Below are 221,992 nucleotides of genomic sequence, written 5' to 3'. Positions count from 1 at the left end.
TGACCTGTACAAAAAGGACGGGTTGCACTTGAATCCCAGGGGGACCAATATCCTGATGGGGAGGTTTGCTAAGGCTACTGGGGAGAGTTTAAACTAGAATTGTTGGGGGGTGGGAACCAAACTGAAGAGACTGGGGAAGAGGGGGTTGGCTCACAAATCGAGAAAGCTTGGAGACAGCGCGAGAGGGAGGATAGGCAGGTGACAGAGAAGGACACACTCAGAGCAAAGGTTTGAGATGTGTCTATTTTAATGCAAGGAGTGTTGTGAACAAAGCAGGTGAGCTTAGAGCATGGATCAGCACTTGGAGCTATGATGTGGTGGTCATTACAGAGACTTGGATGGCTCAGGGACAGGAATGGTTACTTTAAGTTCTGGGTTTTAGATGTTTCAGAAAGGACAGGGAGGGAGGCAAAAGAGGTGGGGACATGACGCTGTTGATCAGAGATAGTGTCACAGCTGCAGAAAAGGTGGACATCATGGAGGAATTGTCTACGGAGTCTCTGTGGGTGGAGGTTAGGAACAGAAAGGGGTCAATAACTCTACTGGGTGTTTTTTATAGGCTGCCCAATAGTAACAGGGATATCGAGGAGCATATAGGGAAACAGATCCTGGAAAGGTGTAATAATAAGAGTTGTCGTGGTGGGAGATTTTAATTTCCCAAATATTGATTGGCATCTCCTTAGAGCAAGGGGTTTAGGTGGGATGGAGTTCATTAGGTGTGTTCCGGAAGGTTTTCTTTTCTTGACACAATATGTAGATAACCCTACAAGAGGAGAGGCTGAACTTGATTTGGTATTGGGAAATGAACCTGGTCAGGTGTCAGATCTCGCAGTGGGAGAGCATTTTGGAGATAGATCATTATTCTATCTCCTTTACCATAGCACTGGAGAGAGATAGGAACAGACAAGTTAGAAAGTGTTTAATTGGAGTAAGGGGAATTATGAGGCTATCAGGCAGGAACTTGGAAGCTTAAATTGGGAACAGATGTTCTCAGGGAAAGGTATGGAAGAAATGTGGCAAATGCTCAGGGGATATTTGTATGGAGTTCTGCATAGGTATGTTCCAATGAGACAGAGAAGTTATGGTAGGATACAGGAACCGTAGTGTACAAAGGCTGTAGTAAATCTAGTCAAGCAAAAAAGAAAAGATTACAAAAGGTTCAGAGAGCTAGGTAATGTTAGAAATCGAGAAGATTATAAGGCTAACAGGAAGGAGCTTAAGAAGAAAATTAGGAGAGCCAGAAGGGGCCATGAGAAGGCCTTGGTGGGCAGGATTAAAGAAAACCCCAAGGCATTCTACAAGTATGTGAAGAGCAAGAGGATAAGATGTGAAAGAATAGGACCTATCAAGTGTGACAGTGGGTAAGTGTGTATGGAACCAGAGGAAATAGCAAAGGTACTTAATGAATACTTTACTTCAGTATTCACTATGGAAAAGGATCTTGGTGATTGTAGTGATGACTTGCAACTAACTGAAAAGCTTGAGCATGTAGATATTAAGAAAGAGGATGTGCTGGAGCTTTTAGAAAGCATCAAGTTGAATAAGTCACCAGGACTGGATGAGATGTACCCTAGACTACTGTGGGAGGCAAGGGAGGAGATCGCTGAGCCTCTGGTGATGATCTTTGCATCATCAATAAGGGCGGGAGAGGTTCCAGAGGATTGGAGGGTTGCAGATGTTGTTCCTTTATACAAGAAAGGGAGTAGAGATAGCCCAGGAAATTATAGACCAGCAAGTCGTACTTCAGTGGTTGGTAAGTTGATGGAGAAGATCCTGAGAGGCAGGATTTATGAACATTTGGAGAGGTATAATATGATTAGGAATAGTCAGCATGGCTTTGTCAAGGGCAGGTCGTGCCTTACGAGCCTGATTGAAATTTTTGAGGATGTGACTAAACACATTGATGAAGGAAGAGCAGTAGGTGTAGTGTATATGGATTTCAGCAAAGCATTTAATAAGGTACCCCATGCAAGGCTTATTGAGAAAGTAAGGAGGCATGGAATCCAAGGGGACATTGCCTTGTGGATCCAGAACTGGTTTGCCCACAGAAGGCAAAGAGTGGTTGTTGTGCTGCCTCAGTAGTCAGTTATTTTTATTTGTTATTTAGCACCCTGTGCTGGTGGTTTTGTATAGCAGTTATTTAGGTCATGTGATCTGTGTCTCTAGTTGATGACATCATCAGTAGGTATTTAAGCAGTTCTCCATGTTAGAGCTGAAGGAAAACTCATGCCTTTTCATTTGGCATCATTCTGATGTTCAGGTCTTTGAAAGCATTGTTAGTATGTAAAAGTAACCTTTGGGTTTATCATTAATTGATGTATATGCATATTTTCACAAATGAGAAATATTTGAATTGTTTGTGTGCAGATAAAAATACAGATGGAGTATTAATGTAGGTCACATGTTCCTACAGAAAAAAAGTGATTTAAAATAACCTAACAAGGAGCCATTTAATTCTAAATAGTATTATTTTGGTAGACCTCTTTGGTAATGGCATTATTTCTTGGGAGTGTCATTGCTATTGTTTTATATGTTGTTTTTGGGAATGCCTTTTAAAGTTTTATGGAATACTGGGTAAGCAAGGCAATTTAAGGTACCCATATAGATAATAGGCATCACTGTATTCAGCAGTTGATTTAATTATTCAAGGTTGAAAAGGATGATATTTGTAAAGGTCAAATTCCCCTTTTAAAATAATAAATGCCGTAGCTGTTTTTAAACATAATTATTGTAGTAAAACTTTTTTGACCACTTTCAGTAAGAGTAGGTAATTGTGTTTGCTATGGGAGTAAATTGATTATGAGTATCCTAATGGCATAGAATGCATTGGTACCTCAAGAAATAAAGATTCATGGTGGGATATTTGCACATGGACTTCATTAATTAGCTGCTAGTTAGAGTTCAGAACAAATTAAATAATTCACAAAATGTAGGAAGTTCCAAGAGCATTTGGCAACTAAATGTTTAAGTTCACAAGCCAAAGGAGCAGAAGTAGGCTATTCGGCCCATCGAGTCTGCTCTGCCACTCCACCATGGGCTAAACTATTCTCCCATCTAGTTCCAATTTCCGGCTATTCCCCCATATCCCTTGATACCCTGACTAATTAGATGTCTATCAATCTCCTCTTTAAACACCCTCGATGATTGGGCCTCCACAGCTGTATGTGGCAATGAATTCCATAAATCCATGACCCACTGGCTAAAAAAATTTCTCCTCATCTCTGTTTTAAATAGGTGCCCTCTAATTCTAAGACTGTGGCCTCTTGTCCTGGACTCGCCCACCAAGGGAAGCAGCCTTTTCACATCTACTCTGTCCAACCCTTTCAACATTCGAAATGTTTCTGAGATCCCCCTCATTCTTCTATACTCGAATGAATACAGTCCAAGAGCCGACAAACGCTCCTCATATGTTAGCTCCTGCATATAGCTACGTATAGAGCAGTTTTCCCAATATGCTGTGGGTAGCCATGGATTACATTTCCTTGATTCCCAGTGGTGATTCTGAGGTATGGCAGGTATGGCACGTGCCCTGGGCACCACTTGAAGGGGGTCGCCACTAAGCAATTTCTATTAAAGTCAGACAACCTATCCTCCGATAGTGAAAAAAGTATTTTCTTCGGATGTATGATCGGTCTTTGATTATCATGGGTGAGAAGCACTAGGATGGCCTTATTTCAGAGCATTGTGTAAGAAGACCATAACTTATTATTATTTAATTATTTATGGTTTTATATTGCTATATTTCTTCACTATTCTTGGTGCGGTTGTAACGAAACCCAATTTCCCTCGGGATCAATAAAATATGTCTGTCTGTCTGTCAAACGTTTCTTCATGAAGAAGAAGGAAAGTGGAGCTGAAGAACGGAAGAGACGAAAGTTGGAGGCAGAGGAAGCCAAGAAGTCGAGCAAGTTCTTCATGCCCTTCTTTGAAAAGCCTGGAACAAGTGGTTTGACATGTTCCATGGAGTCACCTGCACTTGCTACAAGTTTATTAGAATCCAAAGGTGGATCAAGTACAAATGCATCACAAGCTGAGGAGGAAGTCAAGTCAGATAAATCCGAGTATGACGAGATTAAGAGTAAGGCTACCAGAGAGAATGTGGACATGACAGGAGGGGAAGACAGAGGTGGTGGTGGTGATGTTGAATTTGTTGATGAGATTTTACCTGGTGAGATTGAATCTGACAACACTGAACCTAGTGAACTGGATGGTGTCAAAGAGCCTCGAACTGTCATACCAGAAGTGATTGAACAGCATGACGTTGGACTTCTGAAGTTCGACAAGGATACTGGAAAAGCAATTCTGCCTGATGCATTGAGAACAGAAATAATAAAGCTAGGTTGGAAGTATTTCCAGAACAGTGAGGGGCCCTTCTTACCAACAAATAACCACTCAATGAACAAAACTTGGTTCAAGAGGAAATTGGGAAATGGTTGTGGTGAGGAAGTGGCTCGCTCATGGCTGATCTATTCCCCTTCTTAAAAAAAGTCTGCATTTCTATTCCCGGTCAGACCGTCAATCCTCATTGGAGCAGGAAAGTGGATTCAACTAGTGGAAAGCACCTGAAAGGATTAGTGTTCATGAAAATGCCAAGAATCATTGGGAATGCTTCACACAGTGGAAAGAAATTTAGCCGGAAACAGAGGAGTTATTGACGTGGTATTTCAGTCACAGATTGAGAAGGAAAAGCAGAAGTGGTGTGATATCTTGATGAGAATCTTTCACTGCATAAAATTCCTTGTGACTCAGAACCTGGCTTTGGGAGGACACGGAGTCACTTCAGCTAGATGATGACTCCAATGTGGGAAATTTCCTTGGCTTACTGAAACTACTGGCCATCTTTGACCCTATCATCAAAGAACACCTCACTCATCTGGAAAGTCAGCCTGGATCCATGTCTTATCTTTCACTGGGTGTGCAGAACGAATTCATCCACGTGATGGCATCCACTGTTCGCCAGAGTTTACTGAGAAGCATTCGTAAAGCCAAGTACTATGGTCTCACGTTCAAGACCTGAAGAGCTTCTTGAATTTATTGTTCAGTATGGAGATGAGAACATCTTCCCCAATCTTCACATTGCTATTCAGGTAATGCTAACCACCGCAGTTTCCATTGCCAGCTGTGAGAGATCATTCAGCAAGTTAAAACCAATACTTTCATATTTAAGCGCCTCCATGGGTCAAGGCAGACTCTGTGATCTTGCTCTACTGAGTGTAGAAAGAGAAGAAAATGAAAAAACTGACTTTGATCACATCATAGACCAATTTGCATCGGTGAAAGCAAGGAAGGTGCAGTTATAATTTTCATGTAGTGCCATAATTTGTTAATTAAAACATTAACGAGCTTGACTTATATTTTTGAGCTGATATTATGGTAAAGTTGTCTAAATGATGGGTGTCAGATGTTTGGACAGGGGCATAATTTCAGTGCTTGCCATGGGCACTATTTTCTGTAGATATGCCCCTGTTGATTCCCAAATGTTATGGCAATTGTTGGTCTGTTTTGACTGCTTCAGTAACAACATGCACATGTATTGCTTCTGAGATTGAAATTACTTGATAGAAAAACAAGCCATTAAGTTGAATCCTGATAATGTGTAAACCTGGCTAGCTTGTAGTGAGACAATGTGCATAAGATACATTGTATATAGCAACATCGTGCTTACCAGTAGCCTATCTTTATGATACATTTGGAATTTATTTGTATACAGTATCTTGTGTATAATCTTGTGTCATTTGTGGTATTTTCTTAATACTTGTACTTACCCTAATGGAATTTGGACACTTTTTGACTGTATGTTTTTCTTTCTGTCAGTTTTACTTTACTGCCAGTTGCTACATTAAAGGAAGTCAACTTGGAATATCTTCTCAGTGTAGTAATTGGGGATGGAGTTTATCTTTCTGTCAATTTACGCAAGGCATGTGAAGAGGACAGGAAAGTTGTAGATGGGTCATATTCTGCATGGAGGGCAGTGACCAGTGGTGTGCCTCAGGGATCTGTTCTGGGACCCTTAATCTTTGTGATTTTTATAAATGACCTGGATGAGGAAGTGGAGGGATGGGTTAGTAAGTTTGCTGATGACACCAAGGTTGGGGGTGTTGATAGTGTAGAGGGCTGTCAGAGGTTACAGCGGGACATTGATAGGATGCAAAACTGGGCAGAGAAGTGGCAGATGGAGTTCAACCCAGATAAGTGTGAAGTGGTTCATTTTGGTAGGTCAAATACGATGGCAGAATATAGTATTAATGGTAAGGCTCTTGGCAGTGTGGAGGATCAGAGGGATCTTGGGGTCTGAGTCCATAGGATGCTCAAAGCAGCTGTGCAGATTGACTCTCCTTAAGAAGGCATATGGTGTATTGGCCTTCATCAATCATGGAACTGAAATTAGGAGCCGAAAGGTAATGTTACAGCTATATAGGACCTTGGTCAGACCCCACTTGGAGTTACTGTGCTCAGTTCTGGATGCCTCACTACAAGAAGGATGTGGAAACCATAGAAAGGGTGCAGAGGAGATTTACAAGGATGTTGCCTGGATTGGGGAGCATGCCTTATGAAAACAGGTTGAGTGAACTCAGCCTTTTCTCTTTGGAGCGACAGGGGATGACAGGGGATAGAGGTGTAGAAGATGATGAGGGGTACTGATTGTGTGGATAGTCGGGGGCTTTTTTCCGAGGGCTGAAATGGCTGCCATGAGGGCACAGGTTTAAGGTGCTTGGGAGAAGGTACAGAGGAGATGTCAGGGGTAAGTTTTTATGTAGAGAGTGGTGAGTGTGTGGAATGGGTTGCTGGCAACAGTGGTGGAGGCATATGTGATAGGGTCTTTTAAGAGACTTTTGGAGCTTAGAAAAATAGAGGGCTATGGGTAACTCTAGTAATTTCTAAGGTAGGGACATATTCGGCACAACTTTGTGAGTTGAAGGGCCTGTATTGTGCTGTAGGTTTTCTGTGTTTTACATTTCTAAGTCACTTCATGATGACTCTGGCCATTTAGGGGTAGACAAGATGGATGGATTGGCATGAGATCAGTTCTACTGGCCTCGAATGAAGCCAGAGGTCAAAGAGTACTGCAAGGCATGCATTTGATGTACACGGAGGAAGACGCTGCCTACAAGGGCCACTCTGTTATCCCACTTGCAGAGTACAAGGCCGCTTGATCTGGTGTATGGATTTCCTATCCATAGAGCCTGAAGCCAGCAACACAGTGAATGTCCTGATTATCACGGATCACTACACCAGATATGCGCAAGCCTTCTCTACCAAGGAGCAGAAGGCGTCTACTGTGGCCAAAGTGTTCTTGGAGAAGTATTTCATTCATTATGGCATTCCCAGGGAGATACATAGTGATCAGGGACAGGATTTCGGGAGTAGACTCATACATGAGTTACTGAGCTTGCTTGGAGTCAAGAAGTCAAGGACTACACCTTATCACCTACAGGGTGATCCCCAGAGGTTCAATCGGACCTTGCTAGACTTGCTTGGGACCTTGGAAATCAGTAAAAAGAACAAGTGGAGTCAACATTTTGGGCATCTGGTCCACTGTTCAAACTGTACACAAAATGAAGCTATTGGGTACTCGCCATATTATGTGGTGTTTGGGCACGCAGCAAGTTGCCTGTTGATCTCCGTTTTGTAACTGGTGGGGAAGATCTACCACAGAAGACTTATCTGAAGTATGTGTCTGATAAAGAAAGAAGCTGGAAAAGCCTTATGAATAAACTGAGGTCTCAGCTACCAAGCAGAATCAAGGAAATAAGGAGGTATGATCTAAAGGTTAGGCTCTCCCAACTAATGCCTGGAGACCGATTCCTCATAAAGAATTTAGGGCTACCTTGGAAGCATAGTTTGATGGACTGCTGGGCAGCTACGCCCTTTGTAGTGGAGAGCCAGATGCCAAACATACCAGTTTTCCGGGTGAAACCAGAGGATGGGAATAGTTCTCTATCAAAACCACCTTCTGCCTCTGGGACAAGAGGTACATGTTGACCCAGAGCCTGATCTGGACCCTACACCTAGTAAAAGGACTCCATGGCATTGGGGGGGAACCAAATGACAAGCAGCAGAGAAGACTAGACCGGACATCACCCCTGAATGTGACAGGGACTCGGAGGATGAGGAAATGGGGGTGTGGTATATACTGCCCTTTGCAAACTCCCCAATAATTGATGAAGAGATTCCCAACCCTTCTCAAGTTGAGGTGAGTGAAATGGGGGGAATTAGCAGTGGGCAGGCAGGTTTGTGGTTAGAAAATGATGGGAGGCTGGACTCTAAAGTAACTGGGCATGAAGGTGAGCTTAGCCACATGACGAGGGTACCTGTGTTGTCAGGAGGCACGAGTAATGGACAGGAAGAGGCCTCCCCAGGTAGACAAGAAAGAGCCCGGGGAGCATCTGAAGCCGAAAAAGTAGATCATGGGGTAAGGAAGTCTCAGAGTCCGGGAACTGCCAGACAGACTGGCCTATGTCGCACCCGGGGAACAGAGTGTGGCTCCTATCCCCTTGGTGAAGTATGTCACTGCCATTTACACCTGGGTTGGAGGTTTGGTTATCACTAAATTTCTGTGAGACTTTGTGCTATTTATGAAGGGTGATAAATTATCTCAAAAGTCAAGATGACATAACTAATTTTGGTGGGTGGAGAGTGTAACACTCTGGAAAAGGATTCACTGCTAATGTAATGGTCATTCTGTAGAAGCAGTGTTTGGGTTATGGTTAGACATAACGGGTGCTTTGGAATGTGAGCTGTCCAATCAGGGGAGTGGGGTATTTTTTGTTGTTGTGTGCCTGACACCGGTGTGAGCTGAGGTCTTTGTTCGGTGGGAGATGAAGAGAGAAGATCCTGGAGAGAACTGGTCGTAGGATTCGACCCGGTGGGGGACTGTGATTCAACGGAGTGAGGTGCAAAGGTCAACCAAGGACTGGTGAATCTGGCTTTTGGAAGAGTTGAGCTCCAACTTGCGCATATTTGACTCTTATAATGAGCCTTTTTGTGTTTTTTTTCTTTCTCTTCTTTACTAACCCTTTATTTAAGTTAACATTCATAAATATAATTCCTTTAATCGTATGCAGTGTGCTATCTGTTACTTCTTGGCACTAGGTTTAACAGGGTAGCAAATTACACAGCATCCACACAAACTGAGGTCTGGGGTGAGAGAGCTAGCCCAATCTTGTGGATTTGGTGGGACTGGAGTGTGTATTCCCTAGACGTACACAGCCCAAGGAAACCGGGGGTTTCATTCACAAATAGTGTTTGCACTGTTGCCTTCTAATTGTAAGCAACCATAAGGTTTGTGCTTGAAGATGAACAAAACTCTTGCCATTTTTCACTACATTTCCATCAAGTCTGCAGTTCTGTAAGTAAAATCAACCATGAGACTCATCATGTTCAAAAATATAGATTGAATCCATTTGCTGTTTCGTCTATTCAGGATTTTATGCTACAGTGTGTGGTTTAAAATTTCACCAAATTTTGCAATGTCCAGATAGAACTTTCAATACAACAATATATTTATTATAAACAAGAGATTCTGCAGATGCTGGAAATCCAGAGCAGCACACACAAAATGCTCGAGGAACTCAGCAAGTCAGGCAGCATCTATTGAAATGAATAAACAGTTGATGTTTCAAACCAAGAACCTTCATGAGGACACATTTTCTCTCATTCTCTAATTCCTCATTTTGAAACTAAAGCTCTGTGTTAACTTGGTGTTATATAATGCTGAAATAAATATTTCCAATTGCCATATTATCTCTGGCTTAGTTGGGCTATTAAATTAGTAACTATGCTGCAGGTCTCCAAAGTAGGATTGACAATTTACTGGATTATTCAAAACATGTACAGCATATTGTTAGTATTATTAGTAGTGTTACCCTGACAATAGTCTTAGACATACAGATTATTTTCATAGTTTCCTTGTCTGCTTGATTGTGGATGCCTACATAAATGCTTTGTCCTGAGCTCCCATTTGGGCCCATTTCCTGTTAAACATCAATCTATTTTATTTAAATCGCCTGTGTTTAATTCTATAGTCCGTGGAAGGTTTTCCCCTGTGGCAGACAGCAAGAAAACACTAATGTAACGACTGCAATCGGGCTTGTGTTTTTTTTTTCAGGAAGATAGTCGTGATTCTGTCTATTCTAAGATCTTTCCTCTTCCCAGATGAAGTACATAAGTTCATGAATTGTGTTATGAATTCATGTCAGAAGTATTCATCTGCTCTGTTTTAGTACTCAACTACAATACTTTCTGTTCGAGAGTTTATATTGCTTTCCAGTAATTAGGTGGACTTTACAAACTCTTGCTGTGCTGAGGTAGTACCAAGGTCATAATGGATAGCTTGCTGCGGGATGAAGTCAAGGAATTATACATCAATGATAAAGGCACCAACACCAGCCTATGCACTGCCAAGGATATACAGAAAGATGTCAGAAAAGGAGCAGTAACATCATGATGGTTCCCACCCACCCTGCTCATGGACTGTTCGCCCCACTCCCATCAGGGAGGAAGCTATGTAGCATCCACATCAGGACCACCAACCTGAAAAACAGTTACTTTCCCCAAGCAGGAAGGCTGATCAAAACTTTTACCCACTGACCCATCCCTCCACACTCCCGACAAGCACTGGTGCTGGTGCAGTCGTAAAGGGGGACAAAGAAATGTCAGATTATCTTAATGAGTACTTTGCATCTGTCTTCACTGTGGAAGACACAAGCAGTATCCCAAGGTCCATGAGTGTCAGGGAGCAGGAGTGAGTGCCATTGTGATTACAAAGGAAAAAGTGCTAGGCAAATTCAAAGGTCTTAAGGTGGATAATTCACCTGGATCAGATGGACTGCATACCAGAGTCCTGGGAGAGGTTGCTGAAGAGATAACAGATGCATTGTTCACAATCTCTCAAGAATCACTTGATTCAGGCATTGTCCCGGAGGACTGGAAAATTGCAAAAGTCACTCCATACTTTAAGAAGGGAGGAAGGCAAAAGAAAGGAAAATATAGGCCAGTTAGCCCAACCTCAGTGGTTGGGAAAGAGTTGGAGTCTGTTAGTAAGGATGAGGTTTCAGGGTACTTGGAGACTAATGGTAAAATAAGTCAAAGTCAACATAGTTTCTGTAAAAGGAAATCTTGCCTGACAAATCTGTTAAGAGTTCTTTGAGGAAGTAACAAGCAGAGTGGACAAACGAGAGGCAATTGATGTCATTTACTTGGATTTTCAGAAGGCATCTGATAAAGTGTCACACAAGGCTGCCTAACAAGATAAAATCCTATGATGTTACAGGAAAGATACTGGCATGGATAGAGGAATGGCTGACAGCCAGGGGGCAGGGAGTGAGAATAAAAGGGACCTTTTCTGGTTGGCTGGGGTGTTCCTCATGAGTCAGTATTGGGACCACTGCTTTTCACATGGTTTGTCAAAGACTGAGGTAATTGCTGCAAAGTCGTGCAGGACAGAGCTCAGGATGAAGGCACCTAACGGTGACTCCTTTGCTTGCATCTTCAGAAACAGATCTATCTCTATCTTTAATATCTTTTTTTTTCCCCTTTCAGGGTTCTCTTGAAGACCCTGACCTGGAGCTACACATTGAGTATGATTCTTTGTGAAAATGGGACCCGTTCTCAGGACCTCACGACTGGCCGCTTTTCAGTATGCCAAGGACATGGCCTGTAAGACCAATGCACCTTCGGTGTGCTGGATTTCCGTGGCTCTGGAGGCGGGCAGATTCGAGATCAGTGCACCGCCTGATGTGTCGTGGGAGTACACGGAAGATCGAAAGCAGTGAGCTGACTGCTGGCTGTGTGCCCAGAGATGCAAGTTCTTTGGGTACAGAGCTCGGAAAAAGTGATGCAACAGACTTTTAACACTATAAATCGACCAATTGTTTTGTTATGTCTTCCCTCCTGCTATGAAACAGGGACACCTCTTTTCCCTTTATTAGGGAGAGAAAAAGCCTGTGGTATGTCAAAGTACCAAGTGAATGAATAGTCTTTGGAGTACTACAAGTCTATGTTTTTATTGATGCTTTGCTGCATCCTTGAGTGCTCGGCAGAGGGTGCTGATGCTGTTTTGCTGGTCGGGGAAGGGGGTCATTGTTTTGCTGCTGCTTATGCATGGGAGGGGGAAGCTGGGAGGGGCTTTGGGGTTTTAACATTTACCATCATTCAGTCTTTGTGGGGGCTCCTCTGTTTTCATGGATATTTGCAAAGAAAAATAATTTCAGAATGTATATTGTATACCTTTCTCAACATTAAATGTACCTTTTGAAACCTATTGAAGGTTGCAGATGATATGAAGATAAGTGAAGGAGTCGGTAGTGCTGAGGAAGCAATGTGATTGCAGAAGGACTTAGACAAATTGGAAGAATGGGGGGGGGAAGTGGCAGATGGAATATGGTGTTGGGAAATGTATGATAATGCATTTTGGTAAAAGGAACGATAGTGCAGACTATTATCTAAATGGAGAGAAAATTCAAACATCAGAGGTGAAAAGGGACTTAGGAGTCATTGTGTAAGACTCCCAGAGGTAATTCCCAGGTTGAGTCTGTGGTAAAGAAGGCAAACGTAATGTTAGCATTTATTTCAAGGGGAATAGAATATAAAAACAAGGAGATAATGCTGAAGCTTTATAAGACATTAGTCAGGCCCTACTTCAAGTATTGTCAACAGTTTAGGGCCCCATATCTCAGAAAGTATGTGTTATCATTGGGGAGAGTCCAGAGGAGGCTCACGAGGATGATTTTGTGAATGACGGGGTTAACCTATGAGAAGCATTTAGCATCATTGGGCCTGTACTCACTGGAATTTAGAAGAAAGGTGAGGGGATCTCATTGAAACCCACCAAATGTTAAAAGGACTAGATAAGGTGGATGTGGAGAGGATGCTTCCTATGGTGGGTGTATCCAGAATTAGAGGGCACAGACTGAAAATTGAGGGGCGACAGTTAAAGGAGAAATTTTTTGAGCCAGAGAGTAGCAAATCTGTGGAATGCTCTGCCACAGACTGGTGGAGGCCAAGTCTGTGGGTACATTTAAAGTGGGAGTTGATAGAATTCTGATTGGTCAGCGTATCAAGGGATATGGTGAAAAGCCAGGAGTTTAATGGGATCCAGGATCAGCCATGATGAAATGGTGGACCAGACTCGCTGGACTGAATAGCCTAATTCTGCTCCTGTATCTTATGGTATAAAAGACAGCGTCTCAAGAAGACGGATTCCATGAGTAAAGGCCTTCGCCATCCAGGTCATGCCTTCTTCTCATTACTACCATCAGGGCGAAGGTAGAGGAACCTCTCCCTGATGATAGTAATAAGAGGACAAACTCATTGTTTTAGATAGTTTTTTTGTTCCGCCATCAGATTTCTAAACGGTCCGTGAACCCTTGAACGCTACCTTCGTAATCCTCTCTTGCACTATTTGTTTATTCATTGTAACTTACAGCATTTTTATGTGTTATGCTACACTGCTGAACAGAGCAAATTTCGCCATGCCAGTGATAATAAAACATGAACGCGAAAACGAGCAAATCTGCAGATGCTAGAAATCCTGGGCAACGCACACAAAATATTGGAGGATCTCAGCGGGTCAGGCAGCATCTATGGAAAGTAATACACAGCCAACCTTCTTCGGGACTCATCTCTTATGTTCATGATGGGGTGCTTTTCAACATAGAAATTGGCGAGTCCACATTGGTTCCCAGGTCAAAAGCTTCAGGAAAGCGGGCTGCGTGGTCTGTTTTTTTCCCCAAAGAAACGGCGACTCCAACGGATTCAGCAGCAGCTCCAACCCGGGCAGGCGATAGCAGCCGGCGGGCGAACGGACAAGTGCCGCCCTGGCGCCGCGCTGACGTCAGCACGCCGCACGTGCTGCCGCGGTTGAGGTGAAGCGGGCTGTCAGGGCGCGGGGATGTGAGGGGAGCGGCGCGGCGCCACACGACGCGGAGTCCCGCTACTGCTGCCGACTGCCCTCCCCAGCCAGCCAGCCGGCCGGCCGCGGCACACACCGAGAACCGCCAATAAAGGTGGAGTATGTCCTGCTTTCCAAGTCAGTCTCCCACGTTAACTCCTCAGCTCGTGCATGGGGGAGTACCGTTAACTTACTGCTAAACGACTGCTGCTAATTGCGGGGATTTAGAAAAAATAACACTAATGTTTTAACAAAACGTATAAAGCTGGGCTGTCTGCGACGATTTCAGTGTTTTCATTAAGGTGGTGTGGAAGAGCGTTGCTGTCAGTTGAGAGAAACCCAAAGCGGTGCCACGCTTTCGGAGCAGCAATGCAGGTGCCTTTAATAATGGATATCGGCAGCACATTGAGAGTGGCTATTGCGTTGTACAGTTGACCTGCTTGTGGATCCTCAAAGTCATTCGGTGCTTGGAAAATAAGGACCCCCTCCCAAAAAAAGTCTGAATTAGAGCAGTATTCTCATTTTGTTTGTGATTCTTCAACGCGTTCAGGCAACCGGCAAGCACTGAAGTGGCCTAAAGCCAAGCAGTCTGGGTCAAGTTTAGCCTGTGCCAAACATTTCATTCTGTCTGGGAATAGGTCGAAGAGGTTTTTTTTTATATATACATTGCATTTGAAACCATTACCGAATGTTTTTATATGTTTTTTTTAATTCTGTTTAAGATGTTATTTTCGACTGTAATGACTGCTGCAAGAACGGAAAGTAGCATGAATGAACAGTTGTTAATTCAAAGTTTAATGTGAATTAATGCAATGTTTTAAAACAAAGTAGTAGCATTCATCTATTTAAATTTTCTGTGTATTATGACTTACAAATATGTATACACGACGATCTAATAAGGATAACAATGTATTTTATCGGACAGATTTCACAGATAAATCAAAGATGCCCATTAACGGAGGTCTGTTTTGTATGATTGATGCAGAATGAATCCTAGCGTGAACGTTAAAACAAATTATTATAGCTAAAAATCATTGCACATCTCTCTAAAAATACTGAAAAAATCTGCTTGCTCAATTTCCATTTCATTCTCTAGGAGGCCTCTTGGAACTTGCCTTTTCAGACAAATTATTTCTCCATCTGCTCCCCATTACCTTCACATACAGCTGGCTGCCAGCCACCAGCTGGGACTTAACACAGTTTTGTCTGTAAATGTGTTGTTCCAAGTTACTTACCATTATGATAATTTTCTTCAATTTTTCAGTGTCTTTTTTTGGTTCTTGAAAATATTCTAAACATAATTCAGGAATGTGCTTGACTAGATAGCAATTTTTAAAATATTTCATGGAGATGAAACTCATGCGGAATAATGAATTCATCTTTTAGCTGCCTGTAACAGTTCCCAACAGTTTGGAAAGGAGATATCCAAGGGGGGTCTCTGCTTCTGACCTTGTGGCTAAATGCTTATAACAAAAGGTTATTCAAGGTGTCAGTCTTCAAATGTAGCCAAGACTGACTGCTCAACAGTATAATCCATAATTCCACCTGGAAATGGCACTCAATTAGTTTGGGCCAAATTAAATGACTCGTTTTAATTTGTGTTCAAATCATCCCTACTAAAGCAGTTTCCTTTTTAGATGCATGATTATAATCTGGCATTGATTCTTACTTTACACTTCCTATTTTAAAATTGTGATGATTTAAGTGTCTAGAATATTTTTTATTTACAGGAAGTTTTTGTGTTTTATTGTTTTACAACATTGAGTCACAGTGGATTTTGACATTGATCAACAGAAAAAAGACTAAATTTAGTGCCAAAGTGAAAACAGATCTCTACAAAGCGATCAAAATTAATTACAGGATATAAAACACAAAATAATTAATTGCATAAGTATTCCCCCCCCCCCCCCCCTACTATAACACCGTTATCACTGGTGCAGCCAATTGGTTTTAGAAGTCACATAATCAGCTAAATGGAAATCCGTTTTCGGAAACCTGTTGTGCAGTCAAGGTGTTTCAATTAATTGTAGTAAAAATACTGTACCTGGACAGTCTAACTGCTGGTGAGCCAGTATCCAGGCAAAAATTACACCATGAATACAAAACACTGCATGTAACTTCACAAAAAGGTTATTGAAAAGCATAAGTCAGGAGATGAATACAGAAAAATTTCCAAGTCAGTTGGAGTGCAGTTAAGTCGATCATCAAGAAGTGGAAAGAATATGGCACAGCCGTAAATCTGCCTAGAGGAGGCCATCCTCAAAAACTGAGTGATAGTGCAAGAAGAGGACTGGTGAAGGAGGCCGCCGAGAGACCTATGACAACTCAAGAGGAGCTACAAGCTTCAGTGGCTGAGATGGGAGAGACAGCACATACAACTGTTGCCCCGGTGCTTCATCAGTTGCAGCTTTATGAGAGTGGCAAAGAGAAAGCCACTGTTGGGGGGAAAATAAAGTTCACTTGAAATCTCAGCTAGAGTTTGTCAGAAGGCATGTGGGAGACTCTCTGAAGTCAGCTGGAAGAAGGTTCTACGGTCTGATGAAACCAAAATTGAGCTTTCTAGCCATCAGACTAAACGCTATGTTTGGTACAAGCCAAACACAGCACATCATCAAAACACACCATCCCTACCATGAAGCAAGGTGGTGGCTACATCATGCTGTGGTGATGCTTCAATGCAGCAGGCCCTGGAAGACTTGTGAAGGTAGAGGGTAAAATGAATGCAGCAGAATACAGTGAAATCCTGGAGGAAAACCTGATGCAGTCTCAAGGGACTTTGACTTGGGAGAAGATTTCTTTTCCAAGCAAGACAATGACCCTCAAGCATAAAGGCAACACTATACAGGATGGCTTAAAACCAACAAAGTTAATGTCCTGGAGTGGCCAAGTTAGAGTCTCGACCTCAATCCAATTGAGAATTTATGGCTGGACTTGAAAACAGCTGTTCACTCACGATCCCAATGCAATCTGACAGAATTTGAGCAGTTTTGTAAAGAAGAATGGGGAAAAATTGCAGTGTCCAGATATGCAAAGCTGATAGATACCTATCCGCACAGAAGACTCAAGGCTGTACTTGCTCCCAAAGGTGCATTTATTGACTTGAATGGGGTGAATGCTTATGCAATCAATTATTTTGTTTTATATTTGTTATTAATTTGAATCACTTTGCAGGAATGTGTTTTCACTTTGACATGAAAGAGACTTTTTCTGCTGATCAGTGTCAAAAAAAACCAAATTAAATCCACTGTGATTCAACGTTGTAAAACAATAAAACATGAAAACTTCTGGGGGGGGTGGTCAATACTATCTATAGGCAATGCATATGTACGTGTATATATAAAATATCTCTTAGTCTCTTGTAAATGTGGGATAATTAGTTCTCCCCAGATGTAATTAAATTCAACTTGTAATATCCTGGACCATAATTTAATTTTATCAAAAGCAAAACTGGAATACAGTGGCATACAGTTTTGGAAGAGAAGCATAGAGCTTTCTTTTGCTTTTGCTCCTTCAGAAATGGGCAAATTAATTTGTAAAAACTGAGAGGCAAAAATGTATTTTTTTGTCAAACGTGACCAAGAATAATAAACTAAAACACCATGTAGGAAAATTTGGCCAGGTCAAAAGATTCTTAATCTGATCAGAACACTACTTAATGAGTTCAAGAAATTGGATTTTAAAGTAACAGTTGAGCAGTAACATAAATAAGCAGGATAATTGTTGTTTGAGAAGGCAAGAATGTATTTTATTTATTTTGTTTAGAAAAACAGCAGAGTAGGTACTTCCAACCCTTTGAGCTGTACTGCCCAGCAACCCCCAACTTAACCCTAACCTAATCATGGAACAATTTACAATGACCAATTAACCTACTAATTTGTATGTCTTTGGACTGTGGGAGGAAACTGGAGCACCTGGAAAAACCCACATCATTCATGAGGAGGACATACGGACTCCTTACAGAGGATTGAACTCTGAACTCTTGACATCCTGAGCTATAATGGTATCGCAATAACTGCTATGCTACCATAGTGCCCAACTATTGCATTAGTAAATGGGTTTATTATTGTCAATGCACTGGATTGCAGTGAAAAACATTGTTTTGCATGCCATCCATACACATCATTTCATTACAGCAGTGTATTGAAGTAGTACTGGGAAAAATGGTAACAGAATGAAGTGTTACTGAGAGTGCAGGCAAACAAGAAGGAACAAGGTAGATTGTGAGGTCAAGAATCCATCTTATTGTACAAGAAGACCCTTCAATAGTCTTATAACAGCAGAATAGAAATCTGTCTTGAGCCTAGTGGTATGTGCTTCCAGGCTTTTGTATCTTCCTGTGGGGGATGGTGGGGGGGGGGAGATGGGGTGGGGAGGAGAGAGAAGAGAAAATGCCTGGGATGGGTGGGGTCTTTGATTATGCTGGCTGGTGTATTGAGGTAGAGAGAAGTAAAGATACAAAAGTCCATGGAAGGGAGGTTGGTTTCTGTAATGTGCTGAGATGTGTCCACAACTGCAATTTCTTGCAGTCTCAGGTAGTTGCAATACCAAAGAATTAAGCGTCTGGATAGGCAAACACGAGGAAATCTGCAGATGCTGGAAATTCAAGCAACACATACAAAATGCTGGTGGAATGCAGCAGGCCAGGCAGCATCTATAGGGAGAAGCGCTGTCGACGTTTCGGGCCGAGACCCTTCGTCAAGACTAACTGAAAGGAAAGATAGTAAGAGATTTGAAAGTAGGAGGGCAAGGGGAAAATGTGAAATGATGGGAGAAGACAGGAAGGGATGGAGTGAAGCTGAGAGCCAGACAGGTGATTGGCAAAAGGGATACAGAACTAGAGAGGGGGAAAGATCATGGGATGGGAGGCCTAGGGAGAAAGAAAGAGGGAGGGGAGCACCAGAGGGAGATGGAGAGCAGGCAGAGTGATGGGCAGAGAAAAAAAAACTAAATATATCAGGGATGGGGTAAGAAGGGGAGGAGCATTAACAAAAGTCTGGATAGCTTGCTTTCAATGGTGAATCAATTAAAAATCAGTGCAAGTCAAAGGTGACATGCCAGATGTCTTTAGTTGCCTGAGAAAGCAGAGGTGCACACCAAATTCCAAGTGAAGTCAGAGATATTGCTGCCTATCATGATTGGTTGTGCTCTGTTAGTCAGGAAATCAAGGCTGTAGTATAAAAGGGAGACATTACCAAAATTCCAAGCGAAGTCATTAAAAGTAGAGCTGTTGTCAATGACAATAGTCTGAAACAAGTGTCTATACTGTCCACATACTCCAGAGATGAGTGTAGGTCATGGCATTCACCATGGACCTGTTTAATGGTAGGTAAATTGTAGTGGGTTTTGACTGGTATTGGCTTGGCATCTCTGATAGCCTTACGAAGGTTGTATCCCGATTTTTTAAATAGGTTAGGATTGCCTGATTTGAACACCATAGTCCTGGACTTCAGTAGGGATCATCTATGCTTTCTGGTTTGAGAACACGCAGATTGACTCCTTTAGTACACAGTCCTCGACATACTGCTGATACAAGTCCATGATGGCAGTATACTCATCCAGGTTGGCTGCTGAATTTTCAAATATGGACCAGGCTACCAATTCAAAGAAGTCGCATAGAAGTTTAACTATTTCCTCAGACTTTTGTACTGGATCCTCATGTTTCCGTTGCAATGGAAAGGAAAGAAGTAATGAAGTATGAGAACAGAATAAAAGGTTTGTACTAGTTATCACCATATGTCGACATTTTACAGATACTTCAGACTGTAGGGAAGGAATTCCATGGTACTAGTTAAGATATGACTGCATTCTTTTCACTTAGTAAAGAACTGGGTGGTGAATCATTCAAATTTTCTATCCTGTAGACCAGGTCAGAGAAGGAAGATTTTTTTTTAAGACCAGGGTATTGAGAACTGCGTGGAAGTAATACAGAAAAGGAGACAGTGCCTGGACAAAGACTATCAGCTGCAATCCTATTTAATGACAGGTTATGCTCAGGAGGCCTTATTGAGATGCAGTTTTATGCAGCTGCAGCATGCATCCTTGTTTACAGTCTTTCCTGTTTCCTTTATATTCCTCGAGGGACTTGAATCGTTTCAGCTTCCTAGACCTTATAAATGCTTGCTTTCTTTTTTTGATTGAACTTGTAGCTCTTGACAGTCATGCTTCCAAAACTTGTCATCATCTGCCATCCATGTAAGAACACGCTGGTTCCAAATTCTAGCCAATTGACCTCTTAAAGGTCTCTCTCATATCAAATGTGTATTTACCCTCAAACATTCTCTTTACTTCCCCTTGTCAGCTAGAGTTGCAAGACTTGCGTCTGTTCCCCACCCTGATTGCAGATGAGATGAAGATGTTGAGACCCCTTCATGAAGTGATGTACTGCATCTCGAAGTCAATATGTTGTATGTTTACAAGTGTAGGTGTCCCAGACACAATTGTTTCTGTGTTGTATGACGTGGGCAATCATGGTCTATGCTGTTCTTGGTAACTTCTACAGAAGTGGCTTGCTATTACCACCTTCTGGGCAGTGTCTTTACAAGGAGGGTGACCCCACCCATTATCACTACTCTTCAGAGATTGTCTGCCTGCGATAGTGGTTGTGTAACCAGGACTTGTGTACCAGCTGCTCCCATGGTTTCATGTGACCCTGGTTGGGGAAACAAGCAGTTGCTAATCATTTCCCAAGGGCGACCTGCAGGCTAACGAAGGAGTACCTTACAACTCCTTTAGTAGACTTATTTTCACCCCACCACCCAGAAACATCTGGTAGATGTTGCAACTTGGAAAATTGCTGTTGGGGAAGCATAGATGAGTAGGTGCAGTATAGATACCATTGCTCTGGGGTGAGTGTTTTGAGTTCTGGATGGGGTATTAGCCAAGTGCACCACTTTGTCCTGGATGTATTCCAACTTCAAGTGTTGGAACTGCATGTATCCAGATCAGCAGAATGTATTCTACCATATTCTTGCCTTGCAGATGGTGCAAAAGCTCTGAGCTACCTGCCTCCAGATGACTAACATTTGACCAGCTCCTTTTGTCATACTTTATATCTCTAGTACAGTAGAGGTTTTGATCAGTAGACCAAAGGTATTGGTAGTTGGTTATAGTAATGTCTTTGAGTCTAACCTCTCTCTGACATTCAGTCTTGCTTAATCATTGCCAGGCAATGGTTATTGATGGTCATTATCTGACTATTCCTTCCAGTTTATTTGTCCATGCCTGAATGTAAGTTGGGACAAGTATAGTGTGGGAATAGATTACACCATTCTTATTAATAGATTTTGACAATAATATTATGGAAATGCCAGAAAATGATGCTGCGATAAGAGATCAGCCATGACCCAATGAATGGTAGAGTTGGCAAGAGATGCCAGATAATCCACTCTTTATTTCTTGTGTTCTTTATGATGAATTGAAAAGAATTTGAGCATTGAATATATTCACTTCTGACTCAATATTGGTAGAAAGGTAAATGATTAACTTGTCAAGAAAGGTGATCCAGGAGGATGTTTTTAGGGACTCTTGTGGAAATGGGCTGGGATAAACAGTGCCAACTGCCTCTTTTATGATGAGGAGTGGTGCTTGCTAGTAAAGTATTTATCCTCCTTGGTGTGTGCTGATTTGCTGGAGCTGCTTAATGCTGTATTTAATGTCAAGGTTGGTCATTCTCATACATTTTTGGTTTTCAGCTCTTTTTCCATTGTTTAGAAACCAACAATGTTGTCTGGAAGTACATGGTCCTGGCATAACCCAAAATGGTCATTGCCTTGTTGCCATCATCTCAAAATCTTTTGAGGGGAAACTACATACTGATTGGTCACATCACACTTGTTCTACTTTTATGGACAAATGTGCTTGGGGAAAAATTTCCACCTTGTTAAGGAGATACCAGTGTATATCTGGAATAGTTTGGTTTGTGATGCAGCTAATTTTGGAGTATATTTATCATTCTTGCTTCATGGATAGCAAGCCTTTATCCTCAGCTCTATGCAAGATTCATAACTGAAATATTTAATTTGCTTGAGTATCAGTGAAGTATGGACATGAAGCCTGGCATATATGTGGTTTACTTCTGTTGTGTTGTGTGCTGTCCAGAAAATACATCCCAGATGAAGCAACATGGCATACAGCAAGTGCTGTGTCTATTTGAACATATCTTCAGAGTTGCCTCTGAAAATGACCAAGACCATGTATTCGTCTTGGGTCTTACACCAATTAATTGCCATTCAAGCTTCAGTGTGTGTGTATGCAGTTATTGCTGTTTTGTCTTCATCCTGCTTAATTAAAGCCCCTACTGCAAAAGTGAAATTGCCACATTTCATACATTTATTCTTGGAAGTACTCCAGTGTAGCACATCTGGATGTTAAGATCTTCCACATTATCATTTGATGTTCAGAGATGTGACATCATATTACAATCTTGGAACTTGAAAAGGCTCTTTGTGAAGGCATCAGAAACTTCTGTGCTGCACAATCTAATATCTTGTTACCTGCAAGTGTTAACACTTTGCCAATATTTTGGTTCACAATCATTTTAGTTCCAAAGTGAGTTAATAATAAATACTGAAAAACTCTAATGGTATATAATACAATATGTCACATTCCTGCCCACTTCAAATAAGCATGTTCATTGTCTTCATGTGCAAAAAGTATGGAGTACTGTTATCAAAAAATGAAATAACTTCTGAAGGGAGTTTACTATAATTCTGCATGTTAACTTTACAGAGGCAAAAAGGAATATTATAGATTTAAGATCTGACCATTAGACAAAAGAATTAGACTTTATTGCAGTTTATTTCAGCCTTATGCAGTTTGAAGCTAGACTTCACCTGAAATAAGACACAACATTAATGGTGCAAGTGGGAGTAATATATCTGACACAATTTCAGCAGCAACATTATTCCACATTAATTTGTATGTAATACTAGATTAGAACCATACAGAGGTAGGTCCTATATTTAACTTCCTTGTGATAAACTTGAATGAAAACACATTATGCCCTTGAATAGTGAGCATGTACTGGTGTGCTGCAATTTTTAGGTTGTGGAATTCTGTATCATTTCTTTTTTCCATTATGTCATACAGTGGCATGCAGAAGCTTGGGGCACCCCTAGTCAAAATTTCTGTTACTGTGAATAGTTAGCTGAGTAGAAGATGAATTGATCTCCGAAAGTCATAAAGTTAAAGATGAAACATTCTTTTCAACATTTTAAGCAAGATTAGTGTATTATTTTTGTGTTGTACAATTGTAGAGTGGGAAAAAAAAGGAAAGGAGCACCATGCAAAAGTTTAGGCACCCCAAGAGATTTGAGCTCTCAGATAAGTTTTACCAAGGTCTCAGACCTTAATTAGCTTGTTAGGGCTATGGCTTGTTCATAGTCATTGTTAGGAAAGGTCAAGTGATGCAAATTTCAAAGCTTTATAAATACCCTGACTCCTCAAACCTTGTCCCAACAACCAGCAGCCATGGGCTCCTCTAAGCAGCTGCCTAGCACTCTGAAAATTAAAATAAATGATGTTCACAAAGCAGGGGAATGCTATAAAAAGATAGCAAAGCATTTTCAGGTAGCTGTTTCCTCAGTTTGTAATGTAATTAAGAAATGGCAGTTAATAGGAACGGTGGAGGTCAAGTTGAAGTCTGGAAGACCAAGAAAACTTTTCGAGAGAACTGTTCGTAGGATTGCTAGAAAGGCAAATCAAATCCCCGTTTGACTGCAAAAGACCTTCAGGAAGATTTAGCAGATGCTGGAGTGGTGGTGCACTGTTCTACTGTGTAGCGACACCTGCACAAGTTATGACCTTCATGGAAGAGTCATCAGAAGAAAACCTTTCCTGCATCCTCACCACAAAATTCAGCGTCAGAATTTTGCAAAGGAATATCTAAACAAGCCTGATGCATTTTGGAAACAAGTACTGTGGATTGATGAAGTTAAAATAGAACTTCTTGGCCGCAATGAGCAAAGGTATGTTTGGAGAAAAAAAGGTGCAGAATTTCATGAAAAGAACACCTCTCCAACTGTTAAGCACGGGGGTGGAGCGATCATGTTTTGGGCTTGTGTTGCAGCCAGTGGCATGGGGAACATTACACTGGTAGAGGGAAGAATGAACTCAATTAAATACCAGCAAATTCTGGAAGCAAACATCACACTTTTTTTTAAAAAAAAAAGCTGAAGATGAAAAAAGCAGTGCATGTAAGACAGCCCAATAATCTCACAGAACTAGAAGCCTTTTGCAAGGAAGAATGGGCAAAAATCCTCCAAACAAGAATTGAAAGACTCATCAGGCTACATAAAGCTTTTACAAGCTGTGATACCTGCCAAAAGGGGTTGTTACGAATTACTGATCATGCAGGGTGTCCAAACTTTTGCTTTGGGCCCTTTTCCTTTTTTGTTATTTTGAAACTGTAAAAGATGGAAATAAAAAAAAAAGTAATCTTGCTTAAAACATTAAAGAAATGTCATCTTTAACTTTATGCCTTTTGGAAATCAAGTCATTTACTTGCTTAGCTATTCACAGTAACGGAAAATTTGACCAGGGGTGCCCAAACTTTTGCATGCCACTGTACATGCATTCAGCTTTTTAGCTCAAAAACACAATTCAAATTATGTTATTCAATTTGGACAAGTTAGTTTGCACTTCTGTTATTTTATATTTCATTCAAATTGCTGGAAAGTCTCCAGCTTTGGTGAAAACCTCCACCAGATATTTGCGTCACTTTCTGTCTAGCAGTAACCAATGCCCCAAGATATAATTCAAGGAGCCAGGACTAATTAATGAGCAACTTTGTTCATATTGAATGCCACAGATGTGAAACAAATTTGACGTGGATCATGCTGTGTTCAATTGTATGCCTTACCAAGCTGTTTGTTTAATATTGGAATGGTCACAACTTTGGACCTCATGACTAAGAGTGAAGCCATTGCTTTGGCCCTTACTAAAGCTTTTACAGCACTCTACAACCATTTTTCAGGTTGAATAAGAATACAGTCTACCTGGGATGAGATTTTAAAGCTGACTTTTTATTCACCATATGCATGAATCTAGGAACAATGCCCGGCTCTACCACTTTGCTCAAAATTGCCATTGAGGATTCTAGTGCTTTAATGGTTATCCATCCTGTTACCTTAGCAAACTCTAATCTGTCAAACTTGTGTACACAAACAGATGTGGGCAAATAATATGAGCTGAATATATGTTTACTTTTATGGGTATTGCTGAAACAAAATAAAGGGACGTTTACATAAAGTCTGCAGGATGACAAAATTATATTCTTCAAATAAAGTAAAACAAATGAGAAAAGTAAACCATAAGATAGTGATATTTTAGTTTTGGTTACTTTAATTTTATAAATATAGGTGATAAAATCACTTGGAGACTAGAAACAATTTTTCTTGATCAACTTTCCAAGTGAAAATATGCAGTGCAATTGAAGGTAGTGCATGTTGTTACCTGGACTTAACCGACCACTGCCCCACAACTCTAAAGACCCCGGTGTGACCATAAACATGAAATCTTCAGTTCTCTCAATGACAACATGGCTGTCTTCTGGGTACTCTGGTCTTCTCCCATGTTCCGAAAGAATGTGCTCAGCACTGGTGTATTGCTCTAGAAATGCATAATTTTAAAGTGTTTTGTTTAGTTGTTAATATCAAGAAAACTAATTGTTTTAGTATAATTGTATTATGACTTTCCCTTCTGGGTCAGAAATTGTGCATGCAATTTACAGCATTGGCATATTAAGCAAGCTACTTCAGCAGTACACATGATTACTTTAATACCAGGTACCTGGGATAAAATTATTAGTGGAAACATTATTATACTGAAATAAATCGACTAGACAATGTTGTTAATTATATTTAATTTGAAGAAAAGAAAATGCTGGAACTGCTCAGCAGGTTAAGGCACATGGATTTAGAAATACATAGTTTAGCTCATTGACCTTTTGAGGATTTGTAACATTGTAACTTTTTTTTAATTTCAGGTTTCTAACATCTACAGTATTTTTCTTTTTGGTTTAGTTCAGTCTGATCTGACTTGAGATATTTCCAATCAAGCGGTTTAGAAAGTAAACATTTGTAATCTGTTCACGTAATTGTCAACAGCAGGGCCAACACAAAATTAGTTTTTGAATTTCCTCTACAAGTGGGCACCTATTTAAGACGTCCAATACTATCAGTGTTTTCTTTCTTCCAGAAATTGCATCACCGAAGATCTCTCGATGTTGTATATTGTATGGACAAGTACACCACAAGAATAAAATCAACTGCTTTCTGCATTATTAGGTGTGCTCAGAAATGGCCACTGGGAAACTAGAAGATAGCATCCAAACATAAAGAGAGTTTGGAGAGAAGACATGTTGGCACAGTGTGATTTAGCTTGGCACAACACTTGCTTCTCTGATCCTAGGGTCCTTAATTATGGAAGTTGTTTGGAGGACTGTAACATGGATATTATGCCTCATGATGGCTCCCTCAGCATTACAGAGTCGCACAGTTCACACAATGAATTCACAAGGTAATTTTTATTAATGTTGCTTTATTTCTATAGTCTAAGATGTGAAATTAAAAAGTAGGTTAATACTAAAAATGTTCAAATTAAATGTACTGATTGAATGTAATTTGGCATTGATACATTTTCAGTTTCTCATGTTTGTTTTACTCTAGTAAAGCTACTGTATGTTGGTGATAGTTCTTAAGCTTCATACTAAAAGCTGGAATCTTTTCAGCCATTTTTTAAAAGAAAAAAAATCTAGTGTCTGAGTGGCAGAAAAATCCTATATATAAAGGTCACATCATTTTATTCTCTGACAAGCACTAAATGATTGCCGAGGGGGTGGGGTGGGAACCAACAGGAAACATTATTAAGCATACCATTAATCTCATTTCTTCCTTGATATTGTAACTAAATTTTATGGAGCATTGGGTAATCCCAGTTTGTTATCCTCCATTATTGAACTGGTTAGTTCCATACTTTCATTGTCTTTGGATGGTTATTGATGAGAATTGGGTAAGAATTAGAAGAAACTATAATCTTAGAGTAATTAGTCAAGGCATAGAGGATCTAGTGCTAATACAGGCCAATGGGATTCATGTAAATGGGCAGAAAGTCATCAGGGTTGTGGTAGGGTAAAAGGCCCAGTTTTGTGCTGTATGAATTTATGATTCTAATCTACAATGTTTAATAAAACAGTATAATGCCAACAGGTTATGTTTTACATTTTAAATTGCTAATTTTGCATCAATGAATTCATGCTATTTAAATCCACTTTTTACAATTGCATGAAAGTTGTTTATTTGACAAGCAGTGAATTCTTTATAGTCTAGAACAAAAATTTTTATTCTGGTACTTATTACAATCCTGATGCTTATTTCTTGGTACCCCTAGCAAGAGGTGTGGGTGGTTCAGTGGGTTGGAGTAGAGTATCCCTGTTCAATTGCAAACTAAAGTATTGGGAAACATATGCACTGTCATTTTAAAGTTGTAAAATAAGTGCACAACTGACAACCATATAATCTCACAAAATGAATTGTTATTTAACTTTAATCCTCTTCTACTTTCTCAAAAAATGCATATAAATCAACACAACACAGCAGATCCAGGACTTGGCAGTTTGCGTATTTGAGAAAGCCGCTAAGTAGTCAACCAGATGTTTTTCATCCCACACATTTGCAGAACTGACCTCGTCAACTTTTCTAGTAAAGCAGACCAGAGTGATCAAACTCATTAAATATTTATAAAGATAACAAAAAACTTAATAAAAATCAAAAGGATAATTTGGCTGTTACAGTATGGGGCTTTCTGGTATTAGATTAGGTCAACATTCACTTCAAACTTAAAATAGTGATCTTTTATTTTTTTTATGCATTAAAGATTTTTCTTAACAATGTTGTGATTGAGATTTTGCTCCTGCTATATTTTAACCCAGTTGTGGTTTGCAGTTAATTTCCCTTGTGATAAAAATGATGTTTAGCAAATTAATCGGTTCTTAACTTGGCTCATTCAAATTGCCAGGTTTAAAGAACACATGAAATGCATCCAGAGTGAGTGTTTTTCCCAAGCTAATTGCACTGAAACTATTGATATGATAGAAAAAAATGCAAACTATTGCACACAACTATATTTATTGCACAGATTTTGAGCTTGATAAAGTTTATACATACCAGGAGGAATTGTGTTTAAATCCTTCAGTTGGGCACAAATGTTTCCAGTTGATAAATGGATAGTAATGGAATAAATCCACCACTGAATGGAAAACATATTCCTAATCCATCTTGGATAAATATAGTACATTTGAGGTATTGAGTAGAAATTCAGAGTATAGTTGTACTGGCAATGGTAATGTTTACATGAATTTATCTCTTTGACTGTTGTAGTTCATTTCCTGCTGTTAAATCATGTTTCTGTCAAATTGCATTGATATATTGCATGTTCTTATTAAAGTGTATGTATATACTTAAATATTGGAATGTATAAAACTCAGAAGTCCTGCATTATCTGTTGCAAATCATTTGTTGAAAAACATTAATAGAGCAGTAATATATGATATGACTGTTAACGCAAGTGATTTTTAAAAAAATTGTGCTGATAACTGTTGATGCAATTCACTACACAGCAAGTGAGGGAAGATAAAATACATCATAATTAGTTATTAAGTGGCTTCAGGAAACTTAATCCTTTTGCTTACAAGGGACAGGGATTGTTTAGTCTTTAAATATACTAACTACATTCCAGGAGGACATGACTTGAGAAAACAGTAAACAGTTGAATTGAATGTACAAAAAAATCTAAAAGTACTTAATAGTATGTATACCAATGTCAATGTGTGCATTTTGGCTTTCAATGCACAAGCATCTATGTATGTCAACAATGTGAGTGAATGTTTATAATGTTGGAAGGGGAACTCCATTAGTTTATCTAGAAAAAGGATTGACATATTCCAATCAACGTGGAGAAAACGTGTCACCATTTATAAATGAAGTTTAAGCTTAGTACAAAAGGAGATTTGAAAATGTTAAAATATGTATTGATACCACCTGTAGTTAATCCTGAGGCTAATCTGATGATATGGATGAATGGTAATATTAAAATGAACATTAGTCTGGATTGTGCTGACATCTGCCAGAAAATTCTGTGCATGAACTGTGAAGCAGGGAAGTCTAGATCGTATTGACAGATGCTGAATGCCAAATCTGCCAGTTCTTTCCACTGCTGGACTCCTCATGGTGTGCAGTGGTGAAGCAGTCTCATAGGGATTTGCCAGCTTTAGAATGTGCCACAGTCTGGACCTCCCATCATGTGCCAGGTGTGATCTGGCATAGCAACCAACATCTCAGTGATTTAAAAGGTAAAGGTAAAAACTCTTGTGATTTTTTAATCTTTATTTGCTATTTATTTGTTTTGTATTTATTTGAATTTTAGACCATAAGAGATGGGAGCAGAATTGGATAATTTAGCCCATCAAGTCCACTCTGCCGTTCTATCACAGTTGATTTATTATCCTGCTCAACTCCATTCTCTTGCCTTCTCCCCTTAATCTTTGACACCCTGACTAATCAAGAGCCTCTCATCCTGTGCTTAGTGTACCCAATTTTTACCCAATGACTTATCCTTCACAGCTGTTCTATGGCAATGAATTCCACAGATTCGTCACCCTCTGGCTAAAGAAATTCCTCCTGATCTCTGTTCTAAAGAAATGTTCCTTTATTCTGAGGCTGTGCCCTCTGGTCCTACACTTCTCCTACTATAGGAAACATCCTCCTCACATTCACTCTATCTAGGACTTTAAATATTCGATCAGTTTTCATTGAGATACCCCCCACCCCCCATTCTTCCAAACTCCAGTAAGTACAGGCCCAGAGCCTCAAACACTCCTCACTCTGGGAATAAAAGGGGTATGTATTAACCTTTTCATTCCTGGAATCATTCTTATGAATCTCTTTGGACCTTCTCCAAAGCCAGCACATTTTTTCTTAGTTGAGGATCTCAAAACTGCTCAAAATACTCATGTAGTCTGACTAATGACTTATAAATAATTTCATACTTGCTTTTATATTTCCAATCTTCTCGAAATGTACATTAACATTGCTTTTGCCTTCCTTACCACAGAATTAACTTGCAAGCTAACCTTCAGGGAATCCTGCACAATGACTGCCAAGTCCCTTTGCATCACTGATTTCTGAATTTTCTCCCATTTAGAAAATAGACAGTATTCCTTCTTGCAAAATGCATGCCCATACACTTCCCAATGCTATATTCCATCTGCCTCTTCTTTGCCCATTCTCGTAATCTGTATAAATCCTTATGCAGACTCAGTTTCCTCAATACTCCCTGCCCCTCTGACCGTTTATACTTTCTTGAATGTCAGATATATAAAGAAAATTAATGTCAGTGACATCTGACAAGCTGACAAAAATCTCACCACCCATTTTGCTGACCATTGTGTGGCTGTTAGAAGCAGAGTCTTTACCCAAGAAGTTCTGTCACCAGATTACTGTAATTGACTCTTAAAGGCTAGTGAAGTAGTCCCAGGTGAGTGGGGAATGAGGCAGTAATTTTATTTTGGAGGCTGAGACAGCTCAGTTGAAACCATGGTGTGTTGTGTATAAAATTGTAATTATTTTCCTAGGCTTCTCCAGCACATCCCTATCAATAATCTTGAATTCTACAACCTACAAGTTTTGATATTGATGCCCATATGGAAAAGTAATGATCTTTTTAAATCATAAAGTTTATGAACTTTGTATTCCTGGAAATCAACTTGGATGTTACAGACAAGAGAAAATCTGTAAATGCTGGAAATTCAAGCAACACGCACAATGCTGGAGGAACTCATCAGGCCAGGCAGCATCTATGGAAAAGAGTATACTCAACGTTTTGAGTCGAGACCCTTCATCTGGACTGGAGAAAAAATGATGAGTCAGAGTAAGAAGGTGGGGGTGGGGTGGAGGGAAGCACCCTCTGGTCCTACACTTGCCCCCACTATAGGAAATATCCTCTCCAAATCCACTCTATCTGGGATTTTCAATATAGTATTCAGTAGTTTTCATTGCGATACCCCCTCATTCTTCTAAGCTCCAGTGAGTACTGGAGACCAGAGGTCACTCTCTTCCCTCCACCCTCTTACTCTGACTCCTCATCTTTTCTCTCCGGTCCGGGTGAAGGGTCTCAACCTGAAATGTCAACTATACTCTTTTCCATAGATGCTGCCTGGCCCGCTGTGTGTTGCTTGAATATTAGTCTGATTTAATACAAGAGGCCAAGATTGGTGGGTGGCCATATCTTATTTTTTTTTGTGTGTGAAAATAGATCTTTGAATAACTTTCCTGAACATTTCTTCAACAAAATTGCGGAGTTAATATTGGTAAAAATCTAGCTAAATTGAGAGGCTTTTTTCTTAATTTGGAGATGCCAATGAAGATGCACCAGCATATTTTAAGGAAAGCAATGTGTTGTTTTTCAGGGTATTAAGTATATTAGAACTAACAGCAATGTCTAGAAATTATGCCATTAAAGTAGTTGTGAAGCAGGGCGAAAGGAGGCAAATGGTCATTTCAGCCATCTCTTGCAAATGCAAATTTTGGTAACTTTAAATGTTTGGGTATGACTGAAGTGGCAGATCACATTTGGAGTGGTCCGGAAGGGGGTGAGATGAAACCTAGGTAGATTGAGGCTAGCCTTAATGATAAAAGGTAAGTAATTGGATTTGCCTAATAGGAGATACTAATGCAATGCTATTAATAACTAGTTGCTGTGGGAGTGTACGTGGTTAGATTTTCCCCAAAATATTCAACTAGTACAATGGCAGTGTGAATAATGAGACCTGAAGTAAGTGATACAGAAAATGGTAAATTGTACTGAAAATTTGTGCCTTAGTTTCAAGAATAGTACCAAAAAGCCTTGAAATTATCATTATTACATTTCTCTCTGGGAAGCAGCCATTTTCAATTACTGAACATTGAAAATTGCAGCTTCTGATCCTATTTTTAGATGGTCTTCAACTGGTTAAAGAGAAGTTTATCACCAGACTCTGAAGAAGAACTAGATTTGTTGACTAGTCATTTTAATTGATCTTGAGCACTTCTGAAAGAATCCTAGCAAAAATACTGACTTTCCTTTCCATGATATTAGCTCTAAGACAGTAACTCAAAGAGACCTACCAGAAGTGGCAAAAGTCATGCTTTTATTTTTGTCTAAAATCATAAATGAGTAAAACTGTGTAGAAATGTTTTAGGAAACTGGGTCTGATGATCATGAGCCTGGTATTTTGCAGGATTCCATTTCCTCATTGTGCTGCATATTGGCTCAAAGATAAATGAAGCCATTGGTGTTGCCAGTATTTATGCAAGCACCCACATAGAACAATACAGGCCCTTCAGCTCATAATGTTGTGCTGACCTTTTAACATACTCTAAGATCAATCCAACCCTTCCTTACCTCATGGCCTTTTCACCTATGTGCCTATCTAATCTTAAATGTCTCTGATGTATATCCCTCTACTACCATACCCAGCAAGGCATTTCACCCAGCCACCACTCTGGTTTATCACTCTATACTTCCCCTCTAAAAACCTTGAACATAATCTTAGGCATGGCTAGAAAAGTGATTTCAGTGGGAAATAGAATATTTTTTTCAAGGTGCACCATTTCACTGCATTATGTTCTTACAAAGCATTAATTAGTTTGAAAACCATGTACTGTGGGTGATAAGTTAGCTTTGTTCCACTTTGGTCTAAGCCTTCCTTTAATGTCATGATGTGGGTTAATTAGCACTTCAAGATGAATTTTGACAAATGAGGTTTCTGATTCCTTCAGGATTTATTTGCTGTTTTACTCCACCCACCCACCCACCTTACTCTTCAGTTTACTTTCCACACCTAATCTTGCCACTGTAACATCAGTAATGAATTTGCTTTTTTTGTTTAAACCACTGCAGGACTGTGAATATATACTGTGCAATCTGCATAATTAAACATGTATAAATACTTTTATTCATGTATTTATGGCTCATACTTCTCTTTGTAAAGTATTATAAGTTTTGAGCAGCCAAATATGACAGGTAGCATTTATAAACCTCCTATTGCTTATTCATATGATAGATCAGTGGGATATTCCTAGGATCTCTAATATGCAATAATTGTAACTTCTTACAGACATGAGGGAAATCTAACATTAAATCCCATCTTCCTGCTACATTGAACCAGTTCAAGCTCATTTATCACTCAAATCAGTCAATTGATGATGCCATAGGCTCTGCACCACACTCCATTCTGAACAACCTGGAAAATGGTGCCTTATTGCCAGCATGTTGTATATCAACTTCTTGGCATTTAATATGATCATCCCTCAGAAGCTGGTGGGTAAGCTGTTCTCATTGGGTGTCAAAAGCTCTCTCTTTAACTGGCTCTTGGACTTGACAAAGGCCACAGTCAGTTCAGTCAGTGTTGGCACAAACATCTCAGCTCCATCAGACTGAGCCACTGGCGCCAGCTCTCTCTCCCCACCTCCCCCCACACCCACTGCTGGGCTCTGTGCTCAGCAAGCTGCCGTTCGTGCTGCTGATGCATGACTGCACTGCTAGATTCAATTCAAACCAAACCATCAAGTTTGCTGATGACACAAGTCGTTGGCCTCATCAGCAACTGTGATGAAAGGAGAGTTGAGTTGAGTGGTTTAACAATAACCTTGCACTCAACATTAGTATGTCTAAAGAATTGATTGTGGACTTCGAGAAGGAGAGGTCAAGGGAACACACACCAGTCCTCATTGAGGGATCAGCATTGGAAAGGGTGAACAGTTTCAAGTTCCTGGATGTCAAATTCTCTGAAGATCTATCCTGGGTCCATCAATTTGTTGCAATTACAAAGAAGGCATATATTTCATTAAGAGTTTGAGGAGACTTGGTACCTCGCCAAAGACTCTTGCAAATTTCTACAGATGTACTGTAGAGAGCATTCTAACAGGTTGCATCACCATCTGCTCAGAGGATCAGAAAAATCTGCAGAAAGTTTCACCCCTTCTACCAAAAATTGGAGCTTTTCGGGGAAATAGAATCTTCAGAGTTAACTCACAGAACAAGGAGCACTTCATGGAGAATTCAGAAACCAGATATGAGTTGAAAGCTTTTCTGTCATTGACGACCTATCCACATTATCTTTCAGCCTCTAATAATTCAGTGAAGGTACATTCACAGACTAGCTTTGTATTTTACAATCACGTGATCTGTGTTCAGAGATTACTGGTCATTGATCAATGTGCAGCCAATTGAAACAGTTCTTCAGGTGGAAGAGGTTGGGCCAGCTGTAGTGGATAGTTCAGTATCTTTTTCTTTCCCAGTTTTCTGCCATCATTCTCTGCCTCTGTACTGTCTTAAACCCATTACCCTTACTGGGGTATTGACCATTAACAGTAGCTTGCCAGAATCCTCTGTCCTGGACTGACAGAAAGTTGATCAGCCCTGTGGCTTCTGCTAGCACTATGTTACTTTGTCTTCTCAGCGAAGATCCTTCTTCTCCTAGGGATGAGGACTTTGCTGCTTCTGTTGATGTTTCTGTAGCTGTGGGTTTTTATGGAAAGGGATTGCTAGCTCCATGCCCAACCCTCCTCCTGTAGCCAGTCTAGGGACTGACCATGGTGGCATTGCCTCTATACTGTGGCTCTAATGAATCTTTCAGTACTCTTCCTTTCCAGTGGTTAGCAATGCAAAGATATAGCAGCTGCACACTCTGCATAGAGGCTCCACAGGGAACAAGATCCAGTTTTAGCACACAAATTCCCACACTATGAACTGTAGCACTGATTTTTCAAGTATATTTAGCTAATTTTGTGAATCTTTTTCAGAGCTGGGAGAGAATGTAAATGCAGTTTGTGCACTAATTCCCAGGCACTACCTTCTTAATTGCAGTTATTATGATCTTTAAGAAGTGATTAAGTCCCAATTTTACAGTTTTTGTGTTTAGTGCCAGTGAAGTAAATGCAGTAGAAATTGCTTTTCACTTGCATTAATCCTGTACGGTAAATTTGAGTACTAGGTCCAATTTGACATCAAGGAAAAGCAGTGTTATTCAAAGTTCCAAAGATCAAAGTAGCTTTATTGTCAAAGTAGAGCACAGTTCAGTGTTGGAGTGAGTGAAAGTATCCTCTGGTTAATCCTTTCTGGGAGGAGGTCTTGAAAACTGACTACAGAGAGTTAGGAAAGAAGTTGGCAAGCAGGACCACAAGGGTAGTAATCTCGGGATTACTGCCTGTGCCACACGACAGTAAGTCTGGGAATAGAGTGAGGTGAAAGATAAATGTGTGGCTGAGAGATTGGGGCAGGGATTCAAATTTCTGGATTGTTGGGACCTCTTTTGGGGGCAAGTGTGACCTGTACAATAAGGATGGGTTGCACTTGAATCCAAGGGGGACCAATATTCTGGCATGGAGGTTTGCTAAGGCTATTGGGAGAGTTTAAGGTAGAATTGCTGGGGGGTGGGAACTGAACTGAAGAGACAGAGGAAGGGGCGGTTGGCTCACAAATAGAGAAAGCTTGTAGACAGTGTGAGAGAGGATAGGCAGGGATAGAGAAGGGATGTACTCAGATGGTTTGAGATGTCTATTTTAATGCAAGGAGTATCATGAACAAAGCAGATGAGCTTAGAGCATGGATCAGTACTTAGAGTATGATGTTGTGGCCATTACAGAGACTTGGATGGCTCAGGGGCAGGAATGGCTACTTAGAGTGGCAGGCTTTAGATGTTTCAGAAAGGACAGGGAGGGGGACAAAAGAGGTGGGGACGTGGCACTGCTGATCAGAGATAGTGTCACGGCTGCAGAAAAGGAAATCATGGAGGGATTGTCCACTGAGTCTGTGGGTGGAAGTTGGAATCAGGAAGGGCGTCAATAACTCTACTGGGTGTTTTTTTATAGGCTGCCCAATAGTAATAGGGACATTGAGGAGCAGATAGGGAGACAGATTCTGGATTGGTGCAATAATAACAGGGTTGTCATGATGGAAGATTTTAATTTCCCCAATATTGATTGGCATCTACCTAGCACAAGGGGTTTAGATGGAGTGGAGTTTGTTAGGTGTGTTCAGGAAGGTTTCCTGACACAATATGTAGATAAGCCTACAAGAAGAGAGGCTGTACTTGATTTGGTATTGGGAAATGAACCTGGTCAGGTGTCAGGTCTCTCAGTGGGAGAACATTTTGGAGATGGTGATCACAATTCTGTCTCCATTACCATAGCATTGGATAGGGATAGGAGTAGACAAATCAGGAAAATGTTTAATTGGAGTAAGGGGAAATATGAAGCTATCAGGCAGGAGCTTCAAAGTATAAATTGGGAGCAGATGTTCTCAGGGAAATGTATGGCAGAAATGTGGCAAATGTTCAGGGGATATTTGTGTGGCATTCTGCATAGGTACGTTCCAGTGAGACAGAGAAAGGATGGTAGGGTACAGGAACCATGGTGTACAAAGACTTTTGAAAATCTAGGCAAGAAGAAAAGAAGAGCTTACAAAAGGTTCAAAAAACTAGGTAATGATAGAGATCTAGAAGATTATAAGGCTAGCAGGAAGGAGCTTAAGAATGAAATTAGGAGAGGCAGAAGGGGCCATGAGAAGGCTTTGGCCAGCAGGATTAAGGAAAACCCTAAGGCATTCTACAAGTATGTCAAGAGCAAGAGGATAAGACGTGGGAAAATAGGACCAGTCAAGTGTGACAGTGGAAAAGTGTGTATGGAACTGGAGGAGGTAGCGGAGGTACTTAATGAGTACTTTGCTTCAGTATTCGATATGGAAAAGGACCTTGGCGATTTTAGGGATGACTCACAGCGGACTGGAAAGCTTGAGCATATAGATGGATAAGTCACCAGGACCGGATGAGATATACCCCAGGCTACTGTGGGAAGCAAGGGAGGAGATTGATGAGACTCTGGCAATGATCTTTGCATCATCAATGGGGACGGGAGAGGTTCCAGAGGATTGTATGGTTGCACATGTTGTTCCCTTATTCAAGAAAGAGAGTAGAGAAAGCCCTGGAAATTATAGACCAGTGAGTCTTACTTCAGTGATTGTTAAGTTAATGGAGAAGAGGCAGGATTTTGGAAAATTTGAAGAGGCACAATATGATTAGGAATAGTCTGCATGGCTTTGTCAAAGGCAGGTCATGCCTGATGAGCCTGATTGAATTTTTTGAAGATGTGACTAAACACATTGATGAAGGTAGAGCAGTAGATGTAGTGTATATGGATTTCAGCAGGACATTTGATAAGGTACCCCCTGCAAGGCTTATTGAGAAAGTAAGGAGGCATGGGATCCAAAGGGACATTGCTTTCTGGATCCAGGATTGGCTTGCCCACAGAAGGCAAAGAGTAGTTGTAGACAGGTCATATACTGCATGGAGGTCGGTCACCAGTGGGGTGCCTAAGGGAACTGTTCTTGGACCCCTTCTCATCGTGATTTTCATAAATGACATGGATGAGGAATTGGAGGGATGGGTTAGTAAATCTGTTGATGACACAAAGGTTGGGGGTGTTGTGGATAGTGTGTGGAGGGCTGTCAGAGGTTACAGTAGGACATTGATGGGATGCAAAATTGGGCTTAGAAGTGGAAGATGGAGTTCAACCTAGATAAGTGTGGGGTGATTCATTTTGGTAGGTCAAATATGATAGCAGAACATAGTATTAATGGTAAGACTCTTGGCAGTGTTGAGGATCAGAGGGATCCTGGGGTCTGAGTCCATAGGGCACTCAAAGCTGTTGTGCAGGCTGACTGTGTGGTTAACAAGGCATACGGTGTATTGGCCTTCCATCAACCATGGGATTGAGTTCAAGAGCTGAGAGGTAATGTTACAGCAATATAGGACCCTGGTCACACTCTACTTGGACTATTGTGCTTAGTTCTGGTCAACTTACTTACAGGAAGGATGTGGAAACTAAAGAAAGGGTGCAGAGGAGAATTGCAAGGATATTGCCTAGATTGGTGAACATTCTTTATGAGAATAGGTTGAGTGAACTTGGCCATTTTTCCTTGGAGCAACAGAAGATGAGCGGTGACATGATAGAGTTATATAAGATGATGAGAGGCATTGGTTATGTGGATAGTCAGGGGCTTTTTCCCAGGCTGAAGTGGCTAACATGAGAGGGCACAGTTTTAAAGTGCTTGGAAGTAGGTACAGAGGTGATGTCAGGGTTAAGTGTTGTTTTGTGCAGAGAGTGCTGAGTGCATGGAATGGGCTGCCGGCAACAGTGGTGGAGCCGGATACAACAGCGGCTTTTAAGAGACTCTTGGATAAGTACTTGGACCTTGGAAAAATAGAGGGCTATGGGTAACCCTAGGTCACTTCTAAAGTAAGTAAAACTTTGTACATGTTCCGTACAACGTTGTGGGCCGAAGAGCCTATATTGTGCTGTAGGTTTTCTGTACTTCTATGTTTAATGTTTCTGTGGTTCAAGAGCCAATTTATTATCCATTAAGGCAAGTTTAACTCTGGTTTGATAACTGATATAGCATAGGTCACAGGTTTTGGCTGTTTAAAAATGACCTCCCAAGATAACTTGGATGTCCTAGGAGGCTTTTAAATTAATTCATTGTAATTTTCAGTGTATATTTTTTTACTGCCAGGAGAGGAACTAGAACAAGAATTGTACTATTGGAAAAAGTAGTGTTACTCCTTTTACTGATCCCAGCACCAAATACAAATGCATGGACATAATAGATCTCAAATTTACCTGGAAATATCTTATCCACTTGCATTATTTGCCACACAGGGCATATTTGGTAAATTGGGAACTTCAGTTGCTGACCCTTGTTACTGAATACAAACCCTCCAAGTGCAACAGAAGGAACTAGTTAATGTTCTGGATTTGAGAGCACAGTTACAGTGTTTGACTTCACAATGACTTTTTTTGGGTTGCAGCTGTTTCAATATTTAATGATTTGGTCATTAGGGATCTCTCTTCATTTTCCATTAACAATTCAGAAATTGAATACCAAAGCTTTACCAAGAGACAAATTTAAAGTGCTGATTTGGGGGACAAAACCTTGTAAGTGTGATTTTTATCTAAGATTTGCATCAACATTTTCATTTGTAAGTTTAGTGAATTGCAAGATTTTATTTTGCTTTGGCTGTAATTAGATTGCCATTCTTTCATACTGCCTGCCCTAAAGTTCTCTGTTTCATCTATATTTCAGCATTTTTTTTTTTTGAAGCTATGAACAGAATTTGAATGTAAGAGCAAGTGGATCCCATGATGTTCAGGTTGCACATTTTGCTATTTTTGTCATATCCCAGTATGCATATGCAGAAGTTTCTGGATGTCCACAGTAACACCAAACAAATGTAACACAAAATTCAGCTCACTTTCTCAGAAGCAAGATATAAAATGTCAACTGAGGGCTGCAACAGCAAAATGTATTATTCTTGGCTGTTAAACCTGGCTAGACATTCTTAAGAAGTTAGTCTTATCTTTTCTTGCTGTTCATTTTCGGTTACCCCACCCACACCCCCAATCTCTTGAAGCTAATTTGTTATTCAGGTTCTGTTGATCATATCTCCTTTTCAACCCATCCCTAAACTCTGAGATCTATGAACTACCTGGAATAACCGTAACGATGGTGCTTTATGCTGTGGCTGCAGCAAAATATTCCTGCTTGTGATAGGTTGGTGGACTGTGGGAGTGCATACCCAAACTGGCCTCAACAGTTCTGTTTAAACTTGCCATTTGTAGCATAGATATTTGCCTTGTCTTTTTGTTGCCGAAGACTTGCCCTGATTTTTTTTTCCCCTAAATTAGCAAGTGGGTTTAATATTTTTTTTAAAAAGCCTTGCACTATTTTAAATTTAATTTCTTATTAGGTTATCCATAAACTTTTGTATGTCATTCCATTTGGTACAGAAGAAGAATAGGAAGAGGTCAGTACTTAAGCAGAGGATAAATTAAATACAGGCAATGTTCAAAGTAAATTTATTATCTAAGTACATATATGTAACCATACATTAACTTGAGATTCATTTTCTTGTGGGCATTTGCAGTAAATACAAAGAAACACAATAGAATCAATGAAGAACTGCATGCAACAGAGACAGACAAATGACCAATGTGCAAAAGACAACAAACTGTAAATAAAATAATTAAAGCAATAAATATTAGGAGCATGAGTTTTAGAGTTATGAGTTTGCACTTCAGAAAATTTAGAATTAAGGAAAATGAAGCAATTGGAATAAAGAATAACAGTTGTAGATTGTCATTCTGAGAGTTGGTAGAGTTAACTGGACAAGATAGTTAAAAGAAGTCTGAGATGGAGGAACAATATGTATTTGTTAGAATATCCAAATTATGTAATGGAAAAGATAAATAATCTTGTAGTTAAGATCATGGGAGATATTTTAGACAGATTTAGAGCAAATGAGTAGGATATCAGCAATTTGAGTAAATTGTAGGTATAGTAGGGCCATAGTAATGGATTATTCAAAAATATAGGTATCAACCTGGGAAATTGAACCAGGAATTGGCTATTTAGCTCTTTGTTCCTGCACTGCCATTTGGTGAGATCATGGTATTTTATCCTACCACCAGTTTCCTGCATTAACTCCACAATATTCTTGGACAGTTAATTCCATTCTGTGAGTGGAGGATTTTCTTTTCATCTCGTTCAAGAATGGCTGACTCTTGTTTCTAGATGTCACCTCCTCCCCCAGTCAAGATAAATATGTCCTGCATCAATCATGTCAAGTACCCCATTAGTTTTGTGTGTTTTACTGAGCTCATCTTACATTCTTCTAAACCTCAGTGTAGGCCTAGTCTCCTTAATCCACCCTTTCACAAATCCATCATCACAAAAACAATCTGACAAATCTTCCCTGTATTGCAAGTATACCATTCCGTAGGTAGTGAGACCAGATGTGTACCTGGGATACAATATGTCACACCATAGCCCTATATAATCGAAGCAGACTTAACTACTCTTGCATCTGAATCTTTTTGTATTAAAACACAACCTATTGTCCAATTTCTTATTGTTCCTCAACATGCCTGTTGATTTGTATATAATGGCACCCAGGTTATAATCAACACCCATCATCCTCTAAAAATTGCTCTGCCTTTCTATTTTCCTACTAAACTTTATGCCACTATATGTTCCCCCACTGTTACTCTATTCACTGTTTATATGGATATAAGGGGGAAATGTTATATTAGGGGAATATGGACTCGGTCCCCTCAAGTCTCTCTATGTAGTCCACACTGCCACTTAGCTTTTATATTATCAACAAGTTTAGTATTTATTGTCCCATAAACTCTCATCCAAATTATTGATTTAGATTTGGGTCCCAGCATTGATTTCTGTGGTACCCCACTGATAACAGCTCCCAACTGTAAAGTGACCCATTTTTCCTGCTCGTGAAGCACTTTCCATTCTATGCCATTACTACCAATGCTTGCTAATGTGGCTTACAGTTTTCTACTTAAGGAAGGAGGGAGGAAACAATAAATTTTCTGCTTTCCAATCTGTAGATTCACTGTGGATTAGATGGAATTTTGAAAGATGACAACTAATGCATTTACAGATGTCCAGTCCAATCTTTAAAACTGAAGATTGTGGATCATCAAGCTCAGGGACATATCAATTGTGGGTCTCATTAATTTCTCCAATATTATTTTTCCCTATTAATGCTAATTTCTTTCAGCTCCTCATTTACTGTGAAACCTGAAATCCTCCGCCAGTTCAAGTTTGTTATCTGTGTGTGTGTGTGTGTGTGTGTATATATAAAAATATGTAACCAGCTCCCTTTCCTAGTGACAAAATCTCAGTGATAGATAGATAGATACTTTATTCATCCCCATGGGGAAATTCAACCTTTTTTCCAATGTCCCATACATTTGTTGTAGCAAAAACTAATTACATACAATACTTAACTCAGTAAAAATATGATATGCATCTAAATCACTAACTCAAAAAGCATTAATAATAGCTTTAAAAAAAAAAGTTCTTAAGTCCTGGCTGTTGAATTGTAAAGCCTAATGGCATTGGGGATGCCATTGATGGCTATGTATTTATTAGCCTCACAGCCTGAGTTGAGAAGCGGTTACCCAGAATGAGAGTTCAATTCCTGATGGATGGTAGGGATCCTCAACAATGCTTTGGGCCCTTTGTATATAGCACTCTCAGCAAATGTCCCAAATAGGAGAGAGGTAGACCCCATAAATCCTATTGATTGTTCTTGCTGTCCTCTGTAGGTTCTTGAAGTCTGATGCCATTTATGGATGTTTTCTGCATCCTCTTGAAGATGTGTGCAATTTATTTAATTTCTCTGCCATTTTGTTCTCAAATTCTTCCCATTGCCACCCATAAAGGATCCAAAGTAGTTTTGATTTTTATTTAGCAAAAATTTTCCAACCTCTTGTTATATTTCTCATACGAAATATAACCTCATTCTATTTCCCCTTTCCTTGTCAGTGACTTATTTTTAACTGGATGATTATTTTTGATGTAATTTTGATAAGCAGCAAGCAAGCTGGCTTTCTAAATTGTGCCAGACACATGCATTAGTGTGTTTACTGAGATCTACGATGCAAGACTATCCCAAAGCTTATTTAATAGGTTCCTTTCTTAATGTGGGTAATTAAGAATATGAGATCACATTGTGGTATTTAGCCACTAGAAAGAAAACTACCTAAAATCTGGTGCCTGGCACAGAAGAACTCCACAGTAAATGAAGAGTTCAAGTCTTGTTCATGAACACTGTTTAGACTCTTTGGAAATGGAGCTTATCTGAAGATATACACAAAGATTTGTATCGCAGCCATGATGGGATGACGTCAGGAGCAGAATCAAGTTCATCAGCACTGACATAAGCTGTTAAGTTTGTTCTGTGGCAGCAATACAGTGCAAGGCATAAAAACTACTGTATGTGGTTATTACATTATGTGATCTGTAGCTTAACCCAGGTTACACTGGACAACAAAGATTTTGCTTCCTGGATACCTTTAGGTGTATCTTATGAATTTTGGGCTACTGATCATGAAAATCACCATGAAATTTCCCTATCACGCACTTTTTAATAAACTTACGTTTATTATTTCAATTCATAGTTCAAGTCCATTAAAATGTTGCCTACAATGTAAGCTGGAAAGTTTCCTATGCTTAGGTGGCACGGCTGCTGCATGGCAGGACAGGTTTTAGTAATAATTATTTGGTTCAGGACTGTAAGGATGGAATTTGCTATCACCAGGCACAAAAATTTCTATGAAGGGTTTTGATATTTGAGACAGATGCTTCCCAGAATAACTGATGCCAAGATTAAGGAAAGCATTTTTGTTGGTCCACAAATCAATTAGGTCATCAATGACAGGCAATTTGAAGAATTTCTAGTGGGACCGGAGAAAATCACATGGAAGGCATTCAAGAAAGTTGTTGAAATTTTTCTCGGCATCTACAGAGCACCAAACTACTTGCAGCTGGTTGAAAGCATGCTTCAAGCATATAAAACCATGAAGTGCGGTCATGGAGAAAAGATACCAGGGTAACTGGAATCCATCAATGCTGGCAAATTATTGTTGGACACTTAAATGAGAAGCCTCAGACACTGAGTACAAATGAAAATCATTAACAAAATATTTTTAACTTAGTTGAACTATTGCAAAGCATCAGCACCATTATGCAATTAAACACATTATATTCAATAAAAGTTGATTTGTTGTTTCTCCAAATTCCTATGTGATACAAGTATTCTGAAATTATATTTGTGTTCACCTTCAAGCAGTCTATCATAAACAAAAAAAATTCTGAGGAAGCAACACTTTTGAAAAAAATTTGTTGTCCAGTGTTATTATAGATGACTATGACTATCATTGAAAGTGGTGTCACTGTTCGATAGGATGGTGAAGAAAATTTTGGCATGCTGGCCTTCACCTGCCAAAGCACTAAGTATGGGAGTTGGGATGTTATTTTGCAGTTGTACAAGATGTTAGTGAGACCACTTTTGAAATATTATGTACAGTTTTGGGCACCCTGTTATAGAAAAGGCATCAATAAGCTGTGAAGAGTGCAAATAAGATTTGCAAGAATGTTGCCAGGATTCAAGGGCCTGAGTTATAAGGAGAAGTTGGGTAGACTAGGAATTTTACACCTCGGAACATAAAATGAGGGGTGACCTCGTAGAGGAGTATAAAATCGCATTGGACATGGGATGAATGCACGCAGCCTTTTTCCTAGGCAAATTGGTGACTCTGTGTTTTAAAATCTCAGTAATCTTCTGTTTGTAATTTAAAAATGGCAATATATTTGAATAGTTATGCTCCACAGCCATTACGTGGCCTTCTAGGATGATCATTTCAATCATGGAACCACAGCTGAAAAGTTTGATCACATTCTCAGGAACTACTGATGGTAGAGTATAGGTCTTCACAAACAATGGAGGAGCTAATGGGGAGTTCAATACTTCGCTATTTTATTTGAAGCAAGTAATTCCCCTCAGTAAAGCTTCATTTGCTTGCATTTCTTTTTCTTGCTGTGCATACAATGTTTATGTACATGTTGTCTGTTTAAGTTTTTACATTGTCAGCCTTTCTTTTAAACTTATAAGATTTATTTTTCAAAGTATACTATTGCTGATGCACATCTTGATTTTATCAGATTATTAAAAATGGAAAATATTTTTCCTTGGAAAGTGTTTTGATAAATAAAGTTGTATGTTATTCTTCCAACAAATGTATTTATTGTTTGAGATTTATCTTTCTATTTAAAATTAAATTTTAGTGTCAGTGTATGCCATACTCCTGAAATTGTGGCTAACATAACAATGAGTATCAATAGGATGTTTCTTTACAAATGCATATACTTTCAATATTTCCTTATTAAAAGAGTTCCTGATGAAAAAAACATATAGTCACAAATACAATCTTTGAACAATAAGTGAATTGGTAACCTTGAGTAACTAAATGTGGGGACTTCATGTTCTGTTGACAAAAGCTGTTGCCAGGACTCGCAGGACTGGGTTATAGGGAGAGGTTGGGCAGGTGATGATATTATTTCTTTGAGCACGGAAGACTGAGGGATTTTTATAGAGGTGTATAAAATCTTAAGGGACATAGATAAGGTGAATGTACACAATCTATTTAGCAAGGTTGGGGAAGTGAGAACTAGTGGCAAGATTTAATAGGGACCTGAAAGGCAACTCTTTCACCTGGAGTGTGGTATACCGAGGCAGGTACAAAACAAAATTTAAAAGTCATCTGGACAGTACATAGATAGGAAAGTTTTCAGGAGATATGGGTAAACCTGGGTCACGTGGGCATCTTGGTCAGGTGGACAAGTTGGGCTGAAGGTCCTTTATGACCTTTTGAACTGACTTGTTTATGTAAATATGTTTCTAAATACCATCATTTCAGTATCTTACCATACTCCATTTCTACATTAATTGTAGTGCCACAGTAGCTTAGTGGATAGCACAATACTATTACAGTCTAGGGCATCAGAGTTCAATTCTGACACCACATGTAAGAAATTTGTACATCCTTTTTAGCATGCATGTTTCCTCCGAGAGCTCGGGTTTCCCCCACATTTTAAAGACTTACTGGTTAGTAGGTTAATTGGTAATTGCCTAATTTCAGGATTCCTTTCATTAAGCACTGTGGCCATGTGGTGGTTCAAAAGCAATTAGGTCTGGACAGTGATGCTGACTTTGACAGCAACACCCACAGCCTGTAGAAGGAGAAAGCATCCTGTAGAGGGCATCATGGTAGCGTAGCGGTTAGCATGACACTATTACAGCTCGGGGTGTTAGAGTTCGGAGTTCAATTCTGGCGTAATCTGTAAGCAAGTTTGTATATTCCTACCCATGTGTGCATGGGTTTCCTCCATGTGCTCCATTTTACTCCCACAGGTTAATTGGTCATTGTAAATTGTCCTACGAATAGGCTAGGGTTAAACCGGAGGGTTGCTGGGTGGTGCGGCTTGTTGGGCCAGAAGGGCCTGTCCTGTACTGTCGCCCTAAGTAAAATAAATAAATTCTTGTTCTAAATGAAAATTTGCAAAAAGTATCCATCAAAACCTAATGACTTCTCCTTGTTTAATGCTAGTGCTGAGAATTACATTGATGAAGAAACTCCAGAACCAGATGGCTGATGATACGATGTGCCAGTGCAATATGGTTGCTGGAGCTCTCCGTGTGGAGAGTGGTGTCGTAGTGGAGCATGATCTAACCTGCCAATGCCCGTAATCTGTCAGTCAGCTGTGGTAGAGCAATGTGGAAAAGATTTGAATAACCTATGGTCCACATACACCAACACTTTCAATTTAAGGAATATTGTAGCACAATAGAGAATCAGAATCCAGTTAGTGATAATAAATCTAAGTGACATGAAAATAGTTTTGTGACAAAAGTACAGCAAAAAAGACATAATTACTATAAATTACAAAAATAAATAAATAGTGCTAAAAAGGAGGAATTGCAAGGTAATGTTCATGGACCATTTAAAAATCTGATGTTGGAGGGGAAGGTGCTATTTCTGAATTGTTGAGTGTATGTCTTGAGGCCCCTGTAGTTCCTCCTCAGCAGTAGCAACAAGAAGAGGACCTCTTTTGGATGGTGAGGGTCCTTAGTAATGGATGGTGCCTTCTTGATTATGTATTTGGGAATTGGTCAAAGATTACAACAGGAAATGCATCTTTTTATAAATTGACTTTTAAATGAGGGAAAGGATTAAGAAGTGAAATCTGCAACTGAATAACAAACTTTTTTTTTTAAATACAGAAGAGTTCCTGTCAACTCTCGAGCACTATGAAATAGCAATTCCAGTCCGAGTAGACCACAATGGAGACTTCTTAAGCTATAATGTAAAAAGTAGCCACGAACTGCGATCAAAAAGAAGCTTACCTGCATTTCAACATGAGCCAGTTGAGCAGCAAGTTTTTTATAAAGTATCTTCACATGGATTGCACTTTCTTTTAAACTTGACTTTGCATGCTAATCTCGTATCAGATTATTTTACTGTAGAATATTGGAAAAGAGATGGCTTGGAATGGAGACATGATTATATGGATGAATGTCATTATTTGGGACATTTAAGTGATCTCCAGGGAGCCACAAAAGTTGCCTTAAGTAACTGTAATGGATTGGTAAGTTTTTGAATTCTGTTACAAACTCGATCATGCAGTTTTCAGTAGCATTTTATAGCACTTAAAGTGGTACAAATGTAGTTTAGCTCTTGTAGAAATAAACTTGCTATTTTCTAACCTACTGTGATCAGATATGAAATGTAAACAATGTACATTGATCAAAATTAGGGTGAAATTATGTTTTAATCTAATCTCCAGCTATTATAAATTGTTAATCAGGAAGATGAAGGTAATTTGATTTATCAATAAAAATAACAAAATCTTGCCCTCATCATAACAAAATGAAAAACACTTGGTTTTCTCTAACTGCCTCAAAATTGTATCAAAATATTTTTTAACATCCCTACTTAGCGGCATAGTAGATGTTTAATTCAGCGTGGTATGCAATAACAAGTACCTTAATTTTTAACCATCTCATTTACATAGGCAATTGATCTGAAATATTATGCTGAAAGGTTTATGAGTTGTCCTCCTGTCTCTCCTTCCACAGATACTGCTGATCTGCTGAGTATTTCCAGTAATGTCTTGATTTCGTATTTCTTGCATCTGTAGTTTCTTGATTTCTTAATTTCATGGGAACTGCTTCAGAGATAGTTTCAAAAATTGGTACACTGCTGGTCAGTGTTATTTGCTCTTTCTGTTACTTTGAAAGTGAATTAGATCTTCTCAGAATCCAGAAAAAGTAATGTTATTATCCCACCTATAGAATGTGAGACAATAAAATGTTATAAAATTTGCCTTTTGCTATACTGAGCTCCAGAAATTGGAAGTGAAATATTTGCACAATTAAAGGGTCCAAATCAACTATCAGTGTCTTAGGGATGCAATAGCTCTTTGGCAATTTGGTTGATATTTCCTGTCAGTACGTCTGAAAGCCTCTGATTTAACTTGCAGCTTTTACTGTGAATGTCTGGGCTTTACAAATCTTTGGAAATGTAACAGCTTCAGACAAGATGAGTGTATTCACAACATTGCATGCAAGCCAAGAGGAGTAGAAATACCTTCCACTCCCCCCACCCCAGAGGTCAGACCTATCTATTTTTGTTGCTTCCTCTGTTGTATTCTGTGTCCACCTGGAAACTCACTCCATTGAAAGCACTGACTTCCTGGAAGGGATCCTGCATTTCATGCTTTCCAGTCCAAAACTCTACTTGCTTTTCCTAACTAGGTAACTACCTAGTCAGTAAGTTTAAACTCTGTAGAATTTACATCTTATCTTATGAATAGCTACTGTGCATCAAAGGTAATATTGACTGCAAACTTAAGATCAGATGTTAGATTGTCTAGAACCCCTTCTGGGGCTGCATACCTCCATGCATTATCCATGTTAGCACCCCTGACATTCTCCTAGTATCAGGCACCACCAAGTGACATTGCTATTTGTGTTATGCCATTTTTCTGGCTATGCCAACCAAAATTAGAGGAGAAAATTCCACATAGTGACTTCTTGGAATTGGTTCATTAGAATAGAAACACATTTTACTCTCCTTTGTTTTGTTTTCACTTTTTTAAGTAAAACTCTGCTGACACTGGGAGCCTTGAATGAGCAGCTTCAGGTTCCCTAGACACTATTACAACAAATGGTGTGCTTATTTTTCCAGCATTTAGCTATTGGTACTACTATTGCATTGGTAGCTCTATATAATGTAAAACCACTGGCAGCACTCCCATTTTTGGGGCATCAGTGTGAGTGTGGTTGCGGTTGGCCCTTCAGGGTGGATCAGGACCTGTGGAATTATAGGGAAGGAGATCACCATCTGTAAAGAGCATACACCTGCAGAGTCTTCATAGAGACCGCATTTTGGTCAAGTCTCTCTGGTGGGCAATGTGTTCACAACTCTCTGGCTTCTATGCTGACACTGGGAGGAGTCCTGCAGGAGAACATTTGACTACACTCTGGTCCCCAGTTCATGTTCGCTGCAGAGGTGATAGACATTGACTCAATTTGTTTTCCTCAGTAAATGACTGTAGCAGACCCCTTCCATCTCTCTGCTGCTCACTGCTGCAGTGAAACAGTCACCCACACTTTATGAAGACATTATTTCAATGTCATTGAGAAACAAGTGGCATCTTGGGAATGGTGATTTGCCAACATTGCTTATAACCATTGCACATAAAAGCTCCTTTAATAAATCAGACCTGTTATGAATAGGAAAGGCTTTCACTCCTTCAGTGAGCTGCTGCTTGGGAGTCATGGAGAATTTCTTCATGGTGAATGACATGTTTAACTCTGCCATGAATGGACCCAAGCTTGACTGCAGGAGGAGGGTGGTTGTGCATGGGGCTAGCAATCCCATCTTGTAAAAATCTAGAGCTACAGAAATGCCAACAGAAGCTCCAAATTCATCATCCCTGGGACAGGAAGAATTTTTGCCTGGAAGATGTAAAATGGGCTATACCTGGTGTCAACTTAAAAGACTGGCCCAGGACAGAGGATTCTGATGAGCTACTGTTGGTGGTCTATGCCCCAGCAGGGGTGATGGGCTTAATAATAATAAGACTGTCATGTCTCCAGGAAGTGCTTGTGATCCATTCTATAGATCTGCACTGCAAGCTACCCTGAGGGATACATTTGGGAGTCACTATTTTTTCTGTTTCCCTGTTTCTTCTCACCAGTCACATCAACTGTGCAGATACAGTGGGAGCTAGGCAAATGTCTAGAAAATAGTGAAACATGCCATTGTAATCTCAAAATGAGATTCTGCTTCCTGCATCAGACTGTGGTTGTCTGTTTCACACACTAAGATCTGGAGAGTTCCTTGTGATGTGCTATACACCGTCCAATCCAGCAAGCCAGCCAGTGGGCTGATTTGGGGAGAGAGAGAGAGAGCAAGGATTCTTGAAGCTTGAGATTTATGAGGAAAAGTCTGAAAAGGAATAGGAGGGAGTAGATGTGACTGGTGATGTTGCTGAGAGATATTTGTGCTCAGATGCCACAACTTTTCCTTTGCTATCTGAATGAAGGAGCCAGGTACTGGCCAAGTGGGAGGCAAAGAACATTTTATTGGAGGCACAGTTTTGATAAGATGTGCAGACTAAAATTGTCCAATGCAAACCAAGGTCACAACAATATTCATCACCTAATATCAACCAATATTTTGCTTTCTCTTGATTTTAAAACACAATTTTTCTTTTTAAGTGCATCACTCCTACTGTGGCATATACAGAATGTAGCGGCAACATGAACAAATCGCTGCCGCTACTGGTGACCCACGGGTAGTTATCCTTGTATGACGCGCTCTCTGATCAACCCAATGATAATGTTCAAAAAGTCAAAGAAATGTATTTGATCCTTTATTAGCAACTAGCAAAACATACAATCTTGAAGCCATGTAATTAAGCAAAATTAAGCGGTTAAATGGCCAACAAAAGATATGACATCAATCAGTCCCCAGCTCTAAAACTGCAGAGAACAAGGCATGCAAATATAATTTATTCCCTTTGTTTCTGCCAAGCACCTCCCACCCATAACTAACTACCATAATAAACATAATTATTGCACAGTACAGAATACAATGCAGACAGATGCACGGCCTCTACATCCCAGCCCCTTAATCATTATACTATAATTACTTACATATACTACCAAAACACCAGGAGACTTGAAATCTTAACATTCACACAAATGTCTTCTTTCTTCTTCCAAGCAAGTCATGCAACACTCATCTAGGTTACCAGCACTTAGCCAGTCTCAAACCTCATCCTCCTACAGAAGCAAAATCTTGGTTGTAGGCCAATCTAAACACCTGGTCTTGGTCTTGACATGTACCTGTTACACAAATACTTTTTCCTTCTGAAAAAAACTTGAATGACATTTCCCTTGACCCATGAGTTTCAAGGCATTGTGTCATTGATTATAAGCACAATATTTCCTGGAGAAAATTCAGTCTTACACTTGACCATTTCTGACATTCTTGTAGCTGGGGTAAATATTCTTTGACCCATCATTTCCAAAGCAAGTTTGACATTTATTGTACTTCCATCTACAATGAGTATAAACATCCTTCTTTCGGAACTCTCCTGATGGTGAAGATGGTGAGGTCTTCAGAAGCAACAGATGATTGGATGTTAACACTTGCAAATAATTGGGATTCTTCAGACAACTATAGATAATAGTTTCTACTTCACAAAGAACTATGTGAAGACCCTCTTCATCGAGATTCTGCACCTTCATGGTAAAATTAAGAACCTTCCTTACTGACCTATTCAATCTGTCCCATGCTGCTCCATGATGTGAACCAACTTGGGGGTTAAAATTCACTTAATTTCTTTCTGAAGAAGTACATCATTGATCTGTGAAAGATTCCACTCGTCAATGGCTTTTCTCAGCTCCAATAAAAGTTCAATTTATCAAAATCCAAACTCCTTGACTTCTGGATCATAGAAGTTCTTCAGAACAATCTGGATCCCAAGTTCATTCACTTTCAGGCAGAAGAAGATATTGAGGTTCTGACACCCAAGTCTTATTCTTCAGCAAAGCCTTCATCTTTAGCCCACTAGAGGGTATAACTGCAAGGTTGCTTGAAGTATTCACAGAACTCCATTAAGATACCAATGAGACCTTAAGAATTTCTGAAACTATGTTAGTGACGAAGATTCAGAACCTGGAAGTTTTATTTTTAATATACTTAAACACAGAAGTACTATCAGTCAAAAAGACCTGAAGCTGCATATGCAACTCCTTCCTCCACAATGTGTCTGTATGGCTTGCCGTCGTAGCAGCAATGAGATCCATACGAGGGATGGAAACTGACTTCAAAGGAGCTACATTAGATTTTCCCATAATAAAATCACTGTGCACCTGCAAATATGTGTAATGCAACAATAGTTGCATGACACACATAAATTGGTCCCCAGACACTACTCCATAGACACTTGCATTTGTAAAATGGTATAACTGTGCAACAGTAAATTCACCAAAATCCCAAGGGTTTCAAACATCTAGCTACCTTGAAGTCTTCAAATTGGCAAAATACTTCCAGCCAACTTGTCCACTCATGAGTAACTGATGTTGATATAGCAGCATCCCAACCAAGCCCTCTCTTGCATCGATATTGTAGGATCTTTTAGCAAGTAGCACCACTCGACTCAAGATTCCTAAAGGGTCATAGATGGAACTAACTGTGGAGAGGAACCCTTACCCCCACTCCTTCTGGTAAGCAGTCTATTGTGGATCACGATTTTAAACTTTAGGGTATCAGATTGAACATGTCATTCCATACCTAGTACTCTTTCCACCGAAGGAATATCTTCATCTGCATCCTCATGTCTTTTGCTTTTTGTTCTTCTGCTATAATAGATAGCACGCTAAATCTATTGCTTATCCTCTTTGTGAGTTGAAAACCACCTTTTGCACAAAAAGGATACAAGGTTGTGATAGAGACGCACCACCTTTTCCTTGGAGGACACTGACGTTAGATAGTCATCAACATACAGTAGAAACAATGTAAAAACCTTATTCACCATCTTGCAGCTGAACTGTTCTTCATTATCTTCTGTGCACTTCCTAAGAGCCAAATTGGCACAACTTGGTGATAAGGTTGCTCCAAAGAGATGTACCAGCATTCTAAAGTCTACCATATCTTGGCTGAGGTCAACATCAGGCCACCAGAGAAACCTGAGTAGGTCTGCATCTTCCGCAGGCACTTTAACCAGATGAAAGATTGAATCAATATCTCCATAATCACCACACAACACAAAGTTTCTCTTTTCTAGGGTGATAAACATCATGATGTGGAATATACCAAACTATCTAATTACTGTGTGCTAGATCCTCTGCTGGCACTCTTTCGGCATAACCTTTGGAGATGACAACTTTCATGAAAGCTATGAAGTCAACATGAAATGATCAATTCTTTTTGAACCTGGTCCTTAGATTCAGAGCACACTGCTCAGCAATCTTCCTGTTATTAGGCATGCCAACATACTCCTTTCTTAAAGGTAAGCTATTCTGGTAGAGGCCACCCACGGTTTTGCAGAACTTGCTGTCGGGTCCATGAATTTGTGATATTCTCTTGACAAAATTTGTGGTCCTGTTGACTCCGTACAAGGAAATCTGCTGCCATAGCTCATCAAAGTTCAAAACTGAAATCATGTTAAGTGTCACCTAATCAAGCATAGTCTTCCACCACCATGGTCTCCTTTCAATGGTTCACTAACAGTCCAATTTAGCGTTGTTCTGATTGCATAAGATCCATCATTAACACTGCAAATCATTTGCAACAGCTTCAATGCTTTAGGTTCCAATGCTTCATCTCTGTCAGCAGTTCAATTTCTGACAAATGAACATGCTTCAGTTGAGACTGTTTTTGAAGATCCCTCTAACAAGGTAAGTTCCCTTTGTGGACAGGAATTCACAGTAGCTCACACAGTTTAAACCAGTCACTTCCAATCTTGAAACAACATAATTACAACCTTGACTTAACCCATGGTGTGTAAGAGAATGCTTTTTTTTTCTGTCAAGTTGAGGTTGTTCATGTGGCTCATTGTACAGAAAACTGCATTACTTCCTTGATCTAGGAAAGCATAAGTAACCATCGTCATGTTACCCTTCTTGGACTTCACCTGAACTGGAATTATAGGAATTATGATCACCAACCCTCGTAAGGTCATTTAGATAGCATGGTGTTACCCACTGCTGTGTCTGATTCTATCATGGCTTGTTTCGACTGTGCACCCTTTTCATCACACTGAATATGAAGTATGGCGGAATGCTGGCCACTGCATACTTTGCATGCAAGACACTTTCCGTAATCCTTACTGATGTGACCTGTACATAAACAACCATAGCACACCATTTTCTTTTAGGAAGGCAATCTTCTCATTATGAACCATTTTCTGTAGATGAGAGCATGAATCCAGAAGTATGTTCACCCTGGCAGAATAGGCAAACCCTTCTGGCTGACGAGACAATTTTCCTTTCATTAGATCCAAGCTAAGTTTTAGCTTTTCTTAGTAGCTGCTTGGTGGTGACAAAGCTGCTTCCTTTAGCTTTACAACGAATTTCTGACTTAGTTTTGTTCACGCCTTTGCTTGCTGCCGGTGATGTAGTATCATATACATTCCCAAATGCTGGGTATGTAGCAATCTTTACTTGCCTTCCAGTAAACTCAGCAACAGTCGGCAAATTTTGACAAGTTCTCTAGGGTAACCAGTGAATTGTTCAAGAAAAAGGCAACAGTCACCATAATTATCCGTTTTGCCTTCAGTTCTATTCTTGGAAGTCCTCATATTAATGATACTGCTGTGGATCTCTATCGATGCTGTGAATGTCTCTTTTAGGCAAAGATGTAATGTGTTGTGGTTGCACCACTAAGCTTGTTATTTCCTTTTGTGTCCTTATGGCCTCCAGAGCACTATTTGGACTTTTATTGTCTGAAATACGTGTCACCATACTGTTAAATTAATGTCCTCAGAAGCACCTTGTGCATAAGTTCAGAATGCCTTCTTGGTGCTAGTGCAGGCTGAGAGTAAATACCCTGAACTACCCCTTGAGGTCCAAACTCATGGCTCATAGACATTTTAAGAACAAATGTATCCACATTGACATCGAATGTGTTGGATTTTCTCTGTGCCATGTCAACATAGGAACTCACACTATAGAACTGTCCTCCTGGAACACGTTTAGCACCCATGGCCTTGAAGCCTTCAGCACTTTCACTTTGTCTCCCTTGGCTGCAATTTCTTCCTGCAAATTAAACTGTTCTATCTTTCTTCTTAGTTGCTCCTTTCTTCTCTGAAGCTGTTCTTTCAATGCATGTTTATCCCTCAATATTTGTCCTAATGAAGGGTCTCAGCCCGAAATGTCCGCTGTTTACTCTTTTCCATAGATGCTGCCTGGCCTGCTAAGTTCCTCCAACATTTTGTATGTGTTGCCTTGCCTTGCCTTGCACATAACTCAGCTAAATTGGCCTCTGTTCTAATGCATGCCAAGGAGGTATCAGATGCATGGGATGCTCTACTAACAATAGAACTTGCTGCATGCACATTAGATGCACTGTCTTCAGAGTACATCATCCTGAAAGTCGGCAACTTTATACGTAGTCAAATCATGCCCTGTTGCTTGATAAATATTTTCATTTACTCCAGCAAACTGACATTCAACATCGTATGTATGTTTCAACCATGACAGTAATAATAAGATCCTGAACATTCACAAAGCTTTCAGTTTGTTTATCTTGCTCTGAGATAGGCATTAAAGACAATAACACATTATGTTGCTTAGCAACATCTTCACCTACAAATGAGACTGTACTTGCAAGACATTTCGCTTTTCTTCTACCTGGAAACTCCTAATTAACAGCACTAAATCATTAATGTCCTTAACAATTTTATTATAGTCCTTTTGAACACTGTCAATTCCACTCATATATAACCATATAACAATTACAGCACGGAAACAGGCCATCTCGGCCCTTCTAGTCCATGCCGACGCTTACACTCACCTAGTCCCACTGGCCTGCACTCAGCCCATAACCCTCCATTCCTTTCCTGTCCATATACCTATCCAATTTTACTTAAAATGACAATACAGAACCTGCCTCTACCACTTCTACTGGAAGCTCATTCCACACAGCTACCACTCTCTGAGTAAAGAAATTCCCTCTCATGTTACCCTTAAACTTTTGCCCCCTAACTCTCAAATCATGTCCTCTTGTTTGAATCTCCCCTACTCTCAATGGAAAAGGCCTATCCACGTCAACTCGATCTATCCCCCTCATTATTTTAAATACCTCTATCAAGACCCCCCTCAACCTTTTACGCTCCAAAGAATAAAGACCTAACTTGTTCAGCCTTTCCCTGTAACTTAGGTGCTGAAACCCAGGTAATATTCTAGTAAATCTTCTCTGTACTCTCTCTATTTTGTTGAGCTTTCTCAGTAAAGTTAATTTATCTTTTAGTTCTGATTTCAAGGTTACAGCTTCCAGCTTGATTCATATTGTTTTCTATTTGTGCAAACCAGACAAAACAATAGCATTCAATTCAGATGTCAGCAATCGAAATATTTCAGCATTTCAACAGAACAAACTGGCAAATTCTTAGGCAAACACCATACCACAGAGCATACAGCCAACGATGACCATTCCAATACCATACACATGGCAGGTATCAACACAAGGTTGTTACTTGTCCCAATCTGCTTTCTAATTTCGCTGACATGTCTGAATGCTGATGTTCATTCGTTATAACTGGAAAAATCTTTTGTTGTCAGAATATCCTTGCAGAATCGTGATTCTCTGTGTTTTGCTTTTTTATAGTGGTATCTACTGCTGGAGAAAAATAAATACCCCTACACAATTGTTGGGTTAAATTAAGCGATTGGAAATATTTAAACTTCAATAGCAGATTGAATTATAATTTTGTGTAAATTATTGTATACTGTACTGTTACTGTCTGTGAAATACTAAATTGACTCAGTATTTGCACATAGATTCTGGATAGCTGCGTAATCTTTGAAAATGTTTAAGGTATCCTGCTTTCAATTAAAAAAGATTGGAATGCATATGTTGAATTAAATACAATGCAAATTCACCTGCATGTGATGAGGTATGTACGAGAGGGTTTGTTTATCACTGAAAACTCACCAGTCTACTTTTTCCTTGGGTGCTTAGGAAATCATTAAGGCAATCATTTCCCCCTTGCATATGTCACATTGGGTTTGTTCAAGGTTCTTGGATATGCGAGTTGCCAAGTTGGATTTAATCCAACATATAAATTGTATGTTTTTGAAAGCAGGATACCTCAAGATCTTCTGAATTATGCAGCTTTGAATCATGTCAAGAATGAAATGCCATTCAAGTGATATAGGTTAAGGTTATGAGTCAGCTGAGAATAGGTGCTTTGCGCTGTCTTGTACGTGTACTAGAATGGACAGTTATTTGTAATAGATTTTAACATTGTTATAGAAATTCTACAGTATTCATAAACATGTAACTGGTGTTAACCACTGCTGTGTTTTGCTTTCAGCATGGTGTAATAGTTGAGGATGACGAAGAATACTTCATAGAGCCCCTCACCACTGTTAAAATGGCTGAATTCAATTACAGCGAAGGAAGCCCCCATGTAGTTTATAAACGATCTTCTCTTCGAAACCAATATCGACATATTGATGCAACATGCGGAGTTTCAGGTAATATGTAAGTCTTTCTATTATGCAATGCCACATCATAATATGTACTGACCAAGTCAAACTTTCCACAAGATGGAATTCATAGTTTCAAAACTTTCAAGTATTCCTTGACACTAACTTTTTTTTAAGTTGGTCCAATCGAATGACAGGTTAAATGTTTCCTAGGTTGAAGAACCTGCTTACCACTGACAAATTTGCTTAACTATCCTTAAAGTTTTTTTGTTGAACTTAAAGTTTAACTTTTATCTAAGATGCTTATCTTTTAAAAGAAATGCCTCTTGATTTACATATTACAATGGGTGGATCTTTGTTTCTATTATTTACCAATTAGGACTGTGTTTGAAATTAGTTCAGAAGATATCACATAATTGACATTTCTTTGTATGACTATGGAAAAAATGTAATGAGGTAATGTTCCTGAATGAAGTGCCACCATGCTCATGGTCATAAATATTCTTTTGTGTAAAACAATTGTTTTTACTAAAAAGAGATTTCAGACATTTTTCAAGGTTGGTACATTAGCATAGTGGTTAACACAACACTTTACAATTCCAGTGACCCGGGTTCATTTTCTGCAGCTGCCTGTAAGGAGTCTGTATGTTCTCCCATGACCATGTGGGTTTCTTCCAGATGCTCCAGTTTCCTGCCACAGTCCAAAGAAGTACTGATTGATAGGTTAATTGGTCATTATAAATTGTCCCAAGATTAGGCTAGGATTAAATTGGTGGTTACTGGGCAACATAGCTCAAAGGGTCAGAAGGGCCTATTCCATGCTGTATCTCAATCAGTAAGTAAATATGGATGGTCTACTAGCATTCTTTCTTAACTGCTTGAGCTCTCAAGTCTTCCTCTGCTGGTCTCTTAAATTTGAACAACTTCCCTCAAAATATAATTAGCAGGTCAGCTTTTTTGAAATTGCATTCCTGAACTGTGGAATTCAATATCTAAAGCTGTAAGGAATGCAAATTCAGTTGATGCTTTTAAACACTAACTCATAACCTGTTATGTAGCAGAGTGAAGGGCGCTGAGTAGGCTATGGTCAATTATCGAAAACCCTGAACATCCTCTACATAGCACCATCCAGAGACAGAGAAGCAGTTTCAGCGACAGATTGCTATCGATGCAATGCTCCTCAGACAGGATGAAGAGATCAATACTCCCCAATGCCATTCGGCTTGAATTTCCCCATGGGGATGAATAAAGTATCTATCTATCTATCTATCTATTAACCTTTTAACTAGTTTTTTAAATTTTTTAAAACTAATTTTGCACTTTATCCGATTGAACTACATGCGCTTGTGTTTTTGTGTGTTGGTGAAGCTCTTGGCTTTGTTTCCACTTCAGAAGAACGGCTTTTTGGCAGCAATTCTTTCATCAAGATCTCTCAGAATTGTAGAGCAGTGTACTTGGGTTCCAGTGGTTTCTGTGAGTTCAGAACTGATAGCAGGGCAGGACTTTTTCCAATTTGGAAGGGGTGCTAGTTTAATGTATCTCTCATCTTTTGCATTCAGTTTCCGTGGCCTACCGCTATGTTTCTGGTCCTCAAACATGCCTGTTTCTTTGAGCTGCTTCTTGGATAGCATATCTTGAAACTCCTGTCTGCTGCAAAATTTCTGCTTGGGAGAGACCTTCCCAATGCAGGATGACCACCTTGTGTGCTGTTGCTATACTTATTCATACCATGGTGTAAGATTTAATGATTTGTAGGTTGAACTGTCACATCTGCCACACCTTTTAGTGTGGTTGTCCTGCGGAAGGGTTTGGCCTAAGACATCAGCTGTTACACTTTTTCCATAGATGCTGCCTGGCATAGATGCTGTGTTGCTTGGATTTCAGCATCTGCAGATTTTCTCCTGTTTGTGATTCTATTACTTAATATGTTACTTTCTTTAACAAGATTCAAAAATTTCTCTAAAATTCAATTTTTTGGAAAATGAATGTTTGAAAATCTAAAATCTGCTTGTTTCTACTGACACACTAATACAGAAGACAATAAACATCTAAAACAAAATTTATATTAAAAAAATCTAGGGTGTCTAAGACTTTTGCACTATACTGTAAAGGTTAAAGAAATTGAGAAATGAGTTTAGTGAAGGTCTGAGACTGTTGATAGAAATGCATAAAGAGGAATAGAAAAATTAAATTTGGGTGCCATTTCTATTGAGAAAAACATTGATGCAGAATTAATGGAATATTCCCTAGAACAACTAAAATGTCAAGATTCGGACTCTGCAATATCCTTAATCTTAGTGTATACAAAACTTAAAATCTTTATTATATTGCAAAGTATAGTTTATAGGTAGAATTAAAGCTATGATTATTGTAATGTGATGTACAGAGCCTTATTACTTTTTTAAGCAAATACAAAATCGTACTGTATATTGCTTTTTCTGTAACTTTTGCAATGAGAACAGCTTAGAGTTCTTAGTTAACAGGAAATTTTATAGATCTGAATTCTGAAAAGCAAAATTAAAATTAAGGAATTTGTATCAGTTTAGATAAGATACAACTACTCAAATTACAGCAAACAGTTCTTTGTAACACATTATTTCAACAGCTTTTGGAATAGATTTTGACACTTCCTAACTTTAGAAAGTAGTGTTTTCTTGAAGGCTTGCATAGTAAATAACAAAAATATTCACCTACTCCATATGAGTTGCCATAATTCACTAAAACATGAGACAATAAATGAGAATTCAACTTGCTGTGCATTTTGTGTACTGGTTAGAGGAAAAAGATGGGATGCTAAAGTTACTGGGGCTGTAAAATTTTGAGTGCTATTGGTCTCTACTTTGCACTTGTGTGTAATGATTTTGCAGCTGGTGTTACTGGTAAGCTAACCAAGTGAAAGTGTAGAAATCCTTAAGACTGTGAAAACCCTGGACAGTATTTTTAGTTGCAATCTGGTATTAAAGTTCAGCCTTCAGATTTTCTGCTCTCACAGATGTATTGTTGGATCATGGGATAAACATTTTTAAATCCTGTTCAGCTGCTCCCTCTTAGCTAAACATTGAACTGTAAATGTTGCCTCCTTTTTTAACATTTTGTATACATTTCTCTTAAAATGTCTTGAATTGTTCCATTTACTAGTACTATCAGTAACACCTACATGAATTTTGTATTATTTATTTTATAAACAGATGGCACCACTCTATATCAATTGATGACCATCTATGAATCAGAATCAGATTTATTATCACCAACATGTGTCATGAAATTTGTTAACTTAGCAGCAGCAGTTCAATGCAATACATAAGATAGAAGAAAAATAAATCAATTACAGTATATGTATATTGAATAGATAAAAAATTGTGCGAAAAACAGAATGCATCGATTATGTTGAGACCAGGTTAGGTCCTCAGAGATCGTGATACTCAGGATCTTGAAGTTGCTCACTCTCTGCACTTCTGATCTACGAGGACTGGTATGTGTTCCTTCATCTTACCCTTCCTGAAGTCCACAATCAGCTCTTTCATCTTACTGATGTTGAGCGCAAGGTTGTTGCTGCAGCATCACTCCACTAGTTGGTATATCTCACTCCTGTATGGCCTTTTGTCTCCATCTGAGATTCTACCAACAATGGTTGTATCATTAGCACATTTATAGATGGTATTTGAGCTATGCCTAGCCACACAGTTATGGGTTGTAGAGAGTAGAGCAGTGAGCTAAGCGTACACTCCAAGGTGCACTAGTGTTTTATCGTCAACAAGGAAGAGATAGTATCACCAATCTCCGATTGTGGGGTCTTCCAGTTAGGAAGTCGAGGATCAGTCAATTTCTCTTAGTTTCTACCCCATCACAGAAATTCCCTTTGTTCTCTCTATTCCCTGCCCCCAACTTAAAATATGCCTATTCTCTAACTGTTCCTATTTCTGAACATAGGTTATTGACCTGAAATATTAATAATGTTTCTCTCTCCTCACATACCACCTGACCTGCTGAATATTTCCAGCATTTTCTGTTTTTATCTTGTGACCATATTTCTATCAGAAATGATAAATTATGGCCACACTCTGAATTTGAAGATATTTTATCTCCTTTTACATTTTATTTTGTTGGGTATTTTAATTTTAGTGGACGCAAATGTAAAGAATAGTAATGAATAGAGTCAGGAAATGAAATATGAACTTGGTCAGAGCAACAAGTGGATAACATTCTAAATCAATAGGCTAATTGTAAATGCAGCATGCTTGTGAGCATTATACATATTCTGGCACTATTTCTGTTGGCAATTGTGACAATTATTTTGTTTATACATCATGGTTTTCTTTATTTACTTGCATATAAATCTTGGAGCCACCTCATTCATAATTTTGATTTTAGTTTTATTGACTCTTCAATTTATTAAAAAAATAAAATATTTTTCAATGATTCAGCCACACAAAACAGAAGCCCAGCAGTCCATTGATTAAAGGTGAACTCACAATGCAAGTGCATTAAGTGCATTTGAGTTAAGTTTATCATTCAGCTGTACACATGTATACAGCCAAGCAATACAACATTTCTCTGGACCAAGATGCACAACACAGTATATATAACTCGCATACATACAGTAATATTACCATAAGTAAATTAACAAATAATAAGGTGAATATACGATACAGGTTTAAAAAGTAAACAGTAAATGCTACTACCACTTATTACATGATGAGACCTGGGTGGTGACAAGGAACTCAGTTGTCCTACAGCATGGGGGAAAAAGCTGTTTACCATCCATTGAACAATGGCATAGATGTCCCTTTTTAAAGATTGAATCTTTCCATTACCTTATGAGTTAGAGATGCCATTTGCCTTCTGTACTGGTTAAGAACTGTTGAATAACTGTTCAGATGAGAAATGCAATTGCTTTGATAATAACCGTAATAATATAACCATGAAAGTATTCCCTTCCTTACCCAGCATGATGCTTGCTCTTCATACAAGGTATAATTTTGAATGCTACCAGTGCTTCTATTCCAGATGAGAAGCCAGGGAAAGGAAGATCTTCATGGCTGAGGAATTTACAGACTTCAGCGGTGACTCTTTCACCTAATAAGACGCTGCGAAACCAGCTACAGTTGAAAAGATCAGTCAGTCAAGAACATTATGTAGAGACACTAGTAGTAGCAGATAAGATGATGGTTGGCTACCATGGACGAAGAGACATTGAGCAGTACATTCTCTCCGTTATGAATATTGTAGGTATATTTCATTTCTTCATACTATATTACATTTCTGGTTGAAAAATTCCTTTCAATTCATTTTTTTCACTTTTTCTTCTATTTAAAAAAAAATCTCCCCATGGTTCTCAATGTGTAGTTATGTGGCACAGTCTCGTATCTCTCTCGATACTATCTTGAATGAAATTCTGCAAGTGGTATGGGGTGGCTTGCTTTTCAAGTTGTTGTTTTTATCCCTGTTGGGAGTGTTTGGCCTTTCTTGTTCAGCATCAGGTAAAACAGAGCATCTGACCTGTTGTGGTTAGTCAAATGATCATCTTGGAGTTTGCTGATTACAGAATTCATGCACAAAAACTTGGTGTATATATTAGCTTTGTTAAAAGATTGGGTGCCACAATAGCATAGCAGTGAGTGCAAGCAACACTATTACAGCTTGGGATGTCGAAGTTCAATTATGATGTCCTTTGTAAGGAGCTTGTACATTCTTTCCATATGCACATGGGTTTCCTCTAGATGTTCCAGATTCCTCCCAAAGTCTAAAGACATGCAGGTTATTAGATTAATTGGTCATTGTAACTTGTCCTGTGACTAGATTAGATTTAAATTGGTGGTTTGCTGGGCAGCATGGTGAGGTGGGCTGGACGGGTCAGTTTCACACTATATCACTAAATAAATAAAGTTATGTATCATGTTTAAAATAAAATGTGACAAACATGTTAGTCCATACAGTTTTTTTTCCCTGATGCATTATCTGTAGTATTATGCATTGTTTTCACTAATAAATTCATAGCACAAAGTCTTCTAGACATTCAAAGAAAATGAAATGCTAGATGCCAGGTTTTGTAGAGAAATGCAGTGAGTTTGATATTCCAACTTGCGCGTGCGTGAACACTCACATTTTCAACTTGGAAGTAGCTGTTCACAGACACTTTCTCAATCTGTTCTTGAGAGCCAGTGTGTCCGTTGGTGTATTCACTCACAAATGTGCTGAGAAAAGATGTTGAAATAACTGAGGTACAATTTCCTGGCTTCACGCTATTTTTTTAACTATTGTAAACTTAAATGTTTCCCAAATCAGGTTTGATAGTCCTGTCATGAATTAAGTGATTCTCTTTTTTTAAGCTACAGTATTAATATGGTAGTCAGGACCATTAGCAAAACCTCTTTCAAAATAGGCAAATAGTTTGGAAGGGTACAAAGGAGAAATGTATAAAAACTAGCAGCTGAGAAGAAAGCTACTGGCCCAGTATTTCTCAGCATTCCTATATAAAAATCAATTATTATGGGGGTTTTATATGATTACATGGAATTTTAGGTTGAATCGGCCTCCTTTGAAAATTGACCAGGCACACCTGTTGCAAATTATATTTGCATCATTGGTGTTAGATACCCATGGAATAGTATAATTCCCTGAGCAGTACTGCTAATATGTGTCTCCCAGGAAACTGGCTGAAGCTGTTCTCAGTTATATATGTTGTTGGGCAATTTTAGTACACTCAACAATGCTTTAATTGTTCTGGAACCCACTCAGGTCACCTTGCCTGATGCCTCTTTCTCTGCCATGTTTTCTCCATCCTACCCAGGACCTGGCCTCCATACTGATATTTCCGACCACATTTCCACAATGATATCTTCCACAAAAGAAAATGTCTAAAGACCATTCAGTAATGTATAGCAGCATCACTGATTATTAAATTCTGAACTTCTCAAAGTTACATTTCACTTGCAGTAATTACCTCTGTCACCAATGAGCTGGGGACCACTACACTGTGTCCAGTGGGAATCTTCATGATTACCTCGTTTTGCTCTATCCTTCTCACAAAAGCTTAGTTTCATTTAAAGGTTTGTTTTAAAGCAGGAAAGTCTCATAAAGTGCATTGCTTTATTCCTGTAGTATATTTTGGTGTTTTATTTAATTTGTTTCTTCAGCTGGCATGCAATCCTGAGAACAACACCTTTAGCAGTTTAAATAGATGATTACCAGTTGCACTACAGGTCCAAAGGAGCCAAAATTGTGTTAGCACTATGTTTATAAGATGGAGGTTTTGCCAGCTACCCCCTGTTGTTATAGTGTTCTTCCTTCAGGACTGGCAGAAGTTTTAAGGAACCAGAAATGCCTATAAATGAAGCTAACATGATTTAGAGTTCATTTATGATTATTCACCAACTCTGTTTCCAACGAATTCCAAGTATATTTCCCTGCGCCAGAAGGCTGTAGGTTTATGTCCCTCTCCAGAGGCACAGGTACGGAAGCCTAGGCTGACAATCCATTACAGTCAGAAATGTCGTCTTTCAAATGAGACGTTAAACTGAGGCCCCATCTGCTCTCTCAGGTGGACGTAAAAGACCCCATGGCACTATTTCGAAGAAGAGCAGGGGACATACCCCCAGTGTCCTGGCCAATATTAATCCCTCAATCAACATTACAAAAGCAGATTTTCTGATCATTATCACATTGCTCTTTGGGGAGCTTGCTGTGGCAAAATTGGCTGCTGCGTTTACAACAATGACAACACTTCATTCGCTGTAAAGTGCTTTGGGATCCTGAGGTCGTGAAATGTAAGTCTTCCTTTCTAAATATTGAACCAGCTTCTTTTTAAAGGTGACAATTGATGTTAAGTCAATTTCCTTTATGTAAACTTCTTTCTGGTATCCACTATCTTAAGTAAAAAATTTTGTTTTCTCTAACCTTATTTTAAACTCTCAGTTCATGCTGTAATTATTTTCCATATCTTACCGATACTTTCACATTATTTTGGAGTGAATGAACAGTCATAGCTGTTTCTGTTTATGGCTAAGGCCTGTCACTCTTCAAATTCCTTTTAACACTCATACTACTTTCTAATGAATTTATATTCCTTTGCTGTCATGGTTCATAAATAATTAGTGTTATGTACTGTACTGAAGTTCAGATGTACATGTATGCAAAGGTGCAGTGGTTCTCAATCAATTCAGGTTACTGTTTTGCTGCATATTAGGCATTGAGGCTAAGTGTAAGAACAAAAATAATGAACATGATTGTCCAATTTTATGTTGCAGCCCAGAGATTTTCAAATTCTGATCAGACTCAGGTTTGTCATCTCTGACACATGTCCTGAAGTTTGTTCTTTTGTGACATCAGTACAGTGCAAGACATGAAAATTTACTGTTCGTTATAAATAAATAATTTCAAGAGTAGTGAGGTAGTGTTCATGGGTTCATGGAGCATTCATAAATCTGATTTCAGAAAGGAAGAAGTTTTTCCTAGAACACTGAGTGTGTGTCTTAAGGCTCCTGTACCATCTCTCCTACATTTTGAAGATGCACTCAATGGTGGGGAGGTTGTGTCTGTGATACACCATACAACTTCCAAGCACTGGTGATGTGCCTCTCAGTTAGCAAGCTATTTGTGTAGCTCTTTATATGAAATTATTTGCCACGGAATTTAGAATTAATTTTCGTATTACTGTTCTTTCTTTGGTTGATAAGATCCCATTATTAAGTAGTAAGTTTGTTTGGCCTTGACAACTTGAATTTATAAAAAGAAGTGAAATGGGCACTTGGTGATTGAAATCATGGAAATGGGTAAGTAATCGTCAGGATTTGTTTTTTAAAAAAAACAATTCTAAGAAAACTCAGTAGGTCAGGCAGCATCACTGCAAAGAGAAACAATTATTCATTCAGGGCTGAGACCCTTCTTTATTAGAGAGGTGGAAAGCAAATGTTTTAGTCGCAAAGAAGTTGGGGTTGGAATGGAATATTACAGGAAAAGGAATATCTCTTATAGCGTAAGACCTAATAAGTTAATGACATCCTTAAAGTAGCAGTTAGGATCAGATTATGCTTGTTTGTCTACAATGTGTTGCTAAAAGCAGGACTGTGGGGCATCTCCAGCAGCCAAGCAATAATAATAAATGGAGAAACTGAGCCAAAGTAATGACTGGCAAAAATAGACTTCTGGTTTTTCTTTCTGCCTGAATCATGAGTTACCTAGAGAATTCAGTATTGAGTTGGAAGGCAGCCAATGTACTTTGACAGAAGTGGCAATTTTGTGGCTCATACTTCCACTAGGTCTTCATGTAACAATGCAGAAGGCCACAGCAAAGAAGAGACAGCCTAAAAGCAGGATTGCTGGCAACCAAGGGCTCAGGTTCAGTCAGTGATCTAGAGATTGTTGCTTTACACTCTGCACAGTTACAACGAGGATCAACAGAAACTCAAATAATAACATTGCTGCTTCCTTAAAGTTCAAGATTAAATGCATATATATTCATATATGTGTATATAATATATGTGTGTGTGTGTGTGTCTACATATATGCTCAAAGGTTCAATGCAATGTACAACTCTTGAGATTCTTCTCCACGTAGCCATGAAACAAAGAAAAACCATCGAAGTAAATTCAAAGAGAAGCAGCAAACCCATCACCCTGCACAAAAATAGAATGGCAACACAATCATCAACTCGCTCAAATACCACCCCCCATGCCACCACCAGAAATGCCATCCACCTCCCACAACAAAAACGCAATAAAAACATCGGCCCCAAACCCCCCTCCCCAATCATAAACACACCAAGAATATTGGCCCCTAAATCCCCCCCCACAGAAACAGAAGAACATCAGCCCCCAAATCCCCTCCGCTCACTAAAACGCAACAAGAACATCAGCCCCCAACCCCCCTCCCACAACTAAAATGTAATAAGAACATCAGCTCCTAAATCCCCCCACACAAAAAAGCAATAAGAGCGTCAGCCCCCAAACTCCCTCCCCTCCACAGAAACTCAATCAGAACAGCAGCCCCTAAATCCCCCCACCCATAAAAATGCAATAAGAATGGTGGCCGTAAATCCCCCCCCCCACTCCCACAGAAACGCAATAAGAACATCGGTCTCCAGACCTCCCCTCCACCCCCACCCCCCCCACAGAAACACAATAACATTGGCCCCAAACCCCCCTCCCCACAGAAACACAATAAGAACACCTGTCTCCAGACTCCCCTCCACCCCCACAGAAACACAATAAGAACATCAGTCCCCAAACCTTCCTCCCCCACACAAAAATCAACAATGAGAAATGCGTGAAAACACAATGTAAAAACCATAATACAGAAAGAGTCCATAGGCCAAATCCATAAACACATAACCTTGATAACATCCTCCTAGATCCTGGAAAGAATGACACAGCTCGAGCGCACAGACCTACCCTCTGTGCACAGCACGAGGTCACACATGCTCCTTTGGCGGCAGAGGCATCAAAAAGCAGGTAACCAGCACCGAACACTCACTTGCCTTCCTAATTCACCTTGTTGTTTTAATCTTTCTCATCACTTTAATTGGTAAATAATGGAAGCTTTATTCGGTGAAAACATTATTCAGTGAAGTAGAGTCAGATAGTCAACTTGGGTCCTGCATCAAAGTTCTTTGCCTTGGGGATTCAAGCTTGGAGCCCAAAATCTTCTCGGAGAAAGCAAAGCGCTGAATCACTCACTCAATCAATCTCCAAACTAAATCAGAGGCTCTAACAGTTTCAGAAACATATTTCATATGGAAAAACATGGGAGATGCCAGAGAGTAGTGGTGGATAACTGTCAGGTTGGAGGCCGGTGACTAGTGGTGTGCCTCAGGGATCTGTACTGGGTCCAATGTTGTTTGTCATATACATTAATGATCTGGATGATGGGGTGGTGAATTGGATTAGTAAGTATGCAGATGATACTAAGGTAGGTGGCGTTGTGGATAATGAAGTAGGTTTTCAAAGTTTGCAGAGAGATTTAGGCCAGTTAGAAGAGTGGGCTGAACGATAGCAGATGGAGTTTAATGCTGATAAATGTGAGGTGCTACATTTTGGTAGGAATAATCCAAATAGGTAAATGGTAGGGCATTGAAGAATGCAGTAGAACAGAGTGATCTAGGAATAGTGGTGCATAGTTCCCTGAAGGTGGAATCTCATGTGGATAGGGTGGTGAAGAAAGCTTTTGGTGTGTTGGCCTTTATAAATCAGAGCATTGAGTATAGGAGTTAGGATGTAATGTTAAACTTGTACAAGGCATTGGTAAGGCTGAATTTGGAGTATTGTGTACAGTTCTGGTCACCGAATTATAGGAAAGATGTCAACAAAATAGAGAGAGTACAGAGAAGATTTACTAGAATGTTACCTGGTTTCAGCACCTAAGTTACAGGGAAAGGTTGAACAAGTTAGGCCTTTATTCTTTGGAGCATAGAAGGTTGAGGGGGGACTTGATAGAGGTATTTAAAATTATGAGGGATTGTGGTGAACTACATATACCTGTCTGGACATGCCCCCCCCCCCCCCCCGCTGACTGCTCCTGTGGCTCCTCCCATGGACCCCGGTATAAAGGCGATTGGGGACTCTGCCCCGGTCTCAGTCTCCAGGATGCAGTGTGGTGGTCAATTGCTGCTTGTTCTTTCTTCCAGCCAATAAAAGCCGATATCTCGCCTCACGTCTCAGAGAGTTATTGATGGTGCATCAGGGATATAGATAGAGTTGGCGTGGATAGGCTTTTTCCACTGAGAGTAGGGGAGATTCAAACAAGAGGACATGAGTTGAGAGTTAGGGGGAAAAAGTTTAAGGGTAGCACGAGGGGGAATTTCTTTACTCAGAGAGTGGTAGCTGTGTGGAACGAGCTTCCAGTAGAAATGGTAGAGGCAGGTTCGGTATTGTCACTTAAAGTAAAATTGGATAGGTATATAGACAGGAAAGGAATGGAGGGTTATGGGCTGAGTGCGGGTCAGTGGGACTAGATGAGAGTAAGCATTCGGCATGGACTAGAAGGGCCAAGATGGCCTGTTTCTGTGCTGTAATTGTTATATAGTTATATATGAAAATAAATAGTTTCATAGTCTGTCCAGAAGATATCGACCAAGGGAGTTTTCTATGCAGGCACCATCTTGACTGGAAGTCAATACAGTACTGATATACATGTATATCAGTGTATATATATTTTTTCTCTGCTCTTCCAGACCATGGTGCACCCACAAAACATATATGACACAGCACGTAAACCAAAATATTATACTACTATAAATACATTAATGAAATATGTAATTCAAAATGCATGTAATGCGCAATGCAAGTAAACAGTACAGTAAGCAGCTTGCTGTTCTAGTGATGAGATCTCAATGGCATGAGATTCACTAATTTCATGGCCTGAGGGAAAAAGCTGTTACCTTGTCTGGCAGTCCTAGTCCTGATGCGTCTGTACCTTCTTCTTGATGTTAGTGGGTCAAAGAGAATGTGGGATGGGTGGTAGAGATCCTCAACAATGCTTTGGGCACCTTTGTCTATCGTGTTCCAGGCAAATGTCTCAAATAGGGGGTAGGAGACTCTTGTGATCCTCTTGGCTGTTTTTATTGTCTTCTGTAGAGTGTAGCAGTCCAATGATGCAGCCAACCAAAACACTCTCAATGGTGCTCCTGTAGAAAGTTATTAGAATAGGTGGGGGTAGGGGGAAGCCTTGCACACCTGAATCTCCTCAGTGTAGATGCTGCTGTACCTTCTTGAGTAGTGAAGAGATGTTGTGAATGCAAGTTAGATTGTCTGTTATCTGCATCCCAAGGAACTTTGTGTTTTTCATTGCCTCCACGGCACAGCCACTAATGTGCAATGGAATGTGCTTCTTTCTAAGCATGTTTGCAGTCTTCTAGACTTGATATTGAAATCTCTACCTCATATCTTGTTCTTTGGGCTTCATTAGAACTGGCCATTTCAGTTTGTCATGATTTTGGCTCAGAATTTCTTCTTTTAATATAATATTGCTTTGCAAACTGCTACTTTAGTCACTATATAACATATTTGCTCTGACAGTATCAAAGATAATCTCTTTATTCTACCTATTTCTTCCCCCCTTACTTTCCTGGTATCGAAAATTAACTTCCTTTTTCGTTCTCAGTTCTATTGAGTGATCATAGATCTTAAACTTTAACTGTTTCTCTTTCCACAAGTGCTGCCTTATCGACTGAGCATTTCCATCAATTTCTGTTTTTATTTCAGATTTCTAGCATCTGCAGGTTATATTCAAATTTGTAGTTAAGAGTTAACCAGTGAGTAAACACTTATTCAAATACTTCCAGAATTATACTATTACAACCACTAGAGGCATATTAAACTGTTATATGCATGTAAGAACTACTTAAAATACAAGCAGATAATTAATAGTTAAAATGCAAAGAAATTAATAATTAAACTGCCTAACCTAAGAATTAAACAGTCAGATCAAAACATCTCTTCAGAAAATACATGAAATGACATTTCTAGTCAAATCATCCCATGATTGTACTTCTATACAATATTCTAAATAAGCTTTAAAGATGCTTTGGTACTCATATCAATGATGACCTATTTATACCAATTACATTTTTAAGACTGTCTGTGTTTTTTCTTGTTTTCTGGAGGTCAGGTTGCCAGACTTTTGCAAGACTCGAGTATAGGAAACATTGTGAATATGGTAGTAACTCGACTCATACTACTAACTGATGATCAGGTAAGAATCCTGTGCATGCCTTCTCTTTCTGTTTTTGTTGCAGTCTTCCAGTGTTCTTATGTTACATTCTGTTTCACACTCCAAAATATTTAGCCCATCTAATTCTTGGTTATATACAACTGTATGAGGTCTTGTCGATATATTACCTACGTCTTCACCAACTGAATTCCCTGTGCTTCCTGAGAACATACTCTATAAATTAGGCCACTCATCCATTTGAGCATGTTCCACAATTCCATACCATTATGGTTGATCTGATTGAAACTTTAATACTGTAATCTCCACTATACCTTGTAACTTTTCATCCCCTGGCCTATCAAAAATCTATCTGCCTCTGACTTAAAGGTATTCAAATTCTCCATTTCCACTATCCTTGAAGAAGAGAGGCAGCTCAGCAGCGTAGTGGTTAGCATAATGCTTTAACGCCACTGTCTTGAGCAGAATTCTGCCATTGTCTATGAGTTTGTGACTTCATGGGTTTCCTCCACATGCTCCAGTTTCCTCCCACATACCAAAGGTGTAGATTAATTAGTTACATGAGTGTAGTTGGTCAGCACAGGCTCATTGGGCCAAATGGACCTGTTGCTGTGCTGTATCTCAAAGGAAAGAGAGTTCCATGTATACTCACCCAACCAAGGGAAAAACATCCTCATCTTTCTTAAATTATCAGTTCTTTATTTTTAAGCAGTTAACATCTCTATTCAGATTTGATCACAGAAGGAAATAGCTGAGGCTCTCAGGATCTTTTGTGCTTTAATCTAACCTTCCTCATATTTTCCTACCTCTCATTTTTCTAAACACAGTGTATACAAGCCTAGCCTGACCAACCTTTCTTAGTAACACATCCCACCTACTGAATATATTTCCTCTTTCCTTAAATGAGGAGACCAATGCAATATACAGCAGTCTGGGTGCAGTCTTATTAGTACCCCATATAACTGAAAAATAACTTGGCAACATGTGTATTCAATTCTGCTAGCAATAAGCATTCTATGAGTTTTCCTAATTATTGCTGTAATTACCAACTACTACCATGCCCCACCTCCCCATGTATCTATCCAAGTGTTTCTTAAATAATACTATTGTACCTGCCTCAACTACTTCCTTTAGCAGCTTGTTCCATATACTTACCACCCTCTGCATGGAAAAGTTGATCCTCGGATGCGTTGTAAATCTTTACCCTTTCACTCTGAACCTATGCCCTCAACTATTAGACTCCCTACACCAGGGAAAATGTGTTACCTTATCTGTGTTTCTCAGGATGTTAAACACTTCTATAAGGGCATCATTTATAAATCAGTTTTCATAAAAATTGAATTGTTGCTATAAAACGATTTATTTTGAATTTGATAGTTGTTAATATTTGTTTATTAATATTACTTTTATTTGTATTTTAGCCAAACTTGGAAATAAATCATCATGCTGGTAAATCACTTGATAGTTTTTGTAAATGGCAGAAATCTATTCTTTCCCGCAATGGTAATGGAAATGCCATCCCTGACAATGGAATTGCTCACCATGATAATGCTGTACTTCTCACCAGGTATGCCCTCTCTCAGATTTCAAAAAAAGTAGAGAAAAAAAAACACTCAGAACTAATTTCTACCCTTTACATACCTGTTACCTTTTTGACACCAAGAAAGGCATTGCATTTTATAGTTCTCTGGAAAAGAGTTCTCCATGTTTAGAACATTAGTTTCAATTTATTTAGGTGATATAATGTCTCATTATTAATTGTTGGTTATTGCTTGGGAACTAGTTTCTCACTGTTATTTTAAGCTCAATCTGACAAAAATAGGAATGTCCTTGAAAAGCAATAAAGTCTATTGGTTCTATGTAAAACTGTTGGAAAGGTGGATAAACAGCTAGAACACCATGAATTTAGAGAGTAGTGCTAACCAGTAAGTCAGCTGAAGAGCAGAGAATATGCTGCCTGCAAGACCTCCAGTGAATGGCAAATTGAAATCATTGATGAAGTGGGCCCTTTGACCAAACACCTCTGTGATGATCTTTGTACCCAACTGCAGTGACCCCACTGGCCCATATAAGGTCTGTATCTTTCCCTGCCTCACAAACTTAAGTGCCTAACCAAAAGTTGATTAAGTGAAGTGATTGCATCCGCTTCCACCATCTCCTACACTAGTGCATTCCTGATATCTAACATTCTGTGTATATACTTTTTAAAATTGCTGCCTCAGATCCCCTTTTAAACTCCTTCTCACCTTTGCTGCCTTATAAATAAATTGGACGATCTTGAAATTCAGCTACAGATTGGCAAGTATGACATTGTGGCAATCTCTAATAGCTAAAGGATGGCTGCCATTAGAGATGGCAACAATGTCATACTTGAATGTCCAGAGATATACAGTGTTTCTGAAAGATAAGTTAGTAGGCAGAGGGGGTGGTGTCCGACAGCAGCCAGGATGTGGATTACAAATTACAGCAGGAGATAGAAAAGGCGTGTCAGAAGGGCAATGTCATGATAATCATTGGAGATTTTAACATGAAATGGATTGGGAAAACCAGGCTGGTACTGGACCACAAGAGAGAGAATTTGTAGAAAGTCTATGGGATGGCTTTTTAGAACAGCTTGTTGTTGACCCACTAGGGGATCGACTGTGCTGGATTGGGTGTTGTGCAATGATCCAGAGGTGATAAGAGAGCTCAAGGTTAAGGAACAGTTATGGAACAGTGATCACAATATGATTGAGTTCTCTTTGAAATTTGAGGAGAAGCTAAATTCCAGTGTGTTGGTATTTCAGTGGAATAAAGGAAATTACAATGGCATGAGAGGGCAACTGGCCAAAGTTGACTGGAAAAGGGCACCAGAGCAGCAATGGCTGGAGTTTCTGCAAAAAATGAGGGAAGTGCAAGACAGATATATTCCAAATAAGAAATTTTCGAATGGAAGGAGGAGGAGGACACTACCGTGGCTGTCAAGTGAAATCAGAACCAAAGTAAAAGCAAAAGAGAGGGCAGACAAGGAATCCAAAGCTAGTGGGAAGACAGAGGATTTGGAAGCTTTTAAAAACTTGCAGAAAGAAACTAAGAAGGTTATTAGGAAGGAAAAGATGAATTATGAAAGGAAGCTGGTGACTAATATCAAACAAGATACTAAAAGCATTTTTTAAGTGTATAAAAGGTAAAAGAGAGTTGAGGGTAGATATAGGACCAATAGAAAATGATGCGGGAGATATTGTAATGAAAGATGCAGAGATGACAGAGGAACTGAATGTGTATTTTGCATCAGTCTTCACAGTGGAAGACATCTACAGTATACTGGAGATTTAAGACTGTCAGGGAAGTGAAGTATGTGCAGTGAAAATTACGACTGAGAAGGTGTTCAGGAAGCTTAGTGGTATGAGGGTGGATAAATTCCCTGGACTTGATGGGATGCACCCTCAGGTTCTGAAGGAAGTAGCTGGAAAGATTGCAAAAGCATTAACAATGATCTTTCAAGAATCAATAAGTTTTGGCATTATACCGGACGACTGGAAAATTACAAATGTTACTCCGCTATTTAAGAAGGATGAGAGGCAGCAGAAAGGAAGCTATAGACCTGTTAGCCTGACATCAGTGGTTAGGAAGTTGTTGAAATTGATTGTTAGGGATGAGATTACGGAGAACCTGGAGCACATGACAAAATAGGCCAAAGCCAGCATGGTTTCCTGAAAGAAAAATCCTGCCTGACTAACCTACTGCAATTTTTTGAGGAAATTACAAGCAGGGTAGACAAAGAGGATGTAGTAGATGTGGTGTACTTGGATTTTCAAAAGGCCTTTGACAAGGTGCCACACATGAGGCTGCTTAGCAAGTTAAGAGCTCATGGAATTACAGGGAAGTTACCAGCATGGGTGGAGCATTGGCTGGTCAGCAGAAAACAGAGTGGGAATAAGGGGATCCTATTCTGGCTGGCTGCCAGTTACCAGTGGAGTTCCACAAGGGTCTGTGTTGGGACAGCTGCTTTATACAATGTACTTCAATGATTTGGACTATAGGATTAATGGATTTGTGGCTAAATTTGCCAATCATACAAAGATTGGTGGAGGAGCGGGTAGTGTTGAGGAAACAGAGAGCCTGCAGAGAGACTTAGATAGTTTAGGGGAATGGGTAAAGAAGTGGCAAATGAAATACAATGTTGGAAAATGTATGGTCATGCACTTTGGTGGAAGAAATAAATGGACTATTATTTAGATGGGGAAAGAATTCAAAATGCAGAGATGCAAAGGGACTTGGGAGTCCTTGTGCAGGATACCCTAAAGGTTAACCTCCAGGTTGAGTCAGTGCTGAAGAAGGCAAATGCAATATTGGCATTCATTTCTAGAGGTGTAGGATATAAGAGCAAGGATGTGATGTTGAGGCTCTATAAGGCATTCGTGAGACCACACTTGGAGTGTTGTGTGCAGTATTGGGCTCCTTGTGTTAGAAAGGATATACTGACATTGGAGAGGGTTCAGAGAAGATTCACGAGAATGATTCCAGGAATGAAAGGGTTACCGTATGAGGAGCATCTGGCAGCTTCTGGGTTGTATTCACTGGAGTTCAGGAGAATGGGGGGGAGGGGGATCTCATAGAAACATTCTGAATGTTAAAAGGACTGAACAGATTAGACATGGCAAAGTTATTTCCCATGGTAGGGAAGTCTAGGACAAGAGGGCACAACTTCAGGATTGAAGGATGTCCATTTAGAACAGATGTGGAGAAATTACTTTAGTCAGAGGGTGGTAAATCTGGAATTTATTGCCACGAGCAGCTGTAGAGGCAAAATCATTGGCTGCATTTAAGGCAGAGATAGATAGATTCTCGATTCGACAGGGCATCAAGGGGTATGGAGAAGGCAGAGGAGTGGGGATGACAGGAAGAAGTGGATCAGCCCATGATTGAATGGTGGAGAAGACTCGATGGGCCAAATGGCCTACTTCTGCTCCTATATCTTATGGTCTTATTTTGATACCTTGACCACAGGAAAAAGATTTAACTATGTACCCTTTTTTAAATTTTATTTTATTTTAATTTAATTTTTGTTTAGTAATGCCCTCCCATCTCATCCACCTTCATTCTGGGGAAAACAAACCAAGACTATCCAATCCTTTGCCATAACTAAAATCCTCCAAGCTAGGCAACATTATAGTGAAACAGAGACACGTGATATTCTGCACATGCTGAAAATCTTGAGCAACACACACAAAATGGTGGAGGAACACAGCAGGTCAGGCAGTATCTATGAAGGAAAATAAACAGTTGCCTCTTCATTAGGACTGGAAAGGAAGGGGGTAGAAGGCAGAATATGGTGATGGGGAGGGGAAAGCCGGAAGGAGGACAAGCGGGCAGATAATAGGTAGGCTGAGGGTAATGAAGTGAAACTCTGGGAACTGATAGGTGGAAATGGTAAAAGGCTGAAAGAGAATGAATGTGATAAAGGACAGTAGGCCATGGAATAAAGGAAAGGAAGTGGAGAATCAGAGGGCAGTGATAGGCAGGTCATGGGGGTGGGGGGGAAGGGAAAGAGTGGGAGGGCCATCAGAATGAGGCAAATGAACAGGGCAGTAATATGGATGCGTGGGAAACAAAAGTGCTTATCAGAAGTTGGAGAAATTGATGTTCAGTATCTTAAATATTGGTGAATATGATATGGTGACCGGGTACAGGTTTATTTTGTTCTTTTACAAGTATAGTCGTTGCTGGCGAGTGCAATGGCTATCTATCCTAACTACTTTTGAAGGTATTCTCAGTGTTACTGGTTAGAGAGCTTTTGGAATGGTTGCCACAAGAGGGCACAGGTTTAAGGTGCTGAGGAGTAGGTACAGAGGAGATGTCAGGGGTAAGTTTTTTACTCAGAGTGGTGAGTGCATGGAATGGGCTACCGGCAATGGTGGTGGAGGCGGAAACGATAGGGTCTTTTAAGAGACTTTTGGATAGGTACACGGAGCTTAGAAAAATAGGGGGCTATGGGTAAGCCTAGTAAGTTTTAAGGTTGGGACATGTTCAGCACACCTTTGTGGGCCAAAGGGCCTGTATTGTGCTGTAGGTTTTCTATGGTGTATGGTGTGAAGTTTGTTGTTTTGTGGCAGCAATACATTGTGATACATAATAAAAAAACTAATTTACAATAAGAATATATTGTATATTCTCATACAGCTTTTTTTTGAAAAGAAGGATGTATTTCTATTTAGGTACAGTATACACTGCAAAGCAGTGCACATGTTGTGGACAAAGTGAATATTTAGATTGGTGCATGGCATGCCACTCAAGTAGGCTACCTTGTCATTAATAATTTTTAGCTTTCAGTGTTTGAGTTTTGCATATTCAGAAAACTGGAGCTTTCCAATGTACATTTTGTAATTTATTCAGCTATTTTGACAAATAATACGTGAGTCATGAGCAAAACAAAATACTTCTATATCTGACTAAACGAAGTCCTCTGATCAGTGGCGACCACTGAGAATTTGGAAGTGAACGGGTTACTCATAATGAATTCAGCAGTGGTAAAGTTAATGGACCAGATTAATCTCACCTTATTTCCCCACCTGGAATCACTGAACATGAACCGTGCATACTCACACAAAGCTAATTGAGTGGGAAGTTTGCAATAGTGAATAGGTTTTGGTTGGATTAGTGGAGCTTGACCATTGGCCTGATAACTTTTGGAGTTTTGTCTTCCGTTAAGCTGGTGTTGGATTTTGCTGTTTTGAAATGATTGACATTCAGAGATACAGTGGATTCCAGTTAATTGGACACATAGGGACCAATACATTATGGCCCAATTAAGCAGCTGCTTCAACTAGCTGAAGTTTCATGGAAATAGCTGAAAGGCATAACAAAGACAAACTATCATTCAACTGAGTAACAAATTATGCACTGAAATGAAATACAAAACAAATTGGACCAAAACCAATATTACTACTGTGTTATAAAACTGTATTGGTTCCTAATAGTTATGGACAGAAGAATTAATCTCTGTAGTGTTCTTCTGATTGACTGTAAATGAACAAAATCAGTGCAGGCAATGAACTTTATTACCTTCTTGCATAAAGTCCAAATTTTTAAAAAAAGGTGAAAGAGAATCCTAAAGGATTCTACAGATATGTTAAGAGCAAAAGATAATAAGGGACAAAATCAGCCCTCTGGAAGATCAAGAGAAAGCTCACAGAGAATTGGAGAAAGCTTGTATAGAAATGGAGAGATCACATGTAGAGGCTGCACTCAGGGTGTAAAGCTGAGGCTGTCTTAGCAGAGGTAAAGACGTATGAAGCAGCAGCTGTCTTAGACAATGGGGAATCTACAAACCAGAATCAGTCATGCTTTGCCATAACAACAACCAATGCAGCTCATGAAATAATATGTCCAAATGCAATTTGGCTACAAAAAAGACAGTGCTCCAGCTCTACAGGTAGAAGCAGTCCACACCACGCAACCAACATGCCTTTTACTTAGTCCAGGTGTTGACAGTCAAGGTCTACAGCAGTAAAGACCCACAACACCCCCTACAGTTTCATCACAGCAAAGGCTTTATTCAAGTTGCTACTGATATTAATCATATCTATACAGTCACGGACAGACTGTCCTTCCATCCATCTCTTCTGGCAGTGACTCCACAATGCCCCTATTCAGGTAATGCAAAGGGTTCAGAGAAGTATTACTGGCAGACTGACGACAATTTCTTAAGGAGTACTCAATATGTTTCAAATGTTGTGCTTCAATAGGACATCAGGAAAAGGACTATAAGTCTATCAGACATTGCACTGAGTACAACAGTGACCATCACGTGTCAGCACTTCATTCAGGGCCAACTCCTTGGGCTACTACCGGTTCCAGCACAGCTGAGGCAGAACACAGCGGGGAGTATGTCAGATATACATAGCTACTTCCTCATACACAGAGTTATGCGGAAAGGGATACCAAAGCAAATCCTGCTCTAAAATGTCTAGCCAGCATTTACCTGAAAGGACACCCTCAGCAAAAAATAAAGACATAAGTTATATTGAATGACCAGAGCAATGCATTGTTAGCAAGTCAACATTCTTTGCATTCAGTATTCAAGGTTTGTTCTCCTCATTCACTTTAAAGACTTGTTCTGGGACATCAGAAGTTTCTGGAAGAAGAGCCAGTGGATTTGTTGTGGAGTAAATAGGAGGGTAGGTCTACTTGCCCTATCCAACCCTCATTGAGTAAGACCGTTCACAAACAAGAGAAAATCTGCAGAGGAAAAGAGGAAATCCAAGGAACAGATACAAAATGCTGGAGGAACTCAGCAGGCCAGGCAGTATCTATGGAAAAGAGTTGACATTTCGGGCCAAGACCCTTCATCGCGACTGGAGAGAAAAGTTGAGAAGTCAGAGTAAGAAGCTTGCAGGAGCGTAGGAAGAAATACAAGGTAATAGATGAGACCAGGAGAGGGAGAGCAGTGATATAAATGTAGCACCCGTGCCCCAATTTACCCCCGTTCACCTAGGGTGAACAACCGTTGCCCCGACAATAGTGCACTACATCAGTGTAAATACGGTGTAATGCCCCCCCCCCAGTACACGCCTGCAACATAAATATCAGACAATACACCAAAGGTGAGTAAATAATCGCAACTTTATAGTTATTTCTTAGTGATGGGTTAGTAGAAACAGATAACCTAAAGGTGCCAAATCAGTAAGTTTATCAGTTTGTGCACATAAAATCTTAATACATTGGAGCTCACGCCTCCAGTTCCATTCATAACGACCTTCCGAGCCTTCGGCCACTGTCTGAACCGCCGACGTCCAGTATCCGCCACCCTGGAACTGCTGTCCACTACTCACACGTCCATTCTTCTCCCTTGCCTCCCAAAAAAGACCGCAAACTCCTGCTCAGTTTACACATACAAGATAGCATAACAATTCTCCATTGGTTAGTTCCCCCCCACCCTTATCAGCAGTCATAACCCAAACATTCCAGACACAGAAAAACATTACAGCATTAAATAACATTATAGAGAAGCCATTTTGTTAGCCTGAACAGTTAACACCACAGTTACTGGTACTGAGAGCCCTACATAAAGAACTGGAAGTCAATTGGTGAAAGAGATAAAGGGCTGGAGAAGTGGGAATCTGAAAGAAGAGGACCAATAGCCATGGAAGAAAGGAAAGGGGGAGGAGCACTAGAGGGAGATGATAAGCAGGTAAGGAGATAAGATGAGAGGGGGAATTGGGAATGGTGGAGGAGGGGGCAATTACCAGAAGTTCAAGAAATCGATGTTCATGCCATCGTGTTGGAGGCTACTCGGACAGAATTTAAGATGTTATTCCTCCAAACTGACTGTGGCGTCATTGCGGCAGTATAGGAAGCCATGGACTGACATGTTGGAATGGGAAGTAGAATTAAAATGGATGGCCACTGGGAGATTCTGGGGTTTTTTTTTAGTGGACAGAATGTATGTGCTCAGCGAAGCAGTCTCCAGTCTAAGTTGGATCTCACACCAGAAGCACTGTATAAAGTAGATGACTCCAACAGACTCACAGGTTAAGTGTCAGCACACCTGGAAGTACTGTTTGGGGCTCTGAATGCTAGTGAAGGAGGTGGTCTAGGGGCAAGTGGGCAGTTGTTCTGCTTGCAAGAATAAATACCAGGTGGGAGATCAATGGGGAGGAGCGAATGGACAAAGGAATGGAATGGATCCCTGTAGTAAGTGGAAATTGGGGAGGGGGGTGGGAGGATGTATTTGGTGGTGGGATGCCATTCGAAATGGTGGAATTATGTGCTGGACATGGAGGCTGGTGGGGTAATAGGTGAGGACAAGAGGAATCCAATCCCTGGTGGATGGGGTGAGGGCAGACATGCACAAAATTGAAGAGATGCAGGTGAGGGGAAGAAAAGCCCCTTTCTTTGAAGGGGGATATCTCATTACTTCTGGAAAGAAAACCCCATCCTGAGAGCAGATGTGGTGGAGACAGAGGAATTAAGAGAAGGGGGTGGCTTTTTTTATATATAAGTGACAGGGTGGGAAGAGGTATAGTCCAGGTAGCTGTGATAAGATATCAGTAGATAAGCTGTCTCCGAGAAAGATATATAGAGATCAAAGAAGGGGAGAGGGGTGTTGGAAGTGGACCAGGTAAATTTGAGGACTGGGTGGAAGTTGGAGACAAAGTTGATGAAGTCGACGAGCTCAGCATGGGTGCAGGAAGCAGCACCAATACAGTCGTGGGTGTAGAGTAGAAAAAATTAAGGAGTGATGCTGGTGTAGGCTTGGAATATAGACTGTTCCATATAGCCAACCAAACAGCGGGCATAACTGGGACCCATACTTTGTTTGAAGGAAGTAGGAGGAGCAGAAGGAGAAATTATTGAGAGTGAGTACCTGTTCCGCCAGACAGAGGAGAATGGTGGTGGAGGGGAGCTGGTTGGGTCCAGTGTTCAGAAAGGACACAGCTAATAAGATTTCCCTATTCCATTCTTTCTGCTCCTATTCTCCTTTTGGTTGGCAGAGACACCATCAGTGCACATAAGGTATATAAACAGCGCAATGGTAGGCACGTTGTACCTTATGCCCAATGACTGGACCTGGGTTGGGTCATCACAGGTGAAGTCTATCTCGATAGAGCTCATCAACCCACTGTCAGCACACTTAAAACTAATGTCCAGGAGAACGGATACCCAAGTCATTTCAGCCTCTGTGAGAGTGGAATCTGTATGAAAGAGATAATTCAGGGTAAGCAAACCAAACGCCCCGCCATAACTGTCTCTGCTCAACTAGATTCAGGCAAGTTGGTCATCTGTCATTCGGAAGATGATTAAAAGCTGGCATCTTCCATTGAAGTTGAGGTTTTCCTTTGAAACATAAACAAAAAGTTATTAAAGACGGTCTTTGCAGTGTTTGCATATTTGTAAGCAACCTCTCAGCACAGAGCAACTGAATTGGGTAAAGGTTAGAATCCTTGTTCTTGTTCAAAGACAGGTGAATGCAGAGAATGCGCAGTGCACCACAAAGCAGGAATTTTCTTTCAATCCAAAGCTACCTTAGTGAACTCTGTCCCTTTCTTAACTCTGAGGGGCTACAGCAAGTTGAAGGAAATGTTAAGAGAGCACATCTCACTTCAGAGGGATCTCACCCATGATGGGTGAGCACCATATTACCAGTCAGACATTGCCATGAGCAAGTATGTCATCAAGGATGACATTTTTGAAGAGAGAACAGTTAAAGACTGTGCAGTAAGACTGTTTCAAGACTAGTCTCTCGGACTCTACATTATTTTGTGAAAGGCGAAATGAAATTATCATTTTACTTTTAATTTCAGTAGTTAGTTTGATATCATAGATGTCAGCCAGGGAGTGTTCTGCCTCTTGAGGCGCTGTTCATTTTGTACAAACATCACTTCCTGTTTATTAGCTGATTTTTGACATAATTTCCTGCGTGGTTTAATTCTGATTTCGACTTGTAACGCACACTGCAGAAAAACATTAATTTTCATCCACTCTTTATTTGCCCTTGAATTAGCAATATCTTTTCACAAAGTTTCTTCATTTAAAAACCCTGAAGAAAACTTTCAGCTCAGTTGATTTTTGAGAAGGAATTTAATTTCCTCGCTAGCTTTGTACTGCGAGGGCAGTAGAGTGAAAAGATAACTCCTCTCCTAAGGCAATGACTGCCAATTGGGAGATATGTCTGAACGCCATATGCTACAATGTCAGCTTTCAACCTGAGCAACATCAATTGTCAAGACCTAGAAGTTGAACTCACTGCCCAGCTTTGTATTGTGAGCGCAATTGCATTTCTATGTCACTATAAAAATCAGACAGGTGCAATGATTGCATAGACAATTAAGTTTTTAATCTCAGTTAACATCTCACAGAATTTTGAATAGGTCCAATTGTTAAAAATTCAATTTAGCCTTTCATAACTTCAAATAGTGTCTATAAGATTAAGATCAGCTTAATCTCATCAACTAGCAATGTGTAGACAGACTCAGACAAGAAATTGGCTTGCATACACATGAGTAAATTCTGACTAAAAAAAAACCGGTCAGTATATACATTTCTGTACTGTAAATCTTTCTATAAATTGAAACTCTCAGTGTGATTTGATGCAGTGGCATGCAAAAGTTTGGGCAGTCGTGGTCAAAATTTCTGTTACTGTGAATAGTTAAGTGAGTAGAAGATGAACTGATCTCCAAAAGTCATAAAGTTAAAGATGAAACATTCTTTTCAACATGTTAAGCAAGATGAGTGTATTATTTTTGGAACATAGAACAGTACAGCACAGTACAGGCCCTTCGGCCCACAATGTTGTGCCGACCCTTAAACCCTGCCTCCCATATAACCCCCCACCTTAAATTCCTCCATATACCTGTCTAGTAGTCTCTTAAATTTCACTAGTGTGTCTGCCTCCACCACTGACTCAGGCAGTGCATTCCACGCACCAACCACTCTCTGAGTAAAAAGTTTTCCTCTAATATCCCCCTTGAACTTTGCACCCCTTACCTTAAAGCCATGTCCAATTGTATTGAGCAGTGGTGCCCTGGGGAAGTGGCGCTAGCCACTCTATCTATTCCTCTTAATATCTTGTATATCTCTATCATGTCTGCTCTCATCCTCCTCCTCTCCAGAGAGTAAAGCCTAGCTCCCTTAATCTCTGATCATAATGCATACTCTCTAAACCAGGCAGCATACTGGTAAATCTTCACTGTACCCTTTTCATTTTTAGAATCTTTTTATTGGTACATAATCTTCTACTGCTATAAAATGATACTAAACTTCAACAAATTAATATGTATACAATTAATAAAGCTGAAGAGAAAAAAGCTGATTGTAATATATGAAAATGAAAAAAAAATTATATATAAAGAAAAGAAGGAAAAAAAGAGAACCCCAACTAACTAAAAAAAACCCACTGACTACAAAAAAAGGGGGGGGAAACCCATTGGGAATCAACCCCAGAGCAATACATCTTACCATCATCTATATATATAAAGAAAAAGAATCATCAACTGCCAATTCATGTTTATATAGAATAAGATTGGAAGGAAACCATATATAAAATAATTCAAATTAAATGATAATATTTGGCAAAAGAGCCTCATCTTCTCTCAAAATCGAATCGGGGGTCAGAAGTTCCACTTCTAATTTTTTCCAAACTGAGACATAACATTACTTGAGAAAACCATACAATTAATGAAGGGACTGAGGTATCTTTCCATTTTAATAATGTAATAATAATAATTTTAATAATGGCCCTTCTTGCCAATAATGTAACAAATGCAATTACATGTTGATCTGAAGATGAAATACCCTGAATATGATGCGGAACTATTCCAAATAGAACAGTCAATCTGTTAGGTTGTAAATTAATTTTCAGAGCTTTAGAAATTGTAGAGATTTCCAAAACGATTTTAATGAAGAACATAACCAGAACATATGTGACAAAGTAGCTACTTCAGTTTTACACCTATCGCAGTAGTTGTCTATACTAGGAAATATTTTAGATAGTCTCTCCTTTGTTAAATAATAACGGTGAACAATTTTAAACTGAATTAAACAGCGATTAGCACATATAGACGAAGAATTTACCTTTTTCAAAACTCACAACCAATCTTCCTTAACAAAGGTCATATTAAGTTCTCTGTCCCAATCTTGTTTAATCTTTAGTGAAAGGTTCTCTTTTTGTGGTAAAAATAAATTATTAATTCTACCAATGGAACCTCTTACTAAAGGATTCAATTTCAAAATGGTATCCAACAAATCAGATACTTGCAAATATGGAAATTTAGATAAATATTGTTGTAAAAAATGTCTAACCTGAAGATATTGCAGAAAGTGTGTATGAGCGAGAGAATATTTGTTAATTAACTCTTCAAAAGCCATCACTCGACCATCACAAAATAAATCTGTAAAAGAACGGATCCCTTTATTTCTCCAAAGGAGAAAAATGGGATGGGTTATTGAAGGTTTAAATAAAAAGTTTTGATACAAAGAACTAGACAATTTAAGTTGTTTAAAATTTTAAAAATTGCAAATCTGAAACCAAATCCGTAAGGACTGTTTAATAACAGGGTAAAGATTTAAATTTGGAATTTTAGAGAGCTGTAAAGGTAATGGAGCTCCTAATATTGAGGTTAAATGAAATTGTTTAACAGCTTTTAATTCCAAATCAACCCAAACTGGTTTTTGGCTCTTGTCGAGCCAATATAGCCAAAAACATAATTGTCTGATATGAACAGCCCAATAATACAGTCTTAAATTAGGAAGTGCAAGTCTACCATCTTTTTTAGATTTTTGTAAATGATACTTATTAATTCTTGGTCTCTTATTGTTCCAAATAAAGGATTAAATAAGAGAGTCAGTTTGATCAGAATTTTTTTTAGTTAAAAAGATAGGTATATTTTGGAAAATATATAAAAATCTAGGTAAAATCATCATTTTCACAGCATGGATATGACCTATTAAAGAGAGAGTAAGTGGATTCCATCTAGAAAATAGTTGTTTCATGGAGTCCATTAAAGGGACAATATTAACTTCATAAAGATATTTATATTTTTAGTAATTATAATACCTAAATATTTAAAAGTATTAACAATTCTAAATGGAATATCATTATATATAAAAACAGGGGCATTTAATGGAAACAATTCGCTTTTATTCAAGTTAAGTTTATATCCTGAAAATTTACCAAAATCTTTTAGTTTTTCAAAAGATTAGGAATTGATTCCTCAGAATTCAAAATAAAAACCAAAAGTCGTCTGCATAAAGAGAAATCTTATGTATTGTTCCATTCATAGAAATACCATGAAAATTTTTAGCTTCATGTAGTGTTATGGCCAAAGGCTCCAATACAAGATTAAATAATAAAGGGCTTAATGGACATCCCTATCTAGTACCATGTGAAAGTGAAAAAAGAGGACCTGAAATTATTAGTAATAACCGTGATAATAGGATTCTTATAGATCAGTTGAATCCACCTATTGAAATTATTACCAAAACCAAATTTTTCTAGTACTTTAAACAAATATGGCCACTCAACTCTATTAAATGCCTTTTCTGCGTCGAGAGAGATAACACATTGGGTTTGCTTAGATAATGATGAATATATAATGTTCATCAATCTCCGAACATTGGAGAAAGAGTAAAGGCCTTTAATAAAGTCCGTTTGATCCATAGAGATGATTTTAGTTAAAATATTTTTCAAGCGGTTAGCCATTATCTTAGAATTTTTGCATCCACATTTAATAGCGAAATGGGTCTATATGATGAACATTCACTGGGATCTTTTTCTTTCTTAAGGATTAAGGAAATAGATGCTTCATAAAAAGAAGGTAAACTACCCTTCTCAAAGGATTCATGAAATATTTCCAAAAGATACGGAGAATGTAATCTTCCAAATTTTTTGTAAAATCCTACCTAATAACCATCAAGTTCAGGAGCTTTACCTGATTGCATTAATAGAATAGCTTTCTGAATTTCATGCTCAGTAATTGGAGCATCAAGCATCTGTTGATCTTCAACAGAAATTTGAGTAAATTTAATCTTATGTAAAAAGGCTTTCATTTTGGAGGAATCTGCAGGAAATTGAGATCTATAAAGATCAGAATAAAAATCTTGAAGAATATTATTGATGTCTTCATGGTTACTTGCTATATCTCCATTATTTTTAAAATCTTTAAAATTTGTCTTTTAGCTCTAGCTGCTCTTAATTGGGAAGCTAAGAGCTTATTATTTTTATCCCCAAAAATATAAAACTGACTTTTCAATTTAAGCAAATGTTATATTGTGATTGTAGTTCTACTCTTCTTTTAAATGAAATAACATTTGGAGAGGTTGCATTAATGTTATCTAATTCTTTAATTTGTGTAGAGATTTTATCTAATTCCATTCTTGTTTGTTTCTTCAGTTTAGCTATATATAAAATAATCTGACCATGTGAATAGGCTTTTAATGTATCCCAGATTACTAACTTTGAGACGTTTCCTGTATTATTAAAGAAAAAAAACTCTTTTATCTGAGTTTCAATAAACTCAATAAATTCTGAACTTTGTAACAAATGTTCTGGAAAATGCCAGAATGGTCTGGTAGAAGCACCATCTTTCAGTTCAAATATTAGGTTTAAAGGAGCATGATCAGAGATAACAATTGCATCATACTCACATTTCTGAACATTAAATAGAAGTTGAGGGTCGACTATAAAATAATCGATTCTTGAATATTTATTAGGAATGTGAGAAAAAAGTGTATTCTCTATCACTGGGATGCATATGCCTCCAAACTTCAATTAAGCTATAATCAATTAAAAAGGAATTAATAAGTGATGCAGAACGATTAGGGAGTTGATGTTTGGGTGATGACTTATCTATTAAAGGATTTAAACAAGTATTAAAATCACTCCCATTAATAACATATATTCATTTAAATCAGGTAATAGAGCAAAGACAGCTTTAAAAATGAGGGATCATCAACATTAGGTCTTTTCCTATTATAAATTATTCCTTTAACAATCAAAAATCTACCATTAGTATCGACCATAATATCCTCCTGATTAAAAAGGATATTGGAATCAATAAAAATAAAAACACCTCTAATTGATAGTTTGCATGAAACTGTGTATCCTTCCAAAATTTAAAAAATTGATTTTTATCACATAACCTGATACGTGTCTCGAGCAAAGATTATATCAGGTTGGAATCAGTTAACAATTTTAAATGTTTTCTTACACTTAATAGGATGGTTCCAACCACGGACATTCCAACTTCAAACATTTAACTGTTTAGATATCATCATAAGACTTTGTATCTAAAAATAATAGTTAGACACATGTCAGGATAAGGTAGTGGAAAATGGCAGAGATGGACAACAATAATAATAATTTGTGTATGCTCTGGGATTCCATAATGGGGATTAAAAAAAAGGGAAAAAAAAGAAAAAAATCCACCCAAACTACAAATCCCGGAAATAAGTCAATATCAATAGACGCAAGCCCCAAAGAAGGCATAGAAAGCAAATATAAACTCCACCTACCAAAATAAAAAATAAAAAATGAAAAAAGTAATCTCTGTCTTCCTCTACCGAACGTAAAACTTGTTACAGTCGACATATAACTCAATATAATTAGGTTGGAAGGAACAGTTTTTTTTGTAAAACAAAACTACCTTCAATTTTGAGAGTAACCTTCATAATATTAGATAAGGGAAGAAAAACACATCCAAAACAATTCTTGAAATATTTGCACAAAAGAAAAACAATTGCCATCTTTAAATTATCCAATCTACCTATAAAACGTAAGGAAAACCAGATAATCACTTAAAAGATCTTTACAAAAGCATACGGAACAAAAAAAAACCAATTAGTTCATTTAAATGCTGCAGAGAAAAAATTCTAGATGCTTCAAAATTATCTACAGTCTTTCAACAGTTCTCCTGCTATGTCTTCTGAGGTTAAAACCATCCAAACCAGTCTTTTTCAGAGATAAAAATACATTTTAAGGTAAAGATTTTCTATAACCATCAAATCTTCCAATGTCATCACTCCTTACGTTGCGAGACAATCAAACAGTTGTAAATCATTCAAACTTCAGGTTTCAGACTCGTCAGGCAGAGAGTTAATAAAACGCAATGCTTCGGCTGGGTCATCAAAAATACGAGCCCCAGAATTTTTGACAAAAAGCCTTAATTTAGCTGGATATTGAAGCGATGTATAGAGTTTTTTTTTGGTAAGCTAAATGCATGGCCGAGGTGAATCCAGCACGCTTCTTAACAATTTTGCGTGGAAAATCTTCAAAAAAGCGAATCTCCGAACTCTGAAATTGAAACAACCTTTCTTTTCTTGCAAGCTTAATAATGTGGTCTTTGTCTCTAAAACAAAGAAAACGCACAACAATATGCCTGTTTTTACCTTGGTCCAAAAGTTTTAAAGCACCGATTCTGTGAGCCATTTCAATCTCTGGGGGTTGCGAACAAGCCTCCGAAAATAAAGACTGAAACATTTTAGCAAAATAATCCAGTGTGTCGGCAGATTCTGATTTCTCTTTTAATCCAACAATTCAGATATTGTTGCTATGCAACCGAGCTTCCAGATCGACAATTCATTGTTGAGCCTTTTCCAAATGAAAAGAAAGGTCAGCACAAAGTACACTGCAGATGCTGTGGTCAAATCAAGACGTACAAACAAGCTGGATGAACTCAGCAGGTCGGGCAGCATCCATCCAGCTTGTTTGTATGTCTTGAGAAGAAAGGTCAGCCGCATTTCAACTAACTTCTTTAAGATCGAGGCTCAGAGGGTCAATTTTTTCCTCAAAAGGAAGAAATTTATCTTTTCATTGAGTTATTTCAGTGCCGATACAGCTGATTTGAGACTCTAATCTCTTCACCCAAGGAGGTTCCTCTGAGAACTCATCAGCTTTTTTAGGCATTCCATTGTCTGGATTCCTTTTGGTGCTTCTTAGGGTAGCCATAATTATAACTGTTGCTCTACAGATCCGACTGAATAAAGTTGAAATTTCAAAGTTTAAGTTGGAAAAGGGAGAGATTAAAGGCGGACAGAAAGAAACTATGTTTTACATGTCCGTGAGCGGAAGGTGGAGTCTACCCTTTCCAATGCTTCCACATCCTTCCTATAGTGAGGCGACCAGAACTGGACACAGTACTGCACTACCTTCATCTATATGCCTGCTCACCTCCTCAAAGAACTCTTATCAGGCTTGTTAGACACGATCTGCCCTTCTTGTTTTGTACAATTTTGGAATGAAAAAAGGAAAGGAGCACCATGCAAAAGTTTGGGCCCCCCAAGTGATTTGAGCTCTCAGATGAGTTTTACCAAGGTCTCAGACCTTAATTAGCTTGTTAGGGCTATGGCTTGTTCATAGTCATTGTTAGGAAAGGTCAAGTGATGCAAATTTCAAAGCTTTAAAAATACCCTGACTCCTCAGACCTTGTCCCCACAATCAGCAGCCATGGGCTCCTCTAAGCAGCTGCCTAGCACTCTGCAAATTAAAATAAATAATGCCCACAAAGCAGGAGAAGATAGCAAAGCGTTTTCAGGTAGCTGTTTCCTCAGTTCGTAATGCAATTAAGAAATGGCAGTTAACAGGAATGGTGGAGGTCAAGTTGAGATCTGGAAGACCAAGAAAAGTTTCTGAGAGGACTGCTCGTAGGATTGCTAAAAAGGCAAATCAAAACCCCTGTTTTACTGCAAAAGACCTTCAGGAAGATTTAGCAGGTGCTGTAGTGGTGGTGCACTGTTCTACTGCACAAATATGACCTTCATGGAAGAGTCATCAGAAGAAAACCTTTCCTGCATCCTCACCACAAAATTCAGCATCAAAAGTTTGCAAAGGAACATCTAAACAAGCCTGATGCATTTTGGAAACAAGTCCTGTGGATTGATGAAGTTAAAATAGAACTTTTTGGTGGCAAAGAGCAAAGATATGTTTGGAGAAAAAAGGGTGCAGAATTTCATGAAAAGAACACCTCTCCAACTGTTAAGCACGAGGGTGGATCGATCATGCTTTGGGCTTGTGTTGCAGCCAGTGGCATGGGGAACATTTCACTGGTAGAGGGAAGAATTAATTCATTTAAATACCAGCAAATTCTGGAAGCAAACATCACACCATCTGTAAAAAAGCTGAAGATGAAAAGAGGATGGCTTCTACAACAGGATACTGATCCTAAACACTCCTCAAGATCCACAACGGACTTCATAAAGAGGCGCAAGCTGAAGGTTTTGCCACGGCCTTCACAGTTCCCCAACTAAACATCATTGAAAATCTGTGGATAGACCTCAAAAGAGCAGTGCATGTAAGACAGCCCAAGAATCTCACAGAACTAGAAGCCTTTTGCAATGAAGAATGAGCGAAAATCTCCCAAACAAAAATTGAAAGACTTAGCTGGCTAGAGAAAGCATCTACAAGCTGTGATACTTGCCAAAGGGGGTGTTACTAAGTACTGACCATGCAGGGTGCCCAAACGTTTGCTTCGGGCCCTTTTCCTTTTTTGTTATTTTAAAACTGTAAAAGATCGAAATAAAAAAGTAATCTTGCTTGAAATATTACAGGAATGTGTCGTCTTTAACTTTATGCCTTTTGGAAATCAGGTCATCTTTTACTCACTTAGCAATTCACAGCAACAGAAATTTTGACCAGGGTGCCCAAACTTTTGCATGTTACTGTATCTCTTGGGCAGAAGAACTGAGTGCACATGGGTTGAGAGTGAAAAGTTTAAGAGGAACACAAGAGGGAACTTCGTCACTCAGAGGGTCGTGAGAGTGTGGAACGAGCTGCCAGCACAAGTGATACATGCGAGCTTGTTTTCAACACTTAAGCGAAGTTTGGATAGGTACGTGGATGGTAGGGATATGGAGGGTTATGTTCCTAGAGCAGGTCAATGGGAGTAATTAGTTTAAATGGTTCGGTGTGAAATATATGGGCCAAAGAGCCTGCTTCTGTGCTGTACTTTTCTATGACTCACTGACGCTGAGGCCGGTGAATGTTGCTCCCTACTCATTGAAAAGCAGGCTTTAACTGGGAATTCACAGCTGCTATGTGTTACTTTCAAGTGGTTTTCTTAGTATTGACTCTTTACGTTGAGGGCATCCTCCACAGTGAAATGAGATATAACTATATGTGCTAAATGGGAGATTCAAAACAGCATCTATTAGTCACTCTGGACTATTGCCAACAGAAGAATTGTACTCCAGCACATTATTTCATTCTGCCAGTATCACCAGCAGACCTAATTACCCTTTTCTATTCCCGACTCTGGTTTCTTACCTCTTCTATTCACTTGCTTATCACCTCCCCCGGGGTCCCTCCTCCTTCCCATGATCCACTCTCCTCTCTATCAGAGTCCTTCTCCAGCACTTAACCTTTTCTAGTTATCACCTCACAGCTTCTTACTTCAACCTCCCCCCCCCCCCCCGCCACACCCACCTGGCTTTACCTACTACCTTCTAGCTTATCCTCCTTGCCCTCCCTAACACCCACCTTCATATTCTGGCATCTACCCCCTTTATTTTCCAGTCCCTAGTGGAAGGTTCTTGGCTCAAATATGTCAACTGCTGATTCATTTCCATAGATGCTGCCTGTGGCTGACCTGCTGTTCCCTCTAGTATTTTGTGTTTGTACCCCTGATTCAGTAAGGTGTGCAGAAGAGGATGCTTGGGTCAAGTGCATTTAAAATTAAGGTGCCAGCTGAGGGAACCTAAAACAAAGGATCACATCCCAAAAGGAATGCTTTAGACAAGCCTGAGAAATTCCACAAACTACAAATCATAGCAAGATTCTACAGCCCTGTGACATCTAGCCATAAATGGTGGTGAACCATTAAACAATTAGAACTGGAAGCTGCACAAGCATTCTGTTCAATAGTAGCAGAGATCAAATGTGAGCACAAATTAAAAGGGCTTTTGCATACAGTTGCTAGAGTTGTTGCATGAGTGATCCATTTTGGCTACCTACTGAAGTTTCTAATGTCATTGAAGCTGATCTTGAGCCAATTAGGTTTCCTCTAATTAAAAGAGATAGGAATATTGTGTCTTGGGAAAATACAACATTTTAGTTGGAGTGCTGAAGATTTGTGTTCCACGACAAGTTGTACATCAAGCCAAGGCTTTCATATACATCTATCATGTTAGCATCTGCTGATAATTCAGGAAAATTGACAAGGGTTGTCATTCCTACAAAGATCAGGGCAAATCCAGTTTTGCCAAGTGATGTCATTATTCTTCTCTCGATCATAATTAAAGTGCTTTAAAAATTAATTAAAAACACCAATGTTCTCCAATAGCCTATTAATGTTTAGTTTGGGTTTTGTCTGAGTCACTTGGCTTCAGACCCCATGACGTTACACTTGGGGCAAACGTGGACCAAGGAGCTGAGACAGAAGTAGCATTAAGCATTTACAATAAGATGGTGACGCACTTGGTTGCAGTAGCCTTTCCGTATCCAGCAAATAGTGCAAATGTTTGGTTTAAAAGGTTTTTCTTGTGTCACAAGATCCTAATGGACATTGGTATAAAATTCCAAGTCTGGTTCATTGGTGAGAAAGAAGGCAGGGGAGCTGTGAGGGGCGGAGGCACCAGGGGGGCAGTGTTAGAGAGACAGAGGTTCAGCAGGTGCGCTGATATCTTGTTGTGTTGGGAGTTTTCCCTTGCAGACCGGCTGTCCCATCAGTGCTGCTGTCTAGTGTCCGCTCCTTAGGAAGACAAGCCAGATTGCCTTTGTCTGCGACTGACCCTGTATGAGATGAGAAACAGCTGTGTGTTTGTTCTTGCAGAAATGTGGCTCCATGCACCATCAATCTACAGGCCATGCCACTGCTTGTACTAATATTATTTTGTGATTGTGCGAAAGTAACTATATAGGAATTAGCTACTAGAGAGTTCGTGGCTGCTGAAAAGTACCAATGTCCTGGTATCCAGGGCTTGAGCTGGCATTGAGCTTCCAGTAGAAGTGGTAGAGGCAGGTTCGGTATTGTCATTTAAAGTAAAATTGGATAGGTATATGGATAGGAAAGGAATAGAGGGTTATAGACTGAGTGCAGGCCAGTGGGACTAGGTGAATGTAAGCATCGGCATGGACTAGAAGGGTCAAGATGGCCTGTTTCCGTGCTGTAATTGTTTTATGGTTATATCAAATTACTAATTTCACTCAATCTATTCACCCAGAACTTACCAAAATTAATATGGGGAATGGATTTATTATGGTAGTCCAGTATGGGTTATTTATGAGGGAAATGCTGAGTAAAGAATCTTAAATTTTGGAATTCATTGCCACAGTTGGCTGTGGAGGCCAAGTCATTGAAAATATTTAAAGCCGAGGTTGATATGTTCTTGATTAGTCAGTGCGCCAAAAGATACATGGAGAAGACAGGAGAATGAGGTTCAGTGGAATAAGAAATTAATAATTATAGAATAGCAGAGTGAATCTGAAGGGGGCAAGTGGCCTAATTCTGCTCCTAAATCTTATGGTCTTATAATATTTACACTGAATACAAAGAGTAAAAGGAATGTTCCACTCCAGTGTAGAAGTCCCATCTTGAGCACAAAGTTCAGCCCTGTATTTTTCTTTAAAGAAGATAAAAAGGAGCTCACTGCTGAATAGATTAAATGAACACAGTTAATTGAAATTGTAAGAAATCAAGTGGAAAATGTGAAAGAATAGGTTCAGTTTTCGGGTTAAGTTTTTTACGCCTTTTGTTGGCTATGAGTCAGAAGTGGTTTTTTTTGTAATATACTGAGTTCATTGGCTTGGTGCAAAAAATACATTGCATATGTGCAAATGTTACTAATTTGTCTGAATTTTCCCAGTTGCTTATTGCTGCCAATTGCAGCAACATTTTTATCTATATCCATTCTCAGAAATGTAAATTAAAGTCTGACACCAGTCTATCATGTTTTTGCATGCATGGCCCTTTGCTAAAATAATTCTGTTGAAGATTGAATGGTGCTTGTCCTTGTACTAGCAAATATCCATTAGTTCCCATGGGTGCTGTTTATAGTTGTTGAACCCTGGGACACTGTCTTACAAATTGGGTCAGATCTGGGAGCATTTGGAAGAGGACTTTTGGTCTTAGGGTGGAGCATGAGCTGAGTGAAGATTGGAAAACACAGGAAGAGAGATTTTTGACAACTGATCAGGGTTCTTGAAATAACACACAATGTTGGTGGAACACAGCAGACTTGAAATATAAAATTTTTTAAAAGTTCTTGAAATATTGGGCCAAATCTGGGATCATTGGAAATGAAGTTCTGGGAATATAGGGAGAGTGGACTAAGGGCTTAATAAGATTTGGATGTCTGTAAGATCAGAGTTCTAGGAATGAAGTTGATGGGGATTTGAGCACTGAACTGTTTCTGGAATTTGGAAGCAGGTACAAAGTATGGGCAGGGGGTTATTGGCTGCCAGCAGGACTTGTAAAAGGGTTCTCTGACTTTGCAGAACATGGTCTGGCAATATTCAGAGTTGTAGCAATCTGGCAAAATGGGGAATAACTTTGAACTGGAATGCTTTCAGGTCAGTGAGATCCAAGCAACAGACAAGACTTAAACATCATATTGGATTTCTACTTCTAAGCTTCCTCCCATTACATCTCTGCACCCTCAGAAACTGCCACACTGTTTACCACATCATAAATTTCATGTCTCCTTGGGTCTGCCATGAAATATTTAATGATTGTCTTCAATCTTTTTGGAAAATCATTGGTTGGAGATGTGCTATTTCCTCTTTTTCCTTAGCAGTCTCTATGAGTTAGAACAGAGGTGAAGTATATACACTTGTTCTGAATTTTCATTTATTCATTTTCTAGGTTTGGGTCTTAATGATAAGGCCATTGTTTATAGCCTTTACCTTCTCAAGGGCAATTCGGGGTGATTAGCCACTACATTAAATTGCTACTGAGTCTCTGGTAAAGATACTGCCACAAGTCTGTTGGGGAAGGAGTTCTATTAATTAGACCTGGTGTTCATAAAGTAATAGAGTTACAGAGCATGGAAATGAGACATTCAGCCCAATTTGTTCATGCTAACCAAGTTATTGACTAGAGCTGGCCCTATTTGCCTGAGTTGGACCCATACTGACCCTCTTCTATCTACATTCTGATTGTACCCTACTGAATCACTTCCTCTGGCAGCTTATTCCATAAACACACCACCCACTATGTGAAAAAATATCCCCTTACATTCGTTTAAAATCTTTCCCCTCTTATCTTAAATGCATGTCTTCCAGTTTTAAAATTTTTTTTACTATCCCCTCATGATTTTATTCATCTCTATAACCATCTCCCTGCCCCCCAGCTCCTTTACCTCAGGTACCACTCTTTACCCACTTACCAAGTTAGTCCAGGTACCCTTGTAGACTTAAATAACTCTCTTCACTATCCACTACACCCCACCAGTTTGGTGTTGTCTGCAAACTTAGTAACGTGTTAGCAACAAACAACACTGGACCCAGTACTGATTTGCCCTTAAAATTATTCCAGTTGGTGATAACTCTCACTGACAATGCAATGAAGTTCCTGCCAACATTATATCTAATTGCCAGTACTGCATAAAGATAATTTTACCCAGTGGTCTGCAGACAATAGCTTCCTGTCAAGCACTTCTTTGCAACACACACAAAATGCTGGAGGAACTTAGCAGGCCAGGCAACATCTAGGAAAAGAGTACAGTTGCTGTTTCAAGCCAAAACCCTTTGGCAGAACTGAAGAAAAAAATGCTGAGGAATAGATTTAAAAGGTGGGGGAGAGGAGGGAGAAACACGAGGTGATAGGTGAAATCTGAAGGGGGAGTGAAGTAAAGAGCTGGGAAGTAAATTGGTTAAAAGACAGAAGGCCACAGAAGAAAGAAAAGTGGGGAGGAGCACCAGAGGAAGGCAATGGGTGGGCAAGGAGATAAGGTGAGAGAGGGAAAAGGGGGGTGGGGTTGCATTACCAGAAGTTCAAAAAATCGATGCTCATGCCATAAACAGACATGGGAATGGGAAGTGCCCACTGGGAGCTCCTGCTTTTTCAGGTGGACAGAGCATTGTTGCTCGGTGAAGTGATCTCCCTATGTATGTCGGGTCTCACCGATATACAGGAGACCACACCCGGAGCACCAGACACATTATATGACCCCAACAGACTCACAGGTGTAGTGTCGCCTCACCTGGAAGGACTGTTTAAGGCCCTGAATGGTAGTGAGGGCGGAGATGTAGGGGTAGGTGAAGCACTTGTTCCACTTACAAGGATAAGTGCCAGGAGGGAGATCAGTAGGGAGGGACGAATGGACAAGGGAGTCATGTAGGGAACAATCTCTGCAGGAAGCAGAAAGTGGGGGCAGGGGAGGGAAAGATGTGCTTGGTGGTGGGATCCCATCAGAGGTGGCAGAAGTTTCAGAGAATTATGTGCTGGACGTGGAGGCTGGCGGGGTGGTAGGTGAGGACAAGGAACCCTATCCCTGGTAGAATAGCGGGAGGATAGAGTAAGAGCAGACAGACGTTTCATTGAAAGCTTTTTAGAAATTACAAAGCATACCCTCAACTCGATTACTATTCCATTAATGTACATAGTCTTCAAAGACTCCGATTGTAGAGTAATGTTGGGACTCTAATGACATATCCGAAATCCATTGTCTACAATGCATTCTCCTGTATTCCTTACAGTCGATACCAAACAGGTTAGTCAATAATTGAAACACACACAAAATGCTGGTGGAACACAGCAGGCCGGGCAGCATCTATAGGAGAAGCACTGTCGCTGCCTGGCCTGCTGTGTTCTACCAGCATTTTGTGTGTGTTGCTTGAATTTCCAGCATCTGCAGATTTCCTCGTGTTTGCCTAGTCAATAATTGCCAGAGTTTGATTCTGTCCTCAAAATACTGGTGCTATGTAATCCTCTCTGCTGTCCTTTAGAATTAATTCACAGCTCAGAGTTGATACATAGACAATTCTGTCATTGCTTGAAAATGAATAGAATTATCTGATAAACCATACATTTTCTTCATTTTTTTTACGAAGGTGATCCAAGTTATCTGTTGTAGCACTTCAGCCTTGTTTATCTAAAGTTAATGTGTCCTGTAAAACTTTCAAAAGCTACACAAAGTCAAAATGAATTTAAATGATTGCTGTTTTATGAACAGTACCAGGACTACTGCAGATCTATTTCTTATGCCTGTTTTATAATTTTACTTAGTTTTCATTCCTCCTCTCTCTATTCTAACAATTATTAATTTTATACCTGATGAAATTACTACTTACTAGGGATCTTTCTCTACACATCCCTATTAAATAATTTGAGGTTTACTTCAGATAACTTGGAGTCCACATGATTTTTTGGAATCTGAATGGCTTTACCTAAAGTGCTTTCTTTTAAATTATTCTGTAACCAAGTAACTACAAATTGAAGTCTGATGACTATAATTACTCTTGTTTTCCATGTGAGTATTAGATACTATTAAGGATTATTAAAAGATTCATTTTTTTAAAATCTTATTATGTTCTGAGTGAAAAATCTCACTCAGATAGCACTTGACTTGCCTCCCTAAAATTACAACTTAACCCCAACAATGGTTAGCTAAGTAATATACCCTCTAATCGAAACACAAACCGGATCCAGTGTGAACTAATCTGCTCAGAATGTTTCCTAACTTGTTGATCCAGTTATCCTTTAGTTACTTTAGCAACCAATCAGTAACATTACCTGCTCCAGTTTCATCTTATTATTTGCTTTTCCATTTTCACCTATCTCTCATCACCTAAGGATGCTGACCTGGGCTGAGAAGTGGCAGGTGGCATTCAACCCAGACAATTGTGAGGTGGTTCATTTTGGTAGGTCAAATTTGATGACAGAATATAATATTAATGGTAAGACTCTTGGCAGTGTGGAGGACCTGAGCGATCTTGTCCACAGAACACTCAGAGCTGCTGTGCAGGTTGACAGTGTTGTCAAGGCGTATGGTGTGTTGGCATTCGTCAACCATGGGATTGAGCTCAAGAGCCTTGAGGTACTGTTTACAGCTATGTAAGACCTTGGTCAGACCCACTTGGAGTACTGTGTTCAGTTCTGGTTACCTCACTTCAGGAAGGATGTGGATACTATAGAGAAAGTGCAGAGGAGATTTACAAGGATGTTGCGTGGATTGGAGGGTGTACCTTATGAGAATAGGTTGAGTGAACTTGGCCTTTTCTCCTTGGAGCGATGGAGGATGAGAGGTGACTTGATAGAGGTGTATAAGGTGATGAGGGGCATTGATAGTGTGGGTAGCCAGAGGCTTTTTTCCAGGGTTCAGATGGCTAACACAAGGGGGCATAGTTTTAAGATGCTTGAAAATAGGTATCGAGGGGATGTCAGGGGTAAGTTTTTCACACAGAGAGTGGTGGGTGCATGGAATGCACTGCCAGCAGCGGTGGTGGAAGTGGATACAATCTGAGTCTTTTAAGAGCCTCTTAAATAGGTACATGGAGCTTAGAAAAATAGAGGGCTATGTTGTAGGGATATTTTGGGCCGTTTCTAGACTAGGTGAGAGTAAGCATTCGGCATGGACTAGAAGGGCTGAAATGGCCTTTTTCCGTGCTGTAATTGTTATATGGTTATATTGGTTACACGGTCGGCACAACATTGTGGGCTGAGAGGCCTGTAATGTGCTATAGATTTCTATGCTCTATCTTATATTGCAATAGCCTGGTGCTACATCCTTTCAGGCATTTATATCTTTTGTCTGTTAGCAGGGAGGAAAAGTGTGCATCTGGAGTGAGTAACTTCTTTGATTATGTCAACTGTGTTACCAAGGCAGTAGGTAGGAAGTGTAGCCAGCGTATTCAGGAAAATGGTGAAACATCTTGAATTATGCAACATGAGCAAGAAAATGTTTTTTAACCTTTGAGTTTCCACATCTAATACAGGTTTTGCCTACATCAGCTTGTCACACTGATTATGCACTCTGTTCTTTGGGTTGCCACAAACCACTTGATTTTGATTTTAACCATATAACCATATAACCATATAACAATCACAGCACGGAAACAGGCCATTCCGGCCCTCCTAGTCCGTGCCGAACTCTTAATCTCACCTAGTCCCACCTACCCGCACTCAGCCCATAACCCTCCACTCCTTTCCTATCCATATACCTATCCAATTTTACCTTAAATGACACAACTGAACTGGCCTCTACTACTTCTACAGGAAGCTCATTCCACACAGAGAAAATGTCATTTTCTCTCATTAATGACATTTATAATGGTTGTTTATTGGGTGGTGGTATGGAGATATGACACTGCCAAAGGAGGCTCCTTCCCTCTGCTAACCTGCATGTTACCCTTAGGCAAGGTGTACCACCTGCTTAGTCCCCCGATCAGGGTCACGCGAAGCCATGGAAGCAGGTGGTGCATACGATAAGTCCTGGTTATGTGACCACTGTCACCAGGCAGACAATCTCTGAAGAGTATTGATAATAACTGGGCTCTCCCGTCTTGTAAAGACACTGCCCAGAAGAAGGCAATGATACGCCACTTCCTGTAGAAAAAGTTGCCAAGAACAATCCTTGTCATGGATAAGACCATGATCGCAAACATCATATAACACGGCACAAATGGTGATGATGAATGGTTGTTTAAGCAAAATCCAAACTTCAAATAAATATTTTAAATGTCCCTTTCCAGATATAGTGCCTACAAAAAGTATTCACCCCCTCAGAATTTTTCATGTTTTATTGTTTTACAACATTGAATCAAAGTAGATTTAATTTGTTTTTTCTTTATACTGATCAACAGAAAAAGACTTTTGTGTCAAAGTGAAAACAGATCTCTACCAAGTGAACTAGGTTAATTATAAATTTTTAAAAACACAATAATTAATTGCGTAAGTGTTCACCCCCTTCAAGTCAGTAGTAGTAGATGCAACTTTGACAGCAATTACAGTGTTGAGTCTGTGTTGATAGGTCTCTATCAGCTTTGCATATCAGGACCCTGCAATTTTACGTCTTTTTCTTTTCAAAACTGCTCAAGCTCTGTCAGATTGCATGAGGATATTGTGAGTGAACAGCCCTTTCAAGTCCAGCCTCAAATTGAGCCTGGATTCTGACTTGGCCACTCCAGGGCATTAACTTTGTTGCTTTTAAGCCATTCCTTTGTAGCTTTGGCTTTACGTTTGCGGTCATTGTCTTGCTGGAAAACAAATCTTCACCCAAGTCTCAGCTCTCTTGTAGACTGCATCAGGTTTTCCTCCAGGATTTCCCTATATTTTGCTGCATTTATTTTACCCTCTACCTTCACAGGCCTTCCAGGGCATGTTGCAGTGAAGCATCCTCACAGCATGATACAGCCAATACCATACTTCATGATAGGGATGCTGTGTTTCTGATAGCCAAAAAGCTGAATTTTTGTTTCATCAGACCATAAAACCTCCTTCCATCTGACTTCAGAGCCTCCTACATGCCTTCTGACAAACTCTAGCTGAGATTCCATGCAAATTTTTTTTCAACAGTAGTTTTCTCAGAGCTGTGACCGGTGAAACACCTGGGCAACAGTTGTATGTGCAGTCTCTTCCCATCTCAGCCACTGAAGCTTGTAACTCCTTTAGAGTTGTCATGGGTCTTTTGGTGGCCTCCTTCAGTAGTCCCCTTCTTGCATGGTCACTCAGTTTTTGAGGATGGTGATGCACCATCAATAACTCTCTCTGAGACGTAAAGGCGAGATATCGGCTTTTATTGACTGGAAGAAGGAACAAGCAGTAGTTGACCACCATACTACATCCTGGAGACAGAGAGGCCGGGCTCAGACCTCAATCGCCTTTATACAGGGGTCTGTGGGAGGAGCCACAGGAGCAGTCCAGACAGGTATATGTAGTTCACCACAGATGGCCTGCTCTAGGCAGGTTTACAGCTTTGCTATATTCTTTCCATTTCTTGACGATTGACTGAACAGTACTCCAAGGGATATTCAGTGACTTGGAAATTTTCTTATATCCATCTCCTGATTTATACCTTTCAATAATCTTTTCAAGGAGTTGCTTGGAGTGTTCTTTTGTCTTCATGGTGTACTTTTTGCCAGGATACTGACTCACCAGCAGTTGGACCTTCCAGAAACACATGTATTTTTACTATGGCTGCACACAGATTACCAAAACTGATCTCCATTTAACTAATTATGGGAGTTTTAAAATTAATTGGCTGCACCAGTGATGATTTAGTGTGTCATATTAAAGGGGGTGAATACTTATGCAATCAATTATCGCTAAATTTGTTGTTTTGCAGCAGCAATACATAATCAAAAACTATTAATTACAATAATAAATAAATATGTGTGTGCAGAATGGAAGAAGCTGTTCCTGAAACATTGAATGTTTGCCTTCAGGCTCCTGTACCACCTTCTTAATGATAGCAATAAGGAGAGGGCATGTCCCGGGTGATGGAGATCCTTAATTTTTGAGGCATCGCCTTTTGAAGGTGTCCTCAGTTCTGGGGAGGCCAGTGCCTGAGACGCAGCTGGCAGAGTTAACAACTTTCTGCAGCTTTTTCTGATCCGATGCTGTGACCCCTCCATACCAGATGGTGATGCAACCAGTTAGAATGCTCTCCACCGTCCACCTATAGAAATTTGTGAGTTTTTGGTGACATACCAAGTCTCCTCAAACTCCTAATGAAATATCAGTAAGACAAAAGAGATGGTCATGGACTTTAGGAAGACCAAGCCTACACTGCTTCCTGTACCTTATGGTGAGGACATGGATGTGGTAAGGATCTGCAAGTACCTGGGGGTGCACCTGGATGAGAGACTTGAGTTGAACACCAACGCAGAGGCTGTGTACAAGAAGGGCCAGAGTCACCTCTACTTCCTGAGGAGACTGACGTTCATTGGAGTATGCAGGCTCTCCTTAATGTGTTCTACCAGTTTGTTGTTGCCAATTCAGTCTTCTATGCGGTGGTGTGCTAGGGCAATGGCGTCACCATGGGTGATGCCAACAGGCTCAAAAAACTGATTGGAAAGGCTGGCTCTGTTATAGAAGTCAAACAGGACACACTGGAGGCTGTGATAGAACAAAAGACCCTATGGAAAATCCTGGCATTTATGGACAATGTTTCTCGCCCTCTGCATGCCACCTTGGCTGTACAGAGGAGAACTTTTAGTTATAGACTAGGACAACTATGCTGCCCCAAGGAGCATTATACAGGGTCATTCTTATCCTCGTACGTCAGGCTCGATAATAAGTCAACCTATAGCCGAGGAAATGTTGACCCCCCCCCCCCCCCCCCGTTACACTGTTTGAGGTAACTTATCTTTTATTCTTTCTTACTTCTCTTCTAGTATTTGTATATCTCTGAAGTAGTAATGCTACTGTAAAACTGATTTAATTTAGGATCAATAAAGTATCTACCTCTATAGCTGCTGTTGTGCCTTCTTTGTAATTGCATCAATATATTGGGCCCAGAATAGATCTTCAGTGATGGTAACACCCCAGAATTGTAATTATTCATTGTCTCTAGTTTGATGAGTAAAGGAAGATGCGGATGAGGGGATCTTGTCTACGATGGATATCTTTTTGAATCCCACTTTCTATTTCTGTTGGTATCCAACTCTGTGGCTATTGGGTATTTCCAAATTGCACTCTGTTTATCATTCTTTGCATCCTGGTCGGTTGTTTGCATAATAGGAAGTCTTATTTCTTATTTTCTTATTGATTTACTTGTGCTGTTTTTAGCTAGAGTAAAGGAAAAATCAATTAAAAACAACATACTTGTGGACTAAAGTTTGAGAATGCTCATGTAAAATTCATCTCTGCGTTGCAAATAATTTCAAGAGTAAATTTCTCTACTGAGCTCATTCACATAACAAACAAGTAATATGCTCTTTCTCTTTATTTTTCAGAAAGTATTGGTTTATTTTTTACTAATCTTAAAAATGATGAAATGTTTTTATTTCCATTTCCTAAAGTACTGGGAATACAGAAAGTTATATGACCGCAAAAAAACATGACAATCCATCTGATCCACTCCGGTGTGTGTGAAACTTCCAGGAGCCACGTGGGAATCCTGTGCTTCCATCCCCTCCCCAACCCTGACAGCCATCAGATCTACACTCTTTACAGCCTAACAATTGTGCTGAAGACAAGGGTGACCTTTCTGTACCAATACCTGCTAGTGCTTGTGTCTACACTAAAATATTTTCAAACCTCCCTCAGTCCTAGGATAAAGTACATTTTTAAAGTAAATGTCAGTGATTTGGTTTTTATTTATTTTAATTTTATTTGGAGATATAATATCTTGAAAAAGTATTCAGCCCCCACAACTGTTTTCACACTTTACCGTCTTGTTTTCTAAATTTAAATATATTGAAGTAGGATTTTTTGAGCTAATCTGCAAAGCATTGTGCATCATGTCAAATCAAAAGAAAAATTCCAAAACCTGTCAACAATTTACTAAAAATTAAAAACCAAAATTGTGAGGCTGAAAAAGGATTCAGTCCCTTTGTAATTTCGCTAACTTTCTTCGGGTGCATCACCTGTTCTCAATGAAGGTCCAATAGTATGGTAGATTTTCAACAAACCAAACCTAAATGAAGATAAAAGAGCATTCAAGGCAAGTCCAGAAAATGATAATAGAAAAGCACAAAGCTGGGGAAGGGCACAAGACCATCTTCTTCAGCTGTCCATCGATTTTCGATGATGACTGAGGCCTGGGCAAGGTTGAATGGAAGACCTACAGTTGCCCATGCTGCAAGTCTCCCCTCTCCATGCCACCGATGTTGTCCAAGGGCATTAGGACCCATACAGCTTGGCACCGGTGTCGTCGCAGAGCAATGTGTGGTTAAGTGCCTTGCTCAGAGACACAACACGCTGCCTCAGCAAGGCTATTACAAAGGCACTGAACATACTTTGGAGCTCAGTTCAGTCCAACATGAAAAAGTAAAAAAAATTATGTAACTGCAGTCACACTGCCTAGGTCAAGCCTCCCCTCTGATCTTAGTTGCCGGAAGAGAATTGCACTTGTAGGAGAGGCTACTTTGATGCCAACAATGAGCTGCAAAAGTCAGTGGCTGCAACTGGAGATGAAGTTATTGGCTCTATAAACTTTTAAGGCTGTGCATAGAAAAGGTATTTATTTATGAAAAAGTGGTAAGGAAGAAACCCTGGCTTAAAAAAAAACATATTCCTGTCCATAAAATTACTTTGCAAAGTGTAATTCAGAAGATGCTGTAAAGATGTGGAAGAAGGTCAGCGAAAAGTGCGGCACAATCTTAGATAGTTGTAGTCCCCTCAAGTTCCTGTCAAGCAACCTTCTGTGGCTTAAGCAGAACGGGTTTGCCAGATATGCAGGAGGTACATACTTTTTAGGGGGATGCCTCTGAGGAGAGTGCAAACCGTGGTCCCAAATGGGGTGCCAGAAAGACCCCGACCTCTACAAGATTATGAGAGGCATAGATAGGGTGCATAGTCAGTACCTGTTTCCCAGGGCACCAATAGCAAACACCAGAGGGCATATATACAAAATTAAGGGAGGGAAGTTTAGGGGAGACATCAGGGGTAAGTTTTTTTACACAGAGGGTTGTGAGTGCCTGAAATGACTTGCCAGGGATGGTGGTGGAGGCTAAAATATTAGGGGTATTTAAGAGCCTCTTGGACAGGCACATGGATGAAAGAAAAATGGAGGGTTATGGGGTAGTGTGGGTTTAGTTTTTTTTTAAGGATTATATGGGTCAGCACAACATGGAGGGCTGAAAGGCCTGTATGGTTCTGTAGTGTTCTATGGTTCTAAGGTCCTGTGGTTGGGTGAGACTAAAATTGAACTTTTTGACCTCAACACCAAGTGGTGTGTGTGGCGTAACTCTAATACCATGCATCAGCCAGGTAACACCATCTCTAGTATAAAGTATGGTGGAGGTATCACGCAATTGGTATGTTTTTCAATCGCAGGGACTGGAAATCTGGTCAGGATTGATGGATACTGCTAAATACAAAGATATCCTGAATAAAAAAAACCTGCTAGCTTCTGCCAGAAATCTTAAACTGTGGAGGAAGTTTGTTTTTCAGCAGGATAATGACCCAAAGCACACTGCCAGAGCAACCATGTAGTGGCTTCAAATGAAGAAAACTGGTATCCTTGAATGGCCAGTCAGAGTCCTGACCTTAACCCAATCAAATATCTCTGGCAAGACCTCAAGATTGCTCTATACCACCACTTCCAACTAACCTAGCTTGAGCAATTTTGCAAGGAAGGATGGGCAAATCTTGCTACATCACGTTGTGCAAAACTATTAGAGAATAATGTATCCAAAAAGACTACTAGCTGTAAAAGCTGCAGAAAGTGTCTAGAGCCAAAGGGGATGAATACTTTTGAACTGCTGACACTTCAGTCTTTAAATTTTAGTTTTTCATGCCTTATCTGTCCTTTGGGCACAGCATATGATTCACAAATAAAAATTCTCAGTTAAATTGATCAAAATCTCTGGTTGTAATACTCAAGTGAACAAAGGGTTGGAGGCTGAATACTTTTACAAGGCACTGTACAGCACGGAATAGGCCTTTCAAGCCTTGCCGCCCAGCAACACACCTATTTACTCCTAGCCTAATCACAGGACAATTTACAATAACCAATTAACCTACTAACTGACATATCTTTGGACTGTGGGAGAAAACTGAAGCACCCGGAGGAAACCCACGTGCACATGGGAAGGAACATACAAACTGGCTTACAGAATACACTGGAATTGAACTCCAAACTCTGACACACCAAGCTCTAATAGTGTCACACTAACTGCTGTGCTACTGTGGCGCCTCCCTACAGGATGTTTCACTCCTTCTACAGGCTGTGGGTTTTGCTAGCAAGGTCAGTGCAAATTGCTCTTCAACCACCACATGGCCACAGTGCTTTTGTGAGAGGAGCTCCTAAATTTAGGTCCAGTGACAATGAAAGAATGGCGAGTGGTAATGAAAGTCCAGGTTGTACGTGACTTAGGGTAATGATGGTCACTTGTACCTGCTGTCCTTCTCCTTGGAGGAAGAGGTCATTGGAAAGATGGCACTGGTGGCTAAAGAAAGTATCTGCAATACATTTTGTATATCATATACACTCTTGTCCTTATGGAAGGAGTAATTGGTAATGGTGGTGGATGAGATCCTAATCCAGCTAACTGTTTTGCTCTTGATGGCATCGAGTTTGTTGAATATTATTTGGGGCTGCAGTCACCCAGCCAAGGGGGGTAGGTATTTCCATCACATCTGACATTCCTTGTAGATGGGAATGCTTTTGGGTGTCAGGAAGTAACTTGTCACATGATCACCAAGTCTGATCCACTCTTGTAGATTGAATATATTAGACAACTACTCCAATTAGCCAAGTAAAATTCTGATACATTCTCCTATCCCCTCCCTCACCCAAAATTTATAGTGATGTTCACGTCAATTCTATAGAATTTCATAGGTGGGTGTGGATCGATCGACTCTCTCTTGTTCATGAAGACAATCGTCTGCCGTTTGTATAGCATAGATATTACTTGCCACACAGCAACCCCTGCTTGAATGCAGGCATGGACTGCATCCTTTGCTGAGATTGCAAATGAAATTGAACATTATATAAACATCTCCATTTCTGACCTGTTGGATGGAATGAAGGCCATTGATGATGTAACTGAAGATGCTGAAGCCATGTGACATCATTCTAAGATGCTTCTGCAGCAATGCCTAGGGTCTAAGAATTTACCCCCAACAACCAGAAGTAACACTTAGACCAATAGAGTGTTTCCCTCTTGATGCCCATCTGCTTCAAAGGGCATCAATTGTACCAGAGCCCACAAAGAGCAGGTGAGCTGCCTCAACAACTAATACCCAGTGGCACTCACATCTGCTGTGATGAAGTACTTTGAGAGGTTGGTCATGGCCAGAATTAATTCCTGCCTGAGCAAGGACCTAGACCTGCTTCAGTTAACGTCAGGTGCAATCTCACTGACTCTCCACTCGGCCTTGGACCACAGAGACAACAGCAATAGCTATATCAGACTGCTGTTTATTGATTACAGCTCAGCGTTCAACACAATCATATCCTCAACAAGCTTCGAAAACTGGTGGACTTCTATACCTCCCTCTGCAGCTGGATCCTTCTCAGGAGACTGCATTCACTGCAGATTGGAAATAACATCTCCTCCTCAACACCTACTTAGCCCTCTGCTCTACTCTCTCTATACTCATGATTGTGTGGCTAGGTACAGCTCAAATGCCATCTATAAGTTTGCCGATGTCACCACTGTTGTCAGCAGAATGTCAGATGGTGTGCTGTTGGCATACATGAGTAAGATAGATTGGCTGGTTGAGTGGTGTCACAACAACAATCTTGCACTCAATGTCAGTAAGACCAAAGAAGGAAAAGTCAGGAGAACATACACCAGTCCTCATTAAGAGGTCAGCATATTGAAGCAATCATGAAGAAGGCACACCAGCAGCTATATACTTAATTAGGAGTTTGAGATTTGTTACCAAAGACTCTAGCAAATCTCCGCAGTTCTTTGGGGGAGGGGAGAGGAATCTTATTTTTTGTTTTTATGGGCAATGGATGGTTGGGTGTGGGAAAGGGGTCAAGCAGTCCTGGGAACAACCAGCAGGTCGAGTCATCCCAATGCAGGGTTTCAAGCCAAAGTGTTGAAAAATCCTTGTGCTGCTTGACCCGCTGAGTTCCTCCAGTTAGTGCTTTGTTTTACCAGAGTTCCTTGACCTTGCTTGCTAATGTTAAGGGCAGTGATTCTCACCTCACCTCACCTCTTAGAATTCATTTCTTTGGTTTGTTTTTGGATGAAAATTTTAATGAAGGTTAGGGCCAAATAGTCCCAGTAAAACAAAAAGTGAGCATTGGCAAACTAATCATTGCTAAGTAATAAATGACATTTTGCAGAAGCTAGAAATCTTGAGCATCACACACAAAATGCTGGAGGAACTCAGCAAGTCAGGCAGCATCTATGGAGGGAAATAAATAGTCAAAGCTTCAGGCCAAGGAAGACCCTTCATCAGGGTTGTTTATTCCTCTCCATTGATAATCCCTGACTTGTTGAGTTCCTCGAGCATTTTCTGTGCAATTGCTAAGTAATGCAGGATAGCATTAATGATAGCATCTCCAGCACTGCTAAGCATTGAAGCAAGTGTATGGAGTAATTAGCTTGGATTTGTTGTGCTTTTTGTAGACTGGACATGCCTAGGCAATTTTCCACACTATTGGGCGGATGCCAACGCTGTAACTACATTGGAACAGTTTGGCTTAATACGTGCCTAGATCTGGATGCTGTCTAGTTCTGGAGCGTGTGTCTTCAATGCTACAGCCAGGTTTTGTTTGGCCCCATAGTCATTGCTTGTGTCTGCTGCTCTCAGCTGTTTCTTGATATTATGTGAAGAGAATCAAACTGGCTGACAACTAGTTTCAATGATTGTGGGGATCACAGAACAAGGCCAAGATACATTCGTCAACACTTTTGGCTGAACTCAGTTGCAAATGTTTCATCCTGCTCTGTCGGACTCACAGCGTTGGACCCTGGAATGTTCTTGGAATATTCTTCTCCTGTTTGCTGTTTAACTGTACACCACCCATCACAACTGACAAGATTGTGGAGCTTAGATCTGATCGTTGAGCTGTGCAAGTTCCTTATACTTGTCCAACCAATGCATGCTTTTTTTGCACGTTGTTCTTCAAAGCTGGCATGTGGTCATTTTAAAATTGACAACTTTTCCCAATAAATCTATTTTCAGCTGCCCTTGAGAAGGTGGTGGTGAGCTGCCTTCTTGAACCACTGCAGTCCTTGAGGTGTGAATATACCCACAGTTCTATTAGGGAAGGAGGTCTATATTTTGACCAAGTAATGTTGAAGGAACAGCAATATGTTTCTAAGTCAGGATCATATGTGGCATTCATCATATTGGTGCCCCTCATGCTTTTCTACATCTCAGTAAAGTCATCCTTCAGTCTCCTATGCTGAAAGGAATGAAGTCCTAGCAAGCCCAACCTCTCCCTATAACCCAAGTCCTCAAGGATTGGCAACTTTCTCATACATCTTTGATTCTCATACATCTTCATCGCAATGGTTAAGGTCACAGTTTTGTGAAGATTTAGACAACAATGCACAGGAAATGTTGAAATTTTATTATCATTGTTGCTCAGAGTCCTGTACTGCGGTCTTTCTGCCAGGAAAGCTGATCCTGTGTACCTCAATCTATCCTTTAGTATCAATGAACACAGATTTCCAGGTTGTAAACTTCCTCATGTCCATTCTGGTCAGTAATCCCATTTCAATCTGTAATACAAACTTACTAATTCTTGGCTTGCTAGATGTGGAACTCATCGCTAAATCCAGGCCAGCACCACTTAAGATAACAGAAAGGTCCTTTATGAAACCACCTTCTTTTATCATTGGCCTTTCAAAAACATCAAAAAGATTGCAAATAATTGCTGAGCAACACTTTATTTTCCCTTTCCTTCTGATAAGTAATCCTAACATCATGATTGTTGGTAACGCATAAACCTAACGATATTTTAAACTCCACTACCTTCCTCTACACCCGAGATCCTTAACTGAGTCAGATGGGGAGATCCCTTATTGATGGATAAAGTGTGCAGCAGATTTTCAGAATCACTGTCTTTTATAAATCAAATATATCCATTGTTCTTTCTATAGGTATGATATTTGCATCTATAAGAACAAACCCTGTGGAACTCTAGGTAAGATCTTACCATTTTTAACAGCCTTATATGATTCAGTATAATTGTCTTATAATCTTGCTACTTTTCCCTGAAGTAAGTAGTGTTCTTTAAGAATGCTATGTAAAAACTGTAAAGGATGTTCCTAGGAACTTCTCAACATTAATAACATTTAAGCTAAATTAATGTTAAATGGTAGAGATCAGTGAAGAATTTTTTTTCATCTGCAAAATCTTGGAAAATGCACACCTCACATATCCAGGCTCCAGTGTCTTCCTTCAACTTGGTAATTGTGGTCAAAAATATCATGCAAATCCAGATCCAGCCCTTGACACTTTCAGGTGAAAACATGAATTCAAAACAAATGTGATAGACAATTATTTAAATTTTTACTCTTGTTATTTTTTTCAAATTTGTGCCTGTTTTGCTTGGGATAGAAACATTAGGCCTGTTTTCACTTCAAACTCCAATTTGAACTATGCACATTATTATTTAAAAATCTTCAAATTCCTTTGCAGATTTGGATGAGGAACTGAGACATGGTGAATTGTGAATCTCTCTCTAAGCTATCAGTGAATCTCAGCTCTGTGCAAATACATTCCATGCATAACATGATTTTATGGTTACCTGATCAATCACACATTTATCTCATGTGTGATTTTCATGGTTATATCATTCATCAAAAATCTGGTCACAAAATGTTAAGTGTAGCAATTAAGTATAAATGTTTTTAGACCATAAAACATAGGAGCAGAATTAGGCCATTCAGCCCATTGAGTCTTCTCCACCATTCCATCATGGCTGATTTATTATCCCTCTCAACCCCAATCCCCTGCCTTCTCCCTGACTGATGAAGAAGCTATCAACCTCTGCTTTGAATATACTCAGTGACTTGGCCTCCGCAGCCATCCATAGCAATGAATTCCGCAGATTCACTTCCTTCTGGCTAAAGATATTCCTCCTCATTTCTCAAGCAAGAGAAAATCTGCAGATGCGGGAAATCCAAGCAACACACACAAAATGCTAGAAGAACTCAGCAGGCCTGGCAGCACCTATGGGGGAAAAAAAGTACAGTTGATGTTTCGGACCGAAACCCTTCGGCAGGACTGGAGAGAAAATACTGAGGAGTAGATTTAAATAGTGGGGGGAGGGGAGAGAGAAACACCAGGTGATAGGTGAAACTGGAAGAGGAGGGATGAAGTAAAGAGCTAAGAAGTTGATTGGTGAAAGAGACAGAAGGACATGGAAGAAAAAGTGGGGGGGGGAAGGAGCACCAGAGGGAGTCAATGGTGGGCAAGGAGATAAGGTAAGAGAGGGAAAAGGGGATGGGAAATGGTGAAGGGGGGGCTGGGGGTCATTATCTGAAGTTTGAGAATTGATTATCATGCCAAACTTCTCAAACTTTCGGTAATATCCCCCACCACCACCACTGCCCCCCCCCCCCACCATTTCCCTGGGAGAGGTAGATTGGAGCAATTGTTGGAGTTGAAAACAATATCTTATAGATGTCAGGTGTTTAAGATCAAGACAGTAAGAGTTTGGAATCAGCATGTCCCTGTAAGGGTGAGAGGCAAAGATGGCAAGTTTTGGGAACCCTGGTTAATGATGGATATTAAAAGATTTCAGGGAAACGAAGGAGGTGGATGTCAGGCATAAAAATTGTTCACAATAAGTCACCTTGGCTTTATGTGAACCATAGAAGAAAACTTAAGAAATAAATTACAGAGGCAAAATCCATAAAATGACCTTGGCAAATGCAATTAAGAAAATCCTAAAACCTTTTGTATGTATCTTTCAAGCAAGGTGGGTGACTAAGGGAAGGACTAGCTCCTTTCAGGCATCAGGGGTATGATCTACAGGTGGTGACATGGCATATGTGTGAAATCCTAAACAAGTACTTCTCATCAGTATTCATCAGGGAGAGGATGTTGAAACTGGTACACTAATATTCTAGACAGCCTCTAAATCATGAAGTACTAAAAATACTGGAGAACAGGGGGGATGGATAAATCCAGAGGGCCATATGGGGTCTATCCCTGGACGCAAAAGAAAGCAAGGGAGAAGGTTGTTGGGGCTCTGGTGAAGGGATCTTTACATCTTCATTAGTCATTAGTCATGGATAAGGTACGAGAAAACTGGGAGGTAATCAATGTTGTATCTTTGCTCAAAAAGGGCAGAAGGAATGTGCCTGAAAACTACAGGCTGGTGAGGCTGTAGAAGAGAAATTGTTGGAGAAGATTCTGAGGGACAGGATTTATGTTCACTTAGAAAGTCAGGGACTGATGAGGTGCAGACAGAAAGGTATTGTACAGGGGACACCATGCCTCACAAATTTGATTGAGTTTTCGAGGATATAATCAAGAAGATTAATGAAGACAGGGTGGTAGTGTGGTGAATATCTGTAACAAACTGCTTGAGGACATGGGGAGGCATAGAGTTACATTTAAAGGACATTTGCACAGCTATTCAAAATTCAAGATTGTCTAATGCCATTTCCTGAACACAAGTATAGAGGAGAACAAAATAATTGTTACTCTGAATCCGATGGAGCACAAAAAAAACACAATAAGATAAAGAATACAATGAATTAAAAAATGCAATAAATACGTAAAATAGCTTACATACATTGAATGTATGTCGATAAAGTGATCCTAGGCACAGGAGTGTCTATACATAAAGTGACTGACAGGAAACGATAAAGTAGTGGTGGTTGGAGGTGTGGAGGGATGGGTTAGTGGGTGGAGATGTTGCTCAGCTTGGGGAAACTAACAGTTTTTGAGTTTTGAGAGACACGGGATGCTGGAATCTGAAGCAACACATAAAGTGCTGGAGGATTTCAACAGGTCAGGCAGCATCTATGGAGGAAATTGGGCACTCAGCATTTCAGGTCGAGGTCCTTTATCTCTGTAAGGGAGGAGATATCCTGTTTAAACAGTGGCAGGACAAAGTGGAGCAAGAGCTGGCAAGTAAAAGTGGGAGAAAGTTGGTAGTGAGATGAGGGGGAGGGGAGAGTGGGAAAGATGATAAGATCTGGGAGGTGAAAGGTGGAAGTGACAGGTACTCCGACAGGAAAGGAGTAGAAGGATACTGGTACAATGTGAACAAATAAAAATAATGTAAATGGGTATCACGGTCAGCAAGGATAAAGAGGGAATAAGAGGGGCATACTTTTAGAGCAGAGGTGAGAAGGTATTTTTTCAGACAGAGGGTGGTGAATCTATAGAATTTATTGCCATGGATGGCTGCGGAGGTTAAGTCATTGGGTATATTTAAAGTGGAGGTTGATAGGTTCTTGGTTAGTCTGAGTGTTGAAGGTTGCAGGGAGAAGGCAGGAGAATGAGATTGAGAGGGACAATAAAGTAGCCATGGTGGAATAGTGGAGCAGACTCCATAGGCTGAATGGTCTTTTATCTACGCTATACTTTTCTATTTTTATCTGATAAGAATGAATTCACCCCTTTGCTCACCCCTCCTAATTGATGGTTAATGAAGGGGAATTGTTTGTTCAGTGTTCACCAAGTTCACAGCTGTTCTGTTATCCTTACTGCTCCATTGTAAAATAATCATAGTAATGTTATGGACAAATAATTTTAAAATACAAACATGCACAAACAAATCTAATTATCAAGGCATGCCACAAGAAGTCTCATTCCAGCAAATTCTGACCTCTTTTAATGAGCTGCCGGTGTAGGGAAAACTTACTGAATTTTTTTCTGAAAGTTATTTGGAGGAATTAATTTTGTATTTATTGTATTGACTTATCACTTTATTAAAAGTTTGTGATCATTAGAATGACTAATTTGCCTATCAGCAAGTCACTTTATGGTGATTTGCATTTATTTTCAATAAATTGGGGCACAGTCTTGTAAGTGTGGAAATGTACAAGTAAAATATAACAAAGAATAACATCTTAAGTATCCTGGGTGCTTAACAATGAGATTCTCCTTGGCAGTGCTCTTAGCATGTTAGAGGAAATGCTGTTTTCAAGCCATAGCTTCATTACGCCACAGCATATAAAACAATGCAGGCACTTCAGCCCACAATAAGTGCTAACCATTTAACCTAATACAAGATCAATCTAACTCCTCCCTTCCCAAACCCCTCCATCATCCACATGCCTATCTAAGAGTCTTTTAAATGTCATCCATGTGGCAGTGTATGGAGAAAGGAATATGATTTAATATAATTAATTGCTGGTATTGTACCATTCTTCCTCTGTCACTCTGAAATAATAAGCAATAATATTTTACATATATGTCAAATGAACAAACTAGTGTTAGCTTTATGTGTTTCTGGAAAGATGGATGTATTTGTAAATAACACTCTGTTTAGATAGCATTACAGTCAGCCATAAACATATACAGAATTTATTTGAGGATATGACATGCTTCAGATTAATGAGCTGGTCACATTTCAGACTGTTGCCTATGTTTGGGAAAAAGGCACATTTTGGTTCAGATAACTATTAAATATACAGTATTTATACAAGTTTTGTTTTAGTAATGAAAGGATGTTAAAATGCCAATGATTTAGTTATCAGTTAAGGCCTGAAATCAGTTTGTGATTAATTCAGTTTATCAGTCATTAGCAAATACATTGTAGTCAAAACGTTGTGAGGTCTTTAAATGAAGGTCACAGATTTCTACTGTTAGCAAAGAAAATATTATACTCACTGACAACTTTTAAATTGACCAAACATATTTTTGCCCGATCCCACAGACTGAAAGCAAGAAGGTAGTTAGAAACGAAATGGGGAGCATGCATTTTTGTTATTTTGCACCATTACTCTAAGGCAAGTTTATTGTTTGACCTTGGAAGGACAGAATGTTAATTGTTTATGTTAATACTGTGTAACTGAAGATTACTTTTGAATGGAGTGAGGCATGATAATCACCATTTTCAGGCCCCTTTGTGTCACTGCATAAATTCAGCCAGGTGTTTCTTGCATCTGACACTATTACATTGTTATTCATTCCAGGACAATCATATTTTCACAGCACAATGTCAGACTGATACCCCACTCTCGCACAATTGCCTTCCATCCTTTGTAGTGCCCCAAATAAACAAAGGGAATTTTCTCGATTAGTTTTTGTTCTTTCAGAATTGTCGCAAACAAGTGGCTGCCCCGATTAACCAGAATCCACTGTACATGGTTTTTAATTGTGTCATGTCCATTCAATTTTTATGCTGGAATTAACACTGTTTCCCTTTTCAAGATGGGCTTCTATTCCAGGCTAAGTTGCTGATCCCCGTGTTTCTAAACAAAGTAAACATCCCTGTTATAGGTCTGGCTCCTGTGGGCGGCATGTGTGAACCAGAAAGGAGCTGCAGCATCAATGAGGATATAGGCCTGGCAACCGCATTTACAATTGCTCATGAAATTGGTCACAAGTAAGAGACATTTTATTTCTTCTTTATATTAAAATCTAAAGTTAAAATTATAACTCATTTTTATTTTTGGTGACCAATTGTAAAAGTTTTCCCTGGGATATTGTGCAGTGGAAATCAGTTTTTACAAATCATCAAATTGACAGAGGCAACAGTCACTCAGTTGAACTAGAATTGCTCTATTCTTGTGTAAACCTCTCACCAGGCCTCATATACAAATTCAGCTCGTTATCCAACTCTTCTAACAGCAAAATGTTTCAGCGCTGAGGAGGCTACCTTTCATAAGCAATATACGTCTAGGGTTGGTATGATTTGGGGTTCAACCAAACAAGAAGATCATGATGTTCCGGTTAAAGGGACATCAATTTGAGTGAATGCTGTGTAAGTACTGCCCATATACAATTATTGGTTGGCGAGAAATAACAGATTGTGCACTGCATAAAATTATAAAAGAATATTTACCAATTTCAGCTTTAACTAAGAGTTAATAGGAAAAAGAAAAGAAAAGGGTCCATTACAGTTAAACCAGTCCAATGTGTGCATAACATTGGAGCTCATACTGGAGTCGTCTTTACTCACACACTGAACCTACAGTGTGCGTGAAAGCAAGCACCATATTTCCAGACTTGCTGCAAAGTCCATCTTGAACAAACTGGTTCTCTGCCAGGAGTATTGACTGTTTCTCCTTGGAGCCATTCATCTGCACAATGCACTTCTTGCAATGGGGACTCTCCTCCTAACAGCATTCTGCGGCATCTTCCTTTGTGTACCACTCTGCAGCTCCTACCAAAGGACCCCAATCCAGACACCGGTCCATCACAAATCTCTCCCACAGCTCTTTCGAACCTTCTCTCTCATCCCACAATCCTGACTGGCTGACTCACATTCCTAAGCTTGAACAACATGGGTCTTTATCTTAGCCTAGGCCGAAACACACTCTCCAGCATGGCACACTACTTTTACAGAAAACTGCCAATATAATGCCTCACATCATAGCAGTAGAAATCATAACCAGGGCATTACATTTGTAAACCATTTTCTTCAGTGGCCCCTACTCACGTTAATGGGCTGCAATTTCCTTTCTTGATTAAGAAATATTGTACCACATTTTGTGTTAATGAGTATTTGATCATTGATGCTGTTTCTATATGATATGACTCTATATCTGTCTGTCTGCTCTATAAAATCTATCTATCTAATCTAGTCTACCTGACGTGAAATAGGCTCTTCCGGCTGTTCGAGCCAAACTGTCCAGCAACCTTCAAACCCCAATTTAACCGTGGCCTAACCATGGGACAATTTACAATGATAAATTTACCTACCCAGTATGTCTTTGGCAAAAAAATACACATAATCCATGGGGAGGATGTACAGACTCCTTACAAAAGACGCCAGGATTGAACTCCAATGAGCTGTAATAATGTTGGAATAACTGTTACACTCCCGTAGTACCCGAATGCTATTTATTTGTAAACATTAGTCAGTTTCAGTAATTATTGGCTGGTGATCATCGAACAGGCTGCTTTATTCTGGATGATACTGAGTTTTTGAGAATTGTTGGAGATGCAGTCATCCAGTCAAGAGGAGACTGTTGTATCACACTCGTGACGCATTCCTTGTAGATGGTGAAAAGATTCTGAGATGTCATTCATTGCAAGGTGACTCCACCCTCTGCTCTTGTATTGAATTGTGACTTAATGTACAATTCCCTTCAGCTTTGCACCATAATGCCATAAGACATAGGAGCAGAATTAGCCCATTGGGCCCATCGGGTTTCTCCTCTATTCCATCATGGCTGATTTATTATCCCTCTCAACCCTATTCTCTTGCCTTCTCTCTCTAACCTTTGATGCCCTGATTATTCAAAAATCTATCAAGCTCCGCTTCAAGTGACTTACAGAAACACACACAAAATGCTAGAGGGACTCAGCAGCTCAAGTAGCATCTATAGAAATAAATAAACACCCGACATTTCCAGCCAACATTCTTCTTCAGGAGTGGGAAGGAAGGGGGAAGACACTAGAATGGAAGAAGGACTAGCTAGAAGGTGATTGGTAAAGCCAGGTGAATGGGAAAAATAAAGGGCTGGTGTAGAATAATCTGATAGGAGAGGAGAGTGGACTAAGAGAGAAAGGGGAATAGAAGATGAGGGAAGGACGGAGGAGGGAAAAAATAACCAGAAGGAAAAATTGATGTGTTTATGCCATCAGATTGGAGGCCACCTAGATGGAATATGAGAGTGGCCTCATCATGGACTGATTTGATGGAATGGGAATGGGAATTGGAATTAAAATGTTTGGCCGTCGGAAAATTCTGCTTTTGTCTCAAAAGAACAGTCCCCCAATTTACATCGGGTCTTACCAGTGTAGAGGAGATCCCACCAGGAGCACCAGATACAGTAGATGACCCCAACAGATTTACAAGTGAAGTGTTGCCGTACCTAGAAGGACCATATGGGCTCTGGATGGAGGTAATGGAGGTGTTGATTCAGCAGGTATAGCGTTTCTGTCGCTTGCAGGGATAGATTAGTGGGGAGGGAAGAATAGACAATGGAATTATGGAGACAGCAGTGCTTGTCAGTTAGCAGAGAGTAGAGGGGGGTAAAAATGTGTTTGGTGGTAGGATCTCATGGCAGACATTGTGAAGAATCATTGTGGAGGCTCGTGTGATGGTAGGTGAGGACAGGAGGAACCCTGTCCTTGTTAAAGTGGGGGGAAGATGTGGTGAGCATGGATGTCTGGAAAATGGAGATGTGGGTGAAGGCATCATCAATGGTGGAAGAAAGGAAACCCCATTCTTTGAAGAAGGAGGACATCTCTCATGTCCTGGAAAGGAAAGCCTCATCCTGGGAACTGATGCAGTGGAGATAAAGGAACTGAGAAAAGGGAGTAACATTTTTGTAAGAAACGGGATGGGAAGAGGACTCGGTGACTTTGCCTCCACAGCCGTCTGTCATAATCAGTTCCACAGATTTGCTACCCTCTGGCTAAGGAAATTCCTCCTCATTGTTGTCCAAAGTGGGTTTCCCTCTATTCTGAGGCTGTGTCCCCTGGTCCTAGACTCCCCACTTCAGGAGACATTCTCTCCATGTGCACTCTATCTAGGTCTTTCAATATTTGATACTTTTCAATGAAATCCCTCCTCAATCTTCTAAACCCCAGTGAGTACAGGCCCAGAGCTATCAAACATTCCTCATATGTTAACCCTTTCATTTTTAGAATCATTCTCATGAACCTCCTCTGGACCTACCCCAATCCCAGCACATTGTTTCTTATATAAGGGACCCAAAGCTGCTCACAATATTCCAAGTATGGTCTGACCAATGTCTTATAAATCTTCAGCATTATGTTCCTGCTCTTATATTCTAGTCCTTTCTAAATGAATGAATATTGCATTTGCCTTCCTTAGCAGCAAACTCAACCTGCAAGCTGCACAGCACTGATAATTGTGATTGTGTGGTAGCTGGGCAAATGTTAGCTGGATTGGGCGTTAATCCCAAAAAGCAATCCTTATATTTCCAGTTCAGCCAGAAAAATACAATCAAATCTGTTCCTCATTCTAGTGTATCTGCATTTTGAAAAGCAGTTAATAAAAAAATCATCACTGTTAACAAAAAATGTAATTAAAAAGTTTAATCACTCACCTGTTATAAATTTAAAGAATTCAATCCCTGATTTATTGAAAAGAATTTTAAATACTGGTGCAGTTTAAGCAGGCTTATTCTGATTCCCAGACTTTCTAGGGAGAGGTTTCTAAACTTCACGTGCTTATGAAGATGTGATTTAAACACAAACTATGAAGTTTTAAAACTCTCTGTTCAAAGTTCAGCTCTGTATTCTCATAGCACAGACTTGGCAAATTCCTGTATAGTTATCCAGTTGGGGTAATTAAATAACTATTTAAAATATTGGCCACTACAAACATTCTCTTCAGTTGTTCTGGTGCCATTTTAGCTGTCTACATGAGTGCATTTAATTTTTTATGTAGATTTGTGCAGCCTACAAGACACCAGTGCCAGTTTTAGTCTCCTTGTGTAAACATGAGTTGGATAAGTTGAACCAGAATATAAATCTTTGTTCAGTCTCATTAGTACACTGCAAAGAGCATGTAGGCATAAAATGTAATCGTAATATCTCAAGTGTTAGTTAGCAAAATATGATGCAGTTTTGCAAGTCATTAAAGGATTAGGGTTTATAAAAGGACAGACCTTACATTAATCATATGGCAGACAAAAAAATCTGTATCTACCTGATCCCACTGTTCAACATTGGTAATCAAAGAAATGACAAGACCCTAAAAACAAAATAGATGGGAGGTATCACCAAGTGAAAGCAAAATGCACCCACTTCCAGTTAGCCAGCAGAAATTCTGGATGGCTGAAAAGAAACGTGTTCAAAGACCAAGAATTCAAACCTGGCTCTTAACATTGTATACTGAGTGTACCATAGAGGCCAGTCATTACTGGCCTTTATGTTTCAGAGACCTGGTTGACCTGTGGCAAGTATCTCAGAGCATGAAGGGGATACTGTAACACCTACCCTATCACTGCAAAGTATTTCAAAGCGAAATGTTATCAGTATCCACTCCCAGTCAATGCCCCCAACATTAAGGCTCTGATGACACTCAGACGCTTCAAGCGGACAGATGCCTGAAATTATTAAATACAGGAGATTCTACAGATGCTGGAAATCCAGAACAAGATGCACAAAAATGTTGGAGGAACTCAGCAAATCTGGCGGTGTCTATGGAAATTTGACTGTTTATTCATTGCCATAGATGCTGCTTCACCTGCTGACTACCTCTAGCATTTTGTGTGTCTTGCTCATGAAACTATTGTAGCACTTTGCATCTTTTCATTGAAAAATACTTGCAGGAAGACAGATAAAACATTTCATGAACATTCAGAAAAGTCTTCTTAAGAGTCTCAATCCTGAGGTACTCCTAAGAGGAGGAGGAATGGAGAACAGTAAATTGACATTGCTGTGACAATAGGAAAAAGTAGTAGCTACATTAAATTAGCTATCATAATAGTGTATCACTCTTCTGATGAGTTATTTAGATGCTATGGATTATTTACAACAGGCAATGTTAGAAAGTGTCTTTGGATCTTATAAATGGGCACTTCAATAGGAGGAAGAAAACTGGTAAGTTTGTCATACTGAAATTATGATGATTATTGACTGATGATTATTTGGTGTGCATATAACAGACCCACAACACCACCTCACTAGTGAAGAAGGCACAGCAACATCTACACTTTCAGAGGAGATTGCGACATGCCCCCATTCTAACAACTTTCTACAGGAGCACAGTCGAGAGTGTCCTGTCAGGCTGCATCATTGTGTGGTACGGAAACTGCAAGGCATCGGACCGCAAGACCCTACAGATGGTAGTGAAATCTGCTGAGAGGATCACCAGGGTCTCGCCACCCCCCCCACCCACCTTTTTGTGACATTTACTGGGAGAGTTGTAGACAAAGTATCTGAAGCATTGTTGAGGATCCCTACCAACCATCCCACAATTTCTGACCCACTACCATCTGAAACGAGGTACAGGAGCATCAAGACGAGGCTACCAGACTGGGAGCCAGCTTTTTCCCTCAAGCCATCAGACTAATGAATACCCTGTCACCACCAAGGTTTCGTCACTGGGACCACAAGCTGTTTATTGTACTGGTTACTGTTTACCTGTGCTGCGCACTACATGCATTTTGAATGATATTTATATATGGTAATATTTTGTTTTATGTGCTGTATGTGATGCATGTTTATTAGATGCACTGTGGTCTGGAGGAACATTGTTTCGTCTGGTTGTATTTAACAAATTTCATGACCTATGCTAGTGATATTAAACCTGATTCTGAATATATGTACAGTTAGATGACAATAAACTTGAACTTTAAAGGAGGAAAATGATGAGTATCTCTTCACAGTGATGGTTGAACAGGCAGATTGATATTAGCTTTGATTTTGTTACAGTTCAGAAGGTTTTCCTGATGCTAGAGAATAAATTATTGTAATATTTAAGGTAGAAAGGACCACAGATGCTGAAATCTGGAACAACACACATATGAACTGGAGGGACTCAGCAACTCATACAGCACTATGGAAGGAAATCTTTGATGTGATATTGTCTGTTGTAACAAGTCTCCAAATCCATCCTGCTGTATAGTACTGTGTAGTTGCTGTAGTGTTGTGACTGTGACAAGTAATGAATTTGCATTTGTGCAACGGATCCACAATGCATCACCAAGATAGGACTGTTGAGATTTTCAAAGCCAAGTGTGGTGGAGTATGCTTCTTCACCCATTTCTTCTGGTGTACAAACATGATAGTGTTGTCCCAGTCCTGTTAACCAGACCTGGAACACCTTGCAATCAAATGATGTCCATTTTACTTACACAGGAGATTTCAGAAATCTTTTGGTAGTAGAGTACATCCCACTACAGGCCAGTGTCAAGCAGGCTCTAGACAAACTGTGCAATATGATCAACAGGCATAAAATAGCACACCCTGATGCCTTCCCCATTGTTTTGGGGCCCTAAAATGCAGGCCAGCTTGAGAAAGTCAGTAATTATTCCCAACAATTCATTTGTAGTACCAGAAGAACCAAAACACTGGAACATTGTTAGACACCCATCAAGAGTGCTTACTATGCTATCCCACACCCACACTTCGGAAAGTCTGATCACCTGGCTGTACTTCTACTCCCCGAGTTAGGCAGAGACTGAATTCTACAGCACCAGTAATGAGGACCAAGAAGATATGGGCAAGGGAGGTGCAGGAGCGCTTGAAGGCCTGCTTTGAAACAGTGGACTGGACTGTATTCAGGAATTCATCTTTGAGTCTGAATGAGTAAACCACAGCTGTCACTGACTTTTTTAAAACCTGTGTGGATGAGTGTATGCCTACAGGAACTTGCGGCACATATCCAAATCAAAAGCCATGAATGAACCAGGAGGTTCGTAGTCTTCTGAGAGCAAGATCTGTGGCATTAAAGTCTGACGATCCAGGTTTATACCAGAAAACCATGTATGAATTCTGTGGGGCTGTTTCAAGGGTGAAGAAACAATTCTGAGCAAGGTTGGAGGTGACATTGGACGCATGTCAACTCTGGTAGGGTTTGCAAGACACTGCTACCTACAAAGCAAAACCCAACACGAATGGCAGTGATGCTTCCAGACAAGCTCAACGCCTTACATGTTCGCTTTGAATGGGAGAATAAAACTACAGGTCTGAAGATCCCTACAGCACCTGGTGACCCTGTGATCTCTGTCTTGGAGGCTGACATCAGTCTGTCTTTCAGGAGAGTGAGCCCTCGCAAGATAGTAGACTCTGATGAAATACCTGGTTAGGCTCTGAAAACTTGTGCTAACCAACTAGTGGAGGTGTTCAAAGGTATTTCCAATCTCTCATTGCTACAGTTGGAAGTTGTCACCTACTTCAAAAGGACAACAATTATACCAGTCCCCAAGAAGAGCAGGGTGAACTGCCTTAATGACTAGCATCTCATAACACTCACACCTCCAGTGGTGCAGTGCTTTGAGAGGTTGATCATAGCTAGAATAATCTCCAGCCTCACCAAGGACCTGGACCCACTGCAATTTGCCTGTCACCACAAGAGGAATACAGTGGATGCGATCTCATTGGCTCTCCATGTGGTCTTGGATCACCTGGATAATACAAGTACCTATGTCAGGTTACTGTTTATTGACTACAGCTCAGTATTTAACACCTTCATTCCTACAGTCCTAATTGAAAAACTACAGAAACTGGGCCAACCATTGTTGGCAGAATCTCAGACAGTGACATGAGGATGTACAGGATAAAGATATACCAGCTAATTGAGTGGTGTCGCAGCAACAACCTTGCACTTGGTGTCAGTAAAACCAAAGAACTGATTGTGGACTTCAGAAAGGAGAAGACAAAGGAACACATACCAGTCCTTATAGAGGGATCAGAAGTGTAGAGAGTGAGCAGTTTCAAGTTCCTGGATGTTAAACCTCTGAGGACCTAGCGTGTTCCCAATAAATCAATGCAACAATAAAGAAGGCAAGACAGTGGCTATATTTCATTCGGAGTTTGAGAAGATTTGGTATGTCACCTAAAACACTAGCAAATTTCTACAGATATAACATGGAGAGCATTCTGACTGGCTGCTTCACTGTCTGGTATGGGGGGGGGGGCACTACTGCAAAGGATCAAAGTAAGCTGCAGGGAGACAGCTCTATCATGGGCATTAGCCTGTGTAGTATCCAAGACATCTTCAAAGAGCAGTGCCTCAAAAAGGCGGCATACATCGTTCAGGACTCCCACCACCCAGGATATGTCCTGTTCCATTGTTACCATTAGGAAGGAGGTACAGAAGCCTGAGAGCACACGTTCAATGGTTCAAGGACAGCTTCTTCTCCTTTGCCATTCGATTTCTGAATAGACATTGAACCCATGTTCAATGTCACTACTTTTTTATTTCTGTTTTTGCACTACTTGGTTGATTTAACTATTTGATATACATACTTTAATTCACAGTTTTTTCTATATTATCATGTATTGCATTGTACTGCTGCAGCAAAGTTAACAAATTTCACAACAGACAGTATGCCAGTGGTATTAAACCTGATTCTGGTTCTGCTGTACATTTGGATTCTGATCTCTTAGCTATTGAATGCTATAGACATTTTGAATGGCTAATGAAAGTTCAGAAGCACACTCATCTCCATGTCTCATTTCTCATTTAACATACATGAAATTAATATTGTACTTGAATGTAGAAAATCTGTATTTTTGTGAAAATCCAGACTTCTTTTCTACTGTTGGGTCCTGGAAAACAATGAAATTGTTTCCTTTGGCAAACAATGTCCCAATCTTGTGTTTTGTACTTTTGGGATACTTATGTCTTCTTGGCAATTTGAATTGAGCCGGAAGTTAAACAAAATTGGCTTAAGGCTGCAGTGATCTATGCAGAAACTGGTAGTTTCGGCTCAGGAGTTTGGCTGCTGTCCAGGTTGTACTCATTCCACAAATAACAAGGTATCAATTCTGCAATAGTGGGGAAAGTAACTATTTCGTTTGTCCCCACAGTACTTTAAATCAAAGCAGCAGAGGCCAGAACTTGTACCATAAATGATATGGCATTAATGAGTGTAAAGGAACAGAGTACAAGTACGTATTTGATTGAAAGCAATGTCACAGGTAGACGAGGTGATGAAGATGGTATTTAACATGCAGGCCATTGTTCAATCATAGAAGTTGGGACATGATATTACAGTTTTAGATGTCCCCACAATACTCTACGTCAAAGGCTATAATGAAAATTTCTATGGGATTGACATTTATACAGCAAAGCAAGTAGGTGCTTTGTGACATCAATACATTCTGAATTCTCTTTCAAAAAGCTGTACATCAAAGACAGTGTGCTACAGTTCCTTCCAGTTTTCCGAAAAAGTTTAGCTAGATTGAATTCCCAGAAATTTTCACTAACTTCGACATGGGTGCTTCTTGCAACACATCATTTCAGTATGAATCAGTAATTTAAACTTATTGCTTGATTCAGAATGAAAATTTGCCAAAATTTTAAATGCAGTCTGTTAAAACTCACCAATAATTCAAATCTGGGCAATATACATTTAACCTTTAAAAAATGAAAGAAACCTGTTTACATTCAGTTCTAAGTATTTTGTCCTTCAGAATACCTTTTTGTGTTTGATGTCCAGTGTACCAAATATCCATCCATTGTTTGCCGAGAAGTAACTATATGTCATGAATAAAAATCTTGGAGATGGAAGTAATTCCTGTGTATCTAAAAATAGAACTTAGAACCATACAGCACAGGAACAGACACTTTGGCCCACTATGTTGTACCAAACCAAATAAATTGGTAATCAAATGGCCAACTAAACTAATCACTAATGCCGACAAAATGTCCATATCCATCTATTGTCCTCATATTCATGTGTCTATCTCAGAGTTTCTTAAAGGCCCCAACACTTGCTCCCTCTAAGCCATGCGGGTGCATGGCCACACAGTAACTGAATTGCTCCTGTGCACATAGCCTTTGTTGCTGTGCAGCTGGAATTTTCATTTATATTATATTTTATTAAAGTGCTGCACAGTTTTCTAGCCACGTAAAAATTCTTGCTCAGAGCAATGTTTGGTCCATACAGCTGTAAAAAAAAAATTAGAGGGAACATTGGCCCCTTATCTATTTGCCTCTAGCACCATCCCATGCAACACATTCCAGGCACTCACCACTCTCTACATGCTAAAAAACCTTGCCTCTCACGTCTCCCTTGAATAGATTGTCTATTTTGACTGGTCCTTTTCTCATTTTCAGTTTTGGCATGAATCACGATGGAGTTGGAAATTCATGTGGTCCAAGAGGTCAAGAAGCAGCAAAGTTGATGGCGGCTCATATCACCGTGAAAACTAATCCTTTCATTTGGTCAACATGCAGCAGGGATTACATCACCAGTTTCTTGGAGTAAGAAGTCAGAAAATAGGATAAAATATAAAAACAAAAATTAAACAGGTGTCTGTCAGGGTCCATGCAGTGTGAACATGTTAAATGGATCTGTTAATGCAATTATTTTTGTCTTATATATAAAGTAACATTTTGAATTAATTCTACATTTTTTTCAAACTCTTAAAATGCTTTGAGTTGTACATTGTGCCCAAGATAATATTAAATTTATACTTAACAAGCATAGAGGCCAAATGTGTAAAATTTGAAAATACTATGAAGGTCAATGATCTAAAGCATGAATTAATTTCTCTCCACAGACGCTACCTGACCTGTTGTGCATTTACCACATTCTTTAATATTTCATACTTTGGCAACTGCTGCTTTTTTTTTTGTTCGTTCTCCAGCACATACCTGTTTAAAGGAAGCTGTGGTCTGTAACCAGATTGACATGATTGAAATACATTCAGTAGTGATTTTGTCTTCCAGAATCAGAATTTGTGTAGTTAATGATTTACAAGAATATAAGTTCAGATATGAATAGGCAGACAGGAAGGCACTAGAACAGATAGTCAAAATTGCCCAACTCATCACCACCATCAGCCTACCTGCCATCAAGGACATGTATACAGAAAGGTACCGATAAGGGGCCAGTAACTAACATCATGAAGGATTCCACCCACGTTGCTCATAGACTGTTCGTCCCACTCCCATCAGGGAGGAGGCTACATAGCATCCAGACTAGGACCACCACATTCAAAAACAGTTACTTTTCCCAAGCAGTAAAGCTGATCAAAACCTCCACCCACTAACCCACCCCACCACACCCCCAACCACCACTACTTTATCATTTCCTGTCAGGGTCACCTTATGTACTGGCACTCCTGTGCCCAGCATCACTTTATGGACATAAATCAATCTATATCTATTGTGTTTTTATTGTGTTCTTTATCTTAGTGTGTTTTTTTGTGCTGCATCGAATCTGAAGTTACAATTATTTTGTTCTCCTTTTACACTTGTGTACAGGAAATTATATTAAACAATCTTGAATCTTGAAAAATTTCCAGCAGCTTCAAAGTGAAAACAAGAAAACCCACATTGACTAACGTATGAAAAATTAGGCATAAGTTTTCAAAAATGGCAAGCTGCCTACAACACAGCATAACTTCTAAAAAAGACAGATTTGACTGACTCTCCCAAGCAGTTTCAACTCAATGAAAATTTTATATGTAGGTCATTCCAATTTTGGTTGATAATTCACAGCACTATTGAAAAATCTATTTCAATAAGGAGAAATAATTTAAGAATCAGCTATAAATGTAATTTATAACAAAAAAATTTTGCGATTAACCATACAAACCCACATAATAAAACATTATGCATTTATTATTGTTCATTTACAATGAGCAAGTAATGGAGACTTTATTTTCTCAAATAGTTTTATTTTTATCAATCATTTAATTTTCTTTGACTACATTTCATTTTGAAAGTTAATGCATCTATTTATGTGTCATAATAAAATATTCTTGTTTTTGGTCAGTTCAGGACATGGTCGGTGTCTCAACAATGCACCCCCAAAACAGGAGTTCTTCTACCCTACTTTGGCCCCAGGACAAGTATATGATGCTGATGAGCAGTGCCGTTTCCAATATGGAATCAAATCACGCCAGTGTAAATATGGGGTAGAGAGTCTTGCTCTTTCTTTGAGAATAGAAAACTGTTCTGATCTTTTGTGGCAGACAAAGCTGCAGAAAGGAATTCCTGCTTTACTCTGTCTTCAGACTTTCATATATGCAGTCTTACGGTTGTGTAATTACTGTCTACCATAATCTGTTTATTCATTTTCTTTTGTGTTTGCAAGTGTGTAATATATTTATAATTTAAATTCAGTGAGAATGACACTGCCTAAACTAATGAGTTACTTAGTATTAATTAATTATTAAAAGCACCCACAACACACAAAATGCTGGTGGAACGCAGCAGGCCAGGCAGCATCTATAGGAAGAAGTACAGTCAACATCAGGACGAAGAGTCATGGCCCGAAATGTTGACTGTACTTCTCCCTATAGATGCTGCCTGGCCTGCTGTGTTCCACCAGCATTTTGTGTGTGTTGCTTGAATTTCCAGCATCTACAAATTTCCTCTTGTTGTGTTAATTATTAAAAACTTACTTTTTTTTAAAAAAGAGTCAGTTTCATGAGGAAGAGGATGGAATCTTTAAAGTGGATGTGAGGAACAAGTTTTTTTACACAGAGAGATGTGGGTGCCTGGAATGCGCTGCCTGGTGTGTTGGTAGAGGCAGATACATTAGGACTTTTAAGAGACATTTAGGTAGGCACAAGAAAATGGAGGGATATCGACATTGTGTAGGCAGAAGAAAATATTTAGCCATTTGATTACTAATGTAATTCATTCAGCACAACATTATGAGCTGAAAGGCCTGTTCCTGTGCTGTATATTGTTCTATGTCTTAATCCATCCCCAGTCAATAAAATATAAAACATTATTTAGCTGTTATACACCAGTAGCTGCAAGTAATTGGAATTTTAATTATTGCAAGCATACTGGGTAAAGAAAGATCCCTGTGTGAAATGGGAGTTGTAAGAGGGTGTATTTGCAGTTTAGTGGAAGCTAAAAGTGCTAAAGCACTGGAAACACACCACTAGAATTTTCTGCTACTTTCTAATGTATTTAGGGATTGACTTTAAAATATCTACAAGAATCATGAATCATTAATAGGCTATTAAACAGGAACAGCATGTTAGAGATTACTTCTCAGAGGGTAGTATAAAAGTGAAACAAGCTGCCTGTGGAAGTGGTGGATGTGGATTGGATAAGTTTGGACAAGTACATGGATGACTAAGGTCTGTGTACAGAGCAATGCGACAAGGTAGCAACCAGGCTGGCACAGATTTGATGGGCCAAAGGACCTGTTTCTATGTGGTAGTGTTCTATGGCTCTATGACTGAATTGCCAATCCATGAAAGATCTATTTGACTCGACTTTAAGAAGGATTCTGCTCAAGGATTAACCAAAGATAAAATAAGTTCTATTAAGAATAGGTATTCTATTTTAAACTAAAGAAATCATATATTTTAAAAACAAAAAGCTTCAATTTGAAATTCGTTAAAACCAGTGCATAATATCATGTTCATTATACAGCCATAAGCATAGAGCCAGTTTAGTATCATCAGCAACCTGAAGGCAGAAGCCTCACTTAACGGATTTATGTTAAACTCTGCCAATTAGAATACAATGCCAATCTTCCCTGTCTGTTATTTTAACAATCCAAACTGTGAAATAAGAAGTTTACTCAGCAAGTACATGTTGTTCATGATTTTTATCAAATATTTTTGCAATCTATTTGAGATTAATTTAGTAAAATAAAGTTTGCATGTCATAGGTACATAGGTATATTTAATATACACAGAACACACTAATACTTCTCCTTAGCTTAGAAAGGTATTTTTGGTTCTTGATACTTTCTTATTAATATTTTGTTTATAGGAGGTATGCAGTGAGTTGTGGTGTCTTAGTAAAAGCAATCGTTGTATTACAAACAGCATTCCTGCTGCTGAGGGAACAGTGTGCCAATCCAATACGATTGAAAAAGGGGTGAGTACTATTTCAATTATTTTTTATTTATTTGGAACTAATTTGACACTTTAGAATCTAATCAAAATAGTACACCGGGATTACCCTAGGATGGGGTGCCAACAGTCATCACTTTTCCTCCCACTGCCAACCACCCCCCCCCCATCAACTGAATAGACATTCTATGTTTTCTTAAACATTTGCCAACTGCTAGTAGGTTCCAAGCAACACACACAAAATGCTGGAGGAACTCAGCAGGCCAGGCAGCATCTATGGAAAAGAGTAAACAGTTGACGTTTTGAGCCAAGACCTTTCATCAGGACAGTGTGTGTCGTTTGGAATTCCAACATCTGCATATTTTCTCTTGCTTGTGAACAGATTCCAAGGCTTAGTTTGAAAAACTAGAATGTCCAGTAACAAGATCAGGCCATTGTAATGTGATGGGTGGTGTGGTTGGTTCTGAGATAGGAAGGGTCAAAGACTGATGTCAGTTTGATGGAGAGGGGTGGATATGCAAATGTAAAAGCAAGGATATTATGCTGAGGCTTTATAAGGCATTGACCAAATTACACTTGGAGAATTGTGAACAGTTTTGGGCTCGTTATCTAAGAAAGGATGTGCTGGCATTAGAGAGTGTCCAGAGGAAATTCATGAGATTGATTCCATGAATGAAAGGGTTAGCATATAAGAACCATTTGATGGCTCTGTGCCTGTACTCGCTAGAGTTTAGAAGGATGATCTCAGTGAAACCTTTTGAATATTGAAACCCTAAATAAACTGGATATGAAGAGGATGTTCCCTATAGTGGGGTAGCCTACGATCAGAGGGCACAGCCTCTGCATAGAAGGACGTCCCTTTAGAACAGAGATGAGGAGGAATTTCTTTGGCCAGAGGGTGGTGAATCTGGAATTCATTGCCATAGATGATTGTGACAGCTAAGTCATTGGGTATATTAAAAGAAGAGGTTGATAGGTTCTTGATTAGTCAGGGTGTCAAAGGTTGCAAGGAGAATGCAAGAAAATAAGGTTGAGAGGGATAATATATCAGCCGTGATAGATAATTTTGCTCCTATGTCTTATGGTGTTGGTAGACAACACTGAAGCTATGCGCTTCATTATCATTGGGATAAGAGGCAGAAAGGTACCGATGAACACTGTGTAAGCTGATTGGCAGGTGGAGAGTGATTGCAGCCAAGGATATCAAGGTACTTTTCATTCATTCAATTAAATGAGCTAGTATTTAATTGCCCATCCCTAATTGCCCTTGTGAAGTTGGCAGTGAATTCACTTGAACCACTGAGTCTTTGTGATGTGGGTGCATCCACATGCTAAGAGGTAAATGAAGAAGGGCGAGGCCTCTTTCGTGGATTTTATAGCAGGTCTAGGAGAAGGGTGAATGGTTGGGGGGGGAAGAGGGAGGAGGATAATAGAGGTTTAGATGGTGAAGCGGTGTCTCAGGAGTTAGGGTTTAATACCTAGGTCCTGGAGAAAAATACTATATTGGATATGACATCAAGTCACAGGCAGGAGGATCCTTTAGAGCTCAGCACAAGAAATCTGAAGTTGATCCAGGAGTGCCCATTGATAATTGCTCTAGGCATTGTGGTCTCTGTTCGCCTCACAATGCTGCAGAAGGAAATGGTCATAGTCATGATCTGTTCTGAGGAGAATATGGCATGCAACTGGATGAAGCAAAATATGCTGAGTTTTTAAGTTCACATTTTGAATTTATTTTATTTACATACATATACCATATCACTAATTGCTTCAACACAGCTCAGACTTTGAATAAAATGCTCAAAAGGAAAATTTGTTTTAAAATTAATATGTGAAATGGAAATATCTTAAAGGAATATAGGAGAGGATGAAAGAAGTCATTGTTACTGTATTAAAACATTATAAAAAGGTGTAGAGTTAAGTTTTTTTCTGCCACATTGAAAATAGCTTCTCACACCTCCTCTTGTAGCTGTAGTCCCCATCACTTTTACATGTATCCTAAATATCTCGCACAAATTTATCATCATTTCAGTCTCTTACTCTGTGAGTGATATTTTTACAGCCAAATTCCTGATGCCTTTTATAATGATTTTCTCTGACTTTACTGGGGAATTATTTACTTGAACTATAAACTGCCTTCATTAATTCACGTTCTTCAGAGCCTATTATTTATTTTTATTTAGAGATACAGTGTGGAACAGCCCTTCTAGCCCCATGAGCTCTGTTGTCCAGCAACCCACCTATTTAACTCTAGCCTAATTACAGGAAAATTTACAATGACTGATTAACCTACTAACCAATACATCTTTGGATTGTGGGAGGAAACTAGAGCACCTGGAGGAAACTTGTGCAGTCATGGGGAGGACGTGCAAACTCCTTATACAGTACACCAGAACTGAACTCCAAACTCCAACACCCGAAGCTATAATAGCATCATGCTAACTGTAACGCTACCATGGAGCCTGTGGCTTTTCACATTCCCAGTCCTTGTATAAGCTTGTAGTCTTTTCTTTTACCTCAGTACTTTGCATTGTGAGCAGTTTTAGGCTCCGTATCTAGGGAAGTATGCGCTGGCACTGGAGAGAAACCAGAGGTTTACAAGAATGACTGTGGTCATGAAAGGGTTAAAATATAGAGTGTGTTTGATGATTCTGGGCCTACATTTACTGCTGTTTACAAGATTGAAGGGGGACCGCGTTAACCGAAGCAGGAGCTAATCTAGAAGATAGCAACTTGGCATGAAAAGTATAATATGTCAAGATACAATACCGTAGTTTCTGTCCTTCATATTTATGTAATTAGCTGTGAGCTAATAGAGGATTTCAAAGCCAATGAGAAGGATTATGTTTATACAAAATGATAGATAGATAGATAGATACTTTATTCATCCCCATGGGGAAATTCAACTTTTTTTCCAATGTCCCATACACTTGTTGTAGCAAAACTAATTACATACAATACTTAACTCAGTAAAAAATATGATATGCATCTAAATCACTATCTCAAAAAGCATTAATAATAGCTTTTAAAAAGTTCTTAAGTCCTGGCGGTAGAATTGTCACAAAATATATTGTCACATAACCATGCAGTGCTGTTTTAAGTAATACACTCAAAAATGCTCCTCCAGCATTTTGTCTGTGTTGCTTGGATTTCCACTTTCTACACATTTTCTCTTGTCAGTGCTGTTTTAATATATTTTCTGCTGTTTGGGCTCATTTTTAGACCGTCAGCCATCTGTTATAACAGTAGTTCAGTTGGATTAATAAAAATTGTAAAAGCCCGATTTTTATATCTAAAGTTTAAATACAAGTTTTTATTGTAGTGGTGCTATAAGCGAGACTGTGTCCCATTTGGAACTCGACCAGAGGGAGTGGATGGAGCCTGGGGACCTTGGTCAGCGTGGGGAGAGTGCAGCAGGACCTGTGGAGGTGGAGTTTCATATTCTAGCAGGCAGTGTGACAGTCCAAGGTAGGTTAACAACAAAACCTTGATTATACTCTTCTCCACCCATTTACCTTTTCTAATTATCACTTTCCAGCTTCTTACTTCAACGCCTCTCCCCACCCACCTAGTTTCACCTATCACCTTCCAGCTTGTCCTTCTTCCCCTCCCCCAACTTTTTTATTCTGGCATCTTCCCCCTTCCTTACCATGAAGGGTCACAGACCAAAGCATCAACTGTTCACTTATTTCCATAGATACAGCCTGGCCTGGTGAGTTCTTCCAGCATTTTGTGTGCGTTGATCTGGATTTCCAGCATCTGCAGAATCTCTTGTGCTTATAACAAGTGCCTGAGATGGGTGGCAATGTTGAATTTGTCAGTTTAATTATTTTACAAGTGTGCTTTATATTCCACAATATGCCCAATAACTATCCTGATGTATTTGTGCATATTTATATTTTTGTTAAGTTGTAAACGCATCCCATAAGTACCTGTTAATATTGGTCTTCATTTAAAATGGTTATTCCTCTTACATTCCAAAATATGATTTGTGAGCACCAATTCACATTTACAAAATGGGTAACAAGTCCAATGACTGAATAGATTAAAACAGAAAAGGATGTTTAATTGATCTGGCTTGATATTTCCTAAGTACAGGTTTCCCCCACTATCTGAAGGTAGTGTGTTCCTATGAAACTGTTTGTAAGCCGAAATGTTGTAAAGTGAAGAAGCAATTACCATTAATTTATATGGGAAAAATTTTTGAGTGTTCCCAGACTCAAAAAATAACCTACCAAGTCATACCAAATAACACGTAAAATGTAAAATAACACGAACATATAGTAAAAGCAAGAATGATATGATAAATATACAGCTTATATAAAGTAGAAATACTGTATGTACGGTGTAGTTTCACTTATCAGAATCAGGAAGACAGTGAGCCAAAATCGATTTGGAGAAAAAAAAAAATCGGCACATACACACATGCTAAAGTACACACCTACGCACGTACATGCATATGCACACAACCGCCCGCACAAGGCTTCACGGTCATGGTAGTCTTTCTCAGGGTAACACACGTATAAAGCGGGAGTCTTTTTCTCGTAAAAGCGAAAATCCTCTTTGGTTAGCGAAAACAGGTACTAATGTAGGTCTTACATAACAGCGAGCTGTCGTAAAGCGAACGTTCGAAAAACGGGGGCTGCCTGTACTAACTTATCCACTTTTCCATCCAGATTTTATTTGCATGCCATCCAGACAGACCATTATATATACAAGTACATCAAGGTAGTAACAATAAAACCTACAAATGGAAACTTTAGCCAGAGAGTGGTGAATCTTAGAATTCATTGCCACAGGCAGCTGTGGAGACCAAGTCATTTGGTATATTTATATTTAAGACAAAGGTTGATATATTCATGATTACTCAGAACATAAAGGGATACAGAGAGAAGGCAAGAGATTGGGGCTGAGAGGGAAATGGATCAGCCAGGACAAAATAGCAGAGCAGACCCAATGGGCCAAATGGCCTAATTCTGCTTCTATATCATATGGTCTTATGGGTACTTGCTGGTCAACATGGACGCGATGGGCGAGTATTCTTGTATGGATCTGTAACTCTATGATTAACTAGTTTATTTGTTGACCTAAAAGTTATTAATTTGCTGGCATCAGTTTCTCCATTGAAATATTCATAGTATTAATTAACTGAGGCACCACTCACTATGAATTTATTTACTCAGTGATGCGCCTTGCTCTTTTTGATTGCTCCATTTATTTTGTCAGAACTTATACTTAACTGTATCTTTTTATATTATTTGCCCATCAGTGATAGAACATAGAATAGTACAGCACATTACAGGCCCTTCGGCCCACAATGTTGTGCCAACCCTCAAACCCTGCCTCCCATATAACCCCCCACCTTAATTTCCTCCATATACCTGTGTAGTAGTCTCTTAAACTTCACTAGTGTGTCTGCCTCCACCACTGACTCAGGCAGTGCATTCCACGCACCAACCACTCTGAGTGAAAAATCTTCCTCTAATATCTTCCTTGAACTTCCCTCCCCTTACCTTAAAGCCATGTCCTCTTGTACAAAGCAGTGGTGCCCTGGGGAAGAAGCGCTGGCTGTCCACTCTGTCTATTCCTCTTAATGTCTTGTACACCTCTATCATGTCTCCTCTCATCCTCCTCCTCTCCAAAGAGTAAAGCCCTAGCTCCCTTAATGTCTGATCATAATCCGTACTCTCTAAACCAGGCAGCATCCTGGTAAATCTCCTCTGTACTCTTTCCAATGCTTCCACATCCTTCCTATAGTGAGGTGACCAGAACTGGACACAGTACTCCAAGTGTGGCCTAACTAGAGTTTTATAGAGCTGCATCATTACATCGCATCTCTTAAACTCTATCCCATGACTTATGAAAGCTAACACCCCATAAGCTTTCTTAACTACCCTTTCTACCTGTGAGGCAACTTTCAGGGATCTGTGGACATGTACCCCCAGATCCCTCTGCTCCTCCACACTACCAAGTATCCTGCCATTTACTTTGTACTCTGCCTTGGAGTTTGTCCTTCCAAAGTGTACCACCTCACATTTCTCCAGGTTGAACTCCATCTGCCACTTCTCAGCCCACTTCTGCATCCTATCAATGTCTCTCTGCAATCTTCGACAATCCCCTACACTATCTACAACACCACCAACCTTTGTGTCATCTGCAAACTTCTACCCCCACATCCAGGTCGTTAATAAAAATCACAAAAAGTAGAGGTCCCAGAACAGATCCTTGTGGGACACCACTAGTCACAACCCTCCAATCTGAATGTACTCCCTCCACCATGACCCTCTGCCTTCTGCAGGAAAGCCAGTTCTGAATCCACCTGGCCAAACCTCCCTGGATCCCATGCCTTCTGACTTTCTGAATAAACCTACCATGTGGAACCTTGTCAAATGCCTTACTAAAATCCATGTAGATCACATCCACTGCACTACCCTCATCTATACGCCTGGTCACCTCCTCAAAGAATTCTAACAGGCTTGTTAGGCACGATCTGCCCTTCACAAAGCCATGCTGACTGTCCCTGATCAGACCATGATTCTCTAAATGCCCATAGACCCTATTTCTAAGAACCTTTTCCAACAGCTTTCCCACCACAGACATAAGGTTCACTGGTCTATAATTACCTGGACTAGCCCTACTACCCTTTTTGAACAAGGGGACAACATTCACCTTCCTCCAATCCTCCGGTACCATTCCCATGGACAACGAGGACATAAAGATCCTAGCCAGAGGTTCAGCAATCTCTTCCCTTGTCTCGTGCAGCAGCTTGGGGAATATTCCATCAGGCCCCGGGGACTAATCTGTCCTAATGTATTTTAACAACTCCAACACCTCCTCTCCCTTAATATTAACATGCTCCAGAACATCAACCTCACTCATATTGTCCTCACCGTCATCAAGTTCCCTCTCAGTGGTGAATACCGAAGAGAAGTATTCATTGAGGACCTCGCTCACTTCGACAGCCTCCAGGCACATCTTCCCACTTTTTTCTCTAATCAGTCCTACCTTCACTCCTGTCATCCTTTTGTTCTTCACATAATTGAAGAATGCCTTGGGGTTTTCCTTTACCCTACTCGCCAAGGCCTTCTCATGCCCTCTTCTTGCTCTGCTCAGCCCCTTCTTAAGCTCCTTTCTTGCTACCCTATATTCCTCAATAAACCCATCTGATCCTTGCTTCCTAAAAACCTCATGTATGCTGCCTTCTTCCACCTGACTAGATTTTCCACTTCACTTGTCACCCATGGTTCCTTCACCCTACCATTCTTTATCTTCCTCACCGGGACAGATTTATCCCTAACATCCTGCAAGATATCCCTAAACATCGACCACATGTCCATAGTACATTTCCCTGCAAAAACATCATCCTAATTCACACCCGCAAGTTCTAGCCTTATAGCCTCATAATTTGCCCTTCCCCAGTTAAAAATTTTCCTGTCCTCTCTGATTCTATCCTTTTCCATGATAATGCTAAAGGTCAGGGAACGGTGATCACTGTCCCCCAGATGCTCACCCACTGACAGATCTGTGACCTGACCCGGTTCGTTACCTAATACTAGATCTAGTATGGCATTCCCCCTAGTCGGCCTGTCAACATACTGTGACAGGAATCCATCCTGGACACACTTAACAAACTCTGCCCCATCTAAACCCTTGGAACTAATCAAGTGCCAATCAATATTAGGGAAGTTAAAGTCACCCATGATAACAACCCTGTTATTTTTCCACCTTTCCAAAATCTGCCTCCCAATCTGCTCCTCGGAATCTCTGCTGCTACCAGGGGGCCAATAGAATACCCCCAATAGAGTAACTGCTCCCTTCCTGTTCCTGACTTCCACCCATACTGACTCAAAAGAGGATCCTGCTACATTATCCACCTTTTCTGCAGCTGTAATAGTATCCCTGACCAGTAATGCCACCCCTCCTCCCCTTCCCCCCCCCTATCCCTTTTAAAGCACTGAAATCCAGGAATATTGAGAGTCCATTCCTGCCCTGGTGCCAGCCAAGTCTCTGTAATGGCCACTACATCATAATTCCATGTATGTATCCAAGCTCTCAGTTCATCACCTTTGTTCCTGATGCTTCTTGCACAGAAGTACGCACACTTTAGCCCTTCTACCTTACCACCTTTACACCCTTTATTCTGCTTCTCTTTCCTCAAAGCCTCTCTATTTGTTAGATCTGGCTTTACTCCATGCACTTCTTGCACTGCTCTATCGCTCCGGGTCCCATACCCCTTGCAAATTAGTTTAAACCCTCCCGAACCACGCTAGCAAACCTACCTGCAAGGATATTGCTCCCCCTCGAGTTCAGGTGCAACCCATACAATCTGTACAGGTCCCACCTTCTCCAGAAGAGATCCCAATGGTCCAAAAATCTAAAACCCTGCCCCCTGCACCAACTCCTCAGCCACACATTCAACTGCCATCTCCTCCAATTCTTACCATCACTATCACGTAGTACTGGCAGCAATCCTGAGAACGCCACCCTTGAGGTCCTGTTCTTCAGCCTTCTGCCTAGTTCCCGAAACTCACACTTCAGGACCTCATCCCTCTTCCTGCCTATGTTGTTGGTCCCAACATGTATCACAACTTCCAGTTGCTTTCCCTCTCGTACGAGGATGTCATGCACCCGGTCAGAGAAATCCCGGACTGGCACCCGGGAGGCAACAAACCATACGGGTTTCCTTCACACGTCCACAAAATCTCCTGTCTGCTTCCCTGACTATAGAGTCTCCAATGACGACAGCTCTCCTCTTCTCTGTCCCATCCTTCTGCACCACAGGGTCAGACTCAGTGCTAGAGGCCCTGCCACCGTGGCTCACACCTGGTTGGTCATCCTCACCAACAGCATCCAGGACGGTAAACTTATTATTCAGGGGAATGGTTACAGGGGTGCTCTGCACTACCTGTCTACTCTCCTTCACTTTCCCCCCTTGGACTGTCACCCAACGACCTGCTTCCTGCAGCCTAGGTGTGACTACTTCCCTATAGCTCTCATCTATGACTGCCTCATTCTCCCTTATGAGTCGAAGGTCATCCAGCTGCTGCTCCAGATTCCTCACACGGTCTTCCAGATCGTCCAGCCGCAAGCACTTCTGGCAGATGTGACTCTGCGGGGGAGGGGAGTTCCCCCAAGACTGCCACATCTCACAGGAGAGGCACATCACCGTCTCAGGAGGCATTGTAAAGACTAACTGGGAACAAGCTCGTCCTCCGCCTCTTCTCGTCAAAGCCTCTCGAGTCAAAGCCTCAAATCTCCACTCCTTCGCTGGCCGCTTTCCACAGGCCACTCTGCTTGAGCTACCCCTCCATTTATTTGTTTGAGCTTTTCAAACTGCTTGGTCACCTGACCTCGATTGCCCAATCAGCTGCTTTCTGCTGAGTCTGAGCTATTCAAATCTTGATTGTCTAATCAACGACTTTCTGCTGAGCTATTCAAATCTTGATTGACTTGATTGCACAGTCCAACTGCCAAAACTGCCAGAATCTCTTGAGTCAAAGCCTCAAATCTCCACTCCTTCACTGGCCCACTCACTCACTGGCCGCTTTCCATAGTGATGTGTAATATATCTGATTTCATTTGATGTCAAATGTTTTTTTAAAATACACTACTACAGATATGCTATGAGGATGATCCTGGAATGAAAGAGTAAACATATGAGGAGTGTTTGATGGCTCTGGGCCGTTGAAGATTAGAAGAATGAATGTGAATCTCATTGAAACTGATTGAATGTTGAAAGGCCAAAACAGAGTGTATGTGGAGAGGATATTTCCTATAGTGGGGAAGTCGAGAACCAAAGGCAGAGCCACAGAATAGAACTTTCCTTTAGAACAGAGATGAGGTGGAATTTCTTTAGCCATAGGATGGTGAATCTGTGGAATTCATTGCCACAGACAGCTGTGTAGGCCATGTTATTGGGTTTATTTACAGCAAAGGTTCATAGGTTCTTGATTAGTCAAGGCATCAAAGGTTATGGAGAGAAGACAGGAGAATGGGGTTGAAAGGGCTAATAAATCAGCCATGGTGGAATGGTGGAGCAAACTCAATGGGCCAAATGGCCTAATTCTGCTCCTATGTTTTATGCTGTTCTGGTTTCATTGAAGACATACCCATGATCATTTTACCTACAGTCCCAGTATTGCAAAGTGTAATAATAGGCAGAATCTTTGGCAAGAGAAACATGACTATGGGTCTCAGACATGAAATATTAATATTTTTTTTCTTCCACATATGCTGCATGACCTGTTGAGCATTTCCAGCATTTTCAAGTTTTAACTCTTATCATCCGCATCAATGACCTGTCCAACAATGACCCACAGTTAGTGAATGTAGCCTGATTTCCATGGAAACATTCCAGAATTGGTGTAGGACAGGGAATATTGTCACTACACAACCTATCACTAAGAACTGGACTATACATATCTGTTCTCACATCATTCTACATGTGCACAGTAGAGTATCCTAACATTCTACATCACTGCATGGTACAGAAACTGCACTGCGGTGGACAGGAAGGCTCTAAAACGGATAGTCAAAGCTGTCTGATGCTTCATCACCACCAGCCTACCTGCCACCAAGGATAAATATACAGAAAGGTACCAGAAAAGGGCCAGTAACATCAGGAAGGATCCCACCAAACTTGCTCATGGACTGTTTGTCCCACTCCCATCAGGTAGGAGTATATGTGGCATCCGCACCAAGACCACCAAACCCAAAAGCAGCTACTTTCCCCAAGCAGTAAGGCAGATCAACACTTTCACCCACTAACCCATCCCTCCACAATCCCAGTCACCATTAATTTAACACTTTCTGTCAGTCAACTTATGTAGAGACCCTCATGTGCCTAGCAACACTTTATGAACATACGATCAGTTTTTGTATATAAACTATCTTATGTATTTATTTATTTATTGTGGTTTTTATTGCTATTGTGTTCTTTACCTTCTTGTTTTTTGCACTAAGTTGGAACCGGAGTAGCAATTACAGTATTTTGTTCTCATTTACACTTGTGTTCTGGAAATGACAATAAATAATCTTGAATCTTGATGCCAGTTTAGCACTGAAATTGTATCAGATGTGCCAGTGGACATATATAGGGGGGTACCCAGTTGAATTTAAGGAGTAATATAGAGTAAGTGGAAATTCTGTTATTGCAATTCATTTCAACCATAGCAAAATCTAAGTGATCACATTTCCAAGCCAGCTCAAAGCTGGATTTAAAATTTATTTGTTACAACAATCTGTTGGAGGAACTCAGCAGGTTGAACAGCATCTGGGGAGGAAAGGAACGGTTGGTATTAAAACCATAAGATATAGAGCAGAATCAGGCCATTTGGCCCATCGAGTCTGCTCCACCATTTCATCATGGCTGATCCATTTTTCCTCTCAATTTAAATCTCCTGCCTTCCCCCCCACCCCTGCCAATATCCCTTATTGCTCTGACCAATCAAAAATCTATTAACTTCTGCCTTCATTATACACAAAGATTTGGCCTCCACAGCTGCCTGTGCCATCAAATTCCACAGATTGACCACTCTCTGGCTAAAGAAATTCCTCATCTCTATTGTAAAAGAATGCCCATCTATTCCAAGACTGCATACTCTGGTCTTAGACTCTCCCACATTTCCTGGGTAAGGGACCCAAAACAGCTCACCATATTCCAAGTGAGGCCTCAGCTGTGCTTTACAAAGTCTCAACGTAACATCCTTGCTATTATAATCTAGCTCTCTTGAAATGAATGTTAACCTCACATTTGCCTTTCTCACCACAGACTCCATCTGTAAACTTTAGGGAATGCTGCACACGTCCCTTTGAACCTCAGTTTTTTGGGATTTTCTCTCCATTTAGAAAATAGTCAAACCTTTTATTTCCATGAGACCCTAAGAAAATAGGACCAGAATGAGGCCATCCAGCCCATCGAGTTTGCTCCGCCATTCAATCAGGGCTGATCCTTTTCTCTTTCTCCTCCTCAACCCCAGTTCCCGGACTTCTCCCCATCGAGTCTGCTCCACCATTCAATCATGGCTGATCCTTTTTTCCTCTCCTTCTCAACCCCAGTTCCCGGACTTCTCCCCATCGAGTCTGCTCCACCATTCAATCATGGCTGATCCTTTTTTCCTCTCCTTCTCAACCCCAGTTCCCGGACTTCTCCCCATCAAGTCTGCTCCACCATTCAAGCATGGCTGATCCTTTTCTCTTTCTCCTCCTCAACCCCAGTTCCCGGACTTCTCCCCATCAAGTCTGCTTTGCCATTCAAGCATGGCTGATCCTTTTTTCCTTCTCCTCCTCAACCCCAGTTCCCGGACTTCTCCCCATCGAGTCTGTTCCGCCATTCAATCATGGCTGAGCCTTTTTTCTTTTTAATCTCCTCCTCAACCCCAGTTTCCGGACTTCTCCCCATAACCTTTGATGCCATGTCTAATCAAGAACCTAGCAATCTCTGCCTTAAAAAGATGCAACGACAGCTGCATGTGGCAATAAGTTCCACAACTTCACCACCCTTTGACTAAAAAAGTTTCTCATCTCTATTTTGAAAGGGTGCCCCTCTATCTTGAGGGTGTGCCTTCTTGTCCTACACTCTCCCACTATGGGAAACGTCCTTTCCACATCTCTTCTGTCTAGGCCTTTCAACATTCAAAAGGTTTCAATGAGATCCCCCCCCCCCCCCCCCCCCGTCCTTCTGAATTCCAGTGTGTACAGACTCAGAGCCATCAAACGTTCCTCGTATGATAACCCTTTCATTCCTGGAATTATTCTTGTGAAGGTCCTCTGTACTCCCTCCAATGCCAGCATATCTTTTCTAAAATGAGGGGCCCAGAACTGTTTAAAATACTCAAGATGAAGCCTCACCAGTGCCTTATAAAGCCTCAGCGTCACATCCTTGCTTTTGTATTCTAGACCTCTTGAAATGAATGCTAACATGGCATTTGCCTTCCTCACCTCCAACTCAACCTGCAAATTAACCTTCAGGGTGTTCTGCACAAGGGCTCCCAAGTCCCTCTGCATCTCAGATTCCTGGTGTTTCTCCCCATTTAGAAAATAGTTCGCGCATTTATTTCTACTACCAAAGTGCATGACCATGCATTTTCCAACATCGTATTATCATTTGCCACTTTCTTGCCCATTCTTCTAATCTGTCTAAGTCCTTCTGCATCCTACCTGTTTCCTCAACACTACCTGCCCCTCTACCAATCTTCATATAATCTGCAAACTTGGCAACAAAGCCATCTATTCCATCATCTAAATCATTTATATACAGCATAAAAAGAAGTGGTGCCAACACCAACCCCTGCAGAACACCGCTAGTCACTGGCAGCCAACCAGAAAAGGATCCTTTTATTCCCAGTCACTGCCTCCTACCAATCAGCCAGTGCTCTAACTATATTAGTAACTTTGCTAACTATATATTACTAACTATATATGCTAACTATATATTACTAACTATATTAGTAACTTTAACTTGGTAAGCAGCTTCATATGTGGCACCTTGTCAAAGGTCTTCTGAAAGTCCAAATAAACAATATCCACTGCATCCCCTTTAACTATCCTACTTGTAACCTCCTCAAAGAATTCCAACAGGTTTGTCAGGCAGGATTTTCCCTGAAGGAAATCACGCTGACTTTCTACTATCTCATCCTGTGTCACCAAGTACTCCCATCACCTCATCCTTAACAATTGACGTCTTTGAGGATCTGTCTATTCTTCTGTAGCCTTACTACTTCCTCAAAACTACCTACACCTCCAACAACTTTCATATCGTCTGCACATTTAGCCACAAATCCAAATCATTGGCATATAACGCAAAAAGTATCGGTCCCAACACAGACCCTGGTGGAATATCACTAGACATTGGCAGCAACCAGAAAGGGCTTAGTTTATTCCAACTCTTTGCCTGTAGTCAATGAGCCATTGCTTTATCCATGCTAGAATCTTTCCTGTAATACCATAGGATTGTAACTTGTTAAGCTGCTTCATGTGGCACCTCAACAAAGACATAGAAACACAGAAAGCCTACAGCACGATACAGGCCCTTTGGCCCACAAAGCTGTGCCAAAATGTCCTTTAGAAATTATCTAGGATTACCCATAGCCCTCTATTTTTCTAAGCGTTATGTACCCATCCAGGAGTCTCTTAAAAGACCCTATCGTATCAGCCTCCACCACCATCACCGGCAGCCTATTCCATGCACTCATCACTCTCCGTGTAAAAAAACTTACCCCTGACATCTCCTCTGTACCTACTTCCAAGCACCTTACAACTGTACCCTCTCATGTCAGCCATTTCAGCCCTAGGAAGAAAATCTCTGACTATCCACACGATCAATGCCACTCATCATCTTATATACCTCTGTCAGGTCACCTCTCATCCTCTTGTCGCTCCAAGGAGAAACCTATTCTCATAAGACATGTTCCCCAATCTAGGCAACATCCATGTAAATCTCCTCTGCACCCTTCCTAAGAGTTCCACATCCTTCCTGTAGTGAGGCGACCAGAACTGAACTCCAAGTGAGGTCTGACCAGGATCCTATATAGCTACAACATTACCTCTCAGCTCTTAAACTCAATCCCACGACTGATGAAGGCCAGTGCACCGAATGCCTTCTTAACCAGAGTTAAGCTGTGTAGCAGCTTTGAGTGTCCTATAGACTCTGACCCCAAGATCCCTCTGATCCTCCACACTGCCCAGAGTCTTACCGTGCCATCATATTTGATCTACTAAAATGAACCACCTCACTCTTATCTGGGTTGAACTCTATCTGCCACTTCTCAACCCAGTTTTCCATCCTATTGATGTCCCACTGTAACCTCTGACAGCCCTCCACACTGCAAACAACAGCCCCAAGCTTTGTGTCATCAGCAGATTTACCAACCCAACCTTCCACTTCCTCATCCAGGTCATTTATAAAAATCACGAAGAGTAGGAGCCCCAGAACAGATCCCTGAGGCTCACCACTGGTCACTGATCTCCATGCAGAATACAACCGCTTACAACCACTCTTTGCCTTCTGTGGGCAGGCAAATTCTGGATCCACAAAGCAATATCCCCTTGGATCCCATGCCTCCTTACTTTCACAAAAAGCCTGGGGAACCTTATCAAATGCCTTGCTAAAATCCATATACGCTACATCTACTGCTCTACCTTCCATCAATGTGCTTAGTCACATCCTCAAAAAATACAATCAGGCTCGTAAGGCATGACCTTCCTTTGAAGAAGCCATGCTAACCATTCCTAATCATATCATGCCTCTCCAAATGTTCATAAATCCTGCCTCTCAGGATCTTCTCCATCAACTTACCAACCACAGAAGTAAGACTCACTGGTCTATGATTACCAACGCTATCTCTACTCCCTTTCTTAAATAAGGGAACAACATCTGCAATCCTGCAATCTTCCGGAACATCTCTTGTCCCCATTGATGATGCAAAGATCATCGTTAGAGGCTTAGCAATCTCCTCCCTCGCCTCCCACAGTAGCCTGCGGTACATCTCGTCTGGTCCTGGTCACTTATCCAACTTGATGTTTTCCAAAAGCTCCAGCACATCCTCTTTCTTAATATCTGTATGCTCAAGCTTTTCAGTCTCCTGAAAGTCATTCCTGCAATTGCCAAAATCCTTTTCCATAGTGAATACTGGAGCAAAGTATTCATTAAGTACCTCCACTATTTCCTTCAGTTCCATACATGCTTTTCCGCTGTCACAATTGATTGGTCCTATTCTCTTTCGTATTATCCTCTTTCTCTTCATCTACTTGTAGAATGCCTTGGGGTTTTCCTTAATCCTGTCCGCCAATGCCTTCTCATGGCCCCTTCTGGCTCGCCTAATTTCATTCTTAAGTTCCTTCCTGCTAGCATTATAATTTTCTAGATTCCTATCATTACCTAGTTTTTTTTAACCTTTTGTAAGTTCTTCTTTTCTTCTTGACTATATTTACAACAGCCTTTGTACACCATGGATCTTGTACCCTACCATCCTATCCATGTCTCATTGGAACGTACCTACTCAGAACCCCACGCAAATATCCCCTGAACATTTGCCACATTTCTTCTGTATGTTTCCCTAAGAACATCTGTTTCCAATTTATGCTTCCAAGTTCCTGCCTGATAGCCTCATATTTCCACTTACTCCAATTAAACATTTTCCTAACTTGTCTGTTCCTATCCCTCTCCAACTCTGTAGTAAAGGAGATAGAATTGTGATCAGTATCTTCAAAATACTCTCCCACTGAGAGACCTGACACCTGACCAGGTTCATTTCCCAATACCAGATCAATTTCCATAGATGCTGCTTGACCTACTGAGTTCCTCCAGTATTCTGTGTATTGTTCTGGATTTCCAGCATCTGGAGAATCTCTTGTGTTTATAATTCTGATTTCCCATGTTCAATACTGTAGACCAATGCAGTATAGTTCTTTCTATTAATATTTCCATTGTGTACTTTTGCATAGTAAATGGTAATACTCTCCCTCTTCATAAAGCAAAATACTTCTAATATTGCTGAATATTCACAAAGCAACATTTTTGATATTGGAAAGGAATGGTCAAAAATCCTAGTAGTGACAGCTAAGATGGTTCATGTGCTTTACAGACATGAGACAGAGTTGAGCACCATAATATTTTCTGAAAATTAGTCATAGAGCATCACAGCAATGAAACAGGCCCTTCAGCCCATCTAGTCTATGCTGACCTGACTTCTGCCTAGTCACAACTACCTGCAGCTAGACCATATTCCTTCAAATTCCTCCTATCCATGTTCTTATCCCAGCTGCTTTTAAATGTAATGATTTAACTCATGTCTACCACTTCCACTGGCACCATCCTCTGTGTGAAGAAGTTACCCCCCCGATTCCCCTTAAATATTTCACCTTTCACTCTAAACCTATGACATCTAGTTCTACACACAAAATGCTAGAGAAACTCTGCAAGCAGGGAATATGCAAACACGAGGAAATCTGCAGATGATGGAAATTCAAGCAGCACACACAAAATGCTGGTGGAATGCAGCAGGCCAGGCAACATCTATAGGGAGAAGCACTGTCGACGTTTCGGGCTGAGACCCTTCGTCAGGACACTTCATAAAAATTGTAGGCTTATAGTAGTATCAGTAGATAAGCCGTCTCCAGAGATGGAGACAGAAAGATCAAGAAAGGGAAGGGAGGTGTCAGAAATGATCCAGGTAAATTTGAGGGCAGGTTGGAAGTTGGAGGCAAAGTTAATGAAGTCATCGAACTCAGCATGTGTGCAGGAGGCAGCGCCAATGCAGTCATCAATGTAGCGAAGGAAAAGAGGGGGACAGATATCTGTATAGGCTTGGAATGTGGACTGTTCCACAAAGCCAACAAAAAGGCAGGCATAACTGGGACCCATGCGGGTGCCCATGGCTACACCTTTGGTTTGGAGGAAATGGGAGGAGCCAAAGGAGAAATTATTGGGAGTAAGAACTAATTCCGCTAGATGGAGGAGAGTAGCGGTAGAGGGGAATTGGTTAAGTCTGGAATCCAAAAAGAAGCGGAGACAAAGTCCTGATGAAGGGTCTCGGCCCGAAACGTCGACATTGCTTCTCCCTATAGATGCTGTCTGGCCTGCTGTGTTCCACCAGCATTTTGTATGTGAAGCAGGGAATAAAAAGTGTTTCAGTCCAAGACCCTTCATCCTAACCTATTCAACCTTTCACAGCACAGAACAGGCCCTTCTAGCCCAACAAGCTGCACCGCTCAGCAACCTGCCTATTTAACACTAGCTTAATTACAGGACAATTTACAATGACCAATTAACCGATATGTCTTTGGAAATGGGGAATAAACCAGACCACTCAGAGGAAACCTACATGGTTCACAGGGAGACCATACAAACTCCTTAGAGATGGCACACTCATTCAAGCTTATTACTATATTTCTTGTAGGTAGGTGACCAGAACTGCACAGAATGCTCCAAATTCAGCCTCACCAACATCACAGACAAAAAACAAATTAATGATAGCAGAAAAACAGCAATGCTGGATTTATCTGTGTGGCTTCCAAGGACCAATGAAAGAGTGAAGAAAAAATTGGGTTGTAAATCAGGTTGCTGTAGCTTGATTCTAATAAGACTATATCTGAATTCATTACAATATATTAATACAGATCTCTTTCCAGGCCAACTGTTGGTGGGCGATACTGTCTTGGAGAGAGGAAGCGTTTTCGATCGTGTAATATTGATGTAAGTTGAAGGATATTTGAAGGTTTTCATTTTGATTCATTATTTATACATTGTTATACAAATTAGTACTTTAGAAGCTATTATTAAAAAAAAAGCCCAGATCATGAAATGTTTGCCATTTTCAAACAATCAGATTCTTAGCTTACTGTCTGCTTCTTTTGTGGCTCTTGAATACTCACTCCACAAATGGTCCCTCAACTATTGATCATCTAAATCTGCACACATTTTTAAAGTGGTTTAACACTTCATCCTAACCTGTGGATTCCATTTTCCTCTATTTACCCTCAGATTCTTTACCTGTTTCACATAGTTTTCAGTATGCTTTATATGGGTCTGCAGCTCCGATTTCTCTCATCTCACTTGTACTAAGGCACTCTTGCTCTGTCTTTTTTCCCTGTTTCACTTTCATTTTCATTCTTGCCCCATCATTACTTACAGATAGTTCTAGAGAGGAAGGAATCTTGGGCTGAACAGTTTTTGTGCCCTTGAACAGATTCTTCGGCAGCAGATTGAACTTGCCTTGAAGCCTCCAGATATCTGTTTTGTGTTTTATCAAGTTCACCCACTTGTAGCTCAACCACTATTTGCAAATCAATGTCAGTGTCAAAGTCAAGTTTATTGTAATGTGCACAAGTACATTTCTGCACAGGTGCAATGAAAAATTTGCAGCAACATTACAGGCACACAGCATCAGATAAGCAGCATTCACAAGAAAAACAAGAATTCACAAGTTGTCTGCAAGAAAACAATTAGAGCAAAAAAGTCAATTGTAGTGCAAAGTAACCAAAGTGGTTATAGCATCGCTAAACTGTAGTGATATTGTTTGTGGCAATTGGTTCAAGAACTGAATGATTGAAGGGAAGTAGCCGTTCTTGAACCTGGTGATGTGGTACTTAAGGCTTCTCTACCTCCTACTTTATGGTAGCTGCAAGAAGATGACATGGCCTGGATAGTGGGGACCTTTGATCATGAATGTTGTCTTCTTGAGGCTGCACTTCCTGTAGATACTACCAATAGTGGAGAGGGATGAGCCTTTGATATATTGGACTAAGTCTACTACTCTCTGCAGCTTCTTATGTCCCTGCACGTTTGAAATGTTGTTCCGGACTGTGATGCAACCAGTCAATGTACATCCAGCAGTACTTCTGTAGAAGTCAGTTAGAGCATTTGGTGACAAACCAAACCTCATTAACCTCCTAATAAAGTAAAGACACTGGTGTGCTTTCCTTATCATTGCATTTATGTACTGGGCTTAGGGTAATAATCCAATACCCAGGAATTTAAACCTGCTGACTCTCTCTTATCGCCGATCTCTCAATGTAGAATATATTCTCCCTTCTTCCCCTTGAAGTCAACAATCAACAAGAAGTTGCTGTTGCCACACCACTGAACGATGTGTCCTATCTTGCTCTAGTAAGCTGACATTTCACTACCTGTGATTCGTCTTTGCAGCTTTGAAGTGCACATGTTGATGATAAGCCCATAAGATATAGGAGCAGAATTAGCCATTTGGGCCACTGAGTCTTTCTCCATCGCATTCCCCTGCCTCCTCTCCAATAACCTTAAACTTCATGACTAAACTAGAACCTTTCAATCTCCACTTTAAAGATACCCAGTGACATCGTCCACAGCCATCTGGGGCAATGTATTCCACAGTTTCACTGCCCGCTAGTTAAAGAAATTTCTCCTCATCCTTGTCCTAAATGGATGTCCCTCTATTCTGAGGCTGCACCCTCTGGTCCTAGACTTTAACATTCTTAGAAACATCCTCTCCATATCCACTCCATCTAGGCCTTTCAGTATTCAATAGGTTTCAATGAGATCTCCCATTATTCTTCTAAACTCCAGAGAGTACAGGCTCAGAGCCATGAAACACTCCTCGTATGTTAACCCTTTCATCTCAGTTAACTTATCTACATTCAGACCGTTCAGCTTCCCAAACACCTTCTCGTTAGAAATAGCAACTGCATTCAGTTCTGTCCCCAAACACTCTTGAATTTCTGGCATACTGCTAGTGTTTTTCACAGTGAAGACTGACATAAAATACTTAAGTTTGTCCACTGTTTCTTTGTCCTCCATTACTACCTCCCCAGTGTTATTTTCCAGCAGTCTAATATCCACTGTCACCTCTCTTTTACTCTTTACATTACTGAATATATATAATCGTTGAGAATGTTACTGTGATTAAACACCATACTGCCGGGGCAAACCAGAAAACATGGCCAACTGCTGAGGTTTGTGCACTGCCTAGGGAATGAGATACTACCTTCAGATTTGAGGATAGGATGACTCAAAGGTCAGCAAGATGTGCGCTCTCCCGTGTCATCAGGAAGGCAAACTGTGAGTATGTACAGAAAACCCACTGACTCCTTTGTGACAGCAGGGACATGTGGCAAGGTATACAACCATCACCGAATGCGAGTCCCTGCGCACCAACAACAGCAACACCTTCCTTCCTGATAGGCTGCATGCCTTCAATGCACAATTTGACCAATTGAATGACATGGAGGAAAGCCCCCTCTTTTCCTGAGGAACAGGCAGCATGTTTGACTGCAGCCAAAGTGAAGGGGATGCTAACCAGGTAAGCCCACATAAACTGCAGGGCTGAATAACGTATCTGGTCAGGTTCTAAGCGACTGTGCACCTCAACTATCTTTAATATTTTAATATCTCTCTGAAACAGTCTATATATCTGTAAGGCTTCAAGGTAGCTCGCCATCAATTCAGTGCCCAAGAGAACAATGGTATCTGGCCTAATAATTACCAGCCAGTGGCACTAATTTCAACAATCATGAAGTGCTTTGAGGGGCTGGTAATGGGTTGTAAAAAATCTCACCTTACAGCTGCATTGGACACTTTCCAGTTCGCCTACCACTCAAACCAGTCCACTGATTATGCCAAGCCTCAGACCTCCACTCCATTGTGTCCCACATAGAAGACGATTTCTCGTACGCCAGGATGTTGTTCATCAACTTCAACTCAGCATTTAACATGATCATCCCTCAGAGGCCGGTGGGTAAACTGTCTTCATTAAGACTCAAAACCCCTCTCTGTAACTAGATCTTGGACTTCTTATTGGAAAGACCCCAGACAGTCTGAGTTGGCAGCAACAACTAGTGCCCCCAAGGCTGTGCGTTCAGCACGCTGCTGTTCATGCTGCTGACTCACAACTGCACTGCCAGATTCAGCTCAATGACATCATCAAGTTTGCTGATAATACTATATTAATTGGCCTCATCAGCAACAATGATGAGTCAGCATACTGAGGAGAGAGAGATTTGACAAATGATACAAGAACAACAACCTGAGAGCCAATGTGGATAAGGCAGAAGAGATGATAGTGTACAGGAAGGCTCAGGTCAACTTCTCTCCACTGCACATCAATAGCTCTGCTATGGAGAAAGAGCAGCACAAGGTTCTTCAGTGTGCACATAACAGATTATCTAACCCGGACCCACAACAATTCCTCACTAGTCAAGAAGGCTTAGTAGCATCTACACTTTCTGAGGAGATTGAGGCGTGCAAGATTCCCAGCCCCCATTCTAGCAACTTTCTACTGGAACACCATCGAGGGTGTCCTGTCTCTCTGCATCATTGTGTGGTATGGAAGGTGCAGGGCATTGGACCACAAGACCCTACAGAGGACAATAAAAACCATAGGAGGATAATCAGGGTCTCCCTCACCACTATTTGTGGCATATACTGGGAATATTGCAAACAAAGTGCCCAAAGCATTGTTGAGGATCACTACCACCTATCCCACAATCTCTTTGACCCACTACCATCAGGAGGGAGGTACTGAAGCATCAGGACTAGGACTGGCAGACTGGGTAACAGCTTCTTCCCTCAGGTTGTGAGACTAAAGAATACCGTGCTGTATTTCACTACATGCATTTTGAATTACATTTTATTAACTTATTTATAGCATAATATTTTGGTTTATGAGCTATGTGTGATGTATGTTGTGTGGGTGCACCAAGGTCTGGAGAAACGTTTGGTTGTATTTTTGTAAAGTCAATTGACAATAAACTTGGATTTGAAAAAAACGTTTGGTATCATCTTTTATAGTACTGGCTAACTTACCTTCATATTTCATCTTGTCTCTCCTTATGGCTTTTTAGTTACCTTCTGTTGCCTTGAAAGTTTATAAAAATTTCCAAATACTTCAACTTCCAACTAATTTTTGCTATGTTATATGCCCTCTCATTTGCTTTTCTGCTGTCCTTGACAAGGAAGAGATGTTGTTCCCAGGACTGAAGCATTTGATGACAGTTCCCTCAGTCATGGTCCAAAACCAAGGGAAATGCTTGATATGTGAGAGCAACTGGAATGCGCAAATCAGAAAAAGAGCACTTCAGTATTTTGTTGGAGCATCTCCTGAGAATTCTATAATTAATCATTTCTTCAGTTATGAAATAATACTAACTGCCAGAAGGAATCAGCTGACAACTTGTCTATCATTTGTCATTTTTTTAAAATAATGTGCATTCAGCCATGTAAGTTTGAGAGTGTGTTAATTGGGATATAACACTAGATTGGCAGTAGTAATGTGAAATTGACATTGCATTGTGATCATCTTCTTCTCTGTGCATCCAGGAGTTATTAGCTGTTCATAGAATAATACCTGTAGCAAAGTAGCATTCTGTCAGATTTGTAATGTGAGTAAGTACACAAGCAACTGATTTAATTTTGGTCTCCAAATACCATCTCTGGATCCCAGATCTTGCACAAGATGTGAATTCAAACAGAGTTTTGTTTGGCTTGTGTCTCATAGTGATATTTGAAAATATATTCATATGGGAAGTCTGTTTACTCATAATATCTTACACATTATAAACCATAAAAATTGGCATAGCAAAATTAATTGCCAGAAATCTTGATCAGGAATTGTTATACTATTCATTTTGTATGTCCTTTAGAGAAAAAGTTTTGACAAGGTTTATACTTAAAATAATTAGAATCAAAATCAGAATCAGGTTTATAATCACTGACGTTTGTCCTGATTTTTTTTGTTTATGTGACTGTAATACAGTGGATTACATAAATAAGCCACAATAAAAATAAAATAGTGTAAAAAGGAAATGATGGGCAATGTTCATGGGTTCATGGACCATTCAGAAATCTGACAGCGAAAGGGAAGAAGCTTTTCCTGAAACATTAAGTGTTCAGGCTTCTGTACCCCCTCCCTGAAGGCAGTAATGAGAAGAGGGTACATCTGAATGGTGAAGGTCCTTTGAGATTGATACAGCCTTCTTGAGTCACTGCTGCCTGTTGAAGATGTACTTGATGCTGAGGAGGTGGGCCTGCTTCTGTACTCTTCACCTCTATGAATCTATGTGAGGACCAAAGGAAGTATATTCTTTTTCTAGAAGAAAATGGAGTGAGGTGCAGAATATGGTCAAATGCCATCATAGGATCTGTCAACCTAAGGAAGCTCTGATTCAGAGGCTCCTGTGTGGAAAGTCTCATCATCAGTGTAAACATGTCAGAGAGGGAGGGACTGGGAGAATGGATTTGGAGTCCTTATACAAGGCAGACTGAGGATGTTTACAGAGACAAGAGACTGCAGGTGCTGGAATGTGGAGCCACACACAAAATGCTGTAGATCAGACAACATCAGTGTATATAAATGGACAGTTGATGTTTCAAATCAAGATTCTTCATCTACATTGGAAAGAGGATGTTTGCTGTGGCTGATGCTTGTTGCTGGATTATCCTCTAAGAGAAATATGTGGTGATCCATAAGGGGAAGGGAAGAGTCAGTGATGGATCACATGTAAGTGAGAAAAGGACAGAACTTGACAGTGGAATTTAAGCAAAAATAATGAAGAAACTAGTGACAGGCGCAGGCACAGATGGTTGTGAATGCCTGAGCTGACATTCAGATATGCATCACTCACCAATGCACATCATTGCACATGCCTGAATTTCTTAGTGCTGTAGTATATCATTCACATAGTGATTATGGAAACAAAATTAAGGATTTTGTGTCATTTATCATAACCCTTTATTCTAACACAGTATTTTTCATTGAAAATTGGGCAGTATATAACAATGTGGCAATGTTGGTCGGCTGGTGGTGCAGTGACATCAGTGCCGGACTCCGGACAGAGGTTTCCGGTTTTGAATCCAGTCGGGCCGTTCCCAAGTACACTTTCCATCCGTGCCGGATTGAGTGTAAAATAAAGACAAATACTGTAAAATGTCTGTGTGAGGAGTGGCGCACCACACAGTCTTTTATTCCGCACCTTGTAAGGCATGAAAATGCCCGACGCTGGCCTCACAGGCCTGAGTCAACAGCATCGTCATCATCATCATCATTATTACCATGCAATCAGATTTTCAGTCAAGTGAACTTTCAGTGCTTGTATGAGAAAGTCAAAACAAATGAAGAAAGGAATGATATGAAAGTTAAAGCATAATAAGAAATGGGAGATAGTGGATAAGAAACAACAATATAAGAGGAAAAACACAATGAAGCAAAACCTTTCTTCTTGTTCAAGTTTCATGTTTACCAGTCCTTTTGATCTTGCTGCTCAAGACTAATAACTTGCACACCTAATTTCCTGATAACCCCCTTCACCCACAATGTCTCAGTGGTTACAGCAAAGCAATGGTAGTTTTGCCTTCTGAAACTGACGTTATCTTTAAACAAAACAAATATCTTGTTGAAAATACTATGACTATCACAAAAATATCAAAAAGCATTTGGAGCAATTTGATGCACTGTGACTGACCACCCCTCGTGATTCTTGCTAAGTTTTGACTGGAACTTGCATAGGTGTTGAGTGTATTGAATCTCAGCCAGTCCAGGTTTAACTGCTTCTACTTCATGAGCAGGGAAATTAGAGCATGTGTGTGAGACTCATTTTATAAGAACATAAGAAATAGGAGCAGGTGTAGGCCATCTGGCCTGTCAAGCCTGCTCTGTTGTTCAATAAGATTATGGCTGATCTGGCCATGGACCTGCCTTTTCCCCATAACACTTAGTTCCCCTACTATGCAAAAATCTCCCCAACCTTGTTGTAAATATATTTACTGAGGTAGCCTCCACTGCTTCATTGAACAGAGAATTCCATAGATTTACCATTCTCTGGGAAAAGTAGTTCCTCCTCATCTCTGTCCTAAATCTACTGCCCCAAATTTTGAGGCTATGTCCCCTAGTTCTAGTCTTACCTACCAGTGGAAACAACTTTACTGCCTCTCATATATATCCCTTTCATAATTTTCTATAAGATCTCATCTCATTCTTCTGAATTCCAGCGGATGCAGTCCCAGACAACTCAATCTTTCCTTATAGTCTAACCCCCTCATCTGTGGAATCAACCTGGTGAGCCTCCTCTGCACCATCCCCAAAGCTAGTATATCCTTCTTCAAGTAAGGAAACCAGAACTACATGCAGTACTTCAGGTGCGGCCTCACCAGTATCCTGTACAGTTGCAGCATAACCTTCCTGCTCTTAAATTCAATCCTTTTAGCAATGAAGACCACATTCAGTTTGCCTTCTTGATAGTCTGCTGCACCTGCAAACCAATGCTTTTGTGATTCAAGCACAAGCACTCCCGTCCCTCTGCACAGCAGCATGTTGCAATTTTTTGCCATTTAAATAATAATCTGCTCTTTCATTTTTCCTTCCAAAGTGGATGATCTCGCATTTACCAACATTGTACTCTGCCAGACCCTTTCCCATTCACTTAACCTATTAATATCTCTCTGTAGACTCTCCGTATCTTCTGCACAATTTGATTTTCTACTCAATTTAGTATCTGCAGCAAACTTAGATACACTACACACAGTCCCCTCTTCCAGATCGTTAATGTATATCGTGAACAGTGCGGGCCCAGCACCGATCCCTGTGGCACACCGCTCACCACTGATTGCCAACCAGAGAAACATCCATGTAACCCAACTCTCTGCTTTCTATTAACCAGTTCTCTATAAATGCTAAAGCATCACCCCCAACTCTAAGCATCCTTATCTTATGGATAAGTCTTTTATGTGGTACCTTATCAAACATCTTCTGGAAATCCAAGTAAATAGAGTCCATCTGTTCCCCTCTATCCACTGCACTCATTATATCCTCAAAAAACTTAAGTAAGTTTGCCAAACATGATCTGTCTTTGCTGAATCCTTGCTGTGTCTGCCTGATGGATCCATTTGTTTCCAGATGCCTCGCTATTTCTTCTTTAATGATAGCTTCAAGCACTTTCCCAACTACAGATGTTAAACTAACTAGCCTATAGTTACCTGCCTTTTGCCTACATCCTTTTTTGAACAGTAGTGTGACATTCACCATCTTCCAATCCATCAGAACTTGCCCAGAGTCAAGAGAATTTTGGTAAGTCATCACCAAAGCCACTACTATAACTTCTGCCATTTCTGTCAGTACCCTGGGATGCATTCCATCAGGACCAGGTGACTTGTCTATCTTCAGGTCCATAAGTTTGCTCAGCACTGCCTCTTTAGTGATAGCTATTGTATCGAGGTCCTCATCTCCCATTGCATCCATAACATCTCCTTTTGGCGTCCTCCACTGTGAAAACTGAAACAAAATAGTCATTCAAAGCCTCAGCCATTTCTTCATCACCCAGTATCAATTCCCTCTTCTTGTCCTCCAAGGGACCTACATTCACTTTAGCCCCCCTTTTCCACTTTATATAATTACAAAAACTTTTACTATCCATGTTTATATTTTGTGCTAGTTTATTTTCATAATCTAGCTTCCCTTTCATTATTGCCCGCTTGGTGGTACTTTGTTGCTTTTTAAAGTTTTCCCAATTTTCCAGTTTCCCACTACTCTTGGTGACTTTGTATGCACAAACTTTTAGTTTGATGCCTTCTTGTATTTCCTTAGTTATCCAAGGCTGGCTGTCCTCACCCTTACTGTTCTTGCTTTTACCTGGAATATACTTTTGTTGAGCACTGTGAAAAATCTATTAGAAAGTCTTCCACTGTCCCTCAACTGTCCTGCCATATAGCCTGTGTTCCCAGTCTACACTAGCCAAATCCTCCCTCATCCCATTGTAGTTTCCATTGTTTAGGCATAATGCACAGGTTTTAGATTGAACTGTTACACCCTCCATTTGTATGAGAAATTCAATCTTTCCAAGAGCATCCCTAAACTGCAAGATCACTAATTTTGCCTGTCTTATTGCACAGGTCCAGATCTAAGATAACACATTCCCTTGTGGGTTCAGTAACATGCTGTTCAAGAAAGTCTTCACGAATGCATTCTATGAAGTCCTCCTCAAGACTGCCTCAACCAACCTGATTCACCCAATCTGTGTGCAAATTGAAGTCCTCCATGATAACTGCTCTACCATTTTAACATGCCTCAGATATTTCTCTGTTTATTGCCCGTGCCACTGTAATGTTATTATTAGATGGCTGATAGACGACTCCCACCAGTGATTTTTTTCCCTTTTCTAATATCTACCCAGAGGGATTCAACATTCTGCTCCTTAGATCTTGTATCGTCTCTCACTATCGCTCTGATCTCATCTTTAATTAAGAGCTACCCCACCTCCCTTACCTTCCTGCCTATCTTTCCATATTACCTGATATCCTTGGATATTTAATTCCCAATCCTCTCCACCCTGCAACCACGTCTCTGTACTGGCCACTAAATCATACTTCTTAGCCACAAGTTCACTGATCTTTAACCAAATACTACAGGCATTCAAATAAAGAGTCCTTACACTCATTGTGCTTTTAAAATCCTTTACTCTTTTGCACTTGACTTCTCTTCACTCTTACTTTTCTATTTCTTATCTTTTTTTTCTTTATCTTTATCCACACTTTTTTTTACTTTATCCATACTTCTCCAATCTGTTGAACCCACACTCCACTATTTAGTTTAAAGCCCTAACCACAGCCCTAATTATGCGATTCGCTAGGATTCAGGTCCCATCACGATTCAGGTAGAGCCCGTCCCTTTAGTACAACTCCCTCCTTCCCCAATACTGGTGCCAATTTCCCATGAATTCAAACCCACATCAATCCTTGAAGCACTAATCCTCTTTAACCTTCTTGACCCGATCCCAATTTGCACATGGCTCAGGTAGTAATCCAGAGATTACTACCTTTTTTGGTTCTGCTCTTTAATTAGTTGTTAGCTGCTCGAATTCCCTCAGCAGAACCTCTTTCCTCGTTCTACCTATGTCATTGGTACCCACATGGACCATTTTTATGTAATAGGAAAGACCCAGTCAAGAAAGTGTGAGAACTAAAGTGTAATCATTCAGGGAACCGCATGGATTTGTACTGCTTTTTACATTGCTACATCATCTCACCCAGACAGACAATAAATTTTAAGAGTTTTATGCTACCTCGTACCCAATACATGATTCTATTAAAATGGAGCTGTGCCCATTGGAGGGAATAAAGACATATTTTTGAAGCAATCAGACTGAGGTCACCCTGTCTAGGTCATTTGATTAGAAACATTGCAAATTATTAAGTGCTTGTTCGTTTCTTTTTTTGGCTCCAAGTCATAAACACCCAGCATTAAGTAACTGGCGTTTTTGTTTTTTTTTTAAAGATTCTTTTGCAACTGCAGCAAAGTGTGGTGTCTGCGCATTGAGATTTCATTTTTAATATATTACTAGAACATCCTATGATGCTGCTCTTGGTAAGTCAGGAACATTATATAATGTAAAGTGTAGGTGTATGTCATTTTTCTGGAGATCTTTTTGCTCTTTTGCACGAGATATATTTTCCAGATCATTGGATGTTTCCTTAGGTGAGGCTTCCCTGCCTTTAGTCCCAGGGAGTTCTATTTCCATCATTTTTGTCATCTTAAACAGCTCTTATGTGTTCAACAGAACATGCTTATGAGGGCCAGTACTGTGTTTACTTTCGTTGTGACAGTATGTCGGCACTCACTGTTTAGGAAGAATGATTTTGTTGTAGTCTTCAGGATAGCACCCTGTTAGATGAGATGCATAATGTCATGACTGAAGTGAAACTATTTATACCAGTCCCAATAAGCTATAAACAAAGTTGTATTTACAGTAAGTAATGGCATAACTTCTGTAATTCCCTATATGGATTTGAATGTTCTTTCTTCCAAACGTATAGGACATTATTTCTCACTGCAGTGGGCCAAAGATAGAAAATCGGGCAGAATTAAGGAGAATTTTTTGGAAAGAATCCTCTCCAGTCATTTATTTTTATTGTGCATAGTTAGAATAACAGGGACAATAAGGTTCACCAGGCTTTGAAAACAGATCTCCAAAGTGATAAACAACACACAATGCTGGAGGAACTTAGCAGACCGGGCACATCTATGGAAAAGAGTAAACAGTCAATGTTTCGGGTTAAGATCCTTTATCAGGACCCTCAAAAGTAATAAAGTTATTTGAACATATTAAATGGATGGTGCATCTGATAGAGCTGCTGCCACACATCTCCAGCAATCTAGGTTCAGTCCTATCTCCAAGTGCTGCCAGTGTGAAGTTTGATGTTGGACCTGTGACCACATGGGTTTCCCCTGCCATTTAAATTTTTTCCACACATCATGTGTAGGTTGATAGTTTAATTGTAAATTACCCCTTGTGTAGGTGTGTAGCAGAAGAATTGGAGAATGTTAATGGGCATAGCAAGATTATACAAATTACAGGATCATAACAAGGTAGATTGTGAGGTAAAGAATCCAGCTTATTATACTAATGAACCATTTAATAGTCTTAGAACAGCAGGGTGGAAGCTGTCCTTGAGCCTGGTGGTACGTGCTTTCAGACTTCTGTATCTTCTAACTGATAGAAGAGGGGAAACGAGAAAATGTCTGGGATAGTTGGAGTCTTTGATCATAAAGATTCCTTTGTTGAAGCAGTGAGAAGTACAGAGTCCATGGAGGGCTAGTTTCTGAGATGTGTTGAGCTGTGTTCAGAACTCTCAGCAGTTTCTTGCAATCAAGCCTCTTGAGAGTAAAAATTAGAACTGTGTTCATCCAGACAAAACAACAAAGTTCCATCACTGTTCTGATTTGTGCTTTGAGTATACTGGAAAGTCCTTGGGGTGTCAGGAGTTGAATCACTTGAAACAGGATTCCCAGCCAAATTATTTATACAGATCGTCCAGTTAAGGTTCTGATGAGTGGTGACCACCATTGATGAAAGGAGATTTAGCAATTGTAATCAGGGGTGGGTGGTTAGATTCTCTGTGTTGGAGATGGCCTTTGCCTTGCACATCTGTAGGTCTTGCTGTGTATTTACACTTGGGTTCATTCAGTTACTGAGGACTTACAAATGGAATTGAACATTGTGGAAGTATAAGTGAATATCTCCACTTTTGATGTGATCTTGGAGGTGACTGAACTAGGATACTGTCTCTGAAGAACTCCTGGAAAGATGTCCTAGGACTGAGGTGATTGACCTCCTACAAGTGATAGAATTGAAAAAATTGCTCATCCGAGATTATCTCCAAACAGAAGGCAATTGTGTAAGAGATATAATAACGTAGAGAAAAAATGATTCAGAAGGGCTATGGAGTGCTTAACTGCAGCCTGCTGTGGGATTGGGTCTGTGGTGAATTATGACATGCTTACTGATGTAGATTCCACAGCAGCCAAATGTGACATTAAAAGTTTTTGTAAGATCAGAAAAGACAATGTATAGTGATTATTGCTGCATCATTCGTTCTTCTCCACATAATCACATGGTGAGCATCTTGCATTGTTTCTCTTAATAAATACACTGCAATTTGAGGAGCAGATCTGCAGGCACTTGGAAAACTTATCTGAGCAGTCATCTTGCAATGCCTTTCCCTCTGGCAGACAAACCTTTCCTATAGTTACCACTGTTGGATTTGTCTCATTAAAAGAAAGTCTTGATCACAGTATCCCTGAAGTTTTCTGACATTTCTTCCTGTCCCAGAAAAAGGAAATGAGAGTGTTAATTTGTTTCTGAAATTTCTGAAATTCAACCAGGAATGTAGTCTGTTCCCCTCAGTCTTCATTGTTTTTCGGTTGTGATGGGGGGGGGGGGGTGGAATCTGATTGTAGAGTCAAGAATATTCATTAACGACATTTGCAACAAGAATAGTCTTAGGTTGAAGAGCATTTCTACAGTAGGACTTCAGTGAGAGTTGATTACTTCTTTTAAGCTCTCCTCCCTTTTTTGCAACTCACTTGAGTGGAGTGGATATAAGAGCATAAAAATATAAGAAATTGGCCATTTGGCCACCTGTACCTTCTCCGTCATTCAAAACCACTTTCTCAACCTAATTGCATGTTTTTAATGCCTTTAATATTAAATTTGATCAATCTGTATTGTATATACAGCAACTTGCCAATAATCCACTTCTAGATGGTTCAGAAACTTGGGGTTTGGCATCTGGCTCAGCAGGTGTTCTTTTTCACTCTCCTTTCAATCTTAACAAAGCTGCCTTTGCATAATCCTTCAAATGCACTGGCAGGTCAAATGAACTGACACAGCATCTTCTTCCACACTGACATTCTCAGTGTTGAGATCTTAATTACATGCAGTTTACTCCAATGGCAGGGAATGTCATTCATATGTCTTGACAATAGACTGTTGAAACAAACACTTATGTCACAACTAAACTTTACCAGGTAGACAGAGAAAACAACTCAAGTATGTTGTCAAAGCCTCAAAACATACTCACTTGGTCCTGGTAAACCTTGACCTATGACCAGTCAAAATGGGTATCAACAATGGCTTTCAGAACCTCCAGTCTATTTGTTGTTGCACCCATAAGGTTCAAAGTACATATATATCACCATGATAACCCTGAGGTATTCACAATAAACACAGGAAACGCAATAGAATAAATGACAGATTGATGGACAAGCAACCAATGTGCAAAAAACAACAAACTGCAAATTCAAAAAGAAAGAGAACAATAATAATAAATAAGCAATAGATATTGAGAATATGAGATGAAGAATCCTTGAAAGTGAGTCCGTAAATTATGGGAACAGTTCAGTCATGGGAGCCATCTACCTGCCCCGTCAGGGACTATCTGCGTGTCTGCAGGTCCTAATTTGGCCTCGTTTCACCTCAGATCCAAAGAGCAGAAGAAAATCACCCTAAACCGTGAGTGACTGCCTAAGAAGAAGAGAGACAGGAAGAAGATACGGAATGTAAATGTCCCATTTTGCACAGCCATAATGTTATATCCATTCACTCTTAAAATACAAATGTTATTGTAAAAAAATAACAAAATCCATGGATTGTAAGCTACAGTATGTTGAAAATGACAGGCATATCCTACACGTTTATTACAAGTAAACTGCCATCCTGGAGTTTTGACAATGCCACAGCATAAAGTGAGTCAGCAGCTACCTGTATATCTCTGCCTGTTTTTATTTTTATTGAAGTGAGCTGCAATAGAAATCTTGAGAAATATAAATGTTGCTTTCATCCATTTCACAATATCACATATCAAAATCTACTTTTATGAACCTAATTCTTATCTGATCCAAGAATCTAGTGACAGCAGCTATCATCTGCACTGGCTGCCTGTTAAGATTTTGCACTATTTTACCACCTGTAGCTTAATATTAAAGTATCAGCCTTATGAACCAAGGGTACAAACTCTTAATACCTTATTGTGATAAGTGAATATTCAAAGCAACTGATAGTATTCGATTTGAGGTTATTTTAGGTTAAAAAAAAATACGATATATAAATTATACCCAAATCAAGCTTTATGACAAAACTTTTTAACTACTTTGTTCATTGCAGGAAGTCACACTGTGCCAGTATGGTGCAAAATCTTCATCAAACCTCAGATACCAAAGATGCATAGATATCAAAGTTCAAAGTAAAAGATATTTAAGCTTTTTCTCCATGAACAGAAGGCAATAATAATTTCAAAAGACAAACAAAGTCTGTTGCAATATAGTTTGATTTTTTCTGCTTATTCTTAAGTATTACTTCTTTACATTATTTTTATTTTTACTATTTTCTCTGTTTTCTGCAGGACTGTCCACCAGGGTCTCAAGACTTCAGAGAAAAGCAATGTGCAGAATTTAATAACATTGCATTTCGTGGGAAGTATTATGCCTGGAAACCATATGTTGGAGGTATGATCTTCCTCAAAATAAAGAAATAATTACATTCATTATTCCAAATTACTTTACAAAATGAAAGGAAATTATTTGGCCTATCAATTCTGTGCTAGCCCATACAACAATCCAATTTCCCCCACTAATTTTCATAGTAACCTTTTAGACTATAAGACATAGAAACATGAATTAGGCGATTTGCCACCCTCTGACTGAAGAAATTCCTTCTCATCTCTGTTCTAAAGAGATATCCTGCTGTTCTAAGACATTCAAGTTTAGTTTTTCATTCAACCATACACATGTATATAGTTAAACAAAACAGCATTCCTCTGGGGCAAATAATGCAAAACACAGTATATACAGTTGCATTCCATAAGATGGTTACAATTGCACATGTAATCACAAAAATAATATTAGCACAAGTCCCTGCATGACATGGCCTAAAGATTGATGGTGCATGGGATGTTATCTTGGAGACACATTTCTGTAAGAACAAGCACATAGCTGTTTCTCATCTCTCATTGGGTCAGCCGCAGATTAAAGCAATCCAGTTGGTCTTAAAGGGAGCAAACACTGGAGAGCAGCACTGATGGGAGACCCAGCATGCAGCGGCTAGCCCCCAACCCAGCACGGATTCCAGTGTTTCCTGCCCCAGGTGGCTGTAACAGGTGATGCCGTGGCATGAGGGCCTGATCTGCGCAACGACTGAGGCCATGCAGCCCACATCCCCCCCCCCCACCACTGTTGGTCTTTCCAATGAGTGAATGAACTGGACTTACAGTATTTTGTATTACCAGTGTCCATTGGGGTCTTATGATCACAAGAAGACTGTTTAAGACATATATTTGCACCATTTGTTGGATCCAGAGAGGCTGCTGCGATCAAGCGCACCGCCATCATACTGGAACTGCCCCCTAGTACTAGACTCTCACACAATTAGAAACATCCTCTCCATGTCTGGGCTTCCAATCTTTGGTAGGTCTCAATGAAATTCCCCTCACTCTTCTAAACTCTAACAAACACTGGCCTAGAGCCATGAAACGCTCCTCATACGTTACCCCCTTTCATTCTCAGGATCATTCTCATGAACCTCTTTTGGACCCTCTCTAACGTCAGAATATCCTTTCTTAGATAAGGATCCCAAAACTTTCACACTACTCTAAATGTGCTCTGACCAATGCCTTATATTCTAGTCCTCTCGAAATGAATGCTAACATTGCATTTGCCTTCCTTAGTAATGGCTAACCCTTAGAGAATCTGCACCAAGACTCCCAAGTCCCTTTGCTATTTCTGTATTTGCTGCCCATTTAGATAATAGTCTCCCCGCATTCTTATCATCTCTCCCCAGATATTACCATTTACTTCCATACTGATGGCAATTTACAGCTGCAAATTAACCAATCTACCCACATATCTTTGGGATGTGGGAGGAAGTTCCAAGGAAACACATGCAGAATGTGCGAACTCTACACTCACTATTTGATAGGTTGGTGATTTATCTATGGGACTCATATTCCTAATGTGAAGTGAAAGGAATCTTAGAAATAGAATTATCAATCCTTACATCTTTGGGGTGATCTAGATTTATCAATGGTGCAGAGCTGAATTTTCATTTACAAGTACATTCCATCAAGGATGGCTACTTACACCACAATAGCTTGCTCCTGCCTAATCCTATCTGCTGAAAGCCTGATCCGCAGGTTTATTGTTACATCTAAACTTCTTGCCAGCTCCCATCTTCTACCCTTGCATTCACCCAACTGTACTTCGTATACCTTAACTCATTTCAAGTCTCATTCACAAGTTGCCCTGCATACGTTGACCCACTCTGGTTCAGTAGTATCCCAGTAGAAAATTCTGAAACAATTGATAGGGTAGATGCCAAGAGCTGAGATACCTAGAAATTGTGAGCTATTTCCATAGATCGAAAGTCAGCCATCTAGATTTGAAGTGAGGAAACTTTTATTCGTACTGATTATTGATAATCTTTGAAATACTTTGAGCCTGGGGATAATCAATTAATGAAATCAATAGATATTCAAACTTTAAAATAGAGAAGCAGGAGAGACCATTACGCCATTCTAATCTGTTCTGCTGTTCAGTAGAGTCATTGTCTGAACATAATCCTTCAGAGTTGCTTCTTACTGACACAGGTTTCCTTACTTTAGAGCAAAAACTTTCAAATTTACAGATTTTGAAAAAAGTAATTCAAATTCTTTGTTTCTTCTTTTGTGAATTCAATTTATATTTTCTTCATATAAGTACTCTAGACTTAGGGGTTACCATTACATAACTATCCTAATTAGTTAGGCCGATTGCTTATGGTGTGGCTTCCATATTTTAGATGATTTTACCTATTCATTTTTGTGATGTGGACATTAATTAGATGGCAACCACTGATGGTTTATTCCTGGATAGTTTTTTCAGGCAGGCTTATGCCCTAATAAGTCAATCACTATGACCTCTGCACTTTCCGACAATTTTTAATACTCCATTTAAATTCTGAAGTTGGCATGGCAGTGATTGTGCTGCAGTTATTTATGTTACAAATCTCCAAATTACTATTCCATTAATATGCACCTGCTAATCAAGAAACTGTGTTTATTTTATTTATTTATTTAGCAATACAGCATGGAGTAGGCCCATCTGGACTTCAAGCTATACCACCCCATCGATCCCACAACCCTGATTGACCCTAATCTAATGGGACAATTTACAATGGCCAATTAACCTACCTGGTAGGTGTTTGGACTGTGGGAGGAAACCTGACCACCCAAGAAAAACTCATGTCTTCCACAGGGACGATGTACGGAGATTCTTTACAGAATGGCATCGGAATTGAACTCTGAACTCCAGAACGCCCCAAGCTGTAATAGCATTGCGCTAACTGCTACGTTACTGTGGCGTCCAAACAGCAGATTTCATGACATATGTCAGTGATTCTGATTCTGAATCCACACGGTCACATGGAGAATGTGACAACTCTGCACTGACAGCACAGGAAGTCAGGATTGAATCTGGATCTCTGGAGCCATGAAGCAGCATTTCTACCAGTTGTGCTACTCCTTCAATGCGTAAGGAATTTAACTACAGTGACTTTCTTTTTTTTTAAATCTTATAAATAAAATTGATCTGTATTTTAATTTTAATGTAGGTGGTGTAAAGGCGTGTGCTTTGAACTGCCTGGCTGTGGGCTTCAATTTCTACACTGAACATGCTGCAGCTGTGGTGGATGGTACCTTGTGTCGTCCAAACTCTCTTGATATATGTGTCAGTGGGGAATGTAAGGTATGTAACCCTAAACTTAATCTTACTGTCTCACAATTAATAAATTATTCAACAAAATCTTGACTGGTGTGTGTTTACTTTAGTCCACTATACCACTGACCAAGTCTGTGAGAAGTATTTAATCATGTAAAACAAATTTCTTTCAAATTAAAAGTCTAATTCCATGTTGTTGTAGAGTTACTTTTCAGGCAATTATGAATCAAGTAAAATAAATGTGTTTAAAATAAATATATAAACTTTTTGAAGTCAAATATTTGTAAGTTTGTACTGTCCCACTATTCAAGTAATGAATTAAAAGACATTTTTGGACAATTAAAAGATTCCTTGAAGACAATATCAGATTCTTTGGAAATAGGTCTAAAATTATGAAAATAGCAAAAAATGAAATTGTTTTAACAGAATAATCTGACATTTTTCACTTCCTTCCTATGTAGCATGTGGGCTGTGATCACACTCTGGGTTCAGATGTAAGAGAGGATCGCTGCCGAGTCTGTGGTGGTGATGGGAGTACTTGTGAAACTATAGAAGGAATTTTCAATGAATCAAATCCTCATGGAGGTAAGATAAATCTAATTTGAGCATTCCAATAATAACAGGGCTAGCAAACTAACTTCTAAATATTAATTTTCTTTCTTCTCAGGAGTGTGAAGCTTATCTGAAAATTACAGTTAGCTTGGCGTAACTACTTGTTTTGGAAGCAATGAGGAGAAAGACACCAGTTGGAATGAGACTGGGGTAAAACTGCAGTTCAGTTATATGGCCTCAAGAATTCCTTAGTACACTGCAGGAGAGATCCAACTCACATACCTACAATGTAATATGAAGTAGTTGTCCTTAAAATAGACCATATTCTGGTTCTGTAAGATTTGTGTCACATTGAAAATAATCCTGGAATTCAGTTAGTGTGAAGTAGCTTTTATCCAACAGTTGAGAGGCTTGTCTGACATCTTACTGGAATCTCATATTCAGTTAAGAAGAGGAGGAGGCCATAGATATGTCGGCCCGTGGCCTCTTCTGCCACAATGAGGCCACTCTCACATTAGAGGAGCAATGCCTCATGTTCCACCTGGGTAGCTACTGATCTAATAGCACGAACATCGATTTCTCCAACTTCCAGTAATTCCCCCCCCCCCACCTTCTTCAGTTCCCCCCTCTGGCCTCTCACCTGCCTATCACCTTCCCTCATGGTGCCCATCCTCTTTCCCTTTCTCACATGGTCCACTCTCCTCTCCTATTAGATTCCTTCTTCTCCTGCCCTTTGTCTTTTCCAGTTGTCACCTCACAGCTTCTTTCTTCATTTCCCCTCACCCACCCACCAGGCTTCACCTATCACCTTCTAGCTTGACCTCCTGCCCTGCCCCCATCCCCACAGCTTCTTATTCTGACATCTTCCCCCTTCCTTTCCAGTCCCAAGAAAGGGTCTTGGCCCAAAATGTCCAACGCTTATTCATTTCCATAGATGCTGAATAACTTGCTGAATTTCTCCAGATTTTTTGTGTATTGCGAAAGAAACTAGAAACATAGAAAATCTACACCACAATGCAGGCCAGAACTGAGCACAGTACTCCAAGTGGGGTCTGACCAGGTGATGCACCATCAATAACTCACGCTGAGACTTAGGAAGTGAGATATCGGCCTTTATTGACTGAAGAACAACACTACATCCTGGGAAAATGAGGGAGAGCAGCAGACCACAGTCGCCTTTATACAGGGGTCTGTGGGAGGAGCCACAGGGGCAGTCAGCAGGGTCTGTGGGAGGAGCCACAGGAGCAGTCAGACAGGTATATCTAGTTCACCACACCAGGGTCCTATATAGCTGCAACATTACCTCTTGGCTCCTAAACCCAGTCCCATGATTGATGAAGGCCAATTCACCGTATGCTTTCTTAACCACAGAGTCAACCTGCGCAGCAGCTTTGAGTGTCCTATGGACTCGGACCCCAAGATCCCACTGATCCTCCACATTGCCAAGAGTCTTACCATTAATACTATAATCTGTTATCATATTTGACCTACCAAAATGAACCACTTCACACTTATCTGGGTTGAACGCCGCCTGCCACTTCTCAGCCCAGTTTTGCATCCTATCAATGTCCCACTACAACCTCTGACAGCCCTCCACACTATCCACAACACCTCCAATCTTTGTGTCATCAGCAGATTTACTAACCCATCCCTCCACTTCCTTATCCAGGTCATTTATAAAAATCATGAAGAAGAGGGGTTGCAGAACAGATCCCTGAGGCACAGCACTGGACACCGACCTCCATGCAGAATATGACCCGTCAACAACCACTCTCTGCCTTCTGTGGGCAAGCCAGTTCTGGATCCACAAAGCAATGTCCCCTTGGAACTCATGCTTCCTTACTTTCTCAATAAGCCTTGGATGGGATACCTTGTCAAATGCCTTGCTGAAATCCATATACACTGCATCTATGGCTCTACCTTCATCAATGTGTTTAGTCACATCCTCAAAAAGTTCAATCAGGCTTGTAAGGCACAACCTGCCTTTGACAAAGCCATGCTGACTATTCCTAATTATATTATGCCTCTCCAAATGTCTAAATCCTGCCTCTCAGGATCTTCTCCATCAACTTACCAACCACTGAAGTAAGACTCACTGGTCTGTAATTACCAGCGCTATCTCTACTCCCTTTCTTGAATAATGGAACAACATCTGCAACCCACCAATGCTCTGGAAACATAGAACCATAGAACACTACAGCACTGTACAGGCCCTTCAGCCCTCCATGTTGTGCCAACCCATATAATCCTTAAAAAAAAAGTACTAAACCCACACTACCCCATAACCCTCTATTTTTCTTTCATCCATGTGCCTGTCCAAGTGGAACTTAAATACCCCTAATGTTTTAGCCTCCACCACCATCCCTGGCAAGTCATTCCAGGCACTCACAACCCTCTGTGTAAAAAAACTTACCCCTGATGTCTCCCCTAAACTTCCCTCCTTTAATTTTGTACATATGCCCTCTGGTGTTTGCTATTGATGTCCTGGGAAACAGGTACTGACTATCCACCCTATCTATGCCTCTCATAATCTTACAGACCTCTATCAAGTCCCCTCCCATTCTTCTACGCTCCAAAGAGAAAAGTCCCAGCTCTGCTAACCTTGCTTCATATGACTTCTTCTCCAAACCAGGCAACATCCTGGTAAATCTCCTCTGCACCCTCTCCATACCTTCCACATCCTTCCTATAATGAGGTGACCAGAATTGAACAATTGAACACAATACTCTGTAAGTGCGGTCTCACCAGAGATTTGTAGAGTTGCAACATGACCTCTCTACTCTTGAACTCAATCCCCCTGTTAATGAAGCCTAGCATCCCATAGGCCTTCTTAACTACCCTATCAACCTGCGCAGCGACCTTGAGGGATGTATGGATTTGAACCCCAAGGTCCTTTTGTTCATCCACACTCTTAAGTAACTGACCATTAATCCTGTACTCAGTCTTCTGGTTTGTCCTTCCAAAATGCATCACCTCACACTTGTCCGGATTGAACTCCATCTGCCATTTTTCTGCCCAACTCTGCAGCCTGTCTATATCCTCTTGTAACCTTTGACAACCTACAGCTCCATCCACAACTCCTCCAATCTTCATGTCATCCGCAAACTTACTCACTCTTCCTTCTGCCTCTACATCCAGGTCATTTATAAAAATCACAAATAGCAGGGGTCCCAGAACAGATCCCTGAAGCACTCCACTAGTCACCGACCTCCAGGCAGAATACTTTCCTTCCACAAGTACCCTCCACTTTCTTCCTTTAAGCCAATTTTTTTTATCCAAACAGCCAAGGTTCTACTTACCCCATGCCTCATGACTTTCTGGATGAGTCTCTCGTGAGGGACCTTGTCAAATGCCTTGCTAAAGTCCATGTAGACCACATCCACTGCCCTACCCTCATCAATTTCTTTTGTTACCTCTTCAAAGTACTCAATCAGGCTCGTGAGGCATGATCTTCCCTTCATAAATCCATGTTAACTATCCATGAATAGACTGTACTTCTCCAAATGCTCGTAGATCCTATCCTTAAGAATCCTTTCCAGTAGTTTGCAGACCACTGACGTAAGACTCACTGGATTATAGTTCCCAGGTTTCTCCCTATTACCTTTTTTTAAACAAGGGAACTACATTTGCCATTCTCCAGTCCTCCGGCACTTCCCCTGCAGCCAAAGAGGATTCAAAGATCATGGCTAATGCTCCTGCGATCTCTTCTCTCAATTCTCACAACAACCTGGGGTGTATCATATCCGGCCCTGGGGATTTATCAATCTTAATGTTTTTAAGAAGATGCAGCACTTCTTCTTCCTTAATCTCCACATTGCCCAGCACATAGGCCGGCTCTGCTTCGGCCTCATCCTGATCAAGATCCTTTTCACTTGTAAATACTGAAGCAAAGTATTCATTTAGGACCTCCCCAACCTCCTCCACCTCCAGGCACATGTTGCCCTCTTTATCCTTTAGCGGTCCCACCTTCATTCTTGTCGTCCTCCTGTTCTTCACATACGCATAGAATGCCTTGAGGTTCTCCTTAATCCTACAAGCTCCTTCCTGGCTACCCTATATTTCTCATGAGCCCCTCCTACTTCATGCTTCTTATATCTAACATATGCTTCCTTTTTCCTCTTGATGAGTTGCCTTACTTGTTTCGTCAGCCACGGTTCCCTTTTCCTACCATTTTTTCCTTGCCTTAGTGGGACAAATCTATCCTGAACCCAGCTCAAGTGGTCCCTAAACTTCTCCCACATTATTTCTGTGCTTTCCCCTTTGAACATGTTTCCAATTTACTCTCGCTAGTTCCTGCCTCATCCCTTCAAAGTTAGCCCTTCCCCAGTTAAGCACTTTGCCATTTTGTCTGATTTTATTTCTTTCCATAGCTATACTGAAGCTAAGGGATTTGTGGTCACTCTCACCAAAATGCTCCCCCACCAAGAGGTCTGTCACTTGTCCAGGTTCCTTACCCAGGACTAGATCCAGTATAGTCTCTCCTCTCGTCGGCCGGTCCACATACCGTGTCAGGAATCCTTCTTGAACACACCTGACAAATTCAGCCCCATCTATCCTCCTTGCACTCAGGAGGTGCCAGTCAATATGAGGGAAGTTGAAATCACCCATAACTACTACCCTGTATTTCCTGCACCATTCTAAAATCTGCCTGCTTATCTGCTCCTCGGTGTCCCGAGGGCTATTTGGGGGCCTACAGACTACTCCCAGCACAGTGATTGATCCCTTCCTATTTCTGACTTCCACCCAGACCGACTCTGTGGACACTCCCTCTGCAGTGTCCTCCCTTTCTATAGCCGTGATACTGTCCCTGACCATCAATGCCACTCCCCCCCCCCTTTTTTTACCTCCCATCCTATTCCTTTTAAAACACCTGAACCCCGGGACCTGCATCATCCAATCCTGCCCTTCCTCCAACCAAGTTTCAGTAACGGCCACAACATCATAGTTCCACATACTAATCCATGCTCTAAGTTCATCCTCCTTGTTCCTAATACTCCTATCATTGAAATAGACACATTTCAACCCCTTTAACTGGCAACAATTATCTTTTGTCCCCTGCCTGTCCTTCCTCATCAACTCAGAACTCTTAGCATCTTGCCCTTGTCCTTCTACCTTAATCCCTGCACTCACATTCTGATTCCCACCCCCTCTCAAACTAGTTTAAACCCTCCCCAACAGCTCTATCAAACCTGCCCGCCAGGGTGTTGGTTCCCCTTGGATTCAAGTGCAAACCGTCCTTTTTGTACAGGTCACACCCGCCCCCAAAGAGGTCCCAATGATCCAGAAATCTGAATTCCTGCCCCCTGCTCCATTCCCTCAGCCACGCATTTATCCTCCACCTCATTCTATTCCTATTCTCACTGTCGCATGGCACAGGCAGTAATCCCGAGATTACTACCTTTGAGGTCCTGCTTTTCAACTTCCTTCCTAACTTCCTGTAGTCTTCTTTCAGGACCTCTTCCCTTTTCCTGCCTGTGTCATTGGTACCAATATGTACCACGACCTCTGCCTGTTCTCCCTCCCATCGCAGGATATCTTGGACGTGATCAGAAACATCCCAGACCCTGGCATCTGGGAGGCAAACTACCATCCGAGTTTCTTTCCTGCATCCACAGAATCACCTGTCTGACCTCCTGACTATAGAGTCCCCTGTCACTACTGCCTTCCTCTTCCTTTCCCTACCCTTCTGAGCCACAGGGCCAGACTCTGTGCCAGAGGCACAACCACTGTCGCTTCCCCCAGGCAGGCTGTCCCCCCCAACAGTACTCAAACAGGAGTACTTATTGTCAAGGGGTACAGCTACAGGGGTACTCTCTAGTACCTGACTCTTCCCCTTCCCTCTCCTGACTGTAACCCATTTCTCTGTCCCCTGCAGCCCCGGTGTGACCACCTGCCTGTAACTCCTCTCTGTCACCTCCTCACTCTCCCTGACCAGACGAAGGTCATCGAGTTGCATCTCCAGTTCCCTAACACGATCCCTTAAGAGTTGCATCTCAATGCACCGGGTGCAGATGTGGCCATCTGGGATGCCAGGAGACTCCAGGACTTCACACATCTGGCACTGACCACAGAAAACCATCCTCACACACATACTACTTCCTTTTGCAATCCAACAACTGCCTTGCCTCGTCCCGTTACCACCAAAGCCCTTTCACTCTGCTGCCTCTCACTCCGCTCTCCCAACCCTGTTGATGATGCAAAGATCATCGCCAAACTCTCAGCAATCTCCTTCCTCGCCTCCCATAGTAGTCAGGGGTACATCTCGTCTGGTTCTGGTCACTTATCCAACTTGATGCTTTCCAAAAGTTCCAGCACATCTTCTTCTTAATATCTACATGCTCAAGCTTTTCAGTCCACTGTAGGTTATCCCTACAGTTCCTAAGATCCTTTTCCGTAGTGAATACTGAAGCGAAGTACCCATTGAGTACCTCTGCTATCTCCTTCGATTCCATACACACTTTTCCACTGTCACACTTGATTGTTCCTATTCTCTCATGTCTTATCCTCTTGCTCTTCACATACTTGTAGAATGCCTTAGGGTTTTCCTTAACCTTGTCCACCAAGGCCCTCTCATGGCCCCTTCTAGCTCTCCCAATTTCTTTCTTAAGCTCCTTCCTGCTAGCCTTATAATCTTCTAGATCTCTATCATTGCCCAGTTTTTTGAACCGTTCATAAGCTCTTCTTTTCTTCTTGACTAAATTTATAACAGCCTTTGTACACCATGGGTTCCTGTACCCTACCATCCTTTCCCTGTCTCATTGGAACGTACCTATGTAGTACTCCATGCAAATATCCCCTGAACATTTGCCACATTTCTTCCGTACATTTCCCTGAGAATATCTGTTCCCAATTTATGCTTCCAAGTTCCTGTCTGATAGCCTCATATTTCCCCTTACTCCAATTAAACGCTTTCCTAACTTGTCTGTTCCCATCCCTCTCCAATGCTATGGTAAAGGAGATAGAATTGTGATCACTATCTCCAAAATGTTCTCCCACTGAGATCTGACATCTGACCAGGTTCATTTCCCAATACCAGATCAAGTACAGCCTCTCCTCTGGTAGGTTTATCTACATACTGTGTCAAGAAACCTTCCTGAACACACCTAACAAACTCCACCCCATCTAAACCCCTCATTCAAGGGACATGCCAGTTGATAACTGGGAAATTAAAGTCTGTCATCACGACAACTCTGTTATTATTACACCTTTCCAGAATCTGTCTCCCTGTCTGCTCCTCGATGTCCCTGTTACTATTGGGTGGTCTATAAAAAACACCCAGTAAAGTTATTGACCCCCTTCCTGATTTCAGCTTCCACCCACAGAGACTCTGTAGACAATCCCTCCATGTCTTCCTCCTTTTCTGCAGCCGTGACACTATCTTTGATCAACAGTGCCACGCCCCCACCTCTATTGCCTCCCTCCCTGTCCTTTCTGAAACATCTAAAGCCTGGCACTCGAAAAAACTATTCCTTCCCCAAGCCATCCAAGTCTCTGTAATGGCCAAAACATCATAGCTCCAAGTGCTGACCCACGCTCTAAGCCCATCCGCTTTGTTCATGATGCACATTGCATTAAAATAGACACATCTCAAACCATCGGTCTGAGCATGACCCTTCTCTATCATCTCCCTCTTGCACTGTCTCCAAGCTTTCTCTATTTGTGAGCCAACCACCTCTTCAGTTTAGTTCCCAACCCCCAGCAATCCTAGTTTAAACCTCCCCAATAGCCTTAGCAAACCTCCCCATCAGGATATTGGTCTGCCTGGGATTCAAGTGCAACCCATCCTTTTTGTACAGGTCACTCCTGCCCCAAAATAGGTCCCAATGACCCAGAAATCTGAATCCCTGCCCCTGTTCCAATTCCTCAGCCACACATTTATCCTCCACCTCACTCTATTCCTATACTCACTGTCACGTGGTACAGGCAGTAATCCAGAGATTACTTCCTTTGAGGTCCTGCTTCTCAACTTCCTTCCTAAACCCCTGTAGTCTGCTTTCAGGACCTCCTCCCTTTTCCTGTCTATGTCGTTGGTACCGATATGTACCATGACCTCTGGCTATTCTGCTTCCCACTTCAGGATATCGTGGATGCAATCAGAAACATCCTGGACCCTGGCACCTGGAAAGCAAATTACCATCCGTGCTTCTTTCCTACATCCACAGAATTGCCTGTCTGACCCCCTAACTGTCACTGCTGCCAACCTCTTCCCTACTGAGCCACAGGGCCAGACTCTATGGCAGAGGCATGGCCACTGTTGATTCCCCCTGGTAGGCCGTCGCCCCCCAACAGTACTCAAGCAGGAGTACTTATTGTCGAGGGGTACAGCCACAGAGGTGTTCTCTAACATCTGACTCCTGCCCTTCCCTCTGCTCACTGTTACCCACTTATCTGTCTCAACAGGCCGCAGTGTGACTACCCGCCTATAGCTCCTCTCTATCACCTCCTCACTTTCCCTGACAGGATGAAGGTCATCAAGCTGCATCTCCAGTTCCCTAACGTGGTCCATAAGGAGCTGCAGCTCGATGCACCTGGCACTGATGTGGCCGTCCAGGAGGCTGGGAGTCTCCCGAACTTCCCACATCTGACACTGAGCACAGAACACCGGCCTCACATACATTCTTCCTGTCTGTATTCTACACAGGCAACCTACCTTGCCTTGACCCATTATTGCCGAAGCCTTTTCTCACTGTTCTAACTGGCTGATGTCCACGCGTTTGTGCAGTCATGCCCCGATCAAACCGCTGAAGAAATAACCGTCTCCTTTTAAACTCTTCTCGCTGTTCTCACTGGCTGAAGTCCATGTAGTTGTGCAGTCGTGCCCCAATCAAACCGCTGGAAAATTAATCTCGTAAGATAGAACTCTATCTAAAATAGCATCAAAGCCTGTCAATTGGTATCATAAAAGGAGTATACACAGTATAATCACATGGTGTTCTCCATAAGACATTAAGACCATAAGATATAGAATTAGGCCATTTGAGTCTGTTCTGCCATTTCATTATGGCTGATCCATTTATGATCCATTATGGCTGAGCCCCAGCTCCTCCCTCCCCCCTGTATACCTTCATGTCCTGACCAGTCAAGAATCTATCAGCTTTTGGCTTAAATATACATAAAAACCTGGCATCCACAACTGTCTGTGGCACAAATTCCACAGGTTCACCTCTCTCTGGCTAAAGAAATTCCTCCTCATCTCCATTCTAAAAGGATGCCCCTCTATTTTGAGGCTATGTCCTCTGGTCTTAGACACTCCCACCAAAGAAAACATCTTTTCCACACCCACTCTATCAAGGCCGTACACCATTCGATAGTTTTCAATTAAGTCACCCCTCATTCTCCTAAATTCCAGTGAATACAAGCCCGGAGCCATCAAACACTTTTCATATGACAAGCTGTTTAATTCTGGAATCATTTATGTGAACCTACTTTGAACCCTCCCAAGTTTCAGCACATCCTTTATAAGATAGGGGCCCAAAACTGCTCACAATACTCCAAGTAATGCTTCGCCATTACTCTATAAAGTCTCAACATTACATCCTTGCTTTTATATTCTAGTCCTCTTGAAATGAATGCTAACATCACATTTACCTTCCTCACCATAGGCTCAACCTGCAAATTTAACTTTAGGGAATTCTGCACAAGGATTCCCAAATTCCTTTGCACCTTTGATTTTTCTATTTTCTGTCCATTTAGAAAATAGTCAATCCTTTCATTTCTTCTACCAAAGTGATCGACCATACACTTCCCAACACTGTATTTCATCTGCCACTTCTTTGCCCATGCTCCTAATCCAAGTCCTTCTGTAGCCTCCCTATTTCCTCAAAACTACCTGCCCCTCCACCTATCTTTGTATTGCCTGCAAACTTTGCAACAAAGCCATTAATTCCATCATCCAAATCATTGTTGTATAATGTAAAAAGAATCCGTCCCTACACAGACCCCTGTGGAACACCACTAGTTACCATCAGCCAACCAGAAAAGGCTCTCTTTATTCCCATTCTTTGCCTCTTGCCAATTAGCCATTGCTTTATCCATGTTAGAAATTCTCCTGTATTACTGTGGGCTCATGGCTTTTTAAGCAGCCTTATGTGTGGCACCTTGTCAAAGGTCTTCTCAAAATCCAAGTACATAACATCAACTGATTCTCCCTTGCCTATCCTGCTTATTATTTCTTCAAAGAATTCCAACAGATTTGTCAGGCAAAATTTTCCCTTGAGGAAACCATGCTGAATACGGCCTATTTTATCATGTTCCTCCAATACCTGAAACCACATTCTTAACAACCGACTCCAACATCTTCCCAACCACTGGGGTCACACTAACTATTCTACAATTTCCTTTCCTCTGCCTCACTCCCTTCTTGAAAAGTGGAGTGGTATTTGCTATTTTCCAGTCTACTGGAATGATTCCAGAATTTAGTGATTCTTGAAAGATCACCTCCACAGTCTTTTCAATAACCTCTTTCAGAACCCTGTAGTGTACACCATCTGGTCCAGGTGACTTATCCACCTTCAGACCTATCAGTGCAGCAGAGATGAACCGCTATGTTACCTGGAGTGAAGGCCTTTGGTTATGGGGAGAGATTGAGTAGACTGGGTTTATTTTCCCTGAAGCCTGAGGAGTGACCTGATAAAGGTGTATAAAATTATAAGAGGTATAGAGAGGGTAGCCTGTCAGAATTTCCTGCCCATGGTAAGGATATTAAGAACAAGAGGGCAATTTTTAAGGTGATAGAATAGAATTTTAAAGGGGGCTTGAAGCAAATGTTTATTTTTTGCCACTTAGAGTGATAAATATCTGACTCACTGCCAGAGGAGATGGTAGAATCAGATACTATCAGAATCAGGTGCAGTATCACTGGTAAATGTTGTTAAATTTGTGGCACCAGCACAATGCAATACATGATAAATATAGAAAAAATGGAATTACAGTAATTATGTGTATATTAAATAATTAAGTTAAAATAGATAGTGCAAAAACAGAAATAAAAAATAGTGGTGAGGTACTGTTCATGGGTGCAATGTCCATTGAGAAAAGTTAAAAGAGGGGAAGAAGCTGTTCCTTAATTGCTGAGTCTGTGCCTTCAGGCTTCTGTACCTCCTTCTGATGGTAACAATGAGAAGAAGACATGTCCTGTGTGATGGGGGTCCTTAATGAAGAACGCTGCCTTGCTGAGGCACTGCTCCTTAAAGATGTTTTGAGTACTATAGAGGCTAGTACCCATGATGGAGCTGACTCACTTTTCAATTTTCTTCGATCTTGTGTAGTAATTCCCCCATACTAGACAGTAATGCAGCCAGTCAGAATGCTCTGTATGGTACAATTGTAGAAGCTTTCAAGTCTTTTAGGTGACAAAACAGATTTACTCAAACTCCTAAGGAAGTAGAGCCACTATCTTGCCTTCTTTATAACTGCATCAAAATGTTGCAACCACTACATTTCAGAGACAGACAGTAACTTAAATAAACTAGGCATAGAAGGATACAGACCTAATATCAGCTAAGGGTATTAGTGTGGCTAGCCAAAAGGGTTGACATGGACAAAGTGGGCCATAGGGCCGATTTCTGTGCCAAACAATTCCGTGACTAAGACTGCAATAAAAGATGTCTCTATTTAGTGTCTCATCTCAAAGTTGCCACATCTCACAGTACAGAATTCCTTCTGAGTCGTACTTAAGTGCCAGCAGCATAGATTTTTATGATTGATTCTGTAGAAAGAGTTTCGTACCTACAAATTTTATCTCTCAGGGGCAAAAATAGTATAGCAGAACTAAAATTGACCACTATATTAGGGTCTGGTTAAAAATGAAATTAAAGTTCCAAAGTTGCGTTAATATCTTCTTGTGAAACCTTCTCTTTGTGTCCCACCTCTTTAGACACCATAAATCAGTTAACTGACTTCCAGTGAGAGTTCTCTTGCTGAGACCGTAGGAGAATTGTCTTCTAGAACAACTGGAAAACAAACAGATATGTTCAGCCGTACTGAGAGATGCACTTCTGTACTTTTTGACTTATGTTGTTGGATTCTGATGTTTCTAATCCAAGGTTCTTTCGGAAGTCAGGAAAGAGACACAAAATTTGTTGCTTTGTGATTGTTTTATTAAATGCTAATAGAAGAGAATTGAAAAACAGACAGTAATAGAGGTCTGGTAAGTGAAGGGAGAGAGAAGCAAAAAGATACCGGGGCCTCATGGTCAGCACTTTTTATACCCCACAGATAAGAAGCATTCCATTCAAATCTGTAGATAAAAGTTAACCAATCAGATAGCCCCTATTCAAATAATGCAACACCAGAGAAGCTTCCAAAATGATATCAAGAACAGGAACCACTAGGGGACAAACTGAACAATTGCATATACAGACTATGACACTAACGAACAGTAACATGTATTTAAGTGGTTATATAAATTACAAGCAAGTAATTAATTGTAAAGCTGCAAAGAAAATAACAATTAAACAGTCTAATTCAACAAAGTCTTTGTTGCATCTTATGTGAAAGAAGTATGGAGCATGCAGCTTGTTGGATGACTTGGTGAACATGTAAGAAATCACATTAAAGTACTTAAGTAAGAAGAAGCCCTTCTGTCAATTGTAAGTTATATTGACGTTATTTTAATAACTATACACAGAATAGTGTAACTACATGAAAATGTGTTCCATGGTGAACTATTCCACTAAATAATTTTGATAACTACATAAATATGGTTCTTTCAGGTTATGTCGAAGTTATCCATATTCCTAAAGGATCAGTCCACATTGAGATTAAAGAACTAAATGTATCTCAAAACTACCTTGGTAAGTTACAGTCACTTTTTTAAAAAATAGCAACAGGGTTTTCTCTGTATGTACAAAACAGCTAAGTCTTCTCCCCAAACAGGGTGTTATTTAACCAAAGTGTATAGTTAAATCTTTACCCAACTTGTTTAGATGATGCACTGATGTGTCTTGTCTGAAGCATGATACATGTAATTGAAAAATAATGGAGGCCTGCATCACCCATGCTACGTCACTCTATTCCTTTATGAAACATATTTTCATAAATTGAAAATTTAAAACAATATGCAGATACTGGAAATCTAATATTAAAACATAACATACCAGTTATCAGATCAGGCAGCATCCATAGCACAAGAAACAAGTCAATTCACAAGCCCAGTATCTACTTACAAACAAGAGAAAATCTGCAGATGCCGGAAATCCAAGCAACACAGACAAAATGCTGGAGGAACTTAGCAGCCAGGCAGCATCTATGAAAAAAATATACAGTCGATATTTCAGGCTAAGGCCCTTCAGCAGGACTGGAGAAAAAAGATGAGGAGTAAATTTTAAAAGTGGGGGAGGGAAGTGAAAAACACAAGGTGATAGATGAACGTGGGAGGGAGAGGAATGAAGTAAAGAGCTGGAAAGTTGATTGGTGAAAGAGATACAGGGCTGTGGAAGGGGTAGTCCGATAGGAGAGAATGAAAGGCCATGGAAAAAAGAGAAGGGGGGAGGAGCACCAGAAGGAGGCAATGGGCAGGCAAGGAGATAAGGTGCGAAAGGGAAAAGGGATGAGAGAGAGTGGATGGGGCAGCCATTACTGGAAGTTTGAGAAATCTATATACATGCCATCAGGTTGGAGGCTACCCAGACAGAATGTAAGTTGTTTTTCTGACCTGAGTGTGGCCTCATCATGACAGTAGAGGTGGCTATGCATTAACATATCGAAATGGGAAGTAGAATTAAAATGAGTAGCTACTGGGAGATCCAGTTTTTCTGGCGGACAGAGTGTAGGTGCTTGGTGAAACAGTCTCCCAATGTACATTAGGTCTCACTGATATATAGGAGGCCACACCGGGAGCACCAGATACAGTATATAACCCCAGCAGGTCCACAGTGAAGTGTTGTATCACTGGGAAGGACTGTTTGGGGCCCTGAAAGGTAGTGAGGGAGGAGGTGTAGGGGCAGGTGCATGTGTCCCAGAGCAAGATTTCCCAGTGGCCACCCATTTTAATTCCACTTCCCATTCCCATACTGATATGACAATCCATGGCCTCCTCTACAGTTGCGATGAGGCCACACTCAGGTTGGAGTAACAACAACTTGTATTCAGTCTGGGTAGCCGCCAACCTGATGGCACGAACATCAATTTCTTGAACTTCCGGAAATGGCTGTACCCACCCACTCCTTCACCATTCCCATCCCTTTTCCCTCTCTCACTTTATCTCCTTGCCCACCGATCGCCTTCCTCTGGTGCTCCTCCCCAATTTTCTTTCTTCCATGGTCTTCTGTTCTCTGCTATTGGACTCCCCCTTCCCCAGCCCTGTATCCCTTTCACCAATCAACTTCCCAGCTCTTTACTTCATCCCTCCCCTTCAGGTTTCACCCATCACCTTGTGTTTCTCTCTCCCCTCCCCCACCTTTTAAATCTACCCGTCATTTTTTTTTCTCCAGTCCTGCCGAAGGGTCTCGGCCCGAAACGTCAACTGTACATTTTTCCATAGATGCTGTCTGGCCTCCTGAATTCCTCCAGCATTTTGTGTGTGTTACCAGTATCTACTTTTCTCTTTTTTTATTTTCTCTGATATTTATGCTAGTGAGTCTTTACTGTTTTTATTTCAGAATCCTATGTCAGCAGAAACAATTGTTCTTAATGATTCATTTCCATAACCCAAGCTTTCTGATGAATTCGAACCAACATATTATTTTCTTAGTATGCAGTACCATATTTTGTATCTTATAATAGTGATCCAAATCATCAAGGTCTTTCCCTGCCTCTCATGCAATTTTCACCATAGCTCACCATTCAGCCTAAACATTAATAAAGATGTCCAACCCAACACCTGAATGTAAAATACAAGTTGTGTTTGTGTATCCCTCTAAAGAAACTGGACATTATTTATTATTGTCAACAATTCAATTTTACATTTCTTTGGTAAATTCAAAATTTATCCAATCAATTCCTTTGGTGCTGCCTTCATATTAATTTTTTTTACTAGATTGATTATGCTTAATCCTAGAAGTATTTTGTTGTTTCAGTAATGTATTTTGGCTGAATAACTAATAAATGATAATCATGAACCTTAGTGTTTATCTGCCTTTATCACCTTTCTCAGTAACATCTTGTATTTCTGCTGCTCTCTAAATGTAGTGTAATGTTCTAAGGCAATTCACAATGTGTTGTCAGCAAAGTTTGGTACATAATGTAAATATTAGATCAGATGGCTAAATGATCTTTGAAGATGACAGTTTATATGGACCTTCTTAAAAAAGGGAGAAGAGGAGCTTTAGTGGGGCACAACTAGGCACTTGCGTGTATGACTGATGACTGTTTTGAAACAATTCATCACAGGAATGTTGAAGGGGCCAAAATTAAAACAGGATGGATATCTTGAGATGGTTAGAACATAGAACACTACAGCACAGTAGAAGCCTTTCATCCACAATGCTGTGCACTTTTTAACTTACTATAAGATTAATCTAATCCTTCCCTCCTACGTAGCCCTCCATTTTTCTATCATCTATGTGACTTAATATCTAAGAGTTTTGTGAATGTCCCTGGTGCAGCTGCCTCTGCCACCACCCCGGGCAGAGCATTCTACACACTCACCACATACTGTGCACATCCCTCTATACTTTCCTCCGATCACCTTAGAACTGCTATGTTCCCCAATAATAGCCATTTCTGTCATGGGAAAAAAAGCACTGGATATCCACTTGATCTATGCCTTTCATCATCTTGTACAATTCTAAAAGGTCCCCGCTCATCCTCCTTCAATCTAAAGAGAAAAATCCTAGCTTGCTCAACCTATCCTCATAAGACATGCTTTCTAATCCAAACAGCATCCTGGTAAATCTCTGATCCTTCCTATAATTAGGCGACCAGAACCGAACACAATGTACTCAGTGTGTTCTAACCAGTGTTTTATAGAGCTGCAATATTACTTCATGATTCTTGTACTCAATCCTCAGATTAGTGGCCAACATACCATATATACTCTTTACAGCCCATCAACTTGCACGGTAACTCTGAGGAGTCTAAAGACATGGGCCCAAGATCCCTCTGTTCCTACACTGCTAAGAATCTTGCCATTAAACCTGCATTCTGCCTTCAAATTCAGCATTCCAAGGTGAATCTCTTCGAACTTTCATGTTGGAATGTGAAAGGTTCCAGGTTAAACTCCACCTGCATCTTATCAATGTTCTGTTGTAACCTAAAATGTCATGAAATTTGTTGTTTTGTGGCAGCATTACAGTGCAAAGCATAAATTATTGTTACCACAATAAATAAATATAATTGATACTGTTTCAAAATCATTTTCTTTCTTAGCACTGAAATCTGACAGTGATGAATACTTTGTTAATGGTGGCTGGTCCATTGATACACCACAGGAGTTCAATATTGCTGGGACTGTCTTCCATTATAAGAGACCAGATGATGAGCCTGAGTCTCTAGAAGCATTAGGACCTACTAATGCAAGTCTTTTTCTTATGGTAATAAATCTTTTCTTCATAGTTCAGATGATGCTTTGAAACAGTTTGTTTAAAGCTGATTGTTATTAACCAGAGCAAGCTATTATTTACAGTCAGACAGACAGACAGACATAATTTATTGATCCCGAGGGAAATTGGGTTTCGTTACAGCCGCACCAACCAAGAATAGTGAAGAAATATAGCAATATAAAACCATAAATAATTAAATAATAATAAGTTAATCATGCCAAGTGGAAATAAGTCCAGGACCGGCCTATTGGCTCAGGGTGTCTGACACTCCGAGGGAGGAGTTGTAAAGTTTGATGGCCACAGGTAGGAATGACTTCCTATGATGCTCAGTGTTACCTTCCAAAATAAATCTTAAAAGCATTTTGTTTCATTAATTTTTCTAAGTACTTCTCATGCAAGTTTGTTCTTGTAGTCATTTGTCTAAATGGCATAGTCATTTACAGGAAATAGTGTTAATGACAATTGTTTTTATGTATTAGAGTGGAGTTCCCATTATGGATTTGGTCAGGAAACTGGAACAAGATGCCCCCAAAGTTGCATTGGTTAATTTAAAATAGGTTTACCTGAGCACTGGTGGAGATTGGTCTCTGCCAAAGGAGGTGTAAGCTGCTCCCTCCTTCCACTAGCCTGCAGATCATCCTTGAGAAAGGTGTAGCACCTGCTTAGCCACTACCCCACCTTCCAATCAGGATCATGTGAAGCCATAGGAGCAGGTGGTGAATGGTCGTATGAGCAGCTGGTGCATATCACAAGTCCTGGTTATGCGGCCATTGACACCAGACAGACAATCTCTGATGAGTATTGATAATGGCTGGGGTCACCTGTCTTGTAAAGACACTGTCCAGAAGAACGCAATGGCAAACCACTTTTGTAGAAAAATTTGCCAAGAACAATCATGGTCATGGAAAGACCATGATTGCCCATGTCATATGACACATAACAAATGAACAATTACCTGAGTTTACATTAAAATGCATTTGAACAATCACAGATATCTTCCTTGCACCATAACAATCAGGCAATATAACAGGATGTAATTATTTATTTCTTTAAAATATATTTATTGATATATTTGAATGTGCCATTTTGTACCTAACCTTACTTTTTTCTTATTCAGGTGCTGGTACAAGAGGAATATCAGAGTATTCATTACAAATTTAATGCACCCATCATACTCACAGGTGCTGGTGACTCACTGACAAACTACGCATGGCACTATTTTCCGTGGTCCAAGTGTACTGCAATCTGTGCAGGAGGTATGAAGTACCAACATATCAACAGTAACCACGATTATAATGGGTGCAGTTGGATAGGGAATGCCAAATGTATGACCATAATTGGGTGAATATGCCTAACTTCAGTGTTGGTGTTATTGTGCCAACAAGTAGCTATAGCAGTTGCATTCACCACCTCATAATATAGATTCATAGAGTAATGCAGAACAGAAACAGGCCCTATAGCCCAACTAGCACATGCCAATCTCAGCATTCTATTTGCTAGTCCAAAATGCCTGCAAATAGCTCATAACTCTCCAAGACACCCCCCTTCTCTTAAATGTTTGCAATTATATCTTCCCACTTCGACCATTTCCTCTAACAGATCACTCCAGGTATTCACTACCCTCTGTGTAGAGATGTTACCTCTCAAGTCTCTTTATCTCCCCTCTTGTATCTGTGTTTTGGACTCCCCAACCCTGGAGTAAAGACTTTGACCCTCCAGTTATCCATACCCTTCATGATTTTAGAAGCTTCTATGAGGTCATCCTTACTCCACATTCCAGGGAACAAAGATCCATTATGGCCAACTTTTCCCCATAACTAAGGCTTTTTAGTCCAGGCAGCATCCACATAAATCTGTTATGCCCCAGTGATAACCAGGCCTGTGCACATTTACTCTGAGAATCTTTTTCTCTCCATTATCCTGTCGTGCACCAAATGACTAGACCATCAGATTGTAAAAGCCCTGTTTACTTCTTATTGAATTTAATATGTAACAGTAAACAACGCAACACTCACTATAAACCTAAAGGAAATGCATGCACAGCAAACAATCTGATTTTGAATGACCCTGTTATTAATCTCCAGATTAATTTCAGCATTTTGTAAATAAAATTTTCAAGATTCAAATTTCAAGATTGTTTTATGTCATTTCCAGTACACAAGTGTAAAGGAGAACGAAATAGTTGTTACTGCGGATCCGAAGCAACACAAAAAAAAAACACACTAAGATATACATACACTATGTAAGATAGCTTATATGCAGAGATTGATTGTATGTCCATAAAGTGTTGCTAAACACAGGAGTGTCTGGAGATAATGTGACTGGCAGGAAATGATAAAGTAGTGGTGGTTAAGGGTGTGAATTGTAGAAATTACAAGAACCATTGACCTGGGCCAAGAGGGTTTTTAAAAGATGATCTCCAGTACTGATAGTGTACCATTAAAGTTTACTGATCACTACATTTTATCATTCCTGAATAGGTATACAGGAACAACCTGTTGTGTGCAAGAAATTGGATGATAATTCTGTTGTTTCTACCCATTACTGTAACAATGAAAACAAGCTTCCAGAGAAACAACGTGCTTGCAATACAGAGCCATGTACATCAGTGTAAGTAATACAGGAAGTATACCAAGTGAAATAACTCCTGAAGATGAAAAAGTAATAACCAGTAAATTATCATGATCCATAATGCTTACTTACATGGTACTTTGGCCATTCTAATCACTGATTGATACTATGACTAGCCTTGCAAAGCTTCAAAGATTTAGTTTTCAACTAAATTTGTTCTTAACTGTTTTAAGCACAAGATACAAATATGCAGTGAATACTTATGATAGATAGATAGATACTTTATTCATCCCCATGGGGAAATTCAACTTTTTTCCAATGTCCCATACACTTGTTGTAGCAAAACTAATTACATACAATACTTAACTCAGTAAAAAATATGATATGCATCTAAATCACTATCTCAAAAAGCATTAATAATAGCTTTTAAAAAGTTCTTAAGTCCTAGCGGTTGAATTGTAAAGCCTAATGGCATTGGGGAGTATTGACCTCTTCATCCTGTCTGAGGAGCATTGCATCGATAATAACCTGTCACTGAAACTGCTTCTCTGTCTCTGGATGGTGCTATGTAGAGGATGTTCAGAGTTTTCCATAATTGACCTAGCCTACTCAGTGCCCTTCGCTCAGCTACTGATGTTAAACTCTCCAGTACTTTGCCCACGACAGAGCCCGCCTTCCTTACCAGCTTATTAAGACGTGAGGCGTCCCTCTTCTTAATGCTTCCTCCCCAACACGCCACCACAAAGAAGAGGGCGCTCTCCACAACTGACCTATAGAACATCTTCAGCATCTCACTACAGACATTGAATGACGCCAACCTTCTAAGGAAGTACAGTCGACTCTGTGCCTTCCTGCACAAGGCATCTGTGTTGGCAGTCCAGTCTAGCTTCTCGTCTAACTGTACTCCCAGATACTTGTAGGTCTTAACCTGCTCCACACATTCTCCATTAATGATCACTGGCTCCATATGAGGCCTAGATCTCCTAATGAATGAAATTCATATTTGAAGGTGGTGAACGCATGTTCAGCAATAACATTCAAAGATAACACACACGAAATGCTGGATCAGGCAGCATCTAAGGGGAAGAATAAAGAGTCAATATTTCAGGTCAAGACCATTCATTTCCATACATACTGCCTGACCTTCTGAGTTCTGAGTTCTCATTTTGTATGTGTTGCTCTAGATTTCCAGCATCATTCCAGCAGAATCTCTTGTGTTTAACATTCAAAGATAACTGGATTAAGACTTGATTGAAAAACATGCAGGGCTATAAGGGAAGGATTGAATAGCTGTGTTCAAGAACCAGCTATTGTATGGCAAACTGCATGGAGGTAGCTTATTCTTGTTGCAGAGTATTCTTTCAGCTCTTTGATGCACCATCAATAACTCACGCCGAGACTTAGGAAGTGAGATATCGGCTTTTATTGACTGAAGAACAACACTACATCCTGGGGAAAATGAGGGAGAGCAGCAGGCCACAGTCGCCTTTATACAGGGGTCTGTGGGAGGAGCCACAGGGGTAGTCAGCAGGGTCTTGGGAGGAGCCACAGGAGCAGTCAGACAGGTATATCTAGTTCACCACACTCTTGCAAGGAATTTCTAGACTTAATTTAAATTAAAGTTAATGGAAATACTTGTATCTGAATGAGTATCCTTAACTTACTTTTGAAATAGAAACCAAGCCACTGAATGGTTGAGATTAATCCCTGGTATACACAGTTCCCCAGACCAACTTTTACATGTTCTACTTGGTCTGAAGTTAGAGACATTATTTTGATGAGTAGATGAAACCAATGGTTGCACTTTGATGAAAGGTCCAAATATAGAAGGTGATGCAGCAATCAGGTTTCTTGCAATTACAAGAAAAATGTCCAAGACAATCACTCCTTACTTTTGTTAGACTGCACACCATCAGGTCCTGACCATTGGAAGGTGATCTTGGGCTGAAGGCGTTTGTACTTAGAATGTTTTATTCTACTCTGTGAGGCAATGTGAACCTGGAGTGTTTCAATGGACTCCAAAGTGCAATTGAAGCCAGTCTTCCTCTGAAACAGCAAATAATCTACTGGAGGAACTCAGTGGGTCGAGCAGCATCTATGGAAGGAAATGGACAGTCGACATTTTGGAGACCCTTCATCTAGACCAGGGGTTCCTAACCTTTTTTTTAATGCCATAGACCAATATCATTAAGCAAGGGATCCATAGTTTCCACATTGAGAAAACACTGATTTAGACTCAAATGAAGGGTCTGAACCCGAAACATTAACTGTTTATTTCCCTCACAAATGCTGCCTGGCCCATTGAGTTCCTCCAACATTTTGTTCATTCCTCTGAGCTCTCCTTGTTCTGGTTCCTTATCCCCATAGTGAGAATCTCCCAAATTTATCCTTCATTATTGATGTATTTATAGGATGTGAAGGTCACCAGTAAGACTTGCATTCATCAAACATCCTGAATTGTCTTTGGAGAGGTGGCAGTGATTTCTTTGATTTAGTTACTTCTGTTTTACAAACAGATTAAGACTGGATTATGACTCAGTACCATTCCTATTGTCTCATTCACTGCCTCTCCCAGCATTTCTTTCCTGGTGCCACTATATGCTGTTTGTTTTCCTTATCCATGCTGGCAGTTGTCCAGTAACAAAAGATCTGACTTATATGTTGAAATTTCCTTGGTGTCTCGCTATTATGGAGAAAGGTTTCAGTGTTGCCCACCTGTGCCATTCCTGCTCTTAGTGTTAGATTCTGATGTTTTATATAGGGTTCTTTTGGAAGTCAGGAAAGAGGCACAAAACCTTTTGCTTCAGGATTGTTTTATTAAATGTTAATAGAACAAAGAAAGTTGATATTGGACAGTGATAGAGGTCTAGTAAATGAAGAGGATGAGAGGCAAATGATAGTGCTACTGCATGCTTAGTGTCTTTTATACCCATAGAAAAGAAAGATTCCATTCAAATTTGTAAGTAAGTCAACCGATCAGGAAGCCCCTATTCAAATAATGCAGTACCAGAGAAGCTTCCAAAGCTTTCTAGATTTATACAAATGTAATCATTAGGGGACACACTGAACAACTGTATATACATACCTTGGCTACTAGGAAACATACAAGACAGTTACGTGTATATAAGTAATTATATAGAACACAAGCAGATAAGCAAAGAAAATGACAAACAGTCTAATCTAAGAATTAAACAGTCTGATCCAGCATTGGTTAAAGTCAGGTCTTAAATTTTCACTAGTCATTTACACTCTCTAGATGTGTCTGGCTGCCCAATAACCAAATGTTGCAGGAGCAGAAATATAGACTGGCTAATCCCACACATCTGCCTTTACTCCATCCTCCCAGCACCATAACAAGGATATGTTATCCTTCCCCTTGTCCTTACCTACAACTCTGTGAGTCCCCGTATGCAATACACCATTTTTGTAACTTCCTCCATCTACAATGGAACCCTACCTCCAAGTCTTAGACCTCACCTAGAATACATAAGTTATGGCTTCACATTTAGCTTCTGTAAGAATCATTGCCTCAGACTCCATTCTCAGCTGCATCCTCTATTCTGTTCCTAAAATTTAGTTCCACCGATTTAAATGGAACTGAATTTCAGCAGTGAAGTAGAATGTACAGCCAGTACTTCATAATGTGCTGTGCTCTGCCAACTGCCAATAGATTCCCAGACAGGGAATATTATTTATGCCAACCAACCATTCATTGAAGCCAGATAACAGCAGCGTCAGACAATGAAAAATAATCTGTGATTTGTTTGAAAGCAAAATACCGCAGAAAGTAGTGTAAATTTTCAGCTGGTCAGATAGCATCTATGTCAAGTTTTCATAATAATTTATAGGTTCCAATCAAAGGTCACTGATCTGAAACTCTTTGCCCACAGATGCTGCCTGACCTGTTAAGCATTTAGAACAATTTTCTGTTTTTGGTCACTTGTCAGGATGTATGGACCAATAACAAAGTAATTTGTTTCACACTTTTCCAGCTGGATTGTAGGTGACTGGTCTGAATGCAGTAGGTCCTGCAATGGTGGACTTCGTACTCGAGATGTCATGTGCGTCCAAAAAGTCAGTGCCTCTGAGGAAAAAGTACTGGATGATAGTTACTGTACAAAAGAACGCCCCACAATAAAGGAAAGTTGCAATAACCACACCTGTCCACCTGAATGGGTCCCTCTCGATTGGTCTGAGGTAATGTGTGCTTTATTATAATTGGATGTTAAGTATCCAAATAGAAGTATGTTTGTGAAGTTAATGAAATACTCAGGTGAGGCACAATGGTATTTAATTGAAAATCAATGGAAGTAATTTTAGAATAAAAGTCCCAAACATCAGAAGTGATGGAACTATAATGCAATCTCAACAATTTGAAGTGTAAAGCATGTTTTCTGCCTTATTCCCTGCCCCACAGTTTGCACATGATCCGTTTGCTGTATTGAGAAATCATCTTGAAGATATTTTGGGTTGATCGCACTCATAAATGATATTTGACTCCACAAGTCAACAGTCTGAGATTGGGTTGAATTGCCTGAATGGCTATAAATCATTTAGAACATAAAACAATACAGCACAGAACAGGCCCATGATATTGTTCCCACTTTTTAATCTACTCCAAGATTATTCCAACTCTTCACTCCCACGTAGCTCTCCATTTTACTTTCATCCATGTACTTACACATGCACATTTCACTGAATCTAGCTGCAAGAGCAGACAGGGTTCTGAAGAAGGCATTTAGCATGCTCACCTTCATCAGTCTTGGGCATCGAGTTTAAGGGTAGGGACATTATGTTCAAATTAATACGTTGTTAGATATGTCGCATTTGTGAGTATTGTGTATGGTTTTGGTCACTCTGTCACAGAAAAGACATTGTCAAGCTGCAGAGAGTGCAGAAGACATCTTTATTCCCTGGAGCACAGGAGAATGAAGGGGTAACCTCATAGTGTTAATAAAATCAGGAAGGGTGTGGTTAAAATGGATAGTCATAGTCTTTTCCCCAGGTTCGAGAAGTCCAAAACTAAAGGGCACCGATAGAAGATAAAGGGAAGAGATTTAAAAGAGATCTAAGAAATAAATCTTTTCATTGAGGATAGTGAATACCTGGAATGAGGTACCAGAGGAAGTAGTTGAAATTGATGCAATTGGAACATTTAAGAGGTATTTGGATAGGTACGTAAAAGGGAGGGGCTTGGAGGGCTGTGGACCAAACGCAGGCAACTGGGATTACCAGGGAGGATGCTACGGTCAGCATGGACTCTATGCCTCAAACTCCCCACTTTTTCCTTAGCTGTTCAAATGCATTTCGTGTAATATTTCTTCAGGAAATATCATCCACCCTTTTTCTGACCACTTGCCAATTTCCCGCTTATTCTGCAGTTCCTTCCAGTTCTATTTCCATAAAAGGAACTTGAGTAAACTATTTCACCCCTAAAACCTATTTCCAATTCAAATTGAATCATTTCTGCCCCATTTTTCATTACAAATTTTGCTGTCTTTTGATCACTTCAGTCAAATTTATGAATTTGTGGAGTTGTAGATTTGTACAAGGTATTGGTGACATTGCATTTGGAAGACCATATTCAGTTTTGGTCACCTTGCTATAGAAAAAGATGTCATTAAGCTGGAAAGACTGCAGAGTAGATTTATGAGGATATTGCCAGGACTAGATGGAATCAATGGAGAGAGGTTGAGCAGGTTGGGGCTTTTCTCATTGTTGCGTAAGAGAATTAAATGATCATATAGAGGTTTATGAAACTTGAGCGGCATAAAGAGGATCAGTACAAACAGTCTTTTTATCTAGAGTTTGGAAATCAGGAACTAGAGGGCATAGGTTTAAGGAGAGATGGGAAAGATTTAGACCATAAGACCATAATCTGATAGGAACCTGATGGACAACCTTTTCATCCAGAGGGTGTTCCGTATATGGAATGAACTGCCAGAGGAAGTGGTTGAGGCAAATACAGTAACAGTATTTAAATGGCTCTTGGACATGAACATAGTTAGGAAAGGTTTGCAGGGTTTCCCAATCTTTTTTATGCCACAGACTCTTTCATTAACCGAGGGGTCCGTGGATCCAAGGTTGGGAACCCCTGGTTTAGAGAAATATGGACCAAACACAGGCAAATGGGATTATTATAGATAGAATCTTGGTCAGCATGGACAGTTGGACCAAAGGACCTATTTCCATGCTGTAGGACTCTCTGACACTGTCCTTTAATCTTCTGAATTCTGGCATTTAGGTGGGTTTATTCTCAAGTTGCAATCAAAAAGTGTCAAAATTAATTTCTCTCCAGTTATAATATTGCTGATCACCCTTTTACTTGAAACAGTGTGCTTTGCTACATACAGACCCAAAAAAATTCAGCAAAACTATCTAATTGCTCCCCCCCCCCCCATAGGCCTCCGCTTTTCAGGGTCATCCATGGATATTTCATCCTAACTGTCTAGGTACACAAGCCAGGTCAGTACAAATGGCGAGCAAGAAAAAAAGCAATAATAATTATTATAAATAAATAATAAACATTGAGAACATGAGATGAAGTGAATTTGAAAGTGAATTCTTAGGTTGTGGGAATAGTAAGGGTGTGAGTAAAGTTATCCCCACTGGTTTAAGAACCTGATGGTTGAGAGGTAATAACTTCCTGAACCTGGTGGTGTGGGTCCTGAGGCTTCTGCTAAGTACAATCTTCTATATGATGGTGTGCAGAGGCAATGACATCAACACAGGTGATACCATCAGACTCAATTAACTGATTAGAAAGGCTGGCCCTGTTATAGGAGTCAAACTGGACACACTGGATGCTGTGGCAGAACAAAGGATCCTCTGGAAAATCCTGGTAATTCTGGACAATGTTTCTCACCCTCTGCATACCACCTTGGCTGAACAGAGGAGCACTTTTAGTTAATAGACTAAAAACACTGCGCTGCTCCAAAGAGCACTATATGGGGTCATTCTTATCCTCGGCCACTAGGTTCTACTATGAGTCAACCTATAGCTGGGAAGTGATGACCCCACTCCTGTTAGACTACTATTAACCTTTGTTTACCAGAGCTCTGTTTAGGTCTGTTTACCACATCCTGCTATTGTGGACTCCCTGTGCAATACTGCCATCACTTCTTCTCTGGGTACTATGAATGTGCACCCCTTACTGTATACTTTACCATTGCACTACCATCTTATCGGTGTGAACTTGGATATCTTGTAAATCTTGTAATCTTTGACTTGTAAATCTTTTACATTATTTTTAAAGATAACTTTATTTTTATTCTGCAAACACGAGGAAATCTGCAGATGCTGGAAATTCAAACAACACACACAAAATGCTGGTGGAACACAGCAGGCCAGGCAGCATTTATAAGGAGAAGCACTGTCGATGTTTCGGGCTGAGACCCTTCGTCAGGACTAACTGAAAGGAAAGATAGTAAGAGATTTGAAAGTAGTGGGGGGAGGGGGAAATGCGAAATGATAGAAGACCGGAGGGGGTGGGACGAAGCCAAGAGCTGGAAAGGTGATTGGCGAAAGTGATACAGAGCTGGAGAAGGGAAAGGATCATGACGGGAGGCCTCGGGAGAAAGAAAAGGTGGGGGGGGGGAAGCACCAGAGGGAAATGGAGAACAGGCAAACAACTAAATATGTCAGCCAACCTGCTACGCCTCCAACCTGATGGCAAGAATATTGACTTTTCTAACTTCCGTTAATGCCCCTCCTCCCCTTCTTACCCCATCCCTGACATATTTAGTTGTTTGCCTGTTCTCCATCTCCCTTTGGTGCTTCCCCCCCCCCACCTTTTCTTTCTCCCGAGGCCTCCCATCCCATGAGCCTTTCCCTTCTCCAGCTCTGTATCACTTTCGCCAATCACCTTTTCAGCTCTTGGCTTCATCCCACCTCCTCTGGTCTTCTCCTATCATTTAGCATTTCCCCCTCCCCCCACTACTTTCAAATCTCTTACTATCTTTCCTTTCAGTTAGTCCTGACGAAGGGTCTCAACCCGAAACGTCGACAGTGCTTCTCTCTATAGATGCTGCCTGGCCTGCTGTGTGTTGTTTATTTTTATTCTTTATTCTTTCTTACTTCTCTTCTAATATTTGTATATCGGTGCACTTGCAATGCTACTGTGACACTAATTTCCTTTGGGATCAGTAAAGTATCTATCTAAACTAGACTTCAACTTTCTCTTGATAATTGCATACAACAAACAAAAAATATGCAAATGTGCAGCATGTTCTTAAATGTTAATGTCTTTTTCTTTTTTTAACAGTGTACACCAAGCTGTGGAATAGGTTTCCGCCACCGCATTGTACTTTGTAAAAGCAGTGATTTCACTGTGACGTATCCAGCTTCACGTTGCCCTGTGCACGCCAAACCTCCCATCCGAATGCGGTGTACTTTACAGCGCTGTCCACCACCTCGCTGGGTAGCAGGCGAATGGAGCCCGGTAATCAGTACAGTGATGTGTGCTTGTTGTATCTCCCAGAGAAGTGTGATAGGACCAGTTACAAATTAGATAAACATTCAAATTTTCAATAGATCAGATATCAATTAAAAATAGCAATCACCCAAGTAAGGCAATGGAGACAAAAACTATTGAGATTACGTGGGTACTGTCATGGGAAATCATATGTACTTCAAATTTAGTTTTCATTGTATTTTTACATCCCTTAGTTTTCTTAATTTTTCCCATTTGTTTGCAACACCTTAGTTCATGTTACAGCTTTTATGTTGTTTCTTTTGGCTGTCCAGGTAACGTGAGCTTTGATTTGAGTGTCAAATTAAATATTGTGTTCTAATTCATATTGTTTAAATAACCATGCAAGAAGAGATAAATATATATTCACTTTGAAAAATCTACTCAATAGGACATCATCTTGAGATTATATTATAACATGTTGTCCATGTTAATGTTCCTTGCCAGGAATTCTAGTTAATCAAGAACTTTAGTATGAAAACCTGTCATACACAAAGTCCTGTTCTCCAATTACATTATGCACCAATTATTTAGTTCCTTGTTGCATGTGCATGACTTTCAAGATGACTAAAAACTGCTGCCTTATTGAACCCTCTTTTCAGGCCCATACAGGGCTGTTAGAAATCCATTCTGAATCCTGCCCCTGATGCACTTGATCCTCAACCCAAAGATTTGTGGCCATTTAACTCAGTGATTCAGGAGACTAAAACTACCCGACCCAATGGCAGTGTTTTGAAGAGTCCATGGTCTAGCCAGATGAGTTATGGCAAATTTTAAAATTTTACATTTTTGAAGAATATTGAAGAGCCCTTTCCCAGGCAGTCTTTGTGTGTTCTCATCTATAGCCTTCCCCCTGCCTGAACTGCATTACCTCAGCAACCTCTCTAGAAATGAGTTTTTAAAATGTCAAACAATTCCAACTATTATGATCAATTGGACCCCACACCGTTCTGGGTGCACAGTCTACCCATGGTCTCCTCACAGCATTATCAGCTCAGGCTTGGCTCATTCACCTCTTGATATAAAATTGTAGAAATTATCTGTTTTGTCAAAGCAATAACTAAATTTAATATCAAACTAAAAAATAGCTTAAAAAGAAGCAAACTAAATAATCAATATTTATCAATAGTTAAGGTTGATATTTAATTAATATCAAACTAATTGTTCTATTGACATACATAATGTTAAAAAATTATGAATTATTGAATTAATGAAACCACAAACAGAAACCAAGTGTAGAGACCAAGCTAAGCTTTGATGGTGCAACTTATAACTTTAGCATTGTAGGTTGAGATGTTAAGCTAAGGTTATTTATGCGCACTTATTTTAAAAACAGGTAATTCTCATGTGATATTCAACACTTAACCAACCTCACCAAAAACATAAATTGTCACTCATCTTTGTTATGGAGTGTGCCTCACTGCGCTCTGCATTAATTTGTAGTACATTATATAACCACCAACTGGACACTTCCTGACTACTTGCATCCACATATATGAGGCTACTGAACAATACAGCAGGAAACATGGACAACCTTAGGAGAAAGGCAGAAAATTAAGAAGAAATTGTTAGATGCAAAGTCAACATGAGTTAAGGAGAAACTTTAACTAGCATATACTGAAGCTAACGAGAAGGTGAAGAGACTTGTAGGAAAGAGGAGGAAAGTCTTCATGGAAGACCTTACAGAGGAGGCTGAAGCAGCAGGCAATCAAGGTGATCAAACAAATATATACAGGTTTCAAATTTGGGATGTGGAAAGTTCTGGGCCAGATCCAGTGGTCCTGTGAGAGTTAAGAATGATCTGCTTTTGCCAACTGTGAAAGGGCAAGATGCATGATGGACAGAATATTTCAGAGAATTACTGAATAGACCACCACCAAATGAAGAACCTAACATACAAGAGGGAGCAGGGGACCTCGACATCAATGCAGATCCACCCAAGAAAAAAGAGATTGGTTCTGCGATTAAATCATTAAAGAATAGCAAAGCTCCAGGACATGACAATTTGAAGGCCAAACTGTTCAAAGCTGAACCAAAATTTGCTGCAGCCATCCTGCAACTAGTGTTTACTATAAATGGGAATGGGGACAAGTATCCAAGGTCTGGCAAAGGAAGTTATTGTTAGGATCCCAAAGAAAGGAGCGCTGTGATTGCAACAACTGACATAGCATCACACTTTTGTCAGTGTCCAGCAAGATTCTTGCCAAAGTCATTGTCCAGCTGATTACAGATGCTGTCAGTATGTGCTTGAGGAAAGAACAAGCTGGCTTCAGAAACAGAGGCTGTGTCGACCAGTTCTTCATTCGGCAGGATGGTGGACCAAAGATGACATCCAGTGCAGTCGCAGCAAATCTAGTACAGTAACATCTTCAGATCAATGAAGAACATATGGGGATCAACCAAGTACAGTGGCAACCAAGATGAAGCTGTACCAGAGCTATGTTCTGTCCACACTCTTGTACAGGTCAAGATGCTGGCGCACAACAGAGAACAACCTTGCCAATCTGTCATCATTCCACACCATGAGTCTCCAGAAGATCCTCCATATATTCTGGCCAAGGAAGATTTCCAACCATACCTTACTCCTTCAGTGTGACCAAGAGGACTCGGCCATAATCATCATGAGGAAACATTGGCAATGGATAAGGCACATGATGAGAAGAGAGACCAACACCAAAATCGAGACAGCACTTCAATGGACTCCTGGAGGGTGGAGGAAATGCGGGAGACCAAAGACAACTTGATGCTATACTTTCGAGACAGAAATGAGGACCCTGAACCACACCTGGGGCAGAATAGAGAAGATCACCAAGGACAGGCAGAGATGGAGGTGCTGCCTGGCAGCATAATAGGCAGTAACTACTAACTATGAACAATACACACAAATTGCTTTAGGAACTCAGCAATCAGACAGCACCTAGGGAGAGAAATAAACAGTCAACGTTTCCAGTTGAGACCCTTCATCAGCAATGGAAATGAAGGGGGAGGGGAAGGAGAAGGAGGACAAGCTAGAGGTGGGGGAGGGGAGATGATCAGTGGAAACAGCAAAGGGCTGGAGAAGAAATGATCTGATAGGACAGGAGAGTGGACCATGGAAGAGAAGGAAGGAGGAGGGGCACCCTTTTCCCATCTTACTTGGGTTAATATCTGTATCTTGTCTCTCCTTAGTGTTCTGTTCAATGTGGTCTGGGCCAGCAGATGAGGACAGTTCAGTGCTTGACATATATTGGTCAGCCATCCATGGAATGTCCAGAATCCCTTAAACCCACAGCCATGCAGCAGTGTGAGAGCAGATGTGAAGCTCTTCCGACTGAGAATCCAGAAGGTATAACTCTATATCTTTAATTCTGTTTCCTGGTTAGAATCTATCATTATAATGATTATACTGGAAAATCTAAGCTAAATGTTCTGCAGAATGCTCTAAAGATTATAAGTAGCTTCCCTGCAATATCAATAAAAAATACGGTGAATGCTCATCAGGCCAGGTGCATTTGTAGAAGGAGGACAGAGCTAATGGGGCATATTATGCCAGAGACCTACTATTGAGAATATCTAATCTTACCTGGGCTGGATATAGCGGGCCTATCGCAGTGGCTTTCTGCATCCTCCTCAGCTGCTGAGATCCAAATAGAGATTAGTGTTTGCATAAATGGTGCCAAAGCTTAACGTCCTGTCAAAGCTGACTTTGAGTTTCATGTCAAACTAAAAATTGGTATTTAGAGACATTTAAAATTTTAAACAAATAATTATGATGTAAATCATTAAAATTATGAATTCTTATATATTTTCAAAGCATTTTCTAAAAAGCAAAAATTGTGTGTGTGCACGCACACACACACACACACACACACACAAATACATTTAAAACAAATTAAGTTAGAAAGACACTTTCTGCAAATATGGCTGCTGTAAATCTCACTGATTGCTATGCATTCATATATGTCTCAGCTGGAGTTCCCTGCCACCTTTATCTAGTCTTAATTTATTTATTTACTTTGCTTAAGTTTTTATTCACATGACAGTTTGGTTTGTTAACTAAATATTTTAAGTATAAAAGTTAGTTGTGCAACACACACAAAATGCTGGAGGAATTTAGCAAGTCAGGCAGCATTTATGTAGGGAAATAAACAATAAAGATTCAACCCAGTCCTGGTGAAGGGTCATGGCACAAAAAGTCGACTGTTTATTCCCCTCCTAAATGAGGTAGTAAAATGGATTTGACATTAGCTTTACGGAAAAAGGCAGAAAGTAGTAGCAGTTTGTTGCCTCTGACTGGAGGCCCGTGACTAGTGGTGTGCCACAATGATCGGTGCTGGTCCATTGTTGTTTGTCATCTATATCAACATTGATTGAAGAAGTTAAAATGTTATGTTGAAGTAATGTGTAAGATGTTGCTGAGGCCTAAGCTGGAGTATTGTGTGCAGTTCTGGTTACCCACCTACAGGAGTGATATCAATAAGATTGAAAGAGTGCAGAAAAAATTTACAAAGATGTCACTGAGTTATAGAGAAAGGTTGAGTAGGTTAGAAATTTATTCCCTGAAGTGTAGGAGAATGAAGGGAGATTTGTTAGAGATATACAACATGAAGTGAGGTATAGACAGGATAAATGCAAGCAGGCTTTTTACCACTGAGGTTCCCAAAAGGCATCATTTCACACTCGTCAAGATTAAATTCCATTTGTCAATGCTCCCCCCCCCCACCAACTTTCTAAATGCTGAACCTTAGAGAACCTTCTTTACTATCCATAACATCACCTCTGTCCATATCTTAATAAATGGTTCAAACAATGGCATGGATTACCAAGTTTGCCAGCTGTTGCACAGTGTCAAGTTTATATAAATGAGCCACTCGTATTCTGTATGAAAGAGAACGGTAGAGTAATAATATAATTTTTGCTGTGTTTCTTTTCAATCAAAGTAACTCTTGTCACCAAGTTTGATCACAATTTACTTTCCTCCTACAGAATGCAAGGATGTGAATAAAGTGGCCTACTGCCCACTGGTGCTAAAGTTTAAGTTCTGTGTTAGGCCATACTTCAGGCAAATGTGTTGTAAAACTTGCCAAGGACATTGATCTTCATGAAGAGATTCATCAGAAGAAAGTGTATTTCAGAGCAGTGTGGACCAAATCATGACACTTTCTATTCATTAAAAAGAAGATTGAAAAATAAAATTAGCCAGCTAATGATGTGAACCAAGAAACTTCACTTGCATCATCGTAAGTCTGATCTATAACAATCATCTCATAGGTTTGTCATCCAACAAGCCACTGTCACCAAGATGTATTCACATTGCTAGACTCTATCATTCCAGCCTTCATTGTCAAATGTTGCCTTCATACAGCATAACTGTAGATTAACACACAGGCAACAAGCTATGCTAGTGCCCACTTCCTTTGTGACTCCTTGGGCTTTTCCATCATCTGAACAAGAGCTGACTGCTCAAAGAAATCTTGCCCCAGTATACGGTTGACAGCATACCTATATAATGAAAGTGCTGCTTAGCTATTAACTTGTTCACAAAGAAAATCTTTATCAAATTTTGTAAGTGTTTCAATAATGGACTTTGTGAAGGGTATAAATTACCTCCATTCGTTATCCATAGTTGTGTTATTTACTGCAAAGATTTGCCAACAGCTACAGCTTTATAAACCCCCTCACAGCCCCTCACTCCCCCATGAGCCTTGGGTGCTGACCATTTGCTCTCTGTAGTCTTTATGTTTTCTGGTGTTTTCACTAGGAAATTAAGCTAACTTCTTCAGTACTGAACTGTTTAATCAAGACAGTGGTCATTTTTATTCTGGGTTGCACTGCTGAAACAGTCATTAATAAAACATCTAATTGAACGAGCACAATGTAAACCAATATTAATAGACTGCAAAAAAATGACTGTGAAATCCAAGCTGCTCACCAATTGTTCAGTTTACTAGTTCAGATTGCTATATATTTATAGACTCTTAAAATACTGTTGACAAATTACGAAGTCTCAAATGGTTATATCTGGTGTTATACTGACTGGACAGGTACATTGTCACATAAGCAACTTTGCAGCTAGCCAGGTGCTGTAGTGGAATCTCTAATCTTAGCCATTGTTGCCTCTGTAACAGTTTGGTCAACATTGAGATTAAAATGGAAGTAGTTTAAAGTCAAATTAGTGCTTTCCTTAGCAGTGATTTTCAAATGATTTCACTTGCAGATTTGCCTATCCATTTTTATACAAGTTGCCAACTACTTTACCATAATGTGTAAATTCCTAATACGCTATGGAGAAGAAAATGTGCTTTTCCTACCTCGTGTATGCTTTCAGACCCAATGAAATGTGGTTGACTCTTTGTTGCCGACAGAGATGGTCCAGCAGGTCAGCTAGTTCCATCAGGAAGCACTAGCACAATAGAAACACCTTCATCACAAGCAGTTCAGGAAGGTGCCACACCGTCACCATTAAGAGAACAGGTAGTAACTGCCTGGGCAGCAATGTCTATTGTTTACAAAACTATAGGAGCTAATCAGTAAAAATTGTGATTCTGTATTAGTCAATATCACAAATTTTATTGCATAACTTAAGTTATGCTTCAGTTGGTCTGAACAAAAATACATAGCCTTGGGCAGCTGGGTAAAATGAGTTAATTGGTAATGTGAATGAAGTATTCAACTGATCTCTGATGGAATTATAACATTAATATTAGCATTTACACTCAGTGGCCACTTTATTAGGTACACCTGTACACTTGCTCATTAATGCAAATATGTAATCAATCATGTGGCAACAACTCAATGCATAAAAACATGCAGGCATGAGGTTGGTTGTTCTTCAAACCAGCCATCAGTATGGGGAAGAAATGTGATATAGGTGACTTTGACCATGGAATGATTTTTGGTGCTGACAGGCTGGTTTGAATATCTCAGAAACTACCATCTCTTGCACAACAGTCTCTAGAGTTTACAGAGAATGGTGTGAAAAACAAAAATGCATCTAGTGAGTGGCAATTCTATGGGCAAAAATGCCTCATTAATGAGAGACGTCAGAGGAGAATGACCGGACTGGTTCAAGTTGACAGGAAGGTGACAGTAACTCAGATAACCACGTGTTATAGCAGTGGTGTGCAGAAGATCTTCTCTGAATGCACAACACATTAACCTTGAAGTGGATGAGCTACAGCAGCAGAAGATCATGAACATACACTCAGTGGCCATTTATTAAATACAGGAGGTACACAATAAAATGACCACTGAGTGTATATTGATAATCAGAATCAGGTTTATTATCACTGATATATGTTGTAAATTTTGTTGTTTTACGGCAGCAGTATAGTGCAGTGAATAAAAATTAAGATTACCTTTAGTTACAATAAAATAAAAAAAATATTTTATATTATAAAATATAATATGATAGATATTATATTTGTCATATATTTCTATCAGATAGTAGAAAAACGAAGGATTATGTAAAAAAGAAGGGATAGATTGATCATGGAGCCACTTTAAATGTTGGCACAACATAGAGGGCCGAAGGGCCTGTACTGTGTTGTACTGTTCTATGTTCCATATAAGTAGGTCTAAAAGGAGAGCAAAATAATGAAGTAGTGTTTGTGGGTTCAAGAACCATTCAGAAATCTGATGGTGGAAGGGATACAGCTTTTCCTAAACTATTGAGTGACCATCTTCAGGCTCCTGTACCTCTTTCCTGATGGTCTGATGGTAGTAATGAGAAGAGGGCATGACCTGGATGGTGAGGGCTCTTAATGATGAATGCCACCTTCTTATGGCATTGCCTTAAGAAGCTGTCCTCAGTGATAGGGAGGCTAGTGACCACAATGGAGCTGATAATCTCTAGTCCTTGTCAAAACAGATTCAACTCTTGTTGTGCACTATGGTTTTAATCTTCATTCCAGAATGCTTTGTTGAAGTAACCAACGGTGTAAGAAACATATAAGCTGGGCTTCTGCACCCACTTCCACCTCTCTGTTGTAGATTTAGAGATTTCAGATATCAGCCACCCACAAGCTTTTCCAAGTTCTCAATACTGTGAAGTGTTGGGAGCCATCAATCTCTGTCAATCCACTTACCAATAGAGTCACTTTGTTCTGCCCACTTCCCCCCACTTTTTTGCTGTTTTTGCTGTAATGGTCTAATTTCTTTAGCCATAATGGTGAATCTTGGTTCCGGCAATACATCCTGGCAATGATACATGCCCCAGTGACAGGGTGTTGACAGTAGTGGCTGATCAAGCACATTGCTTTGACCCAATATTATCAAGGATCCTGCATGTTCTCATAGCTCTGGTCTCCCTAACAATGGAAGGATATATTAATGGTGAAGAGTGCAACAAAGGTTCATCAGGTTGAATCTTGAGATGGGGTCAAGAGTGCTCTATGACTAAGCAGACTAACTGTTTACTCCCTGGAGGTTTGAAGAATTCGAAGTGCTCTTATTAAAGCATACTGTATCCTTACAAGGTTCAGGAGGACAGATTTAACTCTGATGTTCCCTCAGACAGAGATTCTAGGATCAGGGATCACAATCTTACAATATGAGGGCAGTCATTCAAGATTAAGATGAAAACAAATTCCTTGATAATGTGTGTGCACATACTGGCAGTAGGCATTCACCAGACCTTTGGAATTCGCCAAGCAAGAGGGGCATTGAAGGCTCGATATATTCAAGTCAGCGATTGGTAGAGCTTTTGGACATTAAGAGAACTAGAGGGTATAGAATTAGTGCTGGAAAGTTGCCCTCCAGTAAAGACCTTATTAAATGGTAGAGCCTATTGTTCCTTCAGTTTCCTGTGTCATTGTGTAGCCACTTAGACAAGTGAAGATTGTTTCATTATATCTCTGATTGTGGCTTGTGGGTAATGGAGACATTCTGGTGGGTCAATACTGTGGCATTTACAGAATATCTGTCCTGATACAGCAACCAGAGAATTTCTGGAATTGAACATTCAGTAACCAGGCTTACTTTTGGAGAACTAATCTTTCTGTGATTCTGTGATCAATTGTGTGATTACTATTGGAGGAAAACCTTAGCTCATTGTGCTCTATTTAAATGCAGAGCACTACTGTGATTCTATTCTAGAGCATTAACTGCTACATGAGATAAGTTTATCTTTGCAACCAGTGCTGTTGTGTTGTTTGGCCTAGTCTGAAGTCTTTACTGATTTCATGTCATCATCCAATCAGTCGAATCATTTCTCAGTGAAAACATGGTGGAGTGATCTTCATCTTCTTTCTCAGTATTGTTGATTCTACTGTTGGTCTATTATTGGTGAACTGGCATTACCTAGTCCAGTGAGCATATTCACAGTATCAGGTGGCAATGGCCTGTAGTTTATAGCTGATTTCAGTTTTCCACATTCAGAATTGTATCAGTAATAGCCTGCACTGAATTTTAGAATTTCTGATATGACAGATTTTATTTTGTGATATTCCCCTTGGCTGAACTAGAATGTAGATCACAAAACAGTACAGCACAGTTCAGGGTGACCATTTGGCCCACGGTGTTGTGCCACACCTTTAACCTACTCTTAAGATCAATTGAAACCTCCCCTCCCACATAGCCCTTCATTTTTCTATTATCCATATGCCTATCTAAGAGTTTTTTTAAATGTTCCTAATCTTCCTCTACACCCCGGCAGTATGTCCCACATACCCATCTCTCCATGTAAAATACCTGTTTTATTTACAAAGTGGTTATGTATGATTGACTGTGGTACATGATCATAGACACCACATTTGTAGTTTTAATTGTGTGGTGGCAGCAACCCATAGTTGAGGCAGTCCTGGGTGTAGCCACCTGCCTCAGCATCTCTGAGGAAGAGAGAAGGATCAGTTACATCTTCATGTCACATCAATTGATGTGAAGTGAGAACAGAAATGCGCCTGGCTGTAATAGCCTTCATAATCAGAAACTTGTTGACATTCACTGTGCAATACCAGAGGGCCACTCATAGCCGTGCAATAATATCCCCGTGGAGATTTTAAAAGCAGGACCTGAAAAGTTATATCCATGGTCAAAGCAATCCTACAATATGATACAACATATAGATTGGAATCGCAGTCTCAGTTGGGTTATCAATGAAACAGCCTTGGAGCCAATCTACGTCAGATTTGTTTAATTGGAAACCTACACCTAGGGGATGATGCTGAGAAACAACAACCTGGTATGTAAAGGAAGAGTGACATTCCAATTTTTAACCTTCACTTTGTTTTGCCACGTGATTTAACTTGTAGAAAATACAAAAAAGACTTAGAAGCTTGAATTTGATCTTCAGCCAATACCACTCGAAGTGCACTCTGGTGCTATCTTTCACTGCAGTTGGTATTCAGTTCCAATAACTTCATAGTTAGAAAGGAAGTATGGCTAATGTTGTCTATCAAGTTAGCATTTGCGGTTAAAGGTGAATTTCTACTCTAGTATTTTTAATTTTGGTAATAATTAAATGGCTTTAATTCAGCTTGATTTTAAAAAGGCAAATATTACCTTTGAAAGAGAATAAAAATGGTGGCATTTTCACAGTCAGTTTAAACACTGCATAATATGCTTCTCAGAGCAAAAGAGAGCCTTGTACCACTGTAATAAGTGACCACACTCAGTGAAAAAATGCAGGATAAACTTAAATTACCTCTTGTGTTTCTCAGATTACCGTCAAAATGTGCTTTGGTCTGTCATTTTCATAATGTCTTAATAAAAAGACAGTATTCATATATAGAACTTGAATTCATTATCTTAAATTATGCAAGATATAATTTGACAAGATTACTGTCTGTACGTGTCCTGTTTTTAAATCAGATTAAGTAGTTTGGTATATGACTTTGTTCTTTGCTGTATTTTGAAAACTCATTAAAATTTAAATCTACAATGTTAAGGTACTGCAGGGATTTCCATATCAAAAGTTCATCCTTGCTCTGCATTCTCCTCCATTGATTTCTGTAGAGGAGTTTAAATGTTAATTTTACAATTTGCCTGTTACTCATCTAAAGTTTAGCTTTATTTGTCACATCAAAACAAAGAAATGTGCTATTTGCCTCAAACCAACACAGTTCAAGGATGTGCTGGGGTCAGCTGGCAAGTGTCACCATGTTTCTGACACCAAGAACCCCATAATTTGGAAACCAGAGCACCTGAGGGAAATCACTGCGGCCACAGGGAGAACATACTAACCTATTTCAGCCATCGGCAGGAATCAAGCCCCAATTGGTGATCACTGCATTTCTACCTCTACCTCTCCCTCTCTACCTCTCCACCTCTCTCTCTACCCCTCACTCTCTGTCATGAACCATTTGAACTCTTCCTCAAAGAGCATTCTTTAAACATTATACTTTATGTTTTTTTTTCAAGTGTCTACATATCTGCAATATTAGTGAATTGCTGAATTCAGTAAACTTAAAAAATGTAAACTGAAAATACCAAGTGTGAATTGAATTAGTCATCTGTGGATTTTTTTTTTAGAAAATTTTGTCATATCCTCTCAGCTGTGCAAAGATTTGGACATTCTGCTTGGAAACAGCCATATAAGGGCAGATGAACCAACTGCGGTGAGATTAGAAAAGATGCACACCCCCTGTGTGACCTTTGAGAAGTTTCTGCTGGTTTTGTATTTCTTCTGAAAAACAAGCAGTTTTGCTTTAAAAGAAGTTCTCAGTGAAATTTCACATCACCTGTTTATTATTTTGGAGACTTATACACATTGTACTATAATGCACTAGTTTTCAAATTCTTCCACAGCCTTGTCCTTGTAATTATCCTGAATAAAGCAACCCGCTGAGATACTCAGCGTTTCAACTGTCCTCTTCATTCTGCCCAATTCGGCTTCCTTTTCCATCGGCAGCCAAGAACCTTGCTCTGGAATCCCTTCCTTAATCTTCCCTGCACTTTTCTTCCTTTAATATACTCCTTAAAACATTCCTTTGCAATCAGCTATAGAACGTCTGCGGCTTGGTGTCAAATTCTGTTTAATAACACATCATTTAATCTCCTTAGACAGTTGATTATAGACAGTGTTATGCGAGCATAAATCTTCCCTGATGCAGCAGAGGAAGATGGTGTCTGGCACCTTGCACATGAAGCTGGAGATTGCTACTTCAACACTATTGTAGACACAAAATGGTGGAGGAAATCAGCAGGTCAGGCAGCATCTTTGGAAATTAATAAACAGTCAATGTTTCTGGGTGAGACCTTTCAACAAGACTGGAAAGGAAGATGCTGGAATAAAGGTGGGGGAGGGGAGAAGGACATTGTAGAAGTTGATAGGTGAAGCCAGGTGGATGGAGGAGGAGGGGTGAAGTAAGAAGCTGGGAGTGGTGATTGGAAAAGGCAAAGGGCTAGAGAAGAAAAAATCTGAGGAGAGTGGGCCAAGGGAGAAAAGGAAAGAGAAGGGAATCCAGGGGATGTGATAGGAATGTGAGGTGAAGAGGTAAGAGGCCAGAGTGGAGAAATGAAGAAGAGGAGAGGGGAAGAATTCTCGAAGTTGAAGAAATCGTTCATGCCATCTGGTTGGAGGCTACTTCAACGTAATATGAAGTGTTGCTCCTCCAACCTGAGAGTGACTTCATCGAAGTCATGGACTGAAATGTTAGAATGGGAATGAGATTAGGACATTTTATGCAGCAGATATGGCACTGAGAATCTCTCTCCAAGCTGCATTAGTGCTTCTGATTGTAGTCTTGATCAGGCCACACTTGGAGCATTGTGTGTGGATCTAGAGGAAGGATGTGGTTGTGCTGGACAGAGTACAGAGGAAATTCACCGGGATGTTGCCTACATTGGAGGACTTTAGTTATGGAGAGAGATTGGACAGAGTGAAGGAGGCTGAGGGGTGACCTAATAGAAGAATGTAAGATTAGATGGGTAGTTAGTCAAAATTGTTTTACCTTGATAGGGGTATCAAAAGCAAGAGGGTTCCTTCTATAGGTTATCCCTAATTGTCCTTTCTCGCCAGACACCCTCATACATTCAGTACTTATTCATTTTTATTTAGAGATACAGCACAGTAACAGGCCCATCCAGCCCAGCACCATGCACCACCCAATTACATTCATGTGACCAATTAACTTACTAACTGATGCACCATCAATAACTCTCGGAGACGTGAGGTGAGAGATAGGCTTTTATTAGCTGGAAGAGAGAGCACTATCAGCAGCAAGAGACCATCACACAATATCCTGGAGATTGAGAGAGGAGCAGTGCCTCCAATCGCCTTTATACAGGGGTCTGTGGGAGGAGCCACAGGAGCAGTCAGCAGTGGGTGGGGATGTCCAGACAGGTATATGTAGTTCACCACACTAACCCATAAGTCTTTGGAATGTGGAAGGAAACAAATATTGGGAGGAAAAGGGGAGAACATTCAAACTCCTTACAGACAGAGGCAGGTATTGAACCTGGATCACTGATGCTGTATTAGCATTACGCTAACCACTATGCTACATGAAATTGCTATAACATATTTTGGTATTTTCCTTAACCTTTTCCATTAGTATTATAGTAACATAGAAAACCTACAGCACAATACAGGCCCTTTGGCCCACTACCAGCCACACCATTAACTGGACATATTGAAGTGTCTTTTAGCCGACCATCCTCTTGATAATCTGGCAAACGACAGAGCTGTTGCATTACACCAGCCTAAGTAGATGGAGCTGGATAATTGGATTGTGCCATTCTGCTACAGCCAGAGGGGTGTTCTCTGGAGCTGCTTCATTTATGCCGTATCTTTTTAAGGAGAGGAATGTTTTTTCTCCCCTGCAATTTACTATGGACTGGCCAGCACTGAATATAAATCCACAGTTAGGAGATGAGTGGTGTTACTAGGTTTGAGGAATATTTATTATATTGTTGTAACCAAGTTCTGTTTAGCTGATTCAAGTTTGGACTCTAGAACAGTTCTGTTGAGTTTGTAAACATTTTGGATAAATAAACCCCCTATTTTTTTCACCTTTACCTGCTCTCCCAGTTTTATGCTTACCCTGGTCCTTCACAGTGCCAAACATGTACTTACTTTAGAAATTACCTCAGATTACCCATAGCCCTCTATTTTTCTAAGCTCCATGTACCTCCATTATTTCATGCTCTTTTTTCCTCGCATAGCTTTATCTTTCCCCTATACTTTCTACTACTATCAGTCCTCTCCTGTTCTCAGTTTTCTATGTTTGAATCATAGAATCCCACAGAACAGGTCCTTCAGTCTAACTGGTCCATACTGACCAAGATGCCCATCCAAGACAGTCCCATTATCCTGCATTTGGCCCATAACCATATGCATTCTTTATCTTCTTTTATCCAGTTCTTGCTATTGGATTATAAGGCACACCAGCAACTATGTTTTATTAGGAGTTGGAGGAGTTCACTGAAGTCTCAAGCAAATTTCTACAGATGCACCGTGGAAAGCATTCTGACTCACTACAGAGAAAGCTGAAAAGCAGCATCCATCATCAGGGATTCCCACCATCCAGGTCATGCTCTTTTCTTGTGGCTGCCAAAAGGAAGGAGGGATAGAGCCTTGGGACCCTCACCTCCAGATTCAAGAACAGTTATCCCTCAACCATCAGGCTCTTGAACCAGAGGGGATAACGTCACTCACCCCAACACTGAACTAGTCTCACAACCTATGAACACACTTTCAAGGACTGTTCATCTCATGTTCTCAACAATTTATTATTTATTTATTACTATTCTTTTTGTATTTGCACAGTTTGCTGTCTTTTGCACATTAGTTGTTTTTCCATCTTTGTGTGTGGTCTTTCATTCATTCTGTTGTGCTTTTTAACTGTGAATGCTGATAAGAAAATGAATCTCAGTGTAGAATATAGTGACATAGATGTACTTTGATAATAAATTCACTTTGAACGTTGGACTAGATGCATCGCCGTCTGGTATTGAGGTACTAATACACAAGATCAGGCTACATAGGGTAGTAAATTCAGCCAGTTCCATCATGGGTACCAGCCTCCCCACTATTGAGCGTATATTTAAAAGGTGGTGCCTCAAAGAGGCAACATCCATTAAAAAGGACCCTTATCATCCTGGACTTGCCCCTTCTCACTACTACCATGAGGGAGGGGGTATAGGAGACTAAAGACACACAGTCAATATTTTAGGAACAGTTTTATCCCCCCTCTGTTGTCAGATTTCTGAATGATCCATGAAAACTACCTCACTATTTTGCTTTCTCTTTGTACTATTTATTTGTTGTTATTAAAATTTATAGTAATTTTTATAACTTGTACTGCTGTATCAAAGCAAATTTCATGACAAATGCCAGTAATAATAAACCTAATCCTGATTCTATCCCTTGAAATGCAGGGAATTCTTTATCTTACTTTTGAAGAGCAATCTCATCTCATCTTTCTAAACTCTAAAGAGTGTAGATCCATTCTACTTAATCTCTCCACATAGAGACAACCCAGCATCCTTATTGAACCTTTGCTGTGCACTCTCAGTGACAAGTATCCCTTCCTTGGGGAGGGAGACCAGAACTGTCCTAGGTGCTCCAGTAATCAAAGTCTCTCTCAATAAAACCTAACAAACTCAGATTCAGATTTATATATCACATGTATAGTGAACAGTGTTGTTTGTGTTAACAATCAACACAACCTAAGGTCGAGCCCTTGACCTTTCCCAATAACTTGGCTTCACCTATCACCTTCCAGCTAACCTCCTTCCCTTTCCCCCACCTTTTTATTCTGGCATTTTCCCCCTTTCTTCTCAGTCATGAAGAAGGGTCTTGGCCTGAAACATTGACTCTCTATTAATTTCCATAGATGCTGCCTGACCGGCTGAGTTCCTCTAGCATTTTGTGTGTGTCGCCCAGGATTTCCAGCATCTGCAAACTTTCTCATGTTTACCAACCTAAGCATGTGCTGTGGGTATCCCATGGATGTCGCCACACATTCCAGTGCCATCATAGTATATCCACAATGTTCAGCAGAACAACACAAGCAACATCAAGAATACTGGCAAAACAAGCCCCTTTCCTATCCACCCACTCTCTCATACACACAGTCAGGACAAACTGCCTCTGGGCCTCCAGTACTTGACCCCAGATTCTCAGACGTCAGGCTCCAACCTCTAGCCCCTGGACCGCATTCTGCTACCCCTTAATCTATATTGATCGTCAGATCATTAAGTTGAACCCCGGTAGATTGTTATAACCCTTATGGCATCCAGCACTATCCCCACCTTTTACATTGTGCTTAACAGATTGACTATTCCCTGCCTTCTCTTCCTCCTTTCTCACAATCTGTTGTGTCATTCTCACAATCTCCAATTCACAGAAACTTACAAAATCTACAGAACTTTGGACGATGATGACCAGCACATTCCCAATGTCAAGGTCCTCTTCTGTGTCTCTGGAATGTGGAGCATTGACATGTATAAGCCTTCTCCAGTGCTATTTTTGACAAATATTCAATTAATTCAGAGATGTAGTTTAAAAGTCTAACAATGCACCTTAAAATGTTGTTGGATAAGGTCACTTCTGATTTCAGAAATACAAGTGCTGATGAAATGGTGTTCGCATGCTCAAAATGAGCAACAGTTTCTTCAGTGGTAAGCAGAACCCACCGGACCTGAAGAGGAGTTTAAAAGCCTTTTAACTATAGTATGTTTAAACTTTACTTACTTTACATTATTGTCACCAAACAATTGATACTAGAGCGTACAATCATCACAGCGATATTTGATTCTGCGCTTTGCGCTTCCTGAAGTACAAACTGAAGTAAATATAATAAAAATTTAAATTATAAATCTTAATTAGAAAACAGAAAAAGGAAAGTAAGGTAGTGCAAGTCAGATCTGGATATTTGGAAGGTACGGCCCAGATCCGGGTCAGAATCCGTTCAGCAGTCTTATCACAGAAAGAAGCTGTTCCCAAATCTGGCCATATGAATCTTCAAGCTCCTGAACCTTCTCCCGGAGGGAAGAGGGACAAAAAGTGTGTTGGCTGGGTGGGTCGTGTCCTTGATTATCCTGGTAGCACTGCTCCGACAGCATGCGGTGTAAAGTGAGTCCAAGGATTGAAGATTGGTTTGTGTGATGTGCTGGGCTATGTTCACGATCTTCTGCAGCTTCTTCTGGTCTTGGACAGGACAACTTCCATACCAGGTTGTGATGCACCTTAGAAGAATGCTTTCTACGGTGCACCTATAAAAATTAGTGAGGGTTTTAGGGGACAGGCTAAATTTCTTCAGCTTTCTCAGGAAGTAAAGGCGCTGGTGGGCCTTCTTGGCAGTGGACTCTGCTTGGTTAGACCAAGTCAGGTCATTTGTGATATTCATCCCGAGGAACTTAAAGCTTTTGACCTGTTCCACCTGCACACCACTGATGTAGATGGGGTTGTGCGGTCTGCTACTCCTTCTGAAGTCAACAACCAATTCCTTTGTCTTGCTGACGTTGAGGGATAGGTTATTGTTTTCGCACCATGCCACCAGGTTCTTAATTTCCTCTCTGTACTCAGACTCATCATTACTCAAGATACGGCCTACAATTGTGGTGTCATCAGCAAACTTATATATTGAGTTTGATGGAAACTTGACTACACAATCATGGGTGTACAGTGAGTACAGCAGGGGGCTGAGTACACAGCCTTGGAGGGCACCGGTGCTCAGAGTGATTGTAGAGGAGAGCTTGTCCCCTATTTTTACAGCCTGGGTCTTGTCTGTGAGGAAGTTGAAGATCCAGCTGCAGATCTGAGTGCTAAGACCCAGGTTCCGGAGCTTAGGAATCAGTTTATTTGGAATGATGGTATTAAAGGATAGTATTAGAGCTGTAGTCGATGAAAAGGAGCCTTACATATGCGTCTTTATTCTCCAGGTGTTCTAAGGAGGAATGTAGTGCCAGAGAGATGGCATCTGCCATTGACCTGTTGCTCCGGTAGGCAAATTGCAAAGCGTCGAGGTTGACCGGTAGGTTATGGTTGATGTGTGCCATAACCCATCACTCGAAGCACTTCATAGCAATTGGTGTGAGAGTCACAGGTCGATAGTCATTCAGGCATGCCACCTTGCTTTTCTTCGGCACTGGGATTATCGTTGCCTTCTTAAAACACGAGGGGATCTTAGACTGAAGCAGGGAGCAGTTGAAGATGTCAGCAAACACTCCAGCTAGCTCGCTTGCACAGGCTCGGAGAACCCGTCCCGGGATGCCACCTGGGCCCATCGCCTTCCTTGGATTTATCTTCAGGAAGGCTCTTCTAACGTCTTCTTCAGTGATGATGAATCTCGATGCCACCAGGTCCGGTACATCCAGAGGGGGCAAGACGCTCCTCTTCCGTTTGAATCTTGCGTAGAATACGTTAAGTTTGTCAGGAAGAGAAGCGCTACAGTAATTGATATTCCCAGCCTTTTCTTTGCGCCCAGTGATCTCATTTAGACCCTGCCATAGTCTACTGGCATCCCTCTGGTTAGCCTAGGCTTCCAACTTGGCTCAATATTGCCTCTTGGCGCCCTTAAATATTTTTCATTACATTCTCTGGGATACTTTGCTGGAACAATATCAGCAGGAAACAGGAAAACCGGTCAAAGGTTTATGATTAGCAATAATAACTTACTTAACTAGAAGATGTTAAACAGTATGCTCAAGGCTTTAATATTGAGATAGCAATGTTAGCAATGCAAAAGTGTGATTTAATGTCTAATTCTCAGTTATTCTTACCTGTGAACTGAGTGTGTTCAGTGTGGCAGGCTAATCTGGACATTCTGTAACTTCTGTACCTCACCTTCATCCTTGTGGCAAGCAAAAACACCACTGGATTTAACATTTGGAAGTATTTGATATTTCTACCTAGGAAAAAGAAGCTGATGACTCACTAACACACACAAAATGCTGGTGGAACACAGCAGGCCAGGCAGCATCTATAGGGAGAAGCGCTGTCGACGTTTCTCATTGACAGCGCTTCTCCCTATAGATGCTGCCTGGCCTGCTGTGTTCCACCAGCATTTTGTGTGTGTTGTTGTTTGAATTTCCAACATCTGCAGATTTCCTTGTGTTTGATGACTCTCTACCTTGTTTATGCCTCTCAGAATTATATAAACCTTTATCAGGTGCCCCCTCAGCCTGTGATGCTCCAGAGAAAACTTCATCATCTACTTTGGTTGTAAGCAGCAGAGCTGACAGAATATCTTCCTCCCCCACTGTGACCATTGTCCCACACAGACTCATTGTGGATTTCCTGTACAGTATCACATGGATCAATAAAACGTAACCAGAAACACTTACATAGCCTTAACTTTGTCCTATAAAAGAACATTTATTGGTGGATACAGCCTTGTCCACCAACTGAGTACATTTACAAGGGGCACTGCCGCAAGAAAGCAGCATCCATCATCAAAGACCCCCAGCACCTGGGCCATGCTCTCTTCTCATTGGACAGGAGTTGCTGGAGCCTTAGGTACCTGACCACCAGTTCAGGAACAGTTATTACCTTTCAGCCATCAGGCTCCTGAACCATTGTGGATAACTTCACTCACCTCAGCATGGAACTGATTCCACAACCTTCAGACTCACTTTCAAGGGCTCTGTAACTCATGTTCTCAGTATTATTTTTTATTTGCATAATTTGTTTTTGTTTGCACATTAGCAGTTTGTCAGTCTTTGTTTTTGTGTAGTTATTTTTTTGAAATATTCCAATGTATTTCTTTATTTTCCTGTAAATGCCCTTGAGTAAATAATTTTCAAGGTAGTACATGATAACATATACTTAGATAATAAATTTACTTTGAACTTTGGGATCAATGTTGCTCATGATGTGTTGCAGCTCAGTCTTGCAACTGTTTCTATGTTTATTCTAAGGTAGTAACCTAAAGCAGTGCTCTAGATGGTGTACAGAAATATTGCTTGCTGCATGCAAATTCATTGATGGTTTTCAGGAAGTCACTCATCTGTCTCAACTTTCAGAAGGCCTTTGATGAATCTTCTAAGGTGACAATACAGAACAGAAACTTGTGATGACAAATAGGGAGCTGGAAACTGGTTCCATTTCTGCAGTGACAATGCTGCAGCTAACTGGTGATGTTCAGTTCACGACCGTTCACAAAGCAGTATGATGGAACATGCTCCACTTGGATGAGCGCAGCTTCAAAAACATTCAAGAAATTCAATACCAGGTTGGTGATAGATGCAGATACATTATAGGCATTTCAGAAACTCATAGGTGGGCACCCCAGATAGACCCCAATTTGTGATAACTGCTCATACCACTGGACCCAGACTTCCAAGATAGAGAGAATGGAATTTCCTCAGTGCATTGGATTTTCCACTTTCCCACACATTGTTAGATACGATGGACAACTAACAGATAGGCACATGGATAATAGAAAATTGGATGGATATGTGGGAGGAAAGGGATAGATTGATTTAGGAATAGGTTAAAAGGTCAGCCAAAGGGACTGTAGTGTGGTGTAATCATCAATATTCTATGTACCACATAAGACAATCAGCCCACTTGACAGAAACTCCATTCACTCACTCCACCACTCAGTAGCAGCAGCTTGTACCATCTGCAGGATACACTGCAGCAATTCACCCAGATTCCTCAGACATCACCTTCCAAACCTACCAGCACGCACTGCAGTAACTCACGGAGATTCCTCAGACAGACCTTCAAAACCCACCACCTCTACCAGCTGGACCATCTACAAGATACACTGCAGTAATTCACTGAGATTCCTCAGACAGACCCTCCAAATCCACTATCTCAAGGACAACTGGGGGGGGGGGGGGGTGGTAATTAAAATCAGGAGAAAATCTGCAGCTGCTGGAAATCCAAGCAAAACACACAAAATGCTGAAGGAACTCAGCAGGCCAGGTAGCATCTATGGAAAAGAGTAATCTGTCGATGTTTCGGTGGGAGCCTTCATCAGGAATGGAGGAAAAAGATGAGAAATTAGAGTAAGAAGATGGGGAGGGTGGAAGAAGAAATACAAGGTGATAGGTGAAACCTGGAGAGGGGGAGGGGTGAAGTAAAGAGCTGGGAAGTTGATTGGTGAAAGAGATAAAGGGCTGGGGAAGGGGGAATCTAATGGGAGAGGACAGAAGGCCCCAGAAGAAGGGGAAGGAGGAGGAGCAGCGGAGGGAGATGATGGGCAGGTAGGATATATGGTGAGAGAGGAGAATGGGAATGGTGAAGCAGAGGAGGAAGCCATTACCGGAATTTCAAGAAATCGATGTTCATGCCATGAGGTTGAAATCTACCCAGACGGAATACAACAGATTGCTCCTCCAACTTGAGTGTGGCCTCCTCCTTGTATCAGTGGGGGAGGCCATGGACTGACATATGGGAATGGCAAGTATAATTAAAATGTGTGGCCACCTGGAAATTTCACTTATCGCAGCAGACGGAGCGAAGGTGTTCGGTGAAGCAGTCTTCTAATCTCACTGATATACAGGAGTCCACACCAGGAGCACCAGATACAGATGATGACACTCAACCTGGAAGGACAGTTTCAGGCCCTGAATGGTAGTGAGGGGGCAGATGTAGCATTTGTTCTGCTTGCAGGGATAAGTGCCAGGAGGGAGATCAGTGAGGAGGGACAAATGGACAAGGGAACCCTGTGGAAAGCAAAAAGTGGGCGGAGGGAAACGTGCTTAGTGGTAGCCCATTGAAGATAGTGGAAGTTACAGAGAATTAAGTGCTGGAAGCCGAGGCAGGTGAGGATGAGAGGAACCCCAGCCCTGGTGGGGTGGCAGGAGGATGGGGTGAGGGCAGGAGTGCACAAACTGGAAGAGATGCAGGTTAGGGCAATATTGATGATGAAGGAAGGGAAGCCCCTTTCTTTGAAGAAGGAGAGTAATTAAATCTTGGATCGGCCTGGGAAGCCCTCAATGAATATAAACATAAAAATTCTTTTGTCAGAAGCATCAAATAAAATATTGCAACTTGAAAAGTAAAGAACTTTTATTTAAATTTAAGAAGCTGGTGATGGGATATAGGTACAATTGCTTGCACTTAGTTTTTTTACGTTTTGGCAAATTGTTCTAAGATTAACCAAATAACAGCCCAACACTATGGTGACTGTAGCTAAATCATGGAACAGAGTGAAGAGGTAAATGAAGATCATGTGTTTTATTCCACTGAAATATCTTTAACAGCAAGTTTCACTTCCAAAACATTAGTTCTTCTATCCTCGCCATTTAGATTGTTTCATCTTTGTTCACTGCACTGTTCTATATTTCCAGCTGCAGGTTTATTACCCAAAGTCCCACACCACCAGATTCAGGAACAGCTACTTTCCTATAACCATCAGGTTCTTAAACCAAGCTGCACATTACTAACCCTACCTCAGCAATGGTCCCTACAGACCACCTCTTGCACTATCGTAGACTTGTCTCTCATTGTGTCTTTGTTTTTGCACTGAACGTTGGTTGTCTGTTGTGCCTGATGGCAACAGGAAACCTGTGTGGGAGTACTTATAAAGTAGAAAAGCTATTGCACTGCGACAGCTCTCTCACTCAACCTTGGAAGTCTGGGTCCAGTGGTATGAGTCGTTGTCACAACTGGGGCCTTCCTTGGTTGCTGTGGATGATAATGATGTCTTTTGTGCCTGATCATGCCCTTGGCTCTCCATGGAGTGTGGCAGAGCCGCCTTCCTGGCCATCAAAGCTCACTGTAGATCTCATCCACCCAGTCAGCCAGAGATGACTTCACATGCTAGTCTCACCGATTGTGAAGCCTGGTTTAGCCTGCTTGTTGAAGTGGTGCACTGAGGTGAGACCACTTTCATGTGCAGACAGCTGCTTAAAGCCACTAGTGAGAGCTGAGTCAGAAAAAAATCTGCAGATGCTGGAAATCCAGAGCAACACACACAAAATGCTGGAGGTACTCAGCAGGTCAGGTAGCCTCTATGGAAAAGAGTAAATAGTCAATGTTTCAGGCTGAGACCCTTCATCAGGATCTGATGGATGCTGCCTGGCCTGTTGAGTTCTTCCAGCATTTTGCAGATGAGAGCTGAGTGTCGGGTGGGGACCAAAAGTGAGTGAACTACCCCAGAATGGACACAAGCCTCTTCACCAGAGGTGCTACCTCTCCTTGGACAGCACATACATCCGTTTTAGCACTCATATCTGGTTTTAACTCACTCTTTCCTCTCTTTTCACTGTCTATTTACATTATTTGTGTTGTCTGTACCTGTGAAGCTGCACTTCCTCTGTACCCTAACCTCACTGTACCTGTGTACATAATAATAAACGCACCTTGCCTTGAACTCACAATCTGCCTTGTTATGACCTTTCACCTTACCATCTACCTGCACTGTACTTTCTCTGTAACTGCAGTCAAGGTCAAAGTAAATTTAGTAATAGTCGTTGTTGTTCAGTTCATACATCAAAATGGGGAAGAAATGTGATCTAAATAACTTTGAATGTGGAATGATTGTTGCTGCTAGGCAGGATGGTTTGACTATCTCAGAAATTGCTGATCTCCTGGGATTTTCACATACATCAGTTTCATTTACAATCTTTTTTAATTAATTAAAAAAAATAAGAATAAATACAAATCAGAGAAGAAGTTATATCAAATACATATTTGAATAAAAGTACAAACAAAGGAAGGAATATACACTGTCAAAATCATGTATAGTATAATATTGAGCTAATATATAAAAAGAACCACAACTCCTCTTAACAATTCATAAAAAAGACTTAAAATTTCTATTGTTGAGAAGAAAAAAACCACTAAACTAACCTAAAACAACAAAAAAAAGGTCTGGGCAGTCCATTTGAGGATGTAATTACAAAACAAAGGGAAAAATCCTTCTGGTCAAATCTGAAACTTCACGGAAAAGAAAAAAAAATTACCTAAAAAAGTAAAAAAAGAAAATTTAAATCATATGAAAATATTGAATGAAAGGTCGCCAGGTTTGCTCAAATTTGAAAGATGTATCAAATGTCCGACTTATAATTTGCTCCAAGCTTAAACACGACATAATGGAGGAGAGCCAGAAAGAAAATAGTAGGTGGATTGGGATCCTTCCAATGCAACAAAATAGCTCTCCTAGCCAATAAAGTTGAAAAAGCTATAATACATTGAGCAGAAGCAGAAACATTTCCTGCCTCCTTCGGAGTGATCCCAAAGATTGCCATAAGTGAATTAGGTTGTAGGTCCAAACCTGTAACTGGATAACGTTCTAAAAACATCTCTCCAAAAATTATTTAACTTTATACAAAACCAAAACATATGAGTTAAGGTAGCCACCTCAGCATTATATCTATCACAGGTGGGATTTATACTAGAAAAAATATACGCTAGTTTATCTTTTGACATATGCACCCTGTGCACTACCTTGAACTGAATCAAGGAGTGACGGGCACAGATAGATGAATTGTTAACTAAATGATAAATTTTATTCCATTGATCATCTGAAAGTGGCTCCCGAAGTTCCAATTCCCAAGCACATTTAACCTTATCATTAGACATCATCCGTAAATTCATGAGCCATTTATATATAATGGCTATCAAATCTTTTTGAAATGGTTTAAGCTGAAAAATAGCATCTATCATATTTGGTAAATGAGCAAATGGATAATTCAGTAACAAATCTCACAGAAAATTCTTAACTTGTAAATATCTAAAAAATTGTGTGTTAGATATATCATATTTATCCACTAGCTGTGAAAAAGGCATTAAACAATTCTCTAAAAACAAATCTTAAAAAGTTTTTATTCCCTTCGTTTTCCATGTTAAAAAGGCCTTATCCAGAATTGATGGTTTAAAAAAAATAGTTAAGATGGATATTACTAGAGAGAACAAAGTTATTTAAGTCAAAAAAAACAGCGAAACTGAAACCAAATTTTTAATGTATGTCTATCAATGGGACTAAGATCTTGACTACCAATCCTAGAAAACAAAAAAGGAAGAGGAGCTCCCAGTAAGGAAGCCAAAGAAAACCCCCTTACCGAGCTCTCCTCCAAGTCCAACCATTAATGACATCGTCATAGGTGACCATTTGGAAAGCGTTTGTTTTGTATATTCAATTAGAGGAGGAAAATTATACTTATATAAATCTTTAAAATTTTTAGTAATTTTAATACCAAGATAGGTAAAAAAAAATTAGCAGTATTAAAAAGTATTTGATCATAATAATCCAAATAATTATTAATAGGAAATAATTCACTTTTATGTAAATTTAATTTAAATCCAGAGAAAATACTAAATTCAGTCAATATGTATATCATAGAGGGAATAGATTTCCTAGGGTCTGAAATGTAAACTAATAAACCATCTGCATATAATGAAACCTTATGTAATTTATCCCCTCTCTTAATACCTTGAACAGAGTTAGAATCCCTAAGAGCAATAGCAAGTGGTTCTAAAACCAAATTAAATAATAAAGGGCTAAGAGGGCAACCCTGATGAGTTCCTCCATATAATCTAAAATAAGGAGATTTTTGATTGTTTGTTATAACTGCAGCCATCGGGGCTTGATAAATCAGTTTGATCCAGGAAATAAATCCCGGACCAAAGTTAAACCTCTCCAAAATCTGAAACAAATAAGGCCATTCCACCCTGTCAAAAGCTTTCTCTGCATCGAGAAAAACAATACATTCAGATTCTTTGACTGAGGGAGAATAAATAATATTTAACAATCTTTGAATATTAAAATGTGAATACCTATTTTTAATAAATCCATTTTGATCATTTGAGATAACAGTAGGCAAAATATTCTCAAGTCTATTGGCTAAAATCTTAGAGAGAATTTTAAAGTCCCCATTCAATAAGGAAATTGGTCTATAGGAGGCACATTCAGATAGATCTTTTCCTTTTTTAGGAATCAATGAAATTGATGCCTCATAAAAAGTTTTCAGAAGATTCCCAGAGGATATAGAATCAGTGAAAGTTTGACAAAGATGTGATGTAAGCATTTCATTAAAGGTCTTATAAAATTCCACGGTATATCCATCTGGTCCCGGAGCTTTCCCTAATTGCATAGAGGATATAGCCTTAGCTATTTCCTCTTGTTTAATAGGTACATCTAGTGTATCAGTTTCTGGAATTTACAGAGAATGGTTCAAGAATCAAAAAAAAATCCAGTGTGTGGTAGTTCTGTGGGTGAAAACACATGGTTAATGAGAGAGGTCAGAGGAGAATGGCCAGACTGGTTCAAGTTGACAGAAAGGCGACAATAACTCAAATAACCACACGTTACAACAGTGGTGTGCAGAAGAGCATCTCTGAACACACAACGTGTTTAACCTTGAAGTGGGTGGGCTACAGCAGCAGAAGACCATGAATATACACTCAGCAGCTAACTAATAAAGTGGCCACTGTGTACAGTATATGTCACCATATACTGCGTTAAGATTCATTTTCTTGCAGGTATTTTCAGGAAAAAACTGAAAATACAACAGAAGTTATGAAAAATTATACCTAAAGACCGACAAGCAATCAATGTGCAAAAGACAAATAATGCAAATAAAAAATAATACTGAGAACTTAAGTTGTAGAGTCCTTGAAAATGTGTCTGTAGGTTGTGGATTCAGTTATTGTTTTACTTTGTACTCGCTTAATGCACCGTTATAATGAATTGATCGATATGAAATGGTACGCAAACAAGTTTTTCACTGTAATTAGCCAATTTGCCAACCAGCTGGGAAAGAAACAATTCAAAAGAAAATCCAGCAGAGGGCGGCAGGCCCACGCGAGGATTCACACAACAGATAGAACATAGTGGGGAACGGTGAGATTTTGCTCCCTGTCTCCAGAGGGAGAGTAAAGTGGGATAGAATCAGGCTGCTCTTGCCTGGTAATTAGTGCATCTGCTACCAAACACACAACTGACCCAGAATTTTTTTTAAAGTTGCAGAGAAATGAAATTGAAAATAGAAGCAGCAAATACTGGGAAAACACAGCAGGTCGGGAGAAAGAAATATGACTTTAACCTGAAGCTTTAATCCAGCTTCTTTTTCAACAGATGCAACCTCACCCGATGGTCACTCCAGCATTTTTATTTTTGTTTTGTTTAATTATATCAGGTCTGTTTGGTTATTATCTGACGTTTGTAAAAGAAACTGAAGACTTGAGAATTATGGTGAACTGAACCAACCAAAAGAAATGTCCACTCTGCTCCATTCCAAAGGGTCACGGGGCTGGGATGCTAATATTTCAAAGCCACAGCCATAACTTCTGCAACTGAGGGAAACAGAGAGAACGTTCCTCAGTAGTATGAATTTTCACATATTTAAAGATAGACAGTTTTATACAGGGCTGAGTTGGCTGAGGGGCCTGAACCAATGTTATATGACTCTATGACCCACTGGCACCAGCCTAACTGCCACCGAGAACATATGTACAGAAAAGTACTAAAAAGGTAACATCATGAAGGATCCCACCCACCCTGCTCATGGACTGTCCCACTCCCATCAGGAAGAAGGCTATGGAGCACCCACACCATAATCACCAGACTCAAAAACAATTACTTCCCCAAGCAATAAGGCTGATCAACACCTCCACCCACTAACCCACCCTTCCACACCCCCATCCACCTTTACTTTGTCACCTTATGGTATCACCTATCACCTTCTAGATTTTCTCCACCCCCCCCCACCCTTTTTATACTGTCATCCTCCGTCTTCAGTTCCAATCCCAATGAAGGGTCCCAGCCCAAAATGTTGATTATTTGTTCATTTCCATCAATGCTGCCTGACCTGTTGAGCTCCTCCAGCCCTTTGTGTGTGTTGTCCTGGATTTCCAGAATCTGTCGTGTTTATGTTTTTCTACTTTATCATTACCTGTCAGAGTCATCGTACCTACATTCACTCCTGTGCCAAGTACAATCAATCTATGTATATAAGCTATCCTGTGTATTTATATTTATTATGTTTTTTTAATGTTACTGTGTTCTTTATCTTATGGTGCTGCATCAGATCCAGAGTAACAAATATTTGATTCTCCTTCACACTTGATATTAAACAATACTGAATCTTGAAAAGAACTCTCTGTAAATCATGAATTGAACTCAGTTCCACAACATTTGAAAAATACTTGAACAGGTACATGGATGGGATAGTCAAGACCAGGAGTTCCCAACCTTTTTCATGCCATAGACCCCCTAGCATTAACCAAAGGGTCCATGGACACTGGTTTAGTGTGACATAGGCCAATGGGACTAACTTAGATGGAAATCTTGGTTGGCATGGACCAGTTGGTTTGAAGGGCCTGTTTCTGTGATGT

At 40.2% G+C, this 221,992-nt stretch overlaps 1 protein-coding gene and 1 long non-coding RNA gene across 4 annotated transcripts; one reads left to right on the top strand and one right to left on the bottom strand.

Moving 5' to 3' along the window:
• Window positions 1-13,849: 13,849 nt before the first annotated feature.
• Window positions 13,850-199,022, top strand: LOC140739701 (A disintegrin and metalloproteinase with thrombospondin motifs 6-like). 3 transcript variants are annotated; one of them, XM_073068120.1, is made up of 25 exons: window positions 13,852-14,006; window positions 26,087-26,407; window positions 46,626-46,990; window positions 56,957-57,119; window positions 62,079-62,296; window positions 70,674-70,757; window positions 72,155-72,300; window positions 109,819-109,862; window positions 115,127-115,232; window positions 125,562-125,708; window positions 127,228-127,369; window positions 129,195-129,302; window positions 132,600-132,745; window positions 147,407-147,470; window positions 162,417-162,519; window positions 165,656-165,789; window positions 166,224-166,347; window positions 179,028-179,108; window positions 182,623-182,786; window positions 183,913-184,051; window positions 185,276-185,405; window positions 189,359-189,563; window positions 193,630-193,806; window positions 197,005-197,161; window positions 198,802-199,022. In XM_073068120.1, exons 2-25 carry the CDS (start codon window positions 26,311-26,313, stop codon window positions 198,909-198,911), a joined length of 3,354 nt encoding a protein of 1,117 aa, XP_072924221.1. In that variant the 5' UTR covers window positions 13,852-14,006; window positions 26,087-26,310; the 3' UTR covers window positions 198,912-199,022. The 3 variants fall into 3 exon arrangements, with proteins under 3 accessions (XP_072924222.1, XP_072924221.1, XP_072924223.1); XM_073068121.1 differs by lacking the exon at window positions 197,005-197,161 and having other exon boundaries at window positions 13,850-14,006; XM_073068122.1 differs by lacking the exons at window positions 13,852-14,006; window positions 46,626-46,990 and having other exon boundaries at window positions 26,378-26,407.
• On the bottom strand, window positions 79,320-88,703 carry LOC140739703 (uncharacterized). The gene is made up of 3 exons (XR_012101721.1): window positions 88,599-88,703; window positions 81,265-81,409; window positions 79,320-79,567 (listed from the first exon to the last, which is right to left on the bottom strand). It is a non-coding gene; the product is annotated as an uncharacterized lncRNA (long non-coding RNA).
• Window positions 199,023-221,992: the final 22,970 nt, after the last annotated feature.

The sequence above is a fragment of the Hemitrygon akajei genome, chromosome 16 (genome assembly GCF_048418815.1).
Source record: "Hemitrygon akajei chromosome 16, sHemAka1.3, whole genome shotgun sequence".
Taxonomy (NCBI): domain Eukaryota; kingdom Metazoa; phylum Chordata; class Chondrichthyes; order Myliobatiformes; family Dasyatidae; genus Hemitrygon; species Hemitrygon akajei.
Note: the sequence above shows the minus strand (reverse complement) of the source record. Positions and strands in the feature narration are given on the sequence as shown.

Excerpts from the sequence above, each read along its gene's own strand:
- LOC140739701 (XM_073068120.1), top strand. The coding sequence starts at position 26,311 with ATGGAAGTTGTTTGGAGGACTGTAACATGGATATTATGCCTCATGATG. Across the intron at positions 165,790-166,223 it reads GTGTCAGTGGGGAATGTAAG|CATGTGGGCTGTGATCACAC; the intron begins GTATGTAACCCT and ends CTTCCTATGTAG. Across the intron at positions 197,162-198,801 it reads TCCGACTGAGAATCCAGAAG|AATGCAAGGATGTGAATAAA; the intron begins GTATAACTCTAT and ends TTCCTCCTACAG.